This window comes from Manacus vitellinus, unplaced genomic scaffold (genome assembly GCF_001715985.3).
Source record: "Manacus vitellinus isolate BGI_N305 unplaced genomic scaffold, ASM171598v3 scaffold_8_pilon, whole genome shotgun sequence".
In the NCBI taxonomy this organism is placed as follows: Eukaryota; Metazoa; Chordata; class Aves; order Passeriformes; family Pipridae; genus Manacus; species Manacus vitellinus.
The window spans coordinates 23,760,300-24,017,978 of record NW_021940864.1 but is presented as its reverse complement, the minus strand read 5'-3'; the positions used below and the strand labels follow the sequence as shown (position 1 = coordinate 24,017,978).

The window sequence follows — 257,679 nt, the reverse complement described above, 5'->3', positions numbered from 1 at the left end:
GCACGAACTAATTATAATGGGAGTGATTATTTCCCACGTCATTGACTGTTTTTGTACCAGTCGCCTTGTCCATGAAGCAAGGTATATACCCTGGCAAAGAACACTTCAGTCTCTCAGCTGTGACACCTGGGCTTTACCGGCTTTCAGATAATCACTGACTAGTCAGAGGAAGTGTCCAAATTCTGACGAAAGCCTCTAGGTAGTTTGTGGGTGTGACCCCATTTGACGCAAAAAGTTGTGTTCTGGGCACAGTGCCCACACACGACCTGTTGTGATGCTATTTATATTTTTCAATAACTATTCGATTCTTAGCAAGTTCTTGAAATAGCATCAGTTCTTTCTGTGGAAGATATGTTTCATTTGTTCCAGAAGATAGAAATTTGAAGAATAATTTCTATTTACTTCACCTGTTGATGAAGTGGGCAGGGTGGTAATGCTGCTTGACACTTGCAGGTGGAACAGCTAAAATGACGATTATCAAGGCTGTTCAACTGTGTGTAAGACTACTATTAGAGCTCATCATATCTAATGGTTGGACATGTATTCTGTTCATACAACTTATTTGCATTTAATCTTTAACTGGATCCCTTTACGCTGGATCCATTATGTTTGTTAAATAATTTCAGCACCTGAACTTCTGGTGATCTGTTTCCCTTTACATTCTTGAAAACAAGGACTTTTTTTTTAAACAATGCCAAGATAGGTTTGATTTCATACATCTAGGGTTGCCTTTCAGTAGAAATCACTCAGGTGTTGCAAACATAACCCCACTGCACGGTGATAACCTAAGTTCCATTATCTTTCTCAAAGAACCTCTTTATTTCTCAGTGATATGCAATTTTAACTCCTTTGAGCTGTGCAGCATTTTTCACATCATCACTGTTAGAAATTTACTGTAGGACAAACAGATCACTGTTACTCTCAAAGTCTGTCTCCTATTGGCCTCATAAGCCACCAGCGTGTCTGTAACAAATGTGGATAGAGCTTTCCCAAATCTTTGTTCACAAAGCCTAGCCATGATGATGACTCTCAAAGTGGTTAAATCTGATTCTTTACCTATTTTTCTTATATAGTTGTACAGCTTGAGATTCTTCTTCGCACTGCTATTGTTCCTGTCATCTGGATTCTGAAATTTCAGGTGGCATACCTTGGGCGTTATTTGATGGTTTCAAAAAGCAGCGTTCTTAAACTGCCTGTAATGCTTGACATTATCTGGGCCCAGGCTGACACGTGGCAACAGGTTGTCACCACCCATGCTGGACACCAGAAGAATCATTTTACAGCCTTACTCAGTTTGAGGGATGGGTGTATAAGTTCTCAAAGAGCAATTGATTATTTCAGTGCCTTTGTTGCAAAGGGAAATCCCTCAGAAGACAGGGAGCCCAAGTGTTCAGTAAACTGTGTCTTGTGGCCAAAGGGCAGAAAGCTGGACCAAAAAATCTGATTAAGACCTGACTGATCTTAGAACCCAACAGAGTGACTTTGATAAAATAACAAAGATTCTATAATGCAGCTTTTTCTAAATAGTGTAGACCTTGTATAATGAAAGTCTGTAACGCTGTGTGTAGTAATGAGTTAAGAGGGTGGTGTTTTTACAGCTGGGGTTATTAGGTTACTGTGTTAACTTTCACACAGTTGAGATCATTCCAAAAGAACCTTAAAAACTTTAGGAGATAATAACATTTCTAATAAAAAGTTATTCTCAAGGGAGTAGAGGTATTTTGTAAAGGAAAGAAAATGGTGTGCTATAGTATTCATATTAATAACTAAAAATTTACAGGCATAATGTGAATGTACAATGGGCCTTCTACTACACCGCTGCCAAGAGCAGGGTGTGATGCCTTTCTGTTACTTTCTAGTTTTCTCCCAGCAGAATTAAATGGAGAAGACCATGTAGAGCCCACTTCTTTTTTTCTAGCATTTTTCTGGTTCCTCAAATAGAGAACATTTAACTTATTTTTTATGCTGAGTTTTCTGCCTCTTCAGTAAAGAGCACTGGCTCGCTGTTGGGCCAGAGACAGTATAAGAGGAGGGGCAGACCTTCCCTTTTAGGTACAGTCATCTTGTAAATCTGCCCTAAAAAATTGTGGAAATTGTGTTCTGTATTCCACTGTGTTACTGAGTACGGTATCCTATGTAATTTCAGAGAACAAAGATGCAAATTGTAAGAGGAACTGATGAAAATATAGGACTTCTACAAATAAACTTTTATGTTGTGGCTGCTTTATGCGACTCCAAAAATAAAGCAGGAGAGATGCGAAGGCAAAGTCATCTTAGGAAAAATGGGCATGTGGCCCAGTTACCATCTCTCCAAGTTAGCTGTGACACTGAACCAGCCAAGAGTTACACTCTAAATAGTAATCTATAATTGCAAAGTTTTTTGCTTAGGCTTTTTATTTTTATTAGGTAGTTGTTTCTAAGTCTTCTGAACATAAAATGTTCATTTAAGGGTGGAGAATCTGGCAGAAGGAACTGGGAAATGCTTGGGAGTCTTTCACACATGAGGGTTTCTATACCTTAGGCAAGTGCTGGTTTAGGAACTCATGACAATGAATACTGCAGCTCCAGAGAACACTTTTCCAGAGAACACTTTTCTCTTAAAGGTGGTAATTTGGTAAAACTGTGTTGAAAAACCACCTAGTTCTCATATAATGCAAAGCAACAATGAAGTCCAAGAAACCAAATTAAAAGGATTCATTATTTTGAAATATCTGAGCATTACACTCATCTTGGGACTTTTTGAGGCCTAGCTAATGAACAGCCTGGTGTTGCTCATTGTTGCATGTAATATCCTAACAGCACAGGTAGTAATTGATAGGATCCTTTTAGTCTCAAAATTGCCATATAGTATGTTACCTAGCATGGTAGCATGCCTGTGTTTGGCAGCCAATGAAGAAGAATAGCTGCGTGTCAGAATGATAAGTAAATTCCAGGATGGAAAAAAAACCAAAAAAACACTTACAAGCAAATTCACTGTTTCAGTATTTTTCAGCAGTTGGCTGAAGTGCTATCTCAGAAGAGGTACATGATGTACAATTTTAGATTTTTAACTGTCAATAGAAACTAAGTAAAAGTTGATATACTTTTGCACAGGAAAGTTTTCTTTAAATGGTCATAATCTTTGTGTTTTCACTAACTTGTCTAATTGTCTGTTTTGTCAGTTAACTGTTTCACATAAGTTTATAATTTTTTTTAAGACCTAAAGAATTGGTGTAATTCCTTCTTCTTTGACTTTCTAAGACCATTTTCTGATTGAGATATCACAAAGCGAAGCTGTTTTTTGAATTTATAGCCAGTAACTTCATGTTCCTGTAAACATTACTAGAACTGGACTGTCAGCTTTAGATGACAGACTTATGGCAACTTTTTCATACAGTTGTAGTTTGTTTTCTTTAATTTATGCTGCTTAATGCTTCTACCAGCTGGAGTTATTTTCCATGTCTTTCAGGCAATTCTGTTGTTTTGGATGGTTGGTTCCTTTGCTAAACTCTCCATTAGCTCCCAGAGTATTTTCTATGGCATTTCCGAGTTCATGAATGAGGTAACTTTGGTGCTTTCATTTAAAGGAGTACTCTTTATAAGCAGTCTTGTGCAGTGTCTGAAAAAACATCTCTTGTTCAGGCAATGCTAACCCGGTTCAATGCCTTCTCTGTTTTTTTTTCTGTTTTCACTTCAGCGGCAAATTATTCTTACACTGATTTTTATTTTAATTCTTTTTTTAGAGTATTTTTGTTTCCCCCCAAGCTGATTACTACTTTGGAGATAACAGCTACCTCTTCATGTTGTATTTTACTTCAGAGTTTCCTGACTTTATCTTCTGTCTTCTTTTTTTTTTTTTTTTGACAAGTTGAGTGTATCTTTACTGTACCTCCAATGTAAAAAAATGTTGTTCAGTAGTAGGATTGACATTCCTATATTAAAAAAAATCTGCCATTTATATTTATACAAAGATACTTCTATGGAAAAAGGATACCTATATTATATTTTCAGGGCATAATACTTAGATTTTGTAGTTACAATGAGTACAGAAAATAACCGTAGTTATCAATGTTTCTTTTAGGGCAGAGAAGTATCTTTATTCATCATGTAGAATATGTCATGTTGTTTTTGAAGATTAATTAATGTTTCAGTCATGGCTCTATTGGTTTTGTCTAAAGCATTATGCTTAACTGAACTTAATCTAGTCCAGAGTTGCATTCAAGTTTAGATGAATTGAGGAGTAGGAATATCTTTGTACCCGGAATAATAGGCCTTGATCTTGGATTAGGATTGCTGGTTGCTTCTGTCTCTGAAATAATAAGCAGTAATATATTTCTTTCTATATATTACTAAGGTGTTAGATAAGTTGTCTGCCTGTCCATTGTGGCACGTACTGCCTGGGATTCATATATGATAGTTGACAACTTGATAGCATTTTTATGGAGCAATTGGTTTTGGGGTTTTTTTTAATGTATTGAGTTTGATCCCTCAGATTTGGGTGCTAGCTTGCCATTTTTCATAATTGTCTCAGATCCTTTAAACACTGAAAACCAAAGAGTTTTAAAGAAACAAGTGGGTTTTTTTAAGTTTTGACCCACATGAGTCCAATTTCTATTATATCCTCAGCTGTTCCTATAGAAAATAGCACATCAATGATGTTTTATCATAGAACAGGAATACATGTTTGGATTTCATTTGTAGAGTCTTGTTAAGATGTAGAAAAGAAAGATGCTGATTGATTTTGATATGTGAATCGTAGGACTGCATGTGAGCAGTTTTCTGCAGTATGTTTTTACTGAGGTCCTATTTCTGTAAAACGTAGTTTTACAGGAGTAGCCTAAATGAAAAAGTTAAGTTGACTGTGGGAGCACATAAAAATTAATTACTTCTAAATTAATTAAAAATTATCATATTGTCTTTAAGCAAAGGTTCTTTGGTGTCCAGTAGTTTTCATCCACAGAGGTTTTTTCAATTTCTTTCATATTTGAAAAGAATGTTTTTACATTGGCAGAAACAACAAACATAACCTTTCCACTCAATGATGCATCCCTTACTTTGGAAAAAAAAGTGCTTTAATGTACTTCTTCCCTTTTACACATCCAGTTCCAGTCTTCTTTGTTGTATGTAAAACCACACCATCATGAACTCCTAACTCCCAGTTTCTCAGTGGCGAGTGGTTTGCTTATGGCAGCAACATTTGTGATTTGGAAATAGGCAAGCTTTTAAGACATTTAAGCAAATACTTGATAAAGCTTTCAAGAATGTGGTGACATTATTCCAGAGGCAGGAAAGAGTAGTCAAAAAAAAAAAAATAGACATCAGTGTCCCATTGATAATGGTTTTAATGTGTTTCACTGTTACTGACTGCCCTGTATATTTTATGGGAGAAGAGTACATAGTGTAAGAAGATCTATGTTATCTTTGTGGATCAAGTACTACCTTTGAGTTCAAAAGCTTTGATATTACAAAGACAAAGAGAAGTTTGGGAAAAACCAATATATATGGGTTTGTTTAGTTTTGATGGGTTTGATATATATGGGTTTGATTTGTATTGTTGTTTGTCACTGGCTGTGGAGCAAATATTGATACTCAGGTTCTCTGACAGACATCTACAGTGAATAGGGAAATGAAGGAACTTTATTGCTATCAGATAACACACCACAAAATATGACATTGAACATTTCTTGGCAACAACTAGTTGCAACATAGTTTGCTAAATATCTAAGCCATTGCATCAGTGAGATACTTCTGGCATTTCTCAATTAGCCCTCCCACCCTCATAGCATCTTGGAATGCTTAAGAAAGGATGAATAGCGCAAATATGCCAAAGGAGAAATATTTGACCTAAACCCCTCTTTTTTGAGTCATTGCCTTGTGAACTGTGTTGGGGGTTTGTTACACTAAATTATGACTGTTTGAAATGTGCCTTTTATGTCTTCTTTTGCATTAAATTTATTAAAGGATGAAGTACCCGAAAATCAACTGACATGATGTCAGCCACAAGATTACTGGACTTTAAAAATAAATGCTGAGAGAAGATTAATAGGTAAAAAATTGGTCAGGTTTTTATTAAAAATTTGCATTGCTAAAAGGAGAGTGATGGTTAGCATACTGGACTGAGAACCATGTTCTTAAATATAATGCTTTTTGGGGGGTTATTTATATTTTATAAGCTGTTGGTAAGTTACAACCAAGCAGAGAAGAAGACCGAAAAAGTAGAGAGAATCATTAGAGTGGGCAAAAAAATCAATTTCCAAGCTTCAGTCAGGATGATGTGAACTTGATAGATAAAGTGAAGGCAGAAATACATATCTAGCTTTTGTTTTCTGACTTGAACTGCTATTTACCTTTCCCTTTGGAAGAAAGGAGCTATTAATATTTGTAACCAGCAACATATGTTATACTCTGAGGCATGTCTTCTGAATTCTATCTAACAAATAGATAGAATAACAAATGAACTGTGCTTATTTGTTTAAACTTTTTTTTGCCAGTGACAAAAATATATTTTCAGTTACTTATGCATCATATCAATTTAGAAATTACAAGCATGTAAAAACAAGTTAAGGATGTGTGTTGCAAAGGTTACCAATTTTCTAGATGTAGCAGTTGCTCCAGTAGAAGATGTTACCTTATAAACTTGGCTCACAAGAATTAAATTCCTGTTCTGTGGGCACTTATATCTAAATGTTTCATGTATGATAGTCTTAGGGGAGAATAGCCCTCCAAAGAATTTAGGGCTAAATGAAGAAAATGGCTATGATTTTATGTTTCTGAAAGTCAAGTGAGGTTTTGAGAGTGTGGGTTTTTGTTTTGTTTTAAATTAGTAACAGTTAACTATTAATGGAACTTTTCTGATTTAGTGTAGTTTTGCCTGGTAGTCGTACGTGACTGTGACATTACTTAGGAGAAATGTAAAAGAAACATGTCTTCCTGTATTCCTGATAAAGTGACTGTGAATTTTGTTGGAGGACTGTCTCGCCAAGTGTGTACCCTCCGTGACTGATGTACAGGTCATTTTCTTGGTTCACTTGGTACTACAGCAGATCCTGCTTTGCTGAACATTGCATGAAGCCATACTACTTAGGTTACTACTCTGTCTTTTCTAGTTAGTATAATACATTGCTTAAAGGGAAGTGAAATGAAATACTCATCTTCCAACTACACAGGCAGTTGAAAGAAAGAAGTAATAAGTGAGCTGTCTGAGGTCCTGTGGTGTGAACTATACATATGATTATCTAAAACCAAGCCCGCATTTTGTGACTTCCAGTTTGATTGTCATCTCTCAGCTACAGATCTCTCAAATCTATTTTCTGGCACATTGGAAATGTTAAGCTGTATCAGAGGGATATGGCATTTATGATTGGCAAATTTTTGGGTTTTTGTGAAGTCAGCTTAAAAAAGAAATATAAGAAAAAAATATACTGAACATTAGAAAAGACCACTACTGTCAGTAAGTCAGTTCTTGAAAATATTTGTATTTATCTGGAAAGAAGTTTTCTGTTGTGTCTTGGGGTTTTTTCCTAGAATAGTGTTGTTATTTATTTTTCCCACTTGTTCAGAAGTCATCAGTCTTTACTAAGTAACTGTTTTATGTTGGCTCAGTTTGCTGAATTATTATTTTGTATACTTAGGTATTTGTTTTGTTGTGTGATACATTGCTTTGTAATGTGTGGTGGCATCATTAGAAAGCAAAAATATTGTTCCTGGTTCTGACTCCTCCATGTTGTATAAAATATAGCATGAGCTTTAGGTTCATTGAAAAGTACAAAAAGTGTGTATGTTAGGAAATGTTTTAGGGTTGGGTATATTATTATTTGTGCTGCTGCAGAATCCTAATGTGTTGAGGGGCTAAGATGCTATTTATAGCTGTGTCTTTGAATATTTAGTAAATATTTAGCAAGTATTTTGTAAATATAGCAGTTGTTTTGGCTGTTTGAATTAGGAAATTGCTTTCAATGTCTGAGTTTAGGTCAAGTAGTCAAGCTAGACACATGCTGAAAGCTTTTAGTTCTCTCATGTTTTTTCCAATTAAAATATCAGTCAGTAAATACTTTCTTTTATGTTGCTTATTGTGGCTAATGATGTGATTACTTTTTTTTTTTATTTTCAGAACGTGCTACTGAAAGCATCCATCAACTGAAATATGCCTTGGCAAAGGGTGAGGATGACATTGGATTTGACCAGTCCTCTGTGGACGAGGGCACTGATGATGCAGATGGGGAAAATGATGACTGTGGGAATGCGGCCAGGCAGGAACTGCAGCACAGTCATGCAGGTAAGATTACCCTGAAAGCAAATGATTTAATAATTTTTAGAAATTAAACTAATTTATTTGAAAAAAGTAATTATGTTTTGTTATAATGGTGGGGGTTTTTTTGTCTCTTCCTAGTTAATCAACTTAAAATTTTGCTGCAACATCAAGAGAGAATGGAAATTGAAGTCTCTCCATCAAGAAGGAAGTCATCATTCTGTGTATGTTTCTTCTGCTTTCCTTTGTGTTGTTTGAATGAATGGCATACATGTTGAGAACACTTTTATAGCATACAGGGAGAAAAAGAAGCATTGAATCGTTTTTATGTTCTTAAATACAGGAGATTGAGGATGCTATGGCCAGACCTTTGTATGCTTATGACCACAGTGAAAGAAAAAGGAATCTATAATACAGGGTTAGACTTTTCTCCTTTTTTGTTGATCATGCAGTGTGGGTTATTCGTCCTTTTTGTTTTGGAAACAGTTGGGATAAACAATGTAGAAAAATTTCTGTAAAAGCAGCCTCTGTTTTCCTTTGACTGTACCTCAAGGATTCTCAATGGCCTTCTTATGCTGCAACTATGCTTTTTCTTTAAAGGATTAGAAGTGTTCATGTAAGAAATGCAGTGCTTTCTGTGTAATTTTGTTTATACCCTTACAAGGGCTTCTAGGTTCTGCTTTCTTGCAGCAGAACTACACAGAAGTATGTGGAGTGCACAATTTAGTTACAGAGCAGCTGCTAGTCAATAGCATCTCTATGGGAAAATAATTCAAAGATGTTACAGTTTTATCTTTTGACGGCCTTCACTGGCTACTGTTGGTTTATACTAGGCAAGACAAGCAGCTCTTTGCTGTCAAAGTTGAGGTAACAGCAGAATAATCTAAAGGCTGTGTTCCTGCTGTGTTGCTGTCAGCCTGTGTAAAGAGCCTAGCCCTACTGTCTTGACCCTGAGAAATGTGATTTAAAGTTAACTTCTCTGAATGTTCTAAAATTCATGAGTTTAATATGGTTGTCCTGACAGGTGTTTTGCCTCATAATGGCATAGGAAAGAGTTAGTGTTTTGTAGCTCAAGGGAATGTTGGTTGGTTGACCTTGGCATGATGTGAATCAGTATCCGTTTGTATTTAGCCTGGGAGGGGAGGGAAACAATCTTTTATTCCACCTTTGGTCAAGTTTTCTACTTGTATTGGGAAGTTTTAGTAGAGTGGAAAATTCAGAAAACGGAATACTTTTATTTAAGGAACATGGGCTAGTGCTTTCAGGGAGTGGGTTAAAGAATGGATGAATAAACAGAGGAAAAAATGGGAATATACTGTATTGGTAGGGCATTGTCTTATTTCTTCCTCTTGAAGTTTCCAGTAAGAGGCATTCTGTGAAGTGGTATCCTTATTCTCCTTTGCAGCTGTTCTCTACCTGCTTGCTAGGTTGGATGTGAAAGTGTTCTGAAGACAGACGAAGTGTAAAGTTCAAAAAAATGTGAAAGTGCGAAAGCGTGCACACACCAAAAAAATCCCAAACCCTTATAAAATACGAGCTTCTCTGGTGATTTACTGGACACTACAGAAATGCTTCTTGTATAAGAAGAACCCAGTTCCCCACAGTTCAAGGAAAGCAAACTTAGATTATCAATAACCTTAACATTTTGCTTTGAGTTACACTGAAATACCTGATGGCTACTGAATACTGTATGATTGCATGATCTGTAGCTAACTATAATATTTCACAGAAAGTATACTGTTTAGTAACCTTTACCACACTTCATACATATAAATTACATTGTCTTAATAAAATTCCCTTTTCTTTCTCATTGATAAGAGTTGCAATAGACATCAAATGAGTTCATCTTTTTGTTGATTACATCCAAACAGTTGGGTGGAAATTTTCCTTTTGCTCTACATTTTTCCACCTGAGGTCAAGGACCAGCACAGTTGCTTTGTACAACAAATGTAGTTCTGCAGGCTGAGTTTTGGTTAACCTAGCTGTTCCTGAAGCTGCTGTTATAGCTGGAGTTTCTGTGATGGATTCCTTTTGTTTCTTGCCAGTTTACAGGGTGGCAGAGTTTCTCTAATTCTGTGGATTAGATGTTTGAAATTTGGGGCATTCGGGAAAAGTACAAGGTGGGCCAAATTATTTTTGATGTTGGCAAAACTTTGTCACTGTGTAGAATGCTGGCTTTTAAAGCTGCTAAACATTTATATTTTATAAATCCTTTTTAATATTAAGTATGCAAATGTGAACAGGATTTCTGAGACTCAGGCATAAATGTTTGGTAATTCATACTGATCATATGTGTCTTTCAGTTCTGATTTTAATGTTCAGCCTAATTTAAATATATGCCTCCCCTGACCATTGTTCTTTTATCCTATAATATGTTACATTATCAGAACATTAATTAAAAAATCCCGAATAATTTCAAATCAATTCATAACAATTACCTTGTAAAAAAGGTTAAAAAAAAAGTCACAAAGAGATGCTCTCTTTATACTGGGAAAATATACTACATGTTATTTTCTTTTTAGTGAAACCATTTCTTACCAGTATTGTTTACAGTACACTGATGTTTCTCAGGTTAAACATTAGCACTGGTTTTCAGTGAAAAATAATTTGTAGAAAAATGTTTCCCAGCACTGCTGTGGTGTAATCTTTTCAGGGAGGCAGCTGGAGGTGTCAGCTGCAAGGTGTTCATTCCACTTTCAGAGAAGAGGGAGGGATGAATAGAAGCCAGAGAAGTAGAAAGATGAGTGACAAGTATTATCAGGGCTATATTATATATACTTTAACAAGTGTGGTTCGTTTCTTTTAAAATTTATGAAGTAGTTAATATTAACAGACTTTAAATCAAGGTGAATTCTGAGTTAATGGAACATGGGACTTACATGCACTGAGCCGGGTGGAATACGTTGCAAATTTGGAGTTCCTTCTCTAAATGTTTTTCCAAATGGTTCTAGATATACTCCATTTCTCTCCCCAATCATAGTTCCAGATACCTCATGAGTTCCTGAAAATGAGTTCTATGATCTTCAAGTTTTTAATTATATTTAAGAATATGGAATATTTTTGGACAAAAAGATATGTTTCTGACCTGAGATCACAGATGTTAGGATTGTATCAGTTTCAAACGAGGTAGGGATTGGCATAAAGATGCTTGTTTTCATCCAGAATCATGAATTAATGCTAGAAATGTACCTGTTGTTCCTCTGAGAGGATTCCATTAACAGCTCTGTGTGCATTTTGAATCCATACCAGAAAAGTGTACATTGTATTCTTTATGCAAGCAATGTCTTATTGCAATAAATGGAAAACTGGAAAATAACACATACTATTCTTTATTTCCTTCAGAAACCCCCAGAAGCTGTACCTGGAGAATCACCAGCCCTTTCTGATCTCATTCCTATAATCAATGATCAATCACAGTACATTAACCATTTGGAAACAGAAGTGAAGTTTTGCAAGGTATCAGACAACATATTTGACCTATTAAAACCCTGATCCCCCAAATATGAATAACTGCTTTAAAAGCAGCTTAACTTTGACTTTAGATTGCCTGTTGTAATGACCCAAACTGAACCAAATGCAATTCGGTAGATCCCTTACCATGTGTCTTAGTGTCTGGTGTTTAAGGGTATTTAGGGCATTTTTATGTCCTAATACAAATACAAATAAGCTTTTTTTTTTTTTTTAAGCAGTTACATGGGAATTCAAGCTGCAAAAATACCATCTATGTTTTGAATATTCTTACTTCCTCTAAAAGGGTTAAAATAGTTGAGAATGTTAATCTAGACTTTGGGTCTCAAGATGTATTCCAATGTCGATAGCTGTCTCAAGGAGCCTTTTACATGCTGACCCTTTATACTATAGGAGGAGTTGTCTGGGATGAAAGATCGAGTACAAGCAGTTGTACTTGAAAATGAGGAACTCCATCAGAAACTGAAATTCTTAACTGCAGAATACACATTGAGAGAACAAACTCTTCTAGATGCCTCGGTAGGTTTTTATTTTTTGTCCTTTTAATCAGTGCTCAGGCACCTGACCTGATTCTTTTTATGGAAGGATATACAAATGGTTGTCTGCAAACTGAATTTTAGTCAAAATTTAATGAGAATTTGCAAACATGGATTTCCTTGGGTAACATCATTATCATAGGTTGCTAACCTAATTGACTTGTTTATTGGTTCTTATATTCTACTGAAATTTGTAAGATTCAATACTTGCATAAGTAGCATTTGTTTAAAAAAACAGCCTACATAATTATAACTGAAGTGTTAATATTTTTGTTTTAGGCAGATACTCAGAACTCCTGGCCTGGAGGTGGTAAAGACTTTAGCATGCGTCAGCCTGTCCCCTCATCACCAGCACGTAACAAAGATCAGGCTTTTGTTACAGCAGCTGCTGAAGGCATAGAAAAATGGCCTATAGAACTGGTTGGTATAAACTTTCTTTGCAGAGTCCTACCTTTGCAAAAACTTTCAGTCCTTTCTTGTTGCTGCAGTTCTGATGATTAATTTTGTAACAGACACAGGAGGAGTTTTGGTTGACTGAACCTTAATCTGAGTTCAAATTTTATGCTCTTAAACCTCATCTTCTCATTATGCCCTAATTAATATTATGCAGTTAGATACAGATGGCAGGTTGTATCTGCAGATGTTGACTTTCCACAGGTAAGTCTTGTTTAAAGATGATGGCTCCACTGTACTTTGGAGATTCTTAGCAGTAAGTCAATGCCCAAGCAGGTGGGAACTAGCTGATGTAATTTATGTAGCCCTCTACACAAGCTCTTTTGTGATGAGTTGTTCTGCTCCTGGAGCAGCACAGGCTCAGTGAGGTACAAAAGTAGCTTCATGCAGTCTGCTTTCCCTAAGCTGAATTACAAGTTTTTTGCTTTTAGACATACAGAGGTATCCTAGTGATTTAGAGATAATGTTGTCTCTATCCTATATTTTTAGTTTGGCAAGATATTAATTTTTCTTTTGCCCTGGAGTAGTAGGGTAGCATTGCTATCTTTGGGGAAAAAAGCTTGGTTAACTGAAAAGTTTTGATATTTTTTATCCGTGTGCATATGTGCACTCTGAAATGTATAGGGTACTGTAATACTTCAATTATATGTATTTATTAATTTTTTTCACTGAAAAATACAGTTTTCTTATTTTCGTGCTAGTATTTTAGAGCTCAGTGATCCCTAATGCCTGCAGTTGTTTGAAAGCTAAGTTTTACAGTAACTGCATTTTTCTTCATCTGCCACATTTAAAGCAAGAGAATCGTGTTGATTGTGACTTCTTTTTAAGAGTCATAGTGAGCTAAAATTGTAGTGCTTTATCTGGTTTGTTATCAACACTGCATTTAACATGAGTGTGGTTGATTCATATACCTTGTTCTTCACCAGGTAATAAAAGTAACTCGCTCTATTATACACTGTATTATAAATAAATAGCCTGTCTACTTCCAGTTCTTCAGAATTCCTCTTTAATATCTGCTAACTTATGGGAAAGCAAAAGCAAACTCAGGATACGATCATCAACTTGTGTAAATCATTGTAGAGGGCTACAGTTGGAGCTGCAACAGTTTACCATATGAGGTTCTGGCAAGATACACAGAAATAAGAAAATGGGAAGGTTGTTCATTTTGTAGACGTTCAGAAGTGTGAAATATTTAGGTTTCTCTGCCACTAGTATTTCAACAAGTTTATTTCCTCGGGGGGAAACAATGAATGTGGCTGAAGTCTAGGTTTATTTGTAAAGACTATTATGAAAAAAGCAGAAGACACTTCTTTTCTCCCATCTTTTCTACAGGAGAATCTAAAACTTCTTTATCAAGAAAAAGTCAATATCCTTGATGATCAAATACAGTCTTTAAGGTAAAGTGAAGTGTTTACTTTTTCCTTAAAATGATTGTTAATAAATTATCACTGCATAACAGCATGAACCACTCTTGATCTGAATTTAACTAGGAGAATGCCTGAATGCCTGAATGTTGTGTTTTCTGACAGTGTCCCTGAAAGCTGGTTTTATGGAAAGTTTTCTCAAATATAAATGTAGCAACAAAAAAATTGAATGTACTACTACTTTATAGTAACAGTAGCAATATAAGATGTCTTTATCCTTTTCACCCTCTTTCCTCAGAGAAACATCATGTCTGCTAAGGTACACCAATCAAAGAAAAAAAAGAGCAGTTAATATTGTATCATGTGTGAGGCCTTCCATAATTACCAATTTTCTACTAATATTTTATATTGCAAATTTTAGAGATCTTAAGCATCAAACTAGTTTTAGACCATATAATGATTTTGGAGCAGGAAAATATAATTTTGAGGTTTTCAGGCAGTATTTCCAGTTGTGTAACTTGCATATCTTTAAACACAAAAACATTTGAATGTAAGTCCTCATGTACTCCTCAAAATATTCAACGTTTGAATAGGTAGCAAATTATGAAAAAACAGAGGAAGGGGCAACCACTTTAAGATATGGTTTTCAGGACTGAACTTCCCCTTGTACACCCACATTGATGATACTGCTACTGAATCTGTTTATTTATGCTTTTCCCTAAATAGATTGTGGTTTCATATATCTGAAAACTCTAGGCTTTTCTGTCTGTGTAAAAAGAGTTATGGTAGGTAGACAAGTTCAAATAATACTGTCTGCAGTGGTGAAATCTGAAACATGCAAAGCTAGTTGGTTAGTGAATGTAAATGAGGATCTTAAATTTCAGCTGTTTTTATTTTTTTTCCCCACTTGGCTTAAAGTGTTATGTATACTCAGAAATAATTATTGGAGGCTAAAGTAGTCTGAAAATTTCCTCAAGTACATTATTCAGCCTCTTGATTTGTTTCTCCTAAGAGGCATGCTCTTTCAAACTGTAAGTTCTGGAAAGCTAAATTTTAATTGAAGTGAGAAATTATATCACTTTCAGTAATATAATAACTGCCTTTAACTTCAAGCATGAATTTACATAGGACTTGCTGATTTCTTTCCAAGGCTTTCCAACAATAGGTCTGTTGCACCATGACTGTCTAAGGATATATGCAGAGCAAATTCTGTTCAGGTTATAGTGGATTATATTTAATAGACCAGCTACTAAAATTGGAAAAAGTGCACAGAAGATTTTCCAGATGGAAATAAGCATCCATGCAGTGTATATATCATGTGCACAGTAAATCCGATGCAACCAGAATGTGTCAGACTTCCTATGTGTGTGCTGCCCAGATGGCCTGCATAACAAACCAAAAGCTTTGGATTCATTGCACAATTTGTCAAATTGATCTATATATGCACAGTGTACGTTTGTCTGGAACTTCCTGATGTTAGTATTCCTACTGCTTGCAATCTCCCCAGCCTGACACATGCTTGGAAATTCTGGAGAAAATTTGTCAGAGCACCTGGTAAAAATTTTGGAGACAAGCGAAAAACTTGGCCTGTTTTTCTGCACATTTGTTTGACCTCAAGTTCATGTATATCACTGGATCAGAATGAATGTGCTGAATAGATCTGGATTCTTGTCTAGAGAGTAGAGAATAAATGTGAAGTTAGTGATATTATTAATAAAAACAACAGAAAATTGTTAGGATATTGAAATATTTATACAACTGGTCGTGTTTCTTGCTAATGAGTCTTATACTCTGTTCAGATAATATCTAAGCCTACAAATTTTTAATCTAATTATTTTCTGATACTACAGGGGGAAGGAACAAATTAACATAATATTGTTTTCTCTATTAATAACTTTAAGTGGGCAGTTCAACTGTTATTTCGCTATTAAAGTCTTTCTTAGCCTACTGAAATGTGGAAAATAATTACAGAGATTCTTACAGTTCTTTTTAGTATATTCAATGTGAATATAACTTGTAGAAATGTTTGATTTCACAAATAATACTTTTTATTTCTTCTTTCTAGAAAAGACCTTTCAGAATCTCAGAAGACGTGCAAAGATTTGGAAGGAAGGCTGAAACAGCAGAAGTCACTTGCTTCAGCTGCAAATTGTAGTCGGGTTGGTGGAATGTGCCTGAAATGTGCACAACACGAGGCAGTTCTTGCACAGACTCATTGTAATGTTCATGTGCAGACCATCGAAAGGCTAACAAAGTAGGTTTGGGGGGTATGTACTTTGTCACTGAAAGTATGGATGCTTACATTAAACCATTTCAGTCTCAATACGTTTGGTTGCATTCATAGAGAGGTGTACACTTCTGGAACAATACACTCCCAAGCTGAAGTCGTAATGCTAAAATCAATGAATTTAGGTCCCGAGCATTTTGAAATGGATAATTCAGTTTTTCTACTTATTTCAACTGGGAAAGAATGCTAGTCACTATCATGTAATTATGGTACCTTTGGCTATCCAGATAATGAGGCTATTTATAGTCTTTTTCCTGCACTTTTTGGGCAGGAAAGTCCTTCTCTCTGTCAGCACAAATATTGTGGAAGTCCATGTATTTTGATTGATTATTTCCTGCAAAAGTTCCTTATCTTTCTGTAGTTGGAATTTTTTTTGACTCCACTTTGTTCTCCTTGCATTTGGGGAACTTTTCAGATACATCAACAGTAGGTCAGGTGCTTGGGGTAGGATGCGTTTCCAACCAAAAACATGTGTAGTAGTTCCTCCCTGACAATAAGTCATGGAAAAGAAGTTCTATTGGATAAAAATAAATGAAATTATTTGCTGCAACCTTTTTTTAATTCTAGCTTTTATTTAAATATTTTTTTAAAAACAGCTATACAGACTGAATATATGAAATTCAGAAACCCCAACAGCATTAAATTTTTTTTTCATGGGAATTCTGCTAGTCAACCACCTTGAAAAAAATTCTCCCTCTCTACTTGCTAGTAATAATGATAGGACACTGCAACTTTCTCAAACTTGGTTAAACAGCCACTGATTTGTTGTCAGATGTCTGAAGCTTCTTAGGATTTCTGAAGTTTTAGAATGAGCCTACTGGAGATGGAATAGTGGGTCAGTTAGAAGCAAGGAGACTGAAGGGACATAGTCTATAGTATGTGTAGTCTGTCAAGTGGATATTATCCCTATGCATTTGATGGCTATTGCCAGGATTTATATATTTTTTTCTAATACCAAGTCCAAGAATTTTCTGGAAAAGTTCTGTTGCTGAAAAGTCAGTTTTCAAAATCTACATTTGTAAGAAAAGTAATTATTTGTCACAGATGTTGGAAAATATGAACAAACTATAAATTAGTACATTCTTGTCCTCTTGTATTATAAGGCAGCTCAAAGGAAAAGATTTGAGCTAACCTATTTATCTATCTTAAAGCATTATTTCATTCAAGGTTTAACAAAATCTAAAAGCTACATCTACTTGTTATGCAGTTTATTAAAACCAAAGGTATTTCAGTAGGGATTTTCAAAAGAACTTTGTCCAATTCTTTTTGAAATTAAATTTCAAAATATGGCTGTTAGTTCTCTGATAAATACAGAAAAATATGTTACCGTTTCACACAATGTCAAGAAAAGAAAGAACCGAAACCCAAACACAACAGTTTTCAGCCAGAATCTCAAGTTGCACGTCAACTACAGATAGTTAAAACTCTTAATGTAAAAGTTTTTAACATGACAAAATAATGAAAAGGTGAAGTTAAGTATTACAGTTTTACCACCTCTACTTCACTGTTTAGTATAGATCTTAGTTTCTTTGTTAACAAAATTCATAGGAGATGTAGAATCAAGGTGGCTTATTGATTAGTTTAGTTCCAGTTTGTGGCAAAGGGATACAGATTTTCATTTTATATACTTAGTGATATGAATTACTTGTTGAACTTAATCCTTTCTTTTAATATTTTTCCCCTTTTTTACCTTTAATGACAGTGTAATTCCATATTGCATCAATCTGCTTTTTCAGAAACATGCTTTTATTTTTTTTTTTTTTTAGCATGGGATCCCCATTTTGTAATGCCAACAGAATGCGCTCACCTTCAGTACATTAATGACTTGAGACCTACTCTCATTATTGGCATTTTCTCTAATGGTCCATCCTTCTGAAGTGAAGGACAGGTCATCAAGCAAGTGATATTTTCAATATCTGCTAAGCTAGCAGTATGTGTTGTCTTTCACTCTTAACCCATGAGTTTTAGTCTTGCTTCACTTACCACCATCCTTATGTGTTATATCTGTTAATATTTTATATTTTATATACATGGTGTTAGGTTTTTTTCTCTTAAGATATAGAGGAAATATCTTGTTTTTCTTTATATGCAGGGAAAGAGATGACTTGATGGATGCACTTGTTTCACTGCGACAAAACATGAAAGAGATGCAGCAAAGAGAATCTGATGCTTGTAAGCAAGTTGAACATGCTGTGCAAATGGCAGAAGAGGCCAATTTGGAAAAAATAAAGGTAAATTAATCCAGAAATTAGAGCTTTTCAGTGTTCAGTTTTACTGCAAATGTTAGTTTTCATGCTAATGAACAAGTATGTGTTAGACCTTTGTCATATGTCGATATGATGTAGTAGATTTAAAACAATTGCACTGTGTGACTGTTTCTGAGCAGTAACATGAACTCTGTATTTGAGTTCTTGAATTTTCGTCAATACTGTAGGGAGTGTTGAATTTTTAAATTCTGATATAGCTTCACAGCTAGAGGATATAAATTCAAAGAATTTTCAAAGGCATTCATAACATGTAACAGGATAATTTTCTCATCGTATGTCTGACATACTCTGGAAAGAATAGTTAAAATGCTTACAAACAACTCTTTTTTGCCTCAGATAAGAGCAGTGCAAGAACTGATTAATTATCAGAGCTCTTTGAAGATGAGAAGTCCTGTCTAATTTTACCTGCAGGAAGCTTTTGGTGTTATGTAAATTATAATCTTAAAACCAGTTTTGATCTAATGCTTGTGTTAGCTCTAGTTCTATACACAGTCTATATTGACCTAAATTATTTTCTTGATAGGTAGTGACATCTACTGTATTATTAGTGAATTACTATGGAATTGAGAGAGTGTTGTTTTGTTTTGTTTTTTTGAACTAAATGCATACAAGATTTATATAAATGCTCTGTTGATCAAATTGGTATTATTCATCCAGTGCTGCAAGAGAAGTGTACGTGTGTGTAGGGTCTTGTGAAGTGCTATCTGCTTGTGTACAAGTCAAAATAGTAGTCTGATTTTTTTGATAGTTAAAAACTTTTTTAATATGAAGGAACAGGAAGAAATTTTTTACTTATGATGCATTAATTTAGCATTTTTACATGTACTGGTATGTTTTGGTAACTACAGTCTTTTTTTTCCCAGTCCTATTCTACTCTTCAGCACTGTTTTTGTTGATAATTAGCATGTAATCCAGTAGAACAGTCCGTATAAGAAAAGTGAGGGGTTAACACATTAAGCTTCCAAATCCTACAATTGCGGTTTCATGATTTTGTTGATCAAAAGTCCAGTCTCTGGTGCTTATCATTTAAAACCACCATTTCTTTTTGTCTTTTGGTTGTCTCTGTAGTTTGTGGCCTCTCGCCTGTTGTGTAGGGCAAGGAGGAGGTCTGTTAAGGTTGATTTTACATAGCTGAAGGAAAATCAGGAATGTATTTTCAACATAAATGCCATAAACGAATAATTGTTTGATTGCTCACTGTATAGTCAAAACAATGGTACTTCACCAAGGTAGACTGGTGATATGAAAAGGGATCCTGTGGAGAGTCTCACAGAATTGACATAAAACTAATGGAGACCGTTAGAGCATTTTTTCAAAAATTATGGCTTAACTTGCTTCCCTCATGAACAGCCCAATGCCATGAAAATTGAATGCAGGGGATTGGCTTCGAGTAAAAGAAAAATACAGTTAATTACAGTAGGATTCCTAAAAGGAGGTTACTCTAGCTTCTTTGAAACAGGATATCCTGAATATCAAATATCAAATATCAAATCCTGAATATCTGAATAGCAAAACGATGAAATGAGATCTAGTTTACTTGTCGGCTAGCATAGCTGCCTTTAGGGTGCTTTGAATACTTGGATTTACTTTTAATAGAGGAGGGTATTTCTGATTTAAACTGACGTAACATTCATTCTATCACTTTGGCAGAAATACGGCAGCAAACATTGATAAATATATTTTTTCCCCTAGCTTTTTTAGAAGATAGTGTTTTGAGAGTGTTCTTCAACTTATGTTTCTTCTTTTTTGATAGAAAACACATCCATAACCTGTTGTTTTAGCACCTCAAATTGACCAGTGCTTTTATGAGGTTTTTAGTAGAATTAATTTTTTACAAACCTGAAACTTAAAAAAGTTTTAAAAGTTGTATTTATCTTTACTTACTGCTTTCAGGTTTCTTCTTAGTGTTCTGCACTCAGTAATTCACTTCAGGGGGAGGATAGGTGAAAGTGCATACATTTAATTAATTTTTCCATATCTTTTTCCTAAGTTATGCACTTAGGCAGTAACCACAGTATTTGCAAGGAGTCAAATATTGGAGGCTGATTCTAGTGATGTGCATTCAAGAATTTTAAATGCAAGGCAAATAATCATAGTTTTTAGAAGAACAGCTACTTATTTGGAAAATGCTTCTGTCTTTGCCATAACTCTTAAAAGCAATTAGATTTGTATGTATATACAGTAGGACATGTATATACATACAAACATATACATCTATTTTCATTTTCTTAGTCCTATTTTAGATGTTAACACAATAGGGTATGTATAAACATAATAATAACTACATAAAAAATAAAAATATTATCTTTCTTCTAGCAAATTGGTTTCTCTGACAGCATTAGATAAATACTGTATTTGTTCAAAAATTTTCATTTTCTTCCACTTAAGAAAACAGTTGGGTTTTTTTAGGCTCTAGTCCACTGTGAGCAGCTGAAAAGTGAGGTGGAACGGCAGAAGAATTGTCTTGAAAGGGAGTTGGCTGCCCAGCTAAATGAGAGGGCTAATGAAAAAGAAGCAGTGCGGGAAGAAATGAAGAAAGAAAGGGAGGACTTGGCAGCAATGGTATGAATTGGTTCTTTTCCTGTTTATGTGTTACAATGAGCGCATCATCCTCTTTAAACTTTCTGTTTGCTTGTCGTTCATTTTCGGTTTTGGATTTGAGGGCTCACTAAGTCACTTCTACCATTGTTTTAAAGCAGTGGTAGATAAGTGATCCTTTGAATTTGAATGACTGGGTTTTATGCTATGTCACTATGTACATACTAGGTTATTTATGTTATGCCCTTTATTTTAGTTTGCATAATATTTTCTGATGCACACTGTCGAAGTAGGAAAGGGTTAAGTAATGTGTGACGCAAGGTTTGTACGTATCTCTTTTATAAAAATTATTATTTAACTTGGCAAGTCAAACATTGAGAAGTTAGCACATGTCAAATTTAGGATTTTTTGCTACTTTGATCTTACATATACATTAATGTTATGGTATCAAAATTTCAGAGTGATCTTATCATATGCTTAGTTTTCCCACCTGCAGAAATGTGTTGGAATCTCTTTTCTCACTTTTACTGATGTTTATAAACTCTCTGAGACAGAATCTGTCTTACCATTTATGCTGTGACCATTGTGGTAGTCTTGATAACCTTTTCTGGATGCTAGTTCAATTTGAGTATAAAACATAAGGATTTTCTGCCCAGTGGAGTCTACAGAGGAAACCTCATGCTAACAGCAGTAAGCCTGAGAGACGTGATAGAGAAGGCACTTCTAAGGTGATTGAAAAGGAAAGAAAATGTAGAGAGAGAAATACTTCATGAATTAGTGGTTTTCATGCTTGCTTGACATGCAACCTCTTCACCTATTTTCTAGTGGAGATTTGGAAACAATAGAGTGAATTTCTCTGCTGACTGTAAGCTTTTTCCATATTTTGGGGCTCTTTTATAAACTGTATGGCTTATTTCTAAAAATTCAGAGAGCTGAACAGGATAAACTAGTTAAGTGTGTTTAAAAAAAAAGGGGGGAACGTTCTTTAGCAGTGTTGTTGCTTGTAAAATGACTGGAAAGCCACTAACATAAACAGGGAGCCAAGATGATCTGGTGATATTTCTGGTATTATGAGATGGTGGAATAATATCTTAAGCTGCTACAGGAAGTCAAAGCCTTTGACTCCAGTTCCAGATATAAAAACAGGAATTAAGCACAGTGATAGAGACTAAGTGTTATTTAAGTAAGTGAACTGATCATCAGAAATCTGTTGCCAGGGAAACTGAAATTAAAAAAAATAAACTTACACTGGAGACAGTGAAACATTATTAAGCAATTCCTTGTTTGACTCCCTGCTGTCTATCATGTTATCCCTCTTATGAAATCAATTATTTAGCTACAGAGTTGCTTTAGAGCAGAGTATTCACTCCAAAATACAGCCTATTAGATAAGCATTTCATACTTTTTTTTGGTAGAATGTTTCACTCCGTGTCATCACATTACTTTAAATTTCATCACTCACTGAGATGTGTTTTACTGAAACTGATTCCCACTTTGAGTAGTTGTAGTCCTTTTTTAAAATCCTGAATACACATCAGAAACATATAGTGACACTATGATGACATCATGCTTGGTAATTAAAGATATGGGATGATTTGGTAGAAAGCTATGGTCTATATTAATGATACACACCTACATATTATTAGCTACTTTTATGTTTCAGGATTAATGAGATAGTAGAAATGGTATACTGTGCATCAAGTCAACCTTCATATGAATATTTTATCACTCACTTTATGAAATTATTTGTTTGAATGGGAGAATTAGCATGATACGTAAATCAGGTGGAGGTATAAGGAGTGAAAAATAGTTATGAATATATAATCCTCTGGATTTGGCTTTGAATTTCTGCAAGTTAACCTAGAACTGTCAGACACCATTATTTCCACTTATATTAGTAAGCTTCAGGGCTAAATAGCTGAAGGTTCACTATCTCTGTTTTATTGTTACATTTTTCTACCATTCAGCAAAACTTTATCTGGATTACATTAGAATTTTTAATATACTGGTTTTATATGGGTTTTGTACGACATCATGCTTTGATCTATATGCTGAAATGTTTTCTGAAATTGAAAATTAATTTGAAGTCTGTGGTTGCAATGAGAGTTTTCTTTAGCTGGGAGAACATGATTTGGTTTAAAACAGTCTACATAAGGATGCATAAGAAGGTGTTCAATAGTACTCTTACAGCTGCAAAACTAATGCAGCCAGCTGCTTTTGACACTTTGTTCATACTTTAAATTCCTGGAGACTAGTCCAGTTGATGAAAAGTTTCAAATAAACTACTGTGTCATAAATTAATTCAAAATTACGAACCTATTGTTAAAATAATTTAACCATATTCTATTATTAATAATACCTGATAAATTTTATTGTACATGCTTATTTTTTATTGTATTTTTAATTCTATGCATTTTGTCTACATATGGTTGCTTTTGAGGAGAGTGTCCCACAAGATTTAGGTCTGTGGTTGGTCAAATTGTCATTACAGTGTCCTTGGACTTTTTGCAGGTGACAGCCTTGTCTGAGAATGTGGCCATTTTGGAGGCTCAAATAAAGAAAACTACAAGTGAAAAGAACTCTCTAGTTAACCAGTTAGAACAATCACAGGATCAACTTGCATCTCATGAAATGGAGATGAATAAGGTAAGCACATTTATAAATGAGTATTGAGCTTGGTTTTCCCTATCATTGTGACCTGAAAGATGAGAATTTTTTCTTTCTCCGTTTTTCTGTTTTGGTAAAGAACGTGTGATAAATATAGACTTCATCTGACTATCCCACAGGCACAGCTGTAGGAGTAAAAAGATAACTTTTTCAACCTGCCTAGTCACCTTATCGTGCAAAAGCTAACTCTTCTACTTTGCAATCTATGCAGATCACTATTTAATACTATTTAAAACTATTTAAAAATTCAGTAAAAATTGCATTCGTTCTGAATGAGACAACATAGTACTCAACAGTGTCCTTAATGACTACCTCTGGGACATGCAGTGCTAAAATAAAAGGAGCTGTATCAAATCACTGTCAAATACTTTCCTTTAGACTTTGTGTAGTATACTGCTTTATTCATTAACATTGATTGTATGTCCCTCACAAAGAAATCTTTCTTATAACTAAGAATTATAGCTTAACATCTCTCTAGTGTAGGTATATCACTTTTGGGTTCTTTATTTTGCACATTTCTCAATCTATTAGAGCCTTAATATGGGTTAACATAAGAATGAAAAAACACTTTGTTACAGCCTCTTGAAATGTTTATATATCTTACCAATAATCTTTAGGGCCCATCCTACCTCCCCAGCTGTTAAGTGCAAGGTTTTGGCTAACAATTAGTTCTTTAGGCCTCCAGAGATTACTGGAGAGGTTTTCAACAGTTTCTGTCTTCCCCTGCTTCCCCAGCTGGTAGTAATAGGTGAAAGTATTGCAGAAAATTCACAGCAAACACTCATTGCAACTTACTAGAAATTTTAATTCCATTTCAGATGAATGAGTATTTTAAGAATGTCAGAATGGTTTGATTTACCATTTCTGAAACACACTTTTGGTCTTTCAGGCTGTGTTTACAGATGACTAGCACCACTTACAGGGGCGAAGACCAGGTAGTAGGTATAAATATTCATTGGTCTGAAAAGGACAATTTTGTAGCCTGCTGATTTGAAGCTGTCTCTCAGGAGAGTGATGCTGCGGTTCGTCCCTGCTTCAGTTAAGGTTAATCAGTATGAAGTTGAATAGGTGGTCACCTTGCAATAGCCTATACTCTTTTAATTGCACTATCCTGAGAGATTGGAAGGCTTCATTTGTGTCACTGTACTAAAAATCCTGAAGGAACCCTCTGACCATTGAACTGGCAGGACTATGTGGATCACCCTGACATTTTCCATTGGCCATGTAAGCGACATCTTTGTCTGTTATGAATCTGACTCCTTGTTTCCAAACTGAGTTTGCCATTATTAAAAACAACAAATAGCAACACTTTTGTTTTGAGTTTTAGCTGAAATATTTTTTTCCTCATGTACCAGAAGTCAGAGGGAGAAAAATTTCCTTCATTCCTGAGGAGGCTGAAAAATCTGTTATTAGGACAGCACCATCTGCTGATTCTTCTGTGTTATTCACTTTATACACTCAATGGAAAAGCTGAAGGCGAGGATTGCTGTATTTCTTTAATTTTACTTGGAGGAAGTGACATATTGCATTTTGTTACATTCTTCATGTAAAGGAAGGAAGAGGTAGAAAGAGACAGGGTTTGCAAGCTATGCAGTTGCATATTATGATTTTTTTAGTTGCATATGATATTTTAGTGTTTAAAAAAACACTTTAGAAATTTACCATTCTTTAGAGTGTTTGCTGCTTTGCATTATTTGCAGTGGCTAAATTCACAGGCTGTCCTTTGCATTTATAAGTCATGCTACTTCTTAAAAGTTACGACAGTTGGCTTCATTTTTTCCTAGAGTGATTTCATTGTAGTATGCATATTTACTTTTTCCCTAACTTTTTTTTAAGAAGAAGGAGAAAAAAATAGTGAAAATGAGAAGAGGTATAAGACTGAAAACAGAAATTAGTTTGGGTTGTAGAATATGTGAGAGCGTTTTTGAGAAGCACAGAGGATTGTAGCAGCAAATTAAAGGGTGCACATTTAGGAAGCAAGTCTGCTGAAAGAATATGAGCAAGGCAGGAAAACAGAGTGAGTTGGAAAGAAAGTTGTCTAAGAGGAGCTGTGAATAAACACATTTGCATTCTCATTAGGGAATGTGCATGTATTTATGTTTGGTTAATTAAGGTGGCATGAACAGGCACAAACTGGAGGTGATGGCACAAAAAGGGGATTGAGAAACTGAAGAAATCCCTGCATAGCAGTAAAGAAAGTTATATGGGAGGAATTTTTTTATTTTGTTTTGTTCTTTTTTTGTTTCTTTTTCACTTTTTCCTAACCCCTCCCCAGACCCTCTGAAGATGACCAGCCTTCAGGTGGAAAGGACTGAGGAGGCAATATGACAAACACTCCAACAGCAGAGAATAGTTGTCCTGTGGGGAAGTGATTTCTTTAAATGTTGCTTTGATCCATTTCTTCTGGACTATGGCTATATTTAAATTATATTTAAATTGTTTTCTAAAAAATTTATATTCAGTTTGCCATAATTCTGTAAAGCTCTGATCAAACTTTGAAAATTATTGTAGTAACATCTAAATTTCTTTCTTAACAGTGAAAAATTGGCAAGTTAAGAAAATACACCCTTACGTAGGAGTGCGATCCATCCTTTGCTTCTAGGTTTTCAAGTGTTGACATAGATTTTCTTGGGATTTTACAGAGAATAGAAGAAGAATATAAAACCTGCAACTGTATTTTAACTGTATTTAGTGGCATATATTTACAACATAAATATTTATACCTAGCAAAATTTTGACTCAAATATATTTGAATCTAGAAGACACTGCATATTTCAAAGTTAGTGACTATATAGAGAATTCATGTAGCAGTTCATATTCAGATCCACCTTTTTATACAAAAACATTTACCACAGTAGCCTTAAGATATCTGTAAATTTAAAATATGTTGCATTTCAATGACCTGTAGAGGGCACCAAAAGATCTAATTGCAAACCCTGGTCTACCCTTCAAGCTACAGATCATGTTGTCTGTGTAATCTAACAGGTGTGTGGAGAAATGCGCTATCAGTTGAATCAAACCAAAATGAAGAAGGATGAGGCAGAAAAGGAGCTCAGAGAGTACAGAACAAAAACTATAAGGGAGCTTGAAATTAAGGACCAGGTAAGAGACAATACTGCTATAACTTTGCAGTTACTAGTAGCCTAAGTAGGGTTATTTCAGAAGCTGGAATGATTCATTTTTCTAATAGTGGTCATTTATTAGTGTTAAATGGTTTCTAAATTAATGGCAAAAAGCCAGCTATTACTGCTAAATAAATACCTCTTGGTTGTCTTAATCTTGTTTTCAGCCCTAGTATGTTCAGTTTTGCGTATTACTCATCCCATGCTTTCATATAGAATTACTCTATCATATGTATTCATACGAAGTACTTAAATTGTATGTACTGTATACATATGTTTATACACTTTTTCTCACAAATAAATCCACACATAATTACCTACATATGCAGCCTGACAGAACATTAAAGACTTTAAGCATAACATAATGATACCAAAAATGAAAATAATTTATCTTCCAATTTCTCTGAAGATTCAAGGTTAATGAATGCTGGGATTCATAGAAGTTTAAAAAAAAAACAAAACCAAAACAAAAGTAACCTTCTAGAAAAAAGTAACTGTAGAAAAATTCCACTTGGCATTAACTATTGCTTATCTAAAACTGGGTTTTATAATAATACAAAAACCAATGTATGCCTTACAGGTAGTCTCTGAGAAAACATCCCATGCAGTAAGAAGGATTATTAGAGTAACCTGCAACATACTTGGCAAACAGCTTGAACAGGTGTAATCTGTATCTTTTGAAGTGCCCTTTTTGTTGAAGTTCTATCCATTTTTTCTCTAGGACTTCAAACTTTCAGTTATTCCTTCATAGTTGTGATTTGCACATGAATGGATATCTTCTGAATACACAGGTATATAAGATGCACATGAGGATAATTTTTTTAATATGCATTTTGTTATTAGGGCAGCCTATCCAACAGGTTTTGAATCATTCTTTTTCTTGTAAATAACTGAACTCATCATTCCCTGTGTATAAATATATGTAGGGAAAAATGCAGTATTTCTAAAATTATATTTTTATTTATCAGTTCCCCTAAAGTTTTGTATAGGACAGTAAGTTTACTTAATAAAGTGCAAGCATAGTCAGGAAGCAATTATTAATTCAAATTAGAATGAAAGGATAATAAAGTCCAAAGGAGGAGCTTATTGGAGAAAATAATCCTTCAACATGTACAGAAATTCCTACAGCACAGAAAAATAGAGGTCTTAAAGCATTTTCTTTTCAGGGTTGTTATTTTTTTATTTGGGTTTTTTTTTTTCACTCCTGCATCCTTTTAGGCCTAAGGACACTGAGAAACAAAAAACAAGCTTGTCGTCTGTGCCTTGACAGATATCACAGATAAAAAGAGTTGGCATAATCTTGGCATACAAATAAAACAGGATGTGTTTAATAAGATACTTGAAGAAGTATCTTGGATTTTATATCCTGTTCTCCAGCCTGCTTCAGGATTGCCTTTTGAACAAATTGCAAAATTTAACAAAATATTTTAACCTCATGTATTGACATACTGGTATTTTAATCAGCGTGGGTATGAGTGCACCAAAATGTGGTGATTTAAAATTTGATGTAAAGTGAAGTGATGTGAGAGGGAGTTCCTATCAGCAAAGATTATTAGATAATTAGATAAAGATTAGATAATTCAGTAATTATGTAATTATATTGTTCAAATATGATTGTTGATTCCTAAAAAAAAGGGAAAACAAACCATTTTGAAATTCTCAGACTCAGTATCTAGCAGCTGTTTTATAGCTGTGGTTCTAGGAACCCAGATAGCTCTGTATAAGTCCTAGTATTATTTAACATGTTCAAAGGCAGCCCAAGAAGAGCGTTCATTCATTTTTGCCTTGTTCTGTTGTTGTTGCTGTGGTTTTTTTAAATCAAATTTTAACGAATGTTAATAAGTAACTGCAAACTATTTCATGTAAATGAAATGAAAACAGCTCAATCACATCTAGCTTTGTATTTGAAGAAAAACCTGAAATGTTTTATCTTATATGGCACTGAATAGCAAATAGTAATTGTTCTTTGGTCTCTCAGCCATGACCTGACCTTCTGGCTAAGAGACAGAGCTGATACCTTCCTTGGCCACCATCTGTTCATAATAAATGCTTTTTTTTTTTTTTTTTAAGTAGAGAGACAATAATGTATGACTATTTTCTTGCTATTCTGTATTAAATGATGCTTTTTTCTGTTTTAAAAGCAAAGAATCATGTTTCATATTGAGAGTAAGTTTACTGTTTCTTGGGGAATAATTGTATTTTTAATTGTGGTGTGGATAAATTTTAGTTTTGAAGATATTTTTTAGTTTATATGTAGTGACTTTTAAAAAGGGATTAAAATTATTCAGGTGTGTCAGAATAGGCAAAAATCCCCACATGTATGATTTAGGATCACCACATACATATATGTCGAATAAATGCAGGTATGTATTTATCATATGCTGGTATTTATAAAGCTCTTAAAGAATGAACTTGCATCATTTAGGGAATTTACAGAGAGTGTATATATTCTTATTCTCTTTTAACTTACATCTCTTTTCCTATCTTTATTGCTCGGTTAGGACTAGTATCGAGATGTCAGTATTTCTTACGACTACCTGTTATTAACATTTTATATGAATATTTCTTAAATTAAATATTAAGAAGCAATGAGCAATGTTTCCATTTAAATTGAATAGCTGTTTTGTAATATCATCCATCATGATCCTGATTAACATCAGGATTTTGGAGGGAGGTGGGAGGAAAGACATGTACCATACAGTTTCTCTACACAAAAACCACATCTGTTCATCTGGCCCAGTGTGTTGTAAAGTAGCATCACCTACTGCCCTCTCTTTTTCTCTCTCAGCCCTCCCATTGTGGATGTAGCTGTGCTAAAATAACAGTGCATTACTTAATACTTTACTGCTTAGGAACAAGGTTTATAAATTGTATGAATATAATGCCTTCATGGCAGTAAACTGTGTCCACACTAGGGGTTGTACTAGCACAGCTATATCAGAGAAAAGTCACGCCCTAACCTAAATAGCTATTATCAGAACAAAAATTGTGTGGCATATTTGACACAGCAGGACTTCACTTTTATAATACTTTTTTTGTTAATTTATAAGCACTGCATGGCATAATTTGTGCATTTCTAACAGAAATCATACTTCTGACACGCTACGAAATTGTTCCTCAGATTAGTCTCACTTGTTCTTTTCTGCTCTGCCTTGTAAAAATGAAGTTCACTGTTAATAATTTGCTTTCTGTTTGTCTGAAATAATTTATATTTGGTTTATAAAATCTGGCAAGCTTCAGCATGTAGAAGTGAAAACAGTTTTTAGTATTGGTTTATGCAGTCAAAGCCAATTTGGGCATCATCCTTATTAGATCTTAACAGTAGCATTGCTCCACTGGGAGTTGTGGTATCCTTGTAATAAAGTAATAGGACATTATAAATTCAACTTCAGAAACTAACTGCAGCTTTTAAATTTTGGTTTACCCTATTTTGAGGAATCAGATAAATACTTTGATGTAGAAATAAATCCAAACTGGTAATCTTAACCTGTAAAAAAATCTTTAAATTTGGGCAGGCACAGTTTGAAGTGGAGGGTTACAGAATTCTGCTACCTATTTGCGGCAATTCCTGTGACAGAATAAAAAGCTTCAGAAATATTATACTAAAACCTACAGACTTTTAAGAGTTTTCTGCATGGCAGTTCATCAGCCCAAATACAAAAAAAGTTGGAGACTCACTGATATGCACAACCTGTACAAATAGGAAGAGCTACACATCAAAGCATTTTTGTGCAATATGACAGAACCTAAATGATGCCTCTGTACACTATAGACTGACAATTTTGCAGACAAATAAAAATCTGGCAAAATGGCAGTCCAAAAGCATTTTGCCAAAGGGTATTTTGGGAATGTTTATCTCATTTGTCATAAATCCGTGATTTATAGTAACCTAATGTAGACATTATAAGAGGAGAGATTACTGACTCTGTCTTCATCAAAAATAATTCAGGCCAAGAATTTGGGTATATATCCTGGAAATGCTGCAGAGTGTCCGATGCAAGATCAGTAATACCTTCTGAAGCCCCTGATTCACTGAAAATGTCTTTTTATTTATAGATATCAGGCTTTCATAAGTCAGCCTTTTAAATACTAGAGTTTTCACAAGCTATGACATTCAGAATATCACCAGATGTTTTGAAACTTCCAAGTTTTAATAGCAGTGGTGAAGATGGGTTAGGATTATGTGTTATATGTATTCTTGTGACAGTCCTATATCTGACATTTTCTTACCTCATTAGTTCTAAAGATGCTCTGCAAGTCCTATTTTGAAAAGAAATTCTGTTAAATCAGTGAACATATACTTGAGTAATATTTGGCAAGAAAACATAAGAAAATGTGATAACCTTTACTGTAACTGAACTCTTTCCAAGGAATCATTTTGTGTTTTGGGCACTCAATGCATTAATTTGAAGATGAGTAAATAAGGATAAAATGGCAGTACTTTATGCCTTGCTTTGATATGAATTTTCTGACCTGCTCAGGAGGAACATCACTCTTTTTTATAGCTGAACTTACTAGCTCATCTCAAGATTTTTGAGGAAGACTTTGACCTACAACCCTGCAATATGTAACAAAAATGTTTAATTACAATTATAATATGTCTGCTGCTGCTCTGCAATGGCATTGCTTTCCTCTGCCAGCCATCCATTCCTTAAGGATCAGTGGTATGAGCAGCCTGCATTAAATTCTTTGTCATCTTTCCATAAGAAAAATCCTAGAGACCATGATTCCTTGTCATAGAATTTTCTGTAATGACTGGTCTGCATTTCTGTATGAGTCTGCTGCTTCCCCTAAGCAGCTGGCCTGCTAAGAGGAACACAGCTGGTAAATCAGGATTTTATTGTTCATAGGTGTAGTTGGCCCATGTAATCTGGATCCGTGTTCTGTCATCCAGAGTGATGTCACTCCATAGTATATGGAAAGAGAAAATAATTTATCTGCATTAAACATTATTCAAAGTAGGAAAAGAATTGCACATCTCTTGATAAATTGGGTATATATACTTAAATAAGTAGTTGTTTTCTTTTGGTTTTTTTTCTTCTTCTCTGACTAGAAAAAATGGTTGTTTTATCAACAGTCATTGTGTCAAAAGTCAGAAGAAAAAGACTGTAAAAGTCCCTATCACTTGTCAGTTGTTACTGCATAGGTTTTCTTTCCAGTTATTCCTTAATGCTGTTCAGGAGGAAAGAACCTATCTCACATCAGTAGTCTCAAATAGTGTTTCAAAGAATAAAACGAGCAGGGTTTTTTCTCTCCTGTTTTTCAATAATGAAGTAGGAGTAATATTCCTCTTCTTTCTTTCTACATGCATCTCTCCTTTTCTGAAATTCTATTATCAGCAAGAAAACTCACCACCTCATTCTCCCCTGTCCCCCTCAGTGCAATCCATTTATTAAAAAAACCCCAAATATTATGTTCCACTGTGAACAAAATCACTTTCTTATCTCTGCTGGTGGCTACTGAGCTAATCTGTAGTACAGCAATGTTCCCTGTTAAAATGTGACTGTAATAATCTCTATGGGATTGGAAGTTTTGTTCCTGAAATAGTATTGCAGTTCAGATATTTTGTCAAATTAGAAAGCAAATATTTTCATGGAAATAATGAGGTAAAATCCTTGTATAATATGTTTCAGCCATTTACTCCTGTCTGTTTCCCAGGGTATTTATCCACAGGGACCATATTGCTCTTTCAGAGTTTGCACAAGGACAGGCCTTTAAGGTTATTTCTTAATTAAAAAATTGCATGTGTGTACTCATAAATATATACTTTGCAACATAAATTTTTTCATGCCCCAGATATCAATTGCAGGTATAAAGTTTGCTTCGATGACATTTAGAATGTGTGATTTTAAGAGTATCCGCCTTCCATGCTATTCCCCTGCTCTTTCTAGCAAAGTGCAGGGTCCTGTCTCTCTTAATTCTCAGTCAGTTTGGAAGCAGAGGGTTTGTGGCTGATGGCCTTTGCTTAGGTAATGGCTCTCCTCTTGAGGCTCTGCCTTTTAGTGGAGCACACAAGGTAGTGCTAGGTGCTGTTACAACTGATAAAGTGGTCACAAAACTACCTGGTTTTGAGGAATTCAAAAGTTCCACCAGATGAGGTTAGAATAGTAGCTATCCAACTAATTGCAGCCTGCATTACTTATCTAGGCTGTCTTTGCTTGTTCCTCTGGTCTTTAGAGATCAACTGATTTGTGAGCCAGCCATACAGAAAAAACTTTTTGAAAGAACCACGTGTGTTTATTGAGGTTACTTATTGTTTTTCTGCTCACATTACTTGCCTTTCATGTCAAGAAAGGTTTTCAGATTGCTATTTTGGGCTAGATGTTTTGTAGAATTTGCAGTAGTCTTGTGGTTTTTGTGAATTAACCTCTTAGAAAAAGGTGGTCCTTGTGAATTCTTCTAAGCCTTGTGTACATGGGATTTGTATATTCTCACAGCTTTATAATAAATCTACTTCCAGAAAGGAGGTTTCCCCTATGAACCCAAATTTAGTTTTCATAACTGCTTTGTATCTTCATTCAGATTTGAATGGAAAGCAGCAGTAAGTTATACAGAGTGTAAAAGGAAAAAAGACATTGTTTGGATGTGGCAGGAGTTAACCTTGTGATGGCCCTAACTCTCTTTACAAAGTTGGATAGTTCTTCAGGTGCAATATGCTATGTCAGATGGCCATGCCTGGGAGGTCTGAGGCTTAGAGACCACTCCAAACCTAGAGTTGCTTGATTGATATCAGGATTAGGATAGAAATGAATGCAAGTGACCCCTGCTGCATATGGACTGATAGTATCTTTTCTCTGAGTAAAATACTCAAAATCTTCCTACAAAACCAGTCTTGTTTTGTTGTTTCTTTTTAAATTTAAAAATAAATAAATAAATAAACCCCCCAATTAGTTCTGTCCCTGATTAATTAATACATTAATAAGGATAGAAAGCAACATGGCTTGAGATCATTGTTAAGTAGTTCAAAAACTTCCTGTCACTGGTACATATAATATTTAAATGCCTGTGAATGGCCATACTGGGGTCACCTCTTTCAAAGACCATGATTATAGCCTTGGTCCTGTGCACTATCACTGGTCTCATTGCTTTGAAGGGCTGCTTTAGTAAATGAAACTAAGCTCGTGAGCATCAGGGCCTGTAGAAGTGTATGTGTTTTTATAGGTGTTGATCGCCTCTGGGGGATGTACCTGCAAATACCAACCACCATAGTAATTATATTTCACTTTTTATTACTTTATATTTGTTCTTTTATTTTTGGCTCTACATTATGCCCCTTTAATCTTTAATAATAACAATAATAACAATAACAGAAGTTAATAAAATAAATTAATAAATTAAAATTAATACTAATGGTGGAGAATGAAGTATGAAACAAAAAGCTTGTGCTGTAAATTCACATAAATATTTTCCTCTCCAGAATTATTTTACTGCAGAATTTGTGCAATGATATAGTCAGTGCAAAATTTTTTTTTACGTTATACTGTGTATTTTCTTACCTGATGTGTGAGCATACTGGTACAACAGTAAATGTAATAAATCACTTGTGAATTAATTTGATTTTAGTTTATTTTTTATGTTCTAGAACTCTTCTAAAGTTTTTACATTTACTTCAGAATACGAGTTCTTTTATTGCCACTTAATCATTCTCATTTGTTTAAAAAGAAAAAGTATTTGTCTTTTCTGTCAGTTGGCTGCTATTTAAAATTCTGTGAAAAACATCTGCTAGTTTGAAATTTAAAGTTGCATTTTTGCATGCAATAGAATCAGCATCAGTATGAAAAGAATTAATCAATTACTTTAATCTTTAATTTGACTTGTTTTGAATGAAACTGTTATTTCCTTTAATCAGATTTTGTAGAGATAAAGAGATGTCTAGTTAATTAAAAAGTACATTTTTACAATAGACATAAGTATTGTTAGATGTAGATAATTTCAGATACGTTATGAAGAGGATATTTGAGGACTGATTCAGTGTTTGAGAAATCATCTTTTATGTTTTCCAGTAAGTTGAATTTATGTCACTGAATAAGCATCTCCAGTGTGTTCCCCTAAAAATGAGTTGTGAAAGTCTGAAGATAATTTGTAAATACATCATAAACTAAGGAATGAGAAGTGAAACACTTAAGCGCTTCAAGAAAAGATATAGGAGGGTCCTATATACTTCTAAGTGAAAAACTTAAAATATAAAAGGTGGTTGATGGTAATACTGAAAAAAGAATAATTGATATAGAATTAAATTTTACTGCTGTGATATTTCACCAATGTTTTAATTTTTGTTTAATTAAAACTTCTTTCGTGTAACTGAATATGTATGTGAAATGGTGTTAATGTGTTTCAGCTTACTAATAATGGTGTTTCTCTTACTGAAATTTAACCTGCCATCTTTCAATGGCAAAGTGCCTGTTGATATTCCTGGGAGTTTGGGCAACTGCAGAGCAAGACAGATTAAACAGTACTTTTGAAATTATGTGCAGAAGTAATAAGAACATTAAAGTTGCGGAGTTAAGCACCAGAAGTTGCCTGTTCTAACCTTAATGTAGTCTTGTTGTACATATACATTATGATAATTCTGTTCCTTGTTATACTGAAAATCTGTTTCAGATTTTCTTAAATGCAAGATTGTCATCTGTCTTTTTGCAGTTCTGTGCTCCATCTCTTGTCTCTCATATACATTGAAAAGTTAAGTACCTTGAAGAAATAACTTTCTGATCATGTTGTAAAAAGCTGTATCACAGGTGATAGGCACTGAGGGATCAAATTAACACTGCATAAGAAACAGAGCTGTCAGCAAAATGCTTTAGTTGGTGGTTTGCTTCTGTTTCTGTCCCTACAATTACACTTGGACCCGGATAGCAGCTACAGAACTGCTTGCAGCTTCCCAGTAGAAATGGTAACTAAAGTAGTGCAAAAACTAGTTTGAGTCCAAATAGTTTTGGAAAAATGCTCCTGATAAGGTTTCCTGCAGGAGCAGTGAGAAAGATTCATCGATTCTTTAATTTACCTGTAGATTAAATCCTGATTATATTGTGATGACCTAATGGTGGACTAGACTTGACATATTTCAGTATAGGCGGTGTTTGTGAGACTGTTATTGTTTGCAGGAGAGAGAAGAGGGTGTATTTTTATTGTATGGGCATGTCTCAAGTTTTGAGGTTTTATGTCTCAAACTCTTATCTGAGTTTTTAAACCAAACTAACATGTAGCATTTAGAGTGTGGTCTGTTTTCAGCATGATGATGCATGACTCCTACCAAATTATTTTCAACTAGCATTTTCTGGTGTTTCAAAAGAATAATTTAGTTGATAACTATAACTGGATTAGATATTTCTGATTTCTGAGTTGCTGCTAATGTGTTTTCTCAGGTAGCATTTTTCTGTCATCCCTTTCTCATGAGGTTGTCTGCCGTTTCTGCCATGGGCATTACCAGAATTCTTGTGTAGAATTCCTGCTCTTCATATAGGTCCATGCTGCGAGTACCTCCAAATATTGGTAATTTAAGATGTTTATATATATATAAATATCTGTATATACCTACACACATGAACAAACACATGTGTACATGTGTGTATGAGTGTAAAAGGAGCTGATACCAAATTTTTGAATTACTGATGAAAGTAGCACAAGTAAAATTGTTCTTCAAACCCCATGTTTGCTTTCTTGATATTTTTAATAGAAATTATAATACACCTGTGAATCTCTAAAGATCCTGTCATGAAGTGACACTTCTGTGTCTGAGAATTTCTCTCTACGCTTTCATGACAACTGAAATCTATAGATGTGTTCTTGGGTTCAGCCCTGAAGGTTCAACATCTGGCCAATGGAAATGAAACATTTTCACCAGAGGTTCTTGCACTTGGAATTTGTTTCCTTCTGTAGGTCTGTGTCAAAACCTGACTGAGCCTGTTTAACTTGAGGCAATGGTGTAAAGCCCATCTGTTCCTTGAAACTTTTCCCTGAAGGAGTCATCTACAGTGTATTTATATTCTCAGCTGTGGTTGTGCTTTTTCAAATACTTAGTTGATGTTTTTTGACTAATTTGTGGTTTGAGTTTGTTTAAAGGTATACTGAATGGATGTATTTTTGAAGCAAATTTTAAGAATGTTGCAGAACTTCACTGTCTTTAACAGTGAAGAGCTTGTGTCTCTGCTTACTGTGGATGGAGAAATAACATTTATGAACTGCTAGGGTTAAGAATAGAGAACCCACTGAGACTTCTGTTCTATTTAACATATGCAAAAGTCCATGAAAATAAGTACAAATGCAAAGCATATGTAACCTAATATCTCTGAACACCTGGTTTAAAAATATATTGACAATGCAATAGGTTGTTACATTCTTTAGAAGGAAAGAGTTCTAACGATTTTGTATATAGTTTTATTGTCTTTGCATTTGAACTTGGAATTGTTGATTTAATTTGATAGGAAGTCCATGTGATAAAGCAAGGTTTTAATCAAAATTTCCTTCATGAGCCTTTGTTGAGTGCTCTTGGGGGGGGAAGTGTACAGTTAAGTAATTAGCAAAATTAAAAATTTTAAAAAAACAACATTAGGAAATGTTTTTCTGGATGAAGAGGTTGTATTTGTCTGACATCGTGATTTAATGTAAGTAGTTTAGGTTAACATTTTTGTGAGAGGAAAAGAGACAATATTGTTACGAAGGTGCTTCAAATGTAAATACTGGGACAGAGTTACAATAATTTGTTCTTGTAGGGTATTTGAATGAATAATTTCATTAATTAAAGAAGATAGAGTCTTGTCTACATGAGGAAATTATCACAGATAAGCTATGGTATGAATTTAAGGTATAATAGCTATTCAGCACTAACTTCTTATATGAACAATTTTATCCTGTACTACAAATGACCTTTCACAGTTTAGTTGACTGAAAAACATGCAAGTTCCCTCCAGCCCCAATGACAAATAAATATTTATGTCAGGAGTTAGTGCAGAACAGTTACTACATGATAAAATTACATTGTCAGCTTATTCTATATCCTACTGGCCTTCTTAAAAACATTCTTAGGACAAAGTATAGTACTGCGTTTTAGATGTACTCCTACGGGTACTTGTATATTATATATGGACTAAGAGCAAAATATATTATTTCTAAGAATATCTATATTCATCTATATATTCTGAGATATCAGAAGTCTATCATGTTTTGCTGGAATCAAAGACGATGGTCATGCAAACTAGACTATTGTAAAATAAATTATAAATTCATCAACTTTAGTTACTATGTTGACATATAAGGACTAATGATGTTACTAAAACAATGGGATTAACAGCAGCTGGTGTGATTAGGGTTCAGATATAAGTCATAAATTACTTCTTTTCGATAATGGTAAAATCACAAAATTACCTTTATTATCATGTATAATATTAGATGACAAAGCTATATGCCTACTTGTCATTGCTTATGTGATAGGCATTAAAAAAAGAAAAGTAAATGACCACAAGAGTTATCCCAGGTCAATCAGCTTCTGAAAATCGTCACTATTCCACTACCTTTCTGGCTTTCTAATACAGCGAATTCAGGACACAAATATGGAAGCTTTCATATGAGAAAATCAGGAAATGTTTCAATTCCTGTAACTCTTAAACCACATGAAGACAATAACGTCGCTTGCATATTAGTGTATTGAAACATGTTATGCATTTTGACTTTTAATAAGAATGTAATTTCAAATACTTTGCTTATTTTGCAGTTTTTATCAACTAACTCCTTTTGTTCTAAAACAGAAGTTTGCATTGTCTTTCAGGTGCTTTGATTACCTTTTTTTTTTCTTCAAATGTATCTATATGTATTTCTTAAATATATTTTCTTTGGTTCTATAATTTTCTAAGAAAATAGAAAAACTGGGATTAGAGCTGAATGGAAGCAAACAGCGTTTGGAACAAGCCCAGCAGGATGTGACAGGAGCCAGAGAGGAGTGTCTAAAACTGGCAGAACTGCTGAGTAAATCTGAACACCAACTGCACCTCACCAGGTACCCCTTATCCTATTACATGCTGTAGTACCAATTTCATTCTGCTAATTTTTGCCACAGGCTTCCCCACAGTTGTTGTAGATCCTTGCAGTCATTTACTGCATGGGCAGCCCTCAGTCAGGTTAGAAGCGGAGATTGGAATAAGTGAGTTATGAACTACAAAGTGAGTTATGAACCATGTAGAAGTGAATTACTAGTGTAGTAGAAAAGGCAATGTTCAGCCCTGGTGATGAAGTGGCATGCTTCTAGGCAGGAAGAAGAGTAGGGGAGACTGCAGAAGCGTTCTTATTGTTGTTGCTGTGCTTGGTAGGACAAAGATACTTGAAATGTTTAAGACTAGTGTACAGCAGCACCTTTAAGCATAGGAGTTCTCAGATTAATAACCTGAAATTTCTGCAGCAGAATGACCAGGAATATATAAATGAACATAATTGTGTCTATAGGAGGTAAACTCAAGTAAGTGAGGAGGGTGTTTAAGTCAATGAAGATATAGTACAACGCAATGTGTGATGAGCTCCCTGAGTTTATTCCATCTTTGGGTATAGTTCCCAATGTCATTTAATGTACTACTCATTTCTAGAAAACTCCAGAAGGTTGACATGCCAACTATTCATTGCAGCTTGAGTTTTGGTAATTGCAGGATTGTTTCCTTTTGCCTCAGAAAATGCTAATGTCTGACTGTTTGCAGACTTTTGGTTGTGTGTATGGTTATTGCATTGTTCTGCCACCCTGCTCTCCCCAAGAGTGAACATCCAGAAACAAATCTGGCAGCTTTTTTTGCTCAATCCTTAAAGAAAAAAGTTAAGTTAGTTTAAATTTTTCATGGGGGGGGAAAAAAAGCCCAAATTTTTATCACTTAACAGAAGTCTGTGTGTTTATCCAACTCTTGTACATTTTGGGCTTTGTGAGAATTTTACCATTGAGTAAATGGAAATAAAATAGAGCCTTGTCTAAACTATTGAATTCATTGAATCATTTTTTTTTTTTTATTCAGCTAAATTTCTGTGCAATTCAGAGCACGGTTGTTTAACAGATGGAAGAAAGTACCACTCTAACAGCCTGTATTTAGAGAAAAAAATATGCTAGAGGTTAATGAACTTGAAAAAAGTTTTGGGTGAGTTGTTAAGATATCTAAAGTTTGGATTTAGCAGAACTTTATTAATAATGATTTGTTGTGATAGTTAACCAAATGGCTTACCGTGCTCCTTTTAGCAAAAGGCTGATTATATGCAATAAAGCTCTGGATATCTTGGAGGAAATCTGAGTAGTGAATTTATAATTTTATTTTTTTTTTTTGTGCAAATACTCAAAATGTAAAAACGAGGACTGTAGCCTACTTTTACACAGCAAGGTAATTAAAGCTGAATACCTAGCTTACAGAAGATTCAGATAGCTTTTCAGCGTATCGTCTCTGACTCGGAAGGTTTCTGAGATCCAAATCACTGGATGCTGGGAATTGTATTTTGGGCAAGTAATGCTCTGTGCTGGCCCCGTTCTCCTACAATTTCACACACGCCTGCTTTTTAAGACAGATGCTGAACTGCCGCGGCTTCTTTGTCTGACCTAGTGCAGACACTCTTCTGCAAGGGGCTGATCTCTTGGGGGTTTGGGGGTTTTTTGTTACTACTTTGTGTTCACATTATAGCTTCTGCTTATAAGTATTGAAATGTTTTCTATGCTGACATGTATTTGTTGGAAAAAGATATATGCTGAGGCATGGGAAATAGGTTCCAATCTTTCTTCTTGACGTTCCCCAAATTCTATAATACTTCGTAGATTTTTGTGTCCTCTGTATATTTGGACTGTCTGTCTGCTTTCCAGGAATACATTAGGTGATGTTGCTGTCAGGGGTGAAGGAGGGAGCAAAAGAGATGAGCGATTCATTGCTCCTGGACTGTTACCCGTTTTCCTCTTGTACTTAAATTGGTAGGGCAGTGTTAGAGGTGTTCTCGCAGAGTTGCCTGTTTTCCCTGAGTTGCAGAGGAAAACATCCCCTACTCAAATGAAACTTGTCCTTAGCCTGTACTCCTTTTCTTCCTCTCAGATCACTTCCTGGCAGAACAGATTATCTGTGTTAGTGAAGATATAAAGGTTCCGTGCCTCTAGTTGCATCAGTTTTGCCTTTTTAAACTTAGTATGTTTTTCATGGATTGGTACATCCATAGTTGTTGAATGTGAATTTTATTCGCTCATGATTTGCCTTCTTGCGTTAATTCCCTTCGTCTCAAATGGCAACCATGTCAGTGAAAATAGTCACTTGAAGGGTTGGGGTAATAGCAATCTTGGGGGGGTTATAGACCCATTCACTGTGGCACTTGCCAAGGAAAACAGATTTTAAGCTCTAGAGTCCTGGCTGTGGGAGGTTGCTGCAGAAATTGCACTGATTTAGTGTATCTCTTGGGTATTCTGGCCTTGGCCTTGTCTTCCTGATTCTCTTCTTTTCAGGAGAGGACCAGCTGGTCCGCTCCAAGTCTTCTCACAACGCTGGATTTGAAGGAGGCTGTACTGCTGTTACTGTTGAGGATGGTCTTTCTGTTGCCTTGCATGACCTGTCTGTGCTGTTCTGGCAGAAACCTGAGGTAGATGAGGAGATACAGAAATAATTCTTTATTTTGTATGAATTAGTATATTACTAAGGAGAGAAGTTCTTCACTAATCCAATGATTCCGTGTTTGGATATTGTAAATAAATAGGATAATAAAATGAATACCAGAACTTGGGATTTTAATGTACAAAAATGAGATGATAAATGTATATGAATGGATTAAATGAGAAAAAAAAACATGCAGTCTGTCTCTTAATGAGAAAAAGAAAGTGCTCTGCAGAGCAACACTCTTCTCCACGAGTCCCACTTCTTTGCTGCATCCTAGTTTTCAGACGTTGTTGATTGATTACCAACTAAACAGCTTCTAAGTTAACAAAATGTACTTGTTAAAAATGAAGAAAAAAAGGTTACAATTAGCTATTCTAAACCATTGCCACAGAGTTTAAAATTGCCTTTTCCTGTCACCTTTCTTCCTGGAGCAATATGTTGCTTAGAAATCCTTGCTATTAACATGCATTTTCTGCTATTGAATCTAGTTAGTAATTCTAATATGTATATCTTCAAAAGACTGGAAAAATACAGAATTTTTACTGTGTAGTTTTGCTTGTCAGTCATGTAACTTTGCAGATGTCACCATGCTATGAGACTGACCATGATTGTTTAAAGTTTTCTTGGGGTTTTTTTGCCCTAGTTTCAGCTTTATTTTTATTTGTATTAGAATTATTGCAGTAGGAGAATCTTATGAAACTAGTTCTTAAGTCAATGTTAAATTGCCATTACTTTGTCAAGGTTAGGTCTTGCTAATGAATCTTACCTGAATCCATTCTTCAGAGAGTAGAAAACATATAAATCTATTGTTCTTAGTTGATGAAAGAATAGTCATTAAAAATCATGTCAGTATGCTCATGGAAAAGATCATGTAGAAGATGCAAGATGTTAACAACTTGTCCAGATCTTAGCATGCCATCTAATTTAATAAAATTTTTAACTATTCTTGCGTAACAGAATCATCATTGAAAAACTTTCCTCTTTCTCTTTCAAACCAGATCTGAAGTTATTATTTGTTTCAGTTGCAGTCAGATGTAATTCCTGTTTACATATGCCAAAGAAGTTAAATAAATCTTAAGAAGTGAGGGAATCACTGAGTTTCAAAATTGAATGTTTTCTGTGCCACCATGCGTTTTCTCAGGTCAGAGGTAGGTAGATGGCTTGAGATACTTTAGACTGAAATGTCATCTAAAATTTGCTGGAAAATATAATGGAGTAGAATTGAAGCAGATTTAGTTTAGTTAAATTTTTTATTATTCTTGTTTGCTTATATGAAACATTAGAAGCACTAGTGAAGGTCAACTTGTAGGTGAGGAAGAATTACTAAATGAACCCATGCTTTCAGGTTCAGGTGACCCACCAAGGTGCCCTAAATCCCCGTGTCATTCTCTTGAAGGACTGAAGTCTATATTACAGTGAGTCAGTGGGTGTTGAGTTTCTTGATTATTGTTTTTCCCCTTTATGGGATATTCCTTTTCTCCCCTCTTTTTGATGATGATATGATCTCTAGAAAGCAGCAGATCTAAGAAAGTGGCAATTAGGTCTTAGCAGTGCTATAGCCATCCTACTGTGCATTGGTCCTTCTTGCTAGTTTCAGTGACTCCATTAAGGCTAGCTTCTATTACATGCAAAATAAATCAAGCACATATCCTTCCAGCTTAATGTGACATTAGCACAGTCTCTGAAGCTTTGGTGTTGAGCTGTATGTCGTCATCAGTGTTCCTTGTTAGATATGCAGCATGCCTCATACAGTGATTTCCCTATTTAAACTATACTATTAAATGATAAAATTGTAAATTAACTTCTTGGTGGTTATACGTAGCCTTCTAGGGAGTTGCACACTACTTAATATTTATTGTTTTCTTCCTAGCAGTATCTATCAGTTAGCAGCATACTTACTGCGATGCTTTTCCCAACAATTTCAGCATGTCAGAGTCCATCATCTATGCTGGAAAGGAGTTTTAAAGAAATGCTTTTACTAATATTACATGACTGAGATGTGCTTTATGTTCTCAGAGTAACTGATGAAAGGACCAATAACACTTGAATTGGGGGGGTTGGGGAGAAGCATAAATAAGATGTAAGCAGTGATTGATTTCTAATTTTTTTTATATTCTGCTCACCTTGTACAAAACCATTATTTTAAAATGCAAGGAGGGGTGATAACATGAAACAACTCTGACAACTAATAAACTTTTTAGATTATGCTTCATATGTTTACTTTTCATTAAATTTAGGGACAGTTGCGACTATGTTGTTGTGATTCAGTCAACATTTACTTCTATCTGTTTTTCATATACAAAGGCATCGGGGTGCCAGAAAATAAACTGTTAACGGAGAATTAACTTCTTTGGCACGCTTTCATACTTATCTTCCAAATTAAAGAAAATGAAATGGGCAGAAGCAGAGTGTAGATTACCTCCTTTTTGTCAAAAATGGTGGGAATTTGAAAATTAATAATAAAAAAGGGAACAGATGCAGTAACATGCCAGAGGGAGATTAATGTGGAGAGTAAAATCTGTGAGCAACAAAACTGAAGCAAACTGAATCAGTGGGAGGTGGTTGTACAATCAAAATCAGGATAAAAGAGAAATTACAAACAACCCTGCACTTGTCAAAGTAGTAGTAATGAAATCCTGACTCTGCCAGCAGCGAGAACCTGTGTTAGCACTTTGGGGTAAGGCCGGGAGCCGGGTGCCAGGTAGGAGGGCAGCGCGAGGCTGCTGGGCGGCAGCCATCGCGTGTGGAACAGATGGCGGGGAAAGCTGGCCGGGGAGGGGCTCCTTCGCAGAGCTAATCAGACAGTAACGGATAGGGCAGCTGGGAGGACTGACCACCGAGAGGCGAGCGGCGGGGTAGCCGCAGCCTTCCTCGATGTGTGCAGTGGTGTGCCCGCCGGCCGGAGAGAAGACCTTGCAACGTCTTTTCTCTGCTGCAACCGCACAAACTTTGGAGGTGGGCGGTGGGCATCGCCCCTTGCCAGGGAACGGGGGCACGTGCTGGCACCAGGCTCCCTCTGCGGCCTCCAGGGCCTCGAGCGCGTCCCACCTCGGGGTATCGCGCCCCTCCTACCTCAGAAATACATGTCTTTGCTCTGTGTCCTGTTGTGTGATCAGGTTATGTGGTTTTGTGTTTTATTGTAGCAGTATAGTGAACGTAGAATTTGGCGATTGACAGAAACGCTAAAGCATATGGGTCCAGGGACTGATCCAGCAAACCGATATGGAAACTTTGGTCCTGTTGAAAGGTGGGAGGGAGAGCTGTAGGTCAGCACCTTCCCACAGGGCTGTGCCCCTCCAATGAATGGAACCAGTTTTCTGATGTTTTATTTTTGCTCGGAGGAGTCACTTCCCTCCTCATAAATGAGAGCTTGTGAGGAATGAATGGAGGTCCGAGCCTTCTGATCTTGAGTCACATGAATAATTTGACTCACGTAAGAAGTAAAGATCAATAGGATTTCTTGTGCAAGTAAGAGGTAGTCATGTGTGAGAGGATTACAAGGTCATGCCCTGTGTTGATGACTGTCAGCTTGAAAGAGAAATGAAAACAAAATTTTATCAAGGAAAGGGGGAAATAAAATCCTGAAGTGTAGCAAGCGGGACCTGACCCATTACTATCCAGTTTTGTTTGATCTGGATATGTGATACTTTTTTAGACAATTTCAACAAAGAAAGCTACATGTCCTGCATCTGCTTTCTGAACTTGTATATACCTTGTCTGCAGAAGGTTTATAGCTTGGCTCAAGTATTCATTTTGAGCAGGGAGGGGAGGAAACATTACAGGGATTTGAAATAGGTGGTATAACATAGCCATATGCTATTTATGCAGCAGTTTCTGCAATAAATCTAATTTGGTGCTGTCAAAAAAAATTAGACTTATTTGGTATAGCAGCACATTAGTAAATGATTGTGGTAGCTTTGAAAGTTGTCATTCACTCTGCTTTACTTGCAATAGAATCTTGCAGAGCTTTTTTTTTTCGCCTGAGAAACTCTGTGAAAATTCTCAGTTCTTTGTCCTGCAGCTGTAAAAACTGCAAATATTTCCACCACTGAAAAGGAGGTCTTGCTTTAAGGTAATTGAAGAAGGAGATGGAAAAAAGAATAGCCTGCATTGTTAACAATCATATGAATGTATAGGGGGATAAATTTCTCCCTTGCCTACAGGTTTTCATAGTGCAGCTGAAATTGTTTATCTGATTATACAGCATGTAGATAAATTAGTTGCTCTGCGTTATTATAGAAGGTAAAATATTTTACCTGCCATGATAAGACCATATGCTGCTTTATGAAGACTGATACTGAGTGATTTGAAATAAATTGGTTCTGTCGTCTTCTGGCAGTGTGTTGTAAAATTTTCGAAGCTGATATACTTTGTGTCAAGATAACACACAATTATTTAAATATCTTTCTATTTAATATTTTAAACATATTTAAGTTATTGTACAGACGTATAAAAGCCAGTGATGAATTTTGTAGGGGAAAGAAAGAAATTCTAAGTAAAGGAGTAAAGAACAGATCCAAAATCATATATTAATTTTGAATATGAAAGTATTTATAAATCACCTTTTTTCATTTTTAAAGAGTTTTAACGTGGTTGACAATTTTATTTATTGTCCTACTATACAAATTTCTCAAGGAAAAGTCACTAATACATTTCCAATTTTTAGTCTTAGATTCATCTAAATTTTTCTTCACGGCATTTCAACTGCAACTGGTCACATAGAATTTCTCTAATGATTGCATCAGGTTGTTGAGGCAGCCAAATTGCTGCTGCATGTAGAGTGTGGTTCAGGAGCAGTGACAGTACTTAAAGCACTTTGGAGTGAGTAGTGAATTCAGATGAAATACAGAAGAGACTAACTGCTGTAGAAAACAAATGTCTTTATAAGGTCTTTGTTTTGAGCAGTTATTATTCAGCACTAACAGTAATAAGTTTATGAGTGTGTATCAAATATTTACTTTGATCTTATTCAAATTAGGTTTTCTATTTGTGTGACTAATGACAACAGGATAATGATTTATTTTTTTGAACCATAAAAGTCTTTTAGATACATGTATTCACGGCTGCTGGATTTTTTGCTGAATTTGCTACTGGAAAATGGTTCTGATTTTTATCTTTATCTTTGACTTGTTCTAAGGCTTTTCTCTCAAGTACATCTGAAAGCTTGTTTTTACAATAGGCTAAAATGTACTTTTTCAGTCAGCGCTTGGTATTTGTGAACTTAAACAATTTTAAAAGCTGTCTTGTGCTTTCAGAAGTATATTCGAAGTTGTTTATTTTGTTCAGTCACAGTGGTTGTTCATTTTTTGGTATTTTTTTTTTTCTGTGCAAGATTCTGCTCCTGAAATTCTTGCCTAGAAAAAAAATCCAGCAGAGAACCCAAAAGGTCCTGAACTGGACACTTTGTCCAACTTGACTTTGAAGAGCATCAGCCTGTGGGTTATCACCTCTGGAGAAGGTAGCTGGTGGATAGAGGAATGGAGAAAAAAAAAAATCACCTGAACACATCATCTTTGGCTGCCTGGCTGCTCTCCTTGCCCCCGTGCTCCACACCCTTGTGCTGGTGATTGGTCAGGAAAGAGTGTGAGCTGGGAGATGCCTCTCCTGGGTGAGCAGATGAGCACAGCCTCTGCTGTGGGCTACTTAACAGGGCTGAACTCCTTCCCCTGGCTGTGCTGGCAGCATGGCAAGGTTAATAGCATGCTGCTGTTGGTTGACCCTGCATTCTTGGTGGTTTCAGTATCAAACTGCATTTTTGTAGAAACAGGAAAAACTGTTCTTCATTAGCTTCTCCTTGTTGGTCAGTTGCCTTCTACAGGACTTAAATCAAACTGGAGAATGAAGTGTATTCTTCTTCTACCAGAGTTCCTCTTCTATTTCCACTGCATTTGTTCACCTGCATTTGTTCATATAGCTTCTTGTGGAAGAAGATCATAGCATCATAAAATATTCCCTTGCAAATGCCTCATATAAGGTATATATCAGTATTAAGTTATTATTCGGCTAAACTTGTGCCATGTTTGTCAATCTGATTTTCATTAGAAACAAATTCAGACCTAACGTAAGTATAAATGCATTTCTGCTAATGAGGTTGGATTACCTCCTGGATTTGATCCCAGAAAGCTTTACTTTAAATTCATTTTTGGTGAAATGATAATAAAATGGGTGGTTCATTATAATTGCTTAGAAAACTTAAAATATGTATTTTATTTTTTGGTACTGTATTTAATCATGGGGAAAGGTTATCTTTTTTTAAAGGATACCCAAGGTAAGCAGTGAAATTGAAAGGTATTTCTTATTTTTGAAGAACGAAACTGTCAGGTTAGTTTTAACTAACTGAGGAGGTTAGTTAATAATTCAGAAACTTTTCATTGTCAGTGTGTATTCCAGGATCTGCTAAAAATGATGTATCCTGTTGACAGTATGAATTTAGTCTCAGCCCTGACAAAGAATCTTTACAATTTGCCTCAGTGTGGAAAGCAGTATTCTAACAAAGAGTTGCATCTGTGTGTTTTACAAAGCTTGAAAACAAGAAAAAATATTAAGAAATTTTTCCCTTAACAGCATTGCATTTGAAGCATCGATAGGTAAGGTAAAAAAAGAATACTGAAAATTAAATAATTTGCAGCGAATGCTGTTGGCTGCTTTAAGGTTTTACTGTAAACTCACTCATTCAGCTGTTCCCATTTTCTCTTTGTATTTTTTGTTCAATATCTCTATTACATGGTGTTAAAACAAGTCAAAAGCTTTCATTTATTTTATTTGTAATATTCTTCCACTTCTTTACATAGCTCTGCAAAGTCTTTCTCAGATTCTGCTAGTCTTAGCAAGAAGGAATAGATATACGTATATGAAAAAAACCACATTAGCTCTTGGAGTTAACAAATAATGATTAAAAGCTATTCTTTTGCTTCTGTATTATTTCTCCTATACACCAAACTGATCTTCACAAATACAGGACTGTAAAGAACTTCATCTGCTGCTGGTTAGCAGGAGTGGATTTAAATCTACACCGACAGTTCATTTGACAATGACCTTGAGGGGCTTTGCTTCTTGAAGAAGAAAGCAGAAGCTTGCGGTAAACAAAGTTCACTTCTGACAGATGGATTGAATGACAGAAAGGTTGCGAGTGCCAGAATAGCCCTGGCAGAGGAGGAAATGTTCAGTGGAATCCAACAGGAGAGGAGGTGTGAACAGGTGCAGGGTTGCTGACGGAAGGGGAACCAGATGGAAGGAGCCAGAGCCAGTTTATTTAAAGGAAAAGGCAGAAAACACTGAAAGGCTGTGCGATCAGTGGCTAAAAGTGTGCATGGAAGAAGGTAAAAATTCACAAAGCAAAACTGCACAGTGGGATATCTAGCACTTAACATAATGGTAGTAATTTGTGAGTTTCATTTTAAAGTTGCTATTGAAATATGTTTCTCCCTTATTCTTGACAGCATAAAGAAGAGAGATTTATAACCTGTCCAAAAAAACCCCAAAACAAAGCACCAACAAAACACTCAACTGTTATATTGCCTGTCCATTATTTCTAATAATAATGTGCAGTTACAATCAGGATAATACAAAAATTATGCCACACTTGACCAAATGAATAAAAGGCACATAAGGCTGGATTTTTATTTTTTGACTCACCTTTTTGTATCTAGCTCCTGTGATAAGTGGACAGATAAACATGCCTTTCACTGGAGTGTTTCTGTAACATCTAGAGCAAATCAACAACAGTAAAGTACAATGTAATGTTAGCACAGTATTTTTCATCTTTTGTGCTTTTGGTTGTAAGCCTGTCAGTTTGCTGGAATATGTGGTATCTTGCTGTAGGATGGGGTAGAAGTCTAGCTCACCCTAGATCAAATTCCCTGAAAATGAAATACTGTCTTTCAAATTGTCATCCTGAAGAATTCTTTGTTCTGTCAAACGGTTCAGCCTCTTCCTAAGATAGGCTTGTGAGGCTTGGTCCTTTGGAGGGAATTAAAAAACATTCCTCACCTTCTAAGCTTCAGCAATAGTTGGAGAGCATTAGCAACTTCCACGTGTCAGGCCTGTGGCAGTTTAGCTGCAGGTTGGGTGTCCAAACGTAGTGTCCATGAAAAATGCAGGTAACTGTTCAGCAGTCATTCATGGTGCATCTGTGATCTACTGGATCATTCAGCTGTGCTGATCTGATCCAGATCAGGTGTGAGCACACAGTCACTTTCCTTTTGAATTAGCTAGAGCATGCAATGCAGTGTTTATGCTGACTTTATGCCAGCTGCAGGAAGGACAGATGAGACCTGATTCAGCATAAAGCTTGCTGGTACAAAGTTAACGTACCAAAAACATTGGGTTTTTGAACAAATTTAAATTGGCAGAGTGGGCTCATAGCAGATCAGGTCTCTGCATCATTTAGCTGCATCATTTTTTGATTCAATGGTAGGAGCCTGATGGTTGGATTTACTGTATTTACAAGCTGAGCCTTGGAGTACAGAGTCACAGTTGTTTGAAGCTGGTCTAAGTCTATGCTGTTACTGAAAAGGCAAATCCCTGGAGTGGTAATATTTGACTATGTCTGGCCTCATATTGCCAGACCCTTGCTTCTGCTGACACTGGAAGAAAGACACCTGTGTGATCAGGTTGTTCAGGGAGTTAATCAGATTGAAAAAGAATAATTTCTTGAAGAATAAGTTGTGTGAGTGCTAATTATAAGAGGATGAAAGGAGGACTACACCTCTTACACTGACAGTATTGCCTTAGACTGGCTTAAATGTGTCCTGAAGCTACATTGTAAGAGGCTGCTGGTGCCAAATTCAAGAACGACCATAAATCAGGAAAATTATTCCTTTATTTTAAATACAGTGAAAATAATTTAAATAACTTTGTGTATACAGAGTACATGCCTGTAAAAATGTTCTGTGTTAAGCAATTATTTCAACAAACAGTAATTTGTAAAAGGGGCTTGTGGAACAAAGATAGAAAGAATATTCCAGATAAAGGCGTGCAGTACTGTGAAGCGCTAGGGCTACATACTAAGACTTGACAAAAATCATATCTTCTCATGTTCCATGCAACTTGTACTCTGTATTTAATTGTCTGTTTCTATAGGGACTTATCAGCCAAATATTTCACAATCTGATGGTAATAGTCACAGGAGTATTGGTGTTTACTTACAAGGTACGTATCTTGCTGGCAAGGCTTATAGATGTGCCAGAAAAATCAGATCTTGATTCCAAGTCAGTATATTTGACCTAATATGAGATGTTCATTACTGCTAGAGATACTTTTCTCTAACAATGAAATAGAGGGCAGTTGATGATATTTGGCTGTGACTTGGGATACAGAGTACTGTTCAGATTGAAAATAAGTTATTGTCTACATTGAGGAACTGGTAGCTTTTTGTATATATCTTGAAGGCATAATGGCAAAAGAGTAAAATCACATTATAGTCTAGGTGTTTGCAAATTCTTCCTTCTGTGCTGAATTTAAAGTAAGAAACCCAGTCCTTTCATTTTGTTAACTGACCCGGTAAGTAGAAGCAGAGATGGAATATATCATCAGTCATGTATATGCCCAAGTTAACTATATTCAAGATTCTTTATTTCAGTAAACTTTCATAGGACTAACACTGTGTGGCTCTCTGTTCCTATGCCCCTACAGCTTTTCATCTTTTTCACGCCCATTAATATCCAGTTACTGGAGATAATTTTTAAGTAGTTTTGATGTACAACAAGTGCGAAAAAATAGAGTAGGAATTTTTTTCATTTGCAGCCATTAATGTATAATGTCTTCTGATGCCTCAGTAGGGCTTAAAGGGCAAAGTGGAAATTTTAGACTTAGTGTTTAATTGTTTCTATAGACCTCATTATTATATAAAGTGTAAATATATGTAAAAGTTATAAGGCAGTTCCAATGGTGTAACTGCATTCTAAATAGAGAAAGATGGAAAAACTTTCCAGATCCATATTTAAAGAGCTGAATCAGTTTGAATGCTTAATTTTTTACCCCTTGACCTTCACATAACTTTTCTAATTGCCTGTAGTAGCTTCCGCTCCTGGTGATTTTGAGGAGAAAGCTCTGACATTTCATTATTTTAGGGAACTTTTTATTTCTCAACTATTGTAAAAAACAGTAACTAAGATTATTTTTAATTAGCCTTAGTTCTCATGAATAGACCCACAGGTGTCCTGAACAATGATGCAGTCCTTCAGTTCTACCAATTATATTAATAGTCAGGTCTCTTCAAGAAAATTTGACCATGCGAATACAGATTTTACTGAAGCTCACCAAACACAGTGTGCTGACTGGGGCAGTTTCCAGAAACTTGAGCTTTCTGCTGAGAAGACCTGGCAACCTGCTCCAGAATCAGCATCCAGTCAGCTCTCAGAAACAGACAAAAAGAGCAACTCAGTGGGTAATTCCCTCAATGGGATACAGGAAGGGCAAGTTTTCAGCTCCTTGGAGAGGTTTAAAGAAATGACCTGATCATGATGCTTTTAAAAGGTATTTCTATATAATTCTTGCACAAGCACGCACGTGTGCTTCTTTTTTTATTTATTTTTTTACATAAGAACATACGTTTCATGCCTTCTGCCCTGTAAAAGCATCAAGAGCCGTAAAATCCAGTCTAGGTGGATTTACACATGCACAGAAAAAATCAAAACCTTTAGTACAAAAATTCAGATGGCAGAAAAAAACGAACAGTGTTTTAGAAGAGGAAACCACCAAACGCTGTCCAACTATGTCCTTGTTCACAGCAACCATATGTATTTGCAGTTACCTATTAGATGAAAATTTGTAGGCCTTACAAAGGAAGATAACCAAAACAATCCATGCCAAACAAAAGGTTGCTAGAAGCCTGACTTAAGGGAAGGGGAGAAATCTTGTGACCACGAACCTTCTTATGGAGTTGATCCAAACATATGAGCAAGGCACACGCTCTAGAGCTCCGTTAATTTAGAAGGTTTGGAAAGTAATAATTTTGAATCATGGCTACACTTGAAACCAGCATGTACCTATTTACCTGCAGAATTAAGGGTCTTACTGTGTTGCATTTCCTTACTTAAATGTTCGAAAATACTAAGACCAGATAGCATATGATAAAATGCAGTAAGCACACTCTCCATTATAAATGGCTGAGTAGGATACTGCAGTGCTGTTAAATTGAAAGGCAGGTCTGAAAGGAGTTTTAGGAGTTTTACATTAAGAGAAAGAATTATTTATGACTATTCTTTGGAAGAATGACTTCTTGGTAAACTATATTTTTTTTTTTTCATATTTACAGACCAACCTTTAGGCTTGTCTGCTGACCTGAAAAAAAAATAAAAAATGACCCCTTATTCTTCTGTGTATGACATACTTACAAAGATAAATATGGAATACAGAGGGAAGAAGTTCGTGAAGTGTGATCTTACTCCTTATACATTCTTTTATGACCTTAGTCATTGTGGTTTTTGAAGAGTTTCTGATAGTAAAGTAAGAGATGGGAAAAATTGTTATCATGTTTCCCTTTACAGAATAGGGCAAATATTGTGACCTCTTGTTTCAGCTTTTATTCTTCTGGGTTTTTTGTTAGTCATGAATTTTTGATTTGGTTGGTTGGGGTTTTTTTCCTCCTGTAGCCTGTGAGAAGAGCAAGGATATACTCTAATTTTTCCATTCTTCCCTTGACACTTGTAGTTGAAATAATAAGATGAAATAACCTATTAGGAGGTGGTTCAGAAACCTGTTTGTAACAGACACTCCAGTATACTTATATCGTGGAAAGCTTGCAATGTAGACTGCTAAAACGTTGTTGAGCCTTTGTACCCAAAGCTATTGGTCTTTAGGGTTCCTAATACACGTGAGCTTTCAAGTTCTACTTTCAATAGTGCTTTAGTTGATTTGAGAGCCTTCATGCCAGATTTTATTAAAGATACTGGGAATAAAATGCTTGAGTAACTCCTCAAAACTTTTTTAATTTGGTAGAAAAGCTTTTGCATACATTGATTTTCAAAAATACTGGGAGAAAAAGCTCATTTCCTCTGAAAGAGCTGAGGGAGCCTTCAGCCAAGTTCTTTCCCTCTTCTGAGGTGATTTGTTGTGCACTCGCTCACAGTGCTGGCCCACTTGGCTCTGTGTTATGTAGGAAAGAGATCTGTGCTCGACCACTGAGGCATGTGGTAGAAGCATCAGTGTTCGGCTTGACTGGTCCTCTTGCTGCCCAAGAATGAGTGTTGGTACAGAGTTCCAGGACTGGTCATCATTTAGACGACAGTCTTGTTAGTTCAGATAGCTCAAACATTTGGAAGACTAAATGCTAGCTACTCCTTAATGAATGATGAAGTTCAGTTTAAAGCAAGTATATCTGAAAGCTGAAATATTTTATAGTTACATTTTTAACTATAATTAATATGAACCGAAGATGTCAAAAATAATGTTATGATAACCTCTTGTGTGTCACTGAACTAATTACTAGAGTATTTTAATTTGTCCAGTTAAGTTCATAGTCCTTACTAATGGATCCATTAGCTTTTTACAAAATGACACATGTTGATCTCATGGAAAAATCAAATAGTCACTATAGTAAGCATGATTGCTTCAAATCATAGTTGCTTTGTCAGAAGACTTACTGACAACTTCCAGTCAGATGCCTAATTCTACATCGAGAACCATCCTGTACTTTTTCTTTTTGTGTTTTTACAGTTACCAAACTGAAAAGACTTTCAAAAATACCTACTGTTGAACTCTGTTGTGAAAGTCAAAGTTTTATCAATCTAAATTCTTTTCCTTTACAGTAAAAAATAGACAAGCTATTATTTATGTCAAATATGACTTTTTTATCAGTAGTCTTTACATCCTTCATTTTTCTTTACTGCAAAGCCATTTGGTGGAGAGTAGTCTTCTACTGAAAATGGATCTGTGATCCAGTTTTTCTTTGTTAGTGGTGGGAAAGGTGTTTTGGGGTTTGGAGTTTTTATGTACATGTTTGTTTTTATTAAATTTGGTGGGTCAAATTCAGCCACATACTTTTATGTTAACTTTGAGGTCGAAGTGAATTTTCACTTCATTTTTAGCAAGGATTCTTTTAAGGTTTGCCAGTGATGGCAATATTCTTCTTCCTGTGCTGTAAGCTACAGTTTACGCAGTGCTTTTTGTTTTGCTTTGTTTTGTGCTTTCAAGCACTGCAAACCAATATCCAGTTCATTGAGATATGAGTTAACTTAGGTTACCTATGGCTCTTTGCAGCGATAACGCACGCTCAAAACAGTCAATGTTTAGAACTAAAATCACTGTGGAAAATGTGCTTCAGAACAGGGCTCAGGAAGAGCTTGAGCTTGTCTCAATGGTTGCTTCTGACTTCAATGGCACAAAAATGAAAGTCACCATGAGTTCAATGCTTCTGCTTTAGTAAAACTGATCAGTGTTACAACCAAATGCAGACTTATTATCAGATGGACATTTGCTTAGTGTTTTGCAAAGAGTACTGTTTGAAAGAACAGTAACTGTTGCTGCTGTCTCCAGTTTTGAGTCAGTGTTTGCATTTGAGTATAGAACAGGCTGTTGCACTTCAACCACTCTTTCCCCCGTTTTTGATCTCTGTAGATGAAGTTTTAAAGAGTTCTGGAATAATTAATCTTTAGTTGACATTTCTGATTCAGATCTTACCTGTGTCATCAAATTAGTCTGTTGTGGCTTCTCTTTACGTGTGTCTGTGCTTTCCTTTAGTGAATATGAGAAATTCTGAAGTCTTTGTAAGAGGAGACTTCTTAAATCTTCACACTAATGCTGGAGAGACTAAGGACTGTTTCCTTCTGTATGCAGTCTATAGACTTTCTTAAATCAAGCACCCCTTCTTTCACAATTCAGAGTAATTGCAAATAATCAGTGTCAGACCTTCTAAAACTCCTGCAGTATTTGCTGGTCATAGCAGGAATACCAATAGATCCTGAAATCTCTTAGGTTGCCTTCTGCATGTTTTATACTTTTTTTTTTTCTTATTTTCTTATTTCTCTGTATATGCGTTGGGGAAATTTTCAGTAGGGGGGGCAGAGAGATTGAACTTAGAGAGCAGGGAAGGTGCCAACTCAAGGTGTGGGTGAAAGACTTGCAACTCTGTTTAGACAGCTTTGGCTCCAGGAATTTTTTTCATTCCTCAGCAGCTCTAGGCACCTCAGATATTGTTCTTTATGTGACACTGGATGTGTTTTAATCCCATAATTTTCTAGGTTCTAAGAAGCTACCCTTCTGTGTAACAATTATGTGTGTTCTCCTAGTCTTACAATTGAGCTTTGATCCACTGTATAAACTCATCTTCAACGACTCCATATACATTTCAGCTGTAGGGAACTCACCACACATCTGTTATTTCTGAGTTCTTGAAAGTTTGCTCTATGCAGTAAGTAAATCAGGTGAATGGCTCTTTTGCATGGGTCCCCTTAACAAGAGAGTGTTTCTGGTGGCAGTAGATTCTCCATTTATTTTGAACGTGAACATCAGCACGTGTTTGTCAGAAGGAACCTTAGCAATGAAGAATGGACCTCTCTACAGGCTTGTTTTGGTGGCTTCAGCTGTGCAGCTTGATACATGCTGAAGGCTACCCCCAGCAGAATGCTAGCCAGCCAACCATGTGCCAGATGAAGCACAGCACCCAACTGTACACAGCCATCTCACATGAGACACTATTAAATAAAATACTGTACTACTGACATTTTCTTTAGCTGAAAGCGTTGGGGGATGTGTGAAGTGCTGGTGTTGGGGTTTTTTATTTGTTTGTTTGGGTTTTTTTGAGCAGTCTGTTGCTCATTGCAACTGTTTGAAGGTAAAAAATGTTTGTAAAAGGGAAGGAGTTTGCATAGACTGGTTTCCAGCAAATATGGAAAAAATTTTCCTAGTAATGCTTTCCATATTTGGAACTTACACTTAGGAAATGATGTGAGCATTGCTCCTTAGGATAGCCACAATATGGTTGTGAAGTAATGCTGAGAGTGATGTGATAAAGTGCAATTCAATGTATGAAATTTCCTTTAAAAATGTGCTTTGTTTCCTTAATGCTCTAATATTCTTGCAATATAAATGTATTCTCTGTCTTACCTCAGAAGAAACTGCCTGTGATTTCCAAGGGAGTTTTGCCTAAGGTAGGGCTTGCAACATCAGGACCAGGAATTAGTGTAATGTGACCCACCATTTGTATTGCTTTGGGGTAAATTTGAGAGAGAAAATTTAACATTGTGTGTGTCATGCTGAGATATTGCAATATCTCGGATGGGTTATTAGGCACCAATCCAAAGGTTAAGTGCAGCAACCACATGAGATGTGGCTTTATCCTTACATGATCTATGCCTGTGTTCTGTTTTGGAGTCCTCTGAATTAGGTATTATCCCTAGAATAAAACCTGTTTATAAGATTTTATTGAAACCTATCCCAAGCTATTAAATGTTGTTTCAGTAGAAAGATGTGTGCTTACGTGTCATTTGAAATCTAGAAATCAATCCTTGTATGTGTGAACTCGCTGACATTTTGAACCTGGATCCCAATGTGCATCAGATAAATATTCACGACCTTTGGGAAAGTCTAGGTATGAATTTGCAGTTTAGGACCTTTTCTAATTTATATGCATATATCTTTTTGGGGTTTTATTTTCCATGCTGTTTTTGCTTGGCTTGCATTAAATAAAATGCTTCAATGGAGTGTGGTAGTCTAGCATTTGTTTTGCCTCAGGAGTAAATTGCCCCATCTTGCATATCTGGTCAAGTAAATTGCTCTCTTGCCTGCGTACTTCGATAATAATACTGGGCTTTAGACCTTCCTATACAACCCCCCAGTGAGCAGAACCACAAGAGGCTGGGCCTATGTGTTGCTAGCAGTCTTCTCTATTGTAATGGATGCATTCATCTCCTATTTACATAAATTAATAGTTAAAACTTGTTTAGTTGCTTAAGAAAACTCATTAAGCTTTCAGAGTAGCTGTATTATGAGCACTGTGGCAATCGCTCCCATTGACTTATCTCCTGCTGGTTCACTGGGAAGCAGTCCATCTCAGGGTCAGGTCCCTAAGCTTCATTACAGAATTAAACAAATAGCATTTAAAAGAAAAATACAAATAATATGTTCCATGCAAAGTGAATGTTGGTAAGCTTCCATATGAAAAAGAGGTCACATTTAAAATTTTTAAAAATAAAATCCTATTTTTGTCTGCAAGGCCAATTTTCTCTCAGGAAATAGATCGTATTTTTTATCCGTTTTCTGGTAGTCACTGGAGAATGTTTGACATTGTAAGAGAAAGGTCAGTTTGTATCACCTGAAGTGGGAGGAGAATGTTTGATGTGAAAAGCTTGGCCAGATTTTTTGTTATTATTATTTGAATGTTCTGCTTTACCTTTTTAATTTATCATCTTCAGTATATGATTTTTATTTTTATTTATTTCCTATTTGGTTTTTTTTATAGATTGGAGAAAGAGAGCATTCAGCACAGCATTAGCAACGAAGCAAAGGCCCGAGCCCTTCAGGCCCAGCAAAGAGAGCAGGAGCTGACACAGAAGATGCAGCAAATGGAGGCCCAGCATGAGAAAACTGGTAGGTGGTAGGGAAAGATTAGAGCCTGGGCACTCACTCACAAGCCAGGCCCACGCCTTACTGTGAAATGACATCAGGAACACCTGTAACCTTTGGCTGGCCGAAGGGAGCAGATGCTAACTACACCGGAGATTCCGAATTACATATTAGTTAGCGTTTAAAAGAGAAAATGGAAAGTATTGCCCACTGTCTGTTGATTTCAGAGTGCTGCTCTCACATCTGTTGCACCATCTGGATTATGAGTTTATTTACCTGTGTTCAAGAAACGTAAAGCTGAGAGAGACCACAACAAAGTAGAAAAACAAAGGGCTTGTTTTTGGCTGGATTTTCAGGCACACATGTTATATAAAGAAAATAGCATCAGAAGCTCTGCGGGAAATGCTCTGAGCTTACAGTTAAAGTCTCCTGAATAGCATTGAACAGTTCCCACAGTACACACATTATAGCTACTCTAAAAGCTTAATGAGTTTGCTTCGGCATCCAAACTGGAGAAAAGCTTTAGCCATTAATCGGTTCTTAATTCACTGTCGCAGCTGGATGTAATTCACTGGCTCCAAATTGATATGTTCCTTTATTTAATCTTTGCAGCCTCAAACATTTTTAGCATTACCATGTGCCCCCCCCACATCCTCAATCTAGAAGAAAGATGTTTAATCCCTTGCATACTTCAGGTTCTCATAATAGGAGACTTCATTGCATTGACTTAGCCGATCAATAACTTCTAACTTTAATCTGGAAATAAAAAGGGGTTTTCCAAACAAACAAAAAAACCCCTTTTGTTATTGCAAAGTACTATGCCAACAACATTAATAAAAGTAAATATTATAAATAAAACAAAACAAAAATTTTTTAAAAAGGGATTTTTTTAGAGAGGAAATCTCTAACCCCTGAGCACAGAAAGAAGGAGGAGCTTCAGCTCTTATGGAACATGATATATTCATGTGTTTAATAGAGTATCATTTGTACGCATCAGTCCTGCAATGCCTTTAGGAAAACCATGTAACATTAATCCTAAGCAGCATTGGATGATACCTGAAGAGCAGGCATGTTTATATCTGCTGTCTGATTTTATGCCTTTTTTTCAGCATTATCACAGTACTAGAGGACTTTTCCATGTGTTCAGGGAATGCAAACAGCTTCATTATGGCTGCTGTCTACACTGTAAGAAAAGAAAAGGAGCTCTCAGAATCATCTTTCCCTCCTTTAGCCAGCACATCTGCATATGACCATGTGTAATTTTGCACAAGAGAGATGTAATTTACCCTCCTGGTGCATGAATTGTCCCAGTATACAAAAATGAAACAACATTATATCTGGTTTTGGTTTTTTATATCTCTAGTAGGATTAGAAGGAGTTGAAAATTATAGTCATTTATTATGTGTATAAAGAATCCTTTGGTTATTATGACCCTCCACACATTGGTTAAGAATAGTCTCGCTTTCTCCAATTTTAAAAGCAAAACTGAAGAAACATCATTTTGTAGTATCTTCCTTTTGAAAGAATAAAGATGCCTGAATGCTAGATCATGAGTTTTGGTGCAGCCCAAACTCACAGTAACTAAAAATTAATTTATAAAATTGTTTCACTCCAGCTGTCACTGGAGAATAAGTCTATATCTTATCATTTAAGAAAAAGAAATTACGTTAATTATAATAAGCTCAAGACCTGATAAATAAAAGAACTGCTTTTTTAAGGAGATACTGAATAAGTCTACAGTTGTAGACTCAAATGAGTTTGGGTTGTCAGTGTATCCTCTGTACCAGTAGAGCAAGCAAAAGTCTGCTAAAGCATTGCTTGCCAATTTTATTCCTCCTGGAAATGTCAATTAGCTTCTAGCTAAAAGGCAAAATTACCAGATTAGATATCTAGTCTTCATGGTGACTCTTCTCTTACAAGACCAGATTCAGTGGCAACATTGCTTTAACACTTTAGCTAATTATGACATAGAGCTTTAATTTGGTAAATGATGCTGTCTTGATTCCATACCCAAGTAGCTGAAGTTTAAAAAACATTTCAAAACTAGAAGGATCTAGAAGAAAGAAATTACGAATATATAAAATTGTTTCTAAATTATCTATAAATTTATATAATTAGAAAGGAACTTCATAGTTTCATAATTTTATGATTTCTAGTAGAAGAACTGGATTCATTGCTGACTTCCCAGAATACATTCATAGCAAAATTGAAGGAAGAATGTTGTATGTTGGCAAGGAAGTTGGAACAAATGTCAGAAAAATACAGGTTAGTATATTTTTCTTAAATTGCCCCTTTTATTACTAGGACATTATTTTTTTTTATTTGTATTTTAATATTTATTATTATTCATTTTGTTCCAGGTATTACACATCATATCAATGTAATATATGCCCTTTAAGCAGTGGCCCTTTAAGTGGCTGAAGCTGGGAGATGAATCCCATCCAGAGTGTTTGGGGAAGAAATGAGAAACTTGCTGAACTGTAGGCAGTCTTCCCTTGCAAATGTTGTGATGGGTACTTGAGAGAGAAGAAAACAGAATTTTTCTTCTGAAAAAGCAGAGCTCTTCTGCTAAAGTAATGCAAAATCTAAATAGATTCAAATCATATTATTATTCCAGCAATAAAAATGCACACAGACTTTGTTGCTAGAGCTCACAGTCACAGACTAGTAACTGTAAAGGATGAAGGAAAGACAGAAAACATACTGTGAAAACACATTATTCTCTGAAAATAAATACTAGAGATTGCCAAGTGTTTCTCCACCTAGCAGCATTAGCTGACTATGTCAGGAACCTGAAAAAGGGAAAAGGAGCCCTCTTGCATCTCCAGAAAGTGGTATATTTTACACAGGAAACTGTAAGGAAGAATACATGAAAGTCGTTCTGAGAAGTGGCCCTAAAATAGCTTGAACTTGCCTTCATTGGAGCTGGAGCTGCTGCAGTCAGTAACAAGAATGGAGAAATGGGTAGGGACGAAGAAAGAATGTAAAAATGAAAAGAGAAAGGTAGAACTGGAGATGGTGGGAAATGAGTCTAATACAGATGACTGCAGAGAGTGATATGATCAGGTGCAGAAAATTACTTTGGCCAAGTTTTAAGTGCGTGATCAGCATGTATCTTTCAGTAGCACCTCTCCAAAAGGCAATCTTTGTTCTCATTGTCACTGGATATAGTGTAAAACTACAATTCTGGGACAGAATGCTGTAGGTTTGTCTTCTGAAAAAAAAACAGTAATTTGGGGAAGATTTTATAACTTATTTCTTAAGTCTATTAATAAAAGCAGATCACGAAGCAGCAGTGTGCCCAATTTGCATGGAAAATATATTTTCCATTTATGGTTTTTTACATATTTTTGACCTTACCATAAACTGAATTTTGGACCTCGATGTGTATTTTCTTGCTATACTTGTAGAATCTTTGTGCCTTAGTTTCCGTGGATTTAAGAAATAACTGGTATACTCCCAGTACCATTATTTAATTGGTAAAACACTCAAACTCTTTTAATAACAGATGTAATAATAAGTTTTATTTGAATATTTTTGCTTTTGATGGGAAGTGCCCATTTGTAATAAGAGACATTTCAAAACTATCTGTGACAACTACATATTTGCACAAGTTCGGTGGGATGCATCTGAACGGCACATATATTTTTATATTTAATGTGAATTTTCTGAGAAATCTAAACTGAAGTTTATGTGTTTATGTGTAAGCTGGAACCATTCTTGTGAGCTAGTCCCTATACAGAAATGTTTCAGAAAGACAATGTCAGACGAATTATAAACCCCTCAAGCTGTGCAGAAAGAAGATAGTCTGTTAAGATTTTCGTGTACATAGGCATGTTTAAAAATATAGTCCTTTGTTGATTTCTTCTCTTGTTTTATTCTTTTTTTTCCCCTCTGATTGTCACTGTCTGAGTTTCTAGGTTGTAGATTAATGCTCAACACTACCCACTGTGTATTTGTGATTTGCGTTTTGTAATTAAGGGGAACAATGGGAGTCCATTGGGTCTCGTTATATATAATGGTTGGTTTAATTTGTTTCACTTCTATCTTGTTAATTGTAAATTGATCATTAAGATTTGAATTCTAATCTGTCACCAGGGTTATGAGTATTGAAGCTAGAGCAATGATCCTGGTTTTAATCACTGATGATGAGAAACAAATTTTATAATTTTGGTACATATTGCAGTTCATATATTTTAACACTGTATTTTATGGTGTTATAAATATTGTTAAATGACTTTTAGTGTAGTTTTACTGTTTGGACTATAATGTATAAATTATATTACCGGTTTGGCAACAGTAGGCATCCAACTGTGTGAGTTTAATTGAAGTAAAGAACACATACCCGGCTGAACTATTTTTCTGCGTGTTTGGTTGACTGCAGTCATTGCACTCAATACCAGGAGTGAAATGTTTGTTGAAGGTAGCTGTATGAAGATTGGAAACAGTCTGTCTGAAGGTTCAATCGTTAAAATTATATGCAACAATACTTCATCAGCAGAAAATATTTTAGAGCACGTATTTAATTTCCATACAAGTAAAGAATTGGTTTTAAGAGCAGGAAAAGGCAGTGTTTAAAAAGCACTGCAATGCAAAAGGTAGCTCAAAGGAGTAAAGGCAGGATTGCCACTTTAGTGTTCAAAAACTAGCACATCCAACTGACTTTGAATTGTGACTATTTAACGGTTGTGCATTTTTTTGCCTCTTGTATTTGAGTGTTTTGGAGAAACTTGTTTGGTTTTTCTTCCAAGACTCCTCCAGTGGGGATGGTAAATAAAACCTTAAATTGCTTTTTAAATAGGTAGTTGAGGTAGTTGAATGGATCCAGAAGAATAGAATATGCTCCTGCCCCATATCAATTATTTTTAATATACTGACAAATAAATGAGATTTGGCAAAATCTATTATGCATTTAATTACAAACATGCATTTTATATTTCATTTTCATGTGGTGATGTAGCTTTGCTCAGTGCAGTCAAAATAATATTGATTTCATACAGGTCTTCTAAGTCTATCAGATCTCTGAGGCACACACAAGATACATGACTGCATGACTTGTAGGGCCAGCCTGAGTCTGCAGAAGTGCACCTTCATGCAGAGTTCAGCCTAGATGGCGGCACTCCAAATGTCTGCATGCTGCAGTTTCTACTAACTCCACCACATCTTACTGCTCAGACTGTTAAACTCAGAGTAGGTCTTGTGGAGCACCATCAGCACATCCATGCTGTGTCCTTTAGTTGTGCTGAATCCATCTGACATAGTGTTTAGCACATAGATATTTCTAACTTGTCTCTGTCCCTGGCATTATGAGTGGGCTATCTCTGAAGCTCAGCACTGTGTACTTTGATTCTTGTTCCTCTCTCTCTCTTGCACCCCTGCTGTGATACCCTGGGAGCAGAGTAATTCGAAAGCATTTACGTAGAACTGGTCCTACCCCTGCCTCCTATATAAATGTGCTATCCCATTCAGTACAGTCATCAGGCTTATTACAGTGTGGTTGGTTTTGGAGGGGGGGGGGGTTGTGGTGTTTTTTTTACCCCAACAATTTGTCAAGTTATTTAAATATCAAACAGAATTAGCTGTTCTGTCTTTGGAAACTGAGGTGGATGAAAAGTATATTTAAAGATGTAGAGGGAAACTTTGACAAGTGATGATGAAGACTCTTAGTGTGCAGTATTGCGCTGGGACTGGTGTTCTCTGATGCTGACACATGTGAACCTTTTAACATTGACCTTAATAGGCATTCTGCCCTTCATATGTACTGTCCTTCAAAACGTCAGTGTCATTAAATATTTGAATCTTGGTGGTGAGACTCTTAGATATTTACATGGAAAAGGCATTGTGTAAATAATGTCTTAATAGGCTGCTTTTTTCTTTTTCCCCCTGAGTTCAACTGTAATTACAAGAGATGTTTTAGGAGTAGACAACACTAATATCGTGGTTCAAAGCATGAGGCATTTATGGCTGTATTTTACAGATTATGCTACTCATGTTACTTTTGTTTCATTAATTGTAATATTCAGTAGCATTTTAGTTTTGGTTGATTTGAATTCCTTGATCTTTCCAGAAAGACTTCAGGCACCCTCAAATATGATGGGGATGAATAAGTCCTTGAAAACTATAGGGACTTCTGTCACCTTGAATGCTGCTTCTGCTGTTTCCATGAATGAGACAATCACATATAAATGGAGAAAAAGAAGCAGGATCCCCCAGTTGGGAAACCCTAAAACCATGGTGATTTACAGTATTCCTACATGGCAAATTCAGTTGCTGAATTTTGCTGATAAAAAAAGGAATGCAGTATTGAACTTAGTCCCTGTTACCACTTGGTTGGGTTTTGTCACATCAGGTCTCTGTTGAGCTGCTCTGCAGTGGACCTTTGCTTTTATCCACTGATTGTCTGTCTTACAGTATCAGTATCAAGTACAGACTGCATTCACATTGTGTGATAACAGTTGGTCCAGTTGGCAATGCTTTGTTAATGCTGACATTTAAGTTACTAGTATTTCTGTTAAATGACCAGTGTACAAATTCAATTTCTGCTACCTTTCTATAACATCCTGCCCACTGTTACGTGTACCTATCCAGGAAACTCCTGGGCACTGAAGTTTGATGTACAAATATATCAGCACAATTCTGATGTATTCATCTGTGATGTTCCTTAACAGAGCTGTAACTCCCTATCTAAATTTAATTACATACAGTCTTTGTCCAAAGTTTCCCTTGCTAAGTTCTTTTGGATTCACAGATGATACCATGCATTGTTCTCTATTTAAACATGAAAAGATTATGTTGTCATTTCTAGATTTGACTTGTCAATGTAACAACATGATTTTGAGGGAGGAGTATTCCTTCCCCCCTGCACTTTGTTGTATTTTTCAGAATGTCAGTTGTTGTTGCATTCTATAACAGCCAAGAAGGTAAAGTATCTTTCTGCTGTAATTACAGCATATTTAAGTTTATGATTTAAAGATATATCTGAAGCTTTTTAATCTCGAGATCTGGAGTGGCAGATGCCATAAATCAAATTTGTTTGCTTTTGATTCGTACTTTTTGATGGTATTGCAGATTCTGACATGTTCTCATTAACCTTTTCCAAAGAGTTAAAATTGTACAAGTGCATCATGTATATTTTATCACAATTTAATCTGAGCTCTTTTCCTGATATTAAGAAACAGCTCGTGCCTGTTTCTCCATGGGCTGATGGTTAGAGATGTAGCAAGTAGCAGTCCCAGGTCATTCATGGACCTGGTGTCTTTGCTCACCCGTGAAGAATAAGAATTGCTTAGAAGTGACTAATATTCTTAAAGACTGTGCTGAGTTTTATGTAGGTTAGTGTGTGCCTGTATGATTTGTCCCTCGTTTCCTAAGGTTTTATTAATTTTCCTCTTAACGTGGCTTTGGTTTTTGGGTTTTTTTTTTGATTTCTTTTTCTTAGGGGGGGGCAGAGGCTGGAAGGGTTTGTGGGGTTTTGTTTTTGTTGGTTTTTTTGTTGTTTTTTCTTAAAATATGTGTAATGTGTTCATAGCATATGAGGTTAAATAAAGTTACTGAAACAGTACCAGTATTTAGAGTTTGACCTGTGCAGTGGAGTAAAGGTTGAAGTTTTTAGTAGATGTTTTTTTAAACTAAATGTTAGCTTTTGCTAATAAAGAAGTTGAAATGTGTTTTCAAAGTGCTAGCCAAATTCTTGCTTAACAAGTATGAATTTACATTTATTGATCTTATTTAACATCATGCATAATGCCAAGTGACATGCCTGTTTAAATGAGGCTGAAATTAGCTTAGCCAACCTATGACTGAGTGATTGCCATTGGCATATTTACCAGATACCCTTCAGCATCATGTTCTTTTGTCTCAAGATTTTCTGAAACAGAGTTTTGTTTCTGTACATTCTAGTAATAGCTTGTTTATGCATTACATATACATGTATGAAATTTTATAAATGCTGAAGCCACATATTGATGGCACGCTGCAGGATGAAATCTGACAACATCCATCATCGCTTTGTTTTACTTCTGTAGATCTGAAGTCAACCAGCTTAGTCAGGAAAAAGAGTATCTTCATGGCAGATTGGAGAAGATGCAGAAACGGAATGATGAATTGGACCAACAATGTATCCAGCATGGGAGAATGCATGAGAGGATGAAGTCAAGGTAGGAGGTCCTGTTAATCTGTCGGTATGTGATATGCTCAACTGTAATGGTTGTGTTGTGTAAACATAAAAATGACACTAGGTTGTGTGAAAGGCATTTTCCTTATGAAAATGACCATTCCTTCTCCCTCCCCAAGCATTCTGTCAAGTTTTTTTATAACATCTTTTGCTTGTGCCATTTTAGATAAATAAAAGGAAAGCTTGAACAACATAGTCTTCCAAAGAATTTAAGCCTAGTACATATGTGTGTGGGCTGCTTCGGCTGTTCTCTGCTCTAACTTGGATGAATAGTCTTACCATATCAAAAAAAAAAAAAAAAAAAAGGGAGGGAATAGGGGGGAGGTGGGGAGGAAAGACAGAGGAGGTTATTCAGTGATACAAATGTAGAGTACAGATGTGGATTCAATTATGCCATGTAATAGTTGTATTTTTGAGGTTTACCATCATTGAACTTGCATAAACAGACAAATCTTAGTGAAGATCTCAGTAACTAGAGAAATGCTAACAGCTTCCAGGCACCACTAGCCTTTCAGACAAGCAGTGACTTCCTCAGGAAGAGCTGGAAGCAGCTGCAGCAAGACTAGTATGAAATATTTCCACCAGTATCAATTGACTCTTCTGTCCAGAGTGTCCAGACTGATAATACCTTGTGCTGTGATATGGATTAGATGTCCTCAGAGATCACTGTGGATTCTTTTCCTTTTTGTTCCAGAAACTTCATCTATGCTCTGTTGTTCTGTTTTCCACTCTACATTTAGTATAACAGGCACTGAAAGAGCTTAAGCATGCTTGTGGAGGTAGAGGATGAAGTAAGGAGGAGGCTGAGCAGCAACTCTGCGAATCCAATCAGCCAGGCTAACTCTTGTCAGTACTGAAAGGCAAAATGCAGTTTAACTTCATTTAGACTAGACAGTCCTTACTGTGAAAGATTGTTTCCTTTTTTGATCACTGACCTACTGACAGGAACAGAGCTTGCATGCATTGAAGCAGGCAGTCCTTTATGCTCATTTTTTTTAAAGTATTGATTTTTAATTTTTTTTCTTTTTTTGCTGCTATCCCTTTATTCTCTGTCTATGTAAGCTTCTTCCTTCCAAGCACTTCATGTGTCCATTTCAGTTGCCCAGACCCCCTTCTTTCCTCTTCCTTTTCAGATTTCTGTTTGTTCCTCATCCTGTTCTTCTGTAACCCTGGACTGTCATCCTCATTTATATCTCGAAGAACAAAGTAATTCAAAATGCTGCAACTGTGTCCCTAATCTGTGTGACCATTTAATCTTTCCTTTTATCTCACCTTCCTTTCGGTTTCTTTACTCGTGGTGGATTCTTACCATATGGAGAAATGAGGACTGAAGGTTACTTCCAGAAGAAAAAAAAAAAATTCCCCCCCTCTTTTTCCTCCTAGCTGTTCTTCTGTAGAATTATTAGTATCCAGTTGAATTTAAGACTGCTTTGTAAGTTTTTGAGAAAATCTTTCCTCTGTCAGAACCAAATAAAATTGATCTACTGGAAAATGTTGCTTATTCTTTGCTGCAGCAGCAATGATTTATACACTAGAAAAGACTTAAAGCATTAATCCAGAAAAGAAAAGTGGTTTGAAAGCAGAGTGGCCATGCTGCAGGCAATGCCTTACCTTCTGCTGCTGTTTTGCTGACAAGGAGAAAAAACAGGACAGTAATAGCATTTGTCTTATTTAATATTTTAAAATATGTAAATATGGAAGAAATTATCAATTATTTGAAACATGAACAGTATACTTTGCCAGCATTTTAAGAGGGGGCTCTTTTAACGTATTTTTAATTGTGATCTTGCACTGTATTAATTTAAAATCCAGGTAATAAAGGAGAAAGTATAACTACTACAACAAATAAATCTCCCAGTTCCTTATATTTATGTTGAGAGACTTCCACCAAATCAAAACATCCAATTTTGAAAATAGAGATCTGACTATGCTACTCAGTAAAAGCAGAACAACAAATAATAATAATTATAATGTATTTTGCCTCAGATTTTCATCCATCCCTTAGATACTAATAATCACAGCAAAATACTATTAACACGTTAACACATTTCCCCTTTGTATGTTGCTACAAATAACTGATCTTTTTGCAACACAGTCCCACAAAGTGCATTCCTGCCTAATTTTCTAGCTGCTGTTTTTCTGGCTCTCTTTAGAAAGTTTCTTGTATCAAAATGATTTTGGCTAAACTTGGGACCTAACATTTACATTTGAATAATGAGGAATTGTTGTATTTGTTTAAGAAAAAATCTTTGTCAATACTTGTGTTCTCCAAGGAGAATATGATAGGCCCTGATATAACTATTTTGTGGAAGAAGCAAGATCTAATTGATCAGTCAGAATTTCTTTTTGAGAAAAACACTGTTTTGGCAGTCATAATAGTTGCATTCCTGAAAGTGAACAAGAAGATAACTCTTTTACTGCCTTTCCTATCTTTCAGTATAAATACATGCTGCAAATGAATACAGTCCAAAATTATGTAAGCAAGTTTTAAAGAAAGAGATTGCAGTCATTAAAGAGGATATTGAATCAGCCTTTTCAATGTAATGGAAATTTCCAGGCCTTTCAGTGTGTTTTTCCTTAGTGAAATATGGCATTAAAAGAAGTAGATGTCCATCTTAAATGATACAGCTGTCACATGCTACTGAGGCAAACTTGAATTGAAAGATGTATAGGTTGCAGGACTAGGGTGACATGTTATAAGAGTGCAGTGGAGCTCATAAAAAGATGTCCATTTAATGTTTTTAACCTAGCAACACTCTGGATCTTTGTTTAGATACATGTATGGGGCTTTTACATTAGTTTTTTTATTGTTTTGATATGGATTTTGCAGCTATCCACTTTATCATTTTAGGCAATGATTTGTTTAACTAAGTAGATCATCTCAAAAGTATTCATTAACGTGTCATAGAGTCACCTATGAGTCACTGAAAGTGGTCATCATGTGTGACTATGGATCTGAATCTTGGTGAAATAAATTCTTGTCTATTATGTAGCAAAGAGTCTGTTTGTAGAAATTTTCAACGTCACAGCAAATTATGTTATTAAATTCTTCAAATTCCCATTCTGTAGACTTGAGTTCATAGTAGAAATTAGCAGGTTGCAGAAAGTACAGAATTTTTTATAAGGCAACTGTAAAGATAGAAACTAGCCAAGAGTAAAAAGAAGATGAAGTAAAAATAAAAGGTGGTTTTTTTGGGTTTTTTTGGTGCTCCACTCCACGTAAAGTGAATAGATTCCAAATGAGGGAAAATTCAAAACCAAAGGAATTGTGTAACTGTACACGTAAAGTAGGTTCATTCTCTCCTTAATCTGGTTTCAAATGAGCATGTGTTTACACTTCTGTAGTTAGACCAGTTCTGTAAATGCAGATCCACTTTCTCATGAGCTCTTTTCTCTCCCAGTTTGGGGAGTAAGAAGAAGAAAAAGACAAGAATCTGCCTAGATCTTATTACTGCTGGAATGTATTTATAAATAAGTATTATTTGCCCAAGCTGCCATGGGTCAGGATTTCATCAAGCTATTTAAGTTCCCACTGAACTCCTGTAGTTACTATGTTCAATTAACTTGTCTGCATCTATTCTTCTCACAAAGCAGGCATTTGATTGTGAGTCAGCTATTTAGAGAATTTTTTCTGTGGACAGCCAGTGTCTAAAATGGGAAGCATTTAATTAAATATAGCTTAGCTCTTTCCTGTGTATGTTTCCTGTTAAAGACCCTGGTGATATGTGGAAATACAGCAAATATGGAGTAGTATCTTCAAGCAGGAGAAGAAAATCTTAGACAATTTCTTTCATTTTTTCAAGATGAGCTGACCGTACCTTTACTTTTTATCAAGCAGCTAAAGGAAAAAAAAAAGCATTTGGATAGTAGTTTATTTGAAGTGGAAGTCTCTTTTGAAATCTTTTTAATAGAACATGTATTTAGAAGCTTCTAATGAGTTTTTTCCCAAACGTTTTTTCAAACTAAGTTCAGCATATGGAATTTGGGGCTATGAATTTTCTCTGTTTTGGTGATTAGAGTTGGTATTACTGTTATTTTTGCTGTAAGGTGTGTGATCGCTGTTCAATCTGTGTAACATTAACAATAATCATACATTTTATGCAAATTTGTATGGGGCTTTTTGTTGTGGTAGCTTTTGGGGTTGACACTGTTAGATGTATTCCAACTGTATTTTTGCTAGCTAAAGTTAAAAAGAAGAGCCTACAGGACTGGCAGTTTGGGGCAGATGTGTGTCTATTCCTTAGGCATCAGTGGTTGTAAGTTAACTATAAAAATGTTACAACCATCTGTGTAACAAGACGGCAGAGATCTGCTCTCGCCTGTTACTATAAATAAGAAGGAGATTTGTTTGACTTCATAGACATTGGATTTATAAAGACTATATGTGTCAAATTGTAACTATGTGCCATGTTGCTGAGATATGTCTGCAGCCAACTACCTGGGGTGTCTTCCCCTTCAGACATTCTAGTGTAGTGCAGCAACTGTGCAGAAATGTCTGTATAGCACAACATGTGACAAATTATATTTGTTTTCTACCTATGGCGAAATGTATGATTCTTATGGATAAGCTTATCTGGAAGAGTAGCTAAAATGGATTTTTAAATGGACCACTCAAGGAGTGAAAATGCAATATTCAGTTTGACAAGGATTTTAAAGGCTTTTTGCCACCATTAGGTTTATTTTTTTGTTTTGCTTTCTTCTTAAATAATAGTGTATGCAAGATCATGTGTGCATGAGAGAGCACATATCTGTGAGAATTGAGACAGAGAGAGAGAATACACCAGCATTTTCAAGTAACTGATTTGTAAAATCACAATAGCTAGTTTGCTGTCACTATTACACTTCTGAATAGAAATTTTTGATTTCTTGGCAAATCTTCAGTAGAACAATTGATTAAAATTATTTCTTGATAACTGGAGCAATCAAGTTGCATTTGAAATTTTACATTTTCTGTCTAAAGCTCTGGTATTTTGTGTGTATGTGTTTTCAAGAAATAATGATGGATAGAAGAACTCAGGTTAGGTCATGACCTAAAAGACATTTATTTTTTTTCCAATCCAGTTCATTCTCAGTTGAATATATTGTCTTCCTTATTCTGCTGATAGATTAGTGTATTTTTTTAAAGTAACAGGGAGGCAATTGTTACTATAGTTTTACTAGACCAATCATCTAGTTTGAAATGCAATTATAAAATAAAAATGCACTGTATTATGGCTTTTTAGTTTAAAATGTATTCATTTCTATATTAAAAGTAGAGATTAACATACATAGTATCCATAACATCTTTGATATTAAAGATATAAAGATATTCACATTGTCTCAATGTGTAAAGAGCATTATGCTTTGCTTTTTCCTGAACATCATTACTCATACCCACGTATCTTTGGTGTGGTTTTGCTGTAATGGGATAGCTGTAACAACTGGAGACATATAAATTTTTGTATAGCCTTTCATGCAAGGAGATTGTAAAAGGCTTTTTTGTCAGTGTGTCAGCATTGCAGTTCAGACAGATAAAACTCTCAGCTCATCCAGAATTTGGGGTTATCACTATGACTTAATTTTTTATTTCTCTATAATGCTCATGTTCTACATTGAGAAATGGATACTCCAGAGAAGTGCTATTAGGAAATAATGAACAGATAATGTGTATACACATATACATATATATGTTGAAAATCCTGTCAGAGTCTGAAAGTGTAATTGGCTTTTGTTTATTTTTGGGGTGTTTGCACACAGTTAAATGCTCTGGAATAGAAACTGGATGTTAAATATCTCTCCCTCCTTCTTCCTCTGCAGTTCACTATTTGTCTATTTCCTATATATTTATTCAACTATTTTTCCCCTTCTCACTTTAAATAGATGTCTATATATAGTTTACATACATATATATTTCTTTGAGAATGTATTGAGCTCCTTTGTAAAAATCATTAATCCTCACTGTTCCAATTTGGACAACTGTTTCCACCAGCACCGATTTTCTCATTGGGATCTTATTTTTGGTCTGAATTAATTTCTGTTTGGTTTGTACCTACGTGTCTTTGAGCCAAAATTAGGACAGGTGGTTCTTTTGTTCAAAAGAATCTGCATTGGTAATGCAAATACTTCTGTTTATAAGTAAAGAGTTGGACTTAATGATCCCTGTGGGTCCCTTCCAACTCTGCATATTCTGTGATTCTGTGAAGCCTTCCACTTTTGTTAGTTTTGCAATAGCTCTTCATCATCCTCAGTGTTCTGACTGTTGATCGTTTTTGAATCTGGGCAGTCAAAACTGCTTACATGGTCTTGGATAAGGATATTTGAATATATGGAATTAATATATTTAGTAGAAATTCCTTGACCAATAAATCCTACAGTCACATTTGCCTTTTTGACAGCTGCATCAAGAAGTGTGTGCAGGATCTCTTCCTCCCAAGTAAATTCAAGTTTTCTGCAGAGACTTTTGCTATGAACTGCAAATGCATTAAGTCCCCAGCGTAAGGCTTTGTACTATAAAATTTCATCCTGTGTCTGCTGTTCCAATCGTCTGAGTCATCTTTTTCTTTCTGTGCAGTATCCCAGACCTTCTCTAAACTGATAGCGTGTCCTAAATTTATCAGCCCACTCCTGGTTTTTTTTGTGCTGAGTCATAATTCAGAATATTCAAAAATCTGTTTAAATGCAAAGAAATACAGTTAGAATTCTTCCTTCCCTTCAGTTGTTCCCGTTGACTGTGTGCTTTTTTTAGTCAGTTACTTGTCAACAACAGCTTACTTAACTATTGCTGATGGAGTATGATATTTAATGTTTTGCTGAAGTTAATGTAGGTAAGATTTATTGCATTTCCTTTATCAAAGAATGAGCTGTCAAAGATGTGCCTGAATCTGCTTGTTCTAACTTACATTTTAGTTTCTCATGTTCCATCTACCTTTATGTCCTTATATATTCTTTTTCTTTCAGAATGTATTGTACACTTTTTTGTGTATTTATGGTCATGTTAATTATCTGCATTACCTTCTTTAAGGATTAGTTAATGCTGCATTTGGTTTAACTGCATAACAATATAGTTAATGTGAGGAGAAGGTGTAGAGGGGAAGTGATAGTGTCTGTTCACTTTGCTGGCCACCACAATTTTATTTTTTTAGAAACTGGAGAATAATATCTGGGAAAGTGATACCAGTTGATGTCTCAAAGAAAAACTATTTGGAAAAATAGCCAGGTTTGCTTGCTCCTGTGTTGAGCAGCTACCAACGCTCTGACTAACTCTCCCTCTACTAAGAATCTGGTAATTGTCCACTTCTGAGAATATATTCTACTCTACAGCTTTGATATATTCTGCCTTCTCCAAAACAGAAACAGGGATAGCTCTTATTCATGCCATCATGAACTGAGTCAAAGCCTTTAGCTCACTAATAGTAAACTTGTGTCCTTGTCTACCAGGAATGTAAAAAGCCCTGAAATATGTGTGACATAAAACAGCACAACATAAGGTTCCAGGCTGTTCTTGTTACTTTCTGTTGTCAGCACAGTTGTTAGTTTTCAAATTTAAATGTTAATTTAGCATTAGCGAATCATTCTTGATTCCTCTAAAATGGAGGTGGATAAAGGTGATGTCTTTGACAGCTCAGCCCAGACTCTCCTTGATACGGCAAGATCTAGAAACTCTTGGCGCTGTGCAGATCATAACACTGACAGTGAAAAATATGTGCATCATGAGACAGAAGTATACCCATGGTTTTCCAGGGGAACCCCATTTTTTTCTCCTAGCTTTGCTACAAATCTGCAACTGTTGTAATTTTGGTTAGGGGTTGCTTCTGGTGGTGATATATGATTGTGTTAATCCACCAATTTATCCCTTCAGCGCCACAACATCTTCTTTGAAACACTTTGCCTTCAGTTCCTGGTAGTAGCATCTCTGGTCCATGGTAGTAGTCATGGACCAGTCTTCCTCACCACCTTCCCCAGAGATGTGAAATAAAAAGTGAGCAAGTGAGGTCAATGTCCTCTTTTTCTGTCTTGTGCATAAAAAAATGTAGATGTTTAATGGCAAGAAATAGCACCAAAAAGCATGTCACTCATGTTCATTCAAGTTATCTCAAGTTCATTTAAGGTCCCCAGAACTACAGAATAAAGGTTTCTACCCAGGGTAATAGCCTTTCCAATGTAGTATAAATTACTAGTATAAAAATTAAGTTGTTGAAGTCCCTGACTGTTAAACTCACCTGATTTTCTTTCTTCCATATCATGCTTCATCTGCATTTTTCAAGTTCATTTTCATATACTGTATTTCTGTGTTATCATTGTGACGTGTCAGAACAATATAAAAAAATAAACATTTTTAAATAGCCACTGTGAGACTACCACTATGCAGTAGTTCAGCAGCAAATATCTAGTTGGGATATTTAGCAGTAATCGAGATCTTCCTATTGGGCCTTCACTGAACTCACAATAATAGTAAAATCTAAATATTAACCCATTTGGCAAATTACTTTAAGCAGTAGCAGATCTTCCAGTTTTGATCTCTGTGTATAACTGAGATTTTCAAACTAAGGCTATTTAAAACCTTCCATTCCCATTTAGTGGGGAATGAAAATGAAGACAGATGAATAACATTTAAAGAGCTTTGCAAGTGTGTCATGAAAATTTACCAGCTCTGTAACAAAATCTGTTCACCTGCCTGCTTTCAAGGTTATTTTTGTAAGAGGAGACCCAAACTAATGATAATTTATGTTTTAATAAGTGAGTAGAGTTTTGCAAGGTTATTGTAAGAGTATTTTTTTCTGGATAACTTTAGTGTTTTGATTGCTTCTGCAGGGTCCTGGCCTGCTCCTATGGAAGTTGATCTAACTGTGGATGTTTTCATTTTCCACATATAAATCTAACCTTTCCTTAAATCTTTAAAATGTTTAGCCACTTAGTGATGTCTCTTGTTCCAGTAGCTCCATAACCAATGTTGCACTTGAAGGTGGGGTATTATCCCATCATGCTTTTTCCATCTTTCAAGCTAGTAACTACTTAGTTTATGCATTATGAGACTAACAATCTGTTTTTCCACTGGTTTTGTCCTCTAAAACACAGATAGAACTTCCTTTTGCGTATTTCTTGTCTAAGTTAGTTAAACTATCATTCTCTTCCAGAGCTCCAGTCATTCATTATCAATTTCTGAATGCACTCTAAAAAAATTGCCATCCTAAAAAAATTAAGTGCTAAAAGGTAATTGTGTTTATTGTGCCTTGTGATAGTGCTAGTTGGTAGTAGTCTAATAGTGACAGGCATTGGGCAAATTTCTGGAAAAATGGTCTTGAATGTGTTATCCTTTAACTACTGATAGCACAAGTTGTAGTGAACTAGATTATGGAAGTGGCTATAAGGAAGGACAGTATGGTAAGACCCGCTTAGCATCCATATTTCTAGGGTATTCAAGTCAGCATTGTGTGTGCTTCTCAGCAGGGCTTCTCAGTTTGGTTCTGAAGTAAAGTAGTGATGATGGAAAATATGAAAGAAGTGGAAGAGGACGGTAAGATTATTCTGTGTTTAACTTGTTCTTTGTGAATGGTAAAGTCATGTATTGAGGGAAAGAAAGGAGAAATGAGATTTTTAATATTTTTTAAGTTCTTTTTAACCTCAGAGAGCCAGATTCCACCTTTAGTTGTACATATGGAAATACATCCTTGTCCCAAATACATCTCGTTACTTGGGACTTGATCCTGAATGATCTTTAGAATTCTGATTAGATTCAAGTCAAGGTTGCTAAATACTTCCAGGTCTCCAGTATCCAAAAGTTGTCTCAGTGGCATGGCTGAAATGACAGTAAACTTTTCTCTGCTTATGTAAAGCAGTGTAATCTTTTTGAGTGCTACACTAGCACTTCCCACACTACCAGGGATATAGCCTTAGTTTAGCTATGTGACTTGCATGAAATCAAAAACAACTTACAGGGTTTTGGTGGGGTTTGGGTTGGTTTTTTTGTTTTGGGGTTTTTGTCTTATTGCTTGGATCATTCGAGTGACTGACCTTTTATATATATATTAAAAAATACAGGTGTATGTGTGTATATATATGTATATACATACACACAGTTTCAGAACTAAAAAAAGCTCATCTGTAAATTGACACCAAACATGGACAAATGCACAGAAATATTTGGAAGCATGTAACTTAAAAAGCACTTTTACTTAACTTTTACTATTGTGAAGGCTATTATAATTTTCTGTGCCTTGTCATGCATGTGTTAGATGACGCAAATACTTGTGCTTCTCAAATATGTTGTATGAATAAAATGCACAAACAAACTGAGCAGAGGCATAGGTATCCTTGGGAAAGGACTTTCTGTCATGTTAACCCATGTCAATAAAATCCACAGGAAATGTGTCTAGCATTTTGTTCTTTTCAGATTTCCATTTTTAATAGCAAGAAGACACTCCAGGCAGTGCATTTCTGAGGGATTATTACATTTCTCGGGTGGCTGAAGTCACTCACCCTTCAGCCTTGTGCCTTGCAACACACCCGAGGCGAGCAATAATCCCCAGCAAGGCACTGCCTGTCTTATTGCTTAATTATTTTACCTATTTAATGCTGCTTAGAACATTGTCAGCTGTTGAGAAAAGGTAATTATCACTAGTCAAATGAAAAACACTTTTTTGGCTGCCTTACGGATACACATTTTACTGGTACCTTGATACATAATGAAGCCTGATAGCAAAACTTTTGCTTGTCTCTTCTTCAAGCCACAGCTGTTTCCCTGCTAAATTCATCCCATCTGTCTCCCCTTCCGTAAGGCTGTAGGCAGTATAGCATAAGTACAGAAGCAGTTCAGTGCTATTTTGGATAAACATAGCTGAAATTTGAATCTTTGCCATTTGCAATGCACACATTTTGTTTTACTGCTGTAAAGAGAGCTGTCAAAATAAAAACTACATGGATAATTTACTGAAATGCAGTCAAATAAAGGGATGATCAAAGGGAAAAAATGAAGATATAATATAGGGTCACTCTTACATGCATGGTGTATTCTGAACAATTTAATTGTTCACCTCTTGACATTGCTGGATGCAGAGAAATTGGTAGTGAATAACAAAAGTAGAAGCCACTGAATTAGCATAGAACATGAAGTCCAAACTTCTTGTCAAAAAGGGTAGCAGGCAATTATTTGCGATAGTGCCCTATTGAACTATCTGACCAAGGTATCAGTTCTTTGCTCATTTTATAAGGAGTATATAATTATGTAAGATAATACAGCTTGGAAATTAAATCCATCATTTTTGTATATAACACTGTCTCTGAAAATGTAAGGACACCATAATGATCACAATGGGGCAACAGTCATTACACTCTCCTTTACTCTTTGCATTTCTGATTGACATAGAAAAGTATATATTAATGCTGAGTACAGTTATCTTCATTGAGTTTGTTGTTCTAAAATGGATTGATGGTTAGTTACCCAAGGCTTGTGTTTGAAATTCCAGGTTTTCTGGAACAGAAGATCCAAATGACAGTAAGGTCTGCCTGCCTTGAATAAATTGAGTACTGTGCGACATAAAATATTTGACAGTCTTTCAGGCAAAACCCTTTTGAAAAAAGTCCTCTATTCTGCTGAAGTGTTAGAAAAATCCTATGGCACCTCTAGTAAGAGAAAGGTTTTGACCTTTGACCAAGGTATCCTATCTTGGATATATTTTCCTTTCACCATGTTATTGTGTTCTATGTGGTCCATCTCAGAGAAAGATCATGGCTAGTAAGTCCTTCTAAGTCTGTTGTAGGAGAATCTTGAAAACTGTTTCTAGGTTAACCCTGACATGTATTTGGTATAGTTCCATGTTCTGTGGAAGTTAATTCTCAAAGGCTATTGCTTCCAAATTTGTATTGCATTAGGCAAAGGTGAACAAAGCCATGTTTGTCCTAACCTAGATGTTCGTATTGACAAAGAAAGAAATAGATGGTGAACTTAATGTTAGTGGACAATGAAATAATCTCAATATCATCATTATCATGGCTAGGCTTTGTGAACAAAGATTTGGGAAGGGCTCTGCCCACATTTGCTACAAGCACGCTGGTGGCTAAAAAGGCCAATACGAGATAGGCAAGTCCAGTTGCAAAAGGCACAGCAGAAGGACTCCTTAGGTGGTATCAGCAAGACATGATTCTTTCTGCGTTGTCTAATCTCAATATAATACTGATCTAAATGTTATGAGCATAAAGTTCCTCTGGGAAAAAGCACCTCATGCAGTTCACTACTAAAATACTGATTTCAGTGTTCTGTGTTGAGGTAGAGAAGGGGGAAAGAGGATATTAAGTTGTTAGCTGCTTCTGTATTTACAGGACTGTTTTCAAGCTGTATCAAAAGAAATGGTCTTTCGTAATATTACCAAGAAAAGCAGTGTTATGTGAAAAGCTTACAAAGTGGTTTTCTTACAAGTATATTTAAAATCAATAGTCTGTGACAAGAATCAAGACTGCGTTACTCCTCCATATTTACAGGATAAGGATTTCTCTGTCTTTATAGACACTAAATTGAAATATATTCAAAGATTTCAAAACACTATTAGTTTTGATCCATAATATAAATAAGGATGTTATAATCTGTGAGACTGAATGTTGGTATTTAGTCCTGTGTAACTAGTCCAGGAGCTGGTAACACAGCTACTGCACCAGAACTATTGCCCTCATGTATCAGTTTTAATGAAGAAAGGCTCTGCTGTTTTTTAAAGGAGGCCCAGTTCTTCAAAGACTCCACCATATGTAAAGGCATCTCCCCTCTGCCTCCCTTTGAGCTTGACTGAAAGAGTAGTTGTATAGACTTCTTTGTGGTCACCAGAGTATTGCAGTGAATGTCCAGGTACTAGGACCATCTTGGAACAACTGCTTTTATGGTAAATATGTTGTGATAATTCTTTAAAATCCTATTAATGTCTGACCTTATATTATAAAAACAGTGTCTATGGTTTGGTCATCCAGCTTTGTATACCACGCATCCGATGGAACATGTGCATGTACCAACATAGTATTTCAAGAAATGTAAGCTTTTTTTTTTTTCCTCCAAAAGGAGAGATTTACTTTTGTGTTGCTACATATTGAAAATGGTTGGCCTCTGTTAGAGTCATTTAGGTAGCTACTATACATTGAAGGGGGAGGCCTGTACCTTCATGCATAGCAATTTTGAAAGCTTCACTGCATTTTTCCAAATGATCCCAATTCCAATTTTTCCAGTGATTCCAAAACCGCAAGTACCTAAAGAAAATTAGATTTTTGCAAAGGGTTTTACCCTCTTACAGGGATGCACAATTGAGATTTGGGAATAGAGGAGTGGACAACATCAAGGGCAAAACAAGTTACAGTTACTCTCTTGCCATGTGCAAAGTATTAAGAAAGCTGTCAATATTATACTTTTCACATATATTCATTACACTTTATTTTTGCAGTCTAGAGTACCTTACCATAAGTATGTGCATTTGTTGATGTGATCAAAAACCCCAAGAGTATGTGAATTCCTGGTGATTCTTCATCTACAGTTTTGAGTGTGCTCCCACTGTTGGGACTGTTAATGGTGATCTGGCTCTACTAAGGTGTTTTTGTGTTTTTTTTTTTCAAATCTAGCACTTCAAACATCTACTTGTTTTTGTCTGACCATCGCCTTTTTACTTACATCCAGGATTTTTTTTTTTTACCTATCAGTTTTCAGATCAGACAGAAGGCCCTATATTTTCACTCATTCCTTCTGCAGGTAGTGTAAGGACAAAAAATTCCATTAGGTAATATGGAAGCAAAAAAAGCTTTAAAGACAACAGAAGAAAAACACTTTTTACGGTACTGTTTTCTGTTATTTTACCTTTTCATGCTTTTCTTGGTTTAAGGAAATTTTAGGTATTCCATCTCTACATTTAGAAGGAATGGTTTCTGCCAAAAACGTTCTGAAGATTTCTCAGTCTTCTGAAAAAAATTTGGGTTTGAATGTACACAGTGAACAAAAACCTCTGCTTGTTCAAAATTTTTCATGCAATTTACTTGTTTGCTCAGTTGCCTTGTGAGTTATACAATCAGAACTGAAAGCCAGTACAATATTTACAGAATATTACAGAATATTACTACTTTCACTCTATCTTAGCTCTCTGCTCCCACTTTCAACTGCCTCTATTTTGGTAAATTTTAGACTTTGTTGTTGTTGTTGTTATTATTAATGTTTAAATATTCTGACTAGATATCATTAGCAAGCTCCACAATTTAAAATAAATTTTTAATACCAACATGACATAAACTGGACAATACATTATATCTGTATGGTACATAAATGTTTTTCTTCTTTTTGCCTAGGTTGTCACAAACTGAGAAATAATAGCAACTATTTTAAGTGCTTGCAGGTCATCTATAACCCAAAATTAAAATCCCTTTCATTCAGCGATAATGCAGGGCTTTGGTTTATTTTGGGTTTTTTTTCTATTAACAGTGCATGGGCAAAGCTTACCAGATATTTTTGTGTTCAAATGCTTCCCTCTGAACTGTTCTTCTTTGAATTGTCTCTGGACCCAGCACCACCCTGTTTTTTTTTAATCCCCTCAGTGTACAGAAGCAATCCCAAACAAAGTTTTAAACAACAGGGATTATTTATGCAAAGACAGAGTTTAAATTAATTTTGGTAAAAACCAGAACTGATTAGAATCCTGATAGTTCAATTCATTAGCAGAGTTCCACTTCTGTTAAAGCAGTGTTGCAAGATAAATGAGTGATCCTTCCCATGCTACTTTCTTTCGTTTTCAGTGGAACTTTGATTCCTGGAAAAAACTGAATTCATTTGGTCCCTTAAACACAGCAGATAACTGTAGAGCAGAATTAAAAATAGGAATTACTTGAGATGTCAGTGTTGTTTGTGTGAAAATAGCATCCTAAAAATCCTGTTCCACTAAAATGTATTCTATTTAGCTAATTTCTATTCATATTTCAAATAGCACAGTTGGGGATTCTTTCCTTTGTAATCTTTTTGGGAAGGAATTTTTTTCCTAATACTTCAGTGACTTTCTGCATCAGATTGCAGGGTAATGTTACAGTCAGTAATGTTTACATCAACAAATGTAAATTCAAATTAAATCTATTATTTAAATAGCATAATGGAAACACATGGTGCTTTGTAGTCATGTAATTAAAGAAGATCTGTGCCTCCAGGAGTTTATGATCTAAAGATCAAAACCAGTTCCACATGCAGCAGACCTCTTCTAAGTATCAGTCTACAGTTTGGGGATTTTGTCTTGTATCTACTTCAGCATAAATTTTACTCCAGAGCAGAGATTTCAACCAGGCCAGTGCAGTAATGTCTGAGATGTAATGCATAAGTTTCATACTTGACGCTTAGTGTAGAGACAGTTCCCTGCTTAGCACCGAAAAGCTTCGTGTTTCGATTTATACCTTGCTTATTTAACAGTAACACTGTGAACTAAACTTCATGAATTATACTAGTTTAGTTGGGGGGGGGAATCAAATTCTTATGTTTAACAAGGAGTCTGACTAGCCATGCTTTTTTTTGCCTTTTTTTTTCCAGTTGTGAAAGTAATTTTGTGCAAAATTGCGTTTGAGTTAAATTATTCACTCATCCTGGGGCAGTAGCCTGTATACACTTTCCAGCTGAGCCAACTTAAAATATGGGAAACAGACCAGCCTAACATTCCATTGTTGCCTTATATAATGTGGTGTTTTGGAAATGATGATGAAGGCAACCTGGATATTTCATGGATGAATTAGTAGATTCATAAACTGAAAGCTTTGCTTGCCATTTGTAATGGTGTTTTCTCCCTTCCTTTCAAAATTCTGTGCTCACAAATTGGAGATGTTGCTTTTATTTCAAAAGAAAAGAGGAGGACTGAAAAAAAGGAAAGAAAATCAAGCCTCTTTTCTCTTTTGAAGAAGTCTTTGCCTGAATTGCTGGCTGAGTTCCCTCAAAAGGCCTGGACTCCTTCAAAACTTGGAACCAAGTTCAGAACCCAGCTAGGTAAGGTAGAGTACTTTCTTCAGTTTACTTAGTTTTCTCCCTACAATATGCTACAAAAGAATCTGGGTGTAAACACATAGGTTGTTATTGTCAAGTGTGATAGTCTGGGATTTCTTCCAATTATCATCCTAATTAGGTCTCTGAATTAAAAAGAATTTTTCTTTTGGGCATGGGGAGCTAAATGAAGATCAGTCTGTGAACCCTGTGACTCATAGATAGCTACAAACCATTAAGCCCCTTTGTTGCTGTAATGACTTAACTGCAAAATAATTTTGCAACCTTAAGAGGCAACTTTTGCCTTCAACCTCTTTGTCTGAGAACTTTTCCTAAATTAAGGTAAGCTTGGGCATCGCCTCTTGCACATCCACACGTTTTGTTCTATTCCAGTGCTTTTTTTCTCAGTCGATGCTGTTGCTTAGGGTTGCACAGCTTGGAGGTGCTGCTGTGTTTGGTTTTCCTCTATTATTTATATCCTTAAAACATGAGTTCTGGTCATTTCCTGATCTTATGAATGCTTTGAGTTCTGGCAGCTAACGGAGACTTCTCAGCACTTTGTTTTGAACTATGGCAGTTTTTCTCCAAGCACTGTGTTTCACTTTTACCCACGCTGTGCTACAGATCGTGACATTGCTGGTTCCAGGTCATCTCTGTGCTGTGTGGAAATAACGCTGTACTGATCTTTTTCTAATGTCATATTAGATTAGATAAAGCTGTGAAATGATTCCGTGTTATGAGTAGTAGTCATTAATGAATGTTGGCATTTTTCATTCAAACCTGTTTGAGCAATGTTTTTGTACTTTAGGTCCATGGTGATCGGAGTAAAGGAAAAGATTTCCCCACAATGAGCAATGGTACAAGTCCTACCTTCTTTCAAAGGATTTCCTTCTTACTGTACTTTTGGGTTTGTTTTTTTTTTAACTAAACTGTAGCTTTCTGAGCCTTTAGGTCATATGGTGTGTGGCTTCACACAAACGTTTACTACATGACAGGCTAACTTAGATTTGTTTTCATCTTCTTCCTACTCAGTGCTTTTGTCTTGTGCTGACATATTGGATTCTGTGCTGTACAAAAGGAAACCCTAAATGACAACTGGTGTAACATTGTGCATGAGACCTGTGTTTTTGGATCTAGACTCAGATGATGGACTTGTAGTCAAAAACATTCAATACTTGCCAATACCAAATACCAAATTTCTTTTGAAATACTTGAATCAGTGGTAATCTCATGATTCTAACACATCACTGAAAAAAAATAAATTTAAAAAAGTCCTTTATCAGTTGGGGGGAAGAATAAGCAAGAAGAATAAGATTTCCTAAGAGAGTGTAGCATTGGTAGTCTTAAACAAACAACCCACCTCAAAAAACCCCTGAAAACAACAGAAAAACTATAGCCCCAAACTACAGAGGTTCTGTGAAAACACACAATAATTCTGACATCAGGCAGTTAGATAGCAGACTCTGATGCGGAAAACTGTCCCAGATTCCAACATTCCTTTCAGCTGACATTAGAAAACAAGGTAGACTTAGCATGAGAAATAGTGTCTTCATATGAAGAGATTGCTCTTGTTGGGCCCATATGTGAACCATATATCCAGATTCTCTCTACATCCGCTCACTTGTCTCCCTGTCAGCATCTGAAGAGAGATCCCCAAATGTTCAAATGCACCTTTCATATCAGAGTTTAATTTTAGAAGACTATCTTGGCTTATTAATTTTGATTATAACAGTGCTGTGGTGGCAGAGACATCAAACTGGAAGTAAAATTTCAGAAATCAGAATGCTACAAAGCTGTAGAAAAAAAAATACAAGTGCAATTTGCAGTAATAGGTCACAATAATTGTCTATGGTAAAATGTATATCATTATTGAAGAAGTGATAATTCATCAGGGCATGTATTGTTCATGTTCACTTTGTATGTTACAAACTGCAACATGGAGGCTGAACACTTCCATGATCTGTGTGTGTTGGATGAGGAGGGTAAAGTTTAAGAGCCCAAAAAATGGCTTCAGAGGTGGCACTTATAGAAATTTGGAACTTAAGAACTGAAGAGCATCTTGGACATTTTTGCAATTTCTTTGTTTTCTTATATCTATAAATGTTCTTTTCATTTGAAAGACAAGCTTTAGAATATGCAAGTGAAGCCAAACTTATTGGACTTCTTAAAAAAAGGAGGGGTGAGCAAAAAGCTTACCAGTTGGGATTGTTTAATGCACTGAGCAAAGTAAGTTCCTAGGCAATTCAGAGGAATCACTCTCATTATTAAAATAATATTGAGTAATACCTAAGAGTCAGATTAATAACAACTGATTACATTAGAGTAGTTTGCATACCATGAAACTTCTCAAAATGTTGATTGAAATCTTTCATATACCTGATTTGTTACTTATTTTCCCTGTAAGGTATACTTGCTTACTCTATTCTTAAAATTAAGTACATGAAGTCACCATCCAGAACTAGAATTTATACTAAAACAGGAGTTGCAAAATTAAAAATGCCAGTATGAAGTGACGCAATTTTTTCAGTGATTCTGTGTTTTCTGTTTTGATAATGGATGTCTAATGGCATTCATTTGGTTATGAAGGAAGAAATTCATTCCCTTGCTAATATCCCCACTTTCCCATGTAGTCCTCTTCAAATTGAAGGGGTTTTGCTTTCAATTTCCTTTTCTCTTTGTCTCAAAAGAGGAAAAGCATTCTGTTATTTCTATAAATGATTGTAGAAATTCTGATGCTTCTACAAGTTACAAACCAGGTAGATGATTTACAATTATTATATCAAACATCTCAGGTTACCTAGAATGTGAATGCAAGAACCTTTAAAACTGTTTTTATAGTCATTATTATTCCATATAAAAGTAACTGTCTTTTCTTTAAAAACTTAAAAGAAACTCTACTCCCCACCTCCCAAGAAAACCCACCCAAACAAACCCCAGAAGATCTGACCAAGATATGATAGTGGAGTCTTTATCAGACCCAAGCTGTTCTAAAGTGGTCCAGGGTGGGCATGTGTAAGCAGCAGTGCCGTTACCCTCTGGGGTTGAGGGAGAAGCTTTTGCATTATTTCTACAGTAGTCAGTTTGCAGCAGGTCTTGGCAAAGACTTCACACATGGTTTCTTTTATTCACCTGTTCTTGGACAAGAAGACATAGCCCATATACAAAGTTCATTTTCTCTCTCATACTCAAATCTAGGGCCATACTTTTTGCCTAAACAGTAAATTTAAATTCTGAAGTGCTTAATCGAATCCATGTTTCACATGTGCAAAGGACCTCTGTTGGCCAGGCCTTCTATTTCTGAAATTCCGTTTCTGATGTTTGTACGGGCTCTTATTGAAGGGAGGGCAGTACTGGACATTGCCAGTGAGGGACTGGGGTGGGGGAGAGCCTGTGTGACAGCTCTCCAAGCACACCCTCTTCTGGAACTCCAGTCATAGCTAATGCTGAGACCAAATGTGGTCATAGACAAGTGGTTTTGACCTCATCAGTTCTGAAGACAACCTGCTGGGTTGATTATTGCTTTGCTATCCAAAGCAACACAATGGGTAAAATAGGCATTTTTCAACTAAGTGCTGTTGAGTTATTTAGAATCTTTTAGGAAAATGCGAAGACACACACACACACAACCCCTTAACTAGGAAAATAAAGGAATTGAATATTTGCAATCAGATAATTGGAAACTATTTTCTCTCTCATCTTCCAGAGTCCTCTGAGATTGGGGCAAGTGGGCCAAGCTTGGGCATTAACACTTAAAATGAAAATTTGATTACAGATCAGAAACAGTGTTTTGCCTTATATGAAAACACACAAGGTCTGAAAGGGATTAGTTCAAGAGATTCAGGAGGGGGTTTGTTGATTTTATTCTATATATATAGGCATAATTTCATAGTTTTTTTGGAACATTATGCATAGAACTAACTGAAATCTTAATCTCTAGTATTTATAAACATGTCTTGTTACTGTAAACAACCTCTATACAGTTCTTTATTTATTATAGCTGGTAAATCAAGCCCTATCAAATTTAAACTGAGCTAAATTGCTACATTATTGAATACATTCCCACATTTTACATTTTGAAATCCAAGTGTGTTTTGAACTTCTGTCATCTTTCTCTTGATGAAAAGAGGAAAAAATGTAATTATGGGAGGAGAAAGTGGCTTTTTAATTTCAGTTTTGTATAAAACTATTCAAAGCCATTTTGATGAAATTTGAAATAGCCTTGAGACAGAGTACTGGGTGAAAGGAAAGTACTAGCCATAAATAAACAGCTTGGATACCTAGTATTGTGTCCTCAAAAATGGCTTCAACCAAAACCTCACCATTGGTATTCTCTTTCTGTGAAGGTCGAACACAGTCTACCCATCATTTGTTTAGGAACTCTAACTCTTAAATAGCTGAGGGGGAAAACAATTTGTATACTATCTAGTTGAACATAAGCATTCCAGCATTCCCATATTGTAAGGAAAACTGTTTTCATGAAGGCAGAGGAATGTTCTGTGCTCATTGCAATGGAAACTTGAAGCAGGGAAACTATTTGGAAACTATTTGGATACATGTCTAGTTTCTGTTCTTGAAAAATGCTAGAACACAGACATGTGCTTCGTGTTCCTTATTCTGCACACTGCTTCTCTCTGCTCAGATAATCACACAATACATGTGAGCAGCATTTGAGGTAGGACTGTTATCTTTTATCTCTTTGATGTCTTATTTTACTGACGCAGGAAAAGTTCAACAAGGAAATAGTGTTTCTGAACAAAAGGTGCTGCAAATCCTCAGCAGGCAGAATTGCAACATTGTGCCATTTGTCCTTACACATTTCCATCTCTGCCTGTCCTTCATTAACTGAGATGGTTATTCATCACAGAGTGGTCGATGGGAGTTTTATAGGAGCATTTATTTATATTTTCTATGTTCTAGATTTTTTTCTTTTAATTTCAGGCTCCAAAGTGTACTTTTTTTCTGTTTTAGTCCATTACGCCATAAATGGGGAAATTATAACTCATCACAAACAGAATTATTTTTGCAGCCTGTCTTCCTGGCGTCTGGATTCTAAAGAGACAACCTGGATGCCTGCATGCCAGTGCAACCAGGATTTCAACAGTGTCAATAATCTTTGCTCATCACACCAAAAAAATCAGTGTGTCAGTGTATTCCTGCAGAGTCATTAGCATACAGACTCACTCTGCTTGCTTAACAAAGCATGATTTGGTGTATTATAGTTTCCTAGTCTGCTTGTCTGATTCACCTCTGACAAAAGCAGAGAGCAAATTCAGTCCCTTCTTTAGTGGCACACTAATGTGGGAAATAAATCTTCGGGCATAAGGTCTGAATGGCAGTCATTTAAATAATTCAAATACAGCGATCATTTTGCCCATGTGCCTTTCATTTCTTTGTTTTGTTTCTCTGTATTTCCCAAATCGCTGAGAGACAAATGACCTTCTGCGACAATCTATATTTTTAAAATATCTAGAGCTAAATAATCCCCGTCCTGTTTAAATGCAGTTTAATTGGTTACATGTAAAATAATTATTTGCTCTCTCTTTTGTGGTGTGGAGGGGGGGAGTTGGAGGGGAGAAGTAACATACAAGCAGATGTGCTGCTAGATCTACAGGCTTCTGCCAACCATATGGCATCTTAAAGAAAGATGGTTGGAGCGTCTGGATTAGCAAAGAGTCGGGATGGAAAGCCATGTGTCGTGTTGGTACAGGCAGTTGTTTTAGCTCTCTGTAAAAGGCTTCAGGAGATTGTGTAATGGAACAAATGGTACTGCAAGCCTAGTAACAGCCTTACCGCTGCTGGAGAGGCAATTGGCCCCCAGGCGAGTACTGCTTCATCCTTGCTTGTTGGTTTTCTGTGAAGGATTTTTAGATCGTTATTTTGTGTTCTTTTAACATGCAGGAAACTTGGGAGATGCAATTCTGAACTTTATACTTGAAAGAAAGCTATTGTCTCGTTAGGATTTTTTCACACTCTCATTTTTTATTATGAAAACATACAGTTTCTTTCTCTTTGAAATTAAATGTTCATGCCCTTCTGCAAATTTCCCGCATCCTTCGTGAACACTTTGAGACATCAGTTCATTGAATTTGTAGCTGATGCCCAGATTTTGGGGGAAAACTGCTCTCTCTAGGATTTGCTTAGTTAAAATCAAGATTGGGGCTATTGTGCTTGTGGCTATAACGTACCAGCTTGGCATTTGTATTCTATTTGACAAGTTGTTCTTTATGCAAACAAGGGGCCTGCCCCTATTAAAGGCAAAACTCCTTTTGTTTTTAGCAGAATTGGGCATTTTGTGGGGTTTTATTGGCTTTACAGGAGTCTATAGTTCACATTACAGCTCATGGGAGTTATTCTGGATTGGGGTGCAAAAAGCTACTGTATCGAGATCTGTAACAGAAATAGGTTTTAATCATTTCTCTATTGTCACATAGAACTCTAAATTCCTCTGTATGTCTAGGCCTCTTAGAAGACCTATAAATGCAGTTTTCTCTCCTTGATACCATTTGTTTCAAAGGAAGTTAAAAATCTGATGTTGCAGTACAGAAGTTTAATAAAATTAGGTTTATTTTATTTGAAGAGATTTTAAGTACATTATGATCTCAATATTGTGATTTTTATGTAAGGAGATAACATGAGGGATGCCCAGACATTCATTTGTAGGTAAATACTTGCTGAGCAGGTACTTTTATGGTTTCAGAGACATTAGAGACAAACCACTAACTGCAGAAGCATCTTCCTACTGAGGATCTCTGCTGAAAAAGAAAACTAGGACACTATCTTAAACTGAGACAAATGCTGCTCTAACATAGCCTAGATCCACAATAATTTAAAAGTAAAAGTACAATTACTGCTCTTATTTTCACTTTAGGTTTTTTCAAACTCTCCAGAAGGCTCCTTATCTGGAGCTTAGGAAACAGCAGTCCTCAGCTTAATCTGCAGTTTAGTTACAGCAGTGCCCACTTTTTCCTGAGCTGCCTGCATGCCCCCTGCTCAAGCCTGCATATGTTGCTCAACCCTGATCAAAAGTAGCGTCCCTTGGGAGGGAGGCTTGGGTTCATTTTGTCGGCCTGTTCATTACCTTGTCTCAGCCAAGGCTGAGCCAGGTGTGAGGTGGACAGTTGTCCACCAGGAGTGGTGCCAAGACCACCAGCATGAATCTGGAAGGCTCTTGTGATGGCTGCTGAGTAGTTGAGTCAGACCAGTGAGCCCCAGTGGGGACCTTGGGCTCTCTTGGGGCACGTGCTGAGCTTTCACGGACTTTCAGAAACCCAGGCTGCTTTCTGAGCCATGTTAGTGTGCAAGTTGGCCAACATGGTGGTGCATATTAGCAAAAAGTGTGCATTTCATTCAGAAATGTGCATTTCTCTGGGTAGGTTTTCCAGGTAGGAATTTTGAGTAATGATGTATTTGTGCTGTGGCAACAGTTTCAGTGGTGGTTACCAAGTCTACAGAAACAAGTAATGGACTAATAGTAGTAGGTGGATCTCTTACTTCTCATTTTGCATATATGTTCATCTTCCATATCCCTACTTAGAAGAACAAAACCCATGGTTGTATTTTTAATCAAGAGACACAACTTTGTTTTCTTAATTTACTACTAGTGATTTAAGGCACTTAATTTTCATTTATGTAAGTGAGAATGTTCAGCTTCCAAAAGTGTAACAAGGCTTCTAAAAGCCTTCTTGTTGAAATGTCTGTTTCATAAAACTGTTACCATTGCTTACCACTGAAAGATGAGAACATGGGGAAGTAGTATAAGAAAAGCATACTTTACCTAACAAAACTAAACAAGACCTTTTAATGTATTCTTCTCTTATAGTTACATTGAAAATGTGTCAAGAAAGTTATTAACATTTATTTCAAGTTATAGCAAAGAAAAGACTGATAGTTTTGCTAGAATTTTTTCCCTTATTTTACGTGTGGTGGCAACAGAAGAGTGTGCTTGCATGTGCACAGTTGTGGACAGAACGAATCCTTCTGCTGGAAGGTGCGGGTAGTCTTACCATGTTGGGATGTCTGTGCAGGGTCCAATAAGCGCTCACTGATGTGCCAAACTGACATGGGAGAGCCGGGCTAGAGCCACCTTTGTGCTTGTTTTGTGTGGTACTCCTGGCAGCACTGGGCTGCTATTGCAGGGACACTAGAGCTGCTATTCTCATCTGCAAGCTATGCTGCTGTCACCAGAAAGGCATAATCGACTTTTCACACTGGCTGTGATCTGGGTGTATTGATACTCATCTCCAAACTGCCCGGTTGCAGTCAGATTCCTTATTGTGGAGGGGTTAATGGTTTTTCTGAAGATGACTGTAATGATATTTGCCTCTAAAGCAGCAATAAAATTCCTCTATTTCATAGCAACGATGAAGTTCACCTTGCAGTAAATTTAGAGCGCAGTTAGACTAATACACATATACATTATGAAATAGCCGCTCTCTTACAGAGAGTATAATACTGTCTATAATGTACTAATACATTTTTAAGATGTATTTTCTGTGAAATGCTTCCCTTCAGTGCTGCTAAGCAATTGCAGGTTTCAACTTCACATGCGGTTTCCTATTCATAATATAGCCCAAAACAAAACACCAAATGGACTCTGTAATCACAAGAGCTGAGCTCTGTGAAGGTAGGCTGGCAGTACTGCTCAGATCCTCCATCTTTTCTCATTTTTCTGAAAAACTTCTGGTTTCTCAGGATGAAAATTATTTCCCCTCAGCCCTTCTCAATGCAAAAATATCTCATCACCTCCCCTATGTTTGCTCTACCACATTACATCCCCCCCGCTCCTGTTTCCTTGATGCTGTGACTCCCTTCAGCCTCCACAGAACTGGTTTGTGAGTGTATTGGGGGATATGGGGAGACTGGGGCTGGTCCCAAGTGGGTGCAGCCCTGGTCCAAAGTGCTGTGTTGCGTGACAGCAGCAGCTCCCTGTGAGGTGGGAGCTTGCTTGGCCAGCCAGTGCAAACAGAGGCTGAAGCCTCTTCAGGTCCCTTGGGTATATCTGTGCATATCTGAGCCCAGATCTGTCTTACCTCTCACGCACATCCATGGCTCCTCTGCCCACCTTAACCTCTCTCCCAGCTATTTCTCTAGATCCTTATTCAGTATGTATCCCCTATTCTTCTTTTTGTTTCCTAGGCAGAGTGAGTTTGGAAAAAGAGCTGTATTTGTAGGGGAGTAGGCCAAACCTGGGGTAAGTTCACAAATGGAAGCAATCTGCTCAGGAGAAAGCAATGGGCCTTGTATGTAAGATGTCTATCTGAATATGCTGCACAGAAAAATTATGTCTGTCATCAATATAAAGTCATATTCCTCCTTTTCTATGTCACAAACATGAAACTATACTCCATACAAATCTTACAACGATCATTAGTTTGACTTTAATTTATGCAAACCACAATAACCATGTGTGAACCCTGAAAAATAAGCAAATGTGTGTCGCCTGCCAGAGCTTACAGGCAAAATCATTTGTTTGAAATGAACTGGAAAGGGGCATATTTGTACCTCTAGTGTGGAAAATAAGGGTAAGGGGGTTTAAGCAAAGCAGTTGATGAGTGATGCCTACGTAGATATTTAACACTGATATTTTTAGAGCTTATTTTCATAATGGTCAATTTATACAATACAGCAGCCTTAGGTTTTATGCTGAAGAACAGTTTTAAAGGACTGTGTTAGATAGATCTTAAACTGGGAAGAATCCCTTGTAGATAACCAAAGGAGAAGAACTGTACCCAGCACTACTGACCTCTTGTTTGCAAGGTCACTAGTGAGAAACATTTTACCTTTCAAACACAGGTACTAATGGCTAGATACATAAACAGAAGCTGTATGCTCTGTACCTCAGTGCCTGCAGTCCTTGGTGGTTGCAGCCAGGATCTGGGCTCAGTGAGGACAGCAGGACTGAACTCAAAGCTGTTCTGTTAGCCTGCAATTGGGACTGTCAGAACAACTGAAGCAGTTGTAGCTCAGCTGCACTACCCTTTCTAGCAGTAGTTTTTTTTAATTAAGACAATATCTGACAAAGTAAATTAACAGAAGCTGATGCTTTTAGCAGGTTTTTTGCTTCAAATGCCTGATGTCAGCTTGGGCCACATGTACATTCTGCACATGCCATGGGATAGAAAAAGTGAAGACTTCTTTTTCAATTCTCTGTTGCCTGCCCAAACACCACATGTACTGTCTGTTACATGTCGCTTCTGATGAGGTTCATGCTGGGAATTTCTTTTTAAAGGCAAAGTGTTTGTGAAGGAAAGAGTTCAGATTGGGTGGATTGCATTAAAAATTCTCAGTATCTCTGACTCAAATGCAGTGATTGCATTATGTGGACACCAACGAGCAGTTTGTAAAGGTTCAAGTTTGTCTGTTAATAAAAGAAATAAGAGGAATCAGAGTAAGCAGTGGGGGAAATGAAGCATACATTTATAAAAAGTAAGCCAGCCACAAAAATTGTTGTAACTAGTAAGACAAACACAAGAAAAATTATTTCAGTAATACAAATATGTATAATCTTATAAACATGAGGAGGCCACTTTTGAAACCTTAATATGATATGTGTCTGTTACCATTATCAAGACTCTATTTCCTGATTGAGAAATTGTGCAAAATCTGTTCTGTCTGGCACATAAAATCAAAGAGGTGAACATATTTAAAAAAAAAATTAAAAAAAAAATAGTCTGACTGTAAGATTCAATATATTTCTATAACATTGTCTGCTTCAACCCCTCCCCCCCCTTTTTTTTCGTAAGGTATTTTACAGCATTCTAAATTAATAGTCTGAATGATTTGGAGAATTGTTTTACTTAATACTTATCAACTAAAGGCAGAAAATAGTAACCAGAATTACTTTTCCTCCAGAGCAAACCTGATCCAGAGTTCATATTCCTATCACAGATCTTACTATTCTGTATTCCTTTAAAGGAGGAAAAGCCTCATCTTCAGCCAAGGGATTCAGACACAAATAGACATTGGTGAAGCTTTCACTCATATCTTTTCCAGCCTACCATCCATTCTCTTTCACTGTTTCCTTCCTGTCAAAACCCAGGAGGGCTAAAAGTGTCCATCACAGCAGCTAAGCTCAGCTGCTACACCCCCCTACTAAAGAGCCGGCTGCTAATGTTCTCTCTTCAGCATGTTAGACATGAGCTATTAGAAGCCCAGGAATAGATCCAGGCTCAGGTTTCCTATGTGATCTATTTGTTTAACCTGTTGGGCCAGCTGAGAAAGAGAAGATACATTCTATTAGTCAGTGATGACACCTGAAACAAAGGGGAAGCTACTGTTCTATGTAAACTTTTAATTAAACCCTATTTATAATCATTGTTGTGCCATGCGAAGATTGTTATCTTATTGAAGATGATATACTATAGACACTTAATGTGGAAAAATCGAGAGTGCCTTTAGTAAAAGGAAATTTAGACGTTACCCAATAGATATTAAAAAAAAAGAAAAGGTTGAGTGATACAAAACCACCTAGGTCGAGGGGTTCATGGTGAAATGTGGACATTTTCTTCTTAGGTGTCTGATTCCAAACTGTGCAAAGGATATTAACTTCCAGTTACCATCTGTTAACATAAGTTGGATGAGTTTGTTCTGCCTGTAGCATGGGCAAGTGCTTACCTTACTAAGTTAGAAGTGATATAGATCTTCTCTGCCTGAACAAATTAGTGACTTGACCATTTATGTGGCAACAGAATTCTGATAGAAATTCCAGAGGGTGGGAAATTCCACAGAAACTTTTAATATGCCCTGATCTGTCTACTTGTGTCCTGTTAGAAGTCAGGACTTCCAGTGTGACAGAAACAAGGAGGCTTATTCACTACCCTTAGTTCCTACTCACTTACTGGGTGGCTTTTTGGTCTCTGTGTTTTTTCTCTTATGCTTTTTTTAGTTCATTAACATGAGAAAGGTGGATCATAGTGTTTTGCTTTTGAAAGTAGATGAGAGAACAGAGCTGGGTTAAAGGATAGATTGTGTAGATGTTCCTGTTAAAATTCTGGGAGTATGTGGGGACTTCTCTGAGATGCTTATCTCTTAAGGTTGTCTAAAGGCCTTGATATATGGGTCAAGATCTAAAGTAAATAGTAATTTAGGACACTAGTGAAACTTTGGGGTTCAATTTGCTATTTGTCGGCATTTCTAAAATTATAGACTCTAATTTTCCTGCCTCAAAATTTACTGTGTGAATTTGCTGATGCTGTAAGCCACACTGAAGATGCAGGTTGCTCATATGAGAACTAATTTTGCTATTGGTTTCAATGACCTAATTGTCCACAGAGCTGATTCAAGATACAAAGAGGCCGTGAACATAAATTTTTCTGCCTTGAAGAAAATGACAACATTACTTCTGCAATGAAAAGGGAAGACAGAAAATTAGCAGAATTGAGGTGGAATCATAGAATCATAGAATCAGATGGGTTGGAAGGGACCTCTGAGATCATCAAGTCCAACCCTTGATCCACTACCGCCGTGGTTCCTAGACTATGGCACTAAGTGCCACATCCAGTCTCATCTTAAAAACCTCTGGGGATGGGGAATCCACCACCTCACTGGCAGCCCATTCCAATGCCTTATTACCCTCTCTGTAAAGAATTTCTTCCTAATATCTAACCTGAACCTCCCCTGGCAGAGCTTAAGACCATGGAAAGGAGAGGGGACCCATGCTGCCAACCCTGCAAGAGAGGTGGGGAGTGACAGCAGCTGGGGCAGTTGTGGCTGCAGAAACAAGCTCACCATGAGCACCAGCCATACACCTTAACGCTTTGCCTGGCAGCAAGTCTGGATTTCCAAGATCATCATAGACAAAGCAAAGCCTGATCATTGCTCTGTATGTAGGAGGATATGACATTAGGCAGTGCCTGCTCTATCTGTGTCAGGAACTGTGATCATCAGAGTTTGTATTTAAGGGTGTGTGATGCTCCTTATTATAAGGCAGTTCTGAAGTTCTTTGTGATTTCATTAGGCTTGCCAAAAATTGTGGTTTACACTGAAACTGTTTAGCAGGATTGTGGTGGATAACTGCCTCAGGAGGAGATGAGCAAGGCTGGGCAGGGGAACAGCCACGGAGCTGGGAACCAGGGTGGGAAGGAGTTGCATAGAAAGCCTTTGTTTCTGGCGTTTTCTAACTCTTGACTACTTGAGTATACAAATTTAATATCCTTTAATGGGTTGTAGTACAACTATCTGTTAAGTACCAAAACTTAAACACTTCCTATCATGTGATATTAAATTTGTACAATGTTCTGAAAAAAAATTATAAAAGCAGGTAGAGGTTTGCTGATGGAAAGTTTGCTGGGGTTAGCTTTCTTTTCTAATTGGCTTGCTCCCTCCTTTTGTAACAAACTTATTCTTAAACCTGCATTTGCTTTTCGAACTCACAGTATGTTAAAAATATTTGAGATTTGCAAATGCCTGATTACAGAATGTGGCACTGCCTTCAGGTTGGGGCACAGCCCCCTTCAGTTGCATCCCTGCAGCATGGCAGAGGTCTGCAACATGGCCCTTGGTTTTCCCACTCAGAACCAGAAGCCACCTCTCTTCACTGTATCTACCTACAGGCAAACAAGCAATGCAGGAGCAACCTTAGAAACTCATAACTTGACACTCTTGCCCTGACAAGGGAAATGCTTTTTAAAGGCAGTTTTCTGCACAGTAACATATTCTCATGGTGTTGAGTTTTCGTAATTTTGGGGGCAGCAGGAGCCACGCCCTGGCACCCCCTCGCCCACAGAGATGTAGCCCCCGTGGGTGGCCAGTGCCCCAGACCTTGCCGTGAGGTGCCCAACAGCCACGGCACCCACTGTTCAGGTGATGGGCTGGCCTGTGTTACCGTGGCAACTGGCAGACGAGGGGCTTCGGCAGGGTCAGCAGGGAGGCAGCCGCAGCAGTGTGCCGGCGAGCTGCTCAACAACAGCCCTTTCAGCTCTGACAGCTCCACTTGGGCTGGCCAGGAGTAGTTATCAGATTACTTGTATTAAAACCTAATTAAGATGTGTGCCAGTAAATGCAGCATGATTATTGGATTTAGTGATTTAGCTGCTGCAGGTTGCTGCAATCCAATCACGCCATTTCAGCAAATCCAGCTCCATGGAGTAAAGTGAAAACGTTTTACATCAGTAACCTGACTATGCTGAAAGAGTAAATAACCTTTTAATGCCTCTACTATGTCAAGGACTGACTGATCCCCATTGCAGGGTGAATGGGCACTGCCCACAGATCCTTGCATATTAATTTCTTTCAAATCAACATTAAAACCTAGAGGGAGGCTGACAGGTTGTATCAGCTTTTTCCATCATTGTGGATTGCCTGCAGATTAATGGACCTTAGTCCCCCAGGGCAGGGAGCTTGCAGCCAGAGTGTTGTGGGTTAGCAATGTGTCCTTAAAGAAAAGAAGGAAGCTTTTGTTTTTATCTGTAGATAAGGGGATAGCCGAAGTGTAACATTGAGGGTGCTAGTACAGCTTTATGCTGTTGGTTGCAATGGAAATTTATTCTGCTGGTAGAATTCACCTTGGTGCCAAAGCTCTGCTTTGTGTTCAATGTTTCACCTAGTTTCTGCGGGATCTTGCAGTGATTGTCTAGCCATAGCTGTCAAAATATAACAAAACCCTATCTGTCCCTTTTCACTTCATTTCTTGATAGGCTAGGGTAGTCTCAGATCCAAATTTTACTGCTGTGTGAAGTGAGAGATGTCTTCTTCAGATTGTAGCTGCACAAAGAAGCAAGGTAGCTTGTAGCCATACTAACATAAGCTCTGAGGATACTGAGAATCAAATTAAAACATTTACCTTGAAGCATTCATTGCAACTTGTGATGCCTCACTTGTGTTCTCCTTCTGTGGAACCACTTGTCTCATGAAACTGTCTCTTTCTTGCTTCCATATACAAGTAAGAACTTTGGTTTAAAGTGGCTAGTGGGAAATTATTTGAATTATTATTTGAATTATTATTTCTACTAAATGGGAGTTTACTCCTTAGTGCCAGGTTGTCCTGTAGGAGTCCAAACATAACATGGTTCAAGAGCTACATGTCTTCACCTTGTTTCTTGAAGTAACATGACAGAGCGTGCAGTCAGTCCCTGTCCATCAACACTCTGAGGCCAAGGGAGAGCAGCTGCATGCCATCCCAACTGGACAGATCTTGGCACTTTGGTGGAAAAATGATCTCTTTTCGGACGGGGAGGCAAGGACCCAGTGGTTACTCATGCTCAGGACACAGTACATGGTTGCCTGGTAGGTGGTGTTGCCAAAGTGAGCGTGGCGACCGTGCAACCTCCCTCACTTGTATTAGCAAAATGTGCAGAAGGTTCTGTCACCCAGTTGTAAAAATGATGGCAGGCATCGATGTGCATTTGTAACATATGGGAAGTACAGTGAATGTGGGTGGAGCTGTTCATTTCTCATCTTGAATCATTTACAAGATCAGCAGGCAGGCCAGATACAATGCATATGGGAATGTGTGGCTGTGCTGCACATGTCACACATAATAGCAGATACTGTGAGAGGGCCCAGAGCCTGTCCTCAGGAGCTAAATGCACCAGAGCAGGCTGGGAGTCCCAGTGTGTGGACCAAGGGCCAGCTTGGCAGCAATTTTGGGAGAGCAGACTGGCAGACAGAATTTGGGAATTCACAGATCCAGATCTGCACTGACTAGAACTGCTCCCTTTTCATCCATCATGGCCCAGAATTGTAAATTGGAATGTTATTAAACCTGTACTCAAGCACTGGAGATACAGATGATAAAGTTGTGGCCTGCTAGTCAAACCCAGCTTGGTGCCTGTGTCATCTTTCTCCCTCTCCTGAAGGGGACAGTTTAAATGTAACACAGTAGGTGGTGAAGTTACAAACAGAAAAGTCTAACTGAGTAGTATTGCCCTAATTAAAGACTTTTTGTTTACAGTAGTTTATCCCAATCACCCCTTCCATGATTTGAAAGGACACAGAGCTTCACAATAGAGTGCACCACGGCTTGTGTCCAGTAATACGTGTGAAATTTGCACGGGCTACCTGTGATTATCTAGTAAAAAATGTTGTTTTGATGTAAAATTTACATGAGTGGAAATTAATTCTGTCTGGGTGCCAGGAGTAATATGCAGTCACTGGAGACATAATAAGTGATACTCATTTTTGTGATTAAAGAAGTAAATGTGTGCTTGCTCTGTCTTACAGTAGCATTGTCCCATCTTAGGCACTTATTTTTCCAGTGTAAGCAGAAGGCCTCTCCATGTTTTTTCTGATACTGCCAGCTTGTTCCCTCTGTTTTGCACCCCCTGATGAGGAGGACCTTTGGAGTAATAGGCTCTTTACATCTTTCCCCAGGAATCCCTGTTACACTAATAAAGGATCTATGCTGACATACTTAATTAACACTATGCTTACTTGAAATAAATGTATTCTGTAATGAGTTTTGGACATTAACCAGCAAAGAGTAGTAGACAGAAAACTTAAGTTTTTGTCACTTCAGGTCCAGTTTGTCAGGGAGTTTGGGTATTTGGATTTATGATCTGTGTGTGTTTCAGGAAGACAGTTATCGAAGCAACTACAGAATGTGCAGCTTGCTTAGCTACAGGTGTCAAGATGCAATCCTGCAGTCTTTATTGATGTCACAGCAAAGCAAATTTGCTGTCATGTCCACATAAGGCTCCTAAATTAAAAGAGCAGACCTTTAAAAGTGCTTGTTTAAAGTGTGAAAATACATTGAATGCCCATCCTAGGAGTAATACTTCAGTCTCAGCCCAACCACCCGCCTGGACTCTGGCCTCTGGGAGCTGCACCCGCCAGTGCAAACATCAAAGCTTCTACTGTGAACTCCAACTTCAGATGCTCTGCAACTCTTTTATCTGTTTTTTTCCAGGTTACAGCAGCTTGACAAGCACTGTCAGGCCACTGCCCAGCAGTTAGTGGAGTTGCTCAACAAACAGAATCAACTCTTCAAAGAGAAGCAGCTGCTTACAGAAGAGGTGCAGTTTCTGCGAAAACAGGTACTGTGCCAGAAGAAAAGCAAGTCTGAGGGGAATATTCTGCAGCTTTAGCAGAGAGATCTGCCAGCAGTCTCATTTCAGCTGCTGGATTTTGTTGCTGTCATTCTTTTAAATACAGCATTACCTTATAAAAAAAAATAAAGTAAAAACTCATGCAGTTGGAAAGAGACTGGTAGCTGAACCTGAGTCTCACTTAAACCTAAACTAAACGAAGAAAATGTTTTGAAGTGACAATAAAAACGCAGAAGTTATTCTCAGTGACAGTTCCTAGCCTTCTTATCTGAAGATTTTTTGTTCCTTTTTCAGAGAAAAGGGAAATCTGATCTTTACTAGCATTAATGTTTAAACAGTAACTTGATGTTGATAATTTCTTTGAGTTTTTTGCTGCCATTTGTCAGACTTAAGTCCCCCTATCACTTCGTAATTTTTTTTCTTCTTATTTTTAAAAGTCATTTATTTTTCCTGCTGCTCCATGACTATTCCTGGTGAGATTTTTGGGACTGTCATATGCAGGGCCAGGAGTTGGACTTTGATGATCCCAGTGAGTCCCTTCCAACTTGGGATATTTTATGATTTACTCACTTAAATGTAAGATGGTGAATGTACAATCAGTCTTGCCTTAGCACTAATCACTGCACTGCTTCTCTGGCAAGACTGATTCTTGCTTCCAGTGCTCCCTAGGAAGCTGTGGCTACTTAGGGGCTGTTCTTGCTTTCTTTGTTTTGGTCACTGTTCTTCAGTCAGTCAGTGCTTTGGGAATAAGGGAGAGAGCTGCAGGGTTGGGTTTTTTCTTTGGCTTTCTTTTACTTTTTTCAGAAAAAAGAGAACAAGCACAGGATGAGGTTTGCAGTAAACTAGCAGATAATGGAACTCTTGCTTTGTGGCTGAGTAAATGCACTAATTCAACAATATCAATGCTTCCTAACTTGCAAACTAGTGATAGGGAGTTTGCCCAGGATAACTGGAGGTTACTGTTACTGAGGTAACAAAGGAAATTCAGTGTAGGAAATTTAGTCTAGTGACACACCTAGCGGTAAACAGAACGTGAATCATCTTAGAACTTTAAAATATTTAAATCACGCTATTTTTTGTAGGCTTTTCACCTATAGAATTCAGTAAATGTTTAACCTAGGAAATACAGTCTGTACTTTGTTAAGCCTCTAATCATGTTCATGTGTTTGGTTTTACAGGACTTCCTGTTGTAGTAGACAAACTCGGTGGCTCATGATAGTGTAAGGTTATCAGCATGTAGTGACTACTGGCAAATTTTAGGGCAACCATAGTGTTCTGTCTATAAGACAGGTTAAGAAGGTGGTTCAGAAAAGAAATTATGATTTCTGTTTTATGGAAAGCACTCTTTAGTAATATGAACAGCCTTTACATGGTCCACAGGGATTTTGTTATTGATAATCTATTTTTTCTGGAAGTGAGTGTGCTTTTATGAAGTTGGGCAGAAGTACGAAAATCACACAAAAGAGGAAAATATCATTCAGATATTATGCTGCTATCAAGACTTGACTGGCAAAAGCTGCCTTCTTTATGTTTATTACAAGTTAATTGTGCTCCAGAGGATACTTTTTAAGTTGAGAACACTCAGAAGACTGATAAAAAAATTATTAAAAATGAGCCCTAAAAATCTATTTGCAGCTATTTAAAGCAATGGTGGTTCTCTGGGAACTGGAATTCAGCCCAAGAGAGCTGCCTGGAATATCAAACAATTGTTCTAAGAAAACTAAAGGATAGTTCACCATAAATGGAAGCTCTTAACTACAGAAAGATGCATGTAGTTAGTATAGAAATAAATATTAAAATCAAACAATTGCAGATTCAGTGTTGATCAAAGGTGAAAGTGACCTCATATTCCACATTTTACTGTATTGTCCAACAGCTTTCCTTTATAATCAAATTTTTTAATTTTTTTTTTGGTGGGGGGGAAGGTAAAAAAAACCAATCATGACCTAATCTTTTAAAGATGACATAAAATACATTAACCTATCTGTGCTGTTGTATCTTGGAACAAAAGCCATTAGTAACTTAAGTTGTATATTTCAGGAAAAAAAATGGGATGCAGATCTCAAACAGGACACAGATGGAATCAAGTAAAAACCTGGATGGATGAAAAGAAATGAGCAGAAGTAGGTAATTTTTTTTCTATATTCTATATATGGGGTGAGAGGGAGAGGAAAAGAGGACTAAAAGTATTTGCAGATGTGAGTTGAATCTGGCGAACACTTCAAGACAAAAGGAAAAAGGAAGTGTTAGAAACATTTTTGGGTTTGAAATTCTTGGAGCTTTTTGTGCTTTGGTGGTTTGTTTTGGTTTGGTTTTTTAGCACTTAAAAATTTAAGGACAAGCCCTCCACATCAAAGACAGGTTTACCTAACAGAATTAAAAAAAAAATCTTAAAGATTTGAGCAATTAAAGATTGAAGGGCAAGAGAGACATACCACTCTTAGAAAGGTGGGAACTTCTAGAAGATCTCAGATTTTACTATAGGTACTTTTTGATCTGGATAGTCACTGGGTATTTGTATTTTGATTTGGAATTGGTTAGTTTTGTTGCTTCCAGTATTTTCCTTCTGAGAAAGCTTGAATCACCTCTTTCTTCAGAAAGGCTACAATTTGTTTTGTAATAAATCATAAAAGTTAGTGTCACATAGAAAGAAACATTATCTAAATAATTGTATTTGCAGCAGTGCTGTAGGACTCACAGTACTGCAACATAGTTCCTGCTGCTTTGTAAGAGTTACTTAATTTAAAAGCCCCAGAATTTAAAATTGGATCATTTATTTGAATCTAGCTAACCTAGAGGAAAGAAAAAAAAAATCAATGAACACTGACAAGCCCTGAGCCTTCATAGGATTTGTTTTCAAAAGTTGGGTTACTTCCACTGTAGTTTTTATTTCTAGTGTTAGTGTTTGCTGTATGGGAGGAAAGACAGACAAGCAGAAAGAAAGAAAAGAATGTCTTTAAATCCAGCTACATTTTGGTGTGTTGAGAGGCTGTTTTTCATGGAAAATTCATTTGACATTGTGAGGGAAATGCTGGGTTTTCAAGTGATTGAAAAAAGTCGTGATAAAAGAAGTACCTCATCCTGCTACAATACTGCCTTCCCTTACAGGCCACATGAGCTAAAAGGCTTTTAGAATCCTTGTTGAAGGAGTAACCAGCTTTTGAAAACATATTTCTCATTCTCAACAGTGAATTACATACTTTTAAAACAATGATATTAAATCTCCTATTACTGAAAGCAGCTCAGTGTTATTTCAGAATAACTACCTATCTATGACATGATGAAGATGCTCACATTGTGATTTTCATTTTCACAGAGTCAAAAAGGACTAGTATGATAATGTGGCCTGACCTTACAGCGTGGGCTCTGTATCAGGCCACTACACTAATATCTACTAGGTGGCACTAATACTGTATAATGGGAGACAGCATAACATATTCAGGACCGTGTAAAGGTAGTCAAAAGTTTAATTTGGGATTTACACTTCTCATTTTGAATGTTTTCAGAAGACTCCAGTTCAGAATTTCTGCCTTTGAAAGTCTCTTGTGCATTGGAACTCACCCCCCAAGGCAGGAGGATAACAGATACTTAGCTCCCCTCGTACATAGGTACTAAATACAGAATACTAAATAAATGTGCATAGTAGAGCAAACAAATATCTAAACTGAGATTGCTGGAAACCTCAGCCCCGCCCACCAGGTATGTTTGTGAAAGCTGGGATGCCTCTCACTTGCAGGATGTGCCTTGGTGTCTATCAGTTTGACAGAAATCAGTGTTTGTCCCGGTGGACAATCCCCTCCCAGACTCTGGCTGCCAGAAGGCATTGCTGGCCAGCTGAGCCAGTGAGAGCACAGACAGGTAGGATTTGGACCTTGAGAATTACCTCCAGGTAGCGCTGTCGTCCAGTGCTGCTGCTCTGCCTTCCCCCCAAAGATCTCCTTCTGCAAGCCAGCCTCTCCCTGGCAGGAACCTGCACTATCCCTGTGCTCTCTGTGTGACCGAGCCACTAAACTCTCTCCTCCCTCATTACAGATGTCTCTTTCACAGCGAGCCTGTCTGTGACCAGACCACTTTTCTTCTAAAAGGAAGTTAAAATACACTCACCCGTGCCTGTGTTCCCATCCTCACCCCAGTCACTCAGCAGGAGGTACTGTCAGAATTACAGATGTTCTGGGGCAGTGGTTTTCTTTGCTTTTTTATGTCAGCAGGAATTTTCAATGAGGTCCCAAGTGCCCCATTTGCTTGGTTTTTTCATTGTATGTTACAGAAGGGGAGCCTTGTGTCCGGCAAATAGGTAGCTCATCCATCGCTGATGTCAAAAGTGATTCAGGCTGATCCTTACATGGCCCTCAACTGTTCTTCAGGAGACCTAAAGGCTGCTTAGGTTACTGGGGAAAGAGCTTTTGTTTTTAGTGTAGTCTTAATGCACAAAGATAGCACCTCTCTTGGGAGTTCGTAACAGGCAGTGACATTCCACGGGCAGGGGTTGGTGGTGGTGGTTGTTGTGTGTTTTTTAAGGAGATGAAAATCTTCACCTCTGCTTGGATGGAGTTTTAGTCAGAGGTGATGCAAGTTAAACTACGATAGGAGGGAACAAAGATAGACCTCTGCTTGATGTCTGAGTGGCCTGACATGACACTTCAGGAATTCAGCTCTTCAGCGTTTGGGAATCTGCAGCTGTGGGAGGTCTGGTGTCTGGCTGCTGGGCTGCAGGAGCTAAGCCTGGCCCTCCTGAGAGCTCCACTCTGGGTTTTACAGCCAAAGGAGGATTGAGGAACTGAAGCCACCTCAGTGCTTTCTAACCAAACAGGAAGCTAGTGGCTCCTCTCCCCTCAAAGTGTAGCTAACAGCAATAAATTAAACGATGTCTGTGGTTCCACTCCTACAGACCCTTCCAACTTGTACACCTAAGAATACCCAACGACTCAGTTACAACAGATGCCACTGAGGTGAGAAGGTAATGTCCAGAGGAACCTGGAGAGGTCTGCTCAGTGAATACCGAAGTACTCTTAGGAGGAGGACAAACTAAGACTGGAAAGGCTCTGCCCCTGACTATCCAGTAACCAATTTGTTTACCAATTACCTGGACATGAGAGTGACAGTTGTGCCCATTTAGTTAGAGATGGCACACCTTAAATAACTGCTTTAGCACCCAGGCCCTTGTATAGTGGGGGTGCTCTGAGACTGCCAGTGTTTGCGCTTGGTTGGCCGTTCAGGCTGTAGGCAGGAGACTTGCCCACTTCCTCCATCAAGCTGAGGTTCTGCATCTCACAAAGCATTAACACGGGGTAACTGTGGTGTGGAAAGACACCCACAAAAGCATTTGCCAGGAGATTTCTGCAGGAGTTGAGTGTTTGGGGTCTTTTATTGTCTTTTTGAGCTTCTGCCTGTACTCTTATGCTGGGAGTCACTGCAGCACAGAGAAGGTTTCCTCTTGTTGTCACTAACCAGGTACTGAGAGGGACTTTAAGCCCCAAGGCTTTCCATTGCTATAGTTCATTTTTCCTTGCACTAGCTGCAGACACAACTGTACCAGGTGGTGTTGGTGCATGTATTTGGGGAGGGGGGGAGTACCATATTACTGGTTTTAATTCTTTTAATTCTTTAATGAACTACAGCTTCATAAATTCTTTTTTCAACTCAGCCTAACCAACCAACGGGGGGGAAAAAAAAAAAACCAAACCTTTTAGTCTTCTAATGCAAAACCAGCCAAAGTAGAAAGTTTATTTTTATTTCTGAGGTCATGTACATCTCTTAAATTCAATTTTTAGAACTCCAGTGGCTTAATTCGAGGTAGCTCCCCCAGCTCCAATAGTTTGATGTCTCACTCAATTCAGTCAAGTGCTACCAAGGAAGCACAAACAATAGCTATGCAAGAGCTTCAAAACTGCAAATCAGCCTTCCCACCAGAGGTTTCCTACCAGCACCCAGGCAACAGCTTCCTGTTTTGCTACAGCTGCCCACACCGGACACACAGGGTACACTGCACAGAAAACACTCTCTGGCACAAACTCACCGCCTTCTTTCCTGGAAGGAGAAAGGGGCAGGATCTTAGACGTGCCCCAGAACAAGAGCTCAGTTATTTACTGCTAAACAGGAGCCACATTGAAAGCTCATGGAGATCTTGTTTTTCAGAAATCAGATATCTCTTGTTCTTGCTACCTGTAAGACTTCTGAGCTTAGAAAGAGGTGAGGACAGCAGGTCCACAGGAAGCACAGGCTTTGAAACAGCACTTGTTTACTCTGCCTTACTGCAATCTTAACCAGTTCTGCATTTCTCTTCTAAGAACTCGCCTGCAGGCTGAAGTGACACAAATGAGAAACACAGGCACTGCCACACAGACTACCCATCTCTTCCTTTTATCTTTCAGGTCTGCTCTGCACCTGGCTGAAACTTGTCTGAGGCTCACCCAAAGACACCTCTGCAGAAAACAGGCACACTTGCTAGCTAATTTCAGCTGGTTTCTATTTGGTTTTAACTACAGAATCACAAATATTTTGAAGCCTTACCAGCCTATCAGACTTTCTAGGACAACAGCTGAGACTTTTCTGAAAAGACCAGGCTTGCAAGCCAGTTTTAAAAGCTATTATGTGGTATAGACTTTAATAATTTGTACAATTTTTATAAAATGTTTTAATCTATTTTCATAATTGAACATACATGTCTATATTATTCACAGACTGAAATATCAATAAACCTCATAAGATTCTTAGGTTCTCATTCTGTCCTTCTGAATTCAAGGGAAAGCATGTGCAGGGGGAGGAGGGAGAAGGGGGCTGTTTGCAAGTTCTGCAAAAGCACACTGCCTGCCTTCCTGTTTACAAACTCAGTACCAGAATCTACCTGGGAACTTTATTTACAGGGTATTTGTCACTTTTATATAAAAAGCGAGAGTCCCAACAACTGCTTATTCATCAGAAAAGCATAAGAATGATTGACAAATATTCCACATAATGTGGAAGAATTGCCATGGGGCAGGTTTCCCTTTAAAATGTTGCTGGATAAAGCCTTTAAGAGAAAGGAGCCCTTGGTTTGTACAGATGAGCCATTAAGCAAGTGCCTGGCTCTCGACACTGAAAGTGGTGAAGCTGGACTTTTCCACCCGCACATATTCAGCAGTCTCAGGGATGGGCAACAGCTGAACTTGGCTTCAAATTATTGAACTCAAAACACTTGGAGGCTTTTTTTCTGGTTAACGGCGCACTTGCGTTATCCAAGGTTACTCTCCAAATACCACACAGTTTCAGAAAGAATTTATCTGAATCCTTTGCTATCTAGCATAGAATAAGCTATGCACACAAGAAAAAAGTTTCTACATCTGTTACCTTCAGTGTAGTTGCAGAATTGCACTAGCAAAGGGGGGGAAAAAGGGCAAAGAACAGTCCCCTGTGATAAAGCTACTTCAGCCGGCATGAACACATAAAATGTAACAAAAATAAGAGTAACAGCATATGCAATAAGTTACCATTGGCTGTGGAACACAATCTTTCCTTCCCTTGTATTTTAAGAATTATTAGTGGTACAGCCCTAACATCAAAGTGATTTTTTCCTCCCTATTTCAATTTCCTGCCATATTTAACTGCCAAACACATCTGATCGCCTCCCTGAACTGCTTCACAGATATGACACCAAGCATGCCAAGAATGGCCTCAGGTCCTTAGGGACAAGAAAGCCACACGAAGGAAAGTCCTCTCTAGTCAAACTTGGGGTTTGCCATAGTAATCAGGCTGACAGTTTTATAAGTGTCACTACTTTATAGATGGTTACACAGTTAAGAATATACATTTATAAATGTAGGAAAATGCAAACTTTTTAAAATTTATTTTTTATTATTCTGCAGCATAAATCTGTGTTTAAATAGGAGACAGTGCCTACGCGCGCAAAGGAACTCGGGCACCTGGTCCCAACACTTAGGCTTCACTGAGACCCTGGAGCTGCCATGCCCTGGGCCAAGGCACAGCGGGACCCTCAACCTTTCTGGACCTGCCTCACCTACCAGGTGGCTTCAGGTGGCCACGTGCAGGGCACCACTGCCAGCCACTCACATGCATGTACGGGTCTGATTCAACAAAGGGTCCTGGGCTGCCAGTATCTATAGCTGGAATTAGGTTTTTCATACTCATCCCAGATGTAGGTGCAACCCATTATGTTGCCAGGAGTCTAGAAGGAATCATTTTCCCTGCAGCAGCTATTCTACTTCAATTAGTCATTAACAGAGACAGCACTAAGCCTATCTGTCTCATGCCCCGCCCCCCTCCCTCCCCTGCTTCTATTTCAGCATAAAATGCTTAGTTTTACAAAGTTTACAAGTGTCAGTTCAGACAATCAAATCCAGGAAACCCCAGGTCAGCAGACTGAGTGTGATTCCACAACACAGGATGCAACCTGACCATACAGTCCTGCCCCTGCCACAGCTGCGTCCTGGTCACTGACATCCTAATATCACTGAACTATGGCTGGCTGTCTCTCTGATGCTCTTTCCTATTACAAGGTGGGGGAGAAAAAAAGGAGGAAAAAAAAAAAGGAAAAAACCTGAGACCTGGATGAAGCACCTCTATTCCTGAGAAGCATTCATGTAAAAGAACAGCTAAAACCCAGATGACCCCCTGCTTTAGGGACACTCAGCCCTCCAGATCGGCTGGTTCAAATGGCCCTGGACCAGCTCATGGGCTTCAAAGGGTCCCACTCGATGGTGCCCTGTAAATCCCACCTTCACTTTTTTCCCTTCTCCTTACCCAAACACATCACCTAGCTGTGGAATATGAGGCCAAGAATTTCATTAGCTGAAAATTACTTAAATCATGGCTGTTCTGATAGGAACATAGCCCTGTGGAATCATTGCTTCAAAAGTGTAACCCAAATTTACTTTTATAAGGACATACACCTCATAGAGTTAACATGAACCACCTGTATGGCAACAGCCTCCGTCCAAAGCACAAATACATCTTGCTTAGTCATAAAAACTTTTTTTTTTTGACAATACTGTAACTTAATAATTTACAAGCTGAAACCATTCACCCAGTATTTGAAATATGTCACAGCGAGTTACAGTTATCACTAGGACTTCACAGCAAATAAAACTTGTAACTAAACATGCACAGATCATTATATATACAGTGATAAAAAAATAACGATGTACATTTTCTTGTAAGAAGAAATTAAGTAAATTCTTTGTGCATTTCAGGATTGAAACATCTAACCTATACAAAATTACTTTAAAATATGAAGTAAATATTTAACCCAAAACTTGAGAAATCTTTTGTAATCTGCAATATAGCCTTCTCATTTCCTTTTTTTTTTCTCTGACACGGAACAACTTAGGAATTTTATCCCCTAAGATATTTAATAGTAATGTGCAGATATAAAAAATACGTCCTTTGTGGCAAGCTTGAACATATATATATATATATATTTACAAACCTCCAGAACAAATTAGCATTAAAAAACACAGAAGTAGCAGATTGACATAGTGCTTTATTTAAGCTGTCTGTACGAAGGAAAATAATGTGCATCCCTATCATATACGTGTAAAAATACTAAGGATGTACAGTGTACAAAAACAGTTTCTTGTAGTTATTTCACATCCTTGTGGGTCATATACTTAAGGAAATAAACAGTTTAAGTATGACCAACAGTAATACGGTTTCTTGGGTTCATAGTCGTGTCTGCTTAATATCCTTAACCATATGACTAGATCTTGCATGGATCTAATGAAAGAACTAGCAAGGTCAAGAAATGTCACAAACTCTAAAGCTACAGGGAGGTAATTCAATTACCAATTTAGAGGTTTTTATTTAAATAAATACTTTACATTTCATGCTTGCCTGTAATGCACTACCAGGAGCAAGATAAGGAAATTCTACTGTAGACAGTACAAACAGTAGCAGCAAAGTGTGTACATTGAGGTGTAATATATAGACCCTGCAGTTAGTAAGGAAAGACCTTACTTTTGTACTCTAGGAGAAGCACATGGCCCCTGCAAGAACAGTCAGCTTTAAGAAGCCACAAGTAAAGATGGGAAAAAAAATGTAAAACAATCCTGGAATAAATGTTCTTTAAGCAACAGGAATGTACTGGAAGATGGATTAGTGTGGAAAGCGAAGCTGTGTGCAAAACTGCCAAAATCCAAACAGAAATGACCTATTTCCTCTGAGATGGCTGCAGTACAAGAGGGCATACTGTATGTCATGGAAGTCAGTACAAGCTGGAGTCAAAGTCTGAAATGTACTGTGCTCGAAAGGCTCGCCAAGACAACCAGCCACCATCTCCTGTCCAAATCCAACCACAACTGCAGACAGCAAAAGAAGAGCTTCAAAAGTTTCTCTCAGCACTGCTTGTCCATTCCTCTGTCACCTGTTTCTAACACTGGTAAGAGAGAATCCCCCAAGCCCAGGCAGCACAAAGTGTCTGCTGACTCTCTGTAGCACAAACTTGATCACTGATGTTTCGAAAGGCAGACAAACACAATGCAAAGTGATGTCTTAAAAGGTTTTCAAATAATTCACTGACAGACACTTACTGCAAACCACACACTAAGTAGCTACGCCATGGTGAGCTAAACCACAGGGCGTCCTCTGCCCGCAAGGAGCGGCTGACCAGAGGCAGGGCCAGTCGGTCATTAGCTAGAGGTGCCCTGTGTCAAGAGACTTATTGCTATTACAAGCTGAAAACACAGGGGAGAAAACACAGGCATGTAACACAGATTTTGAATCACCATAGTTTCAGTCTGTAAGTACGAGACCTTTGCAGAGAACTAATTAATGCCCGTCTGTTAAGTACTTGATTATTTCAGTCACTCGCTCGCTGTGTCAGTGTAGACACCTCTACAGCACTGGTGCAGAACAGACCTGCAACTCATTTGCTGCCCATCTCTCTCTCTGCACAGGAACAACATCTACACATCTTTAGTGTTACAAGGTGACATAATGACATCGTATGCAGTTACAATATACATCATGACATATTTCTGTTTGATTATCCATCCATTACTAAAGATAAAACACAAAACATGAAAAATTGTCTAAATTACTCTGCGTTTTTAGCTGCCTTGCTAAAATGCCCATCAACCCCTTGACCATCCCAGCACATGCACTGCCAGCAGTGGGCTTCATGCTTGGGCACTCAACTTTCCACATCAAGAGGCTAAGGCATCTGCGTAGAACATCTCTCCTCTCAGACCCATCTACTCACTCACACAACGCAACCAGGAATACTCAGCAATATCACAGTCTTTGTGGGAGCTAACAAGAGCTGAACGCAGAGATACTTCAAATGATAATCCCATGGAGTTGGGGTTGTCCGATGTTAGCAAGGGTGCGTGCGCTCTGTACGCTGCACGGCGTAACGTCCCAACTCCTAGCACCAAAGGGTTTATTATTAAGATTATCATTGCTGAAGATCAGAGCTAAAGTTTATGCACATGTTCTGTTAGACACAGATCTTAGGAAATGGAAAGACGTTTCCCTATCAGTGGAGCATTTGTCATGATGTTTTAAATTCAGTCAATCAGGTACCACTGTTACATGTAACTTGCTGGATTTCAGGACTCTTTTGGTTGAGGGCAAATCTTCCTTGAGAACGGCTGATCCCAGAAATTTGCTATTTTAATTAATAAAATAAAGTGCTTTTCTTGTAATCACTGTGGTCTCATTGTTCAAATGCAATTCCTTCATATAGAACAGACATTTTTCTCTTGTGCTGTCAGGCTCTTACATTACATTTATCCTAAATGGAGCACAAGACGTAGCTTTTTTGTCTGTTTGTTTTTAACCCTTTGGCACATGAGGTTGGAATTCCTCACCTCCATTGCCAAACAGTTAAAAGACAGTATTTCATTCACAAAAATCTGATTCTAAGCAGTATGTACAATTTCAGAGCCTTGTTAAAATTTCCACATGGGAGAAAAGTGCATTATTCCCTTCAGCTTGTACAGTCCTTCCATATATTACAAAATTAACTGCTATAAGCCTGTTCTAAGATGTAGCAGCATTTGCAAACATGACACATATAAACCTTATCTCTAAAAATAAATACTAACGCAGTATAACCAAGGGGGGAAAAAAAAAGGAAAGGAAAGCAAAAAAGAATATTCAGAGTTAAACACCTGGAGAAAAAAGCTAATTCACAAACTCAAAATAAAAACAAGTAAGGCAAACACCTGTTTACCTTGGTGCACACATTTTGGTGAAAAGCAATACCATTATGCCTGTCTACATTCTTCAGCCATCAGAGGTGATGCATATCATGAAAGAGAAAAGCATGAGAAAGATGTTATCTGGTGCAAATTATAAGACCCCTTGAACAACTTCAAATGCTGCTTTTATGCCTTCATTTCTTGCATGTATAATGTTCGATTCTCCATGATTGCACATGAACCTGGAAGTTCTAAGTGGCAGGCTGGGCGAGCCCAGCCCTTCTGCTTCTTCTGTAGTATCCAACAGTAATTAAAAAATAATATATATATATTTATATATATCAACAGTTTAAGTCCTTCTTTCAGACATTTCCCAAACAAATTCCAGCCAGATGTTAATGACAGAGACCTGCTTCAAGTAATGATATGCCTAACAGAAACCTTGCATATGTACATCACCACCCCAATGTTTCCTCATTCTAACCAGCACAAACAGATGCAAGAAAATTTTATAGCCTAGTCTGTTTCGACTAATTACAATTTTGATTCGTCTTCTGGAAGAAGATAAGCTGGACCAACACGGTTTTTGTTTAGCCTCCGCTGTGAGGAAAAATAGATGACTACTTGTTCACAAAGTTTACAGTGCTGAAGTCAAGTCATCTACCTTCAAAGAAACTGTTAGTAACTTCTTGACGTTGCTATTATACTGAGACTGTGGGCAGCAGCAACAGCAGGAGAGCGTAGTAGAGAAAAATCTCATATGTCATGCAAAACCAAAACTGATTTTAGGTAGGTCTGGGAAAGAAACTTGTTCAATTTGGAATGGTCTCTGAAAGTGCCCCTGCTATCATAATAGTATCTAGTACTGGTGGTGATGTTCAGGAATCATTTTCAGTGATAAACCTAAGATGACAGTGAAGCAGCAGAACAAAAAAGTTATTCTCGTCCACTTGCAGAGTAGGAAAACTGAGGGAAATGCGGCCGCCTCTCATTGTCCATGCAGTCCATACCATCCTCGTCATCTGTGTTAAGGGAGAAGTTCAAAACATCATTATATTTGCAACAAAATTTCATTATTCACCTGATATGCAGTATACCTTTCAGGGTTCAATGCTGAAGTTGAAGACTCAAGTTTAAGTAAGACTCTAGTCATGTATGTAAGCTTATGGTCATACAGCAGGATGATGTTCACTGAGGGGATATCACTTCCAAATGTCACTATTTATTTCAGGGTAGGTTGATTTGTTGATTGGTTTTATTATGCCTATGATGTGAGAACTTCAGTCACTACTACCAGTTCTAGGCTAGTCAAAACATGTCAGCATGGAAGCTGACTGCTGACTGGGGCAGAGTTTCCCTTGTTTCTTGAGCTGAGCTCAGGAAATTATAATCTTACTGCAGATATATTTAAATATTCCTCCATTTCAAAGGGAGTTAAAAGGAAAAACAGCTACAAAATGAACAGTTCACATAGGTTCCATGTGTTTCAATTCTTAGATATTATTTTTTAGTAAACTATTTATTTTTACAGTATTTACTGGGATCAGAAGAAACATGGACTAAGCCAAATTCATAAATATTTTCATTTACATAGTTCCTGCAGTGCCAGTGGAAACCAGGCACCAGATGTTACCTAACTCAGAGAATTTGGATGGACATTCTCACATGGATTTTTTAACAGTGCTTGTTCTTAAAGACTCCTACTGAGACTGTTGTTCTATGTTGACATATTTATATCCAACCTTTCAGAATTATGTATCTTTTGTATCTGCATATATTCTACAAATAAAAACTAGAGTTAATGCAGGTTTGAGCAGTTATTATGATTAGGCTACTTGACTTCAACAATGCCGCTCAGTTCTGTAACTTCAAATACAATCTTGCTTTTACACTATCAGTTTAAAGGAGGTTAATGTACACAGCCTGTTTGTTTTGCTGTCAGACTGATTACTGTAGATACAAGACAGAGTTTCAATAAAAATAAATATCTAGAAAAGATCTTTATTTCAGCAGTAACCTCCTGACACCGCTACTCGCCCTCCTTCCCTAAAACACATTTTAACCCCCTTTTGCGTAATCACATCAGACAGAGGTGATACCACACTGTAAATAATACAATTACTTGTAGATTTTAAAATAAAAATAATTAAAAATAATGTCCCAACCACAACAACAGAAAAGGGAAAGCCCCATGTGGTTCTTGAACCACTGCAGTTCACTAAAAATGGCAGCAAATCTACCTGGCACAGGAAAAAAATACACCTCTGTGCTGCTGGCAATGCTGCTCATCGCAGGCTCAGGTGAGGTAGCCCTGCCAGCTCCCTGGAAGGGCTCCCCATGCCAGCAATTCAGCAGCTGATCTCTGCACTGCTGTTGGTCATCACCCCCTCCCTTCATTATTCTTAAGACTCAGTCACCTGCCCTGAATTCAATAAATTTAAAGCTGAAGCCTTGGAGGCATACATGTTTTGTACTGCTTCACCCTTTGATGAACTAATAGCCATTCTCATTGCATAGGTGGGGTTTCAAGAGATCAGGACTTTATGATATTGAATCAACAGACTCCAAGTTAATCCAAATTTTAAGTAAAATTTGTTCAAGTTACGACTATGAACAAATTCTTATCAAGCTAGCTAAATGGGAGAAGTAAGGGTTCTCTTTTCACAGTAGAAAGACTTAAAATCACTTAAATTATGAACTTTGAGCAACCTGGTCTAGTGGAAGGTGTCTCTGCCCATGGCAGGAGGCTTGTAACTAGATGATCTTTAAGGTCCCTTCCAACCCAAACCTTTCTGCGCTTCTATGACTGTGTTCAAACACTAGAAAAGTGAAATCCAGAAAATACACTAGGTCTATATACAAACAGAAAACTGCAGCTAACCTGCGAATCCTAAAACACCAAAAAATGGGCTAGCTTTAGGAAAGGGTAAGCAACAATAACTACAGCCTTTATTGTCTACTTTTGTGTTCTGCCTTTCTCAGCCTCCAATTTAAAATAAACAAAAACTCACAAATATCCCATTTAGAAAAAAAATTCACCCGAGAACTCAGAAGCAAGATTTTAACTGCTCTGGCTTGGTAAATAACTCTGTTAAGCCCTTGGCTGATCAGATCATACTTGTGCATGTCACAGAAGATGACAAAAATACAAACTGTGGAGAAATTACATTCACTGCAACAAAGAAACTCTGTGCAAGTCCCAGTGCAGTAGTTACATCCTCATTAACAGTTTCTCTAAGAGCTCTGCTGAAGAATGAAACTTGATATGGCATTTCATTTTCAAGTAATTGGTATGTACACAAAGAGAAATCCACTTGTCTCTGGCAGATCTTTTTTTTTTCTTTTTGTCTTCAAAGTATTTTAAAATATGCCTGTCTCACTAAAACTAGACAGTGTCCACATGCTTAAAGCAGGGTCCATGTTCCAAGTACTTTGCTGAACTGGGACCTTGACTGCCAACCAGTAAACACTTGAAGCTAGTGCCTTCTCTTATTTAAAAATAAAAAATCCCCAATAGGCAAACAAATGAAAACCCCAAACAAAATCAAAACATGAAAGTCCATACCAAAAATGCCCTCAAAACTCAAATCAGAGTGATCTAGTATTCTAAGTTCTGTAATTGCTCCTTCTTAAAAAGAAAACTGTCATTGAGAGTTACTCTTACACACTTCCATATGAGGATTTTTATTAGTAACACTGAGAACAGCTTTTCCATTCAAATAGAAAAAAACCTTACACAGTGCTTTATTATAAACATTGTTAAGTCATGCTAACGCATCGTTTCTGACTTACATTTTTCAGGCGGCGTTATTGTAATAGTCTGAGCTGTAAATTCTTCATCAAAATACCTGGTGTCTGTCTCAGATGTCACTTGAGGTTTAAAAGGAGGTACAAGCTGAAAGGCACCAAGAAACAAAATAAAATTACTATACCTCAAACCAGTCAAATTACTACCAGGAAAACAAGTAAGTTCTTTTTCCCTACACCCCAGATCAAACAAGTAGGTTTGTAGAGAGGCAGCTGAGTCTCTTAACTTCTAGTAAGAGACAGAAGCCATTAGAGTCAATCCCAAAAATATCAGTTCAGGATCCAGTTAATAGCACAACACAGCTAAATTCCAAATATCATTCTCACATGACTTGCAGATAAATTTAGCTGCATAAAGATAATTACCTAGAAACTCTTCAGGCCAATGTAATTACCCGCATAGCTGTGAGGCAAAGGCACCTCTAGATACTTCACCATAACTTGGCTGTATAAACAGCTAAGGAAAAAAAACTACTCAGAGAGTATAATAAGCATGATGGTTTGGTTTGGTTTTTTTTTCAGTTTTAAGACCTTCATCTGAACCTACATTTAAAAGAAATTATGTGATGTGAAAATTAATCTTACATTTGAAAAAAGGCCAGTTCATGCTTAAGTGAGTTCCTGGATCTAATCCTGCCTACTGCTTTTAGAATACAGTGTGGTATTTCCCAACAGCAAATCACCAGTATCTGCTCACAGCCCCCAGGCAGGACTTCCTTGCCCCTCTTTTGAACCAGTCTTGCTCTGCACCTTCTTCACCGGAAGAACTACCTATAGGCCAAAGATTTTAACTGGAAGGCATATTTAGCATGGAATATCACTCTGCATGATGCTAGTCCAAAAATGATACAGCAGTTTAGTATGTACGATATTGCAAATGTGTGTGGGTGTGACATAAATGTGTGTGGGTGTGGTGTGACAATGTTTTTCTTTGTACCTTGGAGCTCTTTGGTGTTATCTTCGCATATGCAATTTAAAACACACCCTGAGAATAGTGTATTGATTTTCCTTTCAATACAACAGATTACATGATGGGTCACTGATATTATCAGCTTGCATGTGGTTTTCACTAGTTTCACGTTACCTCTCTCTTCAACTCCAGAACACTAACACCAAACAATTAATTTGTTCATTTGCCCCACAGCAAAGGAAGCAGAATTGCCGTTAAACTCCCTCCCTTCCCCGTGTTCTAGGCACTAGATGCACAGATACACATGATGTGTACATACTAAGAGACCTGTTTTATCTGATCCAAATCTTCAGTAACAGTGCAAGCAATTATTAAGCAAAACCAAATCTCTCTCTTTCATATACTCAGTACAATAAATCTGATTAATACTTTTATAAAACTAAATTCGGTTTTCCCTTACATTGTCATGAATGGAAAACATACAACAGCAGAGAAGGATTTTGAAGTAAAGGTTTGGAGCGCTGTAGGATAAATGCTGAAAGAGCTAACATATATGAACTCAGTATTGGAAGAATCTTCCAGGTATAAATCCAGTTATATCCGATGTTTAAAACCAAAGTATTCTATTTTATTGCACAAATTTCTACACTTTTTTAAAATCATTTTTGCATGCATTCTGGCTATCCCAAGCAATTCTGCACTATTAAAGCAGATTTCCAAAGTTGTATGTCCCTCCAGCAATGCAGTCACACAATTCCTAAGCACAGAGTTACTCCAGTGGAATATCCCACATTGCCATTTTTTTCTCATTTTTCTGTGTCAAAGAAGAATACTCAGAAAGTCCAATTCCCCCTAAAAAAAATCCAAACAAAACAAGCAAACATGCAAAACCAAACAAAAAAAGGCCACACAAGATTACAGGAAGACAAGTAATGTACTCTAGATAAGGACAAATGTCCATCACGTCCTTTTAAAAAGACACTTTCACAGTTCTCAGCAATAAATTCAGTATGAAAAAAATCCATAAGCTAACAGGTTTATAACAACTTTGCTACTTCCCTGACTGGGATAATTTTTACTGATGAGAAACAGAAAATGCCATTTCACAAAAAATTAAAACATTTCCTTTGAAGATAATTAAAATACAAGCTTAGGAAAAACTTTCTTTTTTCTCAAGGACAAGAAACAATGTCTTTTCAACAGTGCAGCACACATCTCCAGGAGAACAAACTACTCTTGTTACCAAGTACAACAGGGACTGTTCATGCTACAACTACTTTGTGAAGAGAAGGAGAAAACATTCACATTGCAGTCTTTAACAACTGTGATTTAGATTCAAGTAGTTAATGAAAAACAAAAGGTATGGCAAGGTAATATCATTACATGGAGGAATGTGTGGATGTGTAACTGGAGAGGAAAAAGAAAATGCATTAGATGACAACTTTCTTCCTCAAAAACTTACTGGCTAACTACTGGTTTACTCAGGGGTTTTTTACTACTTTTTTTTTTTTTTAATCCACTGAAATGAAGAGGCCTCACTATGACTTTAAACCACTTCCTTGTTCTCCCCATCTATCTGAAACAGGAATGGTTATGGAAAATACTTTGAAAACATCATTTCAGGAAGAGAAGCACAGTACTAAATGATTCCTAAGGAACAAAAAAAATTACAGTAATAATTTTAATCAGGTATGAAAAGCACTATTAAAACAAAATTCATCAAGTTGGCGCTCCAATTTGATGCTCAGTAGCAAAGCTTATTAGAAAACTGTTTATCAGTAACATCCAAAAAGTCAGCTGATGAAAATTTCAGTGATGACAAAAGTCTGGGGAAGTGAAACAACTAGAACACATGAAACTAGCCTGTAATGAGAAGGGAGGAACCAGATGCAAATTTATGTCAATGGTGTTTTAGGATTCATCCATCTTACCGCAGTATCCTTCATATCCTGGAAATAAAAGGTAATTGGAAACTTCAGTGACTGTAGAAACAAACCATCCAGCCATATGGCTCTCAACAACAGCTTACACTAGTGTTTATCCAAGCTGTACCCTAAAGTACACCAACCATCCCCTACAGCCTTTGGAAATGGGGAAACGGTAGCTGAGATTAGGATGCACAGATACAACTCAACAGAGAGTAGCAGGGAAGTTTCTTAATTCTTCCCATACACTTTGCCTCCTTCCCTCACAGCATCACCTCTACCGGCACAGCTGTGAGGACAGCTGGAACTGGGGATTGCTCCCTTCCGTCTGTTCTATCCCACCTACACCAAACCAACAGGGGCTAAAGTCTTGTGGACATCCCACTCCAGACTCCTGAGCTGACACCAAAGGCACACCTCCCTTTCCCCAAGTAAATTCTTTCTCTGACATGTATGTAATTGTTGGGATATTCACGAGACACACTCCCAGTTTTAACGGGAGGACCTTTAAAATAATTTTTGTTAAGGAACGAGGAACCAGCATGCAGAGCTTAGGCATCACCTCCAGAAGAAAATGAGAGAAACACTGTAAGAAATCCTTCCCCAACAAGCTTTCAGACAAAGCAGAAGCAGAGTGTGGTATAAATGACACACCCAAGTGTATGCAGAGGGACACATTCAGACCATTCAACACCACGTTCAGAAGACTGCAGACAGAACCATTCAACACAGATTTTGTCACCAACACACCCTGCTACAGAAACCTGGCAATCCTTCCAAAGGGGTGTCACCTTGTCCACCCCTGGACAAGGCTTCATTTAAAAACACGAAGTAAAATGTCCACAAATTTCAGCTGTAATAAAACTGTTAGAAAGACAAACAAGGTGCAACTTCTTCAGAGATAAACACTGTGACACTCCAGAAGCTTTGCCATACATCCCAAGGGCGACTGAAGCTGAGGTTTAATGATAAAGATTAAAACAGCCAACATCAACTACCACCCTGATGATCACAACATGAAGATGCCACTCTACAGCCAGTGACATTTCATGTTTGGTTCCACAAGGAAATAGTATCCAGGCGCTACTGCCACAGCTATTCCCCACTTCTGACATGAGAAGTCAGAAGTCCAAGAGTGATGTGAGTACCCAAAGGCACACTCAGTAACCTGGGCACAAAAGGAGTAAGATGAGCTTTTGATAAGCACAGTCCTTGTCAGTCAGCAAGAGAATCACCCTCCTCAGTCCTGGCTGCCAAGCTGTAGTACAGGATAATTTTCCTCCCCTCATGGCCTGTGCAAATTCAGGAACACACTCCAACCAGACAGGGAACTGCACCTCCTGACAATTTACTCTAAGGAACAGAAATACAGATTTTCAAAGTTTATGCATTACACACACACATATGCATAGATATGTATGTGTCTGTACAAATAAAGAAATAAAAGTCTAAACTCAGTGTGAGTTAAGTGACTTTAAGAGTTGATGTTCAAGACAAAAATCCAATTTCATATCCATCTGTCAAGCTGAATCTGCCCTGGCCATTTCCAAGGCTTGATGTTAGAAATGACAGCAAAAGCAGTACCAAATTCTTAGTGTCTTCATTTTCTCTAAGTGAATGGCATTTCCATTTGGCATCCATCAAGAGCAGCGTGTGAAAAACACCACAGTTTTTCCACGGTTCAAGTCCTGGGAAAGTTGTCACCCATCTCTCAGGGGAAGGAAAGGTGCAGATACAGTCAGATAACAGTCAGATAACCTGACTGTTACAGGTACACTGAGATGAACAGACAGGCTTGATTCTACACCCTGAACTTTCTCACGCTTACTGAACAACTACACAAACACTTCATTATGACAGAAAATTTGCCGAAAAATAATTTACCAGGAATCATTTGACTTGGTATTGTATAGGAAGTGGTTGAAGCTACTTCAAAGTACCTGTGATGCACTTGATCTGCCAAACGAAAAGTATGATGCCTAAGAACATCAATCTGGTCTTCTTTTTTTTTTTTAATTTAAAGAGAATTTTACTTTAAATGAACTAAAAATGAATACTACCATAAGAATCTCATCTACCAACAGAGTGCTGCTGAATCGTGCTGGGTAGAAGGGAGAAATACCTGTCCATCCCCCTCAAACTAGAGCTGCCACTTGGAGAAAAGACGGTAATTTGAGTTGAGCTTCAAGCCAATCTGTAAGCATTCCTGTAGGAATTGGTTCATCCCCATACCTGGCCCTGAAGCAGGCAGCCTGCTGCCAAGTTGGGAGCTAGGAATACCCCACAGACCCTGCATGAGGTGGTCCTAGGCAGGTGGAGGAGGAAGAGCTGGGATTTCAGTGGTAGGAAGAGACACCACACAAATCCACAGAAAACAGGCTTCAGCAGGGAGGTTCACCCATGGATAAGCTGTTTTCCAAGTGATACAATGCTGTTATCACAGAGAGAGAGAGAGACCACAAACCCCCAGGACTACAGCAATGTAAGTTTAAGAATCAGACACCCTTATGTATATTTTCCTCCCTGTAAATTCAAGCAGCTGGGGGAAGGATACTAATCAACCTCTAGGTCTGCCCATATAGTTTAAAGTATCAGTGGAAACACAATGAAAAGATCAGACTGGTTAGCAGTTTTCTGATCTTTTTACTACTTCGCTTGGCAACAACACAAAAGTAACTAACAAGGGTAATTTCTGCAGGTTTTGTTGCAGTGCAGATAATTGTACAAAAATAGTATGACTCAAATAGCAACGGCCTAAACCCAAATGTTGGTATTTTCCTATTTCCCTCCTGCCCTTTTCCTTCAAAATCTGATACACAGAAGTATTTAAATGTGCATTTAAGATCACAGTTATGTTTTAGATTTTGCCAGGCCTGAACCCAGGGCTTCAATCATGGGATTTCATCATCTACTGATTTTGTGTCTTGAGGAAAACAAAGGTAGTCACAGCTGAAGGGTAAGGAACAGCTTCTTGCAGCTGTCAGACTTCATGCTGAAAGTCACTGCCTCCATGCTGAGACAGGTGCCTCCACAAGCACTGCACCTGCAGCAAAGTCAGGCATCCCAGCCTTCTCCATTACTGACACTTGTCCCTATTCCCTTCCCAGTACTAACAAATTAATTTGTTAGCACTCCCTAATTTGCTCCAGGAACAATCAGAGGTATTACCACAAATCAGAAGAAGAAAGATATATATATATATATATATATATATATATATATATATATAATATATATATATATCTCAGCCCAAATTTCCATGTGGTTTCTTTCTTCTTTTGTCTATATTATGTGCAGGAGAAAAAACAGGCCTTGCTAAAAGGTCTGGGCGTCCTTTGCCATGAGGCTATTTGAGTGCTTCAAGCCTGAAGACATACCCAAATTTCTACCTTTTAATTAATGCCCATGTGGTTTTTGTTCAGTGAAAGACCCTAAACAGAACATCTGACAACTTAAGAATATTTCTGCAACCCAAATAAAAATACGCTAATACAACTCTTAAATGAGAAACAGAGACATTTCAAAAGCTTCCTGATTCCAGCTAAAAATAAAACAAATATTTTTTGAAGTATATGGGCTTTTGAAGTCTTCAGAGTTTGCCAAACTATTCAATTTCTCATACTCAGGCACAGAGATAAAAACTCATCAGGGCTGAGATGATCACAGGAAGAACCTGGCACAGGCTGCTCTCTTTCATATGCCCTCATGGTTTTTCTGCCAAAAATAAATACATCAGATCACAAATGCTAACTATTATACATTTTTTATTTAAAGGCAACGATCTTTCTCTGCTCCAGTGTGCCATACAGTATTTTTTTATCATTGTGTAGTATCAAATTAGGTTAACTAGTTAGCAGTATCAGAAAGCTAATAATTCCATTTGACCATTTGGATCCATTTGACCCGACAGAGCTACTGTCACATGAAATACATGAAATAGTTTACAGATATATAATTCTGGCTTTAACCACACCAGTAAAGTGATAACCTAGTAAGTACAGAGATGCACTTAATATCTGTAAAAATGATAAAATTAGTGGCACACAAGCACAGTGTGAACACGTACAAACTATCACAACTACCTGGAATACACATGATTTTTTTGTTTCCATTACTCCGAAAGTGAACTTCTGTTCTTTCATTGCTAACAGAAACACACTCCTGAAATACAGCCAGAAAATTACAGTGTCATGGTGCATAAAACTCAGGCAAAATTACTCTGAAATATTTTTACTGTGCCAATAATTATATCCACTATCAATTTCATCAAGTGATTCTACTGCTGAAGATTCTACTACTAACAAAAAACAGAAACAGAAGCAAGTATAGAACAAACCTGTTTGAAAATCAATTTGTTTAATGCTCTGAGTTATTTTAGAATACCAAAATGCCTCAAGAATATTCATACAAGCATTCCAATAAACATACTCAATGAAAGTTCATTAACAGTGTTATTATCTTTGTGGTTTGTATTTCAGAGCACAGTCTTACACCCTGCATACTTCAGAACCTGTAAGACTGTGTGTGCAGATGGAACAACTGGATATTTTAACCAGCCAGACAAATGGCTTTGTTAGGAACAAATAGGAAAAAAACTATTTTTTAATTAAACAGAAAAACATACTGTCAGAACTCATTTACAAGAGTTATTTTTCCATAAAGAACACACTGTGTGCCAATACTGCACAAAACCAATTCTTACAATCCTTGAAGTTAACCATTCAACTGAGGAAATTCAAATAATTTTTTTACTAGCAAATTTGGTTTCTCAAAGCAACGGTGGCCAGAACAAACAAAGATGGACTACAATTTCTCCAGTTATAATAACCCAATAAGCCATATCCACTTCCATGATCATAAAAGTGAAGTGCCAGCATTTATATATTTTTATATATATATATATATGTAACTCTGCAAAATGTCTCCTTTTATTTTAATAGCTTAGAAAAAGATCTTGGCTGAAAGACATTTGCCATGTTCATCTGGAAAGGATCAAAGCGCATGTAATTAGGAGTATCTATATATTCTTAACTAAATATGATGCTGAACACAGTGTAGAATTGAAAGCTCTATTTCTAATGCAAGATAATTAGGAAATCTTTTTCAAGAGAGCAAGAATAATGTAACAGCTTTTTTTTCTCTCACCCACTCCTAGAACATTGCAGTCCAATTGACTGGGATTTTTTTTACTCTAGAAAGGTCCTCGACTTGTATTTTTAGATTGTATCCTCAGAGTGCTTCTCTACAGTGTCCTTACATAACCAACTAGTGGTTGAGCTCGTAAAGTAACCTGATTAATATACTTGCTATGATTATTTAGTGTAAAGTTTCCTGAAACCTTGTGATACTGCCAGGGAAAAATCACACTTGTATCAAGTAATTTCAGAGTACCATATTTTGTATCATCATATACAGGCTTCTATTTCAATTCCGGTATTTGTCAGAGAAGTACCACACCAACAACCACACATTTTAAAATTCCAGTTCAACAACAACTGAAAAAACAGTTTGTATCACTGACATTGTAGCATAAACATATTCTGCTCAGTCGTATGTCTTCCATTTTCCTTTTATTTGAACAAAGCAAAAAAAGTAGAAAAAAACTATCTTTTAAAATTACACAGCTCAACTGGCAACGTAAAACAGTTGGGGGGAAAAAAGAGAAGTCTTTATCAAAATAGAAGGGGTTTATAGCAACAAGTAAATTCTTACAGAAATACTAAGATAAAATCAGTTTCTGTATATAAAACAACTTCCGTGGAATTGAGTTTCACTACTGAGATAAATTCATTTTCTAAAATCATTCCCAAAGTGTTGATCATTACAGGAACAGGATTGGGTTTAGAGAAAGCTGTTTCAAATGAATTCCCAGCACTCACTTTTTTCTCCACAAGCTGTTTTGGCTCAGTGTTTTAATGTTATTTTAATTTTCTTAGATATCTTTTTAAAAATAAGTTTCAAAAACATTTCTATTTATACACAAACAATTAGAAAGTAGATTTTTGCTATGAGCCCCCTCCAATCCCTTAATCTCCCTTTTCCATAAAACAACTTTTCAATAAAGGGAAGAAATAGAAATACAATTCAGGATAAACTTATATTACATTTTCACATTACCTTGAGTCATACACCTACTTTTCTCTTGAAGGTCCAGGAAGAAAAATGGAAAGGAAAAAATTTGGACATTTACATAATAGAAGAAAAATCTTTGCTGAGTTTAGGTTGGTTTGCAAAATTTATTTCTGGTGAACTGACACATTATTACTGAAAACCCAAAGATTAAGTAAGTACACCTTGTTCAGAATAATTATTCATTTGTAGTAACACAAAAAAGTTGCAAAGAAAAAAATTACTAACTCCAGAGAACAGCAGTCCTATGACTACCAGTTGAAACAACCTTGCAGAAGCTAGATTATTCAATGTCATATAAATATAATAATGACATACCTTTTTATCATATACGTCTTGCCAGTTTACTCCAGCAAAGAAACTATGACGCATGATTTCTTTTGCATCATCTGGGCCTCCACCAAGTCTAAAGAGTGTGAGGGAAAAAACCACATATTAAACAAGCATTATTTTTATAGTGAGATCAAGTTACTGTTATGGTTAGAAAAATGACCATTTCTTTTTGACTATCTGGGAACAATTTTCACCCATTTAATATGTAATTTCCACCTGTTTAATATGAATTCCAATGATCTCTAGAGAAAATGTGATAGCAGAATTATCCATGCCATGGTCTATTCTATTTGATTATTCCAACTACAGTGTTTGTTACTGCCCACGATGAGCTCTTTTAGTAATTCATTAATTTTAAAAACATACTTAAGTTTAGTTTGCTTGAAACACCAACTAACATTCTGGCTAACTATTAAAAACCCAAACCAACCCAATAACGCTGAAATAAAATTTTGCCAAGGAGGTGCCAGCCACTGAATCAGTAATGACTCGCACATCATTTTTGTACAGTGTTCGCTGCTGTTGCATCTGGGTGCTGTAACAATTAACCAATTACCATAAAATAGTCTCAATCTGAGTCAATTAGTATAAATTAATAAATTGTAGGCCTGCTGAGAAGGTTATTTAAAGGCCATTGTAAATAACCACACTATTCACTGTGGCCTGTAGCTTGCCAAAGCCAGACTCTGTCTGTTAAATCATCCTAGGAAGTTAATTTCACCTACTTTGGGTGAACTTGCCCAAGGCGATTTGAGCTACAGAAGTGGCCACTGCTGCCAAAAGAGGAGGGTCCCACCCCTGTCCATACCTCTCCTCTCTCACTTGCATCTATAGCATCAATCTCACTTGATGACTCTGAGCAGAGTCAGCTCACTAACCTGGAAGAAAAGTAACCCCACAATGAGAAGAGAGAGAGGAGACAAGAGAGGAGAGAGAGAAGAGAGAGAGAAGAGAGAGAGAAGAGAGAGAGAAGAGAGAGAGAAGAGAGAGAGAAGAGAGAGAGAAGAGAGAGAGAAGAGAGAGAGAAGAGAGAGAGAGAGAGAAGAGAGAGAGAAGAGAGAGAGAAGAGAGAGAGAAGAGAGAGAGGAGAGAGAGAGGAGAGAAGACAGAGAGAAGACAGAGAAGAGAGAGAGAAGACAGAGAGAAGAGAGAGAGAAGACAGAGAGAAGAGAGAGAGAAGAGAGAGAGAAGAGGAGAACTGGCCATTTTTTGTTGCATTAGCAAGTCCAGTTTGACTAAATGAGTTTAGTGAGTTCCTTGAGCTGCTACTGTGGGTGAAGAAAGAACCATACATCCAATCATAGGACCATCTGCCCTTTTCAGCAGCAGAAGTCAACTTTCAGGACTTCTCAGCTCTCATCTAACTTCTCCCTGAGGTTGGCTATCCCACTGCCCTAACAGAAGGAAGCTGCAGCAGAGAAAAAAAGCTAATCTTAACTGAACAAGCAGACCATACGTGTTAAATATTGACAAGAAGACTGACACATACAATTTGTGTTTCATTAAAAGGAACTGCTAAAGATATAAAGACAAATTTGTGTTTCATTAAAAGGAACTGCTAAAGATATAAAGACAAATTTTAAAAGAACCATTTAAGTAAGATAAATTCCTCTCTAAAGCATTTATTGTAAGTAGGAATAATTTCCACAACCAAGAAAAAACATCTTTATTGGTATTACCCTGCTGCCAAAATACTAAAATATTCTGGACTACTATGTCATTCTTGTAATAACTGAGTGTAAAGTTATTCTAATTTCCAAGCTGTATTCCTCCTTGTTTCTCAACTACTTATTGTAAAATTCTCTACATCTTGGCAAAGCATGGCATTTAGCCTGCAGTCTCCAGACTTCTCTCAATATCTTCCTTTCTAGTTGCTCACAAAAAAAGCTGAATTGATGTTACTCTGTGCTCCCACCCTATTTAGCATTAGCTAGCACAAGAACTTGAATATAAGTAAGCTTGTAAATGTAAGTCTGTAATAAACACTCCTGTCTGCAAAGATTAATCACAAGGAAGTATCTTTTCAATTCTAAAGGCAAATATATTTGATGGGTCAGATTGTTTGGAGTTTAAAATGCATTAGGAGCTGCTACAGAAACCCAGTTTTATTCTACTCTCCATGTATTTGGCTGGTTGGTCACAGTTTGTTTGTGCTGCATACAGCAAATTCAGTTAGAGCACTTGTGCTGTCCTGGCTGTAGCACTTGGCTGCATCCAGACAAATCCCTTGAAAAGGCATGAGAACCAGTCCTGCTTGGAGCACCTGCAGGCAATGCTCACTACTGAAGACTTCTTGAGAAGAACCAGAGGATGAAGGAGGACTAGAGAAGAGAGACAGACAATAAAGAAGAGAGACAGACAATAGAGAAGAGAGACAGACAATGTCTGCAGCCCGAAAACATGCCAAGAGACTCACAAGAATGACAGATATTGGGGGAAAAAAGGTACCTACAAACAAATCCCACTGATTACCAAGGCAGAGATTTCTTTTAGAACCACAGAGGACTGGACACTGCTGGTCCAGTGCTGGAGCCACTGGAAAATGGCTCTCCTAGGCAACAATCCCAGAGGGAAAAGCCCATCACAAAAGGGCACAGACAGCAGCTGGGTGATACTTGCTTTCAAACCACTCTATTTAAATTTCACTCAGAAATTGCATTGTTTAACGAGTTACAAGTTTACATGATCTAACATGTAATTTATGTATGTGCCCTAATATAGCTGTGGCTGTCTATACATGTCTCCTGCCATGATCGGGAAGAACAAGTGCTGTAGTCCCCATGAGACTACACAGTCAACTTAGGGTTAAGTCCTACTGGGAAAAACAAGTGAGAGCTTTTACTTTGTTCTGGTACACATTCTAAACCTAAAAAGACCCCTGTATTTGCCGTGCATGATTAAAAAAGTTTCTCCTGCATTTTGTAAATTATTGCTGCATTGAAAAAGTGTAAATCTGAGACTGTATGGCTGCATGTGGCCCTCTCTTGTGATTGACAGATCCTTCAGTCAGAAAGACCAGGCGCCACTGGCCTATTTTTACATTACCCAGTACAATTAGAGTATTTATTATGCCTGTATACCCAATTAATTTCACTTACCGCTTATTTGGATCCTTTATCAGTAGGCCTGATAATAATGATTTTGCATCTGCAGACAGGGTTCGAGGAAATTTTATGTCCTCCATTAGTATCAGTTCAAATAGTTTCTCATGATCTTGGTTGTAGAACGGTAATCTTCCACACATCATTTCATACATGACAACTCCTAATCCCCACCAGTCCACTGCACGACCATAGTCGTTATCTTCTAATACCTGAGATAGAAATCAAAAGCATCTGTAAGACATACACTATTTCATACACAATCATTTCAGTCTGTTTGATGCAACTCTATACGAATGGGTTTCTGAGACTTTATTTTCACAGTGTGCTACAAGGACTCCCAGAACCTAACTCAGTACTTGCAACTGCAGTACTGACTCACACACCTGAGCTCACTGAAATTCCAGGCATACCACAGACTGCACTGCTAAAAGCAAACCAAAAAATTGAGAATTACTTGCTCAAAATTGTCTTGACTGCCTTTTCACCTCTCCTGTGTCCTCTACCATCCCATTTACATCATACACAGCTTTAGAAAGAGACACTATCTACAGGCACTAATACCTCAGTTAGATGTGGTGAAGCACCTCTTTGCTCAGTCACTTGCTCTTTCTTACCCTACCTGTCCAAAGTCTTCACTTTAGTACCACCTTAATCTAACTGAGACAGGTTTAGTTTCTTTATGATCTTCGTTTCTATTAAAAGTCCTCAATGTTTTTCTCCTGACAGTTCCCTTGTATTCCATTAAATAGTCCTAACAGCTGAACTGTGTCAGTGCAAAAAAATACAACAATGTTTATACGATACCATGTTTACTATGATACTATGCTTATAAGACATAAGCATGGAAATGTGATAAAGTTGATATCATTTGTTAACATAATGCCTCCAATGTCATGCACCTAAAAACAGTCCTTCTGCCAGCAGCCCCAGAGAACTGGAGCAAGGAATCTAAGCAGTGTGTCTTAACCTTAATACACCTTCATATTAAACTGCAGAAATGGAGACAACATAAGAGCAGCATACACACAAAAAAACCCCATAAGCAATAAGGAAAATGAAGGTTACTGAATATATAATTCCAGATTCTGTGCATTTCTAGTAGATCGTGCCCGTTCATTCAAAAAAGATGAAACTGTTAGAAGTTAATAAACATTAAAACAGAAGGCACTATGACTGTATGTGTCAAGTTGCCAATATTTCCTACAGAAAGATCTATTAAAGAACCTTAAAACAAGAAATTAGACTTAAATAATAAACAGGTGGAAAGCTCAAAGAAATGCAACGAATACAGCAGAACTATATATATAAAGAAATTTATATAGAATTGTTACTGTATCACTGGAAGGCAGACTCTGAAAGGCAGCACCATGTGACTGATTTAAAAAGAACCCCAACCAACAACAAACTAATTCACAGAAAAGGAAATACTTTTTACAACACACAGACACATGCAATCACCATCACAAAGATCTCATCCAGATTCAAGCTGTAAGCATACAGGAACAGCCCTTTAGATACAAGGTAGTGAAAATCTGGTGATATGTAAAGCCTTCAGTTTTGGGGTAAGAACTGAATCAAGTCCCTCAAAACCCCTTTGAGACCCCTCCTAAGAGGAGGGAGTGGACTCCTACTGGATGGAAGTCCTAAAATGCAACATGTAGCAGAGAGAGAGGAGTTGAAAAGCTCAAGACGTCCTGGAAGCTGGACCGAGACGGCCAGACAGAATGCAGGGGAAGTAGCCTTGTTCCACCCCCCCCCGTCCCTGCTGCCAGGTTGGCAGTTTTGAGACAGAGCAAAGGAACTCTGATAGAACACTTAGGGCAAGGACTGAACTGAAAGCTGCCCTAAACGTTCTGACTCGAGGGAACTCAGCCCCTCAAGGAAGGGGACCTTCATGGGGGTCTTACACCCCATGATATGACAAGCTTCTGTCCTGGTTATCGCAGTCCATGGGAGAGAGACCTTTGCTTGGAGACGAAGGGCTGCGAGGGGTGAGAGAAGACCCCCTTGTGTGTAATGGGAAGAGATCCAGCTACAACTTCAGCTACAACTGCTGCATGGAAGATGAGAGACATTGCTGCCCTGAACATGGAAAAGATCTTTCCTTCTTCCCTTCTGGACTTTTATGGGAGGGAGAAGAGATTTGATCCAATGTAAATACTGCTTTATCATAGGAGAGAGTTAAGATTGTGTATATAATGTATTATAATATTTATTTGTGTAGTGATTGTAATATAATTCCTTTCCCCCCATATTGACTCTTGTGTTGCGTCTGGAAAACCCATCTCACACTGGGGTGAGATGTGGGGGGCGGCTTGGACTCGGAAATTGGATTTTGGTGGTTTCAAACCACCACAAATGAATACAGCAACATCTAAAAGATCAGAAATAACTTTTATCCATGAGTACATTATCTTGTGATTGCCTAAAATGTGTAATAATTTCCTCTGAAGCAAGGGCAGACACATTCCTCACCTACCTGGGGACACTAAGCGGCCATGGCCACACACAGGACACACGCACTACCCTAGCCAGCCCTAATGAGGGGTGTTGAGATCATTTATTTGCCTCTCTTTTTTCTCCTACAGTAAATCCAAGCCTGCTCTGAAGTATCTGATGTATGCTATTAGCAGAAACAACGTGCAGTCTGATCCAGTATGGCAATTTTGGAAATCCCACAGTAATTAATGCATTCATACTCCTAGTTTTCACTGTCCTTAAGGATTAGTAGCAGAAACACAATGAAAAGAAGTATATTAAAAATCTCTCTTGTGTATATAAGATTAAAAAAAATCATAAATATTAACACATTAACACATACTATTTACAACTGTGCCAAAACAAACAGACTCGTTACATCATTGATATTTCCAAATAGAGGATGAAATTTTGGAAAGTGTAAAATTCAACAAATTATCTGAATAAGTACATATGACAAAACTAACTAAAATAACTCCCACATTTTAAAATTAATTAAATGTTTTATGAGTTTGAGCATATTGCAAGCTATTTGCTGAAAAACTGTATATAAAATCTGTGACGCTTGTCTTTAAATCACTGTTTTTTCTACCACAGAATAAAAGCATTATGTATTTTTCTACTATATCTATTAGCACTGTTACTATTTCTCTTATCTGTAAAGTTAGCTACTCTTTTCTTTTGAAGCTAGCGAAATATGTAAAATTATGAGATAGTGGTAGATTCTTTTTACAAGTTGAGGTGTGGTTTGCATTTGTGATTTATAAAAGAAGGCAACAGGAAAATAAAACATATTCTCTGAACAAGGCAAGTCACATGGACAATAGCTAAAGAAAATTGTATTTGTGCCTTTACGTAATTTATGCAGGACTTTACCTAATAATAATAAAAAGTATGAACAACCTTTTGCTGCATTCCCACAACAGCAACAAAACAGTGGTACAAAGGAAGTGCCAAATGTGATTTTTAACCTCTTTTTACATAAAATCATAAAAAAGCATAAAAGCTGGATTAACTGCCTCCCAAACCCGCATATCACCAGCCGGGTTCTCATCCCCAGCTGGCAAAACTGGCAACTCTTTATTTTTGTTTAAATACCTGGTTTACAGCCAGCCAGACAAGCAAGAGCATCAAAAGGGTTTTATTTAGGCAAAAGGAAAACAGCCTGAAAACAGTGTAAATAAAGCAAAATGTATCTCAAGTTATTTTAATATAACTGTAATAAAATTGTGCATAATGCATTCACAGTGAAGATGCACTATTATTTCCTTTAAGTCATTTCTAGTCCTCATGGTGTTAAGAAACTCCAGGATTTGTAGGTTGTGACCAGTCAATGGAAGTGAAGTGCTGGAGTCCAGCAGCTCCTACAACCAAATCTATGCAATTAGGGCAGGCATGAGAACATGTCTATACACACTACCCTAGCATTACAGAATCCTTTCCAAACAGTTCTTGGATTTGAGGAATTTGTTTTTAATTACACTGAACATAGGTCAAGAAAGCCTCAATTTGGCACTAAAATGAACATGACACACAGTAGCAAGATTTGTACCTAGGAAGAGTTCAATCTTTTGCCTACCGTGAATTATCTATTTTTAGAAACACCTCTTTTGGTTGTGAGGACTAACATTGCTGTCCTCTCCAGTATTTGTGGGATGTTCTTGTATATATGGGGCACTAGCCTAAGCACTCACCCAGACACAGACAGTGTGGAAAGTCTGATCTCTTGGACATTGTGTGCTGCCCTTAATAGCTGCCTCCATCAGCCGATTCTTGTTGCTTGCCGTTAAGGACCCCCAAGTCTGTCTTTAACAACCCAGTCCCATCAAGGTCACAGCAGGAAAGGCAGCAGGCCCACCAAAACCACCATAGAGGGCACAAGCTCAACCACTCTGGTATCTGTTGTAAAGTAATGCACTAATATTTTCTAGGAGTACAACACAGAAGGATCACACAGAACTCACGAGCTCAGAAAGAGCACCTTACACTGAGCACATACTCAGGTTCATTTTCATAAAGTAAAGATGAAGTTACATGCTTTCTTTCACAAAATTTGTTTAAATAGTGAGATCATTCGGATATATGACTTCCCTTCCTTCATCTGCTTCACATACGTTGGGTGCCAGAATCCCAGGCCACCTGTCAAGACCTAGGTGAGGTTTCAGGAGATAAGAGCTCCAGCACGATGTGGATAGCACTGATAGTCACTCATCCCTCACATCATCACAGTACCCAAGTGACTTCCCAGCACTGAGTAAGGCAGAAGGTGGACTGACTGCAGTTCTGGATGATACCACAGATCATGGGAAATAAAACTCAGAAAATTACCATCACTTTTATAACTTAGGGGAATCTTACTCAATTTGTTTTCAGGGCTCTAGTTCCATAACTGGTTCTTTCAGAGGCAGTGCCTAATTCAGGGTCTTGTTTCTGTTCTCTCACCACAGTTTCCCTTACCTTGCCAAAATTAGGCAACACACTATATAAGAGAGTAGAAAAAATGGAGGAAAAAAACTTCGCATTGGACTATTTTTCACCTGAATCAAGTTCTCTGATCTAAGCCACCCAACTGCCATGTGAACAGTTCCAGTAGCACAAGTGAGAACACCAAGACAGGTAGCATCAGATATGGCATTGCTGCAGAAAGAAATGCTTGTCAAACTCTGCCCCAAAAATTACACCACAGAAATCACACTGACTCTGACAGGTATTCCTGCATGCACAGACAGCTGTAACAGCTGTGCTCACTTAATGGGAAGATTAAGGCCCTGCTTCCCTTCCCAACCAGCATTTCTCTAAAGCACACCAGCAGTGTAACAGGGTTTCAAAGTGGGCATACACTCATAGCTGCACCGAAACCACCACAGTTTTTACAGGCATTGTTGCTCCTCTAAAACTTAACACTTACACCTGCAGCACAAGGACACAGCCTAGGTTTATATGGATGCTTTTAGAAACAGCTGTACAGGTGCCACTGAAGTTTGTATTTTCCAGTCTTATATAAATATGTAAAAGATTAAGTAACATACACACTGCAGGTACTTTAGTGATTTTATGGATGTTTTAGCAGCACTGGACAACATTATAGTTTCAGCTAAGGGAGAGCTATTTATTTACCTTAAAATTTGCCTTCGTATTGTGGTTAAAAGGCAACTCAACTGTTCCTTAAATTTACTGAGATAGCAGGAATAGCCAAATGTAACAAGGGAAAACAAACCATTCTCTAGTGACTCCACTACCTCTGCACACCTTGGGGTTTCTGGAGAGTATTGCTGGCAATGACCAATATATACACAATGGGACAGTGCTTTGTTCATAGAGCAAAGACTGTAAAGCCCTACATACAAAATAAAAAAATTCAGTTCACAGACATAAGTTTTCCTTTATGATGACTAAGACAACACAGACACACTGCAGGGCTGCTAAGATCATGGTAATTCAATTGTGGTTTTCCCTCACACAGAATAATTCACTCTGCTGGCAAGTAATTACAGATTAGTAAAGAAAAATACTCTTGTACTTACATTTATTGACCAAAAAAAAAAAAAAAAGCAATCTTCTAATATTATAATACTATTCCCCACTGCTGAAAAGCCCACTGTCTCAGACTTGAATAAAAAGTTGTTAGTACCACTGGAAGTTTTCTCTTTCCCAGAAAATAAAATCCACCGAAAAGACTTCCTCCTCTACTTTAACAGTCGTTACAGATTTTAATCTTTAGGTTTATTAGTTAATACATCTCCAGGTATCCTTTGCTTTACACATGTCACTCCTTTAAAAGCCTAATGTACAGTCCAGAGAATTTGGTGTCCATTTAATTTTATGGTGAAAACCAGTGAAAAGATATCTTTTATTCTCTTTATTACTTCAGTAGCTAGAGCTGGAGGCAACAGCTTGAGATACATCTGCAAACTCCTGTTTACAAGGGCTTGGGGCAGAGACTTAGGAAGCAGACAACTCAGTGCCAAAGGGAAGGTGATACCTGCACAGGCAATGCTTTTACAAGTTTCTGAGAAAAGAAATTTTTTAAGGAGGCCAGCCAGCAGTATAACAGGTGAAGTCTGTGAGCATCTTAATCACATACTTCCCCTCACCTTCAGTGGAACTAGGATTCTCCAATACTTCACTAATCACAGAACACTGAATATAAGGTGTGACTACCTCAGACACAAACTGAGCTGAATCCAGAAAGTCCCTTAATCCTGTCTTTACCGCATTTTCTTGAAAGACAACATCCCTGATGAGCATCCTCTGGAAGACTTTTGGTTGCACAGCAGAAATTCACACAATCAAGATCTGTATTTCCCACAGACCTTTAAATGGTAGGTAGCTGCTGTAACTTCTGGACTCTGCAAACACAGACAGATTTAGCAGTAACCTTGAGCATGAAAGGCTCAATGTAAAAAAATTCATTGTCAATCCTCTACGAAGGGTTGTCAGCATTGGGTTTTACCTTTAAGGGAACAATAACGAAATATTCGACTCACACTTTGTGCTGGATAACCAAGGCAACTTAATGGAAAAGCAATTACATTTTTGACATAGTTATGGTTTCCCTTAATCTATGAGACACAGACCTTCAAATAGGACATTACAAGTAGCTTGTTGCTCAATCAATAATTTTGACAGAACAGATGGGAAAATATTTAAACATCTAAACAAACTGTCTGCACACCTATGTTGTGAAAGAAAACTGAGAACTTGGATACACCAATGTACTGTTAATTTAAGGGGAAAAAAACCCTGTTTTCAATTAACCTTACAGTTCAGGTGGAGTGTATGTTCCCTAAGCATTCCTGGTAACCTTTCACACATTTTTATTGCTACAGTTGCTGGTCTGTTAACAAATATTCACCCACGTATTATTCAACAAAAGTTAAAAAGTGTGTTTCCTAGAACTTTCTATCAAATGTGGTAACAACTACAACAATGAGAAAGTTTATTATCTAACACTAGTGAACAAAGAGATACAGACTTTAACCCAGATGTGTGAAAATCCATCCTACAGAAGGGTATGTTTGTCAAGTATTATACAATTTAATTACTATAACCATATCTTGGTATGAAGAGTGGAAGTGTTGCTGCGTCAATAGTAAAAAAACCCACTTGAATGAATACTCATTGGTTTTATCATACACAGCTGAAAAGACAAAACATCAAGGTTATAGACACCCCAGGAAATGGGCACCTGAGATTTTCTACTGCTCTAATTTTTTGCAGATAGTTTTGCTCCATTTTCTATATAGTTTGCAATACTGTTTTACTTCTGGTCCTAATGTAAACTATCTTCCCAATACATTTTTGTACTTGAGATTTTGCCCATCTTACCTAGTTTTTTGTTATGTAACCTTAACAAAATAAATAGCCAACTAATTTTTTTTAATTTGTTGGAACACGTGCTGCATCAGAAATGGTATATTCTGATATAAACGTGAATTAAACAAAACCTCCTAGGGTAAAGAGTGTGCAATACTAATTAATGCATTTAACCTCCTATAAGAGATAGACTTCAGTAGTATTCAAAATCTAGGAAAAAAAAAAGGTAGTTAAGCTGTTGCACATGAGAAAAAGTATTCTATCAAAGAGCTGGCCCTGGCAAAAAATAAATGATAAAAAAAAAGCCAAGAAAACAACCGCATCATGTTAAAAGACCCTTGAAAAGACACCTTTTATAGAAGGCAGCAAATAAAAGCAAAATATTATTTCAGTCTACAGAAAGATAGCACGTGTCTCTCATAATCCTCTACCCACTCTACCATTAGAAGAAAAACTGCAGACTTGTTCCTATCTTTATTAATTATCACTGCAGTAGCAGTAGTCTCTAAAACATACACTGTCATAAGATGCAAGATGTGTAAGAAGTAATAAATAATGATAATACTGTGATATTTTTTTCTGGTTGCTCATTCTTCCTGAAATTATTTTGAATATTTACTGATGTTAAACAGCATTTGTTCAGCTTTTGTTTATGCTTCATTACTCTCAGAAAAACTAAAGGCTTTTGCTGAGATGGAAATAATGTTTGTATTGATTAAATGAAAATTAATGAAAAAGGCTTCAAGCATGTCATTGAGACAGTCTTTCTAAGAATTGTCACACTTATTTGTTTTACAAAAAATGTGCATTTTATCAGAAAATAGCTCTGTGTTTTAAAGTTCTGGTTTGAGTACAAAAGTTTATTTATGGGCAGTGTCAAGATAATATCTTTTCTAGTCTTTTGTTTAGTACTTTTGCATATTTGTTACATCTCTCCCTTTGAGAAGTCTGATACTGCATGTGGACAATTGGTTTTTGTGTCTGATGAGATTAACCAGATAGCATGAAAATTCAAATTCTTTTTACATTATTGGTTATCTGGCTTCAGGAGGAAGTCTAACTCTTCTGCTAATCTATCTGTTGTTGCAGCAACTCTGCTGTATGTGTAACTGAGCAATGCTTTCCGATTCTTATCTAAATGCTCCCCATCTTTTGACCTTGATACTGGTTATTGCCAATAAATGATGTTCTGCTCTGGATACCCTGCCTTGTCCACATTTCATCACGTTCATCTCAGGGGCCCACTGGCAACACCAAGCTGACAAAAATGCACACATTCAAATCACTAGTAAAAAAATAATTTTTTACTTGTAATTCTAGTGTAAAGAGAAAATTCCATATTGTGAATCTCCCATAAATCAAAAGAGAAAATATTTTCAGGCATAGATGCTATTCTTCCTCACCCCCCTCCACTGGTCCTCACCCAGAAATAAAATGTAGCCAAATATACAGCAGACAGTTGTTCAAGAGCATGTGCCAGCACTAAACCACATTTCCACAGGTAAAATAAATTCTATTGTACCTCTGCTAAGAATCAGATTATGCATGAAGCGTCTAGGTAAACACAAAGTAAACTTCAACTATCCTTTTGAAGCCAAAAGAAAATCAGTTAAGTAAAATACAACAGTATAACTACACTGTTCAGGTACTGAGCAACTACTAACTATACATCCAGGAAAATGAGTCCAGGTTATAAGAAATTTTGGCTTTTTGGTTTTAAGTAAAAGTCAACAACCAAAAACAAAGCATTCTGCCTCACCAGGAAACATACTATAGCTTAAGACAAACACTTCTCAAATACAAAACAAAAAAATAATTATGGCATCAGCGTTGGTAGAAGACTTGGCAATCAATATTTACCAGAATAGATACTTTTTATTTTATGGAGAAAAATACATTTCATCATTGAAGTTTTTTTAAAAGAATTTTTAATTTTTTTATATAACTTGATAGACATGAATGTTAAGACTTCATTATACTAAGGAAAATGAATAAGCAAATGTCCAACTCTCATAGTAGGGTAGGTACTTGGATGTGATGGTTCACACAAAAGACATTTTCTTTTGGTGATTATACCTTCTCTACTTGCTTAGCTTACATTTGCATATACGACTAAGAGGTAATGTTGCCTGTTAGAGTAGCTCGTGTCATGCAGATATCCTCATTACACACATAATTTATGTACCATTACAATAAGAGGGTTAAAATCTTTTTGTGACATCAGAAGAAAAATATTATCACAACTGCAACACTACCAATGTATTACTATAAAGAATGACCCTTTTGACACCATTCTTTGAGTATGGAACACAACTGAGTCGAATGCATCATTTTAAAAGAAAGAAAAAATAGTTTACCACCTCTCTGGCTGATAAAAACTACCCTTGGACAAAACAACACTGTATAACATACTTTCCTAAATATATATTGAACACTCATAGGTCCCATTTCTTTTAAAGATTTTGTGGGTTTGTTTGGTTTTGGGGGCTTTTTTGGAGGGCTGGGGGGTGCACTTCATTTTGTTCATTCTAACTTGGCGATCAAAGAATTTTTATTTTTACACTATTACAGAAGTGCATTTTTCTAGGTTTCCAAAACCACCTTATTCAACCTTCCCCATCTGTCACCATCTGCTTCTTTTTAGCATGTACTTTTTGTGTGATCACATAAGCATGTGAAAAATAACTAACATTGAGATGATTGTCTGCTGGTACATTTGAGGACTGGGCATAATAAAAGTGAACTGCCAAAACGTACTTAACACTTCTAATTTTGTTGGGTCTTGCATGTAAGCTACATTTGATTTTCAAACTGTTTTACAGTTGGAAAGTTGATCAGGTACTCTAACTCAACAGTAAAACTGAGACTACATAATTAGCTCAGCACTAAAAAGATTATATTCAAAGGGAGGAACAAAACCCAGAAATATATCCACACGACTTCACACATCCATCTTGACTGAGTCTGTCTGCACTATATTGCCTGAGGCACAGGATAAGATGCTACAAGAAGCCTACTTCTGGACAGTCACTGCCTGTGTCTTCTTTCCAAGTTACCACAGGGCAAGGAATAAAGGACTCTCATATTTACAAGCACGTAAGAAATCTCACAGAAATCCTTGGAGAAGCAAAGACACTAAGTCGACAGTAGAAATAGAATGGAAAGACAATGCAATTCCTTAACAATGCAGCAGATATTGCTTCTAGTTCTAGGTGAAAAATAATTGGAAAATACCATCAAGGCACAAAACCTGAATGATGGAGGTATCTGTTTCCAGGACTCTATCATGCACAACATAGCATTTCTGCTTGTAAATGCACTTCTTAGTACAGTTTTAACATGAAAAGAACAAACAAGAGTAAAGCTATAGAACCAAACTTATCTCCAACCCTTCAAAAATACATTAGCCTCACTTTAAGAGAATTTCATACACAAAATTCTTCTTATCTTTTTGGAGCACCGCCACTACAGGCCTCTCAGGTCTTTAGCAAAACCGCTATGAACCAGAATACCAGTATGTTTTTATCAGTGTAGACAATTTGTTTGAGTGTCTCCTTATCCTTTTTCTAAAAAAGGAATTAACAGAAGTGCATAAAATAAAAAGAACCACAATTACAACAGGAACTATCCCCTCCCCTAAATAAACCCTAACAATCAATATTCCTTAGTGCTCACCAGAGGTAAAGAAACATGAGTGAGAACTTGCACTCTAGAGCATGATGGAAGAATGAGACTAACATGAAGTTTCTTCTCCACTGTCTTTTTTATAGCAATTTCCCAACTCTCAGAAGTTCACACTGGTCCTAAAACCTTGTGAATGCATATGCCATGTAGCAGCATCTTAACAGCAGCTTTCCCTTAATTTGTGGCATTTCCCACAAATTCTCTTTTTCATCCAGTAGTTCTGAAGGTGGAAAATAATGACTATTATTTATACAAAAGTTGCATAGAATTTTAAAAAGTACATTAAATTTAAAGAGAAAGGAGATTAAAAGGAAACTGCACAAGCCACAACAAAAATTATTCTGTCCTTCGGTTCCTCTATATTCCTACACAAACAAGTCTTCAGCAAGCTTCTCTTCATTTTTAAGTTGCTCATCAATTTCTCCTGCCATTCGTGTCTCTTTGCAACACATTCCATTAGTTTTTCCTAATAGAAAATTAACAAAATAACATAGTTGTCTTTAGTCCAAACTCTCTTTCCTGCCTAAAATCACATTTTTCCCCATAAGAAAAAACTTAGTTTCAGTTCATATCAGATGAGCTATGTGGTAGATCATTATATTCGCAGTCCAAAAAATTACCAGACTGGCAAATATCCTGACCCAATCCAAGCAAGCATTACAAGAATTAAATAAATGTACAGCTGCAACAGTGACAAAATGGTTTTTCTGAGTCTATCTCAACTTTTTATGATCTGTATATACCACTACATTCTTAGAAAATTCAACTTAATTCCTGTAAACACAGGAAAAATGTGCTTTTTTCTTGCTATAATCACACCTGCAGTACAGGGTAGCCTGCTTCCCCTTGCTGAAACTCACTGAACTTTGATGACCAGGTTCCAGATTATGTCAAAACCATATCCTTCCCAAAAAGAAAAGCTGTAAGTAAGAAATTACATGAAATGTGAGGAGAGACAGCAGTTCCTTCTTGATAAAAGAGTTCTATCTTTCACTTCTCTGAGACAAAAGTCAGGGCAATAACTGATTACACATGATCTCTCTCAGGCCCATTTTTAAAAGAAAGATCACCAAAAAAATACCGGCCAAACAAGCATTGTGGAATTGATCGTTCTATTTCATTCATCTTCACTGGTCCTACTTTAAAATACGTTATGACATAAACATCTTCTATGCCTATGGATAAAGGCTATGAATCTTATCTATCACATACCTTTAAGTGATAGTAACTGCATAAGCTATATTGAAATATTTGCCTTTATTTTTTTTTAATGAGAGGCAACTGTTCTTATAGGAATATATCCATCTAATCTGTACAAATGTACAATCTTGTACATATTCATCTACGAAATCTGTACTTTTTATGCTAATAAAACATAACTATGTCCTACCCTTTTCCCTTTATTAGAACACACCTACATATCACTGATCATCTACATCTTTGAAGAGTTATTTGAACGGCATCCATGAAGTCCCTTACAGACTTGTTCATCATCAAAACGATTTCTCTCCTGTTACTAAATAGATTAAAAGCTTCAAAAGTAATTTCTGGTATTTAAAACTTGTCTCTCCTGTGACATCAGAATTTAGTACCACATTGACTGCTTTCCTATAACGACGATTGTGCACCTAAGTCCTAAGAAATTGAACTTAAATGCAGAGATCCAGAAACTATAATCTAATTTAAAAAAACACCCTTATAAATTTTCAGAATCAAAAGAACTTTTATTTGTCTGCCCAAGTAGCGTAATTTCCTGAATGTTCTATTAAAGAAAGTCTGTATCTTTATTAGCAGATCTTTGATCTTCGATGGTGTCTGTCGTGGGTTTACTAGTTCCCCCCCACCTGGAGCTGAAGATGGTTAGTTCCAGGGTGGACTTCCTGATGCAGACCAAGGAGGAGAACCAATGGAAAGTTTTAGTAACGCCTCTGCGAATGACATATTTAAGAAAGGCGGAAGAGAAGGTTGCTGCACAGAAGAAATTCCAGCCAGAGAAGAGCTGCCTGGGGGCTCTTTGGGCGGCCTCGCCGCCTCCCCCCACCACGCAGGGGAGGGGCGATGGCAGGCTGGCCGGGCCTCCAACTCAGTCGGGACGGGCCGAAGGGCCCTGTTGCGGTGCAGCTGCACCCAGGATGGAACAAGTGGATGCATGAAATGAAGGAGGATTACTATCCTGCTGTGGGAGGCCTAAGAGGGAGTGAAGTCTTTCGGAAAATTTCTAACTCTGAGAGAAAGAGAGAGAGAGAGAAGTCACATTGGAGCAGTTTATTCTGGGTAGGACTATGTAGCCCTGTGGGGAATCCACGCTGGTATAATACCCTCTGTCAGAGACTATATTCCATGAAAAACCATCGGAGTATAGAGACTGAGCTGCACCCGAGAACCTGTGGCCCGGGGGAGGGGTGGACCCAAGTTGGAGGGATCCCCCAAGAACTTATTCCCGTGGGAGGGACCCCACAGAGCAGGGGAAGGACTCAGAGCTTTGGCTCCCCTGTAATCTGTGGTGAAGATCATGGTGAGACAGGTTGTCCCCCTGCAGCCCGTGAAGGACCATTGGGGTGCAGAGACCCCCCTGCACCCCACAGAAGAGAGACCTTCAAGTGCGACAGATTTGGAAGAGCTGTCGCCCTGGAGATAATGGAAGAAGGACTCTCAAGTGTGGTAGATTTGGAAGAGCTATCACCCTGAGAGTAAAGAAGGGACTTCTCCTCCTGCACTGATGCAGGGGAACGAGGGGTGGTTAGAAAGTGTGTTTAACACTGTTTATTTTATTACTTTTTAGTTTTTATCCTGTTAGCAATAAATTTTAATATTATCCTCACATCAAGTCTGTCTTGCCTGTGTGACCCCTCCCAACTTTTAGCAATTTTGTAGGGGTTTGAAATCCGGCCAGAGTAAATCCATGACAAATGGTCAACTGAAAACTATCAAAATTCAAACTGCTTTTAAATGTCTCACAGGTATATTACAAGGTATATTTACAAGTACTTTCTCAGTTTTTTCCTTTCTTTATTGAGCAAGTGATACTGTCCTGTCTTTGTCACTGCAAAACTGCAAAAGAAACATGTTTTCTGAAAAAAAGTCAAGAATACATCTCTGTTTCCTAAATGGGATCACAACTCATCTTTTTCTCATTGGATCTATCAATATTTTGTGACACTACAACGATCTTTAATTTTGACAGCTTACTTTGAAGAGTAACAACAGAAACAGACTCCTAAGAAATAGTCTCTTCTTCCCGAAAAACTACTAAGAAGTGAGAAATTACAACATATTTTATACCTTTCAAACAGGGAATACCACAGATTCTTACAGCAGAGGGAAGTATTAAGTATTACCATTACATTTACACACATACACAAAAATGAGGTTTGCATTAGTTCTACTGCAGATGAAAGAGGAATTTCACTATCTATCAGACAGCCAAATTATTCTCAAAAGACTATATGATTTCACAAATAAAAAGTTACTTACTCATTCTTCAATAAGTGTGATAAAAGGTAGATCTGTATGGCAATAAATGTAAGCCCTGCTATTTGACAGTAGCAACTATTTTCTTCTTAGAGGATGTGTTCATACCCTACCATCTTTTATGCTTGACACATAACAATGTAAGATAAACACAGACAATGCTATTTTAGTTTTCTTCAAACTGTAGAACACTGGCGTTGGATAACAGGGAAGGACTAGGAGAGAAGAATAGAAAAGGAATGTACCTATGGACTACATAGCCAGAAGCCCTGCACACCCCAAACAGCACAGTGCATGCTGAAGGCATACATAAACTTCCACATGAGTTCCACAAATGATAAATCAGTGACAGTCTAGAAAATAATTCTATTGCCATAGACAAAAACTGACTCTAACCTGGCAAGTTCATTAGTTTTTTTCTATGCCCTGCCATCCATTTGGTCTGTGCACGGGCAGGGGCATTTTTCTGGATCTGCCAATTATCTACACAGTCAGTGTCAGGTCCTATATGAAAGGTCAGGGCCCATCCATAAGAGATGAAAGAGCCTTCTCAACAGGGGGTTGAAAGAATTATTTTGATCTCCAAAACATAAGGTTTGTGAGGAAAACGCAGCAACAGGTATGTTAATTTCCTGATCAAGAGTAATTCTGAAATTGCCTTGGGAAATAATTCTCTATGGATTGACAAGGACACCTTCACCAGAGAGAATGTCATGCAAGAAGGAAATACACCTTACTCTGGCTTAGCTACTTCCCTGTTTTCCTGCTGGAAGCAACTGCAATCTAGTTTTTGCAAAAAGATGGAATATCAAGCAGGACTCTATGCCTCAAACAATGGTGCAAAAGGCATTTGGAGAACCAAGTATTGTTTGGTACCAAATTCACAAAACTGAATTAATACAAAAGAAAATGTTAAGTCAGTTCTCAACCTGGGTATAGATCCCTGCCAGTACAAGGTTCATGAACAGCTGCTTCCTGGGTGGTGGCAGCCGCCTCAGGCTACCCCTGTATGTTACATCAGCTAACAAGTACATGGGAAGCTGAACTAGCTGAACTAAAAGGCCTGCAGAAGAGATGCACACACCACAACTGACACAGGTGAAAGAAGAGGATGCAAGGGTGTTACTAAAAGGACAGATGCCAAATGGATTTCTACCCATAAATGGAGAATATCTTGCTTCTAAAGAAAGGCTAAAAGGTATCTACCTTTACACTTACCACAACCAGGCAAAACATAAGTATATGCTGCCATTTGTCTTGGGATAGACAAGCAGGAATTCACCATGGGAACTGGATTAAAGTCCAGTTGTTACATTTGCTTCTCATGATCTGAAGTTTGTCACAAGGTAGTAAATCTTTGCTATCTGGTAATCATTTCTCTGGCATGAACTGCAAAGAGAAGTGATCTTTGCACATTCATTCTCTGAAACACACACACACAAATAGATTGGAGGACCCAGTCTCTTGATGGTCCCTTTATCAGCCAGCTGCTCCATCTATAAAAATAGATACAACTGTCTCAAGTGAGCAACTATCCAGCCAATGCACTGGTACACACTATTGTAGTAGCAGAGAGTACAAAGGGAAAGTTTATTTTTAGCAAGGTTGTTCACATACTGCTAATTTCACTCTTTTACATAAGGATGTGTGGATAAAGATGTTGAGTCGTCTTATGCTGTATCAGTAACCTATCTAGGTTGCTTGCTCTAAACACTTTATCTCTGAGGTAAAAGGGAATGAGTTCTCTTGTTCCCAGGGTTAACAAAGAGCCAATTTCCTTCAAGACAGATTTTTACAAGGTGGGTCTCCAAAAATATTCATAATGGGAGGTGGAGGAGACAAGTGGGACTTCTAGAGGATAGAAAAGCAAACTGGATCGAGTAGCCTGTGGTAAGTGTCTAAAACCCAGAATCAAACTTGCCAAGCTTGATGAAAGAGAGCTAACGTTTTCAAAGGTGAGAGAAGGAGAAGCAGATGAAAGCAACTGAATGGGATATCTGCACTATTTGAGAATGTTTTCAAGACTGCTGACAAGAAGACAATGGAGGGGCTAAGAGCCAGCACACACAAGAAATGTGGCCACTGTAACCAAGCCAAACAGGCGGATCTGCAACTTCTTCTAAGTAGCCATAAAAGATTCAAAGCAGGCCAAAAATAGTTCTGGAATCCTGAAATGTAGATAACTGTTAAGTGTCTCTGCACTAAACACAAAGGAGAGGTCAGAAATTGCCAAACAGAATAGCAACAATCTGCAAGCAAGTCTCTCTCGGAGTCTAGGGGATGGAATTCTACTAAGGAGGTCAGGTATCAGCGAGTTTATCTTCACAGTTCATGTAGTTGGTGACTCACCAAACAGCTGAAATGAACACATTTAGCCAACCAAAATTATTTAGGTACTTCAAACCTGCAGTGTGAGAGAATGACTGTTCAGATTTCTCTTCACTGCTGAAAGAATTAAGGAAGACAGTACCAGATGGATAAGGAGAAAGTTGGTGGTTCCTGATATTTCCTTTACTGTTGGAGAAAAAGAATGTATCAAAAGATCTTGCTATGATCCAAAATGGTTTCATCAACTCCACATACCATATTGACTCATAACCAACTATCAGCAGTTTCAATTTCCTCCCTGAGTGTAAACTGGAAAAGATCTCAAACTTCAGAGATTTAGAAAGACTCTCAAACATGCAAACATCCTAAAATCCTCATTTCCAGACAGCACTATACAGAAGGTGATGTATATCAGTTTCTTTGACATCCCTTAATTGTAAGATTTAGAATAAAAATCAAAATGCAATCTAAATTGCTTGTTGAAACAGGCTCCAGGGTTTGTGGCTGCTACTCAGGATTCAGTTCTGCTGATAGTAAGAGAATAAAGAGCTACCCTGAATCAGTGCCTCCTCCCTTCAAACTAAGGTATGTTCCTCTTTTAAAGACAATAGGAAGTTTCTGGTGGTGCTGAGTTGCTGCAAAAGGTGGGAAATCCCTCAGAAAACCCTTCAAATCCTTCTTAAAACAAATGGTAGAACTGAAGGGCCTTTTTAAAGCCCTTTAGGTTGACTTGAAAGTATCTCAGTATCAGGTATGCACTATGTCAATTAGCAATCTTGAATGCTGACAAGAGTAAGAATAAGGGCTAATTCAACATTCACAGAATCCTTGGCATTAAGTAAAAAAAAATTAAGCTGTCTTTCATGTCAACACTGGAGTTGCATTTGGTAGCCCCTGGGGAGAGTCAGAGTTACATTTCCAAGCATCACAATCAGTACTGTTGACTGAAGGCAGACAGGACAAAAACCCAATCTTGATACTGCTTCCTTTGCTTTCTTTTAGTAGACATCAGTGGCAAAGCTGTCAGCACTAATAATAACAGAGCAGATCATTTGGATGGACTTGGGCTTCTACAACAGATTCTCAAGTGGCCAAACCAGAGCTGCAAAAGGTACCAAAACAATGCCCTCATGTCCATCTTTTTATCAATTCTGGAGAAGTGTGATGCTTGGCACTCCTGGTGCTAGCTAATCATAAAGATGAGGTGACATACCCTGTGATATCCCTTCAGCTTACATACTAGGAAACAGCTCAGTTTTGGTGTCCACCTCAACCACTTCTCAGGTTTATACACTGAACTGTTTTCAGCAGAAATATCTAAAATTTCAACTCCCTCTTCCTGCAACTAGGGAGTTCAGATAAAACCCAAACTCAGTACCTTCCTATTTTCCCTTGCCTCCACTGAGGCTATATAAATGCTGGCTATACAGCTCAGTTAGGCAGGATCATATGTTCCAAGTGACAGACAGATGGAAAATTATTTTTTAAGAAATCATCGAAAGATAAAAACTTTAACAGAGGAAGGCAAACATGAGAAGGAAAGCGCACATTAGAGGCCTTTTCAAACACTACAAAGCAAAGCATCAATATACATACAATCACCTCAAAGAACAGCAGCACATTCCATTCTGAATAACAACTGTATAGTATTAATCAGGCAACTGTCAGTCTAAAATTAAATGGAAAAGAAACATTTTGTACTGTATTATAAGAACATATTCTAAATCATACCTCGGGTGCCAGGTATTCTGGAGTACCACAGAATGTTTTCATAGTTGCTGCATCTGTGATTCCTTCTTTGCAAAGTCCAAAATCTGTAATTTTTATGTGTCCATCTTTATCCAACATTAGATTTTCTAACTGTGTATTGGGGAGAAAAATGTTCCCTTAGTATTTCTTAACAGGACAGATTGATGCATTACACCAATTTTGTAAAAAAGATAGAGTTATCTTTGCAACAGAATGTAATTTGGTTTTAATTAAAAAAAGTTACAGCATCTATTATATTACAGCATTTAACAGTGTTTACTGTCATACAGGTTAAATAATTAGTTAATACTTTAATATAGTTTACAATAGTAAATCTCAGGTCAATGAAAGCATGACCCTTTATTCTGAAGTTTTACAAATTTGGTGCATCTTCCATAGAACAAAAGGAAAAGAATTTTCTAAACATTCTGAAGATGCAATCAAGCAATTCAAGGTTGCAACCATGGCTGTCATTTGGTAAGAATTCATAGGTTTCCTTTGCTCTAACATGACCTTCACTTGTCAAGATACAGTTTACTTACTATACAGTCATGAAACAGCATATATCCATAAATCCTTAAAATACCTCCATCTTCCGCAACCTTTTCAATAACAGACAGAAGTAGGGATAAGGCAGCTACTGATAAAAACCAAAACTCTGAAGTAAATTCCTCTTTGTCTACTTGCAAAGGACACTTCTTAAGTGGTCAATATGTACCTCTGCATGCTTTGCACTGCTTTTTAAATACATGATTCTTGCTTTGAAATATGAAATGGCTAATATCACTTTCCAAAACATATTCTGAACAAATTTTCTCAACAAAAAACATTTTTTTTCAAATTATAAGGTACGTAGTGAAAATACCAATATAGAACAACCATAGCCCTGTCTTTCTAAGTCTGTATAAAGCCTGAAATATAATTCAAAGGTATAGATTTCCTGTTGAGTCTAAGTGTCATACAAAGAAAACTAAAGTAGATGACACCAGAAATAAAAGAGTAAAGATACCAAATTTCTCCTTCTTTATTACTTAGAATTTAAATAAAAATTCACCTATCATTCCTTGACCAGACAATTCCATATTTTTCCAAGATGCCACAGCATTTTCTCTTAGTATGACAGATTCTGCTACAAACAGGTAACGCAGTATTTTGTTTTCTGTCTGCCTCCCTGAGCAGAACTTGCCTATCACTGCCTCCTTCTCCTTGGTTCCTGTACAAAGGATTCCATGAATGAATTCCACTAGTGTGCATGTACAGTGGGAAAGCAAAATTTCCCGTACATGAAATTAAAGGCTTGACACAGAAATAAAACAGCCTTATCATGGAATTTAGAGATTTCTCCTACATAAGTTAGAAAATGTTCCTGCTGAAAACAGAAGTTATTTTCCATAGAACATGGGCATACAGTGACACAGAGTACCTGGATCAACAGAGTGCCAGGCAACAGAGGATAAACAACGGTATATGCAGGCAAATCTAAGACAAACCACATTCTATTAATATGATTTTTTCCCAAGATACAAAAGACAAAATAATTTTGAAATTAATGCTGAAATTCTTTTCCTACTGAAGTATTCTGAACTGTTTTAAATGTCTTCACATCACATAAAAACATACCTCTTTGCTGAGATAAACAGAATGCAGTCACATTGTCCCAATTCACCATTTCCCTCGTTTGAGGACATTGAGAATTGTATTTGAGATTTGTGTTGAAATCCAAGTTAAGTAATAGGGCAGGGGGTAGGGAGGATGAGGATCAGAAGTTTAAATCTTCTTCAGATGTTGTTATTACAGGATTCTGTTTCATTTTTTAATCATTAAAGTCAGGGAATGTACCCATCTAGAGATTACTGTATCAAACAACTTCCTCCAGCACACACAGAACTTAAAACTGAACACAGATTTTTTTTTTCCCATTAACTCTGAATAGTGCAACCTTATAATTACTTTGTGTTTGTCCCCATAGTCTCTGCAAAAACAAAAATTTGATTAGTTTTTTCCTTTCTTTTTTTACCTTGAGATCACGGTACACAATCTTCCCAGAATGCAGATAGTCCAGGGCAGAGACAATTTCTGCACCATAGAAGCGTGTGCGGTCCTCTGAGAACACCCGCTCTCTCGACAAATGGAAAAACAGCTGCAGGGTAAACAGCAGGGACAGGATTGTAATAATTACTGATTTAGTGGGGGAAATTAACACAAACATAAAACACCTCTCATCACCATATTGTGATGATAGATAGTGTACTCTCAGTGGACACTCAGCACTCTTAGACAGCAGCTGGCTTATCTTTTCCAGGTTTCCAAAGGGAGAAAGCGAGCTGTTAAATCAGCGTTTTAATCAATATACCAATCTTGTTTAAGGCATTCTGCTTGCTACTCATTTAACCTTCAGTTACCAGAGGGAAAAAAAATAGTATGCAACAGTGTCATTCTGTACTTCTCCCTCTACCACTTCCTTGAAATTTTGCTTTAAGCCACTGGAAGATACCACTAAAATATCTAGACTCTGGTTCCGCTTTATGTTTTTCAGTACTTTAGTAACCTTTCTTTGAACTGACAAAAGTCTAGCTCTTCAACAGACTTCGACTGAACAGGTGAACAGGCATTTTACAAAAACAGCACATTCATACTGCTAGCAATATCACAGTCACTAGAAAAAGGAAATAAACAACTGCTTAGAGCTTATAAAAATAAACCTATGTATTTAGTGTATTTCTTTGCTACAATGTAAATATTTCTTTGCAGGTTTTGTCTCTTCTTTAATACTTTATAAGTAACATCACTTCACAGACACTTCTTCAACTGAAGTCTTTCAGCGAAAAATCATTACATATTGCCAGTAATTTCAGCTGCAATGAAAAAGTGTGAGGTGAAGCTCTGTAAGGTTGTCAGCATCTTAATGGATAAAATATCACCCTCAGAACTTGGAACAACATCTAAAAAAGCACAATTGGCTATTTAATCCAAATGTTCTCCAAAATGGTGAGTTTCATTTACTGTGTTAAGAAAGTTTGGGTAAGTCCTCCAGCAAAGATTAGTGAGTATATTTCTGTATTCTGCTTAAAAATGGGCCATGTTACAACTTTTTTGGATTTACCACAAGAGCTAACAATCAACGAAACAAAAATACAGACAATGTTATCATTTATAAATTAGACATAGACAGTAAAATCCATAACAACAATGCAGCTTTTTTATTTTCACAGCTAAAAGGATAAAGTAGATTAGAATTCTAAAATGACAAGGTAGGTAAAAAAAAAAAATCCCAAAAGCTAACCAATCAAAAAAACAATTATGTGATTAATCCATCCTTACTACCACCTACTTTATGCCTGTAGGAAATACACACTCTATTCATGTGGCACAGAACAGCAGAGGAATTACTGCAACTATTTTCAGCAGGTAGACTTCTGGATGTGGTACTCGGGGATATGGTTTAACGGGTGGTTATGGTGGAGCTAGGTTGATGGTTGGACTAAATGGTCTTGCAGCTCTCTTCCAACCTTGATGATTCTGTGACTTTTCAAAATGTAACTAAAAAGTCACTGCTATGAACTAGAACTCAGCTTCTTTCCTGACAGCTGTAATTAAAATAAGTGTATCGCCTTATTCTTAAGCTAAACAAACCTTTCAGTAAACAAAGCCTTTTGGCAGCATATATCTGTATAAGCAGAGACTTCACAGAAAACAGAAACTGCACTATGATTTAAAGAAAGTATTTCATTTTTGTTCATTGTATCTGTATTCCCCTTTTAATTTCTTTTCCAATTGTCAAGGCATCCTGTATAAAAATGGCATACCTGCATGATGAGGAGGATCATTATTTTGCAGGTGTGCCTACTGCTCCTGTTGTTCATTTCCCTGTTTAAGCACCAATCCCTGATGGTGACATCAGCCCTCCCTGTAGTAACTTGCTCTCTGGACTGCACCTGCTTAACAGCCAATGCCAACACAAGACCCATCCAGACGAAGCAACTAAGTCTGACTTCATGATGTCCCTCACATATTACAAAACTGGGAAAACAACAAACAAATTTCCCAATTTTTGTGGTCTTTTTCACATATTTTTGCAATACTTAAATAAGAGATACCACTAAGTAGAATTTCATCCAAACAAAGAAAAATATAAAAATGTATGTAATTTATGCATTTATGTCTGGTTTGTGATCTCTTTCATAAATAATGGCCTAATGCCACTCATTTTTAAGAGTTTTATTTGTTTTGATGGATTAAAAGTAATTAAAAATAGAGGTCAACACAATCAAAAAATTTATAACTTCCTGTTAGTCCTACATTCATATCTATGCTAAAGGATCATTGCCATTTTCTCTATGAAATAGACTAATCCAGTAGTTGACCAGCAGTCTTAGAAAATTCTAAAATCTCAGGATACTTGTCAGCAATGCAGCTGTATTAGTTTCTACTTAAAGTGTCCCAACTAAAACCTGAGAGTTAATAACCTGAAAAGTTAACATAGGAAAAATTTATTTTCTTTAGTGTTTATTTCCAACAAAACTATTTATTTTAACTAAAAATACTACCTTCAACATAAAATGACCTGCTAGAAAAAACTAACAACCATTCTGTGATTGCCAAAGAAACTATGAGTTCCTAAGTCAGTTTATTTTAATATATATGTGACACTACAGTCACTCTTCTTCATATTATTTTAGCATCTGAGTTGTCACCAAACCACACATCTACCTTTGAATGAAGAATGTACATTTAGATATAAAAATGCTTCAAGTGCATTCATACACTCAGATATATGCTAAAAATACTAAAGCAGATTCTAAAATTATAATAGGGAGAGCAGGAGATTACATCATTATTTTCAGCTAATTATTTAGTTGGTTCAGTATTTTGGAATAATTCTGTCACCATGTTCTATTTACAATTGTCGGGACTGGAAGATTACGTTTATTAAGTCAGAGAAGGAAAAGAAGAAAGTTGATTGAAGGTTATAAAAAATGTTTCCAACATTTGCACTATTTATTGACTTACAGTTATTAAATATGTGCTATAAAGCAATTGGAATTGCAATAGAAATAGGTTTGGCACAAAGAAAGCCATTTTGCACATAACAGTTTTATGGCATACATGAGGGTGTGATTATTACAGTGAAGACTGGAGCTACGAATTTCCTGGTATGCCTTTAAAAACTGAACAACAATGTTGCCATGAGGTTTTTTCCTAATGAAAAAATTTTAACAAACATCAAACATAAAAGTATATTCACCTGCAGATCCAAGTATGACAAATATATAAAAGACATAACCTTGTATCAATTGATACGTTAAACTTCTACACATGCTAGTGATTTACTTGGCATATTCTAAGTTGTATGTCTGGCTCCTACTCTGGTACTGGGTTTACTTAGCTCTGCATTTTATATTTGACTGTTGATTTTGCAAAGTACTCGCAGTGGCAGCCTTGAAATTTTGAATTATTTTTTTATTGTTTCAGACTTCATATTGCTTCTAGGTACATTCTATACTCAAAGAAATGTAGTACCTTTATCTTGGACTATCATAATTTTAGGCTATGGAACATTCTCTAATTTACTTATTTTTTGTTAGGTAGCTTGTACATCCTCTGTCTTTTTTTTTCTAGACAGTAACAGCACTTGTTCAATTACAACAAACCATTTAGTTCTCTCCTGCCTAATGAATTGAAGTAAGAGCTGTGAAACAAAAATGCCAAGAGGAACAGAGATTCAGAATTCTCTGAGTGGAGAAACCATCTGAACAAATTTTAGAGTCTAGTTTTGTTATACACATTATTACCAATTAAGTTGGTTACAAAGTATGGAATCTGGAATTATCCTTAAAATGCAGAGAAAGGAAGTTAATGAACTTATCAGTCAGCTGAACCAGTGTACTCTGCAGAGTAATGTAATAGATTTCATTCCTAAATGCTTCTCAACATTTAAAACAAAATATTTGAAATAAAAAATGGGAAACATACTCGAAAATTATTCCCCAACAATAAAGAGCCATTTGGTCATTTCAGCTAAGCCAGATTAATGTTTTTACCCAAAATCAATTTTCAATATCTTAAGGCTACTTTAATGTAATTTCTTCAGTAACAAAGGTATTGAGAAGTAATCACAATGGCAGAAGTATCCTCCTATAGCTCTATACTACAACATAGTTTATGATCAATAGACATTGGTAAACATTTCATCCACAGAGTCCAACAGAAAAACAAAATAAACAAAAAATTTAGCTTTCAGCCCACAATTATTTCAAGACTGGGTCTTAAGTAGGACTTTATGATCCTTGTGGGTCCCTTCCAACTCAGCATATTCTGTGATTCTGTGAAAAAAAGTTGTCAGTATAAAGAAAACATATTTCCATCTGAATAATCCACTTGAAAAAATCCTCTAATGTTTTTCTTTACTGTATTTATGTACATAATATGCTTTGTTTTTAAAAAAAAGGAAGTTAAAAGGGAATTCTTCACTGTAATACTTTGTAGACTGTAAAAAAAGCACACATGCAGACCAGGAAATCTGATGCAGTTCCATTTTCATTGTAACGTGTTCTCTTATTAACTGAGCCTAATTAATTTTAAGTTACATAGGCAAAGTAAGGCAAAGATAACTTTTTACTATTCTAGTGGGATATTAAATTTAACACGGATCTAGATTTTTTATAGATACAGAAGATTCTTGCTTACAATTTCTTCTCCTCCAGAATGACATTTAGTGACCCCTTCTTTGACTGTTTCCTTTCTAGTTATAGCAAGAGGAACTGAAGACTCCTGGTACTGACCACACCTACCTGTACTAGGGCAGAAGCCTAAAATGTGGCATTTAGGTAAGAGTCAAGAATACGTATCAAAACTTCAAGAACTCCTTCATTTGGAGAACTGTTTGTGTAATAGTGCTCCTGACAGATATAATCCATGAAAATTCCCAACCAACCGACTCAGTCACAGCAGTTTAACTAAAAAGAAATCTTTAATCTAAAGGAATTTTAAACAGAAACACACTGAAGGCAGTACAGCACTGGAGAGAATCAAAAGCAACACGGTACAGCCACAGTCAATTTCCTACTGGAAGGATATAACTAAAAGATGAGTTTTCAACACCTTCAACAGTCAGAAAACATTCTAAGGAAATGAAACTTCCTTGGAACACAGGCAGAATAGTAGAGAGAAGCAGCAAAAGAAAAAAGTCTGTGTATCATATAGGTTAAAATGCTGGCTAAACTTTGTGCAGCTTACTTTTAGTAGCTCTGAGTTAATAACAAGGCTATTTTTACAAATATGAAGTCCTCTGTATTTTTCTTAGCAGACAGTGACTAAAGTCTGAAATTCACAAGAAAATTTGGTAAGATTAAAGATTCTGCTATTAAAAAAGAGAGCTTGTCCAACTTACTATTCTAGATCTCTAGTCAAAGAGAAGCACATAAGCAAATCAAGAGAATTTCTTCAAAGAAAACTGCCTATTCCAAAAAGCCATTATTTTCCCACCGTGGCAAAAATCTACAGTTAGTTTGCTGAACTAGGGAACCATCAGCAAAGAGCATGAGCAAGACTGACATCATACCTGAAGCATCATACCTGGAAAAAAGCAACCCAGTCTTGGAAAAATACATTGTAATTATTCAAATCCCATAAGCAAAAGTAGACTGCCACTGAGAAATTCATGATACAAGATGCTTGCAGCAGTAGCCACAAAGTTGCACCACCCAATCCAGAGAAATGCATTGATCAAAATACAGTGTCAGAGTATCCTCAGTCATAAGAAAGTAATTGAAAACATCCCCTAAGTGCTCTGCTCTGCATTCAAATAGGACAGAAAGGTACCTTTTAAAAAGATTAATAGCTAAATGATAGGCTGATGTTAAAAACATACATTCAGAGTGTATCCCCAGAGATTACAGAAATACAATAAGGTTTTACACAGAGAAAGCTATGAAGAATAGCTAGTTTATAAGGCAACACTTAAAACTCATTGCAGATAGCACTGACTTAGTATTGGTGACATAAGTTCAATGTCAAATAAGCCAGCTGAGTGTCCAAGAGAAGGCTGTTATCCCATTACTGCTGAGGGAGATCTTTGTGTCTGGTTCAATGCCTGTGATGTCCAGAACTGGGTTTATACATATTGAGTCAAATAAGCCATCCTGCCATATGAGAACCGTATAGCACCATATTTAGCCATGGCTGGTAGAGGACAGGCAAGAACAAGTCAGGATCCAAATGGGCCTCAGACTGACAAACTGCCAGAGCAACAAGTGCAAGACGGACATTTTGGGGGTGTTTAGGCGTTAGGGTTGTATTTGAAGACAGTTTTATTGCAGGAGAAGACATCAAAAGCATAATGCAAAACATCATGCCAAAGAAATTCCTGAATGAAGAAACAGTTTTCTAATATTAGAAAAAAAAAAAACCAACTAGTGAAAACACTTAGTCCTTTAATATTATCATGCAGCATATAGTAGACAAAGTAAGGAAAATCCCCTAGTTCATGTTGTAATGAGACACAATCTGAATAGCAAACAGCATCTAAAAGGTAGATGAAAGTCTTCTTAGATTGCAGTTCTCTAATTCCATTTGCTGGGTATCACTTTTGATATTTCATTCTTTAGTAAACAGCTGGAGGACAGCAACAGTTTAAAAGCTAACAACACTCTAAGAAGTTCAGTGTTGTAGTTGAAATTTCCAGAGTACACAGCAAGTGAAGGGGATAGAAGTACTGAAAAATATGAGTGCTCCACTCTTTTCCGATAGATTTTTGCAATAGCTACAGCAAAGAAAGCACATATTTCATATTAGGACAAAAGTAAGACTAGTCAACGCTGGTTTTGCTTGTTTACACTAGATTATGATTGTTTCATGCCAGAACGTGTTATAACATGCTTAATGAAAAAAACCAATAAGCAAGCTATTTGCAATTATTTCACTACCATGAAGTTATCTTTCACTATACAGGAGTCTAATTTTTCCAAAATAGGAAGTAGTTTTGACAGCAAAGACATAAAACATGTCAACTGTTGTTTTTTACATAAAACAGTTCCAAAATTTTTTTAAAATCCCTTCAAATTTACCAAAAAGCAAAAAAGGCAAGAAAAATTATAACCTTTAAAGTGTAAGCCAGTGACAGTATTACCATTACAAGCACAACATCTTTCTTAAACTTACCTCTCCTCCATTGACATACTCCATCACAAAACACAAACGATCCTTTGTCTGGAAGGAATATTTCAAGGACTTGCAAAGAAAATAGCAAAATCAAACCAATTATCATCTTATATTAACCCAATTTCTTGTACTTAAAACTGTAACAAAATTTAATTTTAACTTTTTAAGTAGAAAATTCTGACTTTAGTGAGAACTTTCAGAGTAATTAAGTGTAATCTCCTATCCGGAATTTGAGATGAATTAACACAAAAACTTTCAAGTCTTTCTTCACGTCTGCCACATGGCCACTGACATGAAAACATCATGCTTGTCACAATAAAATAATAAATGGTTACTAAAACAGACAGTTTTATACATTTCTTACTGCCATACATGGCTATTCCCACTCATCTTATTTCATGATGCCCACTTCCACAATGCCCATGAAGAGAGAAATTATAACATTCTTTTTAATTTCTCCTAAATGAAATCTTAAAAGTGATCTTAACCTCCAGTCTGCTTTTATTTCCAAAGCAAGGACTCTCCAGTCTCACATACTATGGAATATTAAAAACACTGAGTGGTAAATTAATATATTTATTTACATATCATTTTAAAGTTGTAACAGATGTTAATTAAAATTTTTGACTTATCAATGTTGATTTCATTTTGATTGGAAAAAAATATCATATAAAATCTACCGGTGAAGACAGCCTAAGAGAAAGGAAATTCAGTAGAACTACATGTAAGAAGCATAAGGAGACTCGTGTGACTTAAATGCTGCATTTCTCATTAAAATACTTGTTTTAGAATAACAGAAAGATAAAAAGATACAACTGCAGTTAACATTGTTGCATTATTTGACTGGAGGTAGGGCTACTCCTGCTTACCTTTACACTGTAATTTAAGAAACATTACAGAATCTCTTTTCCCTGGACCGAATTTCCCAGAATATTTTGGCCAAGTAATGTAAATGTAATCCTCTGCTTTCTAAAAGGTTTGTGTTTCTAAAAAGGAAAGCTTCCATGCTATACTTTGACATTTTAATACCAAAAGAAAAAAGATATTTCCCTGTCTTAACAATGTGCTAATCATATTTTGAAATAAATGAAAATATTTTCTAATATATTCTCATAGAAGTGGAATGAGAATTAATTCTACAGAAGAAAGCCAGTTGTAAACTTAATCATAATTTCTCATAAGTCTCAAAATTTTCATCTTCTTTTCTGTATTTTCCCTCTATTAATTATTAACCATGTGAAGACAAAGACAGTGGGGCTAGAACTTGAGCTTTGTGGCTCTGTGGGCTACTTATGTTGAACAAATAGTTATTTTTATTGTTTTGCTGAATTCTTAATTAAGTTTTCTTGGTAAAAATAAATTACACTCTGTGACATCAATAGCTTTTATTTTAAAAGTGTTCATATATAAAAATTGCACAAGTTACATTCTACAATTAAATTTGTTTTCAGTGCAATTAAGCTTTATAAAGTTATTAGAAACATTATTTCTGAACTTTTAATTACATATCCTGATAAAGGATATCATAGGCACCAGATAGCTACTGCTTGTTTACAAATCATCCTGCGAAAGACTTCAAAATTTGTTTGTAAAATACATTCATAATGGATGTTGAAAATGACCTGCTAATGTACTTAAAACTAGTCTCCAATACCTACTGTTAAAAAAGGGTGTCTGGTGTTTTTCAATACTCTGCTTTCTGTAAGTGTATGAGCCACTTCATCCTGAGAAATAGAGAGAAGAAGAAGTAGGTCTGAGTTAAGATACAAAACTGTTATTTAATTAATTACAAGAAAAAGGTCAACACTTCAAAAAGAGAAAGTTACAATACAGTTTTGAAAAACAAATGAACCTTCACATTTTTTGAGAAAATACTTAAGTTTGACAAAAAAAAATTTAACATTTTTTTTATTTGGTTTTCTTATTTTCTTGTTTTAAAGTGAAGTCTTGATTCAGGGAAGGAAGAAATTATAATATTGTATTTGACATCTTAAAAATATAGTCATCACAACTTCACAGTTCTGGTACGAATCACCTGAACAATGAATCTATAAAGAGACTGAACCAATTTGCAAGATGCATACACATGGAGTACCTGACAGGCAAATATAAAAACCAGTCCTCATTTAGCCCAGTGTCACCCAGAGTCAGTTTTTCTGGTTTTAAACTTTCACTTGGTTTGGTGTTGGTTTTGTTTTTATCCACCCAGGTTGTCCTTAGGAGCCTGGCGGTGAGCAGTGCTCCTCTGACCAGGATGACCTCCTTTCCTGAGGACATTCTCCTCATTCTCAGGAGGTGGGAGATGTCCACACAATCCCCAACTCATTTTCAGCCACACTTGGGGAAAGAGGCAATTTGGAGAGAGAGTGACACTTGCCTGTCTGTGAGCCTGAAGAGAGAAGATTAAAACAAGCCCTATACCAAAGTGAGAGAAGGAAACTAACCTGGGAAGCTCACCCGCTCTTATCCCCTACGCCTTCCACAGACTCTCCCCTCTCACCATCCCCTTGGGTGGGCACCACACAGGGGGCACGGCTGTGGCCACTCACACCACCAGGTCTGCAGAGAGCAGAGCTGTACAGGGGTGAGGGGATGAGGATGATGGGCAGAGGGCTTACCCTGCCCTACAACATGAACAGCTGCCTAAGACTAGGGAGAAAACATAGCTCTTAGGGAGTTCACATTATGAATACACAGCCATTTTATGCAATTCTGCATGTAATACCTACTGTGAATCCCCCTCCCCAGGCTGCCAGGGGTCAGGCCTGAAAAGCCTGAGAGTCACTTGGCTGGTTTAGCCATTTCCTGTAGTGCTAAGCTACCACTGAGCTTTATATTACACAGAAGTAAAGACTAGCCTAGTGTGACTCAAACTTCAACTGTAATCCTGCAAAAGTAAATATATTTAATCAGACTACACTTTATTATTGCCACAAATAATACCAATATAACATTATTGTACTACACATAATTATGAGACGATGCTCTGAAGATAAGGTATTATTAAACTGGAAAGTAAACACAGATGTCAGGAGTTTTAAAATAGACTTTAAAAATTGTCAAAATAGGAAGTTAAACAACAACAGAGTTAGTGGTAATCAATTATGATGCCATTTAGCTGAATAGCAGTGCAACACTGAGTATATACACTACAACCACATACTAGGGGGAAAACAAACAAACAAAAAAAACTTTAAGGAAAAAAGCAAGTTTAAAAGTTTGTTTATTTTTTTATTTTTAAACCTCTGTAGTTCACCAGATATGCAGCATAAAAAGCTGGCAATGGGCAGTTTTTCTGGCATTGCCTCAGGAGTCTGTAATACCGGTAGCAATTTCCTGGTAAGTGTAATATTAATCTGTCATGAAAATTTAGGATCAACAGATTTAGTCTGAACTGGGCAGATGCTATACAGCTGTCAGTGCACCACTTTTCTGCCTCAGTATGCTGTTAGACCTTCTGTAGAGCTACTTTTTGCATAGGCAAGTAGCAATAGGACAAGGGGGGACAGTTTTAAACTAAAAGAGGAGAGATTTAGATTAAACCTTAGGAAGAAATTCTTTACTGTGGGAGCGGTGAGGCACTGGAACAGGTTGCCTAGAGAAGCTGTGGGTGCCCCATCCCTGCAAGTATTCAAGGACAGGTTGGATGGGCTTTGAGCAACCTGGTCTAGAGGAAGGTGTCCCTGTTCATAGGAGGGGTTTTGGAACTAGATGATCTTTTAGGTCCCTTCCAATGCAAGCCATTCTATAATTCTAGAATGTATATTACATCACATTACAGGCTGAGTTGGGACTGCAGATCTATTCGCACTGATCTCCAGAATTAAACTGATAAGTTGATAAATCCCCATGGCATGATCACACGCTGACTGCACGAGATAGCTAAATTCAAACTCAAGTCTGCTTTGTTTTTAGTTTAGGAAGGAGTAGAAAAACTGGTATTTTAGTGACAATACGGAAAAAAACATGAGCACTTCACTTCTGAAGATCTAAGTATGGTTTAAAAAAAAAAGCCTAAAAAAGCCCATTTTTTATTCTTTCATCACTTTCTTATCAATATAGAACCGTACTATGGAAAACTTGGGGGACTCCCTTCAAAACAAAATTCCAGTTCTGAGGAAGTAAAATTTCAAAGACTGTGGTGCTTCCATTTTCTTCACAGGATGAAAGGCATCTTTCCTCACACAATCTTCTTGCTAGTCTATAAATAGGCAGAAAAACCTGGTCTGCTTTAGGGAGCGCCAGGTTCTGCTCAATCTAGTCTACCTTACTGTTTTCAAGTAAACAGATCAACAAACAGTTGTATCTCTGATTTCTTCAAAATCACTCTTGCTTTATACATACTTCTATGAACAAGAATTTTTGCTCATCAGAGACGAAGTTATCCAATAACCAGTTTTAACCCTTCCAAAAAGTCCCTGATATTGCAGCAGCCAGAAAAGTAAATGGAAAAACCCTAAAATTCAAACATCTGTTTTGTATGTTATTGATACAAAGCAATAAGCTGAAATGTTCTGAAGGCTGGAAGGACATAAACAAGTAGCAGAAAAGGATGTCACAGGAGTCTGATCTAAGACTCCCCTGAGGACCCCTCAGGTGCCAGGGGTGAGCAGAACACTGGATAAGGACGTCAGGATGGAGACTGGGCCACAGCACACAGCAGCCAAGGAGACTCTCAGACCCACAGGGCAGCCCACAGAGATTGTTGCCATGTCTTAAAAGGAGGACCACTGAGATGCTCCTTCCCACGCAGAATCCAGAGAATGCAGAAGCAATACCCTCTTTTCTTCCTGTATGCCCTGATTATGAAAAAGGACACACTCTGTTCCTGTTAGTCCAAGCCATATACATGCTGACTAGCCTGCCAGCGCACACAACACAGCTGCTAAGGGCACACAGAACTCACAGGTCAGTCTCTTCACTGCTGAAGACTTAAGTTTAAGTCCCTCTGCCTAAAACAGGGCTGGTTTTAATCAAACTCAAGGAAATATAACTGTCTGAGGCTTCTATTCCTCTATCAAATTTAATCAAAACTGATCAACACATCCAAAAGTTACTAGAAAGTGAGTGACAGACAAATGAACATAGAGATAGACTGCAAAACTCTTGTAAGCTCTGTTTTCATAGGTCAATGGGAAAACTAGAAAAATATGAAGGATATTTTAAAATATAATGTATGTAAAACACAGTAGTTCCCATTCACATCCAGTTTTTATGGATACTGATATTGTTAGCCTCAAGCATTCAAAAATCCCAGTCAGATCCGCATCCCTCAAAACCTCCTCACTTAACAAATGGGATTATTTTTAATTGTGTCTCATGTTGATAAATGCATGTAGGTTTCTTGCTTTCAGTTTGTTCTGCACAAGTGGGATTCAAAACTTCAGAATTGCTAGAAACAAAGGTCAGAGTAGATGATCTAAGTTTAAACTTAAGTGATATTATGAGCAAGCACAAGGGCTAGTAACACTTAACAAGTTTAAGTGACTCGACAATGCCAGTTTAAACTACTTCTTCAGACATCAACTTCAGACTTTCCTTACATTTCAAAAATTGAAAAAATGGAATCATTAGCCCCATACATAGCAATCTTATATAACATGGTAGGCACAAAGTACAGGCCCATTAAATTAAACGATTTTATCTGAATTAACTTAGAAAAAAAGTATCTAACGTACCCTACAATTCACTTCTTCTTGTTTAAACTTGGACTGCACTATCTTCTTGCCCAGTGAACTCCCTCAGTGTTTTAGCACACTGATTATAAAATACTGGAAAAAGGCATGCAAAATGGGTACACATATTTTTTTTTGTATTCTTGTTTTCTGAAAATACAAGCATACTTCTATCAAACTAAGTTACCATCAAAAATCAAATACACCTTATGTATTAAATATTGATTATTCCACTCTTTAAAATGACCCAATATTAAAACTATAACCTTCCTTACCTTTGCAATAATGACTTCTTTTTTCAAAATCTTCATAGCATAGTATTTGCCACTAGCCTTCTCTCGGACCAGGATAACTTTGCCAAACGTGCCTTTGCCCAGTAGTTTTAAATAGTCAAAATCATTCATTGTCTGTAAGGAGCAAAGAACAAGGATTAGCAAGACTTATGCTATCCAGTTCCAACATATAATCAAATGTTGTTCTCAATACAATAAGAACAGTTTACAAAAATAGGTCCACTTCTATTAAGTTCATAATCACAGATTTGTTTGGGTTGAAAAAGACCTTTAAGATCATCAAATCCTACTGTTAACCCAGCACTACCACTAAACCATGTACTTAAGTGCCATACCTTGCCGTGTCTTCTAAATACCTCCAGAGAAGGTGACTCCACCACTTTCCAGGGCAGCCTGTTTCAATGCTTGACAACTCTTTCAGTGAAGAAATTTTTCCTAATATCCAATCTAAACCTCCCCTGGAGCAACTTGAGGCCGTTTTATCTCATCCTATCACTTCTTACTTGGGAGAAGAGATCGACCCCTCCTGGCTACGACCTCCTTTTAGGTAGTTGTAGAGAGCAATAAGGTCCTCTTTGAGACTCTTTTTCTCCAGGCTAAACAATCCCAGTTCCCTCAGCCGCCTCTCATATGACTTTGCTCTAGACACTTCACCAGCTACATTGCCCCTCTCTGGACACACTACTGCATGTATCAGACCACTGAACATCTCCCCTTAGATTATGAGGGATTCATTCTTCCAGCTCAGGAGGTTGGGTACCCAGAGAACATTGGTCTTGATATTGAAGACTGAGGCAAAGAAGGCAACTAAATGTTGTCATTAAACCATCAGGATAAATTGTTCAATAGTATTATTACAGTTCTCTAAAGTCAAGTACTGCACAGTATACTACACACACTTATTTTTACAAAGCGCACACAAAACGAAGTCTCAGCCTATCCCAGCATTTCGTGAATGTTCCACATCTAAGAAGGTTCATCAGCTCCTGTATTATCAGGGACACACAAACAAATCAGTAGGTTTTGCATAACACCAAACATTGCACTAATGGCTTTTTTGAAGCATACACAATCCTCACTGAAATATTATACCCGTAAGATTCAACAATAGCCACTAGAGGTAGACTTTTTAAAATTTTTGTACAGGTTACATTATTTACATTATATAATAATGCAAATAATGTAAATGGTATTTACATTGTAATGTAAATGGTATTTACATTAATCAATCTGGCTCTGAAAAGGAAGAGATGGCAAATTTTCATTTTTCATGTGACTCTATTATTGCACTAGTTTTCCAGGCTAAACATAGTACATTCAAGAGCTGGTTCTACCAACAGACAATTTGAGTCTAGTAGGTTAACTGACTCAACAGAGTGTCACACATAGTAAGAATATGACCAGATGATCTCAGATCCCAAAGCAGTTTAGTCACTTTCACAAGCCCAAAGTTTGAGTCAATAATCATCTTAGTTGTACAAGTTCGTTTCACAGCCAGTTCAGAAGCATCAACTCTTTGGTGCATGCCTTAGACGTAAAGATGAGGAAATAGAGAAAAACCAGCACAATACTGAGAATGCAGTGACTGCACAAGGTTGCCTTGTACCAGCGGGATTTCTTTGGCCAATCACTGGGTTCCACTGTGTGTTTCTACAGCACATCTTTCAGTGTGCTGTGTTACTGGCTTGGTTGCAGCACCACAAAACCATCGAGTTTTGTGGTGCTGCAACCCAGGAACGTTGAGAAAAGCAGTTAAAAATTCTGAAAAACAATACTCACTTATTCTTTTTAAAGTACTGCCTTGCCGTATCAAGAACCTTCCTTCCTTTGTGAATAATATATCTCAAAACATTTGTAAAGAGTAATTATACTCCAAGTCCCAGTTTTGCTAAGTTAAATATACTTAATCCTGTTATATATGAGAAAAAGATCATGCCTTATCTTTCACCTTCTTAGTGTCTCATTCTATCAGTAGTTGTGGCCTCAGGCTGCTTTGTTGAATACTGTTGTTTCAGGTAAACTCCTACTTGTATTTTCCACAATGGAAAATAGTAGTTTTCTCATCTCTACCAGAAATACTTCTACCAGTGCCTACAAAGCTCATACAAATTCCAAGTGTAGAGGTATTGGGCAGATCCCTAGAGTGCAATCACAAATAGTGGCAGCAAAATATCGTTGCTCGTGAGAAAGAATAAAGGGCAAAATTTCCTTCTAAAATTATTTATTCCTTTAAGCTCAAGTGTATGATGCTATTACTGTGGATCTGAATTTGCTGTAGACAAACTGTGAAAATGATTTATGCAGGTTTTCACTCAGAGTCAGTTTGCAATCTGCTCCCATAAGAGGTAAAACTGAAGTTCCATGAACCACATTAATGCTGTAATTCCTTAGCTTTTAAGTGTTCCACCTGCAAATTCAAAGCTGCAAAAGGTCTTCAACATACTATTTAACACCTGGATAGCCGGGTATTTCAAAGGTTTATTAAGGAGAAGATGCTTTCCATATATGAAGTTCCTGGCTATATCAACAGGAATTCAATCTTTTTCCTGTGTAATGGTTGATTGGTAGCTTCTAAGCAAAGTAACCTTGATGCTCACACATAAACATACTTAGAAATTTTGCAGTGACAGATCTTATTTTGCTGCCAAAACTACCTCACATCAGGAAGAACAAAATTGCATTTATCTCTGCAAGAAATATGGGTAACAGAGATTTCAAAGACTCAGTATCATTCTTACCTAAAGCAAACTCACTTTACACAAGTTAAAGTTAAACGTTATTATCATAGACAAATCCTTAAATGGTCAACTTTTCCAAAAACTAGTAAAATGTGTGATAACTCCTGACTCATGGCGTAGTATGTGAATCTGTGACCCACTTGTACTTAATCAACTAAAGGTAAGACTTCTCAAGTATCACTTTCAGTACTTTGGAAAGTCAGGTTATCTATTCGATGGTTCTATGACAACCATCAAGCAGAAAACAACTGCCTTTGAGCAAAAGCAGTGAACATTGACAAAAATCCACAAAAAATCCAAAACACTTTCAAAACACAATTCAGGCAGAAGATGAGTAATTCAGGGCAGAATCCTCCATATCTTCACTCACAAGCGACTGTGTTCCCTGACAAAGAATGGCTGACAGCTTTATTGATAAAGAATACTGAGGTAGTGACTGTAACAACTTATCACTTCTAATAGTCACAAATTTATGGGATCACAAGCACCTTCAGAGGAGTAACTTTTTCCCACACTTCTGATCTTCTCCAAGAGGCTAGACTTAGGAGAGGGACCATCAGAGTCTGAATAAAACCAGCTCAGAAAAGCTGCCCTTTGCCCATACAAAGGAGGAGGATCTTGGCTCAACTGATCACTCACATGGATTTGATGCTAGGGGCACCTATCAGTCAAAGACTCATTCATCCAAAATTTGCTTACATAACATTCAGCAAAGCAGTCAGGAATCTAGATGCAAGCTCAGTGAAAATAAGTTTAAAATATATGTATATTTATAAGAGAAAGGTAATAGGTTTGCAAGATTTTGAGCCATGGCTTAACAGCATGTTATGGCGATAGTGTTAGTTCTAAGAATAAAGTCTTCTGATGCTCTCGTTCTTTAGCAGCTTAGCAGAAGGCTTAGAGATGATATGCAGTGCAGGGTAACTCAAGAAGCCTATCAAAGAATAGAAGACCTTGGGAGATAAAAACACAGATGCCAAAGCTAAGGGTGTACTGAAAACTGGTGGAAAAATGTAAATACTTCCTAAACCTGAGGGATGCTGGTAAGCAACTTTGGAGACTCTCATAAAATTGGACTCTTTCTCCTTCATGTTTTCCCTAGTTTTTCATTCCCCCCCTACTCCAAGTTCTAAATCTTTTTCCTCATTATATAACCTTTAAGTTTTCTCTGAAAAATCTCATCCCGCAAATCAAATTTGTAAACGACAACAAAAAAAAAGCAATGAAGTTAACAAGAGACTACGCTATCCAAAGAAATGTGTGATGTTCAGCCTTCTGTAAAGGCTATTTACTCCCCTACAGGAGTATCTGGTCACCATCTGAACAGACCATCTCCTGTGGGTGATTTGTTCAAAAGAATACACCCTAATACAGGTGTTGAAAATTCCTACCAAGGAACTAATTTTTTTTTTTTAAATTCCTGATGTGCACCATGATTATACCACTCAGAGTTAGCAGTTTGCCAAGAATTTCCAGTGCTATATTCCAGTGCAATTTTAGTGACATTATTACTGTAAAACTTAAATGGCACATTGACACCATTTAAAAAAGAAAATTGAAAAAAAAAAGGTGCTTTTGGTTCTTCCAGCTAATCTAACCAGGGACATAGCTGTCATGTCTGTTCAAATCAAGTTCCCTGTCCTAAACACTGTTTTCTTTTCGCTACCTTTTTAGAGAAGAACAGGCCCAACTCCTCTCTGTCTTGTTTCTTAATCTGATTATGCTCTTCTACTCATATGTATACCATCTGGTGCATGCACAAGCAAAATTCACTGGGCTTAGATGTAAAATCAGGTGACAAAATAAGCTTTTGTCAAGAAAGGACACATCGTGCAAAAATCCCTGAAAGGAAAGAAATTCAATACCAAAAAAAAGCAATAAAAATGCACTAAGTCATTATAACTGAAATGGTTCTGATTATATTAATGCCTATAAAAGCTTAAATAACAGCTTTCAGAAACATTTCTACAAAACAGAAACAGTTCTAAAAAGATATTTTTCAGAATTTCAATCAACAGAGGCAGTGACAACTCCACATCATAATGGTCACCTATTATTTTTTATTCCAAAAACTTCTGAGCACCTTTCACTAAAGTCTTCTGACAGTGGGATCTGCAGTGAGATTCAGAGTTTTGGCTCTAGTTTTTTTACTTTTATTTTTTTAAAGTCTTTTATTGTATTTCTTTTTATCATTATTATTATTATATTGCTCTATTATAAGATGTTGAATATCATCGTTTTTCATTTCACCTTTGTATTGTTGAGTTTGCTTTTGGCTTATTGCCAAAGCCATTAAATATACTGTAGCACTGTACATGCACTGTCCCAGCATATTATTTCAGCATTTCTTAAAGCACAAGCAGCAAGACAGAAACAAAATCGATCCTCCTCCTCCTTCTGTTCCCACAGCCCGTTTTGTCATATGGGAAAAAGCACTGCACTGTGTACAAGGAAAGCACATTCCAGATAAACTATTTGTATCAGACAGCATTAATTTTGATACCTTGAAAGTGCTTCTTGTTATACAGTAGTTTTGTATTCCACTAAAAGAATATACAGGCTTGGAACAGTGCTTAGATCTTTACGAGAGCAAATCCAAATCCTTTCCACATAATCGCACTGCCTCTCACAAGGCTGACACGTCTTAAATGCTGCCTCTGTCTTGCTGTCAACTTATCAACTTTTACCCTGAAGCACAGTCATTAAATATCCATGCCACAAGGCTAAGAGTTCGGTGTCGGCCTGACAATATATGATCAGAGTATTGTTACAGCTGTACATAATTGGTTTTTACCTTTTTCTATAGCAGATAAAGGTTAGAAAACTGCATACAATGAAACCACATGAAAGAACTCTGTTTTCACTGCAAACTCAAGTTCTCAGAAGTCAGGACATGATAGAACTAAAATTACCTTTGACACCTTTGCTGTATTCATAAAGGGTATAGTTTGCAGCTCCTGATTTTTCTATGATTCTTGCTTCATATAGTGCAACCAAAAAAATATGTTCCAAGAGTAAAGATACATTCATGATTTCTTTTAACTGTTCATTATTCAAAGGTATTCAATTATGTGAGTTATAAGACTATTTTGCTCTGTCAGCAGACTTCCACTTAGTTTTCTCCAGGTTTCACTTTAGCTAGAAAGACTTAAGTCAGTCCTATAGAAACTGGTTATTATTTTTCATGCAATTGCAATGCGTTTCTTGAGTCATGTCAACTCTGCATAGTAAATGAGAGACATCCATTTGAATGATCCATTCTTCAAGAGTAGTCCATACAGAAACACAGGACAAAATGGAAATACATAAGCAAATTTTTGAGTGGCATCAGATCTTTAAAACACGCCCTCAAGTCGTGTGTTTAACCTGTTGACTCAGGAGATACAACCACAGGTATGTTATGACCAGCTAAGTTCATGTTCCTATTTAAACCAAAACCTGTGAAAGACAGCAGAAAAAATAAAATGCTGTTTTCTTCTACTTGATTGAAAAGTAAAGTAGAGTTATTTTCCCAGTTAGCAAAAAACAAGGTCATTAAAAGTGAAATTCTGCTAACCTTTCTCATGCAAATTACCTAATTTGTACTGGATATTATTTGCATGAGAAAGGGGGAAAATGTACTTGTCTAAAGAAGATATTTTATTACCATACTTCTAAAAGAGCAAACAAACAAAAGGATGAAATAATGGTCAAACAATAAGCAGAATGTTAACATGTGCCTGAATGGCTGAACTTTGTTTTTCAGAAGTGCTGTATCAGATAGCATAACAAGTAAATAAAACTAGAGCAGTTCAGCTTTATTGAAATAAAACAAGTAAGTACCTTATGCTTGTAATACACTGAAATTTATGTAGAAATACTATTCCCTATATATTGTTTTACCCAACTAGACCATTCTACAAAAGTTAGTTACATATGAGCCCTGTCAGCTATTTTTTAATGTCATTACCTTTCTTTTATGATGAGTTGTTGAAGCATCCATCTCTTCTTCTCCTATATTGTCTATCTGTGAAGTTGGACTACAGTTCATTCGCTCCTCTTCTTGTCTCTGAAGTCTGTCTGCTACAGCCTGGATTGCTTCTGTCCATTCTTCCCTATCATGAACAAGCCAACATCTCTATTAGAAACTCAAAAAATATGTTACATGGTTTATAATGTTTTTCACCTGCTACATTGCTTCTATTTTCAATTTTCATGTTACGCAGCAGAAGACTTTTATAAATTAATCACTTCAATTTCCTTCCAAATTCTGCATTTTGTTAAAGGTGGTGAAGCTGACCAGAAAGGATCACTGTATGGTTAATTTAAAGAATTAGCAGTCTCTAATTTGTTAAGTATTTTACTAGTGGAAACTTGAAAACACTTGTTCCAGGTATAGGAGCAGAGCATAGGATGGCATGCTTGTTCAGAGCATAGGATGGCATCTCTTATGCAATATTATCTGATAATAACTTGCTATTTTAAGAGACTGTTTGGTATTCCCGCTCCCTGCAAGACATTTTCACAGCAAATAAATAAGATCTATTAAACCATATCATGTATTCAACTCTTTGTTTTTCTCCTCTTAAAACTCAACTTAAAGACTTTTTTCCAAATTCCCCTCAAAAAAGGCCCTCAAAGACAACTAAATTCCTGCAAGCATCCTAAAAACCAGTGGCTGCACTGAGGGGCAGGCCCAGATGAGGGTTCCTGTGGAAGGACAAGCAGGGCCAGCTGAGCCCATGGCTATTCTGTGTGCTGGCTGACCAGCACAGACACACCAGCCGGCCCATGAGCACACTATAGCCCCACACAAGTGCAGTACCTGTTGATTTTTACTCATCCAGCAAGGGAGATGGGAGGAGTCTGGTGATATTTATTACTGAATAATAATGCAGTGGGAGGTACAGAAGAAAGATAGGGTGGAGAAACAGTACCAAGGTAGAACAAAAAAAATTCTAAGTGAATATACTTATGAAGGAGAAACAACAGAAAAAGCAAAGTTGTTGGTTATTTATTGATAAAAACAATAACAGCCAAATCATAGTACTAGTTTCAACAGGACAGATGTCCACAGAGGGAAGATGCAGTACCATCATCTAATTAGATAGAATATAGAACATTTAGCAAGGTACATCATCCCATATCTTCTACATGCTTTTTGTGCATTAAAAAAGTTAATTCTTAAGAGTTTGTGAATGTTTACTTGAAACAAGAAAAACTAATAAGCAAACACAAAATAAATTATAATAAGTATACTGCTTTCTGTGCCAGAAAGGAGCACACTAGGAAGAGTAAGACAGCGAGGCTGGAAATACTTCAATCCAGGCTTTGGTTGTTCAAAATTCAACACTTCAGAGACGTATCATGACATAGTCTTGGCTTATTTGAACACTCTCATTCCACCTACTTGCAGGCAACTCTTATGCTAGCTATGAGCTCAGATAATATTTTACAGAAGCTGACTTAAAAATCTTTAACTAACTGCTCAGATGTGCTCAGAATGTCACAGTTCCAAGTGCTGATTGCTGTGCAGGCCCAGCAGAGACTCTGATGAGGCTTTGGCGTAAGGAACATGAAAAGCAAAAACAGAATAAAACCCTCACCGTTCCTCCGGAGTGTCTACGTGGAACGTCCTCTCTATAACAGTGGTCCACTGAAGACATCTGATAATAAATGTGTTTGGCTTTGGTCGCTCTGTTTTCATTAGCTGACATTCTAGAGAAATACATGACATTGCCTTTTTTATACATTGTCAGTTAACGGGTGAAGAGCAAATAAAATTACTTAAATGAAATACATGTAGCTTATGTGTACCCATTTGGGATGTATCCAGCACATACAAGGAAATATAGAACAGCAATATAACCACAGGCTTGAACAAAAGGTAGCAAGTAATAATCATAAGGTGAAGAAAGCAGTCAGAGGAACTGATGAAACTTGTATTCTTGTCCATTTAAAGAGTGCCATCTCCATTTGTGAACTCAGTCTGTGTTATGAGGGTAAGAAGAGTATTAGATCCCAGATTGCTATAGTGTGCCAAGGAAACAGCAGTAGCCACAGGCATATTTTTCCATCTGCACCTGGCAGGAGGAATATGACATTTTCCCTTCAATGGTAACCATGTCACAGTTACTGATAGTACTGTCACTTCAGGATTGGATTTATTGCAAAATACCCTATCTAAGAAAATTCAGACGTTGAAATTAGTCTGATTATTAAATGTAGAACAACCACACATACACACACAGTGAGGCTGCCCTGGGAAATCATCTAGTTCTCTTTATACCCCAGAGGAGAATCAGGTCTACCTACACTATTTCTCATAACTATTTCTCTACACTCTAAAATCTACAAAAAGTAGTAATTTCAAAACCCCTGTAAGCAAACTACTCCATCCAAGTATAAAGAAATTATTTTTATAGCTGGAAGATTTTTCGTCAGATTTAATGCAACTGTTCCTATAAATTCAGCATATCTGGTTTTGTCCTATTGACTAATACTTTACCTTTTCAGCAGCTATCCCTTTTAGACATTTGAACACTGTTTTATTTCTCTTCAGTCTTCTCCGGCCTAAGTCAGTTAAACCAATCTGTCCTCACAGGTTATGCTTTCAGATCCAAGATCTTCCTTGTCCCACAGTTCTAGACATACCATAAACCACCTATTACTCTTTGGTTGCAGGACCCCAACACTGGCAATTCAGGCAATGGTTCAACGACACTATGTATTAGTTTTACGATGCAGCATACTGCATTAAACATGACCACTGCAAAACACTGACCAACTAGAACTTCTTATTCATGTAAAAATATTTAAACACTTTTCTGGAGTTAAGGTTACTCTATCAAAAGCGTAACTTGTTTTCCTGTAGCTACCACAAATAGACACAAACATCACATCTCATCTTCTGGAATGCTATCACTCGTTCAAACCTGATCCAGATCAAACATTTGATCTAAAATGATTCATCTGGTTCACAAATCAATCAATAATTATATGTTCACTTACAATCTGCTTAACTTTCTTTTGATATAGCTACCACCTACCTGTTGACCCACATCTTTTAGCTGACTATTCTATAGCATAAAACCTTGCACTTATTCTTGGTGAATTACATTTTATTTATTACAGTTAATGTCAATACTTTACAAGTCACATGACATGTACCACTTCACAAGGCATGCTTTTCCTTCACAGAAATAAATTATTTTGGCTTGACATAATTTTTTTTTCACAAATTCAGGATCCTGAAACCTCAACTATCATCCACTGCAATTTTTTTATTTGAAACAGCCAAGAAGAGTGGAAGTGGGTATGTCTATTGATACTATTTTTCTTCTGCAGAACACCTCAGAAGCTTTACAGACACATGTATAAGGAGTAAAAGAGGAGTAAATATTGCCCTATGCAGATGCATGTTCCTTGATGAACAAACTTAAGACACTCACCAAACATCTATAAATTATTACGTAAGTCAGACTGCTCACTTGTCAAGGAGATGACATTCCATTTAACAAACATTTCATTAACAAAGTGAAACAGTAGTTCACCCTTACTGCTTATATACACTTTCCTAAGTCTTGGATGGGATGAGAGCAGTCCTCAACATGTAGAGAAAAAGGTTACAGCAGGATGGAAACACGAAGAGGGAATTTAACATGAAAGCCAGGAGAGAAACAAGGAGGGCAGAAGCACCATGAAGCAGAGCTGCTTAGCCCACTTAACCTGGTTTGTAGCTGGGTGCAAATATTGCTCATGAGATCAAAGAAACCCCCATATTCAGGGATGTGGTCAAAGTCCAACTGTGATCACAATGACGGTGAATCCAGGGTTAACAGGCTATTTGTTCTTAACTTCCTCAGTTGTAGCTCCAAGGAACACATGGGGCTACCTTCATAACAGAAGAGCCTAAAAGCGTTGTCTGCTCTAAGATTACCTCATCTTACTACTGACAAAACCATCCACTCATCTTTAATCCTATCACACTTCAATCATGTAGGCTGAAATTCTCTTTACTCGGTGTCTGCCTAAGCTGCACACTCCTGGAAAATACTGCTTTTTGGAGATGAGACTTAAAACTTGGCAAACCAAGACCTTTGATATCCTTTCAGTATTCCTGTGAAAATGTAAGGCATTTGGCCACAGTACAAGCAGGAAGGATAAGAGTGTAGTGGGAGGAGCGTAAAAGATTACAATTACAATTACTAAAGAATAAAATCACTGAAAATCTATGCATTGAGTATAACCAGAGGCTACAGCTACCTCCTATCTCTACACACACTAAATGAAAAGCTCTTTCACTTATATTCATAATGTCTCATCCTCTTCCTCAGATAACACGAAAAACAAACTACCTCATTGAGGCAAAATCCAATGTACATAGATGGCACACAGCAAGTTATTTACAGGAAAGATGGCAGGAAAAAAAAGACTAGGGAATAAAGGGAGAAAAGTGGAAATGGAACAGGAAAAAGACTGGAACCTATGTGAGAAAGAAAACTATGGAGGATAGTTAGAGTATAACCAAACTAGAACAGCTAGTTTAGGGGAAGGAAGGTAAAAGAAATTTCCAGAGAGAAAAGCGAGGTGACTGCATTAGAACAACCCGAAGGCAAAAAGGTACAGAGACAAACCTGCAGAAAAACCTGTATCAATCAAAAAGCACATCCTCTCCAGTGCCTGTAATGGAACTGAAGACTTTGAATTTGACCATTTATTTTCTCTTCACAAATACATAAAAAATGCATACATTTAAAATGCAGTAATTTAAGTTTTTCAACTCAAGTATGAAAAACCTAGAACTAATAGAATTACATCTGCCTATGTCCAAATGCTATCTATAATACAGTCTTCATCTATATAGAGGGAGTATACTATATATAGTATAAAAAATATTTACATTGTTACATATATTATGTAAATTTGTATCTAATATACTACCTATATTACTTTTTTTCAGTCAGTCCTCAAAGTGATGATGCACATTATTAATAAGAACAAAACATATGGATGTATATAATAAGACCTGGTACTACAAAAGAGTATTTACTCTCTGCATTTGCATTACAGATGATTAACTAAATCAACTAAAGGTAATAAAAAAAAACCCTTAACAATTGAAAATGGCACTGAAAACATAAAAAAAAACCCTCCAAACACATAGCCCGCAAAATGCCATTTCCCTATGACTGAAGGATATTGTTGAAAAATAAAATCTAGTAAAACTTAATTAGCTTTTGTAATATCCTGTTACAAGTGGCTAAAGACTTGATTTCCTTGTGGAAGGTCAAAAATGAATAGGTTCATATCCTTCACTTCTGAAGCAAAAAGAGTTTCGTAAAGAAGTGGAGGACCAGTGTATTTCTAAAAGTGGTGTGTTACCCATCCTCCTCTAGTAGGTAAAAGTAACTGAAGTCTGCTGATATTTAGTAGGCCCATGTTTCATGTGCTGCTGTATACAAATGCATGGGATAAACAGTATTTCTGCCATGACTGCAACAGGAATAAAAACCTCTTTGTGAATGTCTTTCACCTACCGCTAGGGAAAAAAAAATCTATTAAGATGAGTAAGTGCTGTAATACACAGTTACTGCTAATTATCAAAATATTTTTCTACTCATTAGTGGAAAAACTATAGTAGTTTTAGACAGAGTGAATAGTTTGGAAACTACAAAAGCACAGAAGAAAGAGTGAAACTGGCTACTGAGAGCTGGCTCCGAATGCTCGAGTGATAGTTGGGTCATTACCAAGAGTTGAGAACATTCTACCATAATGTCTTCAAGTTTGCTACTATACATAAACATATGTAATTAAAGGGTTGAATCTCAACTCAAAACAGTTGGAAGTCTAAATTATCATTCAAAAAGATGAGTAAGCCAGTAAACAGACAGACTCAACTTTGTGTTCTTGTATGCTAGCCATCTACGACTTGGAATTACACATTTTAATACTAAAGATTTCTGTCTTCCTGGGATGAAACATCAGTCATGAGAATTTTCCCCTTTAAAATTAGAGGGAAGGAAAAACCTTGAGGGAGAACACTTGTTCAAAGCAGTAAAATACAAAATCAGTAACGGGAATAGATAACTCTGTTCCAACAAGTGTGTAACACTGCTTTGGCCACTTCTGGATGTATACAGAAAATGGAAAAAAATTAAATTAAGACAGTATAAAGAAATAAAATGGATGTTTCTCTAGCATTGAATTTCTCTTTTTTAAAAATAACAAAAAAAAAAAAACCAAAAAAAAACCCACAAAGGTCAGGTACATACCAGAGGTTAACTTTCATCTCCATATCTACAACCAACCCAACAATTCTAAAATGTTAGACTATCTTTTTCAAATAACTGCTACTATCTAAATTAAGTAGTTATGCTAGTTAAAACTCTCCTGAGCAACTCTAACTACAAACTGTATTTCAAAACGTTCTGTTTACTTTACACCATTCTGAACCACAGATGACAAAGTTTGCTTGAAGCTGTAATTACTCTGCAAAGCTGGGAAGCCAATTAGAGGGCCTGAAACCTGCCAGTTCCAAAAAAAAAAAAAAAAAAGCACAGATCATCTGTTCAGATTTTATTAAAAAGTTTAAAGTTTGAATTCTATAACTTTAACCATATAATCACCAGTATAATTTTCCTAAATGCAGTCATTCAGCATTAAAAAAAAGAAATAGAAAGAGTACTAATATCATTTTATTATTTCATATATGAAAGGTTTCAACTTCAGCAGAGTGTGTTGATATGGCTAGACAAGAATACTAAATATACAAGCATCCATAAAAAATTGCACTAAAAAATGAACAGAAGGTTGCATATCTGAGAAATTATTTCTAATACAGATTGAGTTTTAGCACAAAGGATAACTTCTTGTGATTAACAAATGATATAAAAAAAGAGTATCAAGGCACTGCTTGTATTGTTTAGAATATATGCACTTTTAAATATATAGAATGCTGTCTATATACAGATCTATATCTATCTATTTGCATTACAATTTAACCTTATTCTTACCTTGGTCTTTCCTTCACAGGATAAACATTTTTGTCCCAACCTTTGCCTATTCAATTGCTGCTCCAATTTCTTTTTCTTTCTCATTCAAAATTTAATGAACACACTGCTTAAAAATGTCTTCTTCCATTATTGCTACTCTGCACTCCACACACTTCTCTGATGACCATTTTTGTTAGACAAGGAGCAGACAACTAGCAGAACTAACACACCATTTTCAAAACACTGACACATGCTTTTGCTTATATACATATGAAAAGCTATGGGTTTTACATATATGTACAAATACATGTGTGTACTCACACACACACCCCCCACCTTAGCTTGATGTCTCTTGACTCTCCCATTTGTTTACCCACTCCATATGGGAAACCTACTTTTCTGAAGCTTTCCTAAAGGCTTTGTTCTTTCTCACTACATCTTATCTAAGGGGAGTATCATCTTAAAAATAAGTTTGGTCACATAGAGATTTATGTGAACAATTTATTATCCCTTCCTTGGTCCCAACAAATGCAGGTTTACCCTAAAAAAGTCATTCCCAAAACTGTTAAACAGATCATTTTTGTACATCGTACCTCTGGTCATATGACTCTTTTCTTGGTAATCCTCATTTCTTACCCAGCTCTATAAACATCAAATATAGGTACCTTGTCAACATGGTCTGTCCCTGCAGCCTACCATCATCCTCGTTATCACCCTTTATTCAGTATCAAAATGCCATCCACCCTTTTACTCTCATAATTTCAGCACCAGTTCTCAAAAGCATTTCTAATTTCTGTTTGCCATACCAGTTCCCTTTTAAACTCTCCTTAAAACTCTCCTTCACCATGCCTTAAAAAACAAGAGTGAAGAAAGGAGGGAGGAAGAAAAAAAGGGAGAAGATAGTAAAAATCTAACCTTGACAATGGATTAGTTGTTGATGTGCTGAGACCACTGCCTGTACTACAGGCTAATACTGCCTCATTGTTTTCTCATACTCCCCCCATCTGCTTACGTCCATCTGCTGTTCCTTGTTTTATATGTGGAATTTTAGTATTTTGGAGCACGGACTGAATTTTTGTTCTGTACGGGTAGAAATCCCACTTCTGCGGGGCTTGGCTCCTGACAAGTACTTATATGTGCTTTGATAATATAACAACATATATGACTGCAAAATAAACATAAAACCCCCTTTAATTATATTCCTTGAAGGTGCAAAAGATCAGACTTGATGCACTTCATCATGCTAGAAAGTCTTTTATTTCTAATACTTCAAAAAGTACCACAGTAGCATCCATTCTTCCTGGCATTACAACTAGTTTGCTATCTGCCCCGTCATGCAAAGAGGGAGAATGAAAATAGGAGATTTCTGCATGGGTTTTGCCTGGGCTTTACTTTGTCTTCATGGAAACACCCTGATTTTATTTAAGCAACTGGGTTTATCACACCAGCATGAAATTCCCAGGCCTGGCTATAAACTTAGACCTGCCATGCTTATACCAGGCCCTACACAGAGATAACTGGAAATTACAGGATGCTATAATGGTGTCTGAGAAAGCACTATCTGCTAAAATGGAAGGACGAAACCAAGGAACTCATATTCATTCACGACCCAAGCCAACAACTGAACCCAAACTTCAAAGTCAAATGACAGAATACCAACTATACCACCCAGAAACCATTCATAAAGTAATATGAAAGCCTTCCAAAGAAAATTACTGGTCCAGTTTTCCAGAAAGCTAAACATTTCCCCATCCAACACAGATGGAAATATGTCTTATACACATTAGATTTGAGTCTGAATTTCCATAGATGCATATGCACATACAGTATATTACACAGAGATGCCTTTTTCTCTCCACAAGTGTTTTCAGGGTTGAATGAACATTATTTATTCAATTCCACTATTATTATTTTGGAATAAAATCCACACTGTAATTACAAATATCTACAGTTACATGCTCATCTCTGGGTTCATGTTATCCAGTGTTGTAACAATTAAAAAAAAAAAAGACTTAAATTTCATTGAAAAGTTATTTCTGGAGTCGTCCACAAGGTCATGTCTAATGCCAAGGCATATTGATGTATAATTTAATCTCACTTATAACAGACATATATATTTTCCTATTTCTTTAAAGAATGTCTTCAGAACTCTTTAAACTCTTAACATTATTCCCCTGAAACCTTTCAATTTTCATGTTTTGAAGATATTTAAATCCCAAAAAAATAAAATCTCGTCTCTGGCCCACTGAAACATTAAGACTAGGAAAAAGTAGCACAGATTCTCCTTTTACAATAGCCAAGGTAAATCAATAATCACTTCTGCAGAGAAAATAAAATAAAGGGAAGTTTATAAAATTTTACCTTCTCATGATAACTAAAATTTGCTTTTTTTTTCCAAAGACAAGAAAACTGGTAGCTGTACCACAGAGTGCTTAGAAAGCACTATCTTTCAAGATAGGAAAGAAATTCCAGGTGACATCATTTTTGGCCAAAGCTCAAAGGCCACTGAGAAGGGATACAGCTCTTCTCAATTATTCCACACATAAAGATCAAAATGAAGGCAAAGGGCCAATTCTTAGAGATACTTCATCCCAAATGTGCTACGTGATTACCTACATACTCATTGTGTATGTGAGAAGTATTTTTTTTTGATCAGTAAAGTCACACATGTTCCTTAAGTAGAACTGAAGTAGAACTCTTCCCCATTCTGCTTTCCCAAATAACGATGACGATCAAAGACCAAAGCAGTTTACACAAGGCAGCATTGATTCCACTTACACAACAGTGGACCAGCTGAAAACAGTGTTAGGAGGCCACACTGGGGTTTTTTGATGGGATTTTGTTGTTTGGTTTTTTTTAATTGAAGCCAAAGTATTTTTAAACTGGTTCTGACTGCATAAATGCCTAAGCAGAAGCAATTTAAATTAACATATTTTATTTTGCAGTTGAAGTGGGCTAGAAATGCACACCCACACAGTTACCGTGACTCAGTCAATCAGGAGTATCTGTTTAAGCTACAGCAGCTTGATTACTCGCAACTGCTTCTCTCTACCTGAAAAGAGCTGAACTGATTTTGAACCAGCCAATTCAAGTAAGCTCACACTTCTGAATTTATCCCTGAAAACCAGTATCAACTGGTTTTAAGTTTTCACAATGAACTTCCCCCCAGTGTAATTACACCGCCTTCATTTATCTTCAAGTGCATGGTTACATACCACGGCACAGCTTTTTGTGAGTCTCAGTGTCAGGGCGTGAGCATTAAGGGACTAACAGCATACTTCAAATACACAGCTCACTCATCTCCCATTTAAAAGGCGGCAGTTCTGTTTGGTGTAAAATTGGCTGGCTCCACAGGAGAAGAGCCAGAGAGATTCCTAAACACTATCCAGTGTCACCAGATCTGGCTGATTTGTTCACCCCTGCAGTCTTGCAGCAGGTCCAAGATGCAGTGTGGAGTGCACATTGCTGCCTTCCATGTGCACCTGAGGTCGGGAGAGTAAAGTCCATTCAGGACACCTGAGGGCAGTCCTGCATCCTTCCCTGGGGCTCAGCTCCACCCGGCCCCACTCTGTTGCATCCTTCAGTCAACTCTGTTTCATCTTCAGTGCTCTAAGGAGGAGAGATCCCTCACCTCCATTATAGGCCCATGTGGTTCCACTGCACTGAAGGATGTGTGCTGCCTCAGTTTCTCTCTAAGTGAAGTGTCTATCTGTTTATGCACCCACCTCCAAATGCCTTCCCCCCACATTTCCTCACAAAACACTCCAAGGAAAAGGAATGGCCTCTGAACAAACACTACATCCTATGACAAAACACCATCCCCTGAGAAAGGCTTTATTAGCAAAGACACATTTATTACTGAAAGCACTGTTAGTAGTATGTAAAATAACTTCACTCTCCAGCCTTCTTGTCATTCCCAACAGTGTACACAGATGACACAACACCAGGGAAAGGGTAATGCTCAGGTGCGGAACTTTAGGGAGCCACACTAGGAGAAATGATACAGTGGCTTGGAAAGAAACTTACTTTTGCAAAAGTAAAGCTCATGTCACAGGAGTGGAAGGCAGTGGACACACTGGGAGGAAAATATTTATATAACGGAAGTAACCAGCTCGACAGAGCTGGTTATAAAAGTTTTAAACTACAGAACAAGTATCATACAAAGCAGAGCTGTGCAAACTTTCAAGTGTTTAACTCCAACAGTACTATGAAAATAATACTGCAGCCTTGGCCTTTTCTGCTTAAATAACAAGCTGCAAGCAAGAGCCAAAGATGTCTATCATCTGGAGAGCAAAAAGTAGACTGAGATCACATTCTCACTTTACAGATAGCTACAAAGATTACGTGAAGATAGGACTGTAAAGACATATCTTTAAGTCCCTGCCAACCTAATCAAGATGGTATTAACAGTGATCTCACACTCCATCTGCCTGGCTAGTAATTTATGAAAAACGTACTTCACTATTACAGGAAAAATATGTTGCACTGCTTGTGGCCACAAACCTACGGCAGCAGCTCAGGAACTCTTGGATCAGAGGCCATGAGACCAGTTCTTGACATTTACCAGGTACTTCCCATGAGATGTGATTCATTCATATAACAATTCTGTTTGTTTGTTTGTTTGCCCTACTGATGATCTCATCTTCAGACAGATAAAATAGCTGATGAAAAATTTACAGTCCCTTACAATTTAGAGTGCAATACCATACTGTTTTGCTTTTCATCCTGTGAATTCTACATAGGCACTTCATTCAATTTCATGAGATTCTGAGTGATACATCTCCCTATTCTTGCACTGATCAGCAATCATTTCTGATAAAATTACTCCTTTTCCTGCCAGAAAACAGAAAAAGTCATCTTGCTTATCAAAATTGTATTTTTTTCAATTAATATTGCATGTTTGTTCCTTTAGCTTGCATTGCCTTAGAGTCAGACCTACGGGACTTGCTAGTTTCAGAAAGGATTTTTGCGGGGGGAGGAGTGGGAGGAGGGGAGAGGGAGAGGGAAGCAGTGGAGGTGGTGATGATGTCATTTTGGAAAACAATATAAAATCTTTCCATTTACAGTAAGGCAAAGTTCAAGGACAGCATTCTAATACTAGAATCACATAACATGACCTCTAGGTACCAAAAAACTCCCAACCAACACCGACAACAGTATAAACACACTGGAACTAATTGCTAATTATGTATTTCTTTGCTTAGCAGAACTACCATTTGGATCACCCTTTTAGTTGCTGTAGCAAGGGAAGATAGGACATGCAATGAAGAACATGGTAAAGCAGGACAAAAAAACCCCACTGTGTTTCTACAAATAGTCTTTCAGCTCCACACTAGGGAAAAGGTACCTAGAAAACTACTAACTGCATAAAAGAGTAGTGAGAATATGCAGAGCAATAACTAAGGAATAATGACTTATGTCCTAGTCAATACCTACTCATATGAACAACTTAATGACATCACTGCTTTTATGCTGAATAGCAACAAGGCAAAGTGAGCCTCTAATACTATTAGAAGGTTTGCACACTCAATATCATTTTTAAGAATTATACTACAATCAGAATATGCAAAGTTTTCCTCCTCTGGTTGTGAGACGAGACACGCACTTGGAGCATGAGATTATTTTCTTACCAAATAAAATACACAAATTACTTTGTATACACAAAGGCTGAATCAATCTCAAGAACAATTTTATCAAGAAAATAGGAAAATTCAGTCCCAGTAGCATTTGTTCCATCTTCAACAATGCAGATGAAGGGAACCCTTTCCGTAAATACACATACTCTTGCAGCTCCTAGACACCTCTATAAAACTAAACACTGCCACTTACTGTATTACAGTACCTTAATACAATTTTAAAAGAAATTGGGTAAATTTTCTAGTGTTCCTCTGAAAGCTTCTATGTGTGATATCTGCAACTCATACTCCGGGAGATTTTTTTGTCCCCTTAATTTGGCTCCTCAAATACTTCCATTTCTATTCACAAACACCCTTCTATGAATCTCATTCTGCCAGATAAAAAAACCCTACAGATTTGTCTTTTAGAAACATTCTTGGAAAACAAGTAATCTTCACTTTATCCAACAGATACACACTTTGTAGCTTTGTTAATATATATGCAAATTGTCTGATTGCTTGAAATTACTGATTAACAAGGCTGGAGAGCTGATTACCTGATTATCCAAGAGAAAAATAACTTAGCATGATTTTGCGTCATTTGACAGTCTAGATAATTTTCTAATTAGAGTTTTCAAGCGAATTCAGAGATACCAATGTAAAAGAGAGAAGAGGTCAATGATCTTTCTAGGAATTTTCTTCTTACGACAATCATTTGTCAAATGTCATTGTTATTTACAGACACTTCAGACACACACGCACAAAAATGAGAACTTAGATTTCCAAAAACATTCAAAACCCAACCCATGATAAAATCTTTTATGCTATTGCAAAGATATCTTGTAGAGGTGGAGGTAAAATTAGTGGTGCACTAGTATGGCACATAGCAAAAAACTTGCAGTGTTATCAATAAATTCTGAACTATACATGAAGCAATATATAGCAGATAATCTGTCAATATGCTGAGAGAATAAGTACTGGAAATACGTACTTGCCACAGAAAAGTTGTTGAGTGGATATGGCAGATCCACATCCTGGGGCTTCTCCTTATAGCCTATGAAAGAGCCATCTGTCTTTAGCAGGAAATATCTTGGCCGCCAGTTTTTTATATATTCTCCTAAAGTAGAAAAAAAATGTTCATTAGTATTGTAGAAAAAACCTAAACTTGAATATCAAAAAACATAAACATAACATATCAGCGTCTAACATTAGTTATACCAAAATCTTTTAAGATGTTTTCCATTTACAGAGAAAACCTTAACTCCCACCAAAAGAAGAGAAAGTTGAATTGCAATGGTAAGCCTGGACTGTACAATGATACCTCTGGAATAAGAAGCTACAAGTACAGTATAGTAATATTCCATAATTCTAAATTTAATCACACTACACTCTTTGAAAAATCCTACATCTTTACACCTATAAACAATTCAGATTTTTTTCAGAAAAAAAATAAGCACTACAGGTTGACTTTTGATAACCAAGTGAAATCTAAACTACTATAAGGTAGAACATTTACCCTGCTAAGCCAATGCAAAAGTCATTAATTTCCTCGAAACATACACTAAGCAAATACAAGAAAATTGAGGGTAATTGAAAAACCTACATAAAATATACTTAACAAATGTAACTGAGAGCAAAAGGAATAAAAAAAAAAAAGTAGAAGCCAATTACCTTCCAAGAGATAATTCCAGCAATAAACCTACCATCTCCATCTTCCCCCTACCCCAGGCTAAGCAGAAGATTCTGCAATCTATGAGGTATTTAGGATCAGAAACATACAGAACACAAAGACAATAGCTTAATTAATGCTACTTATTTGCTATTAAGGGCAAAAAAATCTCTTTCATTCTATTATACTTTACAATACCACACCAAAATCCCACCAACAGTTTCAGTTTTAGAGTGCAGTTACTCAGTTAAGTACAGGCTACTTTAGATTTGCCCAATTTTCCCCATCTTTGTTTTCTATATACTCTGCAGAGTAAACAATGAGGACTTATTTAAAATAAGTCACTGTTTCATCATTATACAAGTGAAAATTTTAAGAAGAAAGTGTATTAACAATGCAGAATCTCCAATCACACCTAGGACTTATCATTTGCAAAATGCTCTGAATGAACCATTCCAGGGGCTGCACTGGTCCTGTGCTAAGCCCCAGACAGTCAGTGCTGTTTACCACCTCAGCACCCTGTTAGCTCTAGCTACGTAGCTTTTAGGCAATTCAAAAGTCAGAAGGAAGTTTACATCCACCTAACATGGAGCTTACTTCATTAAAGGGTCATCTAAACGTTCATTAATCGCATCTTCACCTTTCCATCACAGCAATCAACTAATTGTCACTGAAGTTCCACATGGGAATCACTGGTATGGCCTTGATGAACGTGATCACAGCTTGTAAGGATTTTGACGATACCCATAGCCTAAAAAAAAAAATCTAACTGCAGCCACTAACATTTCTGATTTTCAACATGTATTTAAGCAGAGAAGGGGGGTTGCAATAGGAGACGGAGAAGAGGAAAGAGAAGAAAAACTAACACTGGACTATTCAGGCTGGCTTATGTTACCTGGCCCTCAGCAGGAAAACTTCCTATTTAGTCCTGCTTCTAGATAGCAGGGTACCTGCTTGAGTTTTTTATATAGGCATTTTCATGTAACTAGAAAGAATTGAAAAGTCAAAGTGTGACTTAATTTGATCACAAAATGAATAGAGCAGATATAGCACTAGTTACATTTGTACTGATGCAGAGCTTTATCTCAGACCTCTGGTACTAGCTGGACTGTGAACATCTCTACTGACACTGCCACTCTGAACTGATTTCACAATGGGAAATCCCAGCTAACAAGAGAGCATGCAATAAAAACCAAACCAAAACAAACGGGTATGAGATACTTTGTAAGTTGAAGAAGAAATGCAAGTGCAGTATAGGAAAACAAATATGTAACTTTAATACCAACAATTCAAAGTACATCAGCATTACATAAAAAGGTAAATACTTCTTAAATTAAGTTTGCTGAATACTTGAAAAGGAAATAATCATAGGCCTAAGTAAAGGTATGACTCATATTTTAGAACTATTTAAAATATGCCTTGCAACAAATTTGCTGAAATCTGCATGGACTCAAAAGTTGAAGCCAAAACAAAACCTTACATATCAGATCATCCAATATAAGTTTTAAAAATATTAATATCCTAGTTTCTTTGTAAAAGAGATGATAAAGAGAATCTTCTGTATTTTCCTAATAAATTATACCTCATTTCATTGTAAGAGTAAGTGACTGTTTATGAGAGAAAGTGCCAGTTGCTGGGTTTACAATCTATCAAGATCTTACTCTTAGCTATAAGGTGGGTTAACTTCTATGTAGGCAGGCAGCTAAACACACTGATGAATTTGAGGACAGCATGGAGACAGTATCAACATGCCCAAAGTAGTCAACCAGGCTTCAAAGAGAGTCCTCCTTTCTGCAAGGAACAAACTGGAAAGGGAGATAAGCAGACTTGACTCTTAAGACTCAGGGGTGATAGGGGAAGTACACTTATTAGTCACTCAGAAAAGAACAGAAGCCTTTGTTTACTTACATACACTCTCCAGGACTAAACCTATAGAAAAGGAGACCATTCTAACAGGTATCCTTAGAGACCCAGCACACACTTCTCTGATCACTTACTCCCTCTTCACTGTTTGGGCCAACACTTTAGATGGAGTATCTACTAGCAGCCAAATGCAGAGTCTCTTAACCAGAAAACCAAACAGATTTCTCATCATCTATAGAGTTATGTGGCTGATGTTCTGACTGGAGAAAAAACATTAGAAAAGTATGACTAGCACTTCCAAGCTCCTCTGAAGAGAGTTAGCAACTTTCAATAAAAGCTAATCATAGGACAGGTAAGTACCAGTTTAACCATGAGCACAGCTGTACCTCTGTCTTTGCTCTGCAAACTATAGCTAGACATAGAAAAAGCAATTTAAAAGCAATTGTAAAGTAGTATGGCTTCATAAGGATCCATATGTTTCTTTCATAGACATGTTTCTTTAAGGAATATTTCTTCTAAACAGTTTCCGGACATTAATGATGTCAGACTGCTTTTTCAAGACATCTGTATAAACACACACACATAAAACTCCTAATTTTGTCTTGAAATGACCAATATTCCAATCCCTCTCCAAGCCCTATACTTGAATATTTATCATCTGCCCTACATTTATTTTGTAATTTAATTAACAAATAGGTAACACTTTTGAAGACTAAAGTAAACGGTGGTATCAGTGAACAGTTCACTTAGCTGCTCAAGTGGTTTAATGGCTCTCGAATGCACCCTAGATGCTCTCTTATAACTGCATTCCTTCTACATAATCTGCCTAAAGACAGAAAATCATTTTAGTCCATACTTCTGAACAGACATGTGCTTACTGAACTTCCTTGAAAGAAATACTCCATTAAAAAAAATGCTAGAGCAAAGCAGAGTATTTGAAAAGGAAAAACTTCCATGTCTTCTAACTGAGCAGCTCCACATTAAAAAAAAAAAAAGTACATTTTTTGGTATGAGTAATATTCAATCACTTTGAAGATATTTGGAGTGTATGTTTGTTAAATATCTCAACACAAGAAAACTAGAGGAGATTTACATTTGAAATTCATTAATTCAAGTGAAAAAAAATTCCATGGGAAAGGATAAGTCCAAGCAGGCTAACCAAACCACAAGATATCCTGACAATTTAATGAAATGGAGCTGCAGTACTTAAAAAAGCAGTGAATCTGCCATAGAGAATTAATAGGTTTGTACCCTGCTTCCTGCTGAGTTAATGTAAGTTAAATTATTATTTTGCCTAAATTTATACCCTTCTAAGTTGAAAAACACGTTCTTTTAGGATCTGTTTATTAGACAGTAAGAAGAGGTTTCTAATTGCAACCACTGCAGCAAAGAAAGCCAAGTAATTCCTACATCATTTTAATTCTAGGCAAAGTTTTTAAAGCTACTTGAGAAAAGTGGCACTAGAATATGTATCTCGCTGATACATACAGAAAATAAATACATATGCAGACACAAAGCACAAATTTATAATCAATTTTATGGTTTTGGGGTCTGTTTTTTTAATAACTACCGAGAGAATACACGCAGAAGATGAACACAGCAGTATATTCCTGAAGCACATGAAAATGCAATCTGATCTTCATGCAAAAAGCACCCTCGTAACACGCAACTCTTTAATTAACGTTGTATTTAATAATACACTGGCTAACAACAGTAACAAAGAATGCTTAATGAAGGTTTGTTTAGAACATGACCCTCACGGTTGCCTCTTTATTCGCCCCTGTACTGCAGCCTTAATGATTTTTTTTTTTCTGCCTTTGGCAGACAGTAACAAGAATCCTGCCTTCAGGACATTTCACAAACTATGTTTATTCCAGCGATGCAATGTTGGTAGTTTCGATACTGCTGAAGAGCTTCAGAAACAAGAGCTTTCTAAGAAATCATATGAGTAGTCAAAAAAAATCCTTGTTAGACAAATGTGCCACTCAAAGTTTGTAATTTTTTTACTTCACCTCAGAACTCAAACTCTCTTTTCACACTTATTTTTCACCTCAGATTTGACAGTTGCTATTGTTAGCCTCACCACTTGTAATCCTTAAGCATATGGAAATTTAGCCACTATTGAAAAATTAATCCGTAATTTAAAATTAGTCTTGTTATTAAAAATGTATTTTTTAAAATAATCACTTTTGCAAAACATCTACATTTTTCAATATGTAAATGGTTTCAGAGGTGTGAAGGAAATGTCTTTAATATACAGTGCTGATAAGCAACAGAAACCTGAGTTCAAAAACTTGCTTCCTTAAAAGAAGCAACAGCTGCCACACAGACATAAGTGAGATTTAAGAGGAAAAAAAAAAAAAAAAAAACAACAAAAAATCAAAAAAAAAAAAAAAAAAAAAAAAAAAAAAAAAAAAAAAAAAAAACCAAGAACACACCAAAATTCTGCCTCTTGTCTGTTTCACCAATTTATTCAAATGGTTTTAATAGAAATAATACACAAATATTGCTTTCCCTTCTTTTTTGTTAAATCAAACTCCCTACAATAACATTTAATAAACAGAGGGGAAAAAACATGACTTTATCTAAGACCATTAAACAAAATAATTTAAAAGTCAATAAAACATCCATATGGAATTTTTCTTTAAAAGAAACAACTGTAATTAATGTCAGGTCAAATGAAATTATCAGTAGTAATGCCAGTGGTTTTGAGATTGAATTTCCTTACCTTGGCCCTCTGAGGGCAGTGTTACCTAACACACGATTGGAAGCATCAGCAGACTATTTGATTAAGTCAGTAGACACTAAGTAAATGTAAAGCACTTCTCCTAGAATTTACTTACTTCTAATTTCCTTATAAGAAATATGTTACTGTAAAAAATAAAATAAATGTTTAAAAAAATTAGAAAGTATACCTGTCCTCATAATTTGATATGTCCTTCAATCTAATGTAAATGTGTAATCATACATCATATAAAATATTTTACAAAATCTTATTACATGTCAAAAAATTAAATTAAATTGATTTTTTCTAACATGCTTTAGTGTTTTAAAAGGCATTTTTATCACATACCCTCTCCCAAGTCTTTGCTGGTAGTTCAAAGAAAAGCAGAATTTGGAACTAACACTTTCTGATTCTCTCTTACAGTGAGACAGCGATCATTTATTTATACTGTTTTCCCACAGTTCCCAGTAATGCTGAAAGACATTTTGAGCACATCTGTACTTACATTACTCAAATTAATTTTTCCAGTCCCAATTGAGAAATAGGAAACATTTCATGCTACGTGTGGGCATTGGCTTATACCACAGCTAGGTTTCCATAAAGTTTCTTGCAAATTGGAAAGTTTATGTGAGAAAGTTTGAGTGCCTTTCACTGTGCACGACATTGCAATGATCCAGCACAGTTATCAGTAAGACTGGTCACTTTATGTTCACCTATTTATAGGTATGTGGGCAGAAACCAGTGAAAACCACACAGATGTTAATATTCTGCAGAAGGCAGCGAGTAGCCTCGGGTATGAGCTCTAGAAGTGGTTCAGCTGAGCAAGGGGAAAGGAAAGCAGGGACAACTCTCTGCCCTCCATGCCAGACAAGATGCACCACAGAGCTGGCAAATGGTAGATTCTTTGTTCCTGAGGCAGTACTAAGCAGTGACCAAAGAGAAGGGGTCCTACTAGGAAAGAAGATTTCTCCCAAGCAGAGAAGCGCAGTCAGGGCGAAGACATGGAGGCAGCTCTCCATGGTCTCAGGTGCACCTCCGCAGCTAAAGCGATGGGGAGAACCAATTTCCTCAATGGAAAAATTTTCCCTGCTCTTCTTCAGGGGTTTCCTTCCCCCCAAGTTGTGAATGTAACCTACACACATGTTCCAGGGTTCTAGGGTTCAAATGACCAGCCACCATGGCTTTTTCATTTTGCTGGAATCAGTCACTGCCCTATCTTGTATAAATGCAGCAGTACTTCAGCTCCTGCTGTTTATTCAACCCTTTTCTGTTGCATTAATAATCTTTTCTCTAAAATATGCAAAAAAAAATCTAGAGAAAAATATTCAATAACAGAGACATATCACTATTTAAACGTAAATGCGGTTTTCAAACTGGGCATCTACAATATCCATTCAAAATTACTGATGTGATTTGGCATCTCATGGAAAATAAATGTTCATTTTCACATGCACGAAATTTTGTCCTTTTAAAAAATCATACCAGAAATACTGAGCTAGCTGACATCCTGACAAATTGAGAATTGACCTTTACCATGCCCATTTTGAGCCAACAGGAAGAAAAACTTGCCAGTTTCAACATCACTCTCCCTTCCCTTTCATTCTTGAAGGATAAGAATTAGAACAATAAATAAATTAAATAGCAGTTGATATTACCACATGCTGTCTGGAATAACAGAGTCCTGTATTGCATCAGCATCCCTGAGCAACAAAGGAGATCAATATTTTCTAAATATGCCTGTGATTCAGGAATGGAAAACCAAGGTCTGTATTCTGGAAACATTTGGAGACAGTGCTCACATTTTCTAAATTTCTCTCTTGCACAGGGCTTTATAGCATAAAAGTCCAAAAATGCTACATTTTTTAGCTGCTTCTCAGAGCAGCTTTTTATTTTTTAATAGTGTTGAGCTGTACTTGTGGTAAATGCAAAAAAATATTTGAAATATTGTGTCACGTATTTTTTTTTTATAGCTAAAACCTTACTGTTCTTAGTAATTTTAAATATTTGTAATTTTTTTTATACAAGGCTATCAGTATCAAGTGGTATTTTGTATACCAGAAAAAATACTACTTTCCTTTCTTCTGGTTTTATCAAGTGCTAGTAGACCAAAGGATCTTTTTCAGATTTTGAAAATATTTTAAAGAGTAGGACGAGTATACTAATATTTATCTATAAATTACAGTGAATGAGACATTCAGCTACAGCAGCAAAAATTTTAATTCATGTACTTGATAAAAATGTATTAAATCAGATGATTAAAATATAAATGCTTTTTACATGTAGCCAAGGTGAATTAAACATCCTCTTAATACTATCTACATACAAAATTTTCTAAGACAGTTAACACTAGTTTACACTAGGAATTTCAAAATTTCCATTGTTTGCAAAGGAGTATGATAAATTTGACAATAGCATTACCATTCAGCTGAGTTTCTTTAACAGATTAATGCGTTGTCAAAATTATGTGACTTTTCACCCCTTAAAACTTGTACACTTGCTAGCATGTTTTCACAAAGCAAACTGTCTCTCTTCTAGAACCGACACATTGCAACAATTTTAAAATAGCTCCTCTGAACTTTCTCCTTGTCACTAGGTGTGCTCTTAGCCTCAAATCTTGCCAGGTGCCAAAAAAGCCAGCACCAACACCATTCACCTACGTTTCTTCATCAAGCACATCGCTGAAGTCAACCTTTTTGCTTTGTCGCTTAGGCTGCATCACTTGCAAAGAATCAGTACAAGATATACAGATTCCTCAAACTGCTTGAGCTGAAACAGCCCCACTACTGCTGTACACACCAGGAGATCTTTTGGGTTGCAGGAAATGCTTCATGATATACAACAATGCAGCACTACCCAGAGTAACCGAGCTTCGCGCCAGTAGTGACAAACACCACAATTCTGTGAAGAAGGACCAACAACGCAACAGGTAAAAAGCAAATCTCAATCTGCAGTGCTGGTGACCTCTGTCTAGACTCAGATGCAGAAATTGGTACTTGGGTAGGAAGCAGACACACCTGAATTTTCAGTTAAAATTGACATAATCCAAAACGGACATCTTCCACTCTGCCACAGTGACAATAGAAAGGCACAGCACATGCTCCCATCAGTAGTTATTGTTACCAATGACCTACAGATGCTTATTAGACCTAGGATGGAAGATACAATAAAAAGGGGTTCCTTCACTTTTGGTGAGGACTTGGTGGGAAGCAGTGGTTAGGTTCATTTCAATAATATTTAAGTCACGGTGTGACTGACCAAAAAACCCTAAAATGTGCTGATAACTGGAAGACATGACTGCAATCCATAGCCACACTGGCTTCAACCACTATTTAATTTTCCATTTTTCAGTTCAATACAGATATCTGAATGCTGAATGTCAGATAATATTAGAGAAAAAAAAGTAATTATTTTAAAAGTTTTCATTTTTATCTTTAAAGTAAGAGATCACCTGGACAACAGTGCTTTTGTTTAGCCCTTCTGGGGCTAACTTAATTTCCCCCTATTTATATCCTTTCTCACATTTCTTTCACATTATCCTGGAAACTCATCATGACCAGAAATCACTGAACAAGAAATAAGAAAGGATTTTAGTGGAAGAAAGAAGAATGTATTCCTAGAGAGTGATCCAAATTTATTTTATGTGCAACTGTCAAACAGGAAAATATAAGTTATACCTGACCAGCGCCTTGCCTTCAGAGAAAGAACTGAAAATAAGATCAAGTGAAAGAGAAAATTAGTTGCTAATCTCATTCTAACCCCTAGCATTTACTTGCCTACTCTATAATACTAGACAATCACCAATTGGCACTTTCCGCATAAGAAAAGCTCAGGATGCAGAAGTAGGGGTATGCAACCTACTACTCTTGAGGCAGACAGACAAAGCTATGTAAGAACTTGTAAAGCACCTGTCCCCCGAACGTTTGAGACTGAAATAACTGCATTACTCTTTCTACTTCCACAAGTACCAAATTTGTTAAGTCGTTGTTTTGTTTTTTTAAAACCCACCACATGGAGAAATCAAAAGTTTTCTTCCCCACAAGAAAAGGCTCTTTTTAGGAATAAACAATGGAGGGAGGGAAGATATTAAACTCCTGAACTAATTAACAGAAGTAAAGAAGGCGGTGGGGGACAATGATAATTAATACATACCCTCCTCCTAACCAAATCTCCACATACATTCATTCTGTATATGCACACACAACAGCAGCATCATAAACCGTCTCAAGTTCTTGCCATTATTCAGTTCGACATCTGCACATGTTTATGCGTCTCTCCAAACAACCTCTTGAACACCCTGCTGGAGCTGTCATTTTTTTCTTCTCCCTATCTGGCAGATGGCAAGTCAACAATCGGCATCAACAGCAGCCGAATATCTCCCCCCTCCATCCGACCCCCCTAAACAGACACAATAATAACTTCTTTGTGCTTCCCCACAATGCAGCTGCTTAAACCATTTCGCTACAAGGCTGCTTTGCCTTAATAAAAAAAAAAAAAAAAAAAAAAAAAAAAAATCCCTTCTGTCAAGTCTAAAAAGCAGCATAATGTTAAGCAAGCTAAAGCCACAGCACAGCTGCAAACGGGCAGACACATTGACAGCTCCTCCCTTAACAAAGCCCTGTGAATTGAAGGGGGTTCATCTGAGGCTCACACAGTAATTAGTATAAAAAAGTCCGACAGCCTCTATTATGCTAGAAAAAAAAACTGGACAGAACTGGGCTGCTGTTTTGCGTCAAGAGTTCTGCTGCAGAGTAGATAAATCATGTTGGGTTTTTTTCCTCTCTTTTTAAAGACAGTAATAAGGAGGATGAGAGAAGCTAATTTGAAAACTTGGACACAGTAATTGTACCATATGGTGAGCATTTATCCCTTCTGAAATACACGCTAACAGTCACTTACATGCACAGTGCTTTGTTTTACAGTTGTTATTCTCCCTACCATATTCATAAAATGGATCTGAATATCTGATACTCCAGAGAAGTTGTGTGTAATTAGCAGCAAAACTGCCTGAGCTTAATATATTGGCCTAACATAGCAAACCAGTTAATTGCAGAAAATCCCATGCCCCCAAATTTAAATAGTGTCCACTTCAAGGATTTTTTTATTTCTCTCAAACTGGCTAAATATCACACATAATGAAGTTCAGAGGAATTATTTTTTGACACTAATATTCCTTGATACTGTTGGCACTAAAATACGAGTGGGAAGTATTCTTCTTTCCATCCAATGCAGTATAGAGGAATTAATTCAAGAACCATTTAAGAGTAACCACAAAATACTTCACTTCCATCACATTTGGGAAAGAAACTACTCCCTAAATACAGGTGAAACCGAACTTCGACATGAGGCACAGGAAACAAAGACTTCAAATCCACTCCCCCACCTTAACCCCCATTTTCATCCCAGATCATATTTTGCAATGTTTTTGTTAGCAAACCAAATGCTTTGTTCATAAGGACCTGCAAAATTTGGAAAATATACCACCCAGCCCTCAGGATCTGCTTGCTCTTTACCACATGCTTCCAGCTTTTAACCCTGTTCATATAATTATATCATCATGGAATCACAGAAGATAAGGAATCAATTGAGTGGAGATGGAAGAATTTAGGTTTCCTTACATAAAAGAAACACTGTAGTTCAATGGGAAAATTATCAAATCTTAAAGTACTGCTTTCAGAAAATAAGATGTAGTAAACTTCCAAGCAGGGAAAATACAAAACTCAAACAGAACGAAAGATGAAAATTTTGTGAAAAATTACTCAGACACAAAATGAAGTCTGCAGCTGAGCATAATGTACTTGCAAAGAATCAGAATGGTTTCTTTCCCTTCGTTTTTACCTCATAAGAGAACAACAGAATCTGCTTCAGGTAAGAGACAAATACTTTCAGTCACTCTAGATCAAAAAGGAGGTACTGGAGCAGAGTGGTAAGTACTAAAGAATGGAACTAGGCAGAATACATCCACAGTTACTCAGAAATTGTAAAGGAAGGTAAAAACTACCGGCAAAAAACAGTTATCCTTCACTGTTAACAGTTCAACTGAAGGATTCTAAATGGAGAATTACACCCAATCCCTCAAGATTAAAAATAATAAAAAAAAAAAGCTTAGAAAGAACCTGAACTTTTCAAGTCAGCCGGTTGGATGGCAATTGAAGAAAACTGTGTATAATTCTGTTTTTAATCACACATTTAAATAACACAAACCGACATAAGATAAACAAAGCAGGACTGCTTTTGAGTAGAAAAACTATGTCCATCATATGGGCTATCTTTAAGAACACCAAGAAAATAAAATGGATAGAGACTGACACAATTTATTTCATCTTGTTTAAAAGCTTTTAATAAGTTTAAAGAAACTAATTGTGTGAGTGAAAAAAGTCGTGTGGTAGAGTCGAACAGAGAAAGGAAACTGGGTAAAAGGAGGAAACCAAAATAGAACAGTCAAATTTTCAAATTTCAGCCCACGAAGCTCTACAGTTCTCTGTTAGGAACACTTTTAATTAATATATACAGCAATGATCTAGAATCACCACTACATATACTGCAGGACAGTAAAACTATTCAAGTTTATTAAGAAAGGGAAGAATTTCAGAGTGGCAAAGCTATGCCAGTGAGCTGAGAAACACCAGATGAAATACAGTGAAGAATTAGTTGAATTAATAAACAGTTACAGGAATAACCTAAAATGCTCATACATTGTGTAGTTCTAAGTTAACCACTAAAAACAATTAGTATAACCTCAGTTTAAGTATGCAGTACTGCAAAAAAAGAAAAATGTTCTCATTTATAAAGTTACAGAATTCTAGGAATACTATAAATATTATTATTCCAAGATAAACAAATCAATTACAGTTTTGATAACTATATTTTTAAAAAATGACATGAGAACAGAAGAGCTTTCAAGACAAAACACACACTCAACACAGTAGTAAGCAGAGTAAGAGAGAAACAGAGTGAGGAAAGACTGGATTAGGATTCACTTTCAAAGGAAGGACTACAACAAAAGGGTTTAACCACGCAAATGGCCAATAGTAGAGTATCAGTCATTTCACAGGAACACACTTTCAGAAAAATTCAGGAAAAGATTTTCAAACATTCTGCATCCACAGTTCTAGCTGAATTCTGTAACATCGCCATGTAACTAGAGCTTTGAGCCATGGCAATGCCAGCCACTCTCCCATTAATTCAGCACTGGACCCTACTAGCACCTTTAGAAAAAGTCAGCCTCTCTTTGAATGCTGCGAGACATCTCCAAACTTGCATGAGCACTTTATTTGAAAAATTAAAATCTCACATTCAAGAAATTGGAGTAAACATTCAACACAGGCATGTTCTGCCCTTACTTGCTATGCATTTTTTGTCCTAGTACAAATCTGGTACTAGCCAGGAAGAATTAATGGTGAATGAAAGTCTCAGTCCTTGGACACTTTGGTTCACTTTAAAGACAATCTACTAGCAGCACAGTCCATTTGGGGAGGTGAGGAACACTTGTGAAGGAAGCATGCAGTGTGTCTCATGTCCCACTCCACTGCATCAGCACTGGTACCCATACAGCTGAGACAGGTCTATGAAAAGCACACTCCAAGAAGATAGGTTGTGATCAGATCAAAACAATTTCAGGTCACTGTGCTGCCAGTATCGGCACAAAGGAAAGATACAGAGTAATTGGCTGGGGGCAAGAAAGATGCAAGGGAGAAGGGGCATCAACACAAACTTAGGCAAGATTAACTACTGACTAATCAGACTGCCTTGTGAGTGCAATTCCTGTTTTCCGGTCAAGTTAGAAAATCAGGTTCAAGTGATTCAAGTTTCTAAGATCAACTGCATCTCTAAGCAATGATGTCATGATAGTTCTGACAAAATATTAAACTAAGAATTTTCCTAATACAATTCCATATTCTATACAACCAAAACAAATCCTGAGACATATGTCAGAATATATTCTGTCATTTACTTTACTCATGTATACAAAAATTAGAGACAAAAAATACGTAAACTGTAAGGAACGTATACAAATCCTTGTGGCAAATAACTGAAAAATCACTTAAAATTCACAATTTGAAAAGCTAGAAATACAATACTTTTACATGTATTTTTTTAATAGTTATTACAATTTAATAATACTACAAAATCTTACCAACTTAGAGATCCTAATATAAATTGATATTTTGAGTTAGTCACGCAATATGTCCCACACCAAGGTAGTGACAAGAAGATAAGAACAACAGACTATAATTAAAGTAATAGAAGTAAAAAAACAAACAAACAAAAACACCAACTCATTTTTAATCTCAGAATTCTACGTATTTCTAAAAGTTTTCACTGCCTTAAAATTAATAAAACAGCTCATAATTCACACAGAAATCATAATACAATTCAATTTTAATATACATATTTTACAGTATTTTAATTTGCAGTATTTTCTTATCTTACAATTGTAATAAATATTCAGGCAAATGAGGTGTTAAGAAGTCCTTTGCTTCAAGTTTTTCCAGTCCTCTTAATTAAAAGAAAGCTTGACTGATAAGCAAAAATGCAAAATTCTCAACCCTGCAGTTTTATTGGCAAAAAATTTTTGCATCATTTTCAGTCACTTTATAAACTTTTAAAACACAGCTATAAAATACGACCCCCAAATTCCAGCCAGAAGACAGAACTGAAAGATGACTGACCTGCATAAGACAAAAATTTATCTAACCAAGCTCAGGATGAAGTTTGCTACTATTTTTCCACTAACAGACACAGATCTTGTGGTTTCTCTGCTATTAGCATACCATTTTTTCCTAATCTGAACTACTGAAAAGTGTTTAATGACTTAGCCTCCAAAATCATCTAACAACTTATAGGAAGACCTTAAATAGATCTCAGCAAACTCTACAATTGGTTTATTCAATGCAGAAGTCAAATTTCATACAAGAGAAAACACTGATTATCTTCTCCTACATTTGGCCTTTCTGAAATTCTGATTATACATACAATAATTAACCGGCACCAAATATTTAACATTTGTGACACAAAAATAACAAGGACCAATAAACAACTGTAATTTACAAAAAAAAAATGTATTTGCATTTCCATTTAATTAGGTAAACAAATTTGATATGCTTTTAGTGAACTCTTTTTCCTCTAGAAAATAAATAGCACAATTCTCTAATTAATAAAAACAAAAATGGAAACTGACAACACTGACTTCAAAAGCCTTTTGAAAGTCTGTACAGGTGATGTCACAAACGCTGTCACATCTGAGCGGGTATTGTCTGCAGAAAGTTCAGAAATGTCCATTTTAATCAAAACATTTATTAGATTAGAGGTAGTTGTGTGTTTTGTTTTTATTTTTAAAGAATTAGATAATTCCTTAAGAATCGTGGCTGAAAATCCCTTTAAAAATAACAAATTAGGTAAAACCTAAATAGCTGAAATATAAGGATCTGATCTGTAATGGACACAGAAACCCATGTAAGAGTGAGGGGAAATTCTTACTTTATGCTTCCTTCAGCCTTCACTGTTAATGTTTTCATAACACTGATGTAACACTCGCATTTTCTAATTTGCTTAAAATGAACTACAAATTACCCCCTCAGCATACTAAAATGCCAGGGATAAAGTACTAAAAGACAGAAAACACAATATCTCCAAGCTTGCAGTTACTTTTAAATTGAATCTTTTAATTTTGTGATTCTTCAAAACCAGTAATACCTTCTATTTCCCCCCACTGCAAAACACTAACTATTAAACAATTTTTTTTCATGTTAAGGAACCCTCACATCACTGATCCAAACCCTAGAGACAGAGATGAGGACTCTTGATCACTTCAATGCTGGTTTTAATTGTCTGGAAAAAAAACCACTTTTCTTTCTTTTTTCCTAGTGCAATTTGGCAACATGGCACCGTCAAAATGACCAAGCTGTACTTGGGAAGGGATTTGAGCTGCATAGGTGCCCAAAGATCTCTTAACCGTTCATATTCCTATTTAGAGCCTAACTATACACTTAAGCTTCTTTTGATGCAAGTCATCTATGTTCTACAACCATTTCTTATATGTCCCCAGTAAAGATAACCAAACAAAGAAAGAAGTCTTTCTAATAAAGACTTCCAGTGTGAAAAACTCAGGTATAGAACCTCTTAAAACATCTTTGAAAATGTCATGCCTGTGACATAAGAACTGGAAGAAATGACAACAGAATAAAGCTATGCTTTTATTTCAAATTCCAAAGAGGGAAGAAAAAAAAATCTCATGCCAGAATGAGGTATGAGGACATATGGCCAGTCTATCACCTGACTACCAAACAGCAGTACTAAAGCTGCCACATGTTTGTTAATCCCGAGAGGTAAAAACGCTGCTTTGCCTTCCGGGGGTCGTGCTGCATATGAGCGCCCGTTACAACGCTGATGCATTTTTCCATGTTGACGTTCCCCAAGGAATCCAAGTTCCCCATCAGGGAGAAGTGACAAAAATTTATCATCTACTCTAAGAGTCTTCCATATTTTTGTTTATCAAGTGTGCACACAAGAATACCAAGCATCAGCAGCACAGCTAAAACAATTTTAACAAAAGCTTTTCTTCTGGACATCTACAGTTTAATTCAGTTAAATTTTATACCCAGACTATTTAGTTTGGGTATATAAGGCATATTTAGTCTTACTATTTTGGACTATTGAGTTTTCAGTGACAGCTTGATCTTGTAAAAACAGATAACAGTTTGACAGGGAATAACTGGAAGTTAGTGATAAGATTATTGGTTTACAGACAGCAACTTCTCTTCAGACAATTCATGATTAAAGGGGGAAACATTTCGCAGAGATCTGACCATTCTCTAGTGTACTTATCGTTTCTGTATGGGGCAGAAGGTAACATCAAGGGATCAATGATCAGTAAGCTATAGAAAAACTCTAGTCCTACACAAGATTCTCATTTTCCTGAAATAGGTCTGTTTTCAGACTCCTCTAGTTCCAGTAAAACCCCTCAGTGAATTCTAGGTGCGATTTTTCACTATACCTCAACTGATCCAGCTGAGGAGAAACTCTTCCTCTTCCTCGTTCCAGTCCTGCTGCCCAGGTCTTCCTTGTCTGATCTGCCACTCATACAGCTCAATAGGTAAAAGAAGAGGGAGTAAAACAAGGCAGGAATAGGGCAGTTTCCTGCAAGATCAGATAACTGACCCCATCAACTGGCAAGGCATATTCTTGCTAAATTCATCACAAGGTGTTGTGTTCCAGGCACAGTTCTATCAGAACCTCCTCTTTCATTAGCAGCATACCATTAGATCTGATTGGGTATAAAAATGAAAACATCCTCTGGATACCGTTTTCAAAACCCTCCTCTCGCCATGACACAGTGGATATCTGTCTAAAGGACCTGGTTATGTGAGTAACAAGTGGAGGGCTGTATGTGTATCTATTGTCGATTGTACAAGCACCCAAGCAAACAACATATAGCTTCTTGTTGCCCCTCTGTAAAAGAACAGCCATGCTGCCTGGTTTCATTTCTCATGCAAGTTTGCTCCTTAGGTGAAAGTGCAAAAATACTAACACTCCTGCCTTTGTTTAAGGAAAAAAAATTAACAGTGACTTGCACAATACCTTTAGCTCCCTACATTTGTAATTGTGCCACCTCAAAGACAACATTTGTGTTCTTAACTCAGCAAACACACTAGCGAAAGTGCCCGTACAGTGACTTTAAACAACTCTATTTACTTTACATGTCAAAACAATATTAAGAAATTACTTAATTCTAGGAATCAGTACCTTCCCTTAGAATGTAAAAGCCTAATGGGCTTAAATTATTACAATAAGAAAACAAAAATACACAGCAAAAGAGGTATGCTGACACTCCACATTCAGTAAGAGAGCTCTCCCTTTCCATAGGAGAGTAGGAAAGTGCCAAACTTGTGGCAACAGCATACCCAGATAAGAAAGACTATGAAACACACCATGAACTACAGTAATTTTATATTTTAATATTGATGCAGTTTTTCTCAAACAGCATGTCAGAGGGGACTTCAGCAAAGAGCAACTGGATTTTCAGTTTCCTTTGAATAACACTCTGAGCAAGTCTTGGACAAATTCTCACCAAATTTACATTTCATTGCTAATCTGCGTATCTCATGTGCAAATTTGTATAGGACATTTTGTGATTTTTATTCATGGTATCACATATTTTAAGACAAACAGGAACATCTCATCAGTTCAGTATGACCTCTTCAAGGAAACAGGCCACAGAATTTTCTTCCATTATGCATGTACTTGCAAAATTTTTTTCTAATGCTTATCTTCCAAAATGTATTGTCTTGTTTTGAGGGTATCAAAATGCTCTCCTTAGTATTTTTCAGTCTTTTCTCTTAGATTCAGAACCTCATCTTGGTTCTGAATACATCTGGATTCAACCTTCAGTCTTGGAGCTCCATTACTGTTTCAGGCTGTTACAACAAAAAACTCTCATGTTCCCCTACTAAGGTTCTTACTTATGGCAAGGCAATACCATACTCCTCAATAACCACATAGGCTCCCAGAATCTCATGTTCTAAAGGCATTCTCTCCAATGCTGAAAACATTATCATTTTTCTTCTTTATGAGATGTAAATATTCATTTAAATATTAAATATTAAAAGAGAAACTGGAATGGAACTCATGATTTCCATCTCGCTACGCTAATTTACTTCTCTGTATTCTTACTATGCATCTTGAGAGGCTGCGAGGAAACCATTTTCTGCATAACTTGACTAGAAACTCTCAAGAATTACAAGCATTTAAGAACCCAAACACTTTATTTAACTCAAGGAGTTTCAAATATTTTCAGTTCATGGAACTTTAACATTTTCCAGCAGAAAGTCCTAAATACCAAGAGAAGTGCTGTGTCTTACATCCTGGACAAGTCAGCTGTTTTTTTCTCAGTAACCTTTTGTAGACTCTTCCAAAGCAGTTCAGAGATCCCTCAGAATCTACCAACAGGATGGAAACTACTTTATTATTACTTTTAGATACTATTAAATTGTATTAGATACTATTAAAATAATATTACTTCTCTAGTGGAAGATTTCTCCCTCTCCTAGCTTCCTAAGTAGGTTTAGCACCAGACTGGAAGAAACCTGCCCAATTAAATCTGATATGCAAATATTCATCATTACCAGAAAAATATAGGTTAAAATAAGAAAAATAATTTTTAAATGTGGCAAAGGACTAGCTCAAAAGACCTTACAAACAGGCAGGAGACTAGTGAAAATACTAGGATGCCACAAAAAATGGCTGCCATAATGAAAAAAGAAAATAACATAGTTCTGTCTTCTCCCCCTCTCCTTCTCCACCTACCAAAATCCACTTGGATGTCTTAATGGAAAAGTTAAAGGTGATTATAGGGAAAACATCAGTATTAAGCATGAAAAGCTTGCCTAACTAAGGAGGAAAATGGAAGATGATAAAATATGTCAGCATAAGAAAGAGTCAGGAGGTCCCCCAGTGATCCATGCTGGCATCATTTTTATATTACATCTTCCTCAATGACGTGGACAGTGGTGTGATCCATGACATCATACACCTTACTGATGATATTACACTGTAGTGGATAGTCAAATGCCATGTCTATAGCACAGAAGAAGAGAAGGACCTATTCTCATAAAACTGAGTGGGTAAAGGCAACAAATGAACATTGGGTACATACATGTGAAGTAATGTATCTAGGAAAAAATAATACAAACTATGCCTCACAATGTTTACTTTAGAATCACAAGTTATACTTTAGCTGAGTCCTGGATTCATCACTGACAGCTCTATGAAATTGAAAGTTCATGTACAGCAACAGCCAAAAAAACCTGACAAAATGCTGGGCATGTCAGAAAGGATACTGAGAACAAGAGAAAGGATGTCATTTTGCTGATACAGAAAACACTGCTGTGCCCACATCTTCATTACCCTGTACAGTCCTGTCTGCAAGGCTCAGGAAGAATGTAGCAGAATTGTGAGAAAAGATAGAGAGAGGAAATCAAAATGATCCAGGGGATGGAGCAGTCATCTTTTCCAAGACAAAATGAATGACAGGAGCTCATTAGTTTGGAGAGGAGAAGCTTGAGGTTTACAAAATCGTGAAGGCAGAAGGTAAGTGCAGAACTGCTGTTCACCAAATACCACAATACAATATTTAGGACCCTTGGTGAAACACATCCATAGATATCATCATCATCATCATCATCATGGTTGTGCTTCGCAAACGAAGATTTGGGAAGGGCTCTACCCACATTTGCTACAAGCACGCTGGTGGCTAAAGAGGCCAATGCAAGATAGACAAGTCCAGTTGCAAAAGGCACAGCAGAAAGACTCCCTGGATGGTATCTGCAAGACACGATTCTTTCTGCATTGTCTTTTCTCTTCGAGGGTGATCCTGCGTGCGTTCTCAAAGGAAGCAGCAGTGTTATGGATTGTGTGTCTCCAGACCTCCCGATTGGAGGCCAGAGTAGACCAGCAGTGAAGATCAAATAGATATACCACCTAACATTATTAATGCAACAGTTATGGGCACTGGGAAAGTGCAAGGAGAATGAAAGGCAAGAAAAGTATCAAACTTGCAAACTCTCCCTAAAGAACATCTCCTCTGTCACTGCTGCAGACAGAATACTGAGCTAGATGGGCCATTGGTATGACTCAGTAGGCTATTTCTTATGTTATGCTTACTAAAAAAAAGGTTTCCTGTTTTGTAAGCCAAACTGCATTGCAACAGTTTAAAATCAAAACTTCTTCTTCTCTCTGCTGTGCACATGAAGAACACATCATATTATAACTTATCTTTTCTTACTTAGCCTCAGTAATTCCAATTCATTCAACCCATACTCACTCACAGGTCCCTGAATCGCTGATCTCTCTCATTGCTACTCTCTGTTGAATAGTTTTTTATGATCTTGAACTGCATCACTCAGAAATGGATGCAGTTGTCCATCTGAGAACTTACGTGCTCAATGGTGCAGAAAGATGCATCTTATAGGTTCTATCACTGTTTATGCATGCATATGTTTGCTTTCTTCACAACAGCAAGATATAATTAATATCCAGTTTGTGATCCAAGGTACCTACTGGACTTTCTTCTGAAGAGCTGCTTACCTAGCCACTCTTTCCCCATTAATTTCTTTGTAAAGTAGATGATTCTACACTGCACGTCAAACTTGCTCCCCTTGAACAGCTTCCAGCTCCTCACACACACACCACATCTCCACATTAGCAATACCACTCTGAATTCTAATCCCATCCTCCAGCACACCTGCAGTCCTTTTCATTTTGGAGACACCTCAAAATACTAATAACTGTTCTCTTTGCTATTACTCACCACATCAATGAAAGTATTGCCTAGACAGAGGTCAGGAAAGTGCCTAACAAAATTCTAGTCCATATTTACTTCTACTCTGATATCAAACCTTTAATAATTACTCAGCACAGCCTTCTAGCAATTTTGTTCTTAGAAACAAACTTCACAGTTCTTTCATCTAATGTATATCTTTTTTCCTTACAAAAACATTATTCACAGAATATTAGAAGCCTGAATAAATCCAAGATACAACGTTCAAAGCTTCTAACCTATACACAGACTGCTACCTTGTCAATAAAAGAAAATTTGATTAGTTTGATACAATTTAACCTTGCCAAATCCACAGTGACTCATCTAATTTTTTTAGATGTTCATAGTCCATTTGTTCTAGTTTTTTTCCCTTAAGTTAAATTATGTTAAGCATTTTGCCATATTAAAACACATTTTGTTTGAACATAACAAACATGAGAAGCAATCCAAATAATTTTCCCAGTGTTATTTATTAATTACTGTCTGTGTTATCCATAAATTTTTATCATCAATGATTTTGTGTTTGTTTTCTAAAGTACTGAACCCGTCAGAGAACCAGTCGTAACACTGATCACTGCTGAATACAAGAGTATCATCGTACACATTCATCTCCCAAATTTTTAGTCATACTTTCCAATTTGACTTTGGGTTATATAATGAAAAAATGGAATCCAGCTTAGTCTCATAAAATTACGAAGGAAGAAAAAAGAATCCAGCTTAGTCTCAAAAGAAGTAAAGTATTTACTAAAGGTCTTATTCCTTTGTGAACAACAGGCCACATGACTGATCTTTAACTCTGACATTAAAATAACATAGTAAGAGTGTTCCAGAATAATGGTGCAATTAACTCAAAATGCCTACTGCAAATATAAAAGAAAAACACCTTCAAATATTCAACAAATAGCACCTTGCCACGACTATTGTTATCTGCTGCTGCCAATCAGTATTGCTATGGCTGTACAAAGACTCCAGTGCACCAGACTGTCGCTAATTATGTATATTCAAGTGATTAGCAAGCACTTGTTGCCTCGTTCACACCACCCTCCAAACAGCAGCCTTTGAGAGGAGAATAGACTGCAAATTTATTGAGAGAACACTGTTAATCCTTTGGGGAGAATGTAAATGTAAACAGGACTACTCTACATCAAGGTGCTTTGACAACAAAAATCATCTGCATAAACACATGCTCAACAACAAACAGGTGTTCTATTTCACAACTAGCGCCCATTTGATGCTTTCAAGTAAGCATTATGCACAAACTGTTAGAAGTACTTTGAAACCAGCTGCAATTACTATAATTAGCTGTTTTCCTACACTTTGGTGAGGTTTTTTCCTATACCTGTTCAGTATTGTGCTAGTTGCAATTTCTAAACCCAAGTGAAGCTAAGATTCTAGCCTCCTGTTTAAAATTTACTATCCTCTCAGTTCAGCAATCCCCATGGTAAGTTCATACTTATCATTAAAGTGTCACCAGTTAAAAGATGATGTTTGTACTAAGTAACTTAACAGCCCTACAAATCTCAGGTCACTCATCTAACACTGAGCATGAATAGGAAAACAAGGACAATTGCCAAAATAGCACCATAAAAATAGTTAACCTTCAATGTTCAGGATTTCCCTTTTTTACAGAAATGTCCCTAGGAACTAACAAGATTTATTTTTAATAACAAGAACTTTAATTCTAGTCCTATTAGAGAACAGGTGGTGAGAAGTCTTGCTTGTAGACAGCTACTCATTCTAATATGCTCCAAGTATATTATTTAAAATTTTTTTTTGTCAGAATGCACATGCTTCCTTCTGTTCAATGAACACAAAATATCTACAAAGCACCACTACCTCTTTTTTATTTTTATTAAAATGATGTGTTCAAGCATCTTTCTAGCCTATCTCAGCCTTCATGGCATCTATACAGCTCAGTTTTCAGCAGTTCCAAATGCTTCACCACAATGATGCATTTTTATAGATGTGTTCAACACCAACAATGAATAAGTCTAGTGGCCTTTTCTCCAAAGTCAAACCCTAACATCCTAATTTCATAGGCTTGGCAGTGCCACCTATAGATAGCTAAAACTGAACTCTCCTACCTTATGATTTGCCAGATTTTAACCACTGAACTGAATAATTTCATATTCAGCACCTGCTGAGAGAAATTTTTTTTCCCCCACAAATTAAAAGCTTAATAAGCAAACACTGGGACTGCCCAGGGAGTAAGAACATGACTGGGACAAAGGGCTGAAGATGATATATACACAGTAGTAAAAGAAGGACAGGCAATAGAAAGAAAGACGCTCTTTTACCTTGGGTGAAACAGGCAGGAAAATCTATGATCAGCATAGGAAAATCTACAACACAGTACCTTACCAAGACCTGAAGACAGTCTACATTGACAAGTTGACATCCTCCATCAATATCAAAATCTATCTGAAGTCCTTCTAATACTTTTTCCATCTATAACAGAAGACTTCTGGCTTTTTGGACATCCACACTGGGTGATTAAGAGAGCTCTGTACATTTTTAACAGACACTACTTTCTTCCCACCAACTTCTGCTCAGCTGGAAATGATACAAATTCTTCAGTTCTCTTCGGCCAGCCAAGCAATACACACTGTATTCATAGAAATAATTCCCTAAGAGACCAAAGGAATGACCAAAAATATTAGTAAAAAGTTGTAATATTACAAAATGAATAAGATGCAGGGAACACTATCTAGAAAATTCCAGGTAAAGCTAATTTTTGGACTTCTTCCAAAGACACCATCTTTTGCGAAGCCCAAACAGAGGGTAGCAAACCAACAATTGTTCTCATTTACTCTGTTAGCTCTTATGGCAAAGACATACATAGTGAACTCAGCAGTTTCCATTGTACAAGCAATCTCCACAATCACATGGACAATTCATTTTCTTTGCTGCTTCTTTCTTAACAAACAGGAAAATCTGGCAAATTATCAAAAAAAAAGAAGGATGACTACGTCTACAGCTTGTATATTCAAATATGAAGAAACACCAGATTCGGAGTTATCTTAGGATTTTCATGTAGACTAACATCTTTAAGTTAGAGAACGTTGTCTTGTATTAGTCATCTTTATGATTTGTGTTCCTCGCTCTCACTGTATAATAATCCAAAATGAGATTTCACATTTCCTACAAATGGGTGTACAGAATACAGTAGCACCCAGCCACTGACAAAATGCAAACACTGTGTAACATCAACACCACCATTCATCCAAGCTGCAGTAAGGTCAAAGAAGCTAGACTTCTTTTTAGTATAGGTTATTTTTTTTGTCAGTTTAATTCCCTGAACCAACACTGCTTGCTCACTTAGGTGAATACTGCTGCCATCCAGAAGATGTAGCTGAAATGCATATGCAAAGGTCGCAGTTTCCCCTTCTAGGGAGAGACAGACATTAGTTTAGCTAATCTCAGTGTATCATAATGTCTCTATCTCAGCACATGAACTGATATGTAACAGTTTAAACTAGCCCTCCTGATTTTGTAGTAAAATATGCTAAGAGCAATTTGTTACGGAAATTCTGATGGGAACAGTAACTTGTACTGTTACCACATGAAGGGGTTAGAAGCGAGGAACAAACAGCTGTGAAATGTTTCCAGAGCTCCAAGCAGATATACAAATATGATTCAGTTATTTTATTGTCAAGTAACTCAGCTATATGCTAAACAGAAAATACAACTATAAGGGTGTTTACTACACATTCATATCATCACCACACAAAGTTACATGCAGACACATCCGTTTTCTGTTTGTTTATTTAAGACTCTTTGTGAGACTCAAAGGCAACTAATTAGGAGAAATAGTGTATTGAATTCGAACATAAGGAGGAGTTTAGAGTCTGGTATCCCATTTACATATACAAGTATGTACTGTTTCTGTGTTTCAAGTAAAAGTTATGAGACAGAGTAAAAGAAGAGTATATAACAGAAACCACTATCAGCAATTGCAGAGAAACGTACTTTATTCTTCAAAAGTATTAAAGCTTTACAGATTATTGGCATTCTGAAAAATCCATGCTTATGTTTACATTCACTTTAATACAGGACATAAATTTAAGCATGCATATGAGATCAATATAACATTCTAAGTAAACGCTTTGAAATTGCAAGTCTTAAGTGCATCACTCAAAGAAAAAAAAAAATAATAATAAGCCAAGGACTCCAGAGAAGAAACAAACAATGCTGAGACCATTTTGAGCCTTATAGTATTACAGTTACCTCTGATTTACTGTGTTTCATTACATTCTACTCTTAAAAAACCCTTTTCCATGAATGCTGCATCCAGATTCTTGATTTTTGCATGTGTTCTGACGAAAAGTAAGATCTTCCTGGAAACAGAGTTGGGCAGATGAAAAGGACAAAGTTTTGAAATAAGCTACAGTTCTTAGCTAACGTTCCAAGCAAGTCTCATATCAGACTATATATTCTTCCTGCAAAACACTATGTAGTGGTTAACATGCATTACATCCCAGAAGGTCAGATCCAACTGCCAAATTTCCTCAGGAAGACTGAGGAACTTTAGGATGGACCGGCTGCTCCTTCCAAAAGCTCAGGTAAGCAAGCAAGGTGAAATCTGAAGGGGACAGTCAGCCCTTCCTTTCAGGATTTTAGGAGTTAGCTACCACCCATCAGGAATGAAAAGGCGACCAGCAGGAGCCAAAGTACCACATCTACGCAGACATCACATATATTTCTCATATTATTTTGAAGTCTTCCTCTTAAAGAGAACTAACTTATAATGCCAAAGGAATTATGGTATTTATCAGTATGCTGAAGAAAGCACGAGGAATCTAACAGTGTTCAATATTCTCCAAATTAAGTAATGTAGCCCACAGTCATAGCCTGTAAGCTTTGGTGACTAAACTTTAGCCAAAGGTTTTAATGAGGTACGTGTTTGTTTAATTGTTGGTAAGAAAGGAAAACCTCTTTTCAGAAAGTCCTCCTTTTGTGGCAAGGGCTCCGTACAGATTATATACTTGACTTTCTACTGCAAAAATGAAACACTCAGGGGTGCTACGAGAGGAGATCCAAAACAACAGAGGAGTTGCAGCTAACAGACTGGGTGACAGAACAAGTTGAGGCCTAGGTAAGGGGAGCAGTCAGACACCATCTCGGTTTTGAAAATGGCTACCAATGAACAAAGTTAGCAGGAGCAACTAGAAAGGCTTCCAGAAACAACCTGGCATGGACAATGTAGTGTTCAAGTCAAACACTCCAGAGCACCAAAGCCTACAGAAGGGTGACCACTAAACTATTCATACAACCGTGACTATTGGGACGAGTAAACTACCCTGTCCACAAGGCAGGGCACCAACAAAACAAATGAAATACAACTAAAGAAACAGGAACAGTGGCAGGCTACTTTGGCAAGGCCTCATAGCCATAGAAGATTTGGGTTATGGTTACTGCCAACATGTTTTGGGCATGTTTGCTGATAATGATAATATCAATGGTTCAGACTTCCAAAATCGATCTTTCATGGTCTTTAACTCCTTTGAATTATTTGCTGCAATGGGGAAAGTGCTGCTTACAGACCAGCTAGAAAATATAATTTAGTGTCTTGGTTTTCTAGGTAAGAAATTAAGTTGGTGATACTTAAGTGTCTCTGTAAGGACCCTTCAAACCCCTAACAGCATACTTCCATACAGACCAAGGCTCTAGAAAGAGTACACTCATCCTATAGAAACATCTGTTGTACGTTATGTTCTCTGGCTGCCTCCATACTTGATGTTCCTCTTAATTTCCTGAAAAAAAAAAATCTCCAAAGCAAACAAGATCATATGCTTATAGAAAACATACATACTCTCTGAAATCCTTCTTCAGCAGACTGGGTGACAGTACTGTGCTGGTTTGTTGTTTAACAAATAAGCAATGTCTAGTGGTTAAAACGGTATTTAAAAGGGATAAGCGAGCAGTACTTGCAAACATTTTAAATAAGTACGCTCTCAAATGAAGTTTGTTAAGCAGGGCCATATTATAAATAAAACACTAATGCATTTACAACTAAGGCGGACTAAATGAAATTTGTTCATGTCAAAACACTCATGGCAGAGCTAGCACATTGTGATGGAGACCAGAGTCCCCTGCACCCCTCTGACCACAGTGTAGTAACTCTTTTTAAGTCACCTTTGTGGTGCTCACTGCCACAGCCCCGATGCAGCCCAAAGGAGTTGCTCCTCTTCTATCCCATTCCCAGCATGGGCAGAGGCTCTGAGTGGCTTTGGGAGCAGTGCTCAGGGCTGATGTCACTCTGGTGCTGCAGGGAGGTACAGTCCTAGGGAGTGTCAAACCCTGGCACTGTGCAAGGGGATCAGCGCAGAGGGCAGGTTGGAAATCTGGCCTGGGACCAGCAAGACTTTAGATCACGATTTCACTCAAGAAGGCAGCTGTAGCAATAAAAACAATGTTCACTTCTGTTCCACGGGATGTCTCAAATGTAAACATTCACTCTATAGCTGAATTCCCAGTTTACATTACACTAAGCACAAAGAAGAAGAAATGCAAATAGCTGACCTCTAGTAAAGCTAATAAATCTCTAAGTGTTGATTCCCAAATACTTTCACATAATTCCCTTCCCCTCTTCCACAAAATACCTTTGGAGTGACATCACTATAGTTTTAAACAGAAAACTACATTTATGACCCTGAGAAGTTAAACAGAAGGAGGAAACAATGAATGAGATCATCCGAGGAGAGGGGGATGTTTCTTTTCACAAATTACCGCCACTTTCTTTTTTCTTTTCTTTTTTTTTAATTTTTACTTTAAAAAAATTTGCATCCTAAAGCTTTTCTCAGTCTCTCCATTATGTAACAGCTCTTTAGGAAACAGCCAGCTACCCTGACAACTGGGATGTTTTGCCAGAGTGGCTTTGTCTAAATCCTAAAGCAGTACTTGGCTATGTGCTGAGCCCAGTGCCTGCCTGTGATCTGAATGCCAATTAAGAGTGCTGCCCTTCTTGTCTGACAAGTCAGAGACTTAAAGGTCCATCTGAGGTCACCAAACTGTCTGGGCTACTTTTGTGAGCTTAAGAGACTAAGAAACACAGCCAGTAACACAGTCCTTTCTGTTAAATGTCACACTGGGCTAAGAGTGTTTCATGTACAATTGACATCGCATTTTGCTTAAAGCAGGAAAAAAAAATCATGTTTTGCTTCTGTTTGCTTGCAAGTCTTACTTTCATTGCCTTCATCACCAATGAAATTCAACTTCCTAGTGGACAGGTAGGGATGAAGACTAAACTACTTGTACTTTGAAATCAACCAAATAAACATCCCAGAGTGCATCAGGAAGAGTGTGGTCAGCAGGTTGAGCGAGGTGATCTTCCCCCTCTACTTGGCACTAGTCAGGCAACATCTGAAGTACTGTGTTCAATTCTGGTCTCCACAGTTCAAGACATGCAGCTACTGGAGAGGGTCCAGCAGAGGGCTACAAAGACGGCTAGGGCTCTGGAGCACCTCTCTTATGAGGAGAAACTGTAGGAGTTCAGGGTCTGTTTAGTCTAGAGAAGAGAAGACTGAGAGGGGATCCCATCAATATATATAAATATCTCAAAGGTGGGTATCAAGAGGATGGTGCCAAACTCTTTTCAGTGGTGCCCAAAAACAGGACCAGGAGTAACGGCCATAAACTCAAACACAAGAAGTTTTGCCTCAGCATGAGGAAGAACTTCTTTACATTGGGGGTGGCAGAGCACTGGAACAGGTTGCCCAGGGAGGTTGTGGAGTCTCACTCTCTGGAGAAATTCAAAACCTATCTGGATGCTTTCCTGTGTCACCTGCTCTAGGTGACCCTGCCTTGGCAGAGGGCTTGGACTAGATGATCTTCAGAGGTCCCTTCCAACCCTAACTATTCTGTGATTCTATGATATCCAAAATTCAATTAACAAAATTAACAAAAATTCCTAGTGAAATACAAAATATTTCCCGTTTGGCATATGCAGACTAACTCTGGTGTACTGGCTCTATATTATTTGTTTTTCTGGCTTTCCTTTGAGTCCCCGTTCAAACAAGCCCTATATCCTATACTCAAAGCTTCTATTTTTTTGTTGTAAATCATGAGAAATAGCGTGGCAGGCCAAAAAGCACTCAAAATGCTGTTTGCCTGGATTTGTTATAAACACCTTCAAATGCTCTTCTTTTGACACTTAAAACAAATTTTTTAAGATAGCAATGGATATATAATTCATCACTATCAGCAGTTATAAGGAAGGAGTAACTTCCTTTCCATTCTTTCACATAGTTTCCACTTTTGGAGGCAGAGACATAATTATCTGCTAGCTACACAAAACGTTAACTTATTTTCTTTCTTACTACTGCTTTTCATATAAACAGTGAAATCTTACTTCATCTTATGAGCTCTACAGAGAATGGCATTTTTTTTGTAAATATTTAGCATGAGCTGAGACAATTTTCTAATCTAAGAAACTGTATAATTTACATTGCCAGTTTTACCACCTTTCCATTGTAATTGGCATTTTAAGCTTCAGTTCTTCTCATGGGAAACTGCAGTTTAAACACTCTGAATTCTTACGTATGAGCATCTTTCATTAACCCCCAAAGGAAAGGATACCTTGCTTTCCAGAATTTTGCACAAGGTATTCTTTTCATGAAGGCTTATCCACATTACTGGATACTTACATACAGAATTCTAAGACATGAGATGAAGAAAATTTGCACTGTAGCTCCTGATTTTTACATGGCATTTTAATTTTAGATATTAAAGTTCAAAATTTAATAAAAAAAATGCAAAGTTGGTCACTAACTTGTCAGAAAATACTACAAACTAAGAAAGACTTGAAGGAACAGCTTCGCTGAAACTAAGGCTAGATCTCCCACTGAGAAAGGCTGCTAATACATTTTTGAACTTGCAAACTCTTCCTTGTACAGCTACATTTAGTAAAGAACTTTCTGTGATATATTTTTGGCATATGATCTTGAGGGGGTGGTTGCATTTTTACTTTATTTGACTTACCGTAAGTCACTCATTCTGAACGTTACTGTGAGTAAGGGAGAACTGGTACGGAGTAACAGTTACGCAATTGATAAAGCAAAATTCTGTATGATATTTAGAAATACACAGATGTATATTTAAAGATGCATTAAAAATACTGAAATGAGAACTAGATTATAGAGCTGTACCTTTTTACACAAAGAATTTAATGAGGTACATCTCGTATTTTTTCAATTCATCACCTTCATTATAATACCTTAATTTTCCTCATATCTCAAAGTGTTCACCCTAATTCCTCATTAGAAAGGGCATTGCACAGATACATCTCTACATAAAACTTACACAAAATATTCCCAAATCTTTCTCTCAACTTTTAACTCAGAACCCCAGTACTTCTAACACATGTCTACGAAACACAGTATGCATGTATCAAATCAGTGAGCTCCTCTGAAGCCTCTAGCTTGATACAACACATCTCAGAATTCTGTTCACTCTTCCACATTCACAGGCTGTTGAGGTCTTGAGGAAATCTTCCCTCTTAATGAAGTGCTAAAAAAATGCTTAAGTCAGTGTTGTAAAAAAAACCTCAGACCTCACAGAACAGCAATTGAAATTGCATCATCATTAACGTCAACAGTGGCTTGGGGCCAAAACATCAAATTTCTGCTACGTAAAACTAAGGCATTCTCTACCCCAAATAAATATTCTGACCTTCCAAAGTGATCAAAAAGGCCTTGTATGACTGTGGAAAAATAACCCTTTATCTGATGAATTTCACAACCTCATAAAGAGCAGGAGCGAGTTTATCTAAAAAAAAAAAAAAAAAAAACAAAAACACAAACAACATGCACCAATTTGTGACACCAGAGTCTTCAGCCATACTTTCAGTACTGCTGAAAGGCACATGTCTGACATCCCTTCCACTGCAACACACCTTCGGGCTCACAGTCAGCTGACAAATAACTGACTGATAGCACTGGAAGACAAACTCCTAGAAGAAATTCAAAGCTTCCTCCACAATTTTAAGTAATCGCTTCAGTTATCCAGTGCTCTTGTCTTGGGGTAAATTCCCCATGTTTTTCAGAAAAGTGAATTTTCAAAGTTTTACAGGTTTTGTATCAGACCAGGACTGTACTACTATTATCTTTATCAGCCCCCTGGTTACTGTTTGGCATCAGGAACAGTCATATTGAGTGACAACTATTAAGAAAAGGAATATGATAAAATTAACTGCTTATTTTGATTTCTCTCTTTTTCTTCTCTCCCAGGATCCATACAGTATCACAGTGGTCGTAGGACATCACTTACAACGCTCTGAATACACGGCCACAACATCCGCTAACAGAAAAAATCATTGTGCTCAGCACTACCCAGCAGCAGTTGGAACACATAACAATTTCAAAAGGATGTCGACCAGCACAGTATCAGCTCATGTCTGAAATACACAGAGGCCATGCAGGTTTCACAAAGTGTTACAGTTACAGTATTTTTTACTTTGGAAAAAAAAAAGAAAACAATAGATTATTACATCTTTGGGATACCTGCTTTGATGAATATTTAAGTATTGAGCATGGCAGAGTAGCAATTTGCTATGTGGAATATAAATTATATAAGTAAGCCATCTTATCTAGGCAACTTCATCTGGATTCATTTTTTTAGGAAGTAAGAAACAACTCCAACTCCTTTCTTCTCCCTTTGTTATTCTCCAGTCTTTGTCGTTCTGTAATTTAGCCCTTATCTTACATTTCTTCTATTTCACCCTGCTGCTATATTTAAATCTCCTTTTACTCACTACATATAAGTGCAAAGCTACTGTTCTTTCAACAATTAAAGAATTGCCTCTAAAATAACCCCCCAAACTCATTCAAGCCTAAAAACCAAAAACTAAAACTTTGCAGAATAAACTTCTGCAACATTAAAAGTCAATGTGCTACATTTTCTTCCAATGTGATGCAATCCACTTCGTGAATCTATAAGAAGAAATTGCAAAGAAAGAGACTATCCTTGACACAATGTACACCATATGTATGAGCACAAAAATCCCCTCAAATCTGGGTTCACAACTGAATCACATTACTTTTCTTTTGCTAAAAACTTTTGATATGATAAGGGAATAAAAGGTAAAGTACTGAGAAAAAAAAAGGCTGACTAAAGATGTGTTTCAACATTCTGGACAATTGCAAGATTTTGAGAACTTCTTACATGTCTTGACAAGAAATTCTATAAATGTTTGATATTGATTACCACTGCTCCATTCTGATAACTTCTGGCCTTTCACACTAAGCCACATGTGTACATTCACTGTCTCCTTTTCAGACAACTCTGACTTTAAAAGGATTTTAATTACTATAGATTTACCAGTTTGATCATGTTTCTCAGGATTTTCACCCAAGCAGTTGTGCCAGAAAAGCATGCCAGTAAACTTCTTTAGGTGTATATGCTGATACAGGAAATCAGATCAAGTCCTTTATCATGTCTTTTCCTGCTAAAAGACAAATGAGTTAAGCAATGTAAAAGTCAACAGCTCTCCTTCAAAGCAAATGCTCTTTGCTGTCTTGACTATCTTTTCAAACCTTTGGTATTTCTGAAAGGATGGTCTGCCTTTGCATGTGTTTACACGTGTGGATAATTCAAGAAGTGTTACCTAGGTAGATTTCCTGAGCCACTCTGATTTCCTCCCCCCTCTTCCAATATTAATATGGCTTTAAGAAGTCTATTCTGAGTTCCAAATGAGATCTAGAAAAACTAATAACCAAAAAGCTTGACATCTGAATTGAGCAAATTAGTATAAACTATTCTCAAGAACAGAATCAGTGGACAGAAAAACAAGCTTGGAAAAACTGTCAAAACAGCCTCTGTAAAAAAAAAAAAAAAAAAAAAAAAAACCACATCTCAAAAATCTGGAGGTTCTTTTTAAAGAATTAGCAAGAATTTAGATCAAAAAATATTCCAACTGATATAGACTCTATAGGTTTCCAAACACTGAACAAAATCCTTAACCTAAAAATCCTAAACTTCCACAGGACAAAAGGGATGTCCTAACAATACAAATAAATAAATTTTAAAAGGTTAGAGAACAGGTATAAAAAGGCAAAGGAATTGGTCCCTTTGATGAAAATCATCACTGGAAACCTGCAATGACCTATCCTTGGGTCCAATATAGTTATAAATGACCGGTAAAAGAAGGTAAGAGGTGGTGAACCAAAGATGGTGATTATACATAGTTGTCCTGGTTAGTAAAGAGGACAGTCAACTGTGAAGAACTGCAGAAGGCCTTAACATCTTTCCCTGGTTTTTTCACTCTTCTTTAGCATAAAATGTTAGCTACTGTCAGAGATAGGATACACATTAGTGACCACTAGTGCTATTCTTAGTCTGTTGTTAATTTGCAGGAGAACAGGTCACTTCTGTAGACAGAGCTAAACTGAGTCAACAGTCAGCTCCTCAGTGAGTGAGTTCATGCACACATACCAGGACTTCCACTGTCATGACATCTAGTTTGGATGTTGATAAATGGCTTATGTTTGCTTCTCCTAAATGATACTCCTAGGCAGGAGTCTTCTATTCAGTATCAAAACATTGTAGAGATTCCTTCTCAAATTCTAGTGTTTATCTACAGATAGACCTATAAACCCTTGGAAACACAAGTCTCTCAAAAAATAGAATTTGAGCATTTTAACTTTTGGACACAAATGCTGCAACCGTGAGTACTGTTTATTTCAAAGGTAGATGGAGAGAAGAAAAATCATTTCCCTCCATGAATCTTAGCTCTCACACACTGAGAGTTGGTCACACTTAAGCTACATACACTTCAAAATGCAATTTTCAAATTACACCAGGTGCTCAACTCCTATGTTTGTTGTATCAAGCGGACAGTTGCAAAAAGACCAAAAAATATTCTGGTACATAGGATGTCGTGTAATTTTCAGACAATTTGGATTTCAGTATCTGACCAATAGAAGAATATACCTGTAAAATATACATATTGGGTGAGAGTAGAAAACTACTGGTACTTTTCACATTGGGATAAATGCACTACAGAATTCTGAATGAGGCAATGGGGCAGCAAGTGATAAAAAGCACAAGCTGGTCAGTCGGCAAGTGGATGGCTAGAACATTTAGAAGTTGAAAGAAATTCAAAATTGTCATAAGAATTAGCTGGGAGCATGGAACAAGAGCTGGGACACACAACGGTCTGAGAAGACACAGAGGAAGAAGAGGGCCAGATCTATATAGTGTACGTGCAAATGAACAGTAGCAGGGCAACCAAAAGAAGATAATATGAATCTTGAAGGAAAGGGAAGATTAGGGCTTGTTACAGCCACCAATTGTATGTTTCAAGTGCAAATGTCTATTCTAACCCAAATTGAGAGATATTAAAACTCAGTTATAACATGATACAGTTACTTTTTCATTGGTTTCTAAATAGGAAGTCACATTCAAAGCAAACTCCTTTAAAAGGCTAACCAGTTAGATACCAAGTAAAGTATTCAAAAACTTTAAAAAATGCCAGAGCTAAAGCTGACTGACTACACAGGTTTCATTTCAGGTACATATACATTAGCATGTGAACTCTGCTCCCATCACTAAGCAGGAAGCTACTCAGTTATTTCCTTTATTCTTTATTTAGAAGTTGGCCTCAACTTTGTTTCATACTGCCTGTTCTAATTCTCCAGGAGATGTACTGAATTTAAGGACCTTGATACACACAGTTACTTATTAGAAAGTTTACTGTCTATGAATATTAAATATAGTCTTAATTCTACATGTATATATTTGACAATGATCTTTCCATGATTATTTACCTGCATTTTAATTTATGTTTTTATTTCAGAGAGTAATTGTTGGCATACCATATTTTTTCTTGAATTGCTGTCTAGAGACCTCCCCCTCAAAAAAACCCTCACACACAACACTCCATTAAAAAAAAAAAGAAAATACCTCAATGGCAGCTGCAGTAACAGTAATCAATCACAGTATCAAATACTGTAAAGCAAGAGAAATTGTTTAGCAAGAAAAACTCTTCCAGCTCATATATCATAAAAAAATATATGAGTGCATCTTTCATAGTTTTGAACTGCTGAGGTAAACTTAAAAAGAAAATGAGCAATTTTCCTTATTTATCTTCTGCAATTGCATATTTTTACAACAAGTAGCAAAGAGCTAGAGTAGAAAAATTCCTATAATTTTTTTGAAAATGAAAACAAAACTTGCAAATGGTTCACATTTCAGCCCCAGCCTCAAGAAAAACCCCAAACCACAGAAAATTATAAACACAGATATATTCCTCAATGAAAAATGTCATATGTCAAATGTGATATTTTAACATTTGAGTGTTTGGAATTATTTCAATACTCAAAGCTGAAAGACTGTTTTAAAGAGAAAACAAACAAACGCATATAAAAATCACAGTTTCTCGCTTTCTGCTCTTCTGAATTCCTTTAAAAAAATCCATTATGGGGTTCATATCAGGCAAATGAAGTTTATGCTGCGATCTAACACCTCTAAAAAAGTTATCAGCAACACAACAGGAATCTATTCTAAATTTTGTCAGTCTCCCATATGAAACTATGAGGATCTTTCTTTAATGTCTCTTCATAAACTAGTGCTCGCTCTGCCTGTTACAGAACCTAATTGGTATGATGTACATTCTTAATAAAACACACTTTATCTTCTTAAACAAATGCAGAGGGAAAATCTGTTTATCAGAACAAATTTGTATACCCCTTTGTGTTTATTATTAGTTTCATAACTTAAGATGACTAAATAATGCTACTGCAAAAATTCAAAGTTTTAAGCAGAAAAGTTTTTTGTCCATATTGTTTTTTACAATGTTTCAACTCAGAAGAGAAACTGCATGAAAAGTAAAGTGTCTGATGGTGACTCATTTTAAATTTAATTCATCAAGATTTTCCTGCCTCCTATGATTTATACAGCTATCAGAAACCACTAAGAGAAACTCAGCCTTTCATTGTAGCATATCATTTGTGTTCTTTATACAGTATGCTCTTATTACCATCCATTGAAAAAAATTGGTTGTATCATTTGATTAATATATCAGAGTATTTTGCAGTTAAAATGGTATCCGGTGAAGAAAGAAATGTATCAGAATGATCTCTTTTATCTGGTTGATACATAATCAATGATCCTTCCCCTACACACGGCTATGAAAGCATCCAAAAATGCTTAGATGTGAGAGTTCATCATGTGCCACAAGATGCCTTTCTTCTTAATTAGATTTTTAACACACATCCTTTGCCCTGATCACTAGTCCATTCTGGGCTTTGGTGATTTTTAACAATAAATAATGAAATATGTGAATAGCTGAAGTCCTGACCTCCTCACGACTGACACCACAATTGATGCCTAGTAAGTATACTATTGATGATTTCAGATGCAAGCACTCCAGAAACAAACACACCTACTTGTAGGCAAACAGGCTAAAATAAAAACATACAAATGTCACTTGTAGGAAACAGCTAAAACAAAAATATAAGCTTATCAAGATTGAACATTAAGTGTGAACTGAATGAATATTAAGTCTGCCTCCTCATGCATATCGGTCTACCCATATTGTCACTTGGTACTTGACCACTTTCTATTAATGAAAGAATAACTTACTCAAGGTTAATTTAGGGAAAACTATCAATTAAAGATTACAGAAATATTTCTAAATTAACAAAAAGCAGTATCATCAAGTGCTAAACCAAGCAAGACTTCTAGACTTTAAACTACTTCCACTTATTTCATCTCTGATCATGCTCTTAATGCTTCAGTAAAATGTAGAAATAAATATTTAAATAAATAAATAGTTTGATCAGATGGACTGTTCAGGGGGGAGGTCAGTTGTGAGAAACAACTCATTCTGAAATTTACTATACCATTAGAAATGTTTTCATGTAGTACATGTTACCAGTACCAGATATAACCAAAAGAAAGCAAAGAGCAAAACACAGTTTCATTGGTAAAAATTATGATTTGGTTCTGTTCTCTAGCCAAAAAGACTGCCAGAAAATACTACCTGAGCATGTTATACATAAAAAAACAACAACAAGAAGCATATTAAAGCTCCCTTTTTACAAAAATTACCTAAAAGAGGAATTTAATCACTGTAGGAAAGAATGTCCAAACAACATTGTACATACTGCTGGACATCTTGGCTGCATGAACATGGCACTCCCATGGCACTAAGGAAGTCTTATCTTCCTCAGGCTGTTTTCCTCTCCATTAATACCATAGATAACAAGACATAATTCTCCATTCACTCCTTCCCAGCAGTATGAGATTTTCTCGCTTTTTCTAAGTATCAGTACAGTTTTTACATTTTGCTGTAAGAAAAAGATGGCCACATTCAAGTAATAATCACTACTATGCTTCTACTAATAGTTAAAACCCCTTCAACCCCTTCATTTTGTAACCACAGTTAAAAGCTGTATGACAAGGCTTCAAAACTGAAGCTGCAGCTACTCTGTAATAATCCAGCATCCTCTTCAGCAAGACAGAATTTGTGAGCAATAGAGTTCCTTTCAAACCAAATTAACTGTCATTTTTATAGAAAAAAAAAGAAAAACCACATCTTGCATTTCATTTGATACTGATATACAAAAATATGACTTGCAAAAAAATTCTTATTCAACTCAGAATACAATTCCTACGCATACTTACCCTCCACCAATATGCATCCTTTATCTTCTCCCACCACAAATAGCAGCTTTCTCATGCATCCTTTACTTTCTCCATCCCCCCCAAAAACCCCCCACCTTTCTCCTTCCATTTTGTTCCTCATTTTCACCTGAAACATTTTTATTTCCTTCCATATTCATGTGTCACTATCACTAAATTATATATTAAGTCGCTCATTCCGCTTGTTGACGCTGAAATAATAAAGCTGAAATTTGCTCTAGATTATAATAATAGATAAATGAAACTTAAAACTAGGTAAAGCTTCTGATTACTTTAATTACAAAAGAAAACATTTATTTATTCTAATACAATCTTTACATACAGCCTTCCTTTAACGCCTCCTAAGGAAGGGCAGAACCACCTCTCAAGAAACATAATACAGTTTATTATGACTATGTAGACTGAATGAGAAAGTGTTCCAAAAATACCTCTGTCCTCCTTTTTATAACATAATAAATTACAATAGCTTATTCATGTAAGTTTCAATATATTAATACAGGGGGAGCAACATGCATTTTCTACCCATCCCTCAAAAATGTTTTCATTCCTACTTTGAGGATACACATCTAAACATTCTGCGGCAACTTTCACATTTTACAAAGTACAGGTCAAAATGCACATAATCTCAATTAATGCTACCAAAATCAGAAGGCTATGACAGCGATGAACTGTCCACCTCAGTAAATTTCACCGAGGTACAGCACTGTGTTAGTAGTATTTTTAAAATTTCTTACAAACATATAAAAAATCCTATTTCATGCACAACAGAAAATAAGGAGTTTAAATTATAGTAACAAAGAACCACTAATAGAAGAAGTGAAAAACTGGAAAGTCTATATTTAACTTGGTGCTCAGTCATTAGAAAGGTGCCCCATAACGACCATATGTTACTCAAATATGTTATCACACCTACAATTTCATCATATGTCTCCCAAGAAATTAATTAGCTCTAACTTTTTCAACTTTGACAAAAATGTCTGCAGTAAGTCAGATTACTAGCTGTTGCAAATGCTTCAAAATTCAAAGCTTGCCTCAGCTTTTATTTAACCTTTTAATTACAATCATTGAATAACATTTGGAAGGCAGATGTTCCTTTTTTTGCATATGTGGTTATTAATAAAAAAGACCATTTATTTTAAATTAATATTACTTTTTCAAGTACAAAAATGCTACAAAGACAATCTTTATACAGCAGTGGATGGATACATCAGCAACATTAAAATACCTGTTACCTTAAATGGAGTAACCTGGAAAGAATGATTTCCAACAAAAATCACACAGTGTTTAGTGTGATTCATTCACACTAAACACTGGGAGCAAATCAGGAATCTCTGCTGATCTGAATATACTGAAGCAACACAGAAGAGCTCACCTTTCAGCTGCCACCTCAGTTGAGAAAAAAACAGCGAGAATTATGTTCAAGTTTAACATAAGCATGAGAATTGAGCCATTCCATGTTTTTCTTATATTCTATATAATAGAATATAATATTTCTTTATAATCTATGAAATATAAGGGGAAAGTTGCAAGGATACAGCACAAAAAAGCAATGTTTTAGAACCTAAACTAATAGACACACTAAACTGCCAGGTTTAGCGTGTCCCATACAAGATCAAGCCCATCTCACAAAAACTGTAGCAGTCTTGGTAGATGCTGTCCACAAATCTGATTTCTGTTGCTGTGATAGCTAGAGAAAATCTGCAGAACTTAGTCTAACAACTTTTTAAGTCTAAAAATTACCCAATAAATCATTACCTATGGAAGAAATAAAGTTGTTTTAACACAGGCATACAAACATTCTAAATGTTTTTATCACAAAACACTCAAGTTTCAGACAAAAAATATAAAAAATAATAAAAAACAAATTCACTTTCCAATCTATACTTCTTCAATTCTTAAAAACAAGTATTAGGTACAACAGTATAGAGCTCCTTGAAGAAAATTTGTAGTTCATCACAAAATCGTCAAATGTATGAAAATAAAGAGGTTGCATCATTCCTGAAGGCTTGTGTTTAAAGTTTCTTGAGAAAAGACACTGTAAAGCTATTAACTTTTCGCAAAATTAACAATTAAAGGTTCAATGAACAATTTTCATTAAAAAGGGTGAAAAAAATAATGTTTTGACCAACTTTTTCTTAAGGTACCATGACATAATATGTCCCCATTAACAGTAAAAAAAGTAATTCAATACCCAATTATTTTCTCCTCCAAACTCAGAGGAAGGTTCCTATCACTTCATCCATTGTCCAAACTACCCTTTATTATGAGAGTGTAGATTTAAGCACGCACACACACGCCTGAGCACACATACGGAAACAGTAAAACACATTTTTGAACAGTTCTGAAGATGGTTGTTATTCCTGTGATTGTTTTACTAACCCGTTATAAAAGTTAAGCTGAAATTTAAGATGAAGCCACCCTTCTCAAATTACAGAGGACAAATAAAAAATAAGAAAGTAATTGCATTTAACAAACCCTAACTTTGTGCGCAATGATACCATAAGTAATTTAAACTAATTGGGGAGAAAGGGGAACAGGTAAAGAAAAAAATCCTTGTTACTTCTATCAAGAAAAAAATTTGATCGGGGAAAAGAAGGGAGAAAAGGATGCTGAGCTTTGATTCTATCATCTGCTACTTTTCTCTAGATATATTTATATTACTAAAGTACAAAGTGTCATATGTAGTATTTCTAGCTAAATCTGCTACTCTATAGTTTGGTATACAAAATATTATGGGCCAATTATAGTAAACCATGATCAATCCAAACAATTTCTATAGCATCAAACATACAGGGACAATATGAGACTAGAAAATTGACTTTAAAATAAGTATTGAAAACACAACCCAGAAATAAAAATTCATGCATGACAATTCATGAGTACACTGTACTATAAATAAAATTTCAAAAATCACACTTAAAAATTAAAAGAAAAAAATACTGTCTAGATAAGCTTGCTAAAAGCAGCAAACCATCAGTATCACCCACCCCATAACTCACTGAATGCTATATTATAATTTCAAGTAGCTTTTCTACATCTTCTTCACAGCAACTAAATCAAAATGCAAGTTTTATCTTTGTCTAGAAGAAGCCCGGAAAATATTAAATTTAGAAATATTGCTGTTGTGTCTCAGGGAAACTGCATTTCAGCCAACATATGCTCCAATTTTTTCTTTGAGACAGTTTCTGCAGTAAAATTACATATTTCATAAGGCAGCACAATGGATGAGCAAGAGGCGAATGAGGTGAATTACAGGAAACACTTTTGCCAGAAAGCCTGGCCAACAACAGAGACGAAGGAAATCAGGAGCTCAAATAACAACTCTACTTCTTTCCCCTACACCTTTTAAAACCAGCAGCTGATATCATCTCAGTGTGACAAAGAATAGGTACCTCCGATAAATTCCCATAAAATTTGTGAAAGAGGACACCCATATCAAAGGGAAGAAGGGAGATAGGCGCAACCAGTTGGGTAGGAGGAAAATCCCCAGTAGATGAGATATTAATGGACAATAGAAGATTCAGCACAGGAGAGGTCAAAAGCAGACACAAGTGCAGGAACAAGTTTTAAACCAGCCCCAGTTGCCAGCCAGGCACAAGACTGCAGGGAGCAGAGTCTCATCCACTGCAGCCCTGGGGGCTTAGCAGCCACCCTACCCTGCTCCACCCAGCAACTGGAGAAACTTGGAGCCCACGGTGATTTGGGGTAACTGTCCTCAACATCAAAAGCCAAACTAACTGGACCATCTGCAGGCAGTGCTTCAGCATAAGCAGACTACTAATTGTTAAGTGTGCATCCTACACATTTCGCATAACAAATAAAGTTTCCAATTAAAGAAAAAAAAAAGTCTGGTATGAGAATCATGCACCTATGCGCATTTCTACTTGAAATATAAAAATAGGTTCACAATATTTTTTCAAATAACCAGCCTACAAACACTTGAGTGTAGGTATAAAGATAGGAAAGTTGCTTCCTTGTCCTCAATGGGCAGGTGATTGATTCACATCTCCTTAGGAATGTTCTAAAGAAGCAGATGACACAAATCATACCTACCTTCAACAGAAATCCCTACAAAGGCATGTTTTATTTCCTTAAAAGTACTTTGAAGACAACACAAATAGCTGTGCAAATTTAAAAAAAAAATTCCTTTTAAAAAACTTATTTTACAACTGAAATTGCATGTGCTAGGAATACCCACATACTTTTAAAAAGCAAATTTTAATGTTTGCCATGATCATCTAGTTCTCTTTTTTTGAGGTCAGTCAAACAAAGACATGAAATAAAAAGCCATAGAAAACTACCTGTAATTCAGACTGCTGTAAGTGTACGAATGAACAAACCAAAGCCAGTATGAAAACCACGTGTTTTAAATGGTAGCACAAAATTTTGTGCTATTTTCAAGCAACAATCCTTACACTTCTGCATCAGTGATCTTATGACAACCATCAGCAAACGCTGTCCAGATTTTTAGTGGCCAAAGACATTTTTTACATTAGCAATTTAAATTAACCATTTTCTTTATGATATACAACCCTTCCAAAGTTTTCACAATTCTGATTTTTATTTTTAAAAAAGAACAACAAACAAAATCCAGTAAGTTCCTTCACTACAAATAACAACGTATTCACCTTTCTTGCCCTCACAGAAGACCCACTTGCCAGTACAGATGTAACTGAAAGGAAAATGCCAGGTCATTATAAGAAACATTTTCAAGAAACACTCCTCACCTCATACTGGAAACCAATATCCTTGAGAGCAAGATCATTAGAAATTGTCTGTTTTTCTTTCAACCGGTATCTACAAAACCCAAGAAAACCCCAAAGATACCATGCCGTTATCAGCATAGCAAAAGAATGACTACAGAGGGAGCAAATAAACCTAGAAATATTCACCCTGCTCGTCAAATACCGAGCACCTTAATACAGATCCGTGCAGCTATTCCCCTTTTCCACAGGAAAGCCATCATTTTTCCAGTGTCCCTAAATACAGCACAAATAGAATTTCTAATGAACAGAGTGCACTGAGAGGAAAGGATTCCGTTCTGCTTGCAGGCCAGGTGAATACAGATATTACCAGGAGTTTTGCTGAAGACAGACCAGACTTCTCTCCAGCATGGGGGCAAAACGACACATTTCACCAGAAAGTTTCTGAAACTGCCCCAGTTAAACTCTCCAGATGTAATTTCTTTTGTAGCAATCAGACTTTACTTGTTAGTTCATATCCTAATCAAAACAACACAGGCAAAAATAATTTGCTTACTGATGACACTTTTTTTTTCTTAAAAACTGTCTTTTTCATGCTCTTCCTCTCCCACTTTCGTGTCATTGAAATAGCGACTGACATCAGAAAGCAGCTGTGCTGCACACACCCCGCCACCACACCACAACTGCACAAGAGCCTTCCAGCCTCCCTCTGAAAAGCTGAAACCTAATTAGGATGCTTAAGATAGCTTTATGGATATTGCAAATGATAAATAACTAACCCAAACATATAAGCTATCACAAACGCAATGGATAATTTTTTAATCTTTTTCATCTAAAAATATTCTGGTGCTCCTACATATTGCAGAGAAAACAATCGATGCCACTTGAAAAAATGCTTGCTTTTCCATTTTTGCACCTGCACTCTTCTGCTGTGAAAGTGTGTTTCACATCAACATTTTTATCACCAGCTCTCAAGGTGGGCTGAATTAGAGCAACAGTATTTCTGGAAAACACACCATCAATATACTGTGAGATTCCTTTGCAGATATAAGTAAACAGTAAATTGTCCTCTTCACATTTTTAAGAATATTTTGTGGTTTTGTCTCTATTCTAGGAGTTTGCAATTATGTGAAAAGCAGACTTTAAAATACTTCTCCATTTTTAACGATAAAAGAAATTATGCATATAAATAATCACATAACTTCGTAATTTTGTAAGACACATAAGCTTACTTCTATAATAATTGTGTAATAATACTGTCTTAATAATTTTGTATTATTTGAGATTAGACCCTAACTCTTTACTCAGGCACCTGCATAGTTAGAGACATTCCAAGGTGTAAATATCACAGGCTCCACAAAAAGTTAATACATTCAACAGGGAGCAGTATCTTCAAAAAATAGGGAGCCCTAACCTTAGGGATGTAAAATTCTGGTATTGATGTTTCAACATCCTGGTGACTAGAGAGAGGAGAGAAAAAGAGAGAGAAAACACAAAATGCATTACTAACAAAGATTTTACTAATTCAGGTAGAATAACAGCAGAAGACTGGTAAAAACAATAGATACGCCCTGATCCATCACACTTATCTCTAGTTAGAGAACTTCAAAGTTCTCTAACTAGCCACTAGCACAGGTCACCTAGGATGACTTCAAGCAAAACTGCTGAGCTGAAGGGATCTGTATGGCTCTTTCGTCCATGAGATGTATCAGCCAGAGACGGGAGGCAACCATAAGAAGCCCTAGGAAAGCCAGTAGCAATCAGAAGGCAGAGCCTGTGCTCATTTGTGAGGTCCAAGCCTTGTTCAGTCTTCTGGTTTTACTTCTCACCCTAAAAATCTAAAAGTATGTGTATTTAAAATGCAGTGTCATATTAGCTTGGAATATATAATTTTAAGGAGAATTACCATTTTAAGAAGTAAGGCTGTAACAGGCCAGAGAAAGGTACTGGCAGTGATTCAAATTCATCTCAACAGGGCTCAGTACAGACATCAAAGACCTGCACAGGCAAAACCTCCCACAGAACATAAGCATTCAATTACATTATACAGGTTTGATTCAACTTTAGCTATGCAATGTTTCACTGTACACGTAAAAATGTTAAGATACACTTTCAGTTTCACATATCACAATACTACAGATTTCTGCAAGAGCTCTCAGGTATTTAAAAATATTTCCTGTCTGCTCTTAGAAACCTCATTTCAATATTTGAAGCTAAATAAAGAACTTCTTAAAATGTATTCACTAGCAAATTTTTATCATTACAGATATATTAAATATTTAATAGTTATCAGTATCCCTTACACTCCCTTAATGCAGTGCTAGTCAAAATTTGTGCTTCTGATGTGAACTGAAATGATTTAATTCACAAGTCTTTATCCAGGTCTTTCCTCCCCACCCCAAACATTGACAACTTAAATTGTAAGGGTTTTACCTCCTATTTGTGTCTATCATCACAATTCCATCGGCTTTCAAGTAAGTCTTTCAAATCTAATGGCAATGAAGCAAAAAATTAAGGTACTACAGCATAACTACGAAAAATATTTCTCTGTACAAGGATCATATTCGTAGTCCAAACATTCTTGCCAAACCACAAAGAATCTTTCAGATATGATAAAACAAGTGAATATCTGAAAGTATAATTTACTTTCAGATTACTTTCCAACTATTTTCCAATTTGTACTTTGTGCAAGTGTACTAATTCACAAACACAATCTTCATATTCCGTTAAGCAAACATTATTTTATAGAAGGGAGGGAAAATATGCATCTCATCCCATATCTACGTTTTCTGAAGAAATCACATCTATCAAAATGAGTTCTAAAAGCAGAAAAGGCAAAATTTGCTCCTGCAAAATTAAAGTGAATTAGGCCAAGATTCAACCTTGCTCCAGTATCACCATTTTATACTACTTTAGTGGTGTTTTATATACCAGTGTGCTTATGTTCTGCAGAAAAAAAAATCTACAATGTTAAACTGCAAGAAAAGACTATTCAAGTAAGGTTTTTTCATCCAAAAAAGTAATTTATGCAACGTACAGCAAAACCACACACTAAAGAGAAGTATTATCTAGATCGCTGAAAACAATGCCAACTGGGCCACTGGACAGTCACTTCCAATAAAAACAATTTGATTTTGAAATAAGTTTATGAAAATTTAAAAATACATTATCAGCAAAGTTTGCAGCCCTGTTTCTTCTATCGTCGTGTTTCAAGCTTCTCAGAGAAGTGACTTCAAAATTGACAAGTAGGTCTCAAAGCTGATTCACACTCCCAAAACATTTGATTTGTTTGGAAAAGCATGATTATGGAGTCCTTATTTTGTCTGACACTAAACAAAGCATCCAACTACATCCATAGGTAAGAATAAAACAGAAAAAAAAACGTTTTTAGGCTACTTGCAGCAACTGAAAAAAATTTCTAAGCATTTAAGGGCTGTAAGAACAAAGAACAGAAAAGGAAATTACTACTTTACACAGAACAAACAAAATAAAAATCTCTGCTGGCTAGCTTTCTCAAATTTAAAAAAAAAAGAAATTTAAAAATCAAAAAACGGAGAAATAATGATCAGCTGTTGGAAAAATAGCTTTAATGAGCACTTGTAGCACCACATTAAAACACCCAATTTGCTTAATAAGTAGGGAATGTGAGTCTAAAACTACAAAAGGAGTGTGAAATCCCATGCTACAATAAAAACGGTATCAGAAAAGGACAGAGTGCACTGAATTTAAGTATAGTTCTACATGGAAATATACAATAACTTCCTAGGAAAAGCACAGTAAGCTTCATATATCCATTTTAGAACTACATGGCATTTGCCACCTTTAAAATGATTCAAGCCCTCAAAAGTATGTGCTTACCAACATATTCTGTCTGAAGTCCTAGATGATGGAGATCAGGCAAAGCTGGGGGCTGGGAGTGGGAGGAGCAAGAAAGGAAATCAGAACAAACGTCTATCAGAAACAGTGTTTACTGTTGGCTACATTTTCCTAGGCACCCATTTATTAGGGCACTTCTGATCAGCAAGTTAAACCTGACTGTCCTGGCTTGGGGGCTGGGATCCCAAACATTTCTGCAGATACCCAAAGGCTGAAACTGTCAGCATCAAAAATTACTGCTTTATGGAAATAACAGTTTCTTTTAAAAAGCAAAGTCTCCACATGTCCACATTTAGGTTTCAACTGCCGTGCAAATTCCTGCTAATGTAGGTGTCTTACTGGAGAAATGCCTACCCATTGCAGGAAGTCCCCACCTTTTAATAGGGCAGAACCTGGAGAAATCCTCCTTCAGCAAGGGATTTGTTCTGGGTTGTAAGAAGATTATCTCCTCTTCAGTGGCCTCAGGTGCTACAATCAGTCTGTCACTGACTGCTAAATGGAGCAAGGTGAACTACTGTGCTACAGCAACACGTGTGGCTGCTCTCCTAGGAATTACCTTGCTTGAGCTCTAAAATATGAGGTGTCTGGCAGAGATGTCAGTGAGAAGACCCTGCAAGGTTCTCAAAAAAATGAGGTGTATCTGCTGAATGTTCAGGACACAGGCAGCAAACTTTTATCACACTACCATTTAGGAATGTGGATATACCGAGAGCTCAGTACTCTCTTTTGTTAGAGGCAAGCAAAAGGGAAGGAGGGAACCACTCCAGAAATTTATTTCCTATATAAACACATTTACAACCTGCTGATACAAAAGGAACAGCCAAGGAGACCAGAGAACCAGAACAGCTCTCCTAGATCATCAACTCTACTCCCAGGCATAGAGCCCCTATTTTGCAAACAAAGATGGAAATGGGGGGGGAAGGTGGTGGGCAGAGGGAGAAACAAGAAAAAAACAAAACAAAACAAAACCCAAACAAAAACAACACACAAATACATATACCCCCACATAAAAAAAAGCCTGGAAGATGCCATTTTCTCTTTAAAATTAGCACTAGCACAAACCTGAAAGGAAACTTTTCAAACAGAAGCAATGCACTGAAATACTATCCCACCTAAGCACAGACTCACTTGCAAAGACATTTAGTAATCCTCACACAATAGTAAGAGTCACAAGTAAAGACCATCTAATCTTTTGTCAAAGTAAGATTTTTGCAGTGATCACTGCTCAAAGATTTTGTAAATCATTGCTCAAGGTATCTTCACCACCTGCGACAATTTAGAAGATCACTATATTTATTTTCCTCAGGTGAAATCAGTAGGCTTTCTATAAGCAAACCAAAAAATATTTTATTTTCTCTGAGAGTAAAACATCAAAAAATACATTATTTTGATTTTAAAAGGTTATCTGTCTCTTCAGAAAAGACTAAAAAGACTAATTACTAAAACATCCCAAATACAAACAAATATTAGAAAAAAACAGTCAAATACTATTTCCAACTCTCTTTATAATACATCAAAGCAAACAAGCAAAAAAATCCTTAGCACAAAAAAGTCAGAGGCAAATTTAAATTTAAAAGGATGTCTTAATAAAAGATAAGATTATAGTAACACTACCACAGTTAATGGAAATCAACAGATTAAAAAAAGGATTTGAGTATTATTCATCCAGCTTCCCAGAATAAACAAAATATTCTGGATCACTCTTATGTCACCACTCATTAAAAGCCAATCTAACTAATCAGCGTCAGATGTTTTTTTTCCCCTTCAAACATTTTAAATCATAGAAGGAAGAATAATTCTCCACTTCTTATTTCCTTGAAATCTGTTTTTACTGATCAGTGAGCTGAATGTCACAGGCACACCAAAGAGATCATTTATCTGGGTATAATAAAAAACCACCACAGAACAAATTAGTACATCTCAATAAAACACCTTTGGAGTAAGGATGTTTTTAGTAAATCAGATACAGAACAATAAAGATCATTTTATTTTTTAAAATAATACATATTTTATTAATAAATAATAAAAATTAATCCAGTTACAAATCAGTCACAGTAGATGCCCATAAGCAAGAGTTCTTTACAAAAGTAGTCCAGATTTAGAAATCTGATTGTCTTAGAAAAAATCTGTGAAGAACAATCAATGCAACGTTACAAAAGAGGCAAGTAACATAGGAGATAAATATCATTATGCTACATATTAAGAAAGATTTTGTATGTAAATCAAGGAAAAACAAACTAAAATAAGAAATTATTCCTTCTATCAGGCAAAGATAAGTGCCCTGAAATATCAGCATTTACAAATATTGAGCACTAACAAATTAAAAAAGGGGGTAACAGGGGAGCTAAACTGAGAAAGATCCTGAGAGAACAAGATGATATAGTTTTTATTTTGTTTTTAAGAAAATACCAAGTTTGAAATACACTTAAAATAACTGGCTAGCCTTAGCCTAAAACAGAGAATATGGCAGGGAATAAAAGGAAGGTGGAATATAATAATCTTAAAATATGCGAGTCTCATAAGGAGGACAGTGATTAATTGTGCTTCACATCTACAGATGGCAGTACAAAAACTGATCAGCAGGGAAATTTAGAATACATATTGTTAGAAAGTTGATCCAAATAAAGTTTGTTAAGTTGCAGAACAACTTTGTGTCAAAAAGTCACTGGAGCTTTCAAGAACATTCAAGACAAACATTGTGCATGGACTTATTTTGGTTTTGACTCAGCATAAAAATGGGGGACAGACAATTTTAACACTGAAAATCTCTTCTAATATTACATGTTTAAGTCCAATAAATATGTATCAATACCCCATCTGAGTTGGCAGCCTTGATGAAAACACAGGCCAATATTTTTGAACTTATCTTGTTATTTTAGTAGGTAGTTTATAACATACGGACAACTGTAGTAATTTTCCCAGCTTAGTGAGGTTAATGAGAAAGTGATACACTCCTCCATTTTCCCACTAAGACTTTTATCTGCACTGCAAGTCTCCATTTGTTCAATAAATAGTTTTTATACAGAGAAAGCACTCTCATCATCAGAAGTTCAACACTGATAAAAGTCATGGATCACCATCAAACAAGATTACCTAGATTTTAAGAAAAGCGTGTTTGGAGAGGAATTTTTATTTTATTTTAAACAGTTTCTGGGAGGAGGGAGTGACTACATTCAGCAGTACATCCAAAGGGAAAGTGGAATGAAATGCCAGTCCTTCATGGGCAATTCCCAAAACAACATCTCAAAGCAGCAATGAAAGGAATAAAGTTGAGTCAGGGACAAGGCATGGTGACCATACAGAATAGAAAGACAAAGACTGAAACATTCCAATTTTATTATGGAACTGATTTAGTAAAAAATCTGGCATAAACTCAGTATGTGGGAACCCACATACTCTCATCCATGCAAACCAGAGAATCACTCATTCAAGATCACTAACCCGGCAAACCCTCTCAGTCAAAACTATTACGCTGTATGTCTAGTTTGATTTTGACTCTGCATCAAAATGGGGGGATGAAGTCTTCGGTCTTTGACAAATTCACCAAGGATCTCCTTTCATCCTATTGGAGATTCTCTGCATGAAGGGTTGTCTCTCTTTCTTAGTGATCAAGATTCTGTTAAATTAAGGTTTTGTAGCATATTGTAACAAAACACTGCAAGGAAAATGCACAGAAATATACACAATTTCAATAAACAACCACTTCCTCAATAACTGGAATTCAAAGTAAGATTTAAACAATGTTTTCTTTTTGCTCCTACTTTGTTTAATGCAATCTAACTTAATGCTTAAAACCCCCCATTCTTCAAGATGTGTTTTTAATCCTCTGTTCCTGAAAAATAATATGTCAATATTTTTAATGATCATCCTATAATTGTTCTCTTCAAACAAACCTTGAACAAACAATACAAGGCTACTCCTGCCAACTCACTGATCACAGGTCAAAGAATGTAGTAATCCTGTATTTTTAGCTCTTGAAGATTTTTTATTGTTACATACTGTACAACAAAAATCTTTAGCAGTAAGCACGGGACAGCTGTATTTCAAACCATTAGGCAACACATAACTTGAAACAGTATACGACACAATGTCTTTTCACTTCTTGTATTTCCAGAGGCATTATTTATAAGCCTGCCTTCAATACTACTGAAAGTACTTTATTACAAACTGAATACATAGAAATTTCAGTTGCCAAGCATACAAAAGAGCAAACGGCCATGGAAACAAACAGAGAAGAGATATTCAATGGTGTGCTGGATTTATTTTTTCATATAACATAACCAAAATCTGCTCTGAATTTGGTGGAATGGACAACATCTGACAAAATTTATTAAAGTTTTACCTGCAATCCTAAGTGGACTTAATCACACAAAAAATCAGATGTAGAATTTGCTGAAGTAGAAAACTGTGACCATGTAGGCTCTGCAGGACCAACACTAGCTAAATGCCTTACCTCCAACACATCGGAGGAAGGCATCTGAACTGAGCTCCATCAACACCAAATGTGTAAAGTGGATAAAAATACAACCTGTAAATATTTTAAAAGTAAAACCAAATTGTGTTTCCTGAACATTGAGCCTGTATGTGCAGCTGAACAGCCTTTGCAAGCTTTTCTCCCCTTTATGAGGCATTAAGAAATAATCAGTATAACACTGTAAGTGGAAGAAACAGAAAAGCTGCAGCTATCAATAAACCTTTAAAATGTTTGAGGAGTTATTTATGTTGCCTAAATCTGTTATCCTCCTAAATGGAACTAACAGTCTTAGTTCACTATTTAGAATCAAAAGATGCATCTAGAAGGTGAATGAGTTGTTCAAACTTCTCACAGGACACATTGATCTCCCCATGTTAGATTGGGAGTTAGTGAGATGGTCCAATGAGGGGAAAAAACACCAAACAACTCAAATTAAAAAAAAAAAAAAAAGCCATAATACATACACACACTTGCTTGGGAGTCCCTGCATGTTCCTAAATGAAGATTTTTTTTTTCACCTACAATATCATTAGGGGATAAAAGAACACAAACCAATTCTATCAACCAGGTCTAAGACATTACTGAATGCTTACTTTGGACAAACTTTGTTCAGATTGTTACATTTTAATAAAATGTTTTGTATAACAGAAGATAAAGAGACAGATTGAGATAACAGATTTGAAAGCTACATTTCAACTATAAGTCTTTCATAAAATTTAAATTCTGCTGTTTCCAACACAAACCTTTAAAATGTTAGGCTCATACTAGGGCAAGTTAAAAGACTGTGTATTGCAGAGAGATGCTGGTTCAGAAATTCCAGAACTCCTGTAAAATTAAAAAAGTAGGAAAACATAAGAGTAAGTGTTCTCAGATAAAAAGAAATCCATAGTACTGTCATTAACTGTAGGTTACTTGGATAAATTAAGTCTGGATTTTTATCCAAGTAATCCTGAATGCTCTATTATATATTAAGCTAATCAGTGGGAATGCATCTGAAGATTTATTTAATTACACAATCTTCTTTCTCTTTTCAAAGAAATTATATACGAATTCTAAAATACATTAAAATATATTACAATAAGTACTGTAATTAATCTCTGCTTTTTAATTCCGACCTTCAATTTTTAATCACTATTTGCAATATTAGCAGAAAACAACTCAAAAACCTTCAGTTTATACATACTGAAAACAAACCCATGAAAGGCCAAAAAGCCCTGTGCAGTTTTTCTCTACTCTGAGCCATTCCTTATGCATCCAGTGCAATGTCCCACAACTTTTTTACCTTAGGTGTTTTTCAATGGAGAGACTCTTTCAGTTGGTGCTTTTTGTGTGCTCCTCCAGCTGCCCAGTGGCATGCTTTCCATGACAGATGCTCTGGCTTCATTCTTAACATATGTTCCAGATGATAATTCCATCTTCTTTTCTGGATAACTTTAGAGCCAAGGGGTTTTTGAGCTGTCTAATGAATCTTGGCATCTGTTATAAATTCATTCCATTTAATACATAGTATTTTTCTAAGGCATTTGCTTTCAAAGGCATTTAGATGTCTGTACCTTTGTTGGATTTCCAGCTTTCACATCCATATGTTGAGATGGAAAGCAATATCTGAGTTGAAGTTTCACACCCTGGTCTTTAAAACATGGATTTTTATGACCATATCTTATTTAGTTCATAAATGAAACTGTTGCCTTGCCAATTTGTAATACTAGTTCCTTACTGAAATCCCCAGATGACAGGCACTTTACTACCGAAACACATAAATTTATTTTTTTCTTGTACTTCCTTACTTTCCAGTGTAGAATTCGAGCTTAGAGTTTCCAGGGATTAATTTTATTTTTCTTTTTTTTCCTCTTATAATTACATAATAGGATTGTAAACAAAGCAAATAAAAAGCCCAAACAAAAAAATAATAGTTTTCATTTAATTTCATTTTCTAATCAGTGTAAGACAAGGATGTGTTGCAGCATTAGAGAAGCTACTGAAATTACCACGGAATTCTTCTTTGTTATCGAGACTTTTCATGTGTTTTAAAGTAATTAAAAATTACCAGTCTCTCCAATGTGAACTTTCAGTATTTTTTTTCCAAAACCCTATCTTTACATTAAACTTTCTCTATTTTTTTATTTTTTGATGCTGCACCTAGTGACACAGTTACTTCATTTCCACACCAAAGTTGCTCACTTTCCCAGCCTATCTAAGCCATCTTTTAAACATCTCCATCCTCTGTATACTTCCTATTTTATCAAGTGCTCTACTCTTGACAGGTTCATCAGCTGCTTAGAACCATGAAAAAATAGTAGCTTTTACCAGGGACTCTTTCAAACAAGACCAGGGTACAACTGTATCCGAGGCAGATGTAGCAAAACTAATGACAGACTTTTACACTAGGAATATCCAGTAAGAGTTAAAGTATGAACCAAAAGGAAAATATCTGTAAAGCATTTCAATTCTTCCATTTTTATCATTTCAAACTAGGAACAGAATCTCTCACTATGGTAGAAGCTGAAACCATCAATGCATATTTTTCTTTCAGAAAGAAAAGTGCTCTTCTCCATGGCATGAGCATGAAAGGCTATTTCCTTGAGGACTGTCCTTACAACAGGCTCTGAGAAAGCCCTCCTGATCTTTACTGCTCTTGGTACCCGCTCCATATCCCAGGCTCCACAGCAGCTCACACCGTTCCACAGTCAAAAAGAAACAGCAACACAGTTAAAACTGACAAAAAAGATATCTCTTCTCATAATGAGGACTTAAGGAAACTGCCAACTTCACATGCTTTGTTGAGTTCTATCTTTCTGATTTTAAGCCACTGTAAGGCTTTATGTGCACTAAAACCTTTTGTATTTCAGATGGTGCACTTTTAAACACCATTCTCTTCCTATATGGTGTGCTCTAAACAGCATTCAATACTGTGTAACACTGGTTAAATCACGATGTCTCAAATTTCTCAGTAGAGAGTAATTACTAATATTTATCTATTCTAAGGAAAGATTAAAATGTTAATAAATGGATTAATTTCTTGGTTTGTGTATTAAAAAATACACACCCTAAGTGAAGAAATACAAACAGATTTTCAAGGAACTCCAAAGATGAGAAGTTATTTGGAGCATTTTTAAATATGTCAATTGGCAAAAGAGAGATCATGGTAAGCCACCCTTTTTATAAACCATGTATCTAATCAGTATAAAGTTTTCCTCTATGCTAAAGCTTCAAATACATTGACAGGAACAGTCTACCAGCCACAGATGGCTTTTAGGGAATATAGCACATTGCAAGAAAGGAAAGGCTATTAATATGCTAGAGCTATAATGCAGGACTCTATTTACTACCAAAATACAAATGCCTATTGTGAGGTAATTTACCAGTGACAATTATTTCACTGAATATGATGACCTGTGATCTTCTATCCAGCAAAACTCACTTTATTATAGAGATACTTTTCTTCTGTAAGGAAAAGTCAGACACACTATGGGTGACTAGACAGTGATGCTTTGGTACTCATGTTGCCTCTCAATAAAAAACTTTTTTCCCCTCATTTATTTTACCCAGCTCTAGCGCACCAACTTGTTACCTTCTTTACAGCAAAACTCATTAAAAGAAACAAACACAAATTCACTGCTTATATAAGAATAAGTTAAATTATTGAAGTATGTTCTTCAAAAGCACACAAAATACCTATTAATGTTAGAATTTTCTAGAATGTGACCTTGTTTGAGTGGGTCAAGTTTTTATTATCAAAGGCAAATAACAATAATAAATATTACCTATTTATGGTAGATTATTTAAAACCTTATTACCAATACATTCAACATTTGTGTCCTATCTGTTAATGACTACACTGATACTTGGGAGGCTGGTACAAAATATATATCTCACTGAGACTAATACATACATGTGTATTACACAGCTATTATATACCACAAAAAATGCACTATCACCATAACTGTTTCTCTAAGTCTTCATTTGTAGACTGAATACTACCTGCAGCTATCTTCTTCTCTACCCTGGAGAGGGTGCAGGGGAACACAAAATGTTCGAAAGGATCCTTAAAAACAGCAGGGCTGGGTTGGGTTGGTTTGGGGCTTTTGGCTCTTTTTTGTTTGTTTCATTTGCCATGAAATTTATCCATTTCATCTAATATCATCTATTACCAGCATGGTAGTCCACAGAGCTGCATATAACAGCAATTTCTTGTCTCCTTTGGAGAAAGGATGATTGGATCAGGTGAGGGAAAAGTTCATCATCTCTACATAAACCACTTTGTGCCAATCGTAGTTCCACACAAAATCCTATGCACATGGCGTAAATTAAACTTGTAAGATCCTCACTGTGACTGAAAATTGCCCAAAGGGATCCCAAATACAAATGTTTACAACAAAAAATTTATTTAAAATATCCACTTTGCAAGCTGAAATCTTAAAGAGCTTGATTATTCTCCAAATTTTTGTATATAAACAAGCAAACTCAGCAGTAGGTTTGCAAAGAATGAATTTCAGACAAAATCTACTTCACAGGAATTCAAACTCTAAACAGAAAAGGATTACATAGCTACTGTATCACTTGGATTAAGGAACCGCTTCAGACATTAGCCAAGTCACTATTCTGCGAAAAAACTCTGTTTGTTTAAAAACCAAAAACACACAGGAATAGGAACTAGCTAACCTCCTGGTGGCATTTTTTAATTCCATCACATTTAGGACTAGCCCAGAGAGTAAATCAGTGGTCCTTTTCTAAACAAGAACTTCAAAGAAAAACATCTTGAAATACAAACTAGTTGTGCCAGAGTCTGGTGGTAGTGATAATCTAAATTCTAGGTGCAGTTCTGTAGCCAGTTTACCCTTGCAAAGAAGGAACTGCCACTAGGAGGGAGATGCCCTGCCCCTCCACGTGGCCGCTCGCCCATTCCCATGTGTGCCAGCACTACTGTTCATGCAGCTACACAGTGAGTCAGGTCAGGGAAACGATCCATCTGAAAGTTAGCTGGGAAAATAAAAATAGATTCCTTTTCATCCAGATAAATTTCCTGGCATGATTCACCATGTCACCATTATGAGCACAAGTGACAACACAACAGAGCAAGAAGAGAACATGACACTTTCCCCATTTCAGCAACAGATTCCACTTAACATAAATTTCAAGCAAACATGGAACAGCATCTATCAGGGGCAAGTCCACAAGCTTCTAATTAAAATACAGTAGTTGCTGCTGTTTCTCAAGAATAAACTTGTTCAGAAAAGTATCCAGTGTGTTAGTCAGCATACATGACTGGCATGGTATTATAAAAGCCAGCACAGTTCAAAACAAAGTGAGTGAATACTAGATTTAAAGTAAAGCAAAAGATGCTACATGAAAGCACAATATTTTGTAAGTATTTTCATGTGCATAGAAATTATATCACTAATCCATCTACACAGTTTCATCAGGTCAAAAGTGTGCAAGCATAGGTAGAGATGTTGTCATGTTCCTATGGATTACTCTTTCCCAGTGATCATTGTTCAGTAGTTTCCTTCAGTCTCTCTGGAAGACACGCCACAAAAGAACTAACCTTAAGATTTTTCCATCTTCTTAACAACTCCTCCCTTCGTATGACCTAAGTGATTTAACCTCTTCCTCTGCAACATATCAGGAGGATAAACGAAACCCAAAAAATCTACTGCTTCTCCTTCAGGCTGAACTTCAACTATTAGATTCATTTTACTTCCTATATAAAAATTATATTTTAATTACATAAAATCATATTTTAAAAAGCCTGAATACCATAATGTAAGGCACTCAAAAGTTTCTCAAGGATAAACAAACTCACATTCAGGAAGTCTCTGAGGTGAATAACAATACTATTTCCATTTTATCTGAGGGAAACTGTGACTTGGACAAATTTAGGTTCCCACAACACTGAGTGCCAAATTTAAGACACTGTTGGCCCAATTTTTTACATAATTTACCATCTTACATGTCTTTCTTCATTACAGACACAGTTGTCCCCAAGTTTATCTCAACGAAAAGCATAGAGCACTTGTATCCAGTAGCACTCAAATCTCTTGCTGATGGTGTGGTTCTCAGTATCTAGGCCCAGTTAGCAGCCATTTATGAAGACTATTCTGTTTCAGTAACTTTCTTAGCATGACAATGTTGATTAAAGCCCATTAGGAAGCTATGCTCACTAAAATATTTTACACTTCAACTGTTCAAATATGAATAACTTGGGATTATAGAGTTTCGAATTTCAATGTAAAAATGGTAACAACTAATGAAACTGGATGCTACTATATTGTAATTAAATATTTTTGGGAAGACTACCCTCAAAGTCAAGACAGTCATCAATTTGAAAACGAACTTCTACATCTACCTAGAAAAAAGGAACATGTATTTGCAAAACGGTTCCTCAAATTCTTCCCCAACATTGGACATTTGCTGGGCATGCGGTACCGCCAAGCCAAAAGGGTTGTGAGCAGGATAAGGGCAATGAATTGTTAACATCTTGCTTCCCTCATCCCTGCAACAGAGAATATTTTAACCTTGCTTCTTTAGAAGTATTGCCCTCATGGGTAACAAACTGGTATGAATAAGAGAAACCTGTACGAATGGAAAAAACCTTCAGAACATGAGCAACCAGGCAGCATTCATTATACAGGAAATGGAACAGACATACAAGAACATGTAAGGCCAGTGTGTCCAGGATACTCAAAAACACCCATTGCCTAGGTATTTTCCCTATGTAACAAGCAACCTGTTCTTGTCAGGAATAGCACTTTTCTACCATAAAACTCAGGGTTTGAGAAAGCTCAAAGTCATAAGTATGTTCCACATTAATAATACCCTGTTGTGCAAGACATAGGAGAACACCTTCCTCCTTTTGAATATATTATTGTATCTTCTATCTGATGTATTAGTGGCAGGAACTAATACAAGCAATCAAAGAACAGGCACAGAATTTTACCCACTGTCATCTACAATACAGCTGCATCTAGAAGAGCACCATATTTACCAATGAGAATCACAACTGTACAACCATTTAGAAACTGAAAACAGTCTGTATTATAGGTAAAATGAAATAAAAACAATTTTAGAAATTTAAAAATCGATCAACCACATACTATTATCTAAACTGGCATTCAGCAAGGATATTGCAGAGAAAATTTTGAGACTGTTTAAAATACTCTGCATTTCAATTACTATAGCAAACCACCTTTAACCACAGAAACTGATAATAATACAATGTGGAGAGCTGCAAAAACTACACTCATTTATTACCTAAAAAGTACCTGTAATAAAGTTCTCTTTAGCAAAGAGAACACCCCACACTCAGGTTACTTACATCAAGTTTAGGATTTTTATACAGTTCTGATCCTCTTTCAAGGACAAGTATGGTTAAAAAGGTTGTAATTATTTCAAAAAGAACTTGGTAGCCAACTACAGAGTGAGTGGGACAGAGGAAGCGCCCAAGGCCCTTCTCTCCCAGTGGGGTAGCTGCAGGAAAACAGTCTCTAAATACAGAGATCTCTGCTCAAAGTGTATGTGGAAGCAAAGAAAAAAAAAAACTGTGTATGAGGTTCCCCTGACTGCAAGCAACTTTACAGTTTTACCTAAATCCATTTCTACACTGAGTGCATGATACAGCAATCTCTTAATTATTTGGAATTAAAAAAAAAAAATCTAGCTTACATATATGGATATTAGAAAGCTTGCACTGTCAATTTTTCTCTCTTTGGTCCACGTGGAACCGTCTGTTCTACATTCATATATTTTATTGGAACTATACAGTAACTCACATTTTCTATTAATTACACAGAATTAGAGTAAAACAATTACAATATGAAAGGCTTATTTAGTTTCAAGTGGTTCATCAATCAAGACTTCACCTTAAACTACTATTTGCTAAGATAATTAGAAAAAAAACTGTTTAAATTTCTTCTACTTTGTGTACCAGATGTTCAACATAGTCTATTTAGACTTGTCTTTCTTAGAGGTGTGTTAAACTGCTCAAATAACTTAGACAATCTGCAAACAAGATTTCTGACAGGTTGTGAATAACACTCAATTAATAACATAACTTCTGAGATTAATTTTTCAATCAAGGCATTTATGCCCCTCCAAAAAAAAAAAAAAACCAAAAAACCCAAAACAAAATGAAACAAAAAAAAAAACCAAACCACACACCACACACACACACACACACACACACACACACACACACACACACACACACACACACGAAAAAAAAACCAAAACACACCACACCCAACATCGTATCACATGAACTCAGTCTCCACTGTGTATTTCCAAAATTAACATCTGTTTGGTCTTGGTTCAACTGTAAAACTCAATGTTCATTAAATGAAATAATACAGTTCTTTTTCTGGTTTTGAGCCAGGGGGAGGAGGGGAAAAGGCATGTTACCCTAAGACTATTAAAAATCAGTACTTTAAAGAACAATTGTATTCCTATTTGGAACAACAGATTTATTCCACTACACTATGTATTCTTCTTGATAGTAGATATAACAACAGAAAATATTTTCCACATGGTTATTTCTTAAAATCCCATGATACCTGCATCATGTCCTGAATTGCAAAAATGAAAACAGACCAGCAGTTGAGTGAATCTCATCACAGTAAATCAAACACATCTTATCCTACAAACTGTATAGGTTTAGAAATATTAACACTACTTCAAGTTTAGATACTAAGAAGTTACAAATGGCTGTATTATTAAAAAAAAGAAAAACAAAAAAAATTGAGTGAAAATTATATTACAGTATTTCAGTGATCCATTATTTACAGAACAATCTCATTACAGGAAAGCTTCATGACATCTGTTTTTTTACCACCATCTTATTACATCAAACTTCTTAAGTTATTATGGTTAAGCCACAGCAATTTTGTACTTCAGTTCCCTCTGAACACTAGTACTTCTGTACTTCAGGTGAGTGTTGAAAGATAAAACAAGGACATTAAAAACTGCAGGATTATATTAAATTTACCCCCAAACCCAAGTCAGATACATTATCTATTCAATAAAATTTGGGTAAAAATATATGATGCAAAGATTGCCACAACAAACAGCATTATCTAGTGTAACACACTGGAACAGAGAAACCCAAACAGAGGTATGGTAATTGAAGTATGACAACACAAGCACTAACTTAAACAGATACCATTTTGCTTCATCTTTAAATAATGATTTAGCCATCTTGTTATGCAACACACACTAGGTACGTCCTCCCAAAAACCCTTACTCATTCAATTAAAGAAAAAGTTAGTTGACACATTAAATTTAAAACTGGGTTCTTTAAAAAGTTGGCATCTTTGTCAATTTTTCCTTTGTCCCAAATGATCTTTCAATAACATAATAACGAAGACTCTTAAACCTTTTCATATGTTTAAATTAATTGAAGTCTTGTGCACAGTTTATATATAAAGAAATTAGGTTGCAATTAACCATAGTTGTTAATGATTCTTAAATCTAATCGTTGTGACTATTATAGACCACAGACAAGGTCAACTCTACAACTTGGGAAACTTTGGTTTTAAAGAAAAAAATATCAGCTGAATTATATGCATAAAATTCACTTTTGTAATAACATAGCTTAATTATACTAAGCATGTTCATCCATGTAAAAAACCAGCTGTTTCCAAATTGATAAATTAAAAACATATCCCCCTAATAAAACACTAAATTTTAATTAGTAAATACAGTGAAAGCATGTTAAGTAAAATTAAAAATACTAGCTCTTACAATAATATAAAAAAAAAAAACCACTGCAAAACACTGCACTTATAAGCAAATCCAAAATGTAAAAGTCATTTCAGCAATTACTGCACAGTGCTTACACTAACTGCATAAATGCCAAATGTTTAATTTCTGCATCTCAGCAGCAACGTTCAGGTCACTGTATTTAGGATTTTTAGTCAAAATCACTTCCCTTTCATCTGTATGCCTTACAACAAAAAACGTTAGTGTCATCTAAAAAGTAAATTCATAAGGGAAGACAACCCATCTCTCTCCTAATCTGGCTACAAGAATAAGGGGAGAACAGAAAAAAAAGAAAAATTATTAACCTCACTGAGATGGTGAATTGCAAGAATATCTTTGCAGCAGCGCACATGCACGCAGGCCATGAGATACCTGGTTCTTATCTCTAGATCTAAGATTGTAAGTTACAACCATAAAACCATCCATACAAAACACATTCCTACCCCTCTCTTGCCTGAGCAGAGACTCGGCTCTAAGATACTGCTCCACTGGCTCTCCGCTTGTACAAGTTCTGACATCTCACAGGGTACATCTGAATTAACACTTTAGTTCAGATAAGGAGAGCACTTGTGCAACAAATCTTCCCATCACCATAGTTATGCACTTCCAGTTGCTGCATGAAGCAGTCCCAGAGTGCACAAACCTGGTTCCTTCGAGATGAAATTAAAAGTCACACGATGCACTCCAGGAGCACTACCAGTGCCAAAGGGGCACAGGAGCAAACAGGAGATGGTCCAAAGTAACACCCACTTCACTTTGCAAATGCATTCACTGTTGATAGGTATCAAATCCTTATTACCAATTATTTCATTCTCTGAATCTGCTCTCATTGGGCTGCATTACTTGCTCAGGGAAGTCCAGCCACTGTGCTTCAGGGTCTCCTTTTATCTGTGAGATGGGACCTGACTGCACCTGAGGTTCACCAAGCTTCTCAGGCATTGCTTCCTTTTGGGTTTTCTGTCCTCTGTTGTCCAAAGTTCTCACCTCCAGCCTGTCATCTCTGCCCATTTGACCTTTCACACATAACAGTATACTCTTCCTCAGTATCATCTTGTCTCACCACACTGAAACATCTTTCCCTAAAGACTACTCAAAGCCCAACTATGATCATAAATAAATTTAACTCTGGCATTTTCTTAACATTGAGTAAAACAGTAATACCTCAATGGGTTCCTCATTTAAGCACACATAGAAAAACAGGGTTCTGAAGCCAACTATGTAGCATCACATAGGATTCTTCAGTGCTCAACAGCAGGGTTAAAAGCCTACAAGCATATAGCCCTCGGCCCTCTATTACTGGCATGGATACAGCACTAAGGATAATAATGCAAACATTTTCTTACTGCATTTCGCAGACATTAAGAATTGTATTGCAGTGCCCTAAACATACCCTATCTTCTCTAGCCTCTCTCTAGCAGAATCTCAATTCAGAGAGAGATCCCCAGCTCAACTTTTAGTCCTCCCCTCTCATTCCTACATTCAGTTCGCTTAACTTGCCTTTGTAATGACCTATCTCATTAGACAGCTCCTCAGAACCATTCTTCATCCCCATACTTGCAAGTCATCCTAATACTCTTTGACTGGGCTGTGAATCACAAAGAGGGATTGAGTTTTTTTCTTGTATCACAAACCATTCTGACTGCTGAAAGGGACAATTTTAAAAAGTCCAAGGCTACATCCACACAACCAAGTAATTTGGCAAAATAGAAACAGATCAGTCAACTGAAGCAGCTGATGCTCAGATCCCTATGTTCCCAGCAGGTAGGGTTTACAAGATTTATTTCAAGGTAAATTCAGTCTGGAGTCTCAGATTGAATGGTGCACCATATGTGGTTCAGGGCAGTCCAAAGGACTGGTCACTGGGGCTGGAGTTCACTTGGTGTCCGCCTGGAGAAGAGATCCCATGCTCCCCTTCCTTCAGGTGGAACCAAGTTTGTACCTACCAAAACAACTCTGGGAACTGAGCCAATGAGTATCAAGTGCTGATGATCAGAGAATTCACTTTAAAACTGTAATAGCATGTTAGCTTATGGAAGCAAGGCAGCTTTACCCAATTCCATGATGCTTCTTAGTACAGAGAGAATATGTAGCTACCAAAATAAGAAGTGTCTACTGAGCATATTCCAATTTTAAGAATTAAGATTAAAGTTAGATACTTTGTCTTGGTAACATTTAAAAAAATGCACTTAACAACTTCGATTCTCTTGCTCCAGAGCAAGGTCAAAGTTGTAATTACATGAAATGTATAACCATTGAATTAAATGCTTACAAATTCTTTACATTGTAAAACACACTGCACTTTTCTTTTTGTTTTCAGAAACAATCAAAACAAACACTTTGACCCATCAACAACCAGAATAAGTCAGACACAGAAAATTAAGGACAATATTAGATCTAAATAAAAAAAATAATTAAACCACTAAAACCCTACAGTTATCTATTGCAAGAAATTAAAAAAAAAAAACAAGCCCACAACCATAAATTCACTCAAAGTTATTTAAGATAAAGAAAAATACATTTCAAGAAATGTCTTTTATTAGAAAAGAAAACAATTACCAACAAAACTAACATGAAAATGGGAACTCAGTGGGCTTTTCTTCAATTAATAGACAATAAAACAGCATAAGGAGAAAAAGTTTATTTTACATTTCAGAATTTCAAATATTAAGACATTGAGTTTCATTGTACATTGTCCTTTTCTGGCCCCTGGTGATTAATATATGCATATCCAGTGCTCACAGAGTTGATACCAGGGTGTAATAAGAATAAGCGATAAGACTTGAAGGAATGGATGTCACGTAAAAGGAAATTAGTTGAAGCATTCTAGTTATTTGAAAGAAACTTATATGAAACAATTGAAAAAGGAAATCAGATCCCCAAACTGAGTAAACAACAACAAGATAGAAAGGAAAAATAATTGAAAATTTTATATAGTTCCTGCCACGTAAAATTTTATGTGTTATAAATATAAGCATATACTCCAAAATAGGAAGTAGGCCTTAAGCTTCACAGTTTAGCTCATTTTCATCTACAATACCCACAATGCAGCCTGAAATACAATTTATGTAGGAGCAATAAAAGAATAATAAACTTATTCTCTTATTCTCTTGGCTTCTTGACATTTAATGTCAATCTGCAATAACAAAGCTAATAATGATTTTTGTCTTCACACATTGCTATTGAAACAAAGCATTTCTTTGTAAATTAAAGGGTAATTTTGTATCCACTACTTCAATCTAAATCTTTCTGGGCTAGAATCACAGAAACTCATGGCATAAGTCACCCTAAAATCCAGATCACCTTCTCTCTGCGAGAGAGATTGTGGTTCTTTTGGAAATAATTATATGTGCAACCACAACCTAAAGCAGAGTAGCATGAAGCATGGAAGATTTCATTCAAAGTTCATTACATGTACAAATGCCAGGTATTTCTAGAAGTTTCCCATTCAAAGCTTAACATACAGCAACCTTCCCAAATGTGTAAATCACATGCGGACACATTATAAAGTGACATCTCAAGAATTCACAGGAATTCAAAAATAAGAGAAAACCATAGTTTAGACTAGTTTATAATTATTCTTTAATCATATGACTTCCAGGTCTGTGAAGTAATTAGGTGCATGCTAAGCTTTATGTAAGTACTATGTGGATTTTATTGGGACTACTTGCATTTGTAATACAAGCTGAAACACACTGAATGATTTTGGCATGTAGGAAATTTCACACAAAGTAGCACATCTGCAGCAGCTTCCAGGCAAGCGCCTACTGCACACCTGTATTACTACCTCTTTCAGCTGCCACAACAGCCTATTTAGTTTGATACACAGGTAACAGCAGCTGTAACAACAAGGTTAAGTGGGAATTACTGAGCCCAACTTCCTCTTCACTGTGAGTTACCCCAATAAACAGAGGCAGTGCTGAGGGTTAAGTATTAACAACACCAAGGCCTTAATGGCCGCTAATTCCATATGGTCAGATTAACTTGCTGTAGACCTGAAGAAAAATCAAGAGTGTTCATATGTGTAACCATGTAATACCATTGCTCACAGTGTACGATACATCAGAAGAACCTTCCATTAAAAGGTAGAACTTACCCCTCTTCTGTACCCAGCCTTCCTTCACAATGGTAACATCGCTCATGATGACTCCACTCTGAACCCCCAACTCAAAAGAGTATTTCTTTGAGTTATCAGCTTGTCGGTTTGGCTTCTTTTCTACAGCTTTTCACAATTTCTACTGATGAGTCAGCCTGGAAGGAAATATTAGAGAAAGCATTTAAGTCTTTTCTGTTTTTCTCACTTGACAGCCAACAAAAAAAGTCTTTGTTGATGTATTGCACTGACTGAGCTCGCATTAAAAATCTGCCTTTTTTTTAATTAACCATACAACAGAATCAAGTTTTGAGTCTTACAGCACATTTTCCATGAACACTGCAACACTAAAAAGAAGCAGAATGTGTTAAAATTTAAGTCATACGGCACTTTCATAAATTGCGCACAACAGAATTCTCTCCCACTAACACACAGGATGCTCTTAAATTAAAGGCTGCTAGTACTCATCCACAGGTCCAACTCTGAACACACAGGAGCTTCACCCATTCCAACATTTGTCAGAATCTGTGCAATGGACAAGTGGTTCCTTTATTATGGGTACACTGATCCTATCAAGAGTGCAAGAAAGTGGAAGGAAAAGTCCTGTAAAGAAGCTTAAAAACAAACAAACAAAAAAAAGGCTACAGAATTACAACATTCTTCCTACTTCCACTATAACTTCCTTATAGCCAATACAAATCCTTAATTTACATGACTTTTTAAAAAATCATCATAATGTCCAAGTACACAAACCAGAAAAAAAAACAAACCAATGTTTAGTTTATGAAAAGAAGGAGCATACATTCAAAAGCTTTAAGCCAGGCAGTGACAGGAGTGCTCTTTCCCCTACAAAGTTCAGTTTGCAGAACACAGAAGGGAAGTTAGTCCTGGAACAGGACATACCACTCTCAGAAGCCACAACTCTCTCTTTTGACCACCACATTCCCAGAGTACCTAACAGCTGTGAAGAAGAGATAAATAGCACTAAAATCAAGTAGGAAAAGATGCCAGAGGGCAGGAGAGGTTTCCTTTTGGCAGCAAACTGCCTTTCCCCTCCATCCTTCAAAATAAACAGAAGCATTCAAATTATGCTCATCCAAAAAAGGGTGGGAAAACAAGAAATGGGATTTTTCTGATGGTGGAGCAACACCCTTCTACAGCTGTATACACAGGAGCATGCATGTACACAGTGCTAGCACAGAACAGGAACCTACAAGTTCAGTGTTATGAAATGCAGCCCATAAATATCCATTTAGCAGACGGACCAACAAATATAAACACAACAGAAACAAATATGGCTGTGCTAGAACCTATCTGTGCAACAAATGAATGAAGAAAGACTGGGAAATAAGCTGTTTTAACGCTATCAATTACAAGCTAAAAACTGAACCATTACTGACATGCGGGTTATTTCTTATTTATCATTTGAAGAATGTGTATTTGCACCACACAGCAGCTAGATGGAAGGCTACTTCTGTATGGATGCTGTAGCATGCAAAATAAAACTTGGTATGAGTATTTTTTCAAGTGATATGCAACAAAAAAAATGCAGCACAACCTGACTTTACAGAAACACTGAAGGGTGTCCTTTTCAGTCTCTTTCACTGAACTATTGTTTGAAAACACACAGTATTTCAGCTGCATAAAAGTAAATAAAAACCACAATGCTAAACTCGTTAATACTGCAAAGTTGAAGTAGCACTGACTACAGTGTCTCTAAGACACCCCCACGGCACTGGCAGATATGACAGTAACACCTGCACAGGTGACACACAACCTCTCGCATTGGCATCATACCCTGTTGTCTCTAGAAGGACACCAGACTCTGCATTCATGCAACTATACCCTCCCTTAAGACTTTAATACTGTTTAAGCTTTCATAAGAGTTAAAAGAAGATGTTATATACAAGTTTTTGGAAGGACATGAAACTGCTTTACTGATGTTAATTGAGCTGACTAACTTTATCTGTTAAAACATCCTATTATATGCAAGCTGGTATGGTAGAAATAATTAGAGGATACATTTCCACATCCTTCACCTTACTAATGTGAGAGTTAATTTCTGGTTCATACGTTATCAGAACTTTTGTTTGCATGCTTCAAACGAGATAAGCAAGTCTATCAGCTGTGCATGAAAAGAGATCTGACAGATTAAGACATGTGCCTGAAAGCAGGTTGCTGTTTCGCTGTTCTGGATCATTGCGGCACAGTATCAGCTCTTATTACAAACACATAAATCTTTACAAAGCCCAGAGGTGGGTGTCAAACAACTGTGACCTAGGAGCAGCTGTTCTGTGAAGGAAGCGTAGGCACATCAGTTTCCAAATACGCAGCTTAAGTTCAGTTTTCTACAAGACTTTCACTGCATTCTTTAAGAAGCAATCACAATTGAATTTTTTTTTCCACCTATAAAAATACATGAAGCAATGTAGCATTCAGTACTTAGTTTGGGCTGGTATATGCTGCAATATGTTTTACTCTTTTGGCAAATTTAATGTCCTTTCCAATTATGGTGTGCACTTGTGAAAAGTGAAATAATTTATTGTTATTGGTAGAGACACAGTGATAAGAAATTAACCTCTGTACTAAGGAGCAATAATCTTGTCTGCCCACATACTGATCATTCATGTCCACATACTGATCAATCAGTTCATGATTTCAGTAGATACACAGTTTTAATGAATTAATTTATGTTTGAAGCTCTCTATTTACCCACTGATTTAGTGTTACATAACGAAAATTTGATCTATGACATGATTTTCATGTCAGACAGCATCCCAACAACCTCAAGTGTATGTCTGTAGACTTGCATGCCACCCATCACATTTACTACTTTACTGAATTTTGAACAAAATCCCACAAAGTACAAAAATCACATATATATGGTGACAAAATTAACTACATTATCTCCAATTTAGTTTCACAGTATTACCAGAAACAACTTTAGAATTATCAACAGTTGTACGATTGTACCGATTGCTCCATTAATGGGCAATTAAAAGTCAAGCTGAATTACAATGGAAGTTGAAGGAGATAAATCAAAGCGCTAAAGGACTAATGAAAGTAAAGGTTCTATGTTCACACTACACTTTCAAGAAGCCATTTGTGAGCATCTGTCATATTATCCCTTATTAAATTCCTTTGAGACTTTCTAAAAGCTGTACTCCTTTACTCTGAAAGTCACTCAGCAAAGCTCAAGAAGAGCGGAATTGTAAGAAATATTTCTTATGACAAAAACTGACCTTAATGAAAAATAGTCATACAGAAACCTTCTTTCTTGAAGATGTACTAAAAAATTGTGTATAAATGTAAAGAAGTTGTCTGAAACACGTGGAACAAGAACTCTCACATGAAAATAGTATTTCAACTATAGTTTAACTACTTCAAGAAGACATGTTTATTCTGCACATCTGACATAGAACTTAAATACTGGTTAGCAATCAACTCTGCTCTCCCAATGTACTTCAAGTTTCAGTGGCTTGTATGTAGTAATTTCTACAGTTTACCTTACTGCTTTATAGGATGAACCCACAGAAACGGGGGAAAAAAAATATATAAGAACTGAAGTTGAACATATTTTGCATTACAGATGTTTCCTACAGGGAAGAACTTAATTTGGTTTTTTATATGTTCCAGCAACTAAAGAACAGGTTGGATTGCTTTTTTTTTTTTTATCCCGCATGTTATCAGACAGAACTCGGATGGAAGACACTTTTCCAACAGTATATTGTCTGGATTCTGGGGACAGTATCAGACAGTCACGTACATGCATAATACATACAACAACCTACCGCCTGCGCTCATGCAGGTGTAAAAATTTACTCCATTACAGTCAGTGATGTGAAGAATTTAGGGACACGGTTTAGTTGCAGAGTTGGTAGTGTTAGGTTAATGGTTGGACTTGATCTTACAGGTCTTTTCCAACGTAAGAGATTCTATGCACACACCTGCTGGTTTGGGTTTTCTTTTTTAAATCTCATAAAAAATTTAAAACTTCCCCTTTCTGCTTTGGGAAGTTATTAAGCCACTTCTATAGTGTTAGATAAAACAATTCAGCACACTTCTAAAGAGTTAGTATTATAAGTTTCTAGTTGTAGAGGTTGCAAAGGCAACTTTCTGACCAAAGAGTAAGCAGAAACTATTACATGCAACAGAGTTCCAGATCCCTTAGCTGAGGCTCACAGTTTTCCCAAGCTGTGGTTAAAACTATCCCACACCACCTCAGTTTTCATCTTGTACTTTAGGAATAAGAGCAATATGGAGAAGAACCAGCTCACTTCATGATGTTACCATATCAGAACTGTAAGATCAACAATTAAAATGAGCAATGGACCATTCAGAAGGAAGATGGCTTTTCTTCAATTTCTACTTTAAATTCGAGGAGGCTCTCATGCCCATCACTGCAATCAGGTACCTACATAGACACTGTAGATGGTCAGAAGGAAGGAAAATACCTTCCAAGCAAAAGAACTAAAAACTGTGGTTCAGGTCTACACTCAACAACCACTATGTGCAAGGGAATTGTCACTGAGATTCATAAGAACAGACAACACTCTCTTGGAGTCTGGGCATCTTCCCATTTCCCCTACAACACGAGACAGCTGAGTAAAGAAGACAGCACCCATAAATTCAGTGTAAATTGTATGATTCAGGTCTCTGTTTTAAGAACTTCCATAAACACAGGCTTCTACTTTCAACAATTTTGGAGCTGAGAAAAAACAGATACTCTCACATTCACAAACTCAAGTTACCAGAGAGAATACCAACAGGATCAGTTTCAGTGCTTCCAGAGATGATCCCCATAACTTCTTATACCATTATCAACAAAGTGAATCATCCAACCTCGTTCTCTTAATATATAAGAAAACTACCAATTTCCCTTTTTACAAGTAATCATTTGTTTAGTAAAATGTTTGGGGAAAAAACAGCAAGTGATTCTTTCTGATTCACTTTGCCTGACTCATTGAGATTCTTTGGTCCCCCATGTAAGCAGAGCCAAATTTCATCATCTCTATCTTCTTATTTCTCAGAAAGTTAACTGAAAAATTCTGTGCATGCACCCACAAAACACACATCAACAAAAAAAACCAGTTCTCAGTCATCCTCTAGTGGCTTTCATCACACACACATTTGTTTCCTTGCTTTGGGGGCTTTTTTTTTTTTTTTTGTAGCAGATCAAGCTCTTAAGAGGTGTTCTCGAATTTGAGTTTGAATCCTCCAAAACAACCAAGCAGGCTGTAACTGTTTCCAGTGCTGGTTGCAATCACAGAGCAAGGAATTCAAAAAGACAAGGCTCTAAAATAAAAAGAGAGTTGCCTTTAGGAATGGAACTGAGATCCAGGTTTTATTTATATGAAAAATGCATGCATATCCTCTTCCCTTAGCAAAGCTGTTATCTAAAAGTCTGGCCAAACAATTAGAGGATATATTGCACATCATCAAAAATTACACAAAAGACTACATTGCAGAACAGAGATTGTTACAAAACACGCTAAATCAAGTTAGACTATATTGTTAATGAAAGAATCACATTCAGGTGAGTGCTTTATCTAAAAAGTTTATAGTATTTACACAGACTTTTACAAACTACCTGTAGAATTCTGGTTATACAGACTGATTTAAATATTACCACTGCTTAAACTGAGAAAAAGAAACCTCTAAACCAACAGCATTTGTCCAACTTATTAGAGTCAATAAAAAAAAAAGTTTTAAAAAATAAACAAGTAAAAAAAAAAACCCACAATACTTAACCAACACAAAACAAAGGATGAACTAATTTGACAAAACAGAGAAATAAAAACTTAGATTATTAAAAGAAAATAGATGCTAAATTTATAAAATGGTAATCTTTATGTACATACAATTAAGATGCTTAAAGATAAATACATTCTAAGTAGACATGCTCATACTTTACAGATTTTAAAACAAATATAAAAATTTCCAAAATATTTCCATGATAGGCATTGCAAATACCTTTTAAACTATATTTTATACTAGAAGCCTCAGTATCTTTAAGAATGTTAGTATAAAAACTTACTCCTAACAACTTGATTTTGTAAGTTTTGATTTGGAATATTGAGGAGCGTAATATGAAAATGGCACTGCCTACATCTTGTGGTAAGGAAAAACAACATAATTTAGAAAAGATAAATAGCTCTTTTTAAAGCATGCTTACGTGTACGCTCAATATTTTCAGTGTTCTATTTTCACTTTCAGTATGTCAAAAAGCTGCACATAACTAATATATTCTCAGATAAGCCTAGTTAGGAGACTACAGGCACACTAAAATATTAATATACAAGTTAGATGTTTTATTTAGATTCTGTAACTGAATAAGTTTATCAGGGAAGAAACTATCATTCTGTATTTCATTTCCTATTATAATGACAAAGCAAGTTATTTTAAGGGGCAAAGGTATAATTAAAGTAAGGTGAACAAAGCCACCCTTGCCTTTGTTTACCAAGGTATAAAGGAAGTTTCTAAATGTAACTAAATTGTTTCTTTAGAATCCCACGTGAAATGTTAACAACCCATTGTTTTGCCTTGTGTTTACCCACAAAAATGCTTTAAATCCTTTCTGTCTCCTCCAATCACATGAAACAATAGCTAAAAAGCAGACAGAAGCAGTGATAGAATTTACTAAAGCACGTCTGAAATTTAACCAAACAATAATTTTCAAGTAGAAAATTTAACCAAAGAATACATTTCAAGAAGGGAGGGCTAAAATTATGCATCAAAAAAAGTTACTAAGACAATGAGCCTGGGAGAGTCTTGAGCTCAGAGGAAGTCAAATCAAGTATTACCTGAGCTGAGTGTCACAACTATCGCAATGTTACTCCACTCAACCCTTCAAAATACATGTAATAAGTTTAATGTGCCAAGGATTAATGTAGGAATACTCATTCTTGTCTTTTTAAACAAAGTTCCTATGCCCTTTAAAAAAACAGTTTAGAAATTACTCAAGAAATGAAGAAAAATTGAACTTAAGTTCCACATTTTTAAAACAAACTAAAATTGGGTTTCGATGTCTAAAAGACTCAGAAAAAAAAAAAGTAACCTAATTTTCAAAAGTTCAAAGAACCTGGAAATTCCTAGTCATTCTGGAACGAGAGATTTTAAAATATATCTTTCAAGAGATACAATACAAAGTTTCATTAAACTCACATATTTAATTATTTCTATGATAGTAACTTTTCTGCAGCACAACTTCATATTGTGTGCAAAACACCAAGCACACTGTTGAATAGATACCAGAAATATGTGAAGTGCTGTGAGTAACAAGAAAGTACTGAGGGAAAAAAAAATGTTCTTGAACCATTAACATAAAAGATGGGAAAAGTTCAATGACTTGTCTACCAAGCAGCTTTCTTTTAAACTCTTACATAGTAGGTTTTATTTATTATCTCTATATTGAACAAATCAAATTCTGAATTGTCTTGCAACAATAGGAATGAAGTTTGTGATTTCTTCCTACAGAGCAATCAAACATTGCTGAACCTACTAACTGTTAAATACTGACACTGCAACATGACTAGAACATAATCAATTTCTAACCTAAACCTTTGAACTTTCTTCTTCACCTTCAAAAAGCATTATTCTCATCAGCTTGAGATCTGAATTTCCTAAGGACAGAAGGAATTCTCTACAGCCTTAAATGAAGATTGTGTATTTTTCAAGGGTATACTGTTGCTTATACACAGATGCAGAGCTCATTAGATTGAAGGTCTTTGGCAAATGTTATATGAAAAGCCAGATTACATGAAACTCACATGTACAACCTTAATTCTCTGTCTCAAAATGTATCAATACATTTAGAAAAGGATATCATAATTTCAATAAAAGTTCATGAGGCAAGCTGCACCAATTACATATCTCAAGAAGTACACTTAATGCTTAGAGAAAGAAATAAATGTGTGCTAGTAGAAATTGTTTTGCAAGATTGCTGGGACTCAACTGAAAAACAATGTATTAATTATGTGGTGTTAAATCAGCTGTACAAGAAGGTTTAGACTGTTAGACACTGCCACTCCACAGCTACAAAAAGGCAGTGGTCAGACCTTCATTGATCTCAGTAAAGCTAAAACAGGCTCTTCATTTCTGGTCCTGCTATAGGAGGCAATCAAACAACTTTACCACATGGAGAATGCAGGAAAGTCTGGCAAACCATGTTGTCAAGTAATTCAAACATGCACATGAAATATTGAAGTCCCAGTTGCATCTTTAAGGGAATTTAAAAATCACTACTGTTCTTTAGTCAGGATATTACAAAGAAAAACGTCACAGGGCAACAATGTATTCTTAATGCCATTTTTGATCAGTATGACTCACACTTAGACACTCACATAGAAATACGTGGAAAAAGAGGATTGGTTAAGATGGATTCAACATGTATTAATTTATTTAACCTAAATATGACAAGTGTTGACACAAATAGTATCAAAAATCAAAGGAACATTTAAAGTGAGCAAAAGTAAGTACCTTCATATACCCAAGCCAAAAATGCTCACTCTCCTTGAAAGCAACATCTAATGTTATTAAACTTTGGGGGATTTTTTTGGAAGCATTAACTTTGCCACAGCTTCCTACTACACCTGAACATCTTTAATAATAAGGCAAAAATAAGGTGTTTAAAATCCATGGCATGCATCAAAACTACCTGAATGTCCACACTTAACATTGATCTAGAATTACAGAACAAGGAAAAAATGCCAAATAATCGCCCACTACACCCCTGCATTTTTGCAGTGTTTTTATTAGTATATACTAGTGATTTGTCTAAATAAGTTTCTTTTATAAATTCTCTTCATGTAGGTAGCCGGAATGTTGTTCATACAATTAGTACATAAGCATATAAACCCAAACTTTAAAGATGAATTTTTTTTTTACTGCTAAGTAAAACACTGAGAAGTTAACTTTCACATTCAGTGTTTGATTATTTGCTGGTAGTTTTTTGGGTTGGGTTGAGGTTTTTTTGGTTTGTTGGTTTCGGGGGTTTTTTTTGGGGGGGGGTGTCTCTAACAGAATATTTTTTAAACACTTTGAATCAGTTTTTCCAGTTATTGTATAACTTATCTTTAGAAAGTAATCTTTGCTACACCACACCAACTTGTTCCAAAGAAGAGTGACTAGTGCAACACATCTATTTACCAAGGAGACCCTGTGCTCCTGTGAAGTCTCTTCTGTACAGCAAAGAGGAAATGTATTGGTGAATAAGCAAGATTCTCACTGAAAACACACCTTTCCTCCCAAGCAACACAAAACTCCCTGAACTACATGCTGTGCTAGAAAGTATCCCCTATCCCTTCCATGGTATTCTTATTAGGTATATCCTAATGAAATGAGAATTCAGGATGACACAAATTAATCTAATATTCTAGAATTATTTTAAAGGCCATTTAAGTTGGCAATTTTTTCTTATGTAAGACAGTATTTAAACAAGAAGTGGGTTATAAATTTCATACAAATACTGAAAATAAAAGCAGCCTTTTAACCTTAAACAAAACTTACAGCTGCACACATTTACCTGTTTCCCTGTTTTTGAATTCCTACTGTGGTTTGCAAGGGGAATATAGTGCGTATTTTGAACAGAATGTTTATTTTATTAGTTGGAAAATGAGAACAGAGGACTTTTGTTAGATATACAACTAAAACACCTACAAAGCATGAAGTTACAATACGGTGCACTACTTTCATAGCAAAACAATTCATTTATGCATTATCCACATCAAAATGGAAGTACAGCACAACAAAATTTTCACTCAGTATATATCCATGTCTTTCCACTCTCCAATGTGGATTAAAGCATGCCCAAGCCATAGAAGATGCCAAAGAATATTGAGTCTCTGTTACAAAAACTGAAGGAAAGCTAGGCTACCATGTTACCAAGTCCATCACACCTGTTGCATTAACAGCACAAAATGAAACTGTAACCACACAGTTACAAGAAACTGTGTCATCCTTATACTAAGCACAGAAATTTCAAATGTGTTTTAACACTAACTGTTCTAGTAATGGTTCACACCTTCCAAAACAATTGAGTATTTCAAAGTTATTTAGCAAATAATATTTTGGGGGTATAGGAATGGGAAAATGTGCACCCAGAAAGTGAAAGAATACGCGATCAGTCGGTGTTACACAAACTCCAAGTAGCCTGAAGGATCTTTCAGTTATTATACAAACTTCAGACACACGTTGTTTCAAACTGTAGTAGGAAGCCAAGATATGGTTTCTGAGTAGCATCTTGCAAACAGAAGCTTGGGTTACAAACAACTGCAGAGCTCTAGTAAGTGGTTTGGGGTTAAGCTTAAAAAACAAACAAAAACACACCAAAGTATTTTCTCTTTCACAAAGCATTTGTTACAAGGTCAAAAAGTCAACAATTTCTAGTGCATATTAATGCCCCAAAATGAAGAACAAGTGACAGAGCAAGACACTGAAATACTGTTTTCTGTGAACCTATTCACAAAACCAAGGAGATTACTGAATCCACTCTACCTAGTTAGAGTAAGTAGTAATACGCCACAAACTGTCTAAAATAAGACAGTCTTGCTAATATTATCTGTGTATACACACACACCACACACTCACAGTGGATAAAAACCATGAGTTATTCAAATATTACGTGTAGCCTTCTAGGAAACAAGAGATGTTTTCTTATCTCTGAAGTTTTTCTTCAGCCCTTATTTGAACTTGACTTACTAGTTGCATCCAACCAAAATATATCTACATGGTCTTTAATTAGCAATCCAATCCAACTAAAGATATTGGGGTCAACTTATGGGCTCCTGCCAAAAAAACAAACAAACAAAACAAAACAAACAGCCCTACAAACAGAATCTTCTTATGTAGTACCCTTACTTCAAAAGTCAAAATAAGGTTCCTTCCCTATCTCATGTACAGTCTTTCCATATTCCTATGCAGAACAGCCAGAACTAGTCTATAGAGAAGGTGGCAGAAACAGCAGATCATGCTTAAAATGTTACTTGTCATAAGTTAAGGTCTACTTATCTGCATGCTTCTTGCCTTGAGAAATAAAGACCTCTATGTGCAAAATGCAGGGAACCACCTTTGCCTGTTAGCAAAGTTTTAGGAAAATCTAAACAAGCATTAGCAGAAGTGATTGCTGAGTGTTTCTTCCGTACTGAAAAAAGTTGGCAGTGCAGGTATCAGGGACATCATAATTTTGGTAATAAAACTCTTAAACAGAGGCTAAGCGAATCAAGTCAGTGACATGTTTTCATAAAAATGATGAGATGATGTAGATATATACAAGGAACCAGTCAACTAATAACTACATTAAAGAAAAAAAGAAACTAGAATAAAGGTCAAGAGCGATTAAATTGTTTATCCTTTTCAGCTGCAAGAAAACAAGATTTCTTTTCTTCATGTTTTAAATAACGTATCATGGGAGAACGTGAAAGAAACAGTCCTGGCTATTTCACGCCTCTTGGATTCCTATCCAGAAGTAAACTAAGTGATGCCCATACAGAACAGCCCCACAGCCTATGAACCCAGTACTGCTCGTTACATCACGATCATTTGCATTTAAACTACAATATATAGCACTGCGCTCTCGTTCCCGCGGGGCGCCGCGCTGACCTCCCGCCAGACAGACCCCACGGCGCATCCGCACCGTTCCG

At 36.6% G+C, this 257,679-nt stretch overlaps 3 protein-coding genes across 4 annotated transcripts; 2 read left to right on the top strand and 1 right to left on the bottom strand.

Moving 5' to 3' along the window:
* The first annotated feature begins 3,448 nt into the window (after nt 1–3,448).
* LOC112841350 (serologically defined colon cancer antigen 8 homolog) lies at nt 3,449–14,085 on the top strand. The gene is made up of 7 exons (XM_025896379.1): nt 3,449–3,541; nt 8,090–8,254; nt 8,369–8,451; nt 11,570–11,683; nt 12,089–12,214; nt 12,511–12,651; nt 14,017–14,085. Exons 3-7 carry the CDS (start codon nt 8,407–8,409, stop codon nt 14,083–14,085), a joined length of 495 nt encoding a protein of 164 aa, XP_025752164.1. The 5' UTR covers nt 3,449–3,541; nt 8,090–8,254; nt 8,369–8,406.
* Nucleotides 14,086–16,117: 2,032 nt separating this feature from the next.
* Nucleotides 16,118–104,079, top strand: LOC103757322 (serologically defined colon cancer antigen 8). Its single transcript, XM_025896384.2, has 12 exons — nt 16,118–16,302; nt 18,428–18,566; nt 21,012–21,164; nt 23,652–23,786; nt 26,793–26,909; nt 38,776–38,918; nt 57,911–58,038; nt 60,171–60,279; nt 66,039–66,170; nt 98,974–99,100; nt 101,153–101,235; nt 103,145–104,079. Exons 1-11 carry the CDS (start codon nt 16,217–16,219, stop codon nt 101,201–101,203), a joined length of 1,320 nt encoding a protein of 439 aa, XP_025752169.1. The 5' UTR covers nt 16,118–16,216; the 3' UTR covers nt 101,204–101,235; nt 103,145–104,079.
* A 723-nt stretch (nt 104,080–104,802) lies between these two features.
* AKT3 (AKT serine/threonine kinase 3) lies at nt 104,803–246,195 on the bottom strand. 2 transcript variants are annotated; one of them, XM_018085111.2, is made up of 14 exons: nt 233,480–233,554; nt 232,941–233,022; nt 181,925–182,050; nt 169,931–170,042; nt 168,295–168,439; nt 161,590–161,721; nt 157,298–157,363; nt 155,640–155,708; nt 148,498–148,620; nt 146,463–146,591; nt 127,449–127,663; nt 124,336–124,423; nt 115,039–115,141; nt 104,803–112,268 (listed from the first exon to the last, which is right to left on the bottom strand). In XM_018085111.2, exons 4-14 carry the CDS (start codon nt 170,029–170,031, stop codon nt 112,183–112,185), a joined length of 1,257 nt encoding a protein of 418 aa, XP_017940600.1. In that variant the 5' UTR covers nt 170,032–170,042; nt 181,925–182,050; nt 232,941–233,022; nt 233,480–233,554; the 3' UTR covers nt 104,803–112,182. The 2 variants fall into 2 exon arrangements, with proteins under 2 accessions (XP_017940600.1, XP_017940599.1); XM_018085110.2 differs by lacking the exons at nt 232,941–233,022; nt 233,480–233,554 and adding an exon at nt 246,044–246,195.
* Between the last annotated feature and the right edge of the window lie 11,484 nt (nt 246,196–257,679).

Excerpts from the sequence above, each read along its gene's own strand:
- AKT3 (XM_018085110.2), bottom strand. The coding sequence starts at position 246,089 with ATGAGCGATGTTACCATTGTGAAGGAAGGCTGGGTACAGAAGAGGG. Across the intron at positions 170,043-181,924 it reads CAACAACTTTTCTGTGGCAA|AATGTCAGCTAATGAAAACA; the intron begins GTACGTATTTCC and ends GTATTTCTCTAG. Across the intron at positions 168,440-169,930 it reads GTAGACACTCCGGAGGAACG|GGAAGAATGGACAGAAGCAA; the intron begins GTGAGGGTTTTA and ends TGTTCATGATAG.
- LOC112841350 (XM_025896379.1), top strand. The coding sequence starts at position 8,407 with ATGGAAATTGAAGTCTCTCCATCAAGAAGGAAGTCATCATTCTGT. Across the intron at positions 8,452-11,569 it reads GAAGGAAGTCATCATTCTGT|AAACCCCCAGAAGCTGTACC; the intron begins GTATGTTTCTTC and ends TATTTCCTTCAG. Across the intron at positions 12,652-14,016 it reads AAAAATGGCCTATAGAACTG|GAGAATCTAAAACTTCTTTA; the intron begins GTTGGTATAAAC and ends TCTTTTCTACAG.
- LOC103757322 (XM_025896384.2), top strand. The coding sequence starts at position 16,217 with ATGTGCCTGAAATGTGCACAACACGAGGCAGTTCTTGCACAGACTCAT. Across the intron at positions 16,303-18,427 it reads ACCATCGAAAGGCTAACAAA|GGAAAGAGATGACTTGATGG; the intron begins GTAGGTTTGGGG and ends CTTTATATGCAG. Across the intron at positions 18,567-21,011 it reads CCAATTTGGAAAAAATAAAG|GCTCTAGTCCACTGTGAGCA; the intron begins GTAAATTAATCC and ends GGGTTTTTTTAG.